The sequence below is a fragment of the Lichenostomus cassidix genome, chromosome 2 (assembly GCF_008360975.1).
Source record: "Lichenostomus cassidix isolate B80296 chromosome 2, HeHo_3.0, whole genome shotgun sequence".
NCBI lineage: Eukaryota > Metazoa > Chordata > Aves > Passeriformes > Meliphagidae > Lichenostomus > Lichenostomus cassidix.
Window position 1 is genome coordinate 31,704,683 of NC_139482.1, and position 238,311 is coordinate 31,942,993.

The 238,311-nt window shown below is 41.4% G+C and overlaps 6 protein-coding genes and 1 long non-coding RNA gene across 10 annotated transcripts; 5 read left to right on the forward strand and 2 right to left on the reverse strand.

The window, feature by feature from the left end:
- Positions 1–11,923: 11,923 nt before the first annotated feature.
- KLHL7 (kelch like family member 7) lies at positions 11,924–36,139 on the forward strand. Its single transcript, XM_085050914.1, has 11 exons — positions 11,924–12,233; positions 16,201–16,303; positions 17,294–17,387; positions 18,631–18,755; positions 20,541–20,716; positions 23,347–23,521; positions 24,708–24,850; positions 29,493–29,733; positions 32,748–32,949; positions 33,245–33,342; positions 34,873–36,139. Exons 1-11 carry the CDS (start codon positions 12,114–12,116, stop codon positions 35,154–35,156), a joined length of 1,761 nt encoding a protein of 586 aa, XP_084907040.1. The 5' UTR covers positions 11,924–12,113; the 3' UTR covers positions 35,157–36,139.
- Positions 36,140–36,515: 376 nt separating this feature from the next.
- Positions 36,516–40,247, forward strand: LOC146441079 (nucleoporin NUP42-like). The gene is made up of 4 exons (XM_085050917.1): positions 36,516–36,659; positions 38,156–38,242; positions 39,354–39,438; positions 39,573–40,247. The coding sequence occupies exons 3-4, from the start codon at positions 39,402–39,404 to the stop codon at positions 40,139–40,141; spliced, it is 606 nt and encodes a 201-aa protein (XP_084907043.1). The 5' UTR covers positions 36,516–36,659; positions 38,156–38,242; positions 39,354–39,401; the 3' UTR covers positions 40,142–40,247.
- Positions 36,653–43,724, reverse strand: LOC146441080 (uncharacterized). Of its 2 annotated transcripts, none has more exons than XR_014849782.1 (3): positions 43,554–43,724; positions 41,404–41,563; positions 36,653–37,612 (listed from the first exon to the last, which is right to left on the reverse strand). It is a non-coding gene; the product is annotated as an uncharacterized LOC146441080 (long non-coding RNA). The 2 variants fall into 2 exon arrangements; XR_014849783.1 differs by lacking the exon at positions 36,653–37,612 and adding an exon at positions 38,231–38,431.
- LOC146441081 (nucleoporin NUP42-like) lies at positions 43,720–51,587 on the forward strand. Its single transcript, XM_085050916.1, has 7 exons — positions 43,720–43,880; positions 45,215–45,467; positions 47,089–47,183; positions 47,505–47,581; positions 49,482–49,568; positions 50,679–50,763; positions 50,898–51,587. The coding sequence occupies exons 1-7, from the start codon at positions 43,772–43,774 to the stop codon at positions 51,509–51,511; spliced, it is 1,320 nt and encodes a 439-aa protein (XP_084907042.1). The 5' UTR covers positions 43,720–43,771; the 3' UTR covers positions 51,512–51,587.
- An 18,900-nt stretch (positions 51,588–70,487) lies between these two features.
- GPNMB (glycoprotein nmb) lies at positions 70,488–88,631 on the forward strand. The gene is made up of 11 exons (XM_085050918.1): positions 70,488–70,968; positions 75,842–75,991; positions 76,692–76,835; positions 78,187–78,366; positions 79,435–79,593; positions 80,053–80,361; positions 81,545–81,667; positions 82,399–82,501; positions 83,389–83,594; positions 85,094–85,181; positions 85,924–88,631. The coding sequence occupies exons 1-11, from the start codon at positions 70,899–70,901 to the stop codon at positions 86,075–86,077; spliced, it is 1,686 nt and encodes a 561-aa protein (XP_084907044.1). The 5' UTR covers positions 70,488–70,898; the 3' UTR covers positions 86,078–88,631.
- Positions 88,632–90,884: 2,253 nt separating this feature from the next.
- Positions 90,885–97,708, forward strand: MALSU1 (mitochondrial assembly of ribosomal large subunit 1). The gene is made up of 4 exons (XM_085050922.1): positions 90,885–91,113; positions 92,703–92,881; positions 95,633–95,714; positions 96,906–97,708. The coding sequence occupies exons 1-4, from the start codon at positions 90,885–90,887 to the stop codon at positions 97,082–97,084; spliced, it is 669 nt and encodes a 222-aa protein (XP_084907048.1). The 3' UTR covers positions 97,085–97,708.
- Positions 97,709–100,673: 2,965 nt separating this feature from the next.
- On the reverse strand, positions 100,674–214,319 carry IGF2BP3 (insulin like growth factor 2 mRNA binding protein 3). 3 transcript variants are annotated; one of them, XM_085050920.1, is made up of 17 exons: positions 214,051–214,319; positions 213,822–213,902; positions 213,232–213,453; positions 211,914–211,974; positions 189,086–189,134; positions 143,882–143,933; positions 143,725–143,788; positions 135,246–135,530; positions 132,929–133,063; positions 132,248–132,370; positions 129,700–129,835; positions 127,711–127,842; positions 112,589–112,708; positions 108,489–108,563; positions 105,454–105,585; positions 104,223–104,336; positions 100,674–103,300 (listed from the first exon to the last, which is right to left on the reverse strand). In XM_085050920.1, the coding sequence occupies exons 3-17, from the start codon at positions 213,404–213,406 to the stop codon at positions 103,199–103,201; spliced, it is 1,755 nt and encodes a 584-aa protein (XP_084907046.1). In that variant the 5' UTR covers positions 213,407–213,453; positions 213,822–213,902; positions 214,051–214,319; the 3' UTR covers positions 100,674–103,198. The 3 variants fall into 3 exon arrangements, with proteins under 3 accessions (XP_084907046.1, XP_084907045.1, XP_084907047.1); XM_085050919.1 differs by lacking the exon at positions 213,822–213,902 and having other exon boundaries at positions 213,993–214,319; XM_085050921.1 differs by lacking the exons at positions 132,248–132,370; positions 132,929–133,063; positions 213,822–213,902 and having other exon boundaries at positions 213,993–214,319.
- Positions 214,320–238,311: the final 23,992 nt, after the last annotated feature.

The following is a 238,311-nucleotide window of genomic DNA, read 5'->3' on the forward strand; positions in this document are numbered from 1 at the left end:
GAACTTGTGAAAGGTGATCTTCCCCTCCTGTGTCTTCTCGAAGGGTTTATAAGTCTTTCAACTCCTTTTGATATTCAAGGTCTCAGACTGAAGTTTGTTTCTCCTTGGAGACTGCATGCAATGTCCCTGAATCCTGCTAGTTTCACTCATTATCTTTTCAATGTAGGCTTCTCTGTTCTTGTGTGGGAACAATTACATGTTCTTTGTTTGCTCTTCCCACAGCCTCAGGCTAAGTAAGATGAAGATGGGACGCTCAGAATCCATCCTGTACATAAAGCATTTTCCCTCGGTGATTCAGATCTATATCTTTCACCACATCATTGCATCTCAGTGCTAATAATTTTATTCTATACCCTCATTTTTTTTCAGTAACCCATTGTAAGCATCCCAAACTGCTGTCATTCACACTGCTTTAATCAAAGGTCAGCCTAAATGGGACTCTGCACAAAGAACATCATCAATAGATGTTCATTGCTGATGTTGCATTACGCATGTCAGCTTCTGAAAGTTTGCCTTAGTAAACTGTAAATACTTCACTGTATAACTGAAATGAAGGTTAGAATTGTGAGCATTTTTGCACTATCAGAGTTTCTTACTTATACAAATGTCCATACAGAAACTCATTTTGACTAAATTAAAAGAAGCCATATTTTTGTTTCCCCTGAAAGGCCCTCTTTACTTATCTTTCATTTCAACACTGAGAACACAAACTCCTGAGAAAAACACAACTGCAGTGGGAAGAACTGGAGTACAACTCCCATGCAGCCGCCCTGATTAGGGAATGGGATCAGCATAATCTAATCTAATGCAGACACAGTCTATCGGAAGTAATTTCTTGTACCAGAGATCAAACAACGTGCTCCACTGTGATTCAGGCACAGCAGTGTTGGTCTAGAAGCTGGTGCTGAAGCCGGTGGAGATCATTATGCCCTCCCAGTACTTTCTCCATTCCCATGGAGTGGAGTTTCCCTTCTCAAGAAAACAGAAAAAAACAAGTCCTTGCAATCAGCTCAAAGTTCTGCAGTGCTGGTTCTCTGCTTCACTCTAGATTTGTGTAACTCAAGGTCAATGGGACTAATGCTTTTAGACACTCTGCAAGATCAAGGCAGAGTGACTGCCACTTGTAAAGTTGAGACTATTTTGAGCAGCCCTTTGAACATTAATGTCATGCTTCTTGCTGGCCATGTAGGGCCTGCACCTCTCTGCTATGCTCCACACCTCCTGCGTTTTACAATATCGTGTTTATTGGGCCCTTGAGATAAGGAGTTTTTTTCTCCTCTTACAATCTCATACGTGTAGCCAGTTCATCCAGCCAGACTCTAATCTGCTTCATAGAGAGCTGAAGGATCACTTATATGGCACAAGCAGCTGCTTGACAGCACACACCTACACTGCACAAAACAGGAAAAAACATATCCATCTAAAGAAAAAATGAGAATTTTAGATAGGTAGATGCAATTGTTCCACTGAAATTCATGCAAAGAAGCACCACGAGCTGGACTCTGTTTTACTAAGTGGTTACAGCTCTGCTGACGTCAGTGGATTTGCAGCTGTCCACAACAATATGAATTTGGCCTTGGATATAACAATCTTATTGTTTGCAGGGAGGAGAGAGAAGGGTTGTTTGTTTCAGATAAAACTGGGTCAGTGATTGTGTTGCAGCCCTGCTCACTGCCTCGTGGAACCAGTAAAGCCCTTATTATATCCCACAGCACTGGGGAGACACTAACACACTGCCACAACTGAATAAGGGAAATATTGTAGGTCAGGGTGTATCAGGCACTGAATGAGTTTTACATACTTATTAAGACTTTTATTAATTCCTTTGAATTTCAGATTATTTTCTAAAGGGATAATATGATACACTACTGAAAGCAGCCATACCATTCCCATCATCCCTGCAACATGTACTCGGTTGGCACCATCTGGGCTTGCATACAGACAGATTACTGCGTTTTGTAAACTCCTATCTAGTGTGTCTTCCAACCCTGTCCTGGTCACCTCCTCTGTCAGCCCCCAGGGGTTCAGCTGTCTGTGCCAAGGATCAGGTCCAGCACAGCCCAGCTGCATAATCTTGGCTCATACTTCTGCGAGAATTGTGAGGTTGTGACCAAAAGCTGTGAGAAAGTTCCAGCAAAAGGAAGGGAAAATTACAGGTAGAGGTGTTGAATAGGGGTAATTAAGAGGTCCAAGCAAATCCGAGAGGAAGAACACTAAAAAAGAAAGGCATAAAATATTATAGGTAGGGAAATACAGAGGTACCACTGTCACTGGAGGACTCAGTGAAAGACAGCAATCTAGCCATCCTCGTGATTGCTCCAGAAAGCAACTGACTACAGAACAGCTTCATTTAATCACCATTAATTGTTTCTTTCAAAACCACCTTCTTCCTACCCACAAAACAAATGTGCAGTCAAATGAACATGACAAATACATCAGTGTCATTCTAAGATGATTTCTCATCTTAGATAGATGTAAGATAGTTACTCCCAACAGCACATGCATTACTGACACTGATCCCTACTCCTCCAGTGGTAATTCAGAGTCCAGGCTACTCCCAGGCTCTCAAGGTCTCCCACCTCTGTCCTTCTGGAAAACCTCCAGAAACTTCAGCCTGGTGAGTGACTGGAGAGAGAAGAGTTGGAAGGGCTAGGTATTTAATTTTCTTCAAATAAATGCAGAAATTACAGAACTTGCCCATGTTGTGCCTTCACTTTGCTAACTAACCAGTGTTTTTAGAAAGAAACAATCCATGCAAGTTTGTGGGTGTTATCTTACTTGTCAAGTCCACAGATGAGTTCTTCATCTGCCCTAAGGTTGCCACATTAACCCTCAGAAAGTATATTTTACATTCAGACATTCAAATAAGTTTTTAACAAGGAGTAAAAAATTTATGAGTCTTAAATGATCACAGGCTAATACTTCTTAACATAATCCAGAATAAACTATCACTATCACTGAAATGGCATTTTTGTCTTCATGTGATGTTATTCTAGCTTTTAACATCAACAACTCAACATTAATTCTTACTGTCATAAAAAACCAGATTGCTTCTAAGGCCGTTGGGCAATTATGTGAGTAACATAATACTGTTTATAATTGGATATTTTAGATGGATGTACATGACTTTGTTCCAAAGGAGGTGCCTCAATTGCACATCTCTTGAGGATGACTCACACATTGTTTCCTTGAAGGCATCCTATTCCAGGCAGCATTTGGAATAGAAAAATACAATTTGTTTAAAAACATATACATAGAAATATCATCTATATCATATTAATTTATATCACATATATTGGTATTTGTAATATATATAACTATTGTTGGGGCATAGAGGCTGTGAGTTCCTTTAAATGATGGTAGAATTCAACATGACTATGGAGGCAGTTCTGCCATTTCCTATTGTGCTACTATTAAAAAATTTAAACTTATGCCCCACTAAGAGCTTTCCTTCTGTGAGGGCAATCTTTTCTTCTCCTTTTTTTTGGTCTGTGAACAAGAAGTAGTTAATTAGCTTATTCAAGTAGAAGGGCCTGAGGAATACCCCTTGTTCACCCTGGGAAATCTGTAAAAAGTTGTGGCTCGGAACTGCTGATACCAGCTTTTCTGTTTTGCAAGCCTTCGTTGGTAGGTGAGATGGCATAAACTTCACTCAACTGTTAGTGTTACACTCCTTTTCTCAGTTTAGCTGTGGGTAAAGCTCACACAGACTCAGATAAACCCAGTCCTTGGCTTCACTGTTCCTACATTGCCCTGTATGTTCCCACTTAAAAACCCAGAAATTAAAGATGTTAAGTTATAAATTTATGTTGCAAATAGCCGCACTCAAAGAGTTTATTTACAGATTTTTACTGGAAGATCAGATAATGTTTATTATTTGGCTGAAAACAAATCTCTGAACTGATAGAACCTTAGTTTTGGAGAGACTGACGTTCTCCATAACACAAGGCAACAGTTTTACTCATCCTTTTGGACTTTTGCACAAAATGTTCTACTACTCTCTGATCCAGTTTCCAGAGCAGAGACTAACCTACTGTGAGCTTAAACAAGTTCAGACACTTAAGCACATACTGCCTGAATTCCCCTGCTTAGCAAGAGGATTATTAACACTGAGAGCCACCCCCAAGAGGGGCTATTTAGGTGTAAATAATCTTTCCTGCTAGGTTTCTCCCAAGAAAAGACTAGTTCACAAGAGGAGAGGACAGCTCTTGGCAGGAGCTGGGGTTGTTAGAACATGCAGAAAGGCAAAACATGCTAGAAGAAGTCAAGGCAATATCCTATTTTATGTTGTCTCTTTAAAGTTATGGTATTTCAAACTCACTAAAAAGAATACACATTAAAGTGTTCATCAAATTGATGCCCAAGAACTTTAAGCAATAAAATCAAGGTTACTTTTTTTCAATTTGTCCCCCTGTACACTTAATTTTTTTTTAATCCTATGCTTATTATGACCTTGCTACAAAAATCTCCCTTGCTAGGGTTGCTTGCTTTTCTGTCTCATGGGCAAGGAAGACCAGTGCATTTGTGGTATACAGAAATTTGTCAGCAGGTTCAGGCTCTGCAGGCTGAGCCCCTGGCAAGCTCCCCTAGGTCACAGAGGGCAGGGGTGAGTCTGTGCCACCAGCAGACAGCAAAACCAACCCCAAATCCTTCTGCTCCATAGACAGGCTTGCTATGTTCAGCTGCTCTACTCTGTGTTGTTACAACCTGTGCTACTGTAGTTACTGAACTGGCTTTAAGACACATCAAATATTATTCTTTCCCTTGACAAAGAGGCAGAGAAGTGGGCTGGATTAGAAGCATTGCAGACAGCCTAAGTATTTATTGTTCTTCAGAGCAGAAAATCTAAATGAAGGAAAAGGTGTGGAATTAGTTCCAAACAACACCAAAGCCCAGGAAATACATTCAACCTACAGCAGATATCAGTGACTTCGTATAACACCTCCTGTGGCAGAATTACCCACTGGCTGGAGTCAGCCAAACAGCAATACAGGGAATCCTCTGCTTTCTGCGTCTTGTTTACTGTATCTGTTCCTGAAAGGAGATTGTTTTCCGAGTTTTCATTTGTCACAGTTACTGCCTTTGGCTGGCTCTGGCAATAAATCATTCCACAGTAATCTAAAATGGAAGTGCTGGCACAGAAAAGGACTGCTGCCTGACAGCAGGCACGTCCTATCCTGGCTGCCAGGACAAAGCAGCCTGTCACGTCCCAAGCCTGACCACTGAAGTACGGAGGACTTACATTACAACAACAGTACAATTAAATAGCATTAAATTCAGCTTGGGTGAATGCAGGAAGAATGCAGGAGAATGCACTTTCAAAACCTAATACATTGGGTGTTGTCTCTCTGGAAGAAGCTCCTCATCCCAAGTGTGGGGTCCTTGAGCACACCGGCAGGCTGCAGTGCCCTTACCACCCTCGCCCAGGACTCCCACTGGCTGCACAGAGACTAGAGCTCCTTCTCATTTCAGCTCCTCTGATGGCCACGGGATCATCAGCATGTCCTGTCACAGCCCTGGCTCTGTTCAGATGTTGGGGAAGGCATTCATGCCAGGATGGGGTCTCCTCCACAGCTGGCTCCCTCCTGGGGCAGCCCTGTTCTTCCTGCTCCCTGGCACAAATGTGCTGCTTTCAGATAAGCGTTACTGCTTGCGTGAACAAGCAGTAAAAGTTACACAGTACACACAGCAGCTACACAGAGTGAAAAGCGCCAGTTGAGGCTTCAATTGTAAATTATTTCATTGTCCAAGTTTTCAAAGAAAATCTTAATCTTTAATGCAAAAAGGGGACAAAACCCCACACCTACCTTATGTAATGAATAAACAAAGTATAAATCCATTTTAGTCTCTCTTCCCTTTGCCTGTAAAGTTTTAATGCAACTGACACATCTGTCAGAACAGAAAATTTGGGATGCCAGGGGTTGTTGTAAGGCAGTGTTCACAGCATGGTAAGAAAACAAGAGTTTTCCTTTCATTAGCACTGAAGGCACAAGTGTAAAACTTGAGAAGAAAAAAAAGGAAGAATTTTATTTAAAAAAGAGAAATAAAACCATGTGAAAAGGGTACTTGGATTCTAGAAACAAGCAGTGAGAAAGCCTCCATTCAAAACATTAAAACAACTCTCCAAGGAAAGAAATCAGAAGGACCTCTAGCGAACTGTACAGGAGAGAGTATCCTGGAAATGCTTCAAACACGAGAAAACCATGCAGACCAAATTCCCCTTGTGCTCTGGCACAGCTTGGTGGGACAAGGCGTCCTTGCTCAGAAGAGGCTGCTGTAGGACATGCTCATGAGAGGACCAGTAGTTAAGAATGTAACAGTCAAAACCAGAATATTGATTTCAGGATGTCTAAGTTCTCCCATTGCTCCTGGGAGTACAAGGAAATAAACCTTTGATCTTCTTAATGTATATATACAGTAAGACACCCTGGCTAATGTGATGATAAGCTCATTTTCTCCTTGAAGTTTATGTCTTTGTAAGCATCAATGCTATGACTTGTCCTGGCACTCCTTCTGGCATTACACAGTTTAAATTCCTGTATGGAAAAAAAAGACCAGTCTGGGATAAACAAAGAACAGCCCTGAGGTTCTTTTCTTTAAAAAAAAATAAATCTGGGATGGGTTAAGATGAAAAGAATCAGAAACATTACAATTTGGAAAGTATCTTGCCACTTTGTTAGTAATATACCTGAGAGCCTCATGCAGTTCACATCTAAAAGTTAAATCTGCTGACAATCCCTGGTTTAATACTGTCCCAACTAAGCATCTATTTTCTTCTTTGATGTCCTATTTCCACTAATCCAGCAATGTCTCATCTGAGCACTTGCCATTGATATTTTTGCTCTCTGCTGTGACAAGTCAGTTTGTATTTCTCTAATCCACTGAATACAAATCAATGACAAACTCAAGAGAACTGATTTTAAAAGCGGTGTCTGCTAAATGCATAATTAGGGCCTCATCTGGGCAATCTTTCTTTCTTGCCAAATATGCCAGCTCCTCTTCAGTCAACATGCACTGAAGGAAACCTGTTACCTATCCCGAGACACAAGTTTCTGTTTGATTTCACTGCTTCAACTGGGTTGTTGGGTCTGCTCGTGGCAGCAGGACTGCTTGTCCCTGTCACTGATCCATGCTGGGTGAGCAGAGGGCACCCGACCTGTCACAAAAGCTGACCAAAGGCATTTGAGTCTCTCACTACACTGCTGCCAGAAATAAGATCATAGTACTGCTAAGTGTCATAATAGAATGAAATGTTTCAGAGAGCATCTTTTGAAGTGAGGTGGCTTGGCATAGGAGGAGGGATTTCTCCTAAACTCTGTGAGAAGAGTGCAGGGCTTCCTTGGCAGCTTTCCTTTCAGGGCAAAAGTGACACTAGAAGCTGGTATGAGACGTTCTATATATCCAGCACAACCCTCCGCTTCTCACTCACGTTCCTACTAGGACCCACAATTTTCCTTATCTTCCCCATCTTCTCAAACACATACACATTGCCCACAAGAGGTGGAGGCACTACAGGCAAGACAATGGGAAAGGAGAAGCCTTGTAAGCACTGCTGCTTCATCTGAATGAAGAAAAGGCATCTGGAGATGCCTAGCTGCAGGCTCAAGAGAAAAGACACAAAACTGCAATGACAGATGAATCCATGGCATGACTGCAGATTCTATATGAAGTCCACATCATTGTGACATAATTGATGAACAGGTGTTAGAAAAACCAATTACTTTTCATTAGAATCACCTTGCTAAAGTTTAGAGCTTGAGATGCTTTAATGATCTCAGACCTAGAGGGAGGTTAACAAAGCCTAGGGAGAAGGATGTACCACTGATAGTGGACACAAAGAATGCAGAATTTACAGGCCACAAGGACATTTGGCAGAACCCCCAAGACAAGGAATAAACTAAAAAAATCAACTCAGCAACTGTGCTGAAATCAGCTCTAATTGGGTAAAAGGTAATTTCAGCAGGGGAGATCTGTGACCACCAACCCAAGAAACCAACCAACTCAAAACAAGACTGAGCATGCAAAGTAATTAGCAAGAGAGGTGAGGGAGTTATTAACCATAGAAGATAGAATACTATTTAATAAATAACTAGGTAACTTACAGCCAATGAACATTAATGCCTTTGTTTGCTAAAATGTATAAATAGTGGAAGGTTTTGGTAGTCATCATGATGGCTTTGTGGATTTCCCACCCAGCAGCCCTTTCTGTGCAGAGCTGTAAATAAATTGGCTCTGTGTGTGGACTGGCCTCTTGCACAATGGATGAAAGAACTTATTTTGGTGACATTGTGAGGTATCACATATTCACATTCAGAACTTCTACATCTTGTCTTACTTTGTGCATCTGAAAAAAAACAAGCCACAGGTGATCTGTTACCATTTATAGATGGTATATAACAAATTATTAATGCCAAAGTAGCTGAGAGCATTCCTCCTGCCCAAAGAAGCACATGCATCCCTAAGAGAAAAGGATGCTGTAAATATTCCAACTTTCATTCTCAGGCTAGCATAAAGAGTTGAACACATTACCCTGTGTCATTCTGAATCTGTACTGCAAAGTCAGGCCTTGCTAATCTTCTACATTTCAGCACAATATGCTTATTACTTCAGTTTCTGGACGGAAAGATCTCTACCACAGCATGGATTAGAGATCATTAGATTAAACAAACAATGTTTACTAAACATTTCAGGATATCTATCTATCTTGCAACAATCTGTTTAGCAGCATTAGTTGATGGCTTAAGATGTAATTTGATATATTTTTGAAACCACAATAGATATGATATTGTTTGTGCCAGGCCAATGGTTTTCCTGTCATGAGCTTGAGAGGATAATCCTTTTCTATTTTTAATTTTAACTTCAGTTTGTGAATTGAAGGATAAAATATCATTAATCTATTAGTGTTTGTAGAGTGCTTTGAGAATAACAATGTGCTTAGAGGAGACACAGTACATTGTGATGCTTTCATTTGTATTAAATCTGTTACAAACTTCCTATTCATTTGAATGATTTCAATTTAATTTCTTGGATTTCAGAAGGAGCTAACTCTTCTTTCCAATCCTTACGTGACCCTGAGATTACTGCCCCTGGATTTTCTGCCATACCTCAAAGACGCTGATTTCTTGGACTTGAAATCTAGTACCTCTATATGTTTGGAAGTTTTTTCCATTGTGACATGGTTTTCCTGTACGGCTTTGGTTAATTACACATGGCACTGCATGTATGTGTATGTATCCCAACATAAGATGGACATGGAACTGTTGGAGCAAGTCCAGAGCAGGCCACAAAGCTGGTAAGAGGATTAGAGCACCTCCCCTATGACGTCAAGCTGAGAAAATTGGGGCTGTTCAGCCTGGAGAAGAGAAGGTTACGTGGAGATCAACCAGCAACCTTCCAGTACCTGAAGGAGGCTTACAGGAAAGCTGGAGAGGGATTCTTCATCAGGAACTGTAGTGATAGGACTGGGAATGAGAAGTAGAAACTGAAAGAGGGGAAACCTAGGCTAGATATTAGGAATAAATTCATTACTGTGACGGTGGTGAGATATTGGAACAGGTTTCCCAGGGAAATTGTGAATGCCCCAAGCCCCAACCCTGGCAGTGCTCAAGGCCAGGTTGGATGGGGCTCTGAGCAACCTTATCTGGTGTAAAGTGTTGGGAATAGATGATTTTTAAGATCTTTCCAACCCAAGCCATTCTACGGTTCTACTTACATGCGATAGCTGGTTTTCATCAAAGAGGGGGATAGAATCCTATAACATATAAAATCACATTTAACCCTAAAATCATTTTAATTTAAAGTAAATCTAGCACTTTCTCACACAGCATGCCTGTCGCTGTTGAGCCGCTAGCAGAGAAAAGGACTCAAGTTCTCAGTGTGGCAAGAAAGAGAGCGTTTATTATTTTGATTTCAATATATATATAGACTTTTCAGAGGTTGCCCAGATTGGTCAGCCAGAAACCTCCCCCCAGGCCTGATTGGCCAGGCCTGAACTGTTCAAATCTCGAGACAGTGTTTTAAAAAACATCCAAACTTTATCTTTGTTTATAAAACACAGTGGAATGTTCTCACGAGAAAGACCTGTGCTAGCCACACATGCCAGCTTCTTGTTGGTAAGGCAAATGCTCCTACCTGCTTTGGTATTATGCTCTGGTCCCAGCTCAAAATTGCTTTCGGAGCAGGTGGTCCTTGTTGCTCCCTCACAGGCTGTCCATCTTGTGCTGCGGTCTGAAATAGTGAAAACTTCCAGAAAGAAACTGGCTTTGTGGCATGCTGCCCTTTAGGGAGTACAGAGGTTCCCTGCATCACGGGTTACCCTCAATGTCAGATCCCACTGAAGCAGCTCGCAGAATTTGGGTATGGCTGACCCCTCATTTGAGCCTGAGCTAGATATGGACACCATGTCAGCTGTCTGTCTGTGTTACAGGCAGCTCCCTGGATACCTCCTATTCACTAGTGCTAATTAGGTCAGTAATGCTGCCCAACCCAGGCACAGAGCAGCACAGAGGGAGGCACCACACCGAGTGCTATCAGGGACTGGAAGTGCTCAAGTGTTGTTTCTCAGTGTAAAAGCAACCAGCAGTAAATTCTCTGCTTAAAAGCAGCTCCCCAGGGAAAGGAAGGGCAGACCCCTGCTTTTAGCTTTCCTCACCACAGCTCGTGTCAGCAAAGGAGCTGACCTTGGTCACAACAAGCTGAACTCCCTAACTCAGCCAACTAATCTTACAGAACATGGCAATGCACTCGGGACCCAGCACAGACATTTATTCCTCCAGCACAGCTATCTCTGTGTGTCCCATGCATAAAGCAGGCATTTTACACTTACCTTTAAGACTAAATTAAAATTCTATACTTCTATTAAATTAAAACTATAAGTTCTTTACACCGTGTAATCTGAAAAGGACCAGAAAGACATTCCCAGATTTTTTTTTTACTATTACATGAAAAAATCTGGAAACTCAAGCCATAGCTGTGTCAGTCTTGTTTGTTTCAATGAAGCAAAGGTCAAATGCATTAAAATTCTTACAACTTCTATGCAGTAAAAACTGTTAGATGGCAGAACCACAGAATATCAAAGTCTGTTTTTTCAGAGCTTACCATACGGGACATGGTATCAGTAACAAAGCAGCTCATTCCTTTTATTAATAAAAGAGCCTCACGTTATTTCTGCAGAAATCTCTTTCCCTTCAAGTAAGGGCATTAAGCTGTTCAACGCCTTGTTATCTACGGAATTAAAATTGGTAACATCACACAAATGCACAAACAGAAAATTTGCACTAGAACGCTGCTTTGGTTGTCACCATCCTATTCAAAAAAAGAGGATCAAAGCACCAGATATCTTGGCATTATTTCTGGCAGAGGGGTGGCTGCAGCTGTCAGGACAAAGCGGTTTTCTTCTGGATCCCGTTTGTTTCCTTAGCCAGCCCACGGGAGCCCGGGGCACACGTCGCCACGGCGGGACGAGATCCCTCCAGCGGGAGCTGCAGGATACATTGCCCGCCTCGCTCACACGCACGGGGCAGGGCAGCCTGAGCCTCCTGGGCAGGCCTGGCACGGCAGGGTCTCCAGCAGCACGGCCAGCCCCGGCGCTGCCGTCACTGACCGGGATCGGGACTCCCGGGAAGGAGACCCCGGGAACTGCCCGTGACGCCGCGCGGGACCCGCCGAGGCCACGCCCCCTCGGCGCGCGCGGCCCCGCCCCAGCCCCGCCCCTGGCGCCACGAAGCCACACCCCCGTTACGACCACGCCCTCTGGAGGCGTGTCTTCCCGCGAACGCCACGCCCCAGAGGATCTCCCCCCTCCCCTCAGGCGGCCGCGCACGCGCCACTCTCCGCCCGCCACGTGACGCGCGGGAGCCCCTCCCCGCTCTTTGTTTACCCCGCGTGGGGCCGCGCGCCGGCCGATGGCGTCATCGCGCCAGGCCCCGCCCCCAGGCCGCATCCGCCGCGGCGACAGCGGCGCTCCGGGTCCGTCCCGCCGAGCTCCCGCCGCCGGCCGAGCTCCCGCCCTGCCGCCCGGTGCCGAGCGCCGCCAGACGCTGTTCGCCGCCCCGCAGCCGGCGGGCGCATGTTCCCGGTCGGGGTCGGCGCGCCGGCGGTGAGCGCGGGCGAGCATGGCCGCGCCCGGGTCGGAGAAGAGCAGCAAGAAGAAGACGGAGAAGAAGCTCGCCGCCCGCGAGGAGGCGAAGCTGCTCGCCTCCTTCATGGGCGTCATGAACGCCATGCGCAAGCAGGTACGGACGGCGCTGTCCCGGGTGTCCGTGCTGCCCCGGGAGCAGGTCCCCAGGGTTTCCCGTCCCTTGGGCCGCACTGCGGGGAAAACCCACCGGAGCCGGAGCCGCCCGTGCCTCGGGGGCTCCGGAGGCGCACAGCCACCGTGGCGAGTTCCGATTGCACTTGTGCCGGCGCCTTGCGGGTGCTGGAGGCAGAAGACGCCGTGGATCTGTTTTTCCTTACCTGATAACGCCTTGCGTGTGGCAGGGCAGGAGGCTGTGGCTGATGGATGGCCCAGTGTCTCCAGTTAGAGCATTCGCAGAGCCCTTTTCTAACCTGAGGGCACTGGGAAGGTGCAGATGCTGTATCTTTAACCAGAAACATTTCTCCGAACAAACTGACTGTGTACCCTATGAACAATGAAACTTGAGAGGGATGAGTGGAACCGTGGCTTGGTTTCACAGGTAGCATTTCTTCTCCTGGCCATTGCACTAGGAGGCCAGTGGCAGTGTAGGAGTTTGGTGGCTTCATCTGGCCTCAAATTGTGAACTTTTTGGACTGATCAGCTTCCACGGTCAGTAGGCTAATGAGTATTAAAGGTGGCTCCTCTGTTTACCAATAGGGCAAGAGTGGTAACCAAAATGGCAGTCATACAAGTGCATTTCAGTTGAGCTGTCCAAACTGAATACTCATTTTTATTTTTTTAATAAAAAACATTCGATTTCTGGTACAAGAGCAGAAGGATGATACATATAACTGCTTGCATGTGAAGAAATCTTTCTTTTCAGAGGAGGAGCTAGATTGATTGGGGAACTTTTGTTTGCTTAAAAACAGTGAGGTGGAGCCAGAGTTAAAGCTGACTGAAGCCAGGTCATTTAGGGGCTTCATACTTGGCACTGTCATGTGTTGTATCTTCTAGGGTTTAATTTCTTTTCTTCCAGTGTTAGGCTTGCCACAGGCTCAGTCCAGCTTTTAATGCAGTCTTCATCAGCAATTTGGGTCCTGCCTTTACAAGTGTTGGTGTTGGTTCAGCTTTTCTCTAGCACTTCTGCCCTGTGCTTCTCTCACTAATACACAGTCAGTTATGTTGTCTGCATAAAACATTTCATGCAGCTAAGCTCTTATGTATGAAAAACTAAATTGTTTTCAGTGACTTCAGATAACAGAGTTAAGGCTTAAAGCCTGTGATCTGTGTTTTTATGTAGACTTTGTTTCTGATCTAAAAATGTAAACATCTTCCATGGTGTGGCTGAGTTCATAACTTGTTTCCTCAGTGTTTAGCTCCTACCTCTGTCGTTGTTTAAAAGGGAATGCCGGATGCTGCTATGATCTGCAAGCAGATAAAGGAAATATTACCCTCCCATAGAAATGTGTGCAGCCCTCAGCACAGGAAATTGACAGTGCTTTACCACGTCCCTGTTCCGGTGTGTGGTACCACATTGCTCTGTGTAACTACCTCATCTTTCAGTATAGTGGATTGCCAGCTCTCATGTAGCTATGAGCTACTCCAAACAGGGAGTGAGAGGATCAAGACTAAGTGCTGTGAAATCTGTGTGTACTTCTGATACAAATTCCAGCATATGTTATGCCCAGGGCTGTGCAGCTCTGGGTTTTGCCTGGAAACTTCTCATCTGACCTCAGATGGTGGCTTTACATATCCCACCTAGTGCTGACTGGTCCAGAAAGTTTTGCATATTTTATGAAATTCATGCTTCTTTTAGGAGGTGTTTGTAAGAGGAGCTCCAGGTTACTGAGGGAGTAGGGGGAGCTGTGATTATACAGGATAAAATTGGGAAGTCAGCAATAGCCAGAGGGAAATACCCTAGTTTCAGCTTATTCGTTGTAAGAGGATTTGTAGCTAGCTCTTTCCTCTTGTATTTTGATAAATCAAGAACTATGCTGTAGTTATAAAACCTGAATATGAGTTAAAATTTCCTGTGATGGAAATGCCAAGGTGCATGTGTGGCTTTAGATATTTAGCTCTTTAGTTTAATCCTGTAGGAAGATGGGCCAATGGGAATGTACAGCACATTTTAAGGGGGCTTCTTCTGGTGTGAGCTGAGATGAAGAGGAATCCTTCATGAGTATGGGAGTTTAGAGTAAACTATGGACAAACCTGCACTCAGTAGAGGTAAGATATTGGGACCAAGCATGTTTAGTGCATGGAGGACTTGTTGCTCATCTCCACCACTGATGACCCACATCCTTGTGGGTTTTCCAGAGCTATTGGGCAGTGTGTGCATAAGTCCTTCGTTGCAACATTGCCTCTCAGTGGAGGTCAGCCAAGAATGAAGTCACTGGGAGTGACGCTGGGATAGAGCTGCAAGGTGTTGCTGAACCTGTTATTTGGAAGGTGAAGTGCCCTGCAGAAGCTCGTGCTCGGGTGTGTCCTTTGGTTAATGCCAGCCCCCTGTTGCGTCATGGAGGTGACCCAGTGACAACAGTGGGATCCTTCTGGAAAGAAGTACAGAAATCCTCAGAAGAGCATTAGTTGAAATGGAACCATCACACCCACAAACAGCCCAGGGAAAGAAGTTAAAATGATGGTCTGTTTTGGTTGGCAAATGTACCCAGAGAGGCCTTAGAACATCTGAGGTGTTTCAAATTCTGAGCTGAGACATTAAATGTATTTTAGAAATGCAGCGTGGAGTTCAAGCAACAGCTGCAAGTCTTGGCAAAGTTTGGCCATAGGATTTTATGGTATCTTGTACTGCTAGTTTCCAATGCTTGTTTTGAACCAGAAGTGTTAGAAATTTCAGCTTTAAAAGATTTCCTCTGAAACTTTTCCAGAATGGTCTCTTTTTTGTTGTCAGTCCTAAATGGTTTAAAACTACAAAGGAAGCTGTGTGTCACCCCCATCTAACTTCCATGTAGATAATATTTTTGAAAGTATTATGCAGATTTTGTGCAACATATGTTTCTAAGTGTCCTGTAAAAAATACAAAACAGGCATGTTTGAAGGAACTATATATATGGATTATCAACCTTTTTAACTGGGCCTTAGATAATATTGTCTCCATGTGGAAAACACTGTCACACTTCTAAGAAAGTATACATTTCCCACAGTAGAAATGTTATTGTCTGGGGCTGGTCTTGGGATGGGTGTACATAGGTGTTTCTGGAAACAGTTCCATGAACTTAAGGTAGTAGTCAAAAATTTTTTCCTATTTTTTGAGGAAGTAGTGCTTCTCAGTTTTTCTTTATTAATACAGAGTATGTCATAATTAACTGTAGTATGATATGCATTTACTTCAGTCAATATGTCCTTAGAAAGGATAGCATTTCAGAATCTATTCAAATTACATGTTTTTACCCTAATCCTTCCTGACAACTTGTATGAGTTCTGTCGCTTTCCTTTCTCCTTCTAGAGCATGACAGTTCACATGTAGGGGAGAAACTAGCTGCCTACATATAAACAGCAAGCAAATGAGAAATAAATTACATTTTGTTCGGAAGCTAGTTGCCCATCAGGTATAACCAGTCAAACCTTTCCACAGAGGTGGTGTTTTTTGGTACATTTTCTTTAAAATGTTCTACTGAATGATTTGAACTTGTTCATCACTTTGACTCCAGTTGGGCAATAGGATGGCAGTCTTCAGATATGAGGTTCCTGTGATATTTTTTGAAAATCAGCAGCGGAGTAGAGGAGAGCTACTGATAGATGAAAGGAGTGCAATATAAATGTAGCCCCTGCTAGATGCTGCAGAGTCTGCATTATTGGAGGCTGATGTAGATGCTACAGGAAATACTTTATACAGAGTTCATGTTATTCATGACCATCCTGTACAAATTCATGGGTAAACTGATGTTTGCTAGTTGTCCAGGTTACTGAACTTTGACTTTCAAAAAATCTTTTTATCACATAATGCTCTTGAGTTGTGTGGGTTACAAACAGCAATTAATTTCCCTTAGGTGTTTTTAAATATTGTTGAAATATTTTCAAAAATGCTGATTTTTGTCTTTTTTTTTTTCTCCCCTCTGATTTAGAAAACTCTGTGTGATGTCATTCTTATGGTTCAAGAAAGAAAGATCCCAGCTCACCGTGTTGTGCTGGCTTCAGCCAGTCATTTTTTTAACTTGATGTTTACTAGTAAGTCTTTTGAAAATTGACTGATTTTAAACGTTCATTATGATATCCTGTTATATTTGTGACTGTCAACCTGTTTATTTTGTGAAAGTGATTAATTTGAGAGATAAGTGTAAGTAACGATTTCTCATTTTCTGATCTTCTTCCATTTTTCTCTGTTCACCCCTGCCCTCATTTTCCCTTTAATTCTCTTTTGATCAAGTCACATGTTACTTCATATGTAAGCTCTATTAAGAATGGGGGCCTATACACTGTGTTAGTTTATCTCCCTTCCTTAACCTGAGAACTGGGAATTTTTTTCTCCCATTATAGAATTTGTCTGCCCCATTGTTTCCAACCATCAGGCACTTCTGCATATAAATTGGGCTTTCAGAGGTTAGGGGCATGGTTTAGTGGTTGGAGTGGATGATCTTAGAGATCTTTTCCGACCTCGATGTGATTTCCTTAATTCTGTTATTCTGTAATTCTTTCATTTATGCTCTCTTTAAAAATTCAGTTACATAGTATCTTATCTTTTGTATGTCTTATCCATGAATTGTAAAATTACTGTAAAATCAAAGTTGAGTAGAAGTAAAATAACTATTCCTTCCAGTGGTCTCTGGTAACCAGCTGTGGGCAACCCTAGTGCTTTGTCTGGATGTGGGGAGCTCAGAGCTGTCTCCATTGTTATCATCTTGAATGTGGAAATGGCTTTTAACAGTGGTAATGCTAACATGGCAGTCTGTGTTACAGTCAACGTCTAGGAGCTTTTCTATTTAATACAATTTTTCATCATTTACATAATACAAAGACGTATAAACACTAGTTATCTTGTTTTTTCCACTGCCTCCTTTCCTGACTTGCATGAGCAATCCTGGGAAAACAGCAATCAACTCTGAGCAGTTTTTAGCAGGTTCCCACTTTGTGTAATTGCTTTATTTTCTACTGCTTGCAAAATGTACAATAACTAGAGCAGCTTATTGATTGAAAGTTTGTCTTTTAATCTATTTGCAGCAAATATGATTGAATCAAAGTCCTTTGAAGTGGAGCTAAAAGATGCAGAGCCTGATATTATTGAACAGCTTGTGGAGTTTGCTTATACTGCAAGGTAGTTTTGTTATTTAATGCTCACTCTTTTTCTGGGAAGCCTGCCAGTTGTAAATGATAAAATCTTAAAATAATGCTTTTGTGATTCCTCAGTTTTGTTACCATTAAAATTCTTTGCTTTGTTTAAAGTCTGATGAGACTAGACCTTCTATCCTTCTTCCCTTTTCCTTTTTATTTAATTGGTAGGAAGCCCAACAGACTAAAGAGAGCAGTATTTGTCTCCAGAAAGCAATTCAAAGCACTTCAAACATTTGACTTCAGTGTTGGAGTCAAATGGTATTTCCCATGGTTCTGAAATTCGGGTCCTTATTGATGTCAGCAGGGTCTCTCTTTGTGGCCATGGTGGCTATGGCACAGAACCATCTCCAGGAGTTATACCTTCATCTCAAAACAGTCAGGGTGGATAACTGTTCTGTGAACACTGTCCTCCCCCTGTCTGAGGTTGTTGGAGTATTAGGGGGGTTTTGGTTTTTTTTATTTCCACGCCCCCAGACAGAACTCTTGCAGATGACTAGGAATGTAAACAGTACTTAATCAGCTTTAATCAGACCTATGAATGGCAGGCCTTTCATCTAATGGGATTAACTCTCGTTAGGGAGGCTTTCTCCTTGCTTTTGAGAGGAGTCTTCTTGTATAGCCCATCAGTGGTAAGAGACAGTGTCAACAGCTCACACCAGCCACATGGTCGCCTGCACTGATGCCCAAGCCCTAGGCTGGCTTCCACACCTTCTCTTGAAGCATTGCCAAACTGGTTGCTCTGTGTATGCACTCTGCACGAATCAGCCAGACCAGTCCTGACAGAGTTTAGACAGGTTTTGCTGCTGTCTGTTTGGGAGTTGAAAATGGTCATTAAAAAAGTTTCTGGGGTTTGTTTTGGTTTTATGGGGTTTTTTTGGGAGGTGGGGGGGCATGGGTTGGGGTTTGTTTAGTTTTTCTTTTGTGAAAGTGGTTAATCACACTTGTCATAGCAATAGTGTCAGACTGCAGAGGACCTATATTAAAGGCTTATTCTTCAGATCCTGGGACTGGTTGGTTACTCTTTGCCCTGCCTGGCTAAAGTAGAGCAAACAAAAGCAGTTTGAAAAGATCTTGAAGGATGTGTCCTTAGACTGTATATAAAAGATTCTTGGTTAAATAGCATGGAAATAATTCTGCCATTTATGTGAATTCATGTAAGTTGCTTTTTTTATTGCAGCAACTTAGGTCATTTCAGTGATTCTAATTTTACACCTTCTGTTTTGCAGAATCTCTGTTAACAGCAATAATGTCCAGTCTTTACTAGATGCAGCAAACCAGTATCAGATTGAACCTGTGAAAAAAATGTGTGTGGACTTTTTAAAAGAACAAGTTGATGCTTCCAATTGTCTTGGTAAGAGAAATAGACTTAAATTTGCTGTTTATTTTTTAACTTCGCTGTTCCTGAAAAATAGATAGTATTGTCTATCTGCAGATAGACAGTAACGTTTGGCTAAATCCAGGCATGTAAAAATTACTATTCTCTGAATCTGAACTGTTGGCTCTTGTCACGGAGTCTGACTGTGCAAGGTCCCATCCATTTTGGCAGGGCACTGGGGTTTCTTGTTTGTTAGAGAACTGCTGCTGTTTAGTAAGGTGGAGCTTTCAGTTGTTACTGTACTTGCAGACAGAATTTGATGTCTTTGTAACTTTTGTAAAACTAGCATATCTTTTACAAGTATAAACAGAGTAAGCTTAGGCTACTTTTGGTTTTATTCACTTTTTATTTTAACTGAAAACAAGGAATGTTATCTGGGCAGGTTTGGTATCATATGTTCTGTAGCTCTAATGTAAACTGGGTATTACAGAAAAGGTAAACAAGTAGAACTAAATACTTTTTCATGCTTAAGATTTGGTGCACTTTATATAATAGGAAATTGTGGAGAAACTTTTTTTAGTGTTTTTTACTGACATTGTTAGGTAATTCTCCCAGTAACATCTCAATCATGTTATAGATGTTTATAGTAGCAATGAAAGTGTTTTGCAGAGTATCTGACTTACAGTGACTCATCTGACGCTTCGGTGCAGTACAGCTGCAGCTCTGAAACAGCTGCCGGAAGAAAGGCATTACCTACTAAGGAAAATGCCACTTAGGCTTGGTGTGAGGCATATTTCTGCCCTGTGGCTTTTGTTAGGTGGAAAATTAATTATGGTTTTTAACACTTGCATACTTAATTTCTAATTTATTGCAGAAGGAAAGATGGACATAAAAACAAATTTTCCTGAAGATACTGTTTTTAAATTGAAACATGTTTTGTGCAGACTTATAGGCAAGTCCACAGTTCATTTTTTAAAAAGTGTATTGAAAGAAACCATGGCTTAATTTGAATCTTTTGAAATTTTGTCACGAGGTTGTACATACGGATTTTATCTTTCTAGTTTGCATTTTATTACTTAGAGCAGCCCAGACTAATATGTTAATGAGTTGCTCCTACTCCACTTGCCATTTCCTCTGCAAGAAGAGTAAAAAGACTGTGGCATGATGAGAAGTTGCTGCTGAAAAGCTCTATGCTTATATGGTTTTTAATGGCAAAGTTGGCAATGGTGCTTCTCTGCTGCTGCTGCTTTTTATACCTTTATGCTAACCTTCTGTCCTTTCAGCAACATCAACTTGACTTTGTGTTGGTCTGCAGCTGACTGTGCTACATGTATAGAAAGGTCCCAGTTCACCATGACTCTTGAAGGAAACTGGGCTTAGTTGGTGACTGATGCTGCATGGGTAGGTCAGGAGAGGTTGTAAAATGTGGATCCAGTTTCTCAAGCTGTTCTGGTTAGACTTTGTTATTGTGGCATGGCTCAGACTTGGCTATGGCACTGTTGCCTGCTTTGTAATTGGGAAAGAAATAGTGAGGAAATAGTGCTGGAGAGACAGTTAATACAGCAACTGTTGCAGGTCTGACCATCCAATTAATTCAGTAGGGATAGAGATCAGCAGCTTGCCCGTGTCTTAGTTTGCCTTGAATTGCAGATGACTTATGATAGCATGTGTTTTAATGGGGGGAAAAAAAACATGGTGATAAATATTAAACTGGGGTTGCAAGAATCACTGAAATTACAGTAATTGTATTCTATTTCAATATATTAAAGGTAATTGCAGTTCAAGTTTACAAGGGTTTTTTTTCTTAATTTTCCTTCATAGGCATAAGTGTACTAGCAGAATGCTTAGATTGCCCGGAACTGAAAGCCACTGCAGATGACTTCATCCATCAGCATTTCACTGAGGTTTACAAGACAGATGAGTTCCTTCAGCTTGATGTTAAGCGTGTGACACATCTCCTGAACCAAGATACATTGACAGTGAGGGCAGAAGACCAGGTGAGATTCCTGTTTCATCTCAGCTAAAAGCATTGAACTTCACTATCTTTGTTTAATTAAGATCTGGCTTCAAGTATTTAAGTATCTCACTTCTGATGTTCCTAGAGGATATGATGTACCTATTGTGGAATAAAAGGTCCATCCTAACTTCGTCAAAACCAAATATTAATAAATATTCACATTTTAAGTGTCATTTATGCATGTTGTTTCAGCAAACCAGGAAGAAAGAAGTCACAGAGAGAGCAAGCAGAATAGTTTCCTTTGTTGAGATAGCTACAGGGCCTCTGATTCAATAGTACATGAACTAAATTAAGTTTGTTTTATACTAGTTGCTTCTAGATTGGGGTTTATGTGCTTTTGGGGAAAGTGGACCACTTCAAAGTGGTGAGCAAACTGCATTTTAATGGCTGCATGTTTCTACCTGAGTATGGCCTTGGCCCATTCCGGAGAGGTTTTTTCTGATGGAAATATACACATACCCAAGTTAAGCCTGGGGAACTGAGGGACTTCGAAGCAAGATGGGTGAAACACGGAAAGCTAGATGCATTGGCAGTTGTGGATTGATGGAATACCCTTACTTAGGGACTGGACGTAAAAAAGTTTAGGTGGCTGACAGGAGCCTGGAGTTCCACTCAATTAAAATTTATAATCTGTGGTAGGAATTATATTCACAGCTGTCCCGTTTGGAATGTTTGATTCAGCTTGCAGCACAGCCCTGAATAATTGTTTGCCAGCTTGTTCTTCCTACTGCAGGAAAATAGGAAGCATATAGGTGTCTGCACTGCAGCCCACAGAGGTGGTTGTAGGCTGGTTTTACCAGTTGAATGGTACTTGTAGCTGTTGGGTTCTTGTGGCATCTTAGTCAAAGCTGTTAAAAACAAATTTAAATCCTACCTTTGTAGCTCTGCTGTTCTGGTGCTTGAATTAGGTAATTTAAGTTTGTTTGAGTATGGCATCATGAGTTGACTCATACCTTTGAAGTGCAACAGAGGAACGTTGTAGCCAAGATGGTATGTATATCCTCTTGGAAGTGGATGCTTTGCTGACTTTGAAATTTCCACCTCCAACAGGCAGAAGAATTGATTTGAAGCATTAAGGTTTAGTTATTTGTCTTACCGTATGGCGATGTAACTTATGAAAATAAGAATTTGTAAGAGTGGGGGATAATATCAGGTGATTGAATACGGTAATTGGCTTGTTACAGGTATAAAAATGAGTCATGCCACAGTTTTAACATTCTTGCTGAGTGCTGGGAAAAGTTCAAGTCACAGGGTAACATTCTCAGTACTGGAAGTATTGTTTGGCTTGCAGCCAAAATGACACTTCAACGTTTACATTCTTGAAGTTCTGTTGATAAGGTAGGATGGCATGCTATAATCTGGCAGCAATGAAATGTTGTGAAATGTTGTGTATTCAGCATGGGATCATTAAAATTCCTTTAGGAAACTGGTAGTGTGCAGTATGAAACTACAGAAGTTTGACAGTTGTACAACAGGAATCTTATTTCTCAGGAGTACAGCTAGAAAGTTGACATTATAACCTAACTTTTGTATTGATGTGAAGCATAGTTGCACTTAGCAAAAAGAGAAGGTACCTTTAAGTACTGTCTGTCCTATACAATTTTCCTGTTCAAGTCATTCTGTTGAATTTCCTTACCTGATGGAATTGAGCCTTTAATCATTGTTTTCTTTGCTCTCCCACATTCCCTGGTTAATTTGTAGAATTACAGCTGGGGTGGCATAGTAGTCCTGCTGAATAATTCTTCCATGAAGTGTCTTTCCATGTTATGTCTCAGTCACTCACCAGCAGTCGTGGTGACCAGTTTCAGCTACAGGTGTAGGCACTGGCTGTGCTATTGCTTACAGTGAGGTTGTCCTGCCGCTTCAGAGTCATTGCTACTAGATAAGCTTGCTGTGTCTGAGAGCAGCATGGAAGTATCGGAGTGTGTATGTAATGCTGGATTTTTGTTTAATTTCTTCCTGACCCAGAGGACAATTATAAAGAAAGCAGATTTCTTGATTATCTTCCCTGCTCTGTCCTCCCTGACTCCTAAGGAAAACCTACTATCTTTTCCTGTGAGGAGGAGAGAGGAGGATCTCTGGTAAATTTACAGTAGTCTGCAGATAAAAACTTTGATTTAAATGGTCCCCTAAGACACAACAATATCAATGTATTTGGATACCAAACATGATGATTTGGTAAGAGAACCAGTTTATCAGCTTAGGAGACTATACCAAGTAGAAGCTATTTCAACATTTCTGTAAAAGTATAACTGATGTTATGGCATAGAACTTAATAAGTACTAGATTTAACCTGGTACAAGAATTATCCACGTAAATGTGAATTGCAGATTCATGCTTTCCATTTGGAGGGAAAAAGGTTAAATAGCAGAAGTAGTGGGGTTTTTGAAGTTTGTAGATGAGATTTCTTCCGTGATTGTTCATTTGTTTTGCTTCTTGTCTGAGCATTGCCTTTTTTAGGATTGGTTGACTGTTTTTGTTGTAGGGGTTCTTTTGGAAGATGGCAATGGGATCCCCACATACTAAAGTGTTACGGCATTAAGCTTCTGTTATTTTTCTTGCTGTGTGGTGATGTACCTTACCCCTTTCTCTCCTTGTCTCTTGTTTAAGGTTTATGATGCAGCAGTCAGATGGTTGAAGTATGATGAGCCAAATCGCCAGCCGTACATGGTTGATATTCTTGCTAAAGTCCGGTTTCCTCTTATATCAAAGAACTTCTTAAGTAAAACAGTTCAGGCTGAACCACTTATTCAGGATAATCCAGAATGCCTTAAAATGGTGATCAGTAAGTTGACCTCTAGATGAAATCTTTATGGTGTTCTGTATAATTTTAAAAAATGCTGTGGTAATTTTGAAAATTGTTTGCTTTAAAATGCTCTGACATTTTCACGTTAAATCCATCTGACTGTGCTCCCTCTAGGATGCTGTGTTTAGTTGAAGTTGGATTAGCAGAATATTCTGTAAATAAAAGTCATCTTATGTAACAGTGTGACTTTCATTTGTTTTCTCCTAGCAAATGACATGAACTCCATGAGAAGTAATGGAATGGAGATTTTGTCAGTGACTCATTAGGGTAATTGAAAGTTAGTCTGCCTTTGCGACAGGCTTGTTACTTCAATATCATTCATGTTCGTATGTGCATTAATAAAAGAAGTATGTCAAAATTTTGAATATTTTAAAGCTTCCCTAAGCAAATTAGAATGTTAGGTGTATGTTGTACTGTTTTTATTTGTAATACATACTGACCATTGATCCTACAATGATTGATCCTCCATTTGCATTCTCAGGGTGCAGATAAAATAGGAAACAAGCTTTCCTGTTGTTTTGAGACACCATTTGTAAAATTTTATCATGTAAGAAAGAAAAGCAATTTCACTAGCAGTTAACTAGTTGGCTTCATTTTAGTGTAGATTTAAAAAACAGTACACAACTACTTTCCTTTAGGCTTAGTGAGCAAGATTCAAATTAACCTGTATGTTGGTAAGTATTTGCTGACATTTGACTGCACAGTCATACTTCTTGTGTGACATGGAGTTGGGTGCATTGTTTAGGAAATAAGGATTTTTGTCTGGTTTTAGTGGCTTGTAATGTCACCAATATTTTTGCACTCTTTGGAATATTTTCCTTTGGGTTTGCTTCCTTTTCACTGTTTCAGTGCAACAATCTTAACTGCTAGTTAATAATGGATAAATGAGCTGATCGATCCATTGGTACATAACATGAGTCTGTATGTGTCCTGTTTTCACATGGAGCAGCCAGTTTGAAATAGGTTGTAAATCTGGATGTATGCTCCCACCCTCACATGCTGCTGTGCACTCTTCCATTTTGATTCAAAGCTGTATAGGTGTAATGTAGAAATGTGGTTTTACTTTTTTCCCTCCCTTCCGTGTCTCCCCAGTCCTTGCCTCTGAAACATCCCCTTCCATGAACGAGCTACACTGGATCTGCAACAGCTGTTGTCTTCCTTGCAGGTGGGATGCGATACCACCTCCTTTCCCCGGAAGACCGAGAAGAGTTAGTGGAAGGTACTCGGCCAAGAAGAAAAAAACATGATTATCGCATTGCTTTGTTTGGAGGCTCTCAGCCCCAGTCCTGCAGATATTTTAATCCCAAGGTAATCGTTACCTCAGAATGCATTAAGATTCACTGTTTGTAATCTTACCTGTTTTTTTTGCTGATGATGTTAACTAAGACACAATGATCTGCAAAATGGTGTTAGGAAGGAAGTATTCCCTCCCTCCTGGGTATACGATTGGAAGAATATGGTTAATTAAGTATTTTTAAGTCTGTGTACCTAGATATAATACTTCATTTTGAATAGAATGTTTTTTCTTAGCAATATTAGATATGGAGAGCTGATCAATCCGTCTGAGTTGAGAATTGATTGGTATGTGTGTTCCACGGCTGCAAATAAACAAAAGGTCACTAAAACATCAGGCAATTGGTTAGGAATATGTGAAATGTATGCATGTGCATGCACTTAGATGTTTAGAGATTAACTCAAAGCAGTTTTTTTAGCACGTGTTAAGTTACTGGCTAGTATGTTAGTGTAGAACCCAGTTTTTATAGGGTTTTTTTAGTGCATTTATTATAAATATGCAACCACTTCTAAATCCCAATGTTTCACAATTTTGTTAGCTCTTAAGAGTATATAAGGAAAAGAATGTGGAGCCAAGTATTATGTAAGTGCAGAAGAGTGTTGTTCTCTACAACAAAACACTTAGAGATGGTCAATTTAGGGCAAGCAAGTTCTGCCTGAAATTTATTCCTGTATTTCTTGAATAAAATGAAGCCACAGGAATGATGTATATTTCAGCTATGCAGACTAAACGCTCTAGAAACTTCAACTGCATGCAGAAGGATACCCTGTTTAATCAGGCAAGCACATGCAGTAATACAGAGCAAATTTGCTACATAAACATCAGGGCTCTCAAGTTACGAGCATGTAATATTTTGTTGAAGAGATTCTGGTTCTAACGCAGCATATTAAATGCTTCTTGAAATTTCAAACAGTTTTGTGTGCTATCTGTGTGAACTTTATAGTAAATGTAAGCCCTGTCAAATCTAATTCATAATGAATGAGCCTTTGGGATGTGTTCTGAACTTTTTTTTCCACATTATTTCTGTAAGATAAAATTCTAACCACCTTCTCTGAGTATCACTCAAGTTCTGGGGGGAAAAACCCCCAAACCTGCCAGCTTCGCTGACTTCGTTTGAGAGACACTTGATACGTGTTCCTATCGGGAATTCAAAATTCTTAACTAATGACCACCTTTTTCCTTTATACACATACCCAAGATAAGCATCACTTCAGCTGGGGGTGGGGAGGTAAGGGGTATAGAGCAGGGAAGCCTTAGATCAGGGCATTCATAACTTTTCAAACAGTTGCATGTTTTTGGCAAAGAAATCTGCTTTGTAGACAAAAAGTAGTATATATGAAAGTCTACACAGAGCAGAGGATAAAATAGCTTTTTATTTCATAGACTCCTTGTCCAGGCATAACACCAAAAAATAACTGAATTTGGAAGAAATTTTGCAGAATTGCCTCTTGATCAAGCTTACGGCCTTGCATGTGGAATAAGGAGAGGGGGAAGAATGGGGCAGGGAAGGAAAATTTTAAAAGTGGGTAATTGGAGATCTTCATTCTAACAAGCATGTGTTCCTTCAATGTTTTCCTAGCGCTTATATGCTTTCTTGGTTACTCTTAGCTAGCCTGTCATGTCTTGTTGAACAGCTTTTACTTAATTCCCACCTCTAAGCTATTTAAAGGTCCTTTTCTGGATGTTTTGCTCGAGTATTTGATTTTAATCTTTAAACTGTAACAATAGTTTATTAAATGCAACAAACCAAGGATCCAGAACCCCTGCTAAATCACCATTTTACTCACCTTAATTGGTCTCATCAAAAGGTGATGGAAGGTCACAGAACAGAGAATTAAGCTTGTGTATGTACTTTTGCAAGGTTAGAACCTTGGGAAAGAATTGAAATTTTACTTATTGTCTGTTGAACTGATTGAATAGTGACCTAGTCCTTCACTTCTGATTTGAATTAAAATCAGTAAATTAATTAAATTCTTACATGTCATATAAAGAAGCAGTTCAAAACAAAGGTTATGTTTTTCCTGAAAATATTTTTTTGGTTGTGATATGGGTTTCCACAGTTCTTATATGATAAAACTAGTGCAAAACTTTTAATTTTCACTGATTCATTTGCACACAAAATTAGCCTCTAATGCTGATATTCATTTCTGTGTTGTCAGAAGGGTTCTTTAAATGAGACTGGATTGGATACTGTGTATTATTTGTTAAGACTGCTAGCAGTATTACTTTAAGGCTATATTTGCTATTGTTGTTGCACTGTAACTGGTATTTCTATTGTTGCATGTACTTCATCAAGAGAGAGAAATGATGCAATGGGCCAGATGCAGACAGGCATAACACTTATGGAGCAGTCTGGCACTAATTTGAGTAGATACACGTGATTTCAGAATATTACTAGAAATCCTAGGTGTTCTATTAACAGTTGTGGGAAGCATTTTCTTGTTGAATTTTCCACATAATATTAAAGAAATTTTTTTTCCCTAGGTTGGGAATAAAATACTTGTTTTGTTTTATGAATTCTCAATATAGAATTTATACGTGATTGAGATTTTGTGTCAGCAATGTGCTTATTCTTTTGAAATTGCTATCTCTAGTAGCCAGAAATGATTGGAAGTTTTAAATTCTCAGCAGTGCAAAATTTAACAATGGCAAGTAAAAAGTAGCAGATGCCTAGCAATGCTATTTCTTGATGATTAAGGGAATCAACATACCTTTTATGAGGAGATAGAGCTGTAGCCAATAAGCTGTTAGTGGGGAGGTTGTGCATAGGTGGCATGTCTGCTGGTTTTTATTACAAACTTGGAAGAGGAATCAACTGAAAAGGAGGGAAAGTCTTAAACGAAAAAAGGTACTTCTTCTCAGGGCCCATAATTGCGTGTGCCATTCTTGTCACAGGGTCTTGAGGCTCTCAGGAGTTCAGATATTTTTAATAAGTGATTCAATTAATTGATTAAAGAGAAGAAGGTATAGCTTTTGCCTCTGGTGTCCTGCATTGCAGTTTGATGAGAACAGAGATCAGCAGGTAAAGAGTCACCATATACTCATCTTGGTCAGTCTTTCCCTACTCAGTCCCCCAGAACTGAGACTTGCACTGCCCAAGGCTGTATGGATCTTGACTGTGGTATAAAGCAACACTTCTGCATAATTCCTAAATGTATTAAATTCAAAAATTGAAATCAATTCTATGTGGTACAGACTAACATTGAAGAGCATTGCAAGAGGATGACTTAAATTGCCTCCTGCTGAAAGAGGAGGATACTGCTGAGTATACTCAAGTTATGGCTTTTCATTTGATAAAGGTATGGATGAAATGGATACATGAACTGAAGCCGTAAAAGTGGGTCAGGTCACAGCCCTTTATAACAGTAAAGGACAACAACAGGATTTTTTGTAAAATTGCCAGAAGTTGAGCTAGAAAGTATGTTGATCTTACACAATGCACTGAGACATTTTCTTAAGATTTATGCAGCTATTTATTTTGCCATGCTGTAGTATGGCTTTCCTTTCTAGGATGCCCCAGGACCTGTTTCTCACCATAAAGGGCCACATGCAGCTGACAGCTCTTCTTGATATGGGGGATGCTACAAGAAAAGATTGTAAGATGTTCTGGACTATAACATGCTCTGCCTCTCTTTCTTTGAACCCCCATGTAGGAGTCGCTGTTCTTCCTCATTGACCAAGCTGTTTGAAGTATGTCCTTGCTAAGAAAATGTACTGATGTAACGTCTTGTGTGAACCATTACAGTGAAGGTCATTCAGCAGGTTGAGGTAGACCTTCTTGAGGTGGCAAAGATAACAGTTAAGGTCCCATACTTTCCTGTTCAGTATAGGATGCAAGCTATGCTCATGGAATATGTGAGATGCTATTACTCAAGAAGTGTTTCTTGTGCTGTATGCTGTCCTGGCCTGCCATCAGTTGTTGAGTTTGGTGTTTTTAAGGCTTTGGGCGTTACTGCTCATATTTTATACTTGCTGATTTTGCCAATCTATGCAAAATCAGTTTCTAGGCAACATGACTGCCAGTATTTGTGATGGAGCATTACCCTATTTCTCATGCTATCAACTGTGGATAGCTATAGAACATTTGTGTTTTGTAAATTCTGTAAATAAGCTTCTAGTTGTCATGGTAATAAAGTATGTATCAGAGCTTTTTTACTGAGTTGCTTGTCAATTTGGATATTATCTTCTCTTTTTTCCATTGTCTTCGTTTGGTACATTCTGTATTTTATTATTTTTTAGAAAGAATCTGTTACTATATGTAAGATGTCTTTTTTCCATTGCTATAAAAGAAAATGCAATCCTACTTTATTGATTACATGCATTGTTTCTAACATGATAAAAGCAGGAGGTCAATTCTGTTGGGAAAAAAACACCAAAACTGTTTTTCAGGGAAGCTGGACTGGGTGCACACAGGGAATGAGGAAATAGAAATTCATAATGTCATGGTTCATTGCAGCTAACTATGTCTGTGTCTAAGAGAATTTTTCAAGAGTACGCCTGAGGAGTAGTCTTCAATAAACAGTGTTCATGTTTGTTTTGAAAAGGAACTTAAAACTGACCGTATCTAAATCTCTATGAAAAGCTCTGTTTGAAAAACACTCGCTGTGCAGGTAAGTGTTATAATCTATTAGACATTACTTGTTCTTTGTAATGCAGGATTACAGCTGGACAGACATCCGATGTCCCTTTGAAAAGCGCAGGGATGCAGCTTGTGTCTTCTGGGACAACGTAGTTTATATTTTGGGTGGTTCCCAGCTCTTCCCTATAAAGCGAATGGACTGCTACAATGTGGTGAAGGATAGCTGGTATTCCAAGCTAGGACCTCCAACACCTCGAGATAGCCTTGCAGCCTGTGCTGCTGAGGGCAAAATTTATACATCTGGTGGTTCAGAAGTGGGTAAGACACTAAAAATCTTTAAAACAAACAAAAAAAGCACAAAGAAAGATAGCTGGAAATTTTTCTGGTTTTTGCATGATTTTGTTGACAAAAAACTGCACGTTGCCACGTTAGCCTAATGAGTTTATTTTCCCATATTTAGGATTTGATCCCCTTTGCCCAATCCAACAACCTATTTCTGTTTTTTTTAATGGTTTCACTGATTGAAATTATTAGTATTTACATTGACTAGAGTGTAAAGTGCACTGCAGCTCTTAAGAGTTAAACAGGGACAAGACCAGGTTCGATGGAGCTCTGAGCAACCTGATCTAGAGGAAGGTGTCCCTTCCCGTGGCAGAGGGGTGGAAATAGATGATCTTTAAGGTCCCTTCTAGCCCAAACCATTCCATGATTGTGTGATGCAATGAAGTATATTTTGGGAGTCCCACTCTTCTCCTATTTGACTTCTATAAATCCACAGAACTCAGTGTGGTTTAAAATTTTCTGCAATGTGTGACCAGAATAGCTGCATTTTGACAACTGCCTTCCTTTTATACAGCATATGTTGGGCCAAATGAGGTCTTTTAAAGGGGGGGGGGGGGAGTGGAAAAGGAATCTTTTACAACGACTGCTTTTGGTGATGAAATTGTAGTGGGTCTTGTAGAGGAATTTGTCCAATTTTTCTGTCAAATGACAGAAGTTATATTCTGTTATTTTGTTATTCTGTTGGTTTGCTTCCACAAATGGAGAAAAGATACTTCCCTTAGATGTTATTACTCAACATAGCAAAGAAAAAAAGAAAAGACATTGGGATTTGTTCTCTCTCCAAAAAACCCTGGAAGATGACTTATGCTATGGTGTTACAGGAACATTTTATTTTGCCTAAACCCGGTACATCATCAACACCACAAAAGTTGGAATGTGGCCATTCTATAGCCATAAAAATAGCTATGCTAAAAAAAGCTGTGCTCTGGGGAATAAAAACAAAAGGGGAAAAAATCCTGGAAGGAGGATCCTTTTGAGGTCTGCCTTACTGCAGAGGGAGGTGAACAGAGGAAAAAATGATCATGATCAGTGCTTAACATTGATGAGTCACTTAATGGGATGTCATAACATTTAGGCCCTGTTATCTGACCTCTAAAATATTTAAGAGGTCTAAAGTAGCAGCAGAATAAGCAGTTCCCAGCTGCCACCTCGTGTGGCAAATGTGAAATAGCACTTTTCCCATTACTTGAAATAGGCTTAACTAAGGCCACATTGGGAAACTTGGAACACTGACATCTCATAAATCTTCATTGTTTCCCATGTTTCAGTTCATGGGGAATAATGATAGGAACTTTTGATTGTATAGTGTATTTTCTAATCCATGGTAAATAGTTAATACAACTATAATGGAAATTTTAATGTAGCAGTTTTCTTAAAAATACACCCTCACATTACTGCAAAGTTTCATTTTGCTTTCCATAAATGTTGTTCAAGACAGAATAGTAAAAGCTAAAAATTAATAATGGAGTTTATTTTGCCTGTACTTTGTTTTTTAGAATTCAGTGAACACTGAAAGTTTGGAAAAGTCTGTATCTCCTGAATCTAGTATTTGCTAATTTGAAGCAGGCAATTATGTTGAAAGCATTAATCTGATAAAACACTGCAATGTGTTTAGCTGTAAAGAAATCTAAAATTGCATGCTTTTTCTAGTGGTTGAAGAGGTTGGATTACTGTGCCAGTCCATTACAGAAAACACAGCTCATTTCCTCTTCTTGAATAGATGGGAGTCTTGTGTTATTTGCAATAACTAGCAGAGTTTAGAAGCTGCACATACCAGATTCTGCCACTCTTATTTTGATGCAGGAGAAATACTATTATACTGAAAATTGAAGCTTCTACTTGTTTTTAAGAAGTGCTAACAAAACAAACAAAAAAAAGTATTAAAGACAGGTCTACTGTATTTTCCATGTATGGGAATTCCTACAACTTCAATAAGAATGTCTCTTTACAATAAAGAAAAAAGTATGTCCCACTATACAGTTTTCAGTGCTATTGAGAATGACAGGGTAGGAGTGAACAAACACACTCTTTATAGTAGTCTGTTTCTGGCATTTTGGGTCTGGAAACAACATTGTTTTGAAGGTTCAAATCCTCAGCTGTAGGGAGTGCTGCTAGAGTGACATGCTTAATCTTTAGAAGTAGGAAGCCAAGGAAAAACAGGCACAAGAAAAGGCACCTTGTAAGTGTTCTAGGTGAATATATCTTTTGAAACAAGGGCAAGAAGGATCTGGTTCTTTTCTGAGGAAGTTGTATTCGGCCTTTTCTGCCTTGGCTATGATTCAGTCACTTACCTGAGCACGAGTCCTTGAGCTCCCATCTATCTTCATTAGAAAAATTGCTTTTGATTTCAGTAATAGTTTTCTTGGCCCTTGAGGGAAGAGTACAGACACCCTGCACTTCCAGGAAATAAGTATCTACTAGTCCTCAGGAAGAAAGTAAATTGGGGAGAAGTAGCTGTTTTGTGGTTGCTGATAATTCAGGAGTATATTATGACATAAACTATCAAATTCCAAAGACAAGTATTCTGGGTATTGGGCAAGCCATATTGCTTAGAGGAAAAAGACTCATTAACCTGTAGTAAGTTTACAAAGCTGGTTTCATCTTCACATCTGAGAGTTCAATATATTTCTAAGTAGTAAGAGTAGCATGAGCTGATGACAGTGGAATGGATAATTTATATACATCTCTGTTCAGCATTTATTCCCCTCCAAGAAAAAAAAAATCCTTATCTTTTCTTGTTTTTAAACACAAATAGCAATTTTATAAACTTCCTTGTATATTTTGGAATGAAAGAGTCAAAATAACTACAAGGATGTGCTTTCTGAATAATCCCAAGTTTAAAGCTGGTTAGTTCTACTTTTGGAGGCAGGAAAGCAGCTTTCCCTTTTCCACTAACAAGCAAAGCATCAATTTGGTAATTTGTTAAACTCTTCTCTTGAAAGAAAGCCCTAAAGATTAATGCCACTTTGGTGGGTTTCTATTTTTTTAAGGCAATTCTGCACTGTATTTATTTGAATGCTATGACACGAGAACAGAGAGCTGGCACACAAAGCCCAGCATGCTGACTCAGCGATGCAGCCATGGAATGGTAGAGGCGAATGGGCTCATTTATGTATGCGGAGGGAGCCTGGGAAACAATGTTTCCGGAAGAGTCCTGAACTCCTGTGAAGTTTATGATCCAGCCACAGAAACGTAAGTATTGTTTTAAGTCGGATTGTTTTAAATTGCTTGTGTCTTTGCTAGCTTTGTAAATGACTGAAGTATAAGGGAAAACTGACTGACTACAGAAAAAAACTGGCAAGGAATTTTTCCTGAGTTGGCAGTAAGAAATCAGTTATTTGTACTACAACTTGAAAGATGGTTTTTCTTAAGCAGCTTTCTTCCTTGTTTAATTTTGCTAATGATAGGTTTTATTTACATGTTTTATACTTACTTTCTATGAACTAGACGGTGATTTGTCTTTTTCTGTTTGGCTTATTTTCCCCAGGTGGACTGAGCTGTGTCCAATGATTGAAGCCAGGAAGAATCATGGGCTGGTGTTTGTAAAGGACAAAATATTTGCTGTGGGTGGACAAAATAGTTTAGGTACTTTAATTCTATTAATTCTCTAGCTGGTCACACAAGGTTTCATGGGGCTTTTATCTCTTTTGGAATGAACTCATTCTACTCTGTTCAGCAGAAAAGCCTTGAGCAGCACCATCAAACATGTCCTGTTGTCACTTGTCACATCAGTGTTGCCTTCTTACTTTCACCTCCCCACTTCACTGTATCTTATTTTTCAAATTCTTGCACTTATGACAGTACTGTCAAGTTCAAATACGCACTGCTACTGTAGCCCAGTTCTGAAGCAGTAAATATGGCTAAACCAGGCATCTGACAAAGGAAATTTTTTTTTTAAGCTATTCACGTGTTTTGAGAGATTTTAGCGTTCTCTTGAGAGACGGATAAAGGTGTAGCCACTATTTTGGGAACTTCAGTCTGAAGACTTGAAGCTAGTGTGATATTGTAAAATGGTGAAAATGTGAGACCTCTTTTGACTGCTCTAGCTTTGAAATACGATTTACTGTCATGGGTTGGTCAATTATGATCTGCCTATCTCCTTGCCTTTAAAACTACAAGAGTAATACTCTACAAGAAGAATTTAATTTTAATTGCACAGGGTTTCTGAAATGTTTTTCAAAATGGAAAATTCTCATTTATGAGTTTTTTAATCAGTATTTATGGTAAGTGGAATACTTGATTTCAAATGAATGCTATTTTAGAATATAGCTTGTTTTTTTAACTGGCTACTAAAAATTTGTGATTCCATTGTGATTGATTCCTACTGCAAAAATAATAGATATATTTATTGCACAAACATTTTCTTAATCCATAATCTGCCATTTTGCAAAATGTAAGTGTATTCACTGAATGATCCTCCTAGAAGTGTTAAGAGTTATTCTTACTGGAATAAAATGAGGAAGAGATTTCATAATCTCTTAGATCTAATAATTCAGGACTAGGAGTGAAAACTGACTTAAATAGGGTCAGCAGCATGTTTGTAACTATTGTCAAGTCTAATTACTAGCATATTTTCTGAAGAAACAAAATCTACTCTTCCCTAATAACTTTTGGTCCCTTTGGCCCTTTTCAAAGGGATTTAGGCTTTTACACTTCAATGACCTTAGCATCATCATGAAGAGGGACCTTCTCTATCAGTAAATGGCCAGTTTTGGTAAAGGTACCCGTGAGCCCTCTAGAATGAAATGCCCTTGCTATAGGGAAGTTTCAGGTAATTCCTCAGTTGTAGTCGCTAGCCACAAATCCATCTGAAACTCAGAATTATAGGTTCTTCTGTTCATGAAGTAACATGTTGAAATCTCTAGAAAGCATCTAGTGTGAATTTGTTAGAATATATCTCACTTTCTATCTCTTTTTTTACTTTTCTCTGGTTTTGTATTTATACAAGGGTATTTATACATGCTAGTTTAGAAACTGGGGACTATTTTCAGGTTTGCTTTTTTTAATGTAGGGTTTTTAGAACCTTGAAAATAAAGACTTAAGTTTGCATGTTCTGGTGCAGTCCATAATAATAATACAACATAATAAGCAGTTACCTATCTCATTGTTTTGTAGGTGGCCTTGATAATGTAGAATATTACGATATCAAGATGAATGAATGGAAGATGGTGTCTCCAATGCCATGGAAGGGTGTAACAGTGAAGTGTGCTGCTGTGGGATCTATAGTCTATGTCCTGGCTGGTTTTCAGGGTGTTGGTCGCTTAGGGCACATTCTTGAATATAACACTGAAACAGACAAATGGATAGCCAACTCCAAAGTCCGCGCTTTCCCGGTGACAAGTTGTTTAATCTGTGTTGTAGACACTTGTGGGGCAAATGAAGAAACTCTTGAGATCTGAAGACCTGTAGGAGCTGCTGAGGCATTCTTCAAGGACTTGGGAAAAGATGGTTATTGGTGCTTTGCTTCCATGTTTTACTGAATGATGTTAAATTTATAAACAGGAAAAAAATGAGATGCAGTCTTCAATTTGTATATACAGCATATTGCATAATGTGGATTTTTGTCATGCCCATTTTCTTGTCTGTTTTAAAGAGATGGGGATGTGTTTTGAGAATCCACTTAGCAAGGTGATACCACATGGCATCTTCCTTTAAAAGGACTGTGGGTGTGGCCTTGTCAAACATAGACCAAATCCAAATATTTAAAATGCCTCTAAAGCATTTGATGAAGAAAAGATTTCTGGCTAAATGACATTTTACCAAGATCAGGTGCAGACACTTCATTTAATAAAGGTGAGTAAATACAGCTTGGCTCATGAGAAAGAGGAACAACAATTTTTTCTCCTTCATACCTACCTGCAGAAATCTTACTAGGATGAAATGAAGATATTTTCTCAGGAAAGACCAAGGACTGCTGTCTAATAAAGATTCCCAGTGTTTCTACAGCTCTCTAGATCTTGAAAGCTGCCCTCTTCCAGTGAGTTTCTTCCATCATTTGCATGACTGCTTATCAATTTTTTAAGGTTAGAGAGGTCATACATAGAGATTAGAGAAACACTTTGATGGTCTCTTTGGCATTTTGTGGAGCTTTCACAGAAAGACTTTGATTTCTTTTTTTTTTTTTATTACACTGAGGTAGGGGGTGGTGGGGGAAGTCAGCAAGAATTGTGCACTATAATTAGCAAGTTGGAAACTTGGAAAGAATTTTCCATCTATCTTCCCAGGCATCAGACTGTACATACTGTAGATGCCAAACCATTAGCAAAGATGGGAACAGGAATGAGAAAAGCAAAGTCAATACAACAGATACATTGATTTTCTTCTTGAAAATGACTGTTTTTTAAAATGGCATGAACCAAGTCATTAAAGATACTTTACAGAAGTCTTCAGAAGTTGCGCATGGTTATTCATCTCTGGTTTAGAAGCACAGGATTCTGTAAATTCTTCCAGTCCACGTGATGGTAAATATCTTCATCCAGCCTCGAAGTCCAGTCTATCAAGCTCTGGTGTCATCGACATCGTGTGCCTCTTCCCAGTTCTGGAAAACTATACAAATGATGTCTATCCTGCTCCCATGCTTCTTTATTCATAGCTTGATCATAGTTTTGTCACCTCTCTTCTAACTTGCTGATTTTTTCAGATGTGTTTCTATGAGACAATTGATTTAACTTCAAAAGTTGGTGCTTGCCTACCTTTACTTCGCTGGTGCTGTGGATGTCTAGTCTTTCAGTTCTGAAATTTCTCCAAATTCTTAGTATAAATCCCGGTTTTCAAAGTCAGTGCTTCTTTGTAGACTTGGTCCTCGTTTCCTTTCTCACCCTGACAACTCTTCCTGTGCAGACAGGACTAGATGCACTCACGGCTTCCATTGTGGTTTCTGCAACTCCGTTCTTTATTCAGCAGTAAGTGAAGGGGGTGCGACATTTTTTCTATTCTCCCTCGCCCTTTCCCTTCTCGTAGCCACGAAACGTGTCCCTGGTGTCTCCACTCCTTGATTCCGAACTACAGGAATTCTGGAGGGAACTGTGTGCTTTTTAGATGGGACACTCTTTTATCTGTTTTGCATCTGCTTTTCAAATCGCGGCGCCCCGTTGTTCTGATGGGTGAATGGCCCCCGGCACGCCTGGGCGGCGGCAGGGCGGGAGGGGGACTAGCTCGTCCTTCGGCTCCTGCGGGGCTACGGGCGGCTCGAGCACAGGCGCTGTGGAACGGGCATCCCCGCGGCCCGGGCACCCTCACCCCCGGCGCACGGTGCCCCGAGCGCGGCGGGGCGGGCGGGCTGGACGCGGGGCTGCAGGCGGCTCCCGGCTCTGCCCCCCTGCCCGTCCAGGGCGCTCCGCGCCGCCGCTGCCGGCAGGCGCTCCGGAGCAGAGCGGACCGGCCGAGTGTCATGCGGGGCTGCCCGCAGCAGCCTCTGGTTCGGCACCGAAGGGACTGCGGGATGGGCCACGCGGCCGTGGGGAAGCAGCTCGGGAAGCTCTGCTGCCAGGAGCAGCGTGCAAGCAGCTGTGTGGTGTACCCAGTGAAAGCTGTTCTGTTCTCAGCGGCTCGGGGTGTTCGGGAGCTTTGGGAAGGAGAGGGACTAGACGGGGAGCCGAGGGCTGCAGTTGCTTGTCTTTATTCCTGCTCAAAGAGAGCCGCGGTTTGCCAGTTCATTCGGGGCGTTTACACCTCTGAAGTTCTGTGATGAATGCTTTGTGTCTCCGACTGTAATTGTTTTAGGACAGTGAATGTACCAAGGCCCATTACTTTGTAACTATGGAGGGTGGTTGGAAGTATGAATATGTTTTCTTGGAGGTTTTTGGTTATTCCTGTCCTTGCAGGCTTTTCAGATGTCTCTTCAGAAGAGCGGCATCTGGAGTAGTATTGGTAGCAAACATTATAATTAGGAAATGTGTAAATAGTTTTAATATGCTGACTGATGGGGACAGTCTTTGAGATAACACTTGTTACCATTCTAGAGGTGGCAACTCGACTTACTTATCTCCCAACTCTGGGAGATATCAGAATGCCAAAATATCCTTCAAATCCTGTGCACCGAAGTGAATACCAAAATAGCTGCTGGTCTATATGGTCTACCATAACATCATCCTTTAGCCTGAGATCTTGGTCTCAAACCGTCCAATCTGATCTTGCTCTTTGTGTAAAGACTTAAAAACTTGCTGTAAGGGCAAGAGTAACAGTATTTAAAGGAATCTCATTTAAATAACAAAAAAAAATCATCTTTTCATATTGAAGTGTAAGGAAAGCAAAATTTCTCTGTTCATTTAGTGAATCTTCTTTTCTAATTCTAAATATCTTTTTTTGGTTCGGTTGACAGAACACTCCAGGGTTTTTTTCTTTCTTTTTTAAAGACTTCCCTGATAATAAAAATAGACTTTTTTTACTTTCTTTTCAGATAGATGCTGTCGAACATTTAGCAGAACAAAGAGGAAATTGGCTAATTCAGTGGAAAGCTTTAAATGCATCAACAAAAGCAGCTTTGGTAAGTGTTCACAAATGGCAATATGTCTCTGTGCCTGATGTCATTTTTTAATTAATTAATTTACACACATGTTAATTACGATTACAAAGACTTCTGAGATGTGCCAACTGTGATGTGCCACCTGGGCATATTCTCTGGAGTCCTGAAATCGGTGAATTGCAGGTGGGTATTCTAGACCCCTTCAGTTAACTGAGGAAAAAAGGGTATGGGATGGTTCCATGTTAGCAAGGCAGCAGCTGGATCCCAGCTTTGGAATACTCTCACTGCAAACCACATGAAAATAACCGGAGCTGAAGTTTGGGATCTGGTCATGTACATGACCTGGAAGAGGCCAATCCCCACCCCACCCCACCATTTTTTCCATGTGCTGATATTGACTCTTCCAAGAGAGAATCAGCAGACCAGACCAGGATTGCTCTCCAGGCCACCTCAGGATAAACAGAGCATTTGGGTTATGCCAGAATTGAGAGACAGGTGCGAGAGAACCTCTTTGGATAACATTTGAAGATAAGAAAGAGTTATTAGTCCTGGGAAGGTGACAAACCCCTCTGAGTGGAGGTGTTTTTCAGAAGCAAATGCTTGAGTTAAAGCCAATATGAAATAGTCAGGGAGACAGAGGAAGTGGCTTTATTCAGTGGAGTGTGCATGAAGTGCATTAAAGGTTGAGTAATATGATCCCAGCCCTTGGTCTGTTCAATGCTGAAGGTGGACAAGCAGGATTTGGGCTTTACTGCAGGAGGTGGGATGTGCCAAAGAGAGAGAGCAGAGTGAGTCTAAGCTGTGCCCTAAATACAGTCCCAGAGCACAACCTGAGAGTAAGAGGTGAGAATGAGAGCTGCCAGAGGTGATCAGGCCATTGACTGACAGGCAAAAATCTATCAGTTGTAACAGATTTGCATTTCTGGAGGGTTTTGCAGAGAAGAGTGCATATGGCTTTAGAGCACTTAAAGCACTGCCAGAGCATGCAGTTGTGAGGAGTGATTGCTGTCCAGTGTGGTCTCAGTTGGATTCAGTAGGACTGGGCAGCTCTATTTTTGTTTCAAATAGTTATTGAAAGAGAGTGCCCTGTTTTGGAATCTAGTTTTTATGCATGTCTCTGGAATTTTTTCAGCTCTCTGCTTTCAAGACCACAGGCACTCAAGCAGCACCTGCCTTTGGAATGGGAGGACAGCAAACCTCAAGCTTTGGGCTGTCAAGTAAGTTCCTGCCCTAAGAACCAAAACATAGAAACATTCTCTGTTGTTTGCAGGTGCATCTTTGAAATACGGCAGTGGTTTAGTATCCCTGAGGTACCCGTTCTAATATGTTTTTATAAATTGTCTACTTGCAGGCTTTCCTGTGAGCAGCTGCAGCAGTACCAGTGCCAGCAGTTTCTCCTTTAAAACCAGTTCCAGCCCCTTCAGTTCAGCATCCTCTGGGAGCAGCCCTGCTGCTGGGAGCTCTTCTGCTGCTGGAAATGCTCCTGCATTTGGGGCGACGTCCACTTCTAGCGCGGCCCAGTCCGTTGGGTTTGGCAGCCTGGCTGCTCCATCTGCAGCCTCCTTCTCCTTTAAAGCAGCTGCCACAGCTGGTGGCTTTGGGACTTCTGGCTTTTCAGGCTTTGGCAGTGCTTCTGCTGTGAACTCTGCAAGCACCCCTGCTCTGCCAGCCTTTGGAGGTTTTAATGCCACTGTAGCCACTTCTGCCTCACCTTCGAGCAGTGCTTTATTTGGACAGAGTGCCAGTGCCTCTGGACATCTTGTCACCTCAGTGTCTGCTGCAGCCACCAACACCAGCCCTGCCTCAGAGAAGTTATTCACACCCAAGAGCGAATTATCAGCTGAAGAGTGGCAACAATTTGAAGCAAAGGAGTTCATGATAGGAAAGATTCCTCTTAAGCCACCACCATTGGAACTTTAAATGCTTATGACCTTTTAAGTTTATTATGAAATTTTGTTAACTTTTATTTCCTCTCTCAAGTCTCTTCTGCAGAAAGAAATGCACAAGTATAAACTTTTGAACGTTATTTTGGGATGGATTTTTTTATACCTGAGAGATGAACTGTTGAAACTGAAGCAGAATATTCCCTTCTGCGTACTGTCCTGTGAAATACTGTGCAAAAACTGTATGAAAAATATGGTGTCTAAAGAAAAAATATTTCAGTCAGGTCCTCTTGGGTCAGTTTATTATCTCCAAATCTATACTCCGTGGGTTGTAGGACTGGCAACTGTCCCATTGCCCCAACAATTGGTTTTGTAACTTTATTGGTGGGTCCTTACTGATAGTTATTACTGAATGTGTGGCTTTGCTGTCTATCAAAAATCTGTTGTTTTATTCTGACTTTACTGAAACTAGATTATCTGTGAGGGTTGCCTTCCCACTTTCCCCCATTCCCCTTCACTCATTATTAAAATCCCCCACTATCATAATGTTTACATCTGTAAGTTCACTCTTCGTGTCCACAAATGGCATATGAATCCAGGTCAAAAGGAGGGGTCATTTTAGACCCCACAACACCTGCCTATCCTTTTGCCTTCTCTAGTACCATTCCTTTTTCCTCCACATTAAAAGAGGGTTCAATATAGCCTGCATATCCCACCAATTAGGGTTATGAGTCAGCATGATAGTTTCCAAAAGCTGATACATTACTTCAGTACTCAGTATGAACCAACAGATCATTTCCAATTCAACAAATCAAAAGTAGTACAAGGAACATGTCCAGAAAAAAACGACTGATGCTCTGCCCCCACTGTTTGTCTTATCGGTGGCTGGGTATGTCTCTGAGTCCAGCTCACAATAGGACTAAAATCCTCACTTCCCATGTGCTCTTTATTTTTAGCTGTATCCTCTTTATCCATCTCCATCCTGCTGTTATAGGGGGGTGGAATGAAGGGAACTAACATTTGCACATAAAACCTTATCCCCTTTACCAACATCCACTCTAAGATAATATTAAACTGCAATGACACATCTTTTCCGATACTCCAATTTATAAGGTGGCCACCAATGATGACAATATCTCTTCATTTTATTTCTAGTCATTGCATGACTAGAAATAAAAACTTATAAAAACTTATTCCAAACTTATTCCAGTTTTTTGGGATGCATTCTAGATGGCTATGGGGAAGAATTGTGGATTGGCATGTTCCCATCATTAAATTTAATAACATTCAAGTTATTACCATCTGGTACTGGAGAGTATTTGATGGAGCCCCTGATGAGTTGGTCAGTACATGCTGCAGTCCTGTCTGATCCAATTTTCCATTGCCAGAGGAAGCAAGATGATCTGGTCAAGGCTTTTGGTCGTCCCACCTGGATCCCCAGAACTTCCAAATAGAGATTCTACTGGGTGCAAGAAGTAGATTCACACTCAGACTAGAGCTCATAGAAAGAATATCCTGAGTTAGAAGGGACCCACAAGGATCACTGAAGTCCAGCTTCTGGCCCTGCACAGGACCATCCCCAAGAGTCACACCATGTGCCTGAGAGCATTGTCCAAACACTTCTTGAACTCTGTCAGGCTTGGTGCTGTGACCACTTCCCTGGGGAGCTTTTTCCAGTGCCCAACTACCCTCTGGTTGAAGAACCTTTTCCTGATATCCAACCTAAACCTACCCTGACACCACTTCAGACCATTCCCTTACTTCTGTCACTGGTCACCAGTGAGGAGACATCAGTGTCTGCCCCTCCACTTCCTGTTGTGAGGAAGTTGTAGACTGCAACTCAGTCTTGTCTTCTGCAGGCTGAACAGACCAAGTGCCCTCAGCTGCTCCTCATACAGCTTTTCCTTGAGGCCCTTCACCATCTTTGTTGCTCTCCTTTGGATGTTCTCTAACAGCTTTATATCCTTTGTATATTGACGTGCTCAAAACTGTCCAGAGCACTTGAGGTGAGGCTGCCCCAGGGCAGAGCAGAGCAAGACAATCCCCTCCCTTCCCCAGCTGGCAATGCTGTGCCTGATGCACAGAGATATTTGTTATATGGCTGTGCACAGGTGGGTGCTGGGAGCTGAATCCACAAGTGTAGCACAGCCTCTGTGTGCCAGCCATGCACTTTTATACACTTCAAACAGCAAGAGGTCAACATCTTCCATACAGACACAACAATCTGAAGCTATACTGTACCTACAGTGACAGATCAAAGGAAAATGGCCTTAACCTGAGACAGGGGAGATTCAGATTAGATATTAGAAAAATGTTTTTCATTGTTAGGGTGGTCAAGCATTGGAATAGGTTGCCCAGGGAGGTGGTGGAGTCACTGTTGCAATATGTGGAATATGTAAAATTTTCTTAAGAAAGGATGTTGTTTAATGTTTGATCTTTATGTACTTTCAAGCCTAATCAACAAGAAGGGAGATTTAATCCCTGAAACAGATAGCAGCTGCAAGCTCTAAATGATGTTTATGTGTTTGAAAAACAAATTACTTGTAGGTAAAATGGCCTTGTTAAGGTTTAGGGCTGGACATTCTTCAGTGATCTCATACGTGGGGGAGGTTATCGAAGCTTGGGAAGAAAGATGTACTACTGATAGTGGACACAAAGAATGCAGAAGTTACAGGCCACAAGGACATTTGGCAGAACCTCCAAGACAAGGAAGAAATTAATAAAGACAACTCAGGAACTGTGCTCAATCAGCTCTGACTCAGTAAAAGGTTATTCTGGTAGGGGTAGATGTGTGACCACCGACTCATGGACCACCAACCCAAGAAACCCCTGGGCCTACAAGAAGATAATGACTGAGCATGGGGACTAATTAGCATGAGAAACAAGAGAATAACTAACCAATAGAAGATAGAATACTAATTAATAAGAGAACTGTGTAACTTGTAGCCAATGAACACTAATTCCCTTGTTTGCTAAAATGCATAAATAGCAAAAAGGTTTGATAGTTGGTGTGCTTGATTTGTGGAATACCATCTAGCACCCAGGCTTGCGCAACTCTGAAACAAACATTCAGTCTTTCAAATGTGTAATTATTGGCTTGTCACTGGGTAATGAATCCGATTTTTCAGACAGCAGCACTATCCCTGGGGGTGTTTAAGAAGTGTCTGGATCTGGTGCTGGGTGATGTGCTTTAGTGGTTTATGGGTACAGTGGTAGTAATGGCTTGGTGGTTGGAGTGGATGATCCTAAAAGTTTCTTCCAACTGTGATGATTCTGTAGCCATGGGCTATCCATTCCTTAGTGTACCCGTAAAGATACAGCACTCAAGTATTTCACTGCACAGGCTGAAATGGGCTTATGTGAGAAAGGGGCAGTTACAGCCGAGGGGCGGCTATTTTACTGTGTCAGTGACTGAAGGTTTGCACAGCACAAATCAAATCCGTATTTACCTTTATCAGCAGCTTGTTACAGCGTTATCCGCCGGTTTGACTGGATTTATCAGTCACCGTACTCTCGCATTCCGCCGGCTGCTCTCCCCGGCCGCAGGAGCTCCGCGGCCTCCCGGGGGGAGCCCGCCCCGCCCGCCCCCGGCCCGCCCCGCCCGCCCCCGGCCCGCCCCGCCCGCCCGGCGGTCCGGCACGTCAGAGCCGCGCGACAAGCGGCGGCCATGGGCGTCTGCCAGTTCTTCCTGCGGGGCTACTGCCGCTTCGGGGAGCGCTGCTGGAACGAGCACCCCCGCGGCGGAGCCGGCCGCGCCGGAGCGCCCCCGGCACAAGGTACGGTCGCTGCGGCGGGCGGGCTGGACGCGGGGCTGCCGGCAGGAGCTCCGGAGCCGGGCGGGCGGGGCGCGTCTCGGCCTGGTCTGTCGGCAGCAGCCTCTGGTTCGGCACTCGGGGAGCTGAGCTCTGGCGAGAGGCCTGGAGCACAAGTTCTGTGAGGAGCGGCTGAGGGAGCTGGGGGTGTTAGTCTGGAGAAAGGAGGCTCGGGTGAGCTTACCACTCTGCAACCACCTGAAAGGAGGCTGTAGCCGGGGGAGGGTTGGCCTCTTTCCCCAGGCAGCCAGTCCCAGGAGGAGGGGACACAGCCTTAAGCTGCACCAGGGGACCTTTAGGTTAGACATTCACAGAAAGGGTTAGGAAACATTGGAATGGGCTGCCCAGAGAGTTGGTGGAGTCACCGTCCCTGGAGATCTTTAAGGAAAGACTGGATGTGGCACTCAGTGCCATGGTCTAGTTGGCACGGTGGTGTTTGGTCACAGGCCGAACTCGGTGGTCTCAGAAGCCTTTTTCAACCTAATGGATGCTGTGATTTTGTGACTTTGGGATGTGCCACACGGCCGTGGGAAAGCGGCTTGGGAAACTGTTGTCATGAGCAGCGAGCAAGTTTCCAGCAGTTGTGTGTTGTACCGAGTGAAGGCTGTTTGCATTCGCATCGTCTCTGGGTGTTTGGGAGCTTGGGAAGGAGGAGGGCACGACAGGGAGCTGAGGGCTGCAGTGATGGCACAGCAGGAATTCACTGCAGCCACTTGTCCTTATTCCTGCTGGAAGGAGGGTCGGGGTTAGCCTGTAACACATGCACACACACACAAGTGTGTCCGAGGTCTCAAAATGAAACTCGGGAGCTCCCTGTGCTGGAGCAGAGACCCTGCTGTAGTTACAGAGGCAGGAGCCCCTAACATAAATGTATGGTGAGTTAAATGTAATTTTTTTTCTGCTGGGCTAGTTACTTCATGAAATGACCTAAGCAAAACTGAGCCAGTGACTTTCTGCAGTGCCACAAATTGTTGTTAGCATGGTAATCTAGTTGAAGGTGTCTCTGCTCATTAAGGCACAGGGAGAGATCAGATTAGATGATGTTTAAAAGCACCTTCCAACCCAAACTGTTTCGTGATTCCATTTGAGATGTAGGACTTGGGAACTGCCCTGGGTAAGTCACTAGTTTAAACTGACTAAATGATGAGGTTAACTCATTAGGAAAAAACTGCATTTTCATTTCAAACTTCTTGTTGCCAGTATAAGACTAGTTATAGCTTTTGTTGATGCTAATTCATATCGTAATGATTAAAAGTTTCTGGTTTTTGCTTTTTTGTTTGCCTTTTTTTAATTGGAAGTTACTAGCGGAAGAGGAGGAGGAGGCTGGGGTACCTCTAACCAGAGATACAGCAATGTTATCCAGCCATCTACGTTCAAGTCTGATACATGGGGTGGCAGCAGAGATCACGGAAGAGGGTTCTTTGGCTCCTCTGACTTTGGATCATCAGGCAGCAGCAGCAGAAATGCAGACTTTTCACAGAACAGATTCTCAGCATTAGCCAACAGTCAAAGTGTTGCTGATGGCTCTAAAGATGAAGAGGAGAGACTTCTGTAAGTTACAGTGCTATCTAACTGAAAGCATTTAGAATGAACAGGTTGAAAGCTTACTGACTTCCTGGAGATAATGCAGAGGACAGGATCATGAGGAGAAAGCTGGGGCATAGGAAGAAACATAGAGAACATGACTTGATTTCATCCTCTGGAATGATGCAGGCATGGGGAGGAAGTGATCCTTGTTTGAGACCTGGGCTGGTGTGAGAGCCCAATCTAATTTTTATTTATGCCTCAACATGTGTTCTACATGAAGTGAAAAAATTACTTTAGGGGCTTTATACATCTGGGAGCTCTGTCCCCCGAGAGGCTTCACCTGGCAGCAGTCAGGAGGGAGGAAGCTTCCACTACTGCTCTGCAAGCCATGCCCCTCTCACTGGTGGATCAGATCCCCGGATGCCCGGGGAAAAACCGCGCGGGAAAAGTGCGCGGGAAGGCACGCTATAGGAGGGCCGAGCATATAAAAGCAGTTAGCTGCGTCACAACTGGAGCAATTTTCTTTGGGTTTCTTGGAGGGAGCAGGGGTTTGCCCGGAGGGTCAGCTCTGTCCCCCTCACCCCCTTCGCATTTTTCTCCCTGCAATCCACTCTTTTCCTGGCTGTCCTGTCTGCCCGTGTCCTGCTCTGCTTTGCTGCTTGCCCGAGGCAGCTCCGTCGCCGGGACAACCTCGTGATTGCTGTTTGTCCAACGACGGAGCCACCCCTGCCTGCACTCTGCCTGCACCCAGCCCAGAGCTGTCGCTGCCTGCACCCTGCCTGCACCCAGCCCGGAGCTGTCTGCACCCTGCCTGCACCCAGCCCGGAGCTGTCTGCAGCCACCATGCTCCGACCCTGACTGCCTCGAGTCCTGTTCCTGTGCTGTCACCACGGGAGCCACGCAGACTAGCAGCTCGCAGCGCACACTCCATCTGCCAAACTCTCATTGACAGGGCTCCCGGGGTACAGTGGGAGCGATTTGCCCAGTATTCTCTTTCTGTCTCTGTCTCTCTTTCCCTCTTTGTTCCTTTTCCTGTCCCCCTTGGGTTTCTTTACCAATAAACAGTTTTCAGATATAATATTGCTTCGTTGGTGCTTCGGTTTTTTTGTCCGAAAAATCCATTAAAAGAATCTTTCCCAAGTCCCCCTTTTAGAGCGGAACAGGACAGCTGGGCAGAGAGACAACTGTGATATTAGTAAGATGGTGTGGTATTTAAGTTGTGGGTAGGAGGACAAGGAAGGAAACAGATCTCAGTGCTTGAAAATAAGAAGTCAGAACCCCTCTAAGAAAATGAATTATTTTACTTTGTTTTCCTGACACTTAAGATAACAAACTTTTCTGCCAACAGCAAAACTATTGAAACCTGGTTTCACAGAGGCATATGTTACAGTCAATTAAGAGTGACCAGCATCTGCAATTGCAGGACAGGTACTGAGAAGCAGCAGACAGTGTGATTTCCCAAAGAAGCAAGGTTGTGGACACACTTTCCATTACTTTTTTTTAAGATTACATTTAGAAAATGCTTGGTTTTCATGGTAGCAGGTTTTTGACTGTGAACTTGGATTCAAACTAGGGAATTGTTACTGGCATTTTTGTTTTGACCATGTAATTTCACCTTCATCTGTGATTTTGTTTTGTTTGCTAGTGAATGTGTAGTGAAAGACATGGAAATTTGGGAGTCTTCTGGACAATGGATATTTTCATGTTACTCACCAATGAAGGAAAAGCTGAATGTCTCAGGTAGGAAATGTTTTTAGGTTGTTGCGTGCTGCTGCTGTTCAGGATGTTTCTGTGACTTGCCCACACTGTTGTATCTCTGCGCAACTATTTACAAGGTGATGATTTGCCTGGTGATACAACAGAAAGGAATATTAAATGATGGCCAATTCATTTTGGATGTTCACACCTCTGACATTCTCTAATGAATCTTTTTTTCTGTCTCCGACTATAACTCTGTTAAGACAGACAATGTACCAAGATCCATGTCTTTGTAGATGTAGATGGCAGTTGGAAGTATGAACGTGTTTCCTTGGAGGTCTTTGACTATTCCTGTCCTTGCAGGCTTTTCAGATGTCTCGCCAGAAGAGCTGCGTCTGGAGTATTATGAGAGCAGAGCAAACAATATCATTGGGAATTACGTAAGTATTTAAAAAATGTTGGCTGGTGTGGACACTCCTGGGACAGGACATGTTACCACTCTTCAGGTGGCAACTCTTGATTCATTTATCTCCCAACTCTAGGAGATGATTAGAATGCGAAAATAATTTTAGCTTGCTTTGCACCAAAGTGAATGCAATAATAACTGCTAGACACTCCTTGACTTAATCTTGTCCCTGCTCCTGTGTGTTATTTCTAGAAGTTACTTGAATCCTGTCTCAAAAGTTTAATACCTCATATGCTGTTAGTCAGTTTGATTATTATAGGTGGTTATTTGTTGCTTTAAATAGAAGACTGGGCAAGCTCATTTGACCTTGTTCTTTTATATACCTTTGTTGCAGGGAATTAATGATGAAAATAGCAGATACTTCTTTTCTAGAAATAGATATGTATAAACTCATTTGGAAGTAAGGCATATGTTTTTATATGAAACATCTCTCAATATAAATGTATCATTCCTTCTTTGTGATCCTATCAATATCAAGGAAGCTAGCAGAGTTTAATGTTGTGCCAGGAAGCAAATAAGGCTGATGGATAGATGCAAGTCCAAATTAATTCAAGCTACATTCCACTCTTTCCTCTTCTTCTTGATTGTATGTTACAGAAGGAATTGGTCTTGTCACCACTCTTGCTTCATATGTTTAGATTTACCAGAACTGAATTTAGAGACAAGAGATACATAATTTTTAAAAAACTTCAATTAAAATAATAAACCTAAATAATAAGTACTAACAAATAATAAACAGTATGCTATACATGGCTACTGAAAACAAAAAATAAGTTGTAATCTTATCAAAGCAGTAAATGCAAGTTTGAGAGCAGTAAATGCAAGTTTTCCTAACTCTCAGTATATAGATGGTAACTGTATGATTCAGTTCTCTTACAAAATGTTCAAGTACAGCATGTCTTTTCCATGTTTCTATTCTTAAACTGGCACAAAATCCGAATTTTCCAGTTTGTTGTACAAGAACAGATACCAAGCAACCTGATTCTGCAGCATGTGACTAGACACAAAAGAATTATTGATGTTTGTGATGTAAGACTCTTTTGAAAAATTAAGGAATTTGTGTGCAAAAAGATTACTCATTCACTTTTTACAGGCATATGTGACATTAGGTGTTTTACTTGTTTAGATTTCAAGGAAAATTCAATTAGGCCAGGCATCAAATTAGATCTGTTGCTAAATTTAAGTATAAATGTAGGAAATTCAGGTTTGAAATTCCTGAAAGGTTGTTTGAAGACTTTCCAGTCTTTTGTTTAATATTAAATTACAGTTATCAAGACACAGATAGTATTTATTGCTGCACTGTTCTGTGCAGTTATCTGATGGATCACACTAAGGGGGTTGATTTAATTTAAAGAAGTTAATTTCATCAAAATTATTTTAGGATGATACTGTTAAACTGTTCTGAATTCCAGTGTGTTAAAAGTGGGTATTTTTTTTCTGAAAATGTGGAAGAAGCTAAGGCAAATCTTAGGACTTCAACTTTGTGAGTGAGTACATAAGTGGAAAGGCAAGATTGAAGAGTCTGTTCTGATATATTTAAGACTTACATATCTCATACCACCTTTTTCCGCAAGCATCTAATTCAGAAAGAGATAGAACTTGGATTTGAAAAGCACCAGAACATTTTAAAAATATTATCTCTATGTAAAGTAAAAGGGTTGATTTAAGGACAGTAGTAAGAGTTTAAAGGAATTCTCTGTTAAAAACAAAGAGGTCAACTCCTCACCTTGAAGTCTCAGGAAAGAAAATATCTTCTTGGGTTAATGAAATTTCTTTTCTAATTCTAGATATCTATTTTCCATTCAATTGACAGATGACGCTTTTGTTTTTAAGTCTTCAGTAATAAAAACATACTTTTCTTTCCCACTTTTCAGATAGATGCAGTCCAAAAGTTAGCGCTACAATGGAAAAATCGACTGCTTCAGTTGAAAGCTTTAAATGCATCAACAAAAGCAGCTTTGGTAAGTGTTCACAAATGGCAATATGTCTCTGTGCCTGATGTCATTTTTTAATTAATTAATTTACACACATGTTAATTACGATTACAAAGACTTCCGAGATGTGCCAACTGTGATGTGCCACCTGGGCATATTCTCTGGAGTCCTGAAATCGGTGAATTGCAGGTGGGTATTCTAGACCCCTTCAGTTAACTGAGGAAAAAAGGGTATGGGATGGTTCTATGTTAACAAGGCAGCAGCTGGATCCCAGCTTTGGAATACTCTCATTGCAAACCACATGAAAATAACCAGAGCTGATGTTTGGGATCTGGTCATGTACATGACCTGGAAGAGGCCAATCCCCACCCCACCCCACCATTTTTTCCATGTGCTGATATTGACTCTTCCAAGAGAGAATCAGCAGACCAGACCAGGATTGCTCTCCAGGCCACCTCAGGATAAACAGAGCATTTGGGTTATGCCAGAATTGAGAGACAGGTGGGAGAGAACCTCTTTGGATAACATTTGAAGATAGAAAGAGTTATTAGTCCTGGGAAGGTGACAAACCCCTCTGAGTGGAGGTGTTTTTCAGAAGCAAATGCTTGAGTTAAAGCCAATATGAAATAGTCAGGGAGACAGAGGAAGTGGCTTTATTCAGTGGAGTGTGCATGAAGTGCATTAAAGGTTGAGTAATATGATCCCAGCCCTTGGTCTGTTCAATGCTGAAGGTGGACAAGCAGGATTTGGGCTTTACTGCAGGAGGTGGGATGTGCCAAAGAGAGAGAGCAGAGTGAGTCTAAGCTGTGCCCTAAATACAGTCCCAGAGCACAACCTGAGAGTAAGAGGTGAGAATGAGAGCTGCCAGAGGTGATCAGGCCATTAACTGACAGGCAAAAATCTATCAGTTGTAACAGATTTGCATTTCTGGAGGGTTTTGCAGAGAAGAGTGCATATGGCTTTAGAGCACTTAAAGCACTGCCAGAGCATGCAGTTGTGAGGAGTGATTGCTGTCCAGTGTGGTCTCAGTTGGATTCAGTAGGACTGGGCAGCTCTATTTTTGTTTCAAATAGTTATTGAAAGAGAGTGCCCTGTTTTGGAATCTAGTTTTTATGCATGTCTCTGGAATTTTTTCAGCTCTCTGCTTTCAAGACCACAGGCACTCAATCAGCACCTGCCTTCAGAATGGGAGGACAGCAAACCTCAAGCTTTGGGCTGTCAAGTAAGTTCCTGTCCTAAGAACCAAAACATAGAAACATTCTCTGTTGTTTGCAGGTGCATCTTTGAAATACGGCAGTGGTTTAGTATCCCTGAGGTACCCGTTCTAATATGTTTTTATAAATTGTCTACTTGCAGGCTTTCCTGTGAGCAGCTGCAGCAGTACCAGTGCCAGCAGTTTCTCCTTTAAAACCAGTTCCAGCCCCTTCAGTTCAGCATCCTCTGGGAGCAGCCCTGCTGCTGGGAGCTCTTCTGCTGCTGGAAATGCTCCTGCATTTGGGGCGACGTCCACTTCTAGCGCAGCCCAGTCCGTTGGGTTTGGCAGCCTGGCTGCTCCATCTGCAGCCTCCTTCTCCTTTAAAGCAGCTGCCACAGCTGGTGGCTTTGGGACTTCTGGCTTTTCAGGCTTTGGCAGTGCTTCTGCTGTGAACTCTGCAAGCACCCCTGCTCTGCCAGCCTTTGGAGGTTTTAATGCCACTGTAGCCACTTCTGCCTCACCTTCGAGCAGTGCTTTATTTGGACAGAGTGCCAGTGCCTTTGGACATCTTGTCACCTCAGTGTCTGCTGCAGCCACCAACACCAGCCCTGCCTCAGAGAAGTTATTCACACCCAAGAGCGAATTATCAGCTGAAGAGTGGCAACAATTTGAAGCAAAGGAGTTCACGATAGGAAAGATTCCTCTTAAGCCACCACCATTGGAACTTTTAAATGTTCACGATCTTGTAAGTTTATTCAGAAGTAATATGTTTTGAAATGAAATAAAATGCTAATATTGTTTCATCTCTCAAGTCTCCTGCAGGAATAAACTTGTAGGTATAAACATGTGAACATTGTATTTTATAATTTCTTAGTTCCTTTGGGACAGACCTTTTACATCTGAGAAATGAACTGTTGAAAATAAATGGAACATTCCCTTGTCTTTGCCATATTGTGAAATTCTGGGGAAACACTGTATATAAAAAGTGATGTAAAAAGAAAGTGCTTCAGTCAAGTATTTACGTCCTATTGTGAATCCAAAAAGACAGGTGCAGTGCAAATCTGCCTGTTGTTAGACAGCTTGTCTTCTGCCTCTTTGAGGGATTGTGCAGCATTGGAGGATTGTGTGATTGAGAGAGAGGGATGGCCTCTGTGTGTTCTGTGCCACATCTCACTCTTCTGTCCCTGGAGCCGTTTTCCTGTGCCAGTTGACACAATTCGGCTGTTAGTAATTTTGCCTGAGGTCATCAAGCCTGCAGGAATGTCATGCAGTTGGGAGAGGACAGCCCTGAAAGCATTCATCCTGAAGAAGGAGCTTGTGGCTTGTTATTTGGACACCACATAGGTGAAACTCAGCAAGCAATTGCAAAACTGCCTTTCTGTGAACTGCTGGCATTTTGTCTGGTTCTCAAAACTTGATGGGTGGATATGTTAACATTACCTTTCCTGAAGTCCTGTTGTTACAGCATCAATTTTGTTGCCAAGACACTCTAAAGCAGGAGTCCGGAATCTTCCAGAGGATGTCCTAGACTCAGGGAAGGAGAACATTTGCACTTGACCAGTCCCTCCCCTTAGTGATCTAAAATTGCTAGGCCTCATCTTTAAGAAGAATGCAAAAGTTATCTCCAGGATACATATAACTGAATTGATGGTTTCCCTAACATGTAGGGCTCGCTGTGGACCTTGTGCTCCTACATAAAACTTCACTAATGTCGTGTATCCAACCACAGCTCCATCAGATACTGGCTTGCTAAAACACTGGGAAAAATTGGAACGACATCTAGAATGGTAGGCTAGGGGTAGACACTCTGCCGACTTCATGGAAATCCAGGTTCCTCAATGTGTGTGCTCAGTGTAGATGTAGCAGAAACTTTCAGGTGTTACGTATCCAATCAGGCTGTTGCTGCTAATCTGTTTTAGGAGCTTTCTAGGCTTAAAAGTGCACATGCTTTTTTAAATGGAAGTACTTTTGCTTAAAAAAAAATTGGAATGCCATAAAAAATCTGAATATTCTGAATATTCCTGTACATACCCAAAGAATATTGGCTAGATGTTCTCAAACATCCTTCTAACCTAGGGAGACCTAGAGGAAGAAAGGAATTTTTAAATGTTAGGTCACCTTGCCATTAAAAACCAGAAAGATTCAGTGAGGTATTTCTAATTCAGGTGACAAGAAATAAAAAATTTCATCAAATGCATTTTTTTAGACCATCTCTCCCTCAAAAGAAAAATTTTTTGAAAATGACAGAAATACTAAGATTTGGTGTTTTCACAAATGGGCTTCTGAGCATCTGAAAAGGCAGGGAGCAGTGTGTACCTAGCAAAGGGCAAGCTGTGTGTTTGGCTGCAGAAGTAGGGATAAGGGTAGGATAGAAGAGAAGGGAATAGTATTACTCTAGGGGGCTCACTAAACTGCAGAAAGTAGGCAACAAATTGTCAATTTGTTAGACCAAAGCAATCTATCCCAATATTTGCTCTGTATTTCTTTTTTTTGTTGTTGTTCATCCTTTTCTGCTTTTAGTATACTTGATATCAAAGCTGGTTGCTAGCACAAAGGAAGCTAAATAATACCCTCTATTAATTACAATTCTTTCATTTTTTAAACTTCCTTTTGCAACTGCTTTTTCATTCGTTTGGTATATGGCTGCTCTCCAGGAAGTCATAACATTGTGTATAAAAACACATATAGGGTGGCAGCAAACTCACAGGTGTCACTTACTGTATCTCACTTTAGAACAGGAAACATGAGGTGAATGTCCAAGCAAAGATGTGTAATGTCCTGATTAGCAGAAAATCTTGGTCTGTGAAATAGGCTGGAACATTCAAGCTCCACGTGGTATTTTCAAGTACTTCCTTTACTTTGAAATAACAGGATTTATGAGTCACTGAAATTCCTGCCGTGTGGTACAAACAACTAATTTGAAGAATGAAGTTTTGGTTTTCAAGAGATCATGGATTAATCCCCAGACAGCAGCACTTGAGACTGACTGTATACAGGAGAAAAACTCTTCACTGCCCCAGCTGAGTAAGCAACCCAGCATCTAACAAGTGGAATTTTCTCTGTCCTTTTTTCTCCCATACTAGGAGAACTGGCAGATCTCAAAATATGATTTAGCAGCTGAGAAGAAAAAAAGCCCATGAACCTTAGAAAGCATTACAATTAGGTCTTAAAAATTAAACATTGCAGTAGCCACATGCTCTGTATTTTCACAACATACAGCAGCAAGTGGCATGGTAGCCTTACACTGAATGAGGGAAGATAGACTGCAAACAATCAGCTGACTAGATTGAAGCCACAGAGAACAAGCTAAGGGCATCCACAACAATAAATTAGCAACGACCAGAAGGCTGAAGAAAGAAGAGCTTTCATAAATGTGCCTGGGGACAGAAAGGAATATGAAAAGCCTATTAATACAGGAACACTGACGTGAGATTGATAACTCTGAAATAGTGGAAATCTATTTAAAAAGTACTTGAAACGAGGGATGGTTGAAAATCAATGAGGATATAATGCAGTAACTGATGAAAATAAGTAAGAAAATATTTGTGAAATGTGAGCTTACTGCAGCATAGTGGGAATCCAGATAATTTGGTGTACTGGTCAGTAAGGGAATCAGATAATGGACTTGCTACAGGTCTGGTAAGTGATATCACTCAGATAAGTGGCAGAACACTAGGGATGTGCTAGCAAACTGGGGAAATAACATACGTCAGTGAGCAAAGGTACTTAATTTGTTGACAGTTACAAATAACTTGAGATTGTAAAGACAGATCAACTGGCTTTTAGTAAGGCATTTGATACGAGCATTTAGGAGGTTTCAGATGTTTATGTGGCCATGATTAAGGTTAGTGATTAATCAGAAACATCTATGAGTGAATGCTTTTGTTTCTAGTCCACCTCCCATGTCCTCATGTAGAGGATAGAGACATTTACCTGGGCAATAGTGGAAGAAGAAAGCCACAAATTTGATTTAGACAATTCAAGTAGATATCTAATTATATTTGACCCAATATAAGCCTAATGTAAGTGGAAGGAAAGGTCTGGACTACTAGTGTTCAGAGAATGGGAGCAAACTGTGGAGTTGAAAGATGCTGACAGTAAGTGAGATCTGAAGCCATGGTGGTTCAGATACTACATTCAGTAAAATGTAGTTTGAGCTGTAGGAATCTCCTATGGCTACAGTAATGCTGCACTTAGTTCTGAGCCTGCAATTGCCAGAGAGCTGCAAGCAAAGCCATTGGAAATGAGAATTTAGGAGTGAACTTAAGAGCTCAATGTTAATTGCTTGGTGAAAGCAGAGGCTGTGACATAGAATGAGCTGTCTTTTTGAAAAGGTACCCTCTCAGGAAGGAGAAAACAGGACTTTTGAAGGCATTCTAGTAACCAGAGTATTGTGCTACTTCCACAGACTTATCTTAGATGGGAACTTTCCCACCTGGAAAAGTCCTGTTGTACACCTCTGTTAAGATCTGGCCAAGCCAAAACCAAAACACAAGAACCAAGTCCCTGCTTGTCAGGACTAACAGTACATGTCCTCGGGGATGCAGCAGTCAGCATAAGTAGATTTGATCCCTTCCCTTTGAACCAAAACATACCAACACTTCTGCAGAGAGTGACAGGATTGCAACACTGAGTATTTGGGGCAGGCATCTATATATGCCTGGCACTTCTCCTGGCAATGATTGAGGAGGCTGGCCATAAAGAGGGAACCTCTCTCCATTGACTTTAAAGAGGCAGATTAACTCTCTAATCCTGGGAGTGAATATGCCTCTTGGTCTTGAAACTTACACTTGCTCTGAAACTCTCACTCGCAATTGCCTGGTTCTCCTGTTAAGAATAGGTAAGCAAACAAATAGAGATGTTCTTAGCAGCTCAGCCTTAGGCAATATGCTTATTTAATCTCCAACACTCTGCAAATTTTCAGTATCACGCAACAGGCTCCTTGGTGGGACTTACCCTCCTGCAAAAAAACAAAACCAGATCTTAAAATGGAGGGAAGAAGAGCAAGAAGATCAAGATTTAAATGTCAGTAGGCAGATCAACATTTTTCTTCAGGTACATGGATTGCTTTGTCTTTCCACCACAGCCAGTAGGATTTGTTCTTACCATGTCACACGAGGGACATAAGAAACAAGTTTTATGCCTTTGCCTTTCCAGCAAACAGATCTGTTACGTTGCTAATTGCATCGTCGTCATCAGAAATGCAATCTGGTGGTTTTAAAGTACCTGCAGCAATATATCCTGCTCCACCTGAATTTCTGTTTTGTTGTAGCAGTGGGTTCTTAGCAAACTAAATGCATTCTGGTCAACATCAAGGAAGGCTTCTGTAAGTCTTCAGTGGAGCCTTATCTTTGCAAGTCACATGAAACATTCCCATTGCATATGGCCTTACAAACTAGCTAGATTAGTTCTAATTATACAAAATAAACCAACCCTCCTGTGTGAATCAAGCAAGCAACATTTGCTATCAGAGAAAAGGCTACCCAATGCTGTGGTGGTTTTCTGATGGACATCTGCGCAGCTCTGGCTTGTAATGCACTTCAGTTTTAAAGCACTCTTTATAGGCACATGAAATTTTGTTACTGTAGTTTACTGCTGTAAGTATGGGTTTCTCTTGAAGTATCTGCAATGATGAAATAGAACTAAATACAAATAATACAAAAATCAAATAAAATTTTATAACCATGGGTTGCATTTAAAAAAAAAAAAGGTTAGTATCACTTACTGTTCCTATAAGATAAATGGACAATGGATGAGGTGGAAAAGAACCTTCTGTATTCAGGATACATGAACTCTTTGGGGCAGAAGAGAGCCTTCAGCATTCTCCCATAGCCTTGCTCAGGAGCTCCCATGGGCTGGGGGCCAGCAGGCAAAGTGAAGCGCTGCTCGAACTTCACCCCAGGAGTTTGGCAGAGCCTAAAAGAGAGACCCAGCCTGCAGGCACATCTGCCTGCCTTGAGATAAGGCCTTTTCAAATTTTAGTGCAGATGCTTCTGCCTGGAGTCTGCTTCAGACATCTCTGTCTCTGTCTAAGCTACCTGACTTTGTGGAGACTGATTTCTTTACTCCCTGCCCCCTGTGCCTCCCACTCCCCCAAGCTCTTGCACACAATGTCCCCTGTGTTTGCATACGTAGAGTCATGACTCCTTGGGCCTCCCCATGCACATTTTGCAGAGGGAAATGGCCACCAGGAGCCCCTCCTCTCCAGAAGTCTCTGCCTCTGCCTGAAGCCTGTGTGGGAACTTTCATGATATCAGGACACAGCATTCATGATTTGAGACACCTCCAAGCCAGCCCGAGCACACAAGCAGAGCTATACATCACAGTGAGTGCTGATACAGCAACAGCATGACCTGTCTTTCCAGCTCATGCTGTTTCAAGGTTCTGTCCCATCAGTGCCCTCTACTCGCATATTTAAACTCCATATCACATGGCATTTCTAGCAAAATGATACCCACTTAACCTTTGATCATACTCTATAACCAATGGTCAACCCCTCCTGCTTGTTCTTCCCAGACAGCTGCCTCTGCCTGTACACCTCAGGACTAGTACACCTAGAAACTCAGGGGTACTAAAGCTCCCCCCTGATGCCAACAGGAGAGTGTTTCTGGTTCTCCAGACAGTTGTCTGAAACACATCTAAAGGTTTCTTTTCTCCTAAAGACCACTGATACAGTGAGGTACCTTCCTGTCTGGTTTGTGCTCCAGTCCCCACCCATTCAGTGCTCTGGGGGCAGAGGAGGCACCAGCATTTTGTCATGAATGAGGTGTGCAACCCAGGGAAGGAGGAGACACATCTGGGCCTCCACATGGGAATAACTGTAGTCTATCTGCAAACAGTTGCTTAATTGTTTGTGTCTGATAACTATCAGATTAACTTTCTCATATTTTTCCCTTCTGGGCATTGCTGTACCAAGGATGAGGAAAAGAGGGGGGAAAAGGGCACAAAATACTCAGGCAAGTTTGCTGAAATCCATGATACTGTCAGGGGAAAGAAACCAGATACCCTTACTTTGGGTTATATGGCTGAAACATAAGCCTATCCTTTTCATAGCAAAACTTTGGAGCAGCACCTATCTAAGGGCACACATTATACAAGTAACACAAGCAATCTAAGTTAGTTCTTGCAGAAGGAAATGTATATGGCTGTCAATAATAGGTTGGTACTGAGGTAACCGAGGTATGTTGGACACCTGATGACATATAATTCTGTCCTCTCTGTGTTGAAAAAAACAAGGATGTCTCTCTGACCTTTTCTTATGTGTTTATCTACTTCGTTTTGGAAAAACATTGAATAACATTAAAGCTACCAGCAGAGCATCTCAGTATTAAAGACAGTATTGAAGAACAAACAAATAAATGCACACAAGCCTCTTCGTGATCACAGCTGAAATAAACTGGTTCTGGCAGCAAACTTCTACTTAAGTGGTCACTGGACAGATTCCATTCTTACTATGATCTATTTTCAGAAGGTTTATTCTTCCAACAATAACAGACACAGTCACGAACAGAGGGAGTCCTATAAAGTAACCAAGAGTACACAAGAACAATACGTGATTTTTTTTGTTGTTGTTTTAAAAAATTTGTTAGAGTGTGTGTGACTGAAATTTATAGCTGTGCATCCGAAATCATTTACTTAGGAGTTTGTATATATCGCAGTACTTGGTGTACAGGAAGAGGAAAGAAATTGCATTTTACAGCATTCCCACCTCTGATGCTGGGCCTGTGATGATTCACGTGGCCCTGGAGGTCAGCCAGGGGACTCAGGAGCCACAAAGCCTCAGTGCACACTGTGCATCTTCCGTGCTCCACTCAGCTCTCACAGACCCTCAGTGTGGACTCATCTCCAGAGAAGATGCCCAGGGTTGTGGTGCTGGCTGTTATCCATCTCAAAAATTCGCTATGAAAACAGGACTCCCGAATACCAATGTTAGTTTCTGACATAGTGTACAGGAGCCAGAAAACTGCTGAGGTCCAATTCATTATGTTTTCTGGTTTATATCCAAATTACTCAATTTTAGCAGGTTTCCTTAAAAAATGATGTGGTTTTGATTATACCGTCTGATCATCTGTCTGTGGTTCCTTCTGCACCAGTCACTTTTTTTAACCCCATAGCCAATTTTCATGAAATTAATTTTCAAAGATGGCTATGTTGTCATAGCTATAGTAAGAATTGGCAAGGAAGGGAAAGCAGGTAAAACTCAGCTGCTATGAATACTGTTAGCAACTGGCTGGCTGATCAGCACTCATTGAAATCTGGTATCTAGAGTAGTTTACCAGACTTTTGACTCGTTGGGGTATTAAAGAGGACAAAGGGCACCAAACTGTAGGAAACTAGGTTTCATACACACATTCTGTGCCTCAAAACCATCTTGTTTCAAATATCAAAGCAAGATTCTTCCATATTCAAACATGAAGTTAACCTAGGAACAAGGAGCTAGATAAATTCAGATGTAAAAGGACCAAAGCTCATATCTCCACCTTGGGGATTGCTAACTTGCTGTCAGTTTCATACTTAATAGAAATCAATAAAATTATCTGTTATCACAGAGCTTTGCAGAGACTTCAGATCTCCTGTCTCAGAATTCCTAGGGTTCTGCCATTGTAGAACCTTCCAGCCTCCCAGAACTTATGAGAAAAATAGGATCACTGCAGAAGAGCTTCTACAATGAAACAGAAACCATGAATGATCTTTCACTTAAATGAAACTGGAAATAACAATCTGAGTAAAATAAAACAATTGTTATTACATTTTTTGCCTTCTGATCAGTCTCTAGAAATAATTGTTCACTCATCCATTAGTGTATCACTAACCTTTTATCCTGTCACATGACACTGTATTACTTTGCTTGCTCTTTCATTTGGCATTTCTGCCAAAGCACGTGCAATTTTTCAAGACATTTCACATATCCTGGTTATTTTGAAGAAACTGCTGGCTCAGTTCAGCTGAAGAAATTTGCATATTCATTCATCTTCTGATCAAAATCTAACAAAACTCACTCTATAAGGCTCAAGGTACATGAGAGTGTGATTGTGACTGAACGAATCCAGGCAATGAGAGTTGTTTTTCCATCACACGCAGCAGACTGAAGAAGCCCCAAGAGCCACTGATCCCCTCTGTTTCAACTGGAGAGAGTTGTCCATGCATCAACATATGAAGCCTTCTTTATTCTACAGGGCAACAACAGCCCCCCAAAAAGGATCCAAAATATCCAAAGAAACCCAAGTCTGAGTAAGAATGTTTAGACTCACCAGTAAACTGAAGCTTGGGAAGACTCCAGAGTATGGCTCTGATGAGCTTTTCAAAGGAAACTCCACTGAACTGTAATCACAAGTTCTCTAACTTGATGTAAGTTCTGCCTGGTCGTATTCCTCATCTCCAGATAGGGACTTCTTAGCTATCATACAAAGCTTGACAAAACTTTCAAAACAGTCAGGCAAGACTTCACCCCTTCAAGTGTAAAACAAGAGAAAAGAAAGAGCACAGAAACACCAGATCAAGCCTTCATCACTCTTGCATTGCTCCTGGAATACCTGCACTGCCAGAGCCTCCCTCCCACCTGCTTCAGCTGTGCCCCATTACAGCCTGAGAGGGTCAAAGAAAGGAAACAGGTGTTGAGAAGTTCCTTACAATGATAATGAGAAAAGGATGACACTGGAAGTTTGCTTGGGTCCCCAGCAGGGAGAGGACTGAGTCTCTATGCACCTTCTCCTCTCTGTGGGCATATAGGTCCCTCTCAGGTCTGTGTCCCGGAAAATCAAAGCATTGCCCTAGTCGTACCAAAAAATGGTGCAACTATGCTGTCAGCTCTCCTTCTCTGCATCCTCATTCTTCCTGCACCCCAAGGGTTGTTATCTGTATTGGCCAAATTGAAAGCCACCAAAGAGTACCTGCTGACCCTATGGCTACCAGAAGAGCTTGGGTTAATACAAGAACACTCTTTGCTTACAATTAATGAGTTATATAGATAATAGGCAAGTACTAAGTCGAGTTGTGTTTGTCCTGGGCACCAAAGCTGGCATGGTAGAAGACTGGCTGAGCCAAGGCTGTACTGCAGAACCACAGGAGCACATGAAAATGCTCCTGCAATGCTGGGGCTTGGCTGCCTGGATGGTCATCATATGGTCATGAAATGTTTAGCACAAAGCAGTGGTAGCTTATAATGCCTGCTAAATACTGCTGTGGTTCTAATACTAAGTGGTTCTATTAGCAAGTTCATTTTGCCAGTTCTTAATTGCAGTGAAACTTGGGAAGATAAAAACATCAAAGGAATCCTTTTTGCTAACCAGATAAGTCTTGTCCTTATTCCTATGACCTTTTAAAATTTCTCACCCTATTCAATTTGAAAGCCCGCTGTAGGCTGTTAGAATTTAAATTAATATATGCTTATTTGGAGACTTTAAAGGTAAATGAAAGGTTTCATATACTGGATAAAACTGCTTCTTTTTAATGGTTTGCAGGTACATAAGAAATATAATTAAATACCCTTCTGGTTGCCCAAATTGTCCATTATAATCCCCCAGGCCAGTAAGTTTTAAACTGAATTTAAAAGCTCTTACTAAAGATTGTGATGTATCTTGAACATGTATGTGCCTACTCTCAGTACTATCTCTGTATATTATTATTTGCAAAAAAATTGTGTTAATCAACTTTCTCTAAACAACCTTCTGCAAAAGGACTGCATTTAAGAACTGACTTAGACTCCAAAGGAGCTGAGATTCAGAAAGGAATGTAACCAAAGGTCAGTAATGGGAAAGAGACCCTTACAGATGTTGCAATGGTCCTTACAGCCTTTGAAATGGCCCTAAACTGAGGTGTAGCAAAAGAACCTGTCCAACGAGAATGCAATGAGCAGGGATGGAGTCTCTTTTAAATTGCCTACTTTGTTTTAGTCTATATTTGCTCTTATTTAAATAATGACTAGTTCTCATTTATGTTCTAACCAGAATTAGCTCTTTCTTGTGTATCAGGGATGCTTGCTTTAACGAAAGGTATGTCAAAACTCTGGATGACTTGGTGGTCCCTACCCAACAGGAAATTACCTTTCCACTCTTGTAAATGACTTGAAACCTTTTTTTTTAAAATTTAAAAGTAGTATCCATTAGAAATACACTATGGGAGAGAGTTCTGGGTAATTGAAAACACGTGAAAAGCATTCAAATACCATAGGAATGAAAACAATAAGACGTTGTAGATCAATACAAGACAGAGTTTGTACATCCCTCTGCTTTCAGTACAGAGTAGTGATGAAGAGTCAGATTCTGCAATGTGAGCAAAAATTCCAAGGAGACTGTATTTTCTGGAGCTTTGGACTTCTATCTGTATGAACACACCATGTTGAAGCTTTCCAACAAATGTCACTATGGAAGAGCATAAATGTCCTCCCTGTGCCTTTCAGCACGCTCAAATAATGATGTCCTTAAGCCCTGCTACATTTGACTTCAAAAATTTCATAATGCAGTTTGCTCCTTAATTTTCATTTAAAGCTGATGTAATTCTAAAAGCCTTGAAGACCAGGCAGACTATTCTTAATTAAATACCTTGTGATTTTCATACAGTTTTCTACAGAATTTAGATAGCCAGGAACTTTTAGCTGCTTACAAGGACCAGTTTTCAGTGTCATGTCTATCCCAGGTGGAGATTGTGTTAGCTCCTGGGAAGACCATGCTGGCTTATCCAGAGACAAGAGGAGCTGCTTTATGAGGTTTTGATGGGCTGCTCCACTGAAACATGTCACCTTTGGTAACTTTCTCTCAGAATCTTCCCATTTCATATGAACTGAAGAAACAAATCGAAGTTGCTTTCAAATGTGTTCAGTCACTGCAAGAACATGTCCTTAACAGAGCATTAGGGGTGCTGGGGAAATGTATGGGGTCAGAAACACACTGCCATTCCTCTGCACAGTGGGCAGGGCATTGACGGTGGTTATTGCTAATTAAAGTTACAGCTGCACGGTATTTTCCATATTGTTATACTTGCAGAGCTCACTTTGCTTTAAGTATTACTGACCTTACCTTCACTTGATTTTCTTCCCTCACTTTTAGAAAGCAAAGGAAATTATTTACCCAAAGACTAAAGTGGCAAAGGAGTCTCCTTCCTTATATTCATGCATCTTTCTTGCAGCTGCAGATGTTTGTAACATTCCACCTCATTCTTCTTTCTCTCTGTTTGTATGGCTGAGATAGAGATGATGAAGAACCCCTGTCTCACAGGCTTTGTGCAAAGTAGCCCCAGACAGCAGTGTTGTTTTTAACATTTTTTCTGAAAATTCTCTCCCTTCTCTCCTCAGTCACATGGCCCTGAGCATTTATTCTGAATGCTTATCTCACCATGCTCCAGTTAGTCAGGGAGTCTTGCATTGTAACTCACTTTTGTGCTAAGTGTTAAGACACAAGCAAAAAAGTAAAGCAAACAAACTGATCTCACTCTTCTGATAGTTCATCTGTGGTTTAACAAGAAAATTTTGAGATGTCTTGTCAGATAAAGACATCTACCAGAGTCCAGAGCTGGATTTCTTCTGAGGTATTGGTGAAAAACATATCCATGCAAAATACTGATCCAAAAGTGGCTGCTGCTGGCAGTCCTCCATCCTGTGGTGCCTCAGCAATGCTCTTTACTCATAGAGCCATAGATTCAGTTGGAAAAGACCTTTCAGATCATCAGGTTCAATGAAAACCCAGCACTGCCAAGGCCACTCCTCACCCCAGTGCCAAGTGACAAAACCACCACAGCTAATGACATCCAACGGCATTCTCACTGTGAGGTTCATTTCCTCATTTTCACTCATCAGTGACCTTCAGCTGAGTTTTACTACTCAGAAGATTATTTATGCCTAAAAATGTAAACATTTCTATGTTCAAAGTGAAAGTACAGGGTCACAGAAGAGGAAGAGGTTATAAATGTGTATCTGGGTGAAATCCAGCAATTTGGCTGCCAAAACAAGTAAACAGCTTCATCATTTGCTCCCAGTTCCAGACTTTTCAATTTTGTCCTAGACAAAAAGCCAGCATGAAAAGGTAGAGAAGCTCTCACTTCCCATTATATTCCAAATCAAACAAATGTATCCATTTGGGTTATAAACTACATTTCTTTACTTTTGTCAATGTCTTGATTAAATTTCTTGATTTGAATAAAATTCAAATACATGGAAAGGTATTAGTAATTAATTAGTGTTCTCTCAGCATCCATCTGATGTAGTTTTTATTTGTTAGCAGAACATCCACAAAAATTGAACTGATAAGAAAATTGCTCCGTGAAGAATTACTTGCAGCTTGAGTTTCCTTGGTCTCTATGTTTTAGCAAACATTGATTTTTCTTGTTTTTGTCTTTCATTTTATGACGCACCATTTGATAACTAGTTTTTCTTGCCAGAAGTTCTTTTGTATTGTGTAGTGATAGAAGAATTAGGTACTCTGAAATGTAACCAATTAGTAACTAAGAGATCAAATAACATCTATTTTCATCATTTTGTTCTTATTTCATAAAAACTTTTTTTTTGCCCTTATCCAAATACCTCTCACCACAACGGCAGCATGAAAAATCAATGTGAATTTATAGAGGTCTGAATGTACAATCATTTTCCTCCTCTTTACTTATGCTTCTCATTTCTATATGTTCTTTTCTTCAGGTCTATTCCACTTTTTATACTTTGATGCCAGACACAGTACAGGACTAAATTCAGACTATTCAGATTGGATATAATAACCTTTACCAAGAAGAACAGCGACTACCATCTATTGGGTCTGATTTTTTTTTTAATAACTGTTCACCTTCTTTCCATGAGCAACAGAACTGAACCATTTGCAGTGAAGCCTCTTATGCTGGGCACCAAAGAGGTTTCCCTTCCTTCCAGACCACTGGGTACAGAAGTGCTCCGAGCAACCAGCTGCAATTAAGCAGCCTGGCTGAGGAAAGATTTGTTAATCTATTTTGCTTTTTGGGGGGACACAGTTTAAATCTTAGATCTAAGAAGCAGATTTTTTTATTACATGATGCGCACACATTTTCTGTAATGATTTCTAATGATGTTATAGGGTATTTCCCATGCTGAGCTCATAGTTCTAGTGATCAGTGCAGTTCACATACTGGACAGATTTTACCCTCAGTATTTTGCTTAAGCCAGGGATTGCAAGTAGGCTGCTGTATTAAATCAATTTTTTGGTTCTCACACAGTAACACTGTAAAACCATGTTAGATTTTCCAGTATTGGCAAAGAAAGCTGAAATAAAATAACCATATTCCAATGCAGATTTAAAACAGAATCGGTGCAAATTTACTGCTCCTATCGCTGAGAATATAAATAAAGGATATTGGTGTTCATTTAAGATGAACTCAGAATGCTAACCCCTATATATTTCATATATTTCCCTGTCCACACATAATCAGAACTTTTAAAGATTACTATGTAATGCATTTGGGAACAGGGCATTAAAAATATGGTTTTGTCCCAGTCAAGCAGCAGCTCCTGTTGAAGTTTCTCCAAGCAGGAGCCCCTCCAGCTGTGGGGCAGGGCGGTAACCACGCTTTGGGGGCTGCATAGCTGCATTACCAGCCTGGGTGTCCTCCTGTGCCCTGCCAGCAGAACTTCAGGGCCTCATCCTGCCGTGTGTTACCCTCCAGCAGCTGAAGAAGAGTCGAGGTGGTGCTGGATGAGTGGGAATGGGCAGTGGGAATGCTGCTCCTCCTGTGCCTCCCTGGTTAACTCACAGCCACAGCAAGCTATGACCACTCTGTGCAAGTGGTAGTGAGCAAACTTGGGAAAAACCAACCCAAACCGAACCCTGTAGAATCTTTTTCCTTCAATCTCCCTCCAGACCTCCAAATGAGTCCTCCTCAATGCTGTCAGCCACAGAAGGTGGATCCAGGTGGATTTAAGTCCCAAGGTGAAAGCAACACATCACTAGGAGCACAACAGCTCCACTTGCTCAGAGTTTGCCTCCCTTTTATGCCATAAATGTTAGTATCTAAATGGGGCATTTAAATAGAAACCTGGTTGCTTTGTAATATATTCATCCTTTCTCTCCTCCCTCCATAGCCTGTGTATTTACTGCTTGGTCTAGCCTCTAAGGAAGAAGTTACCTTCTGAATTACTGCCATGAGTCAGTAGGAATACCGTCCAAAATGCAGCATTTTGCCCATTTTTTTTATGTTAACACATTAAAGATTATGTTATGCTAAAGTTCAGCTGCCAGCATTTTCATTAATTCTGACTCCTATTTCAGGGAAGTGCTAAGGTTATTTCTTAAGCAGTCAAGGCTATTTCACTGGACCATGAAACAACTGAGCTTCCGTGGTAAACTCTTATCCCTCACCCATAATAAGTGAAACATTGCATATACAGGGAGTAAGGTACCATCGAGTACCTTGTTACGTAGAAAAGCTTTAAAGGAGCTTTGGCTGTGAGACTACTTCTCCTTCGGTGTCCTCCCACCAAAGTGACTACACAGCAGATGTTCTTGTTATAGATATTATCTTTGAGAGGTCATTTTTTTGGCTGGGGTTTCCTGGTTTGATTGTTTCTGGATTACCTTTTTTGGAAGAAGTTTTCCTGTTTTTCCTAGCTAAAATTTCAATGAATGCTTTTAGAGAAAACAGAACTTTTCAGCAAAAATTTGATGGCTCTCTTGAGCTGAGTGATACAAAATCAATCTTTTAACACCTCTCTGGGCAGCAGGGAGGCCTGAATCAATTTTGTTAAAATATGATGAAAAATATGGGTCTCGTGCAGCCACAATCATGTGCTTTCACCGCAATTATCCCCTCCCCTGATTTGAAGAGCTCTGCCTCCATGAATCATGGTGACAACAAACCACATCATTAACAATTCATTAAATCAATGTGAGAAAAGCAGTAGAGTAAAACCAATGTCCAGATTGCAAATTAACTCTGGCAGCTGCAAAACTGAAAGTGGGTCAGCTGAGGTGCACACAGAGCAGGCCAGAAGCTTCCAAAGGCTTTGGAAGACCATGAGCTATCACAGCAGAGCACTGGGACTGCCAGGGTGGCTACACCTCCTCCTTGCACTGTCATCATTGTTCGAAAAACCAAACCAACAAACCTATCCAGAGTTATTTAATAAACTTACTTTCTTGTAAGGGGATGAGTGGGCTGGGGCAGTCTGTGGGTCTGTATCTCAAAGCTGAGCTTTTGTGAGGATTTGCTGATGTCAGAGTGCTGCAGATGATTTCTTGGGTTCTCCTACCTTCCCCACAAGCTGCTCTCATGAGCCATTTTGGGGCACTGTCACACACATGGCTATGACTGAGCAGGGAGTTCAGCATTTGTAGGGAGGGACCAGAAAAAGTAGTGAGCTGGCAGGCTCATTCAAGTCTTCCCTCAAGAGCAAATCTGGCCAAAAATGATTTGTATCACAAAAAAAATTCTACATCTTCCATGGTGCAACTTGTGGCAATTTTTTCTTATCCTGTTGGTTGCTACCTGGAAGAAGCAACTTATCAACCCCTGCTACAACCTTCTTTCAGATAATTGTAGAGAGTGATAAGGTCACCCCTGGGCCTCATCTCATGCTGTGCTCATTCTTTGCTCCTATGCTGAGGTGAAATGCCAAGTTTGGAAAAGATCTTTAGACTGGAAACAATTTTAGTTTGGATATTAGGAAAAAATTCTCCACCAAAAGCCTTGTCAAGCATTGCAGCAGGCTGCCCAGTGAAGTGGTGGAGTCACCATCCACAGAGGTATTTAAAAGATATGTATATGTCTCTCTTCGGGACATGGTTTAGTGGTGGATTTGGCAGTGCTGGGTTAACAGTTGGACTCAATGATCTCACAAGTCTGTTCCAACCTAAATCATTCCATGATTCTCTGACCACCCCCAACAGAGGAATTTGGAGAAATGTATGACTGCAAGGAAACACCCTCCCATAAAAAATGGTAAAATGCATAGCTTTGGCTACTACAAAGGCAAAAAATAAAGGCACTGGAATTACTAAAAGCCTATTTGATCAATTGCAAGGGTTAATTCACATTTCAGTCATAAACTGAGATAGATGATACTAGAAACTTGTCAGGAGCTTCTTTTTCCTTCCTGGTACAACGAGAACTGCAGAGTGCTAAGGCAGCTTTGTTTACATGTTTGGTTCAATCAGCTGATGGCCACTGTCCCATGTGAAGTGAGACACAGATTACTTCTTCCCAGAAAGGGAATTTGTCAAGCCTTAAGCAGAGTTGCCTTGAGAGATCACTGGTAATGGCAGACAGCATTTACCTAAACGTACCTGGTTACCAGAGCAAGATTGTCTCATTTTCCTTTGCTGTCTTGGCCAAAAGCCAAGTTCATACTTCAAAGCCCTTTTTCTTTTTCTATTTTTTTCTTCCTTTGCACTTTTTTTTTTTTTTTAAGTTCCTGTGAGCAGTGATAAACAATTCCTGTATTCATGTTGCATTGATGGCAGTGTGATAGCAGTGTGAGCATGCCAGCTCTGTCAGTCTAGACATGCAGGTACACATGATGTGTTCACACCCTGTCATCTGACAGCCCTTCAGGTAGCAGAGATGTGTATCTCCTCTACAAGATTTAATAACTGAGGTGCTAAAACTGTGAAGTACCAAGCATTTCCTGCCCACGCACTTCTTTGTCAGATGAAGCCCTAAATCTCCCTGAATGTGTGTTTCTTTGCTGGGAGAATGTTTAGGATATATTTCAAACCTTTTCTCCTTTATAGTTGCCTGATTCAATTCACTTGTTTAAATTGCAAAGCTGTTTCTCAGGGACCAGGAATAATAATGTAGAAACTATAATGGTGATGATCCACCAGTTTCAAGCAACCCTTCAGTGTTTCAGACACTCATTTTCAGACACTGTCAGCTATGGCTAGGACACTTGGAGAAGTCAGCTCACTTTTCAGATGGTGCCTTCAGTCTTGAGTTATCATACTTTTCCTTAGCTTTTTATTCTTCTCTTCCCTCCTTTTACACTTCAGTTCCTCCTAGCTCTTTCTCCCTTCTCCTCTCCTCTTTTCTTGTGAATTTTGGCTGCAGCCACAGCACAAGTGGACCCAAATATTTTCTGTGTCAGCCCTGCAGGAATGTGTAATCTAAGCCCAAGAGCAGAGGAGGAAGAACGTGAATGACTGGAGTGTCACAGTAAAGCCACCTTTTAGTTATTACCCCAGCCCTGGTGGGTTTGGATTCCTCTAACCACAGGCCTGATCCTCAGTGCCTCTGAAGTCTATTTACAACATGTTTAATAATTTCTACCAGCTGGTTCTTATTGAGACTGTCACTCAAAATTTATGTAACAATTTCATGTATCAAATAACATGGCAAAAAACTCCATCCTAACCAACTTTATTGTTTTTAGGCTGATAAATTTTTGGTTTTAATTAACAGGCATTTGTTGTCAGCAGTTTTCCTCTGGAGGCTCTCAAAACCCTCTTGGGAATGAGCATTCAAACCTCCTTTGTCCCCAGCAGACTTTGGATTAGGCTCCCAGTGCTGAACCACAATGTTTGAAGGTCACTTTTCACTTCTAGGATCAACAACCTGGAAATAAAGGAGTACAATTAAAGTTAATGTCCCACATGGTTTAAAAAATAATTGTGAATGCTTTCAAAACCTGACATTTCAACTGGGAATGCAGTTGATTGAGTAACAAAAAAAGCAACAATCACATGAGGACGCTGTGATCATATGATTTTTTTTCCCAGTCAGTCACAGCTTCGACTTCGATTTATGCTCCCCCTTCTTTCTGTCAGATAATGAGGGCTTAGTTTAAACAAGCCTGTACCCCTAAGGCTATTGCCTTCACCCTGCTCCTTGGTTGGCACTAGGAGGGAGGTGAGTTAGCTCCAGCCAGGAGGGCGTTGGAGTATCTACATATGCAAGATCCACAGGACTGGACATCAGAGCCTGCATTACTGAGAGAAATGCTAGCTGGGGGGCTCTGGGTAGTGGTAATGTCTTACACAGCTAATAAAAAACACTAGAAAAATGGAAGAAACTACGAACAACCCAAAAAAAAAGAAGAGTAGACTTCTAAAATCTCCTTCCATTGGGCAATCGCCTTATTCTGTGGACAGTGGTTTGGAATTATGGACTTCCACCTGCCCTGCCCAACATAAAAATGGTTTACTGTCGCCCAACTCACTGGTTTCTGGCTAGCCAGGGCCACACTTACGAGCGCTGTTCTTTGGGATCACTGAAACTCCTGCTGAATTGTCTCCCGAGGACTGTACTTGGCTCTGTGCCTTCCCATCTTACCAAAGCTCGTTCTTTGTGGCAAACAACAGCAAGAAACTTCACAAGGCTGCCAGGGCTTCAATGAAAATCAGCTGCTGCACTGCCTGCAGAAGAACACCTGGGCTGGGGAAGCACATTGAACCTGAATTTGAACCACTAGGTTCAGTGTTTGCCAGTCTGTGCTGCTCCTCTGGAGCCATTGGTTATACCTCATCATTAGGCTGGGCAGCAAAGTCTATTGTTTATTTATTGCTACAATCCATGAAGTCTATACAACCAAGTACTTGGCTGTGTGTGGGTCATGGCAACTCGTGAGCTAGATATTGAGTGGCCATCACCCCACGGGGGCTGTGATGGCACCTCTAGCCATGGCTGGATTGGATAGGCATGTACCCACTAAATGTTTAAATAACATTTTCCTTAACAATCCGCTCTGATCAGAAGCCAAGAGATGTGTTTGAATTGGCCATTTTCCATTTAGTTTACAGTTGTTGCCCAGCATATGGGGAGAGACACCTGGTTTAGCAGTGATGGGTTCATCAGATGCAGCGAGCTGTTGCAGTAACACTTGCAAATCAGGCTGAGGCAAGAGTTAATTTGGATTTCTGGAAATAAGCGTTCCTAATTTAAAAACAAATTAAGTACAGAAATTGATCACAGTGCAAAACTAGTATAAAAATGCCTGTGAGGTGAATGGTGTGGCTCCAAACAGGTCTCTCAGAAATCCCAGGCAATGCTGAAAGCAAAGGGAGTGAGTCATAAGCACATGAGCTGAAAGAAGCTGAAGACAAAATCATGCATCTCTGCTTAATTCCATCACATGATGAGTCCCGGGGCCCTTCATTTAATCGGAGAGCAGAGCAGCGGAGAGGCTTCATTCCCATCTGGCAGTGGGTACCGGAGGAGTTTCCGCGCACAGCCACCGGCCACGCTGCTCTCTGAGCCAGCCCAGGGGCTCTGCGACCATGAGAGGTGTTTGCCACCGCCTGGGACTGCTGCTGCTGGCCGAAGCGGTGCTGTGCTCTGCCGCCACACGTGAGTGCTTCCTTCCCTCGCCCCAGATCCCTGCTGCTGCCGGGTGTGCTCCGTGTCCCAGGCCAGGCGGGCACAGCGGCTGCTCCGGCGGTGGCTGCTGGAGCTGTGCCTGAGAACCACGAGGCAACAGCTGGCTGCACCTCAGGGCTGCCTGGCTCTGGGTGGAAAAGGCGCCTGGGCTGGAGAAGTGTGCTGAGAACTGCTCAGTAATCTGTTCCCTGTGCTCCGCAGGTGCACGGAGCTGACTGGAGCTAAATCTTGGCTCTTGGCAGCAAAGTTTTAGCAATACTTCTCCAGTTCAAGCTTGGCGAAAAAGGCAGATGCAGAAGGGAGTTTGCACAGTTTGCTTGGCTCAGCTGTGCCTGGGAGACGCCGGGTCAGAAACAGTGCTCCCCACTGGGACACTCAGACCTGTGGATCCCTAATCTCAAGGAGCCCAGTCAAGGAATTCGATCTGCAAGCCACAGTGGGCAGGAACTGAGCTGATCTGCTTTTTTCTGGGCTCCCAATTTAACTCAAGCCTTAGGATGACTCCCTGAGCTCAGGGTTGGGAATGTAGAAATGATATTTTATGCTCAAATTCCAGAATGTACAGTGTGAAAATTGAAGACCCTAAAAGCTGAAATCCATCTGAGCATTCATCTAGGCTCCTACCTACTGGATGTATAATTGGGCAGGTCAGGACATTTTCCCAGACTTTGATGATTTGTAGCACCAGAACTGCCTCTGTCAGATGTAGTCATTGTATTTACCAGTTTTTACTAGACGTCTTCCATCTGTTCATGCATTTGGGTTTTCATTGCAACACGTGTAAATTTTTGGGACACACTACATCCTGTCAGCAAAAAGTGTCACACCTTAATTGTGCCTGTGTGAAGAAGTAACTTTCATGTGCTTAGAACCTGTAACCTGCTGGTTTCCTTTGATTCTCCTTAACTTTTGTACTTTCAGCTTCTTCCTCCATGCTGTTCATGATTCTGTTTTTATATTCTCCTCTGTCACCTCTTCTCCAGGCTTCAAGACACAGTCTATTTAGCTGTTCCTGATATGGAAACAATTCCATCCCTTTGTAGCACCCTCACCACCTCTCTCTGTATTTTTTCAGTTCTTTTATAGCCTGCTTGAGCTGCAGAGAACAGAGCATACAATACTCAGGACATGGCATTATACAATGCTGTAATGATGTTCTCATCTTTGTTCTCTATCTAGCTTTTTCCTAGGTTTTCAACTACCAATGAGCACTGCATTCAAAACTGTAAAGCTGCAAGATCCCATTTCTGAGTTTAGAGCTAGTTTAGAGCCCCTCATTCTCAAAGTAAGGTCACATTTAACTTCTGAATTTCATACAGTTTTATTCTTGAGTCACTGAGTTTTATACTCTTTACTCATACATAAAGTCCTCCATTACTTTAATGCACAGTCTCCAGCAGATTAAAGAACTTTTCTGCTTGCCTGTTTTCCAGATTATGAACATTTTAAATTATTTTAACAACTGAGAAAAGAGGCACTTATTCATAACTTTTTTTTCCATATCCTAACCAATCATTTATTCATGTGAAATCCTTCATTCTTATCCCACGGTAACATTTGCTTTATGTTCCCTTAGCAAGGGACCTCATCAAGTGCTGTCTGGAACTCAAGCAGACTGTAACAAGCAGGTCAGCCTTGTTCCCATGCTCTCTGTCTCCCCGGCAAAACTCAGAATATGTTTGTGAGCAATGCACTCCTTTTATGGCATATCATATTAATGCACTCTACCTACTTACTCTGTTCTTCACTGCTGTTCCTACCAGCTTCTCCAACTTAAGCCCCAAAGTTTTTTTAATCCTCTAAATCTTCCCTGGAAGTGTTTTTAAAAACTGTCATCACATTTGCCAATTTTTGTTTCTCAGTCACTGAAGCAGTGTTAAGCAAGATGTTACATGCTATGGTTAATAGCTCATTTATTTCACTCTTGAATAACTTCCATACTTGGGCCATCCTATCTAGACAACTTTGTCATTTTGTTGATTTGTTCTATGGCTGGGTTTTTTGTGCCAACACTTCATTTTGAGAGATATTTTCTGTCATTGTAAAAAAAAATTCTATCACAGAAACCTCCTATGTTCTTCCTTTGTGAATGAAACTATGAACCAATTGACAAATGTTACTTTTGTCCTACCGCTTTACCTTCCCTGAATGCTTCTTTTGCATCTACATCACCTTTTGCCCCTAAATTTCCTGGCAAGCTTTCCAAATTTATATTTGGGGAAAAAAATAATTTGTAGTTTTTATGGTTTTGCAAATTATTCCTCAGATTCTTTTTTTTGTCCTGCTTTATTATGTTTCTATAGATAACTTTAGAAAGTTTATGTCACTGCCTGATGCCATCCCATCAGCCTTTTTTATTTCTAGTACACTGTTATCCTTTTTAGCTGGGTCATCTTTCTGCTTCTGCCTAACATCGGCTCTCCTCTCTTTCATGGCTAATACACTATCATAGAAAATACTGAACTTCTTGTCTTTGCTACATTTTTCACCAAAATGAAAGCCAAAATGAGAAAGCAGAAAGTCAGTGGAAGTATAAGATCTTTTCTCCTATGCCCACCTCACCAAAATTATTACAGTAATCTGTTCCTTGGAGCATAGCATTACTCTATTTTGAATGGAATTGCTCTAATTTTGGTTATGACCAACATCTGTTCCTGAATGGTTTTCATTGTTAAATAAGAAATACATAAAAGCTTTTTGTTCCTTTAAATTCACCAACTGAAAATCTTCATTTCCATGTGTATTAGAAACTAGTGCAGAAGTCTTTCCTCATCTGAAAAACCATCTTTGTCTTGTCCTGAAGCTTGTGAAATGTTTTATATTTGATTCAAAGAAACAAAGCACATTAGGGAGGCAAAGAAATGCCTAAGGAGCTTGTGATTTAGAAGCAGTGGCAGCAGTTATTACTGGACTAGAAGATGAATTCTGAATCCAAGGATTGTTACTGAAAACTCAAAATTAAAAGCATTTATAAAATTAAAAGTTCTCCAGCTCTTTTTGATGAATTGAACATTTGGGGAAAAAAACAATGATTGAAAAGTTTTGATCTGACAAAATCAAAACATTTTTATTCATTGAATTATTTTCAGATAAAAAAAGGAGAATGGGAAAAAGAAATTACAACAATTATGTAGCCATTTACTTTCGAATAAAATGACAGATTTTTTTTTAATGACACCTAAAGTGTAATTCAACTTGCTAAGCCTTTGTGAAGTGTTTTTATAGTTGCTAATCTGTTTTCTTCCGGAGCAAAGTTTCTGAACGACAACATTACCAAACTCTTCTTTGACCAAGACTCCAAACAATACAGCATGTGATACAGGTCATTAAGTAAATACCACTCATAATGTTATGCCTGCTCACATCAAAATAGATTAAATCTGCAGGAAAGATTTGATTCAAGTGATTTAAGTGAGACTGCAAGGGGCTCCTGGAGGGCAAAAGACTGTGGGAGATTGTGTCTCTGAGTACAAAATCTGTTCTTTTCCTCAAACATTTCATTCCTCAAGACTTGGGAGACAGCTATCTGCATCAGCTCAGAGTTGAGATGGGGTTCATGAAGGGATGTTCTTCCTGCCCAGCAGAAATCTCACTTGGCCATAAAACACCAAGAGAAAGCAGCTCCTGCCTCTTCTGAGCTGTTTCTCTGGTCTCTCCTGCAGTAAAATTAGGAGTCACCCACCTTTAAAGACTGTGCTTAAACTGGCTACACCTGCTCTGTGTCTTTTCCAAAGCTTGGAGAAGTTCCAATACAACCAGTTAGGTTACAGCACACAGGGCAATTCTTGCCCTTCTTACAGGTCTCTGCATTTTCCTTGAAGTCATCCAGAATTCTGTTGCACTTGGGTAGAAATCTCAGAAGCATTCTGCATCAGCTGTACCTTTACAATAAAGCCATGGGAAGAAGAAATCCTAACTCCCTTGATGTTGTGACAGAATGGCACACCCAGCAGTTACCTTAGCTGATTAACATGGCAGAGCTCTTTAAAGCCTCCAGGCTTTAATGGAACTGTTCCCATGAGCCTACTTATTAACATAATTTTATGGCATCCTACAGTGGCCAACGTGTTCCTACAGGTTACTTGGATATTTATGTTGCTTTCCACTATGTGACAGAAAGAGGGATCCTAGAAGCCTGGGAAAAGTTTGAGCCCATCATTTGTAGTAACATGAGAAGAAAGAGGTTATTGAAGTTATTTAATATCTGAGCCATTTTTAAATAACAGGCATGAAGCTAATATGTTATTGTTGTTATATTATAAACACATTGAATTTACTATTCAGCTCTAAATTTCCTTTTCTGGAAATACCAGCTTCTGTTATAATTGATTCCACCCCTCCCACCCAAACCGTCAGCCAGCTCACCAAAGGAGCTGCACTGGGTCAAAATTAATTCCTGGCATAACTTCCACTAGAGCACAACTCAGACACAGAGGGAATTTATCCTGTTAGCCTTTTACTCATAGATTTATCACCAGGCAAAGCAGTCAGAAATCAAGCAACCTCTGTGCAGAGAGCCTGACTGTTGCAGGGTTATGTAAATTTGTATAAACAATTGCTCTGATATGGTCAAAACTTTGTAAACATTTTTATTCTTTGTCTGGGAAGTTTGCAAGTAGAAAAAAGTCAGTCTGACAGTGGTGGAATTGTCTTCATGTTGATTATAGTTGATGTAAGTGTTTAGAGCTGCGATAATAAAATTCCATCATTTTCTATTGGTGTAAAGTTTTCTACCAGTACATGACTAAAATTCACCACAAGAGTAATGCTTTTATACATTGGTATAAAATAGTAGTATGGAAAATTGCATTACATTTATACTGATGCCTGGTTTTCTCTCTAGGGTTTCAAGATGTGTTGAGCCATGGAAGTACATCTCCTGTCACATCCTACAAGAAGCTACAAGGCTGGTCTAATGATCAAAATAAATGGAATGAAAAGCTTTATCCTTTCTGGCAAGAGGGAGATCCCAGATGGAAGGACTGCTGGAAAGGTGATCGCACATACACATTTCAAAAACACTTGAAAAAAACTGGCCAGAAAACACAGCACAATGCACAGTGCAGGTGCTATAGTGCATTTTCACTGGGGCAATATCCACAGAATTGCAAGTTAGAGATGATTGGGTTTGACACCATTCCCAGTGGGTTGTCTGAGGAAGCAGAACAGTGAGTTATTACCTAAAATGCTTTCCCATTATGACAGGTCTAAGACATTAATACTTACTAGGAAGTATTGATGGCCAGGGCTCTAGAACATTCCATGATGTGAAACATACCATGGAGGACAGGTACCTTCAACTGCTACCTCCACAGGGCAGGTGGGCTTCAGCTTCAGTAAAGACCATGTTTACTGTCACCTGCTCTGAGCTGAGGGCTAATGACTGTATCCCTGGGGAGAAATAAAAATTTTCTCCTTTGGAATATATTGACCCCCAAGGGTAGAAAACTATTTTCTTAGCTCTAGGAAGAAAATTAATGGCAGACCAGTAAGTGATCTGGAGGGATATGCTGAATCCTTCTGATGGTTTTAAGTTGGGGTTTTGATAAGAGCTCAAGTGACTTAGGAGCATGAAACCCCTCAGAAACAGAGTCATCAATAAAGCATTTTTGATGTAAATAGCGCACAGTTGATGGTACCTTCTTCTCTGATGCATCCTCTGCTGCAATGAAGACCAATTTTCTTTTCCTCAGGTGGAAGGGTGACAGCCAAATTGAGCAGCGATAGCCCAGCACTGGTAGGATCCAACATCACCTTTGCTGTGACTCTGCAGTTTCCCAAGTGCCAGACAGAAGATGAGGATGGCAACATAGTCTACAGGAGAAACTGTACTGGGGGTAGGTAATGGCCATTTCCCTGCACCACACACATCTGCCTGTTGCTGTTGGGAATGTGTCACTGAGCTTGGGAAGCATCACAGGCACACCTGATGAACAACAGGCATGTTGGATTTAACTGATAACTGATAACTGATAACTGATAACTGATAACTGATAACATTTGCCTGTGCACACCCAGCCTGTGCCACACCAGTTTCTTTCCTAAGAAAAACACCATGGTATTTTTAGTGCTCTGCCCCACTGTATATACATTGACCAGGTAAGTTAAGACTGACCATCTTTATGAACTTGTCTTCCCAAAACAGTCATATAATCCGACTTCCCAACAGAATTGTTACTGCTTTTCAGCTCAGGCACAATATTGCACAGTCACACTGTTTGCTTTCAAACTTATAAAGCTGTCAGTTTACAGAATTGATATTTTTTTTTTTAATTATGAATTGTAGAATTCAGTAAGCATATCTGCATCTTGAAAAACCCTCAAGAAAGAGTAAATCTCCCACATTTTAGGAATTGAAAACCAAACAAACAAATATTTAAAACTCAAGCAATGTTTTCCTCAGGAAATCAAGCTCTTCACCTTATTTACTACTACATGGAGAAAAAAGCCTATCATTCCAGTGTTTTAAGCTGCTGGATCTAGAACAACACATGCTGTTGTACCTTTCATCCTCTGAATTCATAGATGTTCAACAACTTTTTTACTGATCAAAGTAATTTTCATTTCAAGGCATATCAGCAAGTTTTTTGTCAGCCTAAGTTCCGGTTTTTAACTGTCTAATATTTTATTAGCAGCTGATATCCATACTCTACTTAATATCTGCTGTGCTGTTTGGGTGAGGAAACTTTCTATTTACTATTCAGAAAATGGCAGAAATTCATGTCTAAGTTATTTAAAGGTGCCATAGAAAACCTTTCTGACAAAACAAACTAAGTCACTTCCTCACAGTGCTTTCACAGCCACTCTTTGTACTTAAAATTTAAGAATCTGCTTGAAAATATTCAGGTAGCCCCATTATCCTCCATGAAACAGTAGCCTCAGTGAATCCAGTGTAGTCAACAGCAAGTTTTTGGGCAAGTACTTTTAAATTGTGTCTGGCCTATGAGACAGTAAAGATTTTTTTAACTTCTTAATAGAACAGCACCAAGACAGAACAATTTTGTGTTTATGCTTAAAACCAAACAAAGCACAACCTTAGAAAAAAAGAATGAACATCGGTCTAAAAATACCCCACTTCACCTGTTGTTCAGATGCAGTATCTGCTATATCCTGTGGTGTTTGCCTCCTGTTTCCTGACTTTCTGCACGTTTCTCAGTTGACCAGAACATGTCCTGTTTCTATCCTTAGATCCTCCAGCTTTCGGGGATCAGCAAGTCTATGTCTACAACTGGACGGAATGGACTGACAGCTGTGGCTGGGAAAACTGCACAAGCAACTACAGCCAAAATGTATTCCCAGATGGACGTCCTTTCCCTCGTCACCCTGGCTGGAGGAGAAGGAACTTTGTCTACGTGTTTCACACTTTTGGTTAGTAGTGCAACGCATGCCTTGGTTGGAGCAATCCTGCAAACCTTATATTCCCTTTGTACACAACTCATCTGTCAAGTACGTTATACTAAAAGCCCCTTGAAAATGATTCCACACTCTTGAGTGGAAATACTGAATTAATTCCCCACTTTTCCAGAGAGGCCATCACGTGTTTGGTCTAGAAATCATGGATTACCAGAAGATTCTCTTTAAATCTGCATTCACAGTGCTACCACCGAAGAAAATTTATTTCCTTTCAGTAGTACTCAATATCTTTTCCTAGGAAAACAGAGGATCTGAGCAGGTCAGTCAGACAATTTACTGACAGTTCACTTCCACTTAAGACCCTTGGATTTAAGAGAGAACACAGTGCTGTGTATCACCAGTTTAACAGTGCAGCACTTCTTGTCTCTAGGGAGGTGAGAACTGCCACTGGCTGTGTTGCTGCTCTGGTCACAGATGCTGATTTTCAATGTTTCCTGCTCCTGAGTACGTAATGGTTGGACTATTCCTGCCATTGGCTATGCACTAAATCTTAGTGCTCTCAGTTCGTCTGGCTAAATCAGTATTGTTGTCAGTATCAGTATGAGTAATAACAATAATATTCCAAATTTTATGCAGAGGTGATACTATTTACCTACCTCAATCAGCTGGTAAATAGACATATAATCAAATATCTACAAATGGGTTCTAGGGTATGAAGCAAGAGGTATTACATCTTCTGGCTACAATGAAAGCAAACACAAGATCACTTAAAATGCCTCACACCATCCACTGCATAATCCTAATGACTTAATTGCTTTGGAAAGATGTAGATGTCTTGGCAAATTTTTCTTGGATTAGTGAATTTGGCAAATCTTTTTGACAACTTTGAAAAACCAGAATTTATGTGAGTAAACATGCTGCAAAATTATCCAATCCTTCAGAAACACCTTCAGAGTATTGGAAGACATTTCTAAACTATTCATTTTGGCTTAGACAATCCAAGATTCTTAGAGACATTACCTCTCCTAGAACAACTTGTGGCAAGGCTGAAAGGAAAAATGTTAAATTCATGTTCTGTTTCAGGTCAGTATTACCAAACAACGGGACGGTCTTCAGCAAAGTTTTCAGTCAACACAGCAAATATGACTCTTGGCAAGCACGGGATGGCAGTGTCCATTTACAGGAGAGGGCACTCGGGATACATCCCAATTGCGAGAGCAAAAGCTGACTACTCTGTAACAGGTGAGTGTGCTGGAATCAGCTGTCATAGAATGCTGGGGGGATTTGTTGCTTAGGTGTTAAACAAATTCAGCACAAGCATCATCTGGCATGAAAAGAAGACATTGGCCTGAGGAAGGTTTTTAATATGAAAATGGAATCTGGTAAATTGCCTTGAGTAGCATAAGTTACCTTTGTGTCTAGCTGAGTAGTGACACCTCTACTTCACAATGAAGAAAGATTTGTGAGAGGAAATGCAATCTTCTACAGATGTCTGTGATTCCTCATTTGCTCCCATACTTTTCAGGGTAACTGTTTCCTACTGGCATTCACTCCTCAGGTCATGAATCAAATAAAAGTAGAAACCTGTGCTAAAGATGCCATGTTAACGTCTTGCATTCTGTTCAGGGACTTTGGAACTGTTTATTGTTTGCAGCCAGGTACCTCTGCTTTATTTATTGACCTCTTTTCTTTCCCCTCCAGACAAAATTCCAATATATGTGAGTATGTATCAAAAACATGACCGCAACCTCTCAGACTCCATTTTCATCAAAGACTCACCAATTACATTTGATGTGAAGATCCATGATCCCAGCAACTACCTAAATAATTCCGCCATCTCCTACAAGTGGAACTTCGGAGATGGAAGTGGCTTATTTGTAGCCAGCGGTTCTAGCACATCTCACACCTACACTCTGCAAGGAAACTTCACTCTGAATTTAACTGTCCAAGCCATCATACCTGTACCTTGCAGGCCAGTAACACCCACTGCACCACCGCCCACCTCAGCAGGTAAGCATTTATCAAACAGCAGGGACATTAGGAGTTATGCTAAAACTATATATTCTGACATTTTAAGTTAGTATCTTTAGTAGTTTTACTGTCATCATTGAAGAGCTGCAAGCCTCTGCAAACCCTCTATAAAACTGGTTTAGAGATGGAATCATTAAGCATAAACTCTTCTATGATTTTACAATAGAGATCACTTACACATTTAACTCCTTATGCATCCAGTTCTACCACCACACTTACAGCATGCAAAGGTCTTCAGGTGAACATACATGGAAGTTTGTATTATCTCTGCCAGCACCTGGTCAGGAGATTTTAGCCTTGTCTACTCAGGGCCATCTTCTGAGGTAAGATGCAAATTTCAAATGAGAAAGAGGAATTTCAGAACACTCTTACAGCAAGCTCCTTTCTGTATTGCATTAACTTCCATCCAAAATTAAATGAGATTAGACTGAGCTAGAAAAACCTACTAATATTCAAAAATATGGGATTTCCACATGGAATTAACCCAGAGCAGCTTTTCCACTTTAAATTTATTGACTAACATATTTCAGAATAACTTTTATTATGTTCATCGCTGGTTTACTATCTTAGAGGGTTTTAAGGTTTGCAGAAAGCCTGCAGTTTCAGCTATAATACTGCTACTGTGAAATTGTAAATGTGGCTATATTTTTCAAATTTCATATTTTTAATATGTGCTCTAACCAAAATATTGAGTGAGAATGAAAAATGAAAGGAAAGATATAATTTTCACCACTTCCCCTCTTCATTTTTCCGTGAGCTGTAATGTAGAGCAGTAGGAAAATACCAGCTTTTATAAAAGCATTTTAAACATTTTATTGGCCTTTGGATTTCATATATAATTGATTGGGGGATTTTAAAGAAGTATTTAATTGTGTTACACCTTGTAGTCTCCCTTTTATTTCACAGAGATGGGTGAGTAGCCAGGTGGCTCTCAGAGTGAGGCTCCCCAGGCCACTCCAGGGTTCTAGAGCTGGGCACATGTGTTTTCTTTAGGGATTATTGCCATGACCTCATACCTATTACATACATGACTGTACAGCTGCAAACCAAAGTCACTGATGGCCTATGGAATGAAAGCAGTTGGAACATATGGCTGTGTTCAGAGTACCCCTGAGCAGAGCTTGTTCTAAAGTTGCTTATCTATTTCTTCTCCCTCAAACAGTAACGACTGGAGGATCTAATAATTCTGAGTCTTCTCTCACTGTTGAGTCAGTGGAGGATAATCCTGATGGAGGTTGCCATATATACAGAAATGGATACTATGGAAATAATATTGATGTTGTAGGTAAGGACGTGGATCAACCCCTGAACAGAGAAATGGTGTTAACAATGAAAAACAATGTATGGTAGAGAGAACACTTATTTAGACACATTCTTATCAAATACATGAGACGCGCAGTAAGATCCCTCCCATGGACATCACTGAGAGTTTTAAGGATTAATGTACAGATATCTAACTGGCTGACCTTGGTTTCTGCCTGTACTTTTCAAGGGCCTAGTGGCAGAGGTTATGACCCCTTGGTTTCACACACATGAGGCTGAACCTGTCTGGATGCCTGCTGATGGCTGACCCCATCAGGCATCATGTGGTGTTTCTAGGCATTTGTGCTGGAAAATAGGGATGTGCTGGTAGGGATGTGCATTGTGTCACTCCTTTCTGCATCACCAACTTCTGAACCTGCCACAGCAGGAGCACATGGGCAGGGGAGGGGGTTTGCATGATGTTGAACTGACCTTTGAATGCAGAGAAATCTCATGTAGTGGGAAGTGATTTAGTAAAATAAGGAAGTAAATAATAATGAGGGGAAAAAAAGCAGACCACAAAGGAGCAGCCTCACAGGGAAAGCACTGGAAAATTTCTCAGCTTTCAAAGCCTTCAAGGGGAGGGCTAAGGGAGGGAGGAGGTTATAGAAAACAAGACCTGAACTGAGCATCAGCCAAACACTTGAGGTTCAGTACACATAGACTTCAGAGCTTGTCATGTGTCCTACAGTTGATATGTGTTTCCTCTCCCAGAGGGAATCCTAGAGGTAAATATTATTCAGATGACAAGCATCCAGATGACAGAAAGTCAAGCTGAAAACTCACTGGTTGACTTTGTTGTTACCTGCCAAGGGAGGTAAGTGTGTGAATGAAGCTGTCAATCTTCCCTCTTTGAAAATAATTAGGTGCTGGAATGCTGTCTGCACTAAGATGCAGATGTATGAACAAAATTTGGAAACTGCAGTGTTTCTATTTCTTGACTGGAATGAAAGATAATGCAAGTCTCATTTTTAAACTATGCCAAGAGAGGCTACTGCCAGGCACTTAGGATTCAGAGCAAATATCCAGTCTCAGTAAAAATAAGGAACTGATTGTGGGAAGAAACAATTTATAGTCTCCTGGCCAAGACGAGATTTCAGCACTTACAGTAAAATGGGAAGCAGTTTACTGAAATTGTAAGGAAATCCTTTCTTTTTGGCCAAGAGTGTTTGACACCTGGAGTAAATGGATGAGTCCAAGCAATTTTTTTGATAGGAAAACATTGGACTCATATTTCTAGCTCTTAGAAGGTTAGAGTTGAGAGTATTAAGAAGTACAAGAAAAATGTTAATACAGCTGGAATACAATTAATGTTTCTTAAGGGGGTATCTTCTTTTCTGGCACATGATACTACTTATAAGAATCTGCATTCCTTTCTTAATGATGTATATTAAAGATAACGGACTTTATAAGTCGATTTGATGCAGGTAATCCTGTGATCGGCATAAAATGTTAAATGATAAGCAAAACAAGCAGATAATTATATAGATTGTTTAAATGCATTCTACATAAAATCCACATGTACATATATAAATGTATAGGCATGCAAAAATGCATTTCGTATTAATAAAACATTCTTAAATTACTATAATGCCATTGATTTCAGCAGGCACCAGCACAAAACTGGTGTACCAGTGCAATGTCTATGAACTGGGCTAACTGACAGGACTCCACAGATGCAATGTGCTTTCTCTTCCCTGCCAGTCTCCCCACAGATGTCTGCACAGTAGTTTCAGACCCCACGTGCCAGGTGTCCAAGAGCATGGTATGTGACCCCGTTGTCGTCACGGATGAATGTTTACTCACCATCAGGAGAGCTTTTGAGGAACCTGGGACATACTGTATAAACATCACCTTGGGTGATGACACCAGTCAAGCCCTTGCCAGTGCCCTGATTTCTGTAAATGGAGGTGAGTCCACACTGAACAGACGTAGATCGTCAGTGAAAAGCTTTTCTCTCTGAGAGTTTCTCCGCAGGGGGAAAGAGCACAGGAATACATATGGGGGTTCTTATTATGCCTCGAGACTTCAGCTGAAACTGCACCAGCTTGTGTAAGAATCCATGCAAAGATAAAATGATGATTATTTCCCTAGGGGAATTTTAGGTGTTAGACCTTGGTTTGACTTATGTTTATGATCAAATAAGTACAGGAATTATATAAACTCTTCAGTATCACAGAATATGAACAGTTCTTAAGCCATCATGTAATTTTTCACAGAAAACTCTGTTGGGCAGAAAAGCAGGCGGGAAACATGCCAGCCAGCCCACTCCACACATGGAGAGATAGCAGAAACAGAGGGGAATTCAGCTCACTTGAGACAGAATCAATGTCTGCAGCAGAGTTGGCTGCCTGGACCCTCTATACTGCCCATTGGCCTTGACCAGGTTTCTATTTCTACATGAGGATAAGATGAATCATGTTCTGAAAATTATCTGTGTAACAACCAGTGACTACAGAGTCTGCCCAGGGTAATTGTTTCAGAAGAGGAGCTTTACCTTTGGTTGGATGACTATCACTGTGTCTACCTCATAGCTATCAAAGCAGCCTTTGACAGAACCAGCTATTAAACTCAGCCTCAGTCAGAAGTCTAAAGCATCATGCTGCCTTTCTGCTCCCACTTCATTGCCCTCCTGACTTCCTATTACAATGTCCTAGTGACTCTTCTGAACTCACTAATTACTATCAGTCAAGCAACTGACCCCTTGCAGTAATTTTTCATAGTATTTTTTGCTGATTTGATTTAATCCAGGTGTAAGTTTATCTGTACTGAAATCAGTTCATTGTGAATAAGGCACAATGCCTGACCTTTAAGTGCATTTTGGCTCCTAAAAGTGAAAATAAGCATACAGAAAGGATTTTCTCAACTATATTTGGAGACTAGCTTTAGCCCAATACAGCTGGTCTGCCTAGCTTTCCTCCAGAGGGCAAAGCTGAGCCATACTTTGGGGCTTCCACTGCAATCAAAGCAGAATTAGGATCTAAGAGAGGTTGCTGTTTGAGTCACCTTCTGGACGAGCCTATCTAATTTAGTCAAACAGTTATCTTACAGGCAGTGTAAACATTTCCCCCATACAACAAATGGCAAGGATCAAGTTAGTTGCACCTTGTGGGGTGCCAGCAGGGCCCTTCACTCCTTTCCACACTGAAAGGGCAGCCATGTGTCTGAGGAGCAGGGCTCACAGGAGAAAACTGGCAGAGCTCAACTCACACTCTGGTGGAACTGAGAATTACGCGGATTAGGATTTGAAAGCACCACTTCCTGCCAGTTACTGACCTCCAAGGCTCAGCATATTAGAATTACTAACTGTGCTTCAATTTGTACAGCAGTAAGTAAAATTTTCATTGGAAAGTCTGTCTCACTGTAAAATACAGGCTAACTTTCAATCAATCTGCTTTCTGAACTCTAGGATCATCATCTCGAACAACAGAAGGTCTCTTTATCTTCCTTGGCTTGTTGGCAGTGCTTGCTACCATTGGAGCATTTGTCCTTTACAAGTAAGTTGCTAGTTTCTGTGATTAAAACAGTTCAAAGAGCTGTCAGAATATTGCTTAATTTGACAAACCAAACAACTTAAACTTGCTTTAGCTACATTTCTGTTTCTTTACTATTGCAGCTCACAAATATTCTGGCAAATATTCAAGAAAAATGAGATTACTGGTTTAGGCCACAAAACCATTGGAAAATATGCAGATGTTAAGGACTTTCAGAGAAAATTACACTTTGTACCCATAAGCACAAACAGTTACACTAGCAAGCCTGGGAACTTCATGTAAGCAGAAAGCAAACTCAAACTCCATGATGCAATTTATAAGTGCAGTGAAACCAAACAAATTCTTCATTAAATAATCGATGAATAAATTCTTTGGGGAAAAGGTGTTGAGCATGCAGGACAATAGTTAACAGAAGCACATGTTGCTGCGTTATTAAGCAACACCTCATGAGACTTTGAGACTGCACCAAGACTCCTGAGTCAAGTGTGTGCCCACCCTTCCCAGTGAGTGGTGAGAAACACACAGCTCCATGGAGCAGCACTACTCCAGTACTCTATCTCCTTAACCAGGCCCTTGTCACCCCAGCTCACCTATGGCTGCCAGACACTAGACGGGATTGAACAGGGAAGGAGGAGACAGAATGCATGATGAACACATGATTCGTGCTCTTATGCACTGGTCACATGCTAAATGTGGACTCTGCTTTGAAAGTCTTTCAGCAACTAACTGTGTTCATTTCTTGCAGGAGATACAAACAATACAAGCCTATTGAGAGGAGTGTGGAACAAACAGAGAAGCAAGAGGGATTTACTGCTTACTTCAGCACTTTCAAAGCCATTTTCTTCCCTAATAGCAATGAGAGAAATCCTCTGTTGAAGAGTAAACCAGGCATTGTTTAAACCTTTAGTGTAGCACTGACTATTAGATTAAGAACAGGACTCATTTCTGAACTGTACTTTAATGGGGCTTTCTTGTTGTTATAAAAAAAAAAAAGAGGGAGTAAGGTGAAAGCACATATAGATGGGATGGTAGCTTTTGGGGCTTGGTGCAATTAGCAACATTGAAAGTAGTCTTTTGTGGGAAACAAGGAGGTAGCTTTATGCACTTGCTGTTCTTGTTTGTGATGTAGGACACATTCTTCTGAATTACTAACACCCCCCACCCCCACACCTTTGTGTGGCTTTTCTTACTTCTAGGTTAACAACCTGCAAAATTAATCACATCCATAATCTCTGAGGGGGGTGGGGTTTAAAAGTTAATAATAATTAAAAAAAAAAAAAGAAAAAAAGAAAAAAAAACCCCAACAACCAACCAACTTGTAAACACTTAAGTTTTTATTGCTGCTCACTGCCTTAGCAGGATTCATGTCTTTGCTGGAGAGACATGGGGGGCAGGCACGTGTTATGTCTATGGAATGAAACGTGCCATGGCCTATTCCCAGGCATTGGCACTGAACTGCTGCCACTGTTACACTGTTCAGGAGGTCCTAGCACAGACTTGCCCCAGGCAGGCTAGCTCCCCACCAAGCAAACCCTAGACTCTGGGAACCACCAGAGGCACAGCTCCCCACTGTGAGTTTGGCAGCAGCCACCCTGTTTTTCAGGGTTCAATAGCATGGGTGCAGCTCATTAAATGCCAGTTGGCTTCAGGGCCAGAAAACAGGGCTGGACACACTTAGCTTCCCACTGGACATGGCTACCAGTGCATGAGTGTCACTATAAACTAGACCACAGACACCCCAGCAACAAGATGAGGCCCATCAGCTTGGCTCTCCCTGTTCAAACTTTTTGCTCTGAGTCCCATGTAAAATCCTGAGATGCAACTGCTGATGCTGTCTTTGCCTCCTTTGCTTCCATTGGTCTTGAGACAGTGGACTGGCACCACTGCTCCCAAGGGGGCAGGTATATGGATATGTGCTCCATGTCAAATGAAAGGTCAGCAGAACAAGGGATCTAGTAGGAAGGGGTAGCATTCAACTGTCTTTTCCTCTTTTCATTTCTGTCTTTCCTGCTGTAAAGAGACATTAATATCTGCTGGCTCCTCCATCCATCTGACCACTAAATCAAATAATTGAAAACCCTAATATAAACAAAGCACTATGCTAATTTCTGCTTTTACATGATGCACCTTAGAAAATGTAAACTTATGCAAAATCAATGTGCCTTCACTTGTTCACTCTAGCTGCAATTCTGTGTTAAAAGAACTCGTTCTGAGGCGTTTCAGAAGTGATCTGTCCTCGTAGCCACACATGCTCATCACTCAGCATTGTGGCATTTCACAGTGTGAGACCAGCACAAACTGCTGAAGGCTGGCTTACTGCATGACGAGAAAAGGACAGCATCTTATTTGCAGAAAGGGAAGATGTTGCTAAAAAGGTTCACTTAGATGAGCAAACAGACCAAAAATTCTTTATAGTTCATGTTTCATAAACTCCCTGATGTTATTAGTAAAGGTTATAACCAAAATGGAGGCTGGGCAAATGACCTTACACAATCTGTTTCTAAACACTGAATTCTTTGAAGATCTGTATTTCAATATAATTAGCTTATTTACCATGTCTTGAAATATCTTTGATACATACTGTTTTCTGTTCCTGAGGCAATATATAATTATAAACACACTTTCCTACTATTTTAGCAGATCTTTCAAATGCTTATCATTTGTAACCTGAATCAAGTCTTCACTGCTCCTTCCCAGACGCCTCTAAATGACTTAAAGATATTTTAAGAAATGCAGATTGCAACACACCTGTGAGATTAGTACTTTAGTTCTAAAATTCAACAGCCTCTTTTCTTCTTTTGTTTCCAGGTTCTCCCATTATTTTCATTCTTTTGTGGCCATTTCAGTTATATTATTAAAAGTAGCGTATTTGCTATTGTTCCATCTTCCTTATACGTAACATCCTATTGTCTAAGAACTAGCATTGCAAACTATTTTCAGACTTAAACAGGAAACACATTTTCTGAAAAAAATTACTGTCTAAATGTTACATCCTCTGTTATCAGTCAGGCAGGACTGTAAATTGTATTTGTTGCTCTAGCTTGAAGCAGGACAGGGATTTAGTGGAAAGCTTAAGATGACCTGTAATGAAGCATGAGAAGATTAAATCTGTCACATCTTAGGATCAGTGAAGATGCAGGCTACCACCTAGGCTACATGCAGAAGACATGTGGTTTATGCAAAATGCTGCATGTTAGATGCTCAGGGACATCTTAAGCTTTTGCACAGAAAAGAGCTTTCAGGCATGTGTTAAGAACTTTTTTATACTTTAACCTAAGTATTAGTATTAGGAATATCTTGAACTATCTCCTTTTAAGTATCATGTCAGAATACTACATGTTTATATTATGATTTTGCCTTTTCAGCTGTAACTTCTATTTCATTCATCTTTACTTTTATACAATAGAATTTAACCACTGCACTGACAAATAAACCATGTAATGATTTTAAAAAGTCCATTTCTTTGTCTCAGAATCAGAAACTATGAGATAAGCAACTTGATGAGTTGCCCAATTATTGATCAAAACAGTGTCTACCTCCATAAAACACTGGATTTATCTCACCCTCAGTTCACACTTGGCTCTACCATTGGTTATTGAGCTGATTTTGCAGTCTCCCTTCAAGTGTACTCAGAGCAATGGCCCCACAAACCTGAGAAGCAAGAAGACTTTCTTAACACCCAGATGACACAATTTCAGAACAGATCAGGATACAAATGAACTTCACGTCCTTCAAAGGCAAGAACAGCTGACAAACAACAGATTTGTGAAAGTCAGCAAATGTTACAAGACAGGCTTCAGGCATTCCCTTTGGAGAAATAACATCAAGAATGACACCAAACATAAATGTACATCATCTTTATAGAAAGAACATCTTTTCAAACATGTCATCAAGAAAAATGGAAACATCAGTTGGGTAGCAAGTTTGTTTAAAACTACTTTTAAAATTGAGCTATTATTTCAAAGCACTTGTTTTGTTCCTCCCCCTTTTCTTCTTGAATATTTTTAATAGCACACAATTAAGGCTCATCAGATGTGGCATTTTTTTCTTACCGAAAGTATTTTTAAGCTGAAACCAAGGCTAAAAAACACCAGTCCCTGAAGGAATTGTAGAGGAATCAAACAAAACTTTGCAAGAGACATCCAACCATTGTGGCTTATTAGTACGAGTGATCATCTCCAGCCTCATACAGCATAGTCAAATTTTCTTTAAAGACAAACTTTTATCACTACAAGTCTTTATAACTCACACAGCATTCCATAACCCCAGAATTGTTAGGGTTGGAAGGGACCTCTGGAGACCATCTAGTCCAGACCCTGCCAAGGCAAGGTCACCTAGAGCAGGTTACAAATGAATGGCTCCAGGTGGGTTAGGAAAGTCTCCAGACAGGGACACTCCACAACCTCCCTGTGCAGCCTGTTCCAGTGCTCTGCCACCCTTAAGGTAAAGTTCTTCCTCTTGTGTTTTAGTTTATGGCCACTGCTCCTCACCCTGTTGCTAGGCACCACCAGAAAGACTGGTGCTGCCCACCATCCATGACTATCCCTTTTAAACCTTAATATTATTGTTTCACCATCATACTTGGTGAGAGAGGGAAAAACATTCTGAATGGCAATTCTTTTATTTTAATGTCCTTGTTAATGCCAGGATTTCCAGGGCAAGGAGGTGGAGGGAAATATGTTTCACCCACATTAAATAGAAATGCTTAAACATGCCCAGGTCATAGTTTCTCAACCCTTGACAACTTTGTCCATAGCAAACCAAGCATAGAGAGACTACCACCCTGTGCCTGTTAACACTATGCAAGAATTTTTCAAACAGAAAACACACTTTCCCAGAGAAAAATGTGTTAGTTTCAAACCAGGTGCAGTTTGGGCAAAATTTTAGCCTTTAAAATGGGACACAAGGCTTGAGCTAAGATACTTGATTTGGGTTTATATGGCAGTGCCCATGTACTATATCTGTACTTTGCCACTGCCCAACAACCCAGCACGGTACAGTGGTGGTTACAGAGTAGGAATTATGTTTCCTCTCAAATCTGGACTTGGGAAACCATCTTTAAAGTTGATGCTTGTTCAACTATCCTCTGTCCGATGTTCTCAAGCCATGGTACTAAACATGTCTCTTCAGGGTGTACCCCAGGTTAACCGGTATATTTATATGTTTCCAGAGTCCCACAGGCCAGGTGCAGCTGAACGCCCAACACATCAGCTGTACATGGCAGGGAGGGCAAGGGAGACCACAACAACGTTGAGGAGCAACAGAAAAAGGGGAAATGGCTGCAAACTGAAATGGTTTCGATATCAGGAAAAATTTCTTTACTGTGAGGGTGCTGAGGCACTGGAACAGGTTGCCCAGGGAAGTTGTGGATGCTTCATCCCTGGATGTGCTTAAGGCCAGGCTGGATGGGGCTCTGAGCAACCTGGTCCGGTGGATGGTGTCCCTGCCCACGGCAGGCAGCTCAGAACTGGATGATCTTTAAGGTCCCTTCCAAGCCAAGCCTTTCTATGGTTCTGTGAGTCTGTGAGTGCCCAACCGCCCGCTCCTGGGACAGACCGAGGCCGTTCCGGGAGCCGCGGCGCGCCGGGTCAGCCCCACAGCCGGCTCGGTGACAGCCCGGCCCCTCCGGGCACACCGCGCGCGCGCCGCGCCCCGACGGACAGCCGGCTGCGCCAATCAGAACCGGGGGTGCCCCGCCGCCGGCCAATGGCAGGGCGCCGTGCCGGGAGGGGGCGGGGCGGGGCGCGGGCCGGCATGTGGCGGGCGCTGGCGGCGGCGCGGCGGGTCCTGCGGCCGCTCGGGGTCGCGGCCGGGGGCAACCCGCGGGCGGAGCCGCCGCCACCTCGGGTCCCGCCGGGTCGGGGCTGCGCGGCGGTGGGAGGCGGAGCCGGGCCCGGGGCGGTGGGGGCGGCGGCGGAGCGGCGCCAGGCGGCAGGTAAGGCCCGGCCCGGGGCCGCGCTGCGGGGGCGCCCGGCGGGAGCCTGAGCGGAGAGTGAGGCCTGGCGAAGAAGGCGCTGCCCCGCAACGTGATCGCGGCTGCGGCTGCGGAGGATCCGCGCGGTGCCCGGTGCGGTGGGGTCGGACTCGCCTCGGCCGTGACCGCGGGCCTCGGGGTCAGGGCACCGGCGCTGGGCCAGCATTGCCTCCGCAGCCTGCTGGAACGTGAGGAGTCGGGGCTGGAGTGGAGGGATCTGTGTGTAGATCCCTGAAGGCGCTGCTGTGAGGGAGCTGGTGCCGAGCTGGAGGGGTTGCTGTGCTGTGCATTCGCAGTCGCCCCGTGGCAGCTTGGGAAGCGCGGGGGGTAATTGCAGTACCAGCCGTGTGGGCACAGGGCTGGTTTGTGGCTGTGGCTGCTCTGCAAAGCTCCTCCAGCCCGCATCTGCCCGTGACGGTCAGTGTGGCAGGTGTACCTGGTGTTGCTGAGGCCAGCCGTCCTCCAGGCAGGCTCTGGAGGCTTCCCATGTGGCTACCAGGCAAATACTGAACTTCTGGAACCGCTGTGTCTGGAGGAGCTGTGGCCACTGCTAATTCTCTAGATGTGTGATCAGTGACCGCAGCCAAAAGTTGAAAGAGTGCATGAGTCCCTGAGCTGAAAGCCTTCAGTTTACTGAGATCTGATCCAATTTCATATCCCCATTCATGCGTATAATTGTAGCTATTGTTCTTTTGTTTGGCTTTTTCTTTATATTGGGAAATAAAAAGCTTGGCTTTGTGCTGGTGCTCAGTCTGCACTAACGTTCACTTCATAGTGGCAGACTTGCATTGCTGACAGATTCAAATTATGCCTAAAATGTGCATACGAGTTGCATCTACCTAATTAGGACAAATTAGAAATAAACTGATTTCATGGTGTGAACAGAATGTAGTTGCACTGATTTACTGTTTTCTAAGCTGGCTTCCTTAAACTGCTGAGGGACTAAAGCTTTGTCTACAATATCATAATCCTCTGCAGCAGATCAGGCTAGGGAAAAAGAAAAAAAAGGTGGCTTTACTCAGTGTGCAGATAAAAAATGTCTTCACACTGCATTGTATCAGCTCCATTTTCAAAATATTGATTTTATGTACTTAAGATTCTAGAACAGTTTCATCACAATGTATTATCACAGTGTTGAAAAGCATTGTTCTGAAATATTTTCAACTTTGTCTGTTGTTTTAATAATGTGTGTTGGAGTACTTAGGTTTAATTCATCTCAGCTGACAAGTGTTTGATGATATTACTGACTTTTAAATGGCAACAGCAAGAAATAAAAAAGTTAGCATAAACCAAGGCTTCATTTAGATAACTTACATCTAGTGATCATGTTGTTAACTGGAAGATTGCTTAGTTCTCAGCTTTGGTGGTTGCAAAAAATAGTTTGAAAAATCTGCAGTTCATGTTGCATTGTCAGTATCAAATCTAACTCCACAGTGAGTGACTAGCTTAGGCTATAATTCAGTTAATGGTTATTTTATGGCTTTTAAATGGTTTGGTTTTGCAATTAAGAAGAAAAATTGCCACTGTGCTATTTTTTCTGTGTGCTCCAGATACTGTTCTTCCAAAGTTCAACATTGATTTGGTTGTAGCACTACTGAGGCAAGAAAATGCTAAGGACATCTGTGTCATCCAGCTACCCCCAGAATTAAAATACTGTGATTATTTTATAATTGTGAGTGGATTTTCAACACGACATCTTCATGCAATGGCACATTACATGCTGAAAATGGTAAGACAGTTCTTGGTACTCTCTCTGAGTTCTGGGAATGGTTTTACATGTTGTGAAAGGAATTTCTTCAGGATTTCATGTGTAGAGGTGTACCAGGTAAGATGAAACTGATGATGTCATGTCATTTAGTCCTGAATACATCTAGCAGGTAACTGTGGGTTTTTTCCTTTAGCAACACTACACAAAATGTAGATGATATGTTTTAGAAACAGATCTCTCTGCATGTAGAACAGTGAGGAAATTACAGCTGGGTGATTAGAACACGAGTGATATGAGATGGTGATGACAACCTGTGTCTACTTTTATCCTTGTCCAGCAAGTGCCATAGCTATTCCCAGTCATTCAAAACAGCTTTATCTGACTGTTCTCAAACCTTAATCCTTGAAATTTCCTTTTTCTCAGGTGTATGGTAAGGCTGGAAAAAGGATAGCATCTTAAGAGGCACAGAATCCCTCATGAACTTAATGCAAACTGGTAGTTAATGGTCCCCTTGGTGTGCATGTACAGGAGGAGAGGAGAAGCAGCAGCAGCCAGCCTTGCACAGAAATCCTGCACTGTTTGCCTTTGGAAGAAAGAGAACTGTTCAGTCCAGAAACAGAGGTCAGAATAAAATTACAGGTAGAGCATAGGGATGAAGACCAAACTCAGGCAGGGAGACATCATTGCCAGAGAAGATCCACGCGGCTGTTAAAAAGCACAGTGTAAGGAATGTGACCAGCCCCTACCTCAGTCAGTTGTCTGTACTCAGCCTGGAGTTTGTCTTTTCACCACCCACTTGCTTTCCCTCCCTGACCCTGTTTTTCCTTTCACTCTCAGTTTTACTTTCTTCTTCTGGTCTCTTTGGTTTCAACTGTGAGACTCATGGAGGGAAAGGAGAGTGGGAGAGATGGTTTAGCTTTTCAGGACCTTTCTGAGCAGGTTAGGGGAGTTTCTTATGTTCTTTGCAGGAACTGATGAATTGTCACAAACCAAAATGTTGCCTTAAGCTGGAAGTTGCATTAATGTGGTTTGAGTATACTACATCTAAGTGCTTAATGTATACTCTACTGCTTGTATAACTTGCTGGTCTTCACATATTTCCCCCAGACCAGGAGAGATCAGAGAGTACCACCTACCCTGTAAAAACGTGGCTGTGCTTCATGGCTGCACCCTCTGGTGGCTGTCAAAGCAGCAGTTTTGCAAGGGCAAAGCCTCTAGTGGGACATGTTGTCTTCCTGGGCATCCTGAGAAACTGGGAAGCCTGAGCAAGTACTCGGGAGTGGCTGAGCTTGTCTCATATTAGGAGTTTTGTAGGTAAAAAGTAGCTGAAGCTTAAGATACAAAGCAGAGCAGGTGCTCCACAGTGCTGCCAGGCAGCTGGCAAGCTTTAGTACCATCCCTAAACACTTCCAATTTACTCACAGTAAAAGACAGAGGTGCTCAGGTGTAACATGAGATCTCCCTGCTTTGCTTTCAGGAGCTTGTAAATGGCCAAGTCCTACATCCCCATCTGGTTTCATGTTAGAGGAAGAAGCTAACACTTGGCTTTATTGTAATGTGTTCACCTTATACAGCCTCTAAAGATGAGACTTGGAAACTTGTAGCAGAGATCATCCTTTGAAACCTGATAATAGCTAATGGCAGTGCACACAGGGCTTTTTAGCATTTTGAGCAGACTGTTGGAGTCTTTTGAAGATACCTCACAAGCTGTCTTAAAGGAAGGTAGAACTAGTTTTGAGTTAACATTTTGAAAGTTTTCCATCCTGGTTTGCAAATCGGAGTCATTACCCAGCAGCTGACATTGTGTGGAACAACCAGAAACAGCTGCATTTTGTGGTAATTGCATTCCCACTGAAGTGGCACTCATTTGCCAGACAGCCATGCTGGTACATGTTATTTTGTGTTCTGTCTCCCATGGCAGAAAGGACTGTTAGGGCCATTTCTGTTGATACTCCTTGTAGAGAAACAGGTAGGGTATGACCAGATCTGAAAGTGACCATGCTTCATCCTTTGGTTGTTCAAATTTCTCCTGCTCTGGTGGGTGCCTGGGTTCTTCATGTACTGGGTGGGGAGAACTGAGCCTCTCAAGCTGCTATCTATGAAAGGCACTCCCTGCTGCATGGGGAGCTGCCCACTTTCCCTGAGTGTGTGCAGTCCTGCTTTGAGCTGCCCCCTCCCCTCTCCTACAGTGGTTCCCAGGTGGAACTGATGCTGGTCGTGCTTTTCCCCAGCTTGCAGCCACTGTTAGGTGTGTGCCCTCAAGAGACAGGAGGCTGGTTTGAATGCCTTCCTCATGGCAGGGGATGAAACTTGTTTTCACCCCACTCCCTTCCATCTGAGAATAAGCTCAGCATGTCCATTTCTGCATCCTTAACCTGCCAGTGTAAACCACCAGTGAAAGGTATTGGAAGTAAAACCTGGTGGTGGTGGCAGCTCTAGGGACCCAGTAACTGAAAGACTGCTGTAAGCAGTTGTATTTAGTAATTGTCTTGATAAAATATACCTACAAAATTCTTGGACAAATGTATGGGAATCCAGAGCATTAGGATTTCAGATTTGGTACTAAATCCCACTGAGAAATCTGTACTTATTTCCCAGTACTGCAAGTGTATATTAGCCTTTTTAATTTTGTGCAGACCTCAGAACAGGCATGAAGTAATCTAACCCATTAAAGCTTTAAAACAACTCAGCAAAGTCAAGCTTCTCTGTTAAGTTTGAGTGCTTTTATATAAATGCAAAAGACTTAGTTTTCTACCATTCTTTTTTTGTCAGTACAAGCATCTCAAAGAAGAAAGTGGTCCTCATACTCAGATTGAAGGAAAAGAGACAGATGACTGGCTGTGCATTGATTTTGGTAAATATTTGTGAGTCTGACAAAAACAAAGTTCTGCATGAGTCCTTTGTTGACAGAAGCCTCTCACCATGAACCCTGGTTGCTGTGGAAAGTTCACAGTACTCTTCTGTTTGGGAATTCCAATTGTTGCTTGAACTCATTGAGATATTAAATGTTTTTCCACTAAATATCTTTTGCACTGAGAAAAAAGCAGTAACGACTCTTCAGTGGCTAAAAGAGGTCCTAGTAAATCAAAGATAACAATAATGGGGGAAAAAAATCTACTTCAGATCTACTTCAGTCAATTTTCTCAGGGTTCTGTAGTCTGTGTTTGGGTAAATGGGGGCTCATTGTACACTGCCTTAGAAGTGAACTATTGAACAACTTTTTCAGTGTCCAGATCATACCATGACATGGGGTAAAACCTCAGTTGTAAGAAATAAGTTTAATTCTTTATTCTGCAAGTGTGAAACTACACAAGTGTAAGAAACAGCATTCAAAAAGCATTTCTTCTTCACTGCTAGCTTTAGAATCTCACGCCCTAACTTGGTGTTTTGACCTAAAAGAGTGAATGTATGAGTGAGGAGCACTACAGCCACTGATGTTAAGCCTTGGTTACTTAACTATAATAATTAGTGACAGTAATAACTGAAAATCAGTTGGAATTTAGGGGCATAACTACAAAAAAGTGCATTAGATGAACACTGGTTTTGGCACTCTCCATGTTGTTTGCACACAGTTAGTGAAACCAGAAAAACTTACTATCTCAAAGTTTGGACCTATTTCATTACAAAAATCACCTGAGAAGCATGAGCAACACGCCTTGGAAAAATTACTTGGCTTTAGCTGAATGTTGTTGGCAAAGAAAGCTGAAAATCCCATCTGTCACCTTGGGGGACTCTTTAAAGTAAAATTCCTTTTGACTTTCTTCCATCCGGTAGAAGTAATAATTTCTTTGGAGTCCTGTGATAGTGTCTTACTTTAAAGTATTGTGCCTCATATCTTGTAACTGTAGTCTTGGAGTCCTTTGAAGGACTGACAAATTCCTAACACTGCTTGAGAACAGGAAGCAGAACACAATGAGAGACCTCTATCAGCTAATATGTTGCATCTAGCCAAAAAGGGGGTGGAAGACTTGAACTCTGTTCAGCTGAACGTGTAGTAGTGCCTTACAGTTCTCATTAATTTATTGTGACTTTCTGTTCTGTGCAGGTAACATAGTGGTGCATTTCATGCTGCCAGAGACACGACAACTTTATGAGCTGGAGAAGCTGTGGACTCTTGGTCCCTACGATGACCAGTTAGCACAGATGACTTCACAGTCCCTGCCAAAAGACTTTATATTGGGACTGACTCCTAACAGCAGTGATCATCTTGAGACAAGAACTTAAAGCAGCTACTGTGTGGAAAAAGAATGAGTGTGCCTGAGTCATACAGTCTTGGGAACTGAGTAGTCAGTACTGTTGATCAGTACAAAACAGTGTTTTTATTGGATGTGCCTAGGTAGAGTTCTGAACAAGCTAAAGTGAGCAGAATCATGGAATCATTAAGGTTGGAAAAAGCCCTTAAGATAGAGTCCAACCATGAAATGTCAAAGGAGGAATCCTATCAGAGCATCCCAGGGGAACCACTGTCTTAGTGGAGTTTGCAGTGAGAAGAGTGGGGCAAAGACAGCTGCTTAAGCTACTTATCCTGGAACTCAAGCTCAGCCTTTAGAGTAATTGTTTTTCTAATATCTTGGAAAGACACCCTGTAGTGGCAGTGCAAAACAGACTGGAGTGCTGCAAGGAAAAACTGAAAAAGTACAGCTGAGATGATGCTTCTTGTGTTAATGCTTCTGGTCACAATAAAGCAAGTCATGGTCTGAACGGGGACAGAAAACAGACTGGTATTACTGAGAACATAAAAGCCAAGAGCAGCAGTGACAAATGTGCTTTGAGTTATCAGAACAGTAAATCAGTTTTTCAGCCAAGGCAAATCTGTTTTTAATAATAATAAAAAAGCCCCAAACTGAAGCGCTTCAATTACTTGTTTCCATGTTAAAGCATTCAGCTAATTCTGTGTGTGCAATTGGGTCCTCTCCTAGTTTTTCTCTCACCTACTTTCTGAAAAGGGACAGAGACAACACACTATGGCAGTGAAAACCTTCAACTCTTTGAAGTGGGAAAAAGTAGTTCTACAGGAAGCCCTTGGTCACTATTACTTGCTGCTAATGGACTGCTCAGCACTTTCAGCAGTCACAGCGCAGTGTGTTCTTAGCCTGACGTGCATGGTCTGATAACAAGTTAGAAGAGCTTCAAGGTGGTAACAATCTTCTCTATGTAAGACAAGATGCTTTTCTCTGCTACAGGACAGGTGTTTCATCACTGGATTAGGATCTCCTCCTGGAGAAGTTTGCTCAGCCATGTACCAGAAAGCAGAAACAGGAGATGCTGAGGGTAATCACGTTTTTCTCCTCATAGCCCCACCAATTACTGCAAGCCATTTCTCCTGCAGCTGCTGTTTGTAATGTTCAAAGAGAGTCTGGTGTTTGTGCCTGTAGCTGTGTTGTTCAGGAGGAGGGAGAGTGTGTGTGTGTGTGTGCATTTAAAACCCAAACAAACCAAAACCCACTTCTCCCTCTTTTTCACATAATGTTTTCTTGTTGTGTCTAAGCTCTGTTCTTTCAGGAATGACTGTCCCCAAGTTCACCTGCTCTTTGATGCAAGGCAGCAGATAGTTTTGCAATTAAGCAAAGGGTGTTTTTTAAGTGTAGTTAGAACCATGCAGATAAAACGTCTTTGCCCACAAAATAAATATTTTGTTACGAAATCTAACGGCAGAGAAAGGTTTTCAAAATGTTTCAGGAGGCTACTTGAAAGTAATCATATGGGAGAAAGATAACCTTGGCTGTCTCTTACAGCCTGATGGGTTCTAAATCAGGCATTTCCTCCTAGGAGGGATGCGTAGGAGTAACTTTGACTCATTCCCTGAAACATTTGCCTTTTACTGCTGCTGTGGATCAGTAATATGGGATGAAAAGAGGTAGGTTCAGCAAACATTACACCATTATATGAACCCATATTTAGTAAACAGAACCACAGTACCCTGTCTGAAAGAGCAGTAACAAAAAGAGTACCCAGAGCAGTAAGAGAGGGAACAGCTTCTGTGTGAACAGGCTAGGACTCTTAGAGGTGAAAAGGGGTAATAGTCTGTAAGACAAGACAAAAATAAGAAAATAACAGAGGACACAAAACCCAGTAAAAAAAGTATAACTGACTTAACTGCCAAAGCATATTGTGAAAAGTTCTATGAACATCCACTAGTTGCTATTAAAAAGAACTGCCAGCCCAGAGAAAGAACTTTGTCCTCATCCATTTAACAGAAGCATTTCTTATCTCTGCTGAGCTACTGTAATGCCCCAACCACATTTACCTGCCAGCCTTGGTGGGACTATGGCCTGATACTCTCAGAAGCTGGGATGTAGGAATTAACCAAGACAGTCTGGATGATACTATTGTGCACCACTAAACCCCTTTTGGAAAGAAAACATTTGGGAATGATTGCACTTGCATAGATCAGGTGATTTCTGGCAAAAATACAAATACTGAGCAGCTTGTACAATGAGTCTGCACATTCAGCATTCAGTCCTCCTGGACAGGTAGGTTTGGCTCTGTGAAGGATCCCTTGATTAGATGAGCAGGAGAAACCACTAAGTGAAACTTCTATCATCATCCTGCACTACATCAAGTAACTTCATTTTCACGCAGTGTTTGTGTCCATCACTTGAATTAAAATCTCTGTTACAGCCCAGTTTGAGTGATTTCTCAACAGTTTTTCGTGTTTAAGAATCTTACACCCTAATGCCATATCAAGCCCAGGCTGTCTTGCACAGCACACATGCTCCATGTAATGGAAACTGATACAAAGAGCGCATGCCTTGGAAATTGCAGCTTAAGAATAAAAGCTCTGGAAGGTTAGAAGCAAATAAAAATGTCATGATTAAGCAAATGCTTAAAACAGTCAGGGGTTGAGCTATCACAAATGCACCAGCAGTACAGAGCAAGGCTTGACGTTTTATGTTGCTCAAATGACAGGGTGCTGGTTCTGAGAAGAAAGCTCAATATTGACATGGAGAAATGAGCTTAGGGTGCCCTATGAAATGTGATACTGTATGCAGTGCCTTCTACAGACATAATTTCTTCAATTCCCTTTCTGCTGGTTGGTCCCAGAAAAGGAGCTGTGAAGACAAGTAGGAGGAGGGTGCACAAGTTTGGAAAACAAGTTGGGTTTTCCAGTTCACTTTGACAAGATACAGAATTGTGTAAGTCATGATGCTCCTTCATTCCCCAACCCCTCCCTCTCATGTGAAAGCACTCACTTAAACATCTGGTCTCATTTCTACTCCAAATAACATTAAGGATCTAAATGGAGAGGTGATACTGCCTCACTGGGAAGTGGTGTTTGGGTGGTCGTGGTTGGGGTGAGACAGAGGTTACCAGCAACTTTGTTTTCCAGTGTGACTGGTTCTGCCTGTCCAAGTTTCTAGGGCCACGTTCATTACAAAGCTTCATCACTCCAAGACCACCCCAGTAAAGAATAGGTAAAAAACTGCCCACCACCCTCCCCACCCCCTCAAAAAAGAAAAAAAAAATTACTGCATTTCTGATCTCCTTCATGTTTGCCCTGGATCAAGACTGTTGAGTCCACATCCCTTCCACAGCAAATCAGTCTAAGTGAACAGAGCAAGACACACCACCACAGACTGTATGGCATTTTTAGATGGGAGGGAGAAGATGAATTACAAGCCACAGAAGTTCCTGCTTGTTTTGGGAAGTGCAAACATTGTAACCTAGCTGTCCTAGCAGCTATGGAATACTGTAGGTTACTGCTCATCCTTATCCATTTATTATGGACAGAAAACCAACTTGATCAAAGCACTGTAAATACTCAGGACAGTCTGTCCCTATGCCTCATTAATTTAAAAAAACACCACACAACTTTATCTGATGATAGGAGTTAAACTCTTTATTCCATTCAGAGGCATCTGGCAAGTAGAGCTGCATTGGGGGGCACATTACAGATGAAAAATGATCCATACTTTGTGGATATTGAAATCATTTACAGTATTTACTTTCTAGCTATTCCCAAATACTCCAAATTACCAAGTCTCAATTGAAAAGAAAAACATGAGATACCATATTAAGTCTAGAAATTTAAGAGAGATGATAGTATTTAAATCAGCAGATGTAAATGCAGCGCCTATCTGTAAAGTAATTTTTAATGGAAAATAATGAAATCAAATCCTTCTCAAATGTTAAGAAAGGAACGTCCGACTGACTTAAGCCTCAACAAAAATTAAAATGCTATGTACTTTTCATACTTCAGTAATTTTAAACTCATTGTAAGAAAAAAAATTATCCTAAAGGCTAGATGAAGGTCACTGTCAAAAAAGGAAAAGAAACTCATTTTTCTTTGCTAAAACTACAACATAAGTTTGTGGTTTTTAAACCAATTAGTAAAGAAGAGATGCAGGAAAAACACTTCAGACCATTTTCAAAATTATCTAATCTGTACAACAATGATCTTTGGGAAAATTATCTAGTCTATGTAGTAATGCCTCTATTTCAACATGAACCTAAGAGGTAGATAACAAAATGATGAAACAAATGTTTTTGCTCGCTGTGCCCCTCAAATCAGTGCAGCATGGTGATTCTGATCATCTCATGCACAAAAAAACATCACAAAAAAAGGTTCAGAGGTAATAGCATGGCTCTGTCGACCACACACACACAGGCGCGCACGCGCACACACACACACACAGCAGTCTTTATGCACCATGTGTTGCCACATTTTTTTTCTTAAACTGAGGTAGACTGAAGTTTATTGTAGAAACTTGAATGTGTCACTATTACCACAATCATCATTCAAATTACATTTGGAAATTAAAAAATTTGGTAACTTTCCTGTTATCCCTGCCTTTTGACATTTTTTGTTCACCTCTAATGGTTGGTTGCAGAACGTGCATAAATCCTGCTGCATCTATTATAAGCCAGGCTAGAGAGGTTGTTGTTTCGTTTGTTTTTTTTCTTGTAATCATTTTCAAAACCTTCAAAGTGGCTTAGTGTGGCCCATAACAGCGGCTGGATATGTAAACTTAGCCTTTCATTATCTTTCAATGTGATCAAACACTGTTTGACCTTCCCCCATCGTGGTAACTGAAAGCAGTATGATGTGATCTGCAGACAGCAGAGACCCTCCTGGCCTCAAATATGCTCTAGCAGATCAAGTGTTCTATCAAACTGAAGATGAAGCTTGCTCTTTGAACAAAATGGCAAAGTCCAAATGGGCTGCAAATGGTTAAATGTAGCATTATTAGGTAGTGATGGTCAAAGGCACAAAGGGTTCATGCATTCAATCAAGTAGCACAAAAAAAAAAATTCAGCCTCTTGCAGCCTTCTAAATTTTTCCCCCAACCCCAGCCTCTTGCCATCACTTCCTTGTCCTGTTCCCAAAAAAGTACCGTCACAAACTTTTTCATCCCATCTTAAAAGAAAACTAAACGGCATTGCTGCTATCAGAATGTTGGCATCATTCACTATCTTTTGAACATTCACTGAATTTTTTTTTTAAACAAATGATGGTGTTGAAGCCCTCAGGAAATCTGAGGCTGTGTTTTTTTTACCCACCTTACTCCCATCAGCCAGCAGCTAGAAGTGCTCTACTATATTTTTCCCCGATAAGTCTGTAGTACTCCTGGCTGGTGGCTGATCAAATTTTAATTTTTTTTAAAAAAATAAAATGCTCAAGAACTATTAGCTTTATAAAGTATACAAAATACCAAAAAAAAAAAGCAAAAAAGGAACAATTTCTCATTGAGGTACTAAATGCCTGAGGTAGTTTAGTAAAATGCATATTTATCTTTTTATGCCCTGGCCAACACCATTCAACACTTCCCTTAGGTTATTCATGGCAGTGTTATGTAAAAATGCAACCAAATTCTTTTTAAAAAATGCCACTTGTTTCAACATTGGGACTAACACTTAAACTCTTGTCAATACCCTTGCTCTAACCCTAGCCCACCCACAATCCCACCCTCCAAATGTGTTTCTTCTTTTACTGGACCTATAAGAGCAATGCCTTTTCTTTTTTTTTTTGTTGGTTTTTTCTTTTCTTTTTTTTTTAACCAGTGAACTCAGAAGAGAAAGCTTCATTAAACCAAGTTCTAAAATTGTTGGGGAATAATAAGAACAATAAAAAAGACTAACGAGTTTATGTTAAATTGTGAGAATAGAACAAAAGGGAAGTGAAGGGGTCCTTATTTTAAAGCTGGGTTTCAAAAGTTTGAGAGAGCCTAAAGAATACATTCTCAGAGACAGCGTTCAACGGTTGCCTGGTCCTCGAACAGGTGATTGGCTTGGTGGATCTTCTGCATAAAACTTCAACAGGTGCTCACCACCCGTCGCTCTGTCGCACAGTCTGTCTTTGGTCTGGCATCTGTCTCTGATGGGCCATTTCCTAAACCTTTATTTTCGTCTTGGCTGAGGCTGTCCGCTTTGCAATGTTTTTTGCTGTTGCTGCTGCCTTCTTACCTGAGCCAGTATTTCCTGAATTTTTCTCTGAGCAAGCTGAAGGACACAAAGAGGAAGAAACAACCCATTATGATGCCATGCTGCAGTGACTGCTGTTTACAACCAACAAGAGATGCTACTGGGATTAAGAAAATCTGGAATGACTAAATTGCTAGTACTGACAAGATTGCTTGTTAATTAAAATACACTCAGGATTAATCACGATGTACAACCTAAATTTTGATTTTTCTTCTCTTTTCCACCTACCACAACTACTTGCATGGTGAGTTTTCACATCTGTAATATAGAAAGCATAAGAATAGGAAGATGGCTAGCAGTGTTGAGATTATTGAAGCTACAGACCTTCATTTTGCTCCTCTGGAAATACTAATGTTTTATAAGAACCACTGTTATAATAAAGAGTGTACAAATTTTTTGTACACTAGGGTATCCAGAAGGTGAGACAGGTCTTCCCAGCCCTCTCCTCTCCTTTCTGAATTACAAGTTGCCTGTAGCAAAGTATCAAAAGGAATGAGTCTGAGTTCAGTGAAGAAAGGAATAGTGAGATCCTTTTCTTTATGGTATTAACAGACTGGGCAATGTGCACCAATTACATATCTGGGTGCAGTTCCTTCCAGATGCTATGGAATGGCTCATGTCTCTGTACCTTCTGAATTTCAGCCCAATCACAACTTGGGTTTTCTTTTGCTTTGAAAGTTTTAGCAGTGCCAGAGCCTGTATAAATTGACAGAAGAATTTAAAGCAACTGTTTTGCATATATAAAAGTGCAGTATTGTTATAAACCTCTCTCACAGGCATGAGGAAAGTTTATGGCAGCAAGACAACCAGAGGAGCCTGACAAGTAGTCCTTCCTGTATCCTGAGCAAAAGTCTTCAATCCCTTGGCTCCTACACGTGCTTATAAAAGAAAGACCATGGAAACATCAAGACAATACAGGAAATCATTGCATTCCTCCTACCTGGCATGCATAGAAGTGACCAGTTATTTTCACAACCACCTGATCATTTTCATCAGGTGTCTGGTCACGAGGGACTACAACTTCTGCACTTGTCAGGTTTTGAAGCTCATTTACCTATGAACAGACAGTAGAAGTCAGAAGACTTTAAACCAACAAATATTATACAACCACCAAATCTCAAAGATACCAACCACTGAAATATCATCCTCAAAGTTAGATTTTTTAAAACCCCTCACTAACAGAAAGCATCTTTATGCAGCAGTGTGCACTCCACAAGATGAGCCTCTTGTGTCTCTTAACATAAATTAGCACCAAGTCCTCTGGGTTTGTAGAAGTGTTTTAAAGACTAAATACAACACACAGAAGGTGTTAAACACATGACTTCAAAAAAGCAAATAGATGCCACAGTATTTACAGTTGAGTTTAAAAGTGTAAGGTCAGAAAAATCATATAATATAGGGAAGAAAAATGGCAGAGTATTTATATAATTTTCCTTCAAAAACCTCCACAAGATGGAGAACTTCAGACCAAACAATGAAGTTCTGTTTGTTCAAATTACTTTCAGCAGCTTATCAGGCTTCCATAGTGTTAAGTAGAGGTAATGTTAGTCTTTGTCTCATTTACACTAATTTTTATTTTAGAAATGCATATCATTGTGTAATTAATGTTTAAGATGAACAGCTTCTCAGACATATTTGTCCTTAAAGCTCTTAACAGCTGCAAGCAATAGAAGAGGCCACATTGTCTCCTGACACTTAAGCTACAGACCCTGTTGCACTCAGGATGGACACCCAAGACTTAGCCATGTCTTTGCAAATATCATCTAGCTCCAGACTTAACACCATATGAAATTACCAGAGCACCAGCAGAGCACCAGCACCTTTTGAGGGTTGAAAAATCTCAGTGATGTTATTTTATACAACAAACTGAGCCTAAGAAATGCCGCCAATTTAATTGAAACAAAGATGGATACACTTTTTTTGTAATATTGAGGTCTGAACATGTCTTAAATTCCTACCACTTATTTAGAAATGAAATAAATCACTCTAAGATTGGCTTCAACTCCACAGTAGAAGAAAGGAAACCTTAAAAAGTACAGCTGAGAAAATAGCTCCTGCTTTAATGTAACATCAAAGAATTGGTTTAGCTAAAAGTTTAAGCTTTATGTATATATACAAACCAAAATATGAAACATAATTGAGCAACACTAAGTTTTATTTCAGCTACTTACTGTTTTGCCTCCTTTACCAATAACTCTACCAGCAGCATAGGATGGCACTTTTATATGAGCCTCAAGTTTCACTTCTTCTTTAGGTCCAAAGAAATTTTCTTCTTTAAGTTTTCCATAGATTCTCCCTTGAGCCTGCAAAATTGCTTTCAGTTAGAGAATGCTCTTCTTGGAATCTACTTAACATCAAGAAATTCCACAGAAAGGAGAATTCTTAGTACACAATCCTGACAAAGTGTTTTCCCTAATAAATACACTATTTTTCTAAAAGAAGTCTTTGTATCGAACTAGGAAGTTCCACTGTCCAGCTTTAAAGACTGCTTGACAAACCAGGGAGCCACACAGCAACTGAACAGAGATCATTATTATTCTGCTTTTCAGTGGAAACATTGCTTTTAAAAGAAAATATTGAATTTCTGTAGAGGTAAAGAGTGGTGGAGAGAAGAACTGTGGCTGAAGTTTTTTATTACACCCAGAAGCACAAAATGCAGTTAATTGACTCAGAAAACCATTCTTTTAAGGATGCTAAACTAAAAAAGCCACAACACCCCCAAGAAGTAATGGGATAAAGACTCCAATTGGAGCAAACAGCTTGCTTTTACAATCCATTACAACATATTGTTTAAAAATAAATAAATTTGAACTTGCTCAATTTTCCAAAGTGAAGAAGCAAACTGCCCAGATCTAAACAGTACCATGGGAACAGTATTATTCCAACCAGCACACAGTTCCCTTTTCTGGGAAATACACAAGTGCCAGGTAGCAAGAAGAATGTCCACTGAGAGTAAGGTTGGGAATTTGCTGATTTTTAAACACATTTGTTTCCTTATTTACAGCCTCTCGTCAGTGAATTCTTGAGAAACCAGATCTGCTCTGTGTCTCCTTGATGCTTCAAAAGAAGATACATTACGACTTAATTATAAAGAAAGATGGGATGTGGACTTTTTTTAAAAAAGATTGTAGATGGTCTTCCAACATTTCAAATCTTTCAGTTCTTGAAAATGTCTTTAGGAAAGGAAACAACTTAACTGGGCTGCAGCCCCTTCACAGTAAAATGGTAGCTGAAATGTGTTGTCTACACCAGATTCCATTTCACTTTCACATATCTCAGATCCAAGGCAACATGGTCATGCATGGATAGTGGTGTCGCAGGTATGCCTGAACTCTAGGGCACACTGCAGCAGAGGCTCTGAACAGTGGCATGTTCTCATCCCATTGCCTTGCTAACAACTAGCCCTGCACACTGCAACATCCTCAGGCCACAGCAGCTGAGGAAGAAAGGGATGCAGCCACTGTGGCTGCTGTGGACATGAACCACAGAGAGAAAAGCGAGCTCAATGGAGTAAGGAAAGGATGCCAAAGACACAGGCTCTGGGATAACACTGCTTCTCCAAGAGCTCATCACTCATCTGAGCAGCAGCCATTCCCCCTTCATGTTGTTGAGCACCAGTTTACATTCTTGGTGCCCCAACAAGCACTGTCCCAAGAGAGGAGACCCTTCTTAATCCGAGTTTGAGGAGAGCACTAATGAAACTTGGCCCTGGCTGTAAGGCCAGCTCCAGGTTAACAGTGGTGATAAAAGGAAGGACTGGGCTCTGCCTCAGCCCATCCCAGTCAAGAGGGCATTGCTCGAAGAGCAGCTAAAAGACTACGAGGTCTGGAGCTGAATGGAGGCCCAAGGGATAATCCCATTCCTTCACAAAACCAGCATACTGGGGAGCATTGACTGTGCTACTACGTTGATGCACCTTTGCAAGCAGAGCCCAAGTTTAAAGTAGTGACTGATTGATATAGTTTTAACCTACATATGGGGTGCAGAAAAGGGACATTTTCCTCCTTTCACGATCCAGGTTGGAGAGAAGAGCTCAGTGGGAATCCCAGTTTATTTTGGGGAGGAAACCTGAGGACAAGCCTTTGCCTGTATGAAAAGTCAGGATAAGGGATACTCAAATTTCCTTTGGCACGCTACTCCTTGAGGGTAAGTCCACTGATATCTGATGAAAAGAAAGAGTAGCTAGAATCTGACCTTGTGCTGACTCCAGGCCATAAGAGTACCCCATATGTGAAACATCCCATGTGGCCAAGCTCACATGCACACAGAAAATATAAAGGAGACAGAGCTTTAAAGTCATGCTTTGCCTTCAATAGCATCTCAAATGCATATGGTAACTGAGCAACGATCCCAAATGCATCTAGTTTGTTATTATCACTGCAAAATACCTTCCCTGATAATTTTCAAAAAAATCTCAAAGGCATTAAGGAAACTGATATCCCTGAAGTTCGTGCACCTCTTTCTTGCAAGTTGCCTTGCAGCAAAAGTGAAGTCAACAAAGAGAAAAGGCAAGAAGATGATGCCAGGATATAAACTTTCAAATGACTTTCTACCTGCTGCAAGCATCATCTGTGATGATGCCAGGTTGCCGCACTGCACTGCCTGCATCACTCCTAGCATGGTCAACTCCTTTTGGGGTAACTAGGTTTATCCCTTGACATTTGAGGCAGAAGGCCACTCTGGAACTTAATTTGAACACAGATGGGATAATCAGGTTGAGTATCTCCTTGTAGTTGTAGTGGAAATACCGTTAGAGATCTTGCATTTATCCATAGAGCTACCGAAAAAGCATTTTCATTTGACACAAAACAGCAACCTGGGAAGACTCAATTTCAACTTGTCAGCTTTGTTACTTCAATTAAGCACACAAAACTGTTGCACATATTAAGACAGAATAAAAGACTTAACTCAGAGGTGCTTGTAGATAGAAGGGAAATGTAGGTGTTTAATACAGCCATATTTTTAAGCTAGACTTGGTTCCTACTTAGATGAACCACCCACCAGTTTTCAGGTGACTAGAATGTGGCCTCTAATAGTACCGTATTACTCATATTCCTATGAGACACCTTCCAGCAGAAGGAAAGCAAACCCCAAGTGTTTACTAAAATTCTGAATAAGGTGTTCTTGAAACCAAGGGTTTTGTTTTCAGTATTATCCCTTACGGTCCAAAGGCTGCTACATATGGACAAGTTTTTATATGTTGTACCTTGAACTGAGCTTCTGGTGGTCCAGTGATGATAACCATTCTCAGCTTAGCATCTGGACCTTCAGCAGGGGCAATCTGGAATGGATAAACATAGCTATTGGTAGCTGTCTTTTGAAGGAATAGTTTAAAGCACCTCCTCCCCATTTCAGTCTCACATTCTGTTCAGGAGTGAAAAATTATTCGTTACAGCAGCAACATCACACTTCAGTCATGACGGGTTTGTTCTCTTTAAAGTGCATTAATTAGCTGTAATGAAATATGGAGAAACTGGCTAAACCACCATAAGCACATTTACTTCTGAAAATTAAAGACACAGCTACTCATCCGCATATGGCAGAATCCCACACGACATTTTCATGTGGCTATGAGTGATGTAAGACATGTAGCCTTCAAAAAGACAAATCTGGTTAATATACTGAGATTCTCATCCCTACCCACTAGCTTGAATAGTCTTTCTAACAAGTTTTGCTCATTAGCAAAAACTTGCGTCCATTCCCCTGAGAACAGAGGATCACTTTACTCTTGTAACTAATCGGATCCAAAACATTCCTCTATACCGGACAGTGTGTGACCCAAATAAAAATTAAGCTCCACCAGAGCTGAGACAGAGATGCCTGTAGGGTCTTTAGCAGTTCATGTCACCACAACAGTAAGATTTCTGTGGGTGTTTTTCTCAGACTCCAGTGGCATTGAATAATTCAAACTAGCCTCTGACATTCCGAATGAATCTTTTGTTTATCACAACTGACATTTCCATTGTTGCATCTAGTATTACATAGCTGCTGTTGAATGAGCAATATATTAAACACTACAGAATTTCGTCTCAGCTGTTGGCATAGGGATGTTATTCATATTTAACAGCTGTAGTTTATTTCAGACAAATTACCAGTCACCAGGCATCATTTTCACTAAAGAATTTTGCTAAAGAAAGTTTATAACATTATTCATATTGTACCCTAAGATGGAGAAGGCATTACATACTAGTTATCTGGTTTGCATATCTATTTTTCATTATTTATGAATTCCAATTAGATATATTTAAAAATACACATTAACTTTACAGCAGTACATTTATATGTCATGACGTTGTGGTAAGAACAAGCACAGACTAAATCCATTCATTCTTTGGAACAAGTATTTTAGAGGGGGAAAGTTTCAAGGCACGTTCACAGGCAGCTGACTGAACAGAGTTCAGTCTGACAATTGTCATTTGCGTAAAGTGGACATTGTAGTTTGTCTCTCAGTCACCTCTTGTTTTCTTAATGAGCACCAGCATCTTCATTAACATTTTAGGAAAAATATTTTCCATCAAGCTTTCATTACATGTTATATGTGCTTAAATGTTCTGAGACATGTCTTGCTTTGATTTTATCTTAGAACATCCTGTTCTCAGAAGCTGGGGTAAAACATGGCTGAGGGCTGCAAAAGAAACATTTACCAACTAACAATGTCTGAAGGGGTAACCTAAGAGAATTTTGTGTTAATTTTGTCTGTCTACCCTTGGAAAACGTAGTTGTATACATACATATGGTACACAAGTGGTGAAATTAACTTCTGGTTAGGAATGTAAAGCTGTTTAATCTCAGAAAACAGCCAATCTTCTATATGCCAAGCCACACGCTGAAAACTCTATATACCCAAACCCCATAAGGTTCATCTTTCATCAGGAAGCACTGCTCTGGAAAGAACTTATAACCAAGGAGATGACAATGGTTCACAACCATTGGTCCCAGCAGTGTAGTACAGGGTGGGCAACAGGCTACTGAAATCTCCGCCTGGCTCTTTTCCTAAACAATGGAGTCTGCTGGAATCCCTGCATCCTGCATTGCCAAGCAGTGACCCCCAGCACTGGGACACAACCTGAGCTCAGCAACAGCCACTGCACCTCTGAGGTGACAGCCTGGACACTGCAGCCTCATACAGAACCCCAGAGCCTCTGCAGTTTAGTCTTACTTCACAGCTGATGAGTTTCACCAGAACTACAAAGCTCAGCATGAGCACAAAGAAGATGCACAAGGATATAAAACGCTTTCAGCTGTAACAAGCTACAGCACAACTCAAAACAAGCATTATGCACAGACTTACTTCCTCCACAAAGTATGGTTACTGCAGTTTGGCAAGTTGAAAGTGACTAAGGCAGCACTCCCCCCAACTCTTAGCTAAAAGCACAGATTCCTTGATTCACAATTTGTTTCCCTCCAAAATTCTGACAGAGGGCAGGTGGTCAACAAGAGGGAAGTTCAGAAGTTTTGAATAATTTACCAGCTGCCATATTTAATACTTTCACACAGAAGCAAGCATGATGCTCCACATTGTTCTGCCAGATTACAGGTGAAGTTGCATTATTTTTATAGTTAAGCACACATGCAACTTCTAATTTAGCAAGCTTACCCTGTATCTGTTCAGTTTGTTTAAGATTTAATCTTATTTTCTTAAAAAGTTTCTTTACTTTATTCCTGCTGAAGGAACAAAAGCTTCAGAGCTTCAGAACACTTTTATCTGAATTTAAATTAATACAGAAACGTTAAATGCATGGGGTAGAGGGGTGCCAGCCAGTAGAGGAAGCCTGAGGCCACTGTTAGCCAGATGCATGAGAAACACTGGAAACTCCCTTTCCACTAAACTCTCTTCCAAGGACCAACTGAAGAACTAGTTTGGACGGGTTCTTGGAGGTCCAGGTTGTTTCAACATTTCTCTCTCCACCTAGCACTTCCATGCACTGCTTAATCTTTAGATACAAGCTGTGGGAATAGAGAGGGGAAGAGGAAATACATGTGGTGCATCACACCCCCATGCAAGGCAGATTTGATAAAGAAATATCATCACCTCTCACTTTCTTCTGTTTCATTTTACCCCTAAAAATATGATTATCAGTGCTCAATGAATGTAAACCATCTGGGTAGTATAACTATTTAACATACTGCACAAAAAAGGATGGAGTTGAACAGTGTGTCATTGGTTGACTGACCAGTAAATGCATCAACAAGCAGTACACCACACACAAGACCCAATTATTTGGCTCTGCATCCTTAGATGAATACCTTCCAAGCCAAGCCCAGCCTCACTGGCTTCACCAAGCTCAACTCAGCATAGCTAGCTCCTGCCCTGTGACCTAGACATTTGGCATATCCTTGCCATAGCACTCACTAAACATGTCACCCCTCTGAAACAAAAATAAAGAGGGCCAAGAAGAAAACATTTGTTTTATCTGTGCAGTAAAATGTCCATCTAACAGCATAACAAAGCTAAACACTACTTTAAAAACACTATTCTTAAATTTTTTCTTTTTTTTTAATTTAGACCAAAACATTATCTTAATTTCTGCTATTTTATGCTGTAATTTGTAAGAAAAAAATGCTCAAGCATCTTGAGAAGATACTTGTGGTTACAGTGGCAATAGTGGACAAAAGCCAAGGTCTTCCTATGACTGCAACTTGTACTAACCCCTGTACACAGCCAATTAAGATTTCACCAAACTGACTAAAACTCAAACTTAACCTTCTATTAGAGGTCAGCCTCTGCAAACCATCTTGTTCTTAGCTACGCTGAGGTGGTCAATACACAAAAAGCTAGATGTTAAACCTGATAACAAGGTAAACATGCTGTTTAAGAACTGATGGACCGCAGGAGCTTGAGGCACATGGGTGAAGTTACAACACGAACAATTCAGCATAGATTCATTTGAGTTTGACAGCCCAGACTGATCCATCTGGAACAGAGCAAGGGTAGCCACAAGAGTAGGAAACTTCAACTGTGCTGCTGTGTTTAGAAGGGGAATTTACTTCACCAATTTTCACTTTACCTAAAGCAGGGAGAAAGCCTTTCAGCACTGCACCATTAAGGAGCAAGTCTGTTTCTAAGACCACCAAAGTAGTTTTCTTTGCAGCTTATATTTCACACCTCAGGAGACGTTTGAAAACATGCTTCTAATTATCTTGTCTCAAGGAAGATTAAAAGATGATTTATAAACAAATGTACCATTTATCACATCACATTCTAGGCATGGAGTGGGGGAGGATGTTCATGAAAGCACGGCTTGTGCGAACTTGCTGAAAGTGTCACGTAGAATAGGCAGAAAGTTATAGTTGGTGTAATAATACCTTAATAGATGCGCCTGCAAAACGAGAAAGTTGTTTGATGTGCTGTCCCTGCTTGCCAATAATAGCTCCAACTGCCAAGGCTGGGATGAACAGATGAACAGTCTCAGACTCGGGCTGTTGCTGTGGGGAAGAAGGAAAAATGCAGTGAATGTTTTTGAACATTATGAATCAGACTGACAGGAAAATGGGTACGGAACAGGCATGCATGGAAATGAGGGGGAAATCTTATTTCCCCCTGTGATGTCTGAATATTAAGGGTCTGGCTTTTTCTGGGAATCACAAAATCCACAGAACATGAAAATCAGTTTGAGCCAAAAGAGGATTCTTTCATCTCATATAAAATACTCACAATTTTAATGTTTAGAACTTTAAAAAACAATTGAGGCGTTGCTTCTTTGCAAGGCTTTCACTCTTACCTGTGCTGTCTGGATTCTCTTCCGCATGCAAGACCCTGCAGGTGAGGCTACTATAAGCAGAGGGGCTACAGCCTGAGCAGGCAAAGTCTTTCTAGTTTCCCTAGTTATATTTTTGATTTTAGATTGTGCTGAGAGCAGTACAAAAAGCTTCGGAGTTACATACATATATGCTACAATTTCCTTTGTGTGGGAGTGATCTGGAATGATAGCCAGCTTGAAATCTGCCAGTGATTCCTCCTGTGTAACATTATACAACAGTTGGAGCCTTGGCAGCAGTCCTCACGCAGGCTAGTAAATTAAACACCATGTTTCTTAAAAGTGAGAGGAACCCAGTGTTGCACCCACTGGATATCAGGCATCACTGCATCTTCCTGTTGCTTTCAAGCAGACACCCCAGGTGGAGAGCATGACATAATACTTGAGATCCTGTCTACATGCTGCATAGCAATGATCAAACCACAGGGTTGCATATGCCACAGTAAGTCATAACTATTTTACCAGCCTCAGAAGGGCCTGTCTCAGGCAGAGAGAGCACCACTGGGTACACACTACGCTCCTGTACCATTGATCCATCCATTTCCCCCAGGGTTGCCTCTCAAAAGTGTTTCACACAAGCCTTTCTTTGAACTAGGAGGTATTTAAGATACTACACCTCTCCTTCTAGAGCTTTTCTCCTCCTGTGTAGCCCTCTTATGTATTTTCAAAATTTGTTTTGCTCATCCTCAATAAGACAAAGCCAATGAGCCCTTCTCGTGCAGAGGTGTTTTGAGATGATGCAGACATCCTCATCCTTGCTTTCTCAGCACCCACCAGGCAGACCAGCACCGAGTACCAGCAAGCAGAGCATGTGGGAACAACCATGCTCATTTAGCTTTACTCACTTGTATATTTTGGTAAGGATGCAGACTCACATACAGAAGCTCACCAAAGCAGCTTTTTCTATGATATTTTCAGAAAAAAAACCCCACACTGCTACATGCAACACAAAGCAAAAAAAGCAGATGCAATCCTGAATACACTATCCCCACTTATTTTTAAATTTCAGTAAGTTCTTTCAAGGGGAAGCAAAGTCCCACTGCATTAACCATAAACAAATCAGAACAAAATGCTCATTTCCAAGTTTTACCACTTCATTTTCGGTAAACACAAGTCAATTGTAACCTCGGGGAATACAAATTCCAGGCACAGCTCCATGTACCAGGTGAAGAAACCCCAAAATAGGATACTGGAAACAGGAACACTTTAGGTGATTGCAACAGTTGTACAGTTTACCCTGTGTTTTCACACATACCAGGCATTATGATTCACAGGCATTTCATGGTGGTTTAAGTCCACGTGGATGCATCCCTCCACACCCACCTCCCCACTGCCCTGTGTGCTTTGAGGGGAGCAGGATTGCAGATCCAGCTGATTTGTAAGGCAGGCAGTGAGTCCCTGACCCCAATAACCACAGCACCACATAAGTGGCAGTCTGGGGCCAAGGGAGGAAGCAACAACAATCAGGGAATAGGAAAAGGTGGGAGCACCCCTTTTAATCTTCCTACAGATCAGTTTAAAATGATCTCAAAACTATGCCCTAGAACTACATATTTGTAATGAAAGATACCAGTCACTTTAGTATATATGTTAAACCACTTTCCAAAAGATTACTCACATTCTCCTTCTATTATTACAAACATTCTGAGTGTTGTCATAGTAAGTCCTTTTACATGTTCACTGTGAACCCAGCAAGATTTCCAGTAATTTGGAAATGCTACTGTAGTACTCACTTGAACTTTCCACTTCAGAAAACTGTTTCTAAATGGTTACAAGTTCATGAAGAATTTAGGTTTTTCTAGTTTCATTGCAAGGACGCATTACACTGGGTGCAGAGACAACCCCTCATTCCAATCCTGACAGCTTAACCCTCCCCTTGCTTGGTCCTCTTGTTGACCTCTACATTCACTTGTCCACACATGCTCCAGTTCCTTCAAAAGTCCACTGCTGAAGCTTTCCCTTTCACATACTTCTCCAGCCACCCTCTCCCAGCTAATTTGTACAACACTGCTGCAAATCAAACATGTAACTTGACTTGGTTTTCAAGAATTTACACAGCTTCTACCTAAACCCACCTCCAGGAACATTTCTGTACCATAGAAACAAATCAAACGTCATTATTTTTGTTTGCATATATTTCCTGCCTTCCCTCTGTTGCCCATCTGCCTGCCGATCAGTTTTCCCCTCTTCTTCCCAAAGCTTGATTTCAAGCCACTTTCTTGGCTAGATTCAATTCACCACTGAAATTCCTTTCTGCTGCCTCACCCTTAAATACAAAACATGGGCAGCAAAGGCAACAGAAGACAGAGGATGGACATGTGCCTTTCTAACAGTACAGCATCCTCCTCCCATCCCTCCTCATAGTTTTGACTTTTTGATACTTTTCAACTTCGTTTTTTCCTAAAGGACTTTTAAAATATAATTTCTTATGTGAGTGACTGAGGTTCTTTAACACTAAACTTGCATTTTGGGGTAATAGTGATATATGTTTATTAAGGAACAGTGGAGAATCTGTAAATATTTAACTGTTCATACACTGGAATTTTTAAAGTTCTTGTCTGAAGTGCACGTTGGCATATAGATATAACCAAATTCATCTCCAATATAACATCACACAGGATTTAGAGAAATTATGTTATGCAGGCTGATTTTTAACCTCTCAAAAACCATACTGCTCTTTTTTTCTTCTGGCAGAAATGAACTCTAAGGCTTTTGAGAGTATTACAACACCAAGTTCAAATTACTATCTGTCCATTTCCTTACCCACAATAATTTTTAAATCCTTTTGTATTTACTGGAAGACTATCCTCCAAAAGAAACACATCAAAACATAATGCAATGACTACACCACCCATCAATCTTACAGATGCTTTTGGGGATCTCAGGGTGGAAGAAAATCAGCTATAATTTAATCTTACCCATGCCATGCCACATAAGTCACAGAGCTTTCCAGGAACTCCTAACATGAGTTATATCAGAAATAGATTCCTAGATCTTAAACATATGTTAGAAGCACTAAATTTAGGGAACTGATTTCCTACACTGTGAAATCTGAGCTTCAATGTTCACTCCCTTAAAGCCAAGTTTGCTTAAACATATAATTTAAAAGCTAAAATATGTATGTGTATATATTTTTGACAAGAGTAAGGTCTCCTGGACAATTTTCTGCTATTCCCCATTCAGTTTATTTTTTCCCCACATATGAAAATATTTTATTCTAAGTCAGCCCAGCTCTGGGAACTGACAGGAATACGGAAAGAAAATCTTTTAAAGTAGCACCTAATTTCACCATGATGTATAGCCCATACACCCACCCTAACTTGTGAGTAACCATCTCCAGTATCTGTGATGCACAGACCACCTCCTCTAGCCCACCAATTTTTGCAGTGTGGGCTCATGGCTAGTCCATCCTAATAAGACAAGTTTGTCTTGCGTAGCTGTGGCACACAGATACTACTGAGATGTTCACTTAGATGGAGAATCTAGGTGGTTCTAGGGTTTTGTGGGGTTTTTTTTGGGGGGGGGGGGTGTTTTAAGAAAAGAGCTCCAGAAACCAAGGTTTCTTAGATATAAGAAACAGATTCTTCATGGTGACCAGAAACAATTAATTCAGTTAATAAACATCTGGAAATACTTCCTTTGTTTCTGCAAAAATCAGTCTGCTTTAGTCACAAAACAGGCTTGATAAGGAATTTTTGTCTATATCCAGCACATTTAACTAAGGAAAACAATTTTAAATATGGGTTTTGTTCATTAATTGGATTCCAATTTCCATCCAAATGTTGCCTGATGAAAATCAGAAGTTAAAATTAATCAAGCAAATAAGAAAAGCACCATTCATCATTTTTTAAAAGAAAATGGAAAAAATACCTTACCCAAAGCAAATGGCAAACAGTGTACTTGCATAAATAGAAAGCTATGTTCATTGTTAGCAAAGAGTAGCTGTGGATGTACAGACCACTCTAAGGCTTTCAGAAAGGTAACTAAAGTACACATGTAAAATTTGATAAGTCAACTTAAATCAGATTTCCTGCTTGCTCATTTAAATCATGATTGAAAATGAGACAGAGATGGAAATTAATCTACCCCACTGGATGACACTAAGCAACTGCTGCAGCACACCATCAGCTCTGACTTTCTATACAAATACAACTCTTTTTCCTGGAGCAGCTTGGATACATCTCTTTCCATACCTCCTGCAAGTCCCTGAGCACCAGCCATCTGTCCCTTGCCTAACAGTCCATACCAACTATTTTTTTATTTTTCAATTGTTCTCTTTTAAATTCCCAGGACCTCCATCCCATTGGTAAATTCTGTAAACCCTGGCTGCTTCCCCATTATGCTGGTCTCACCTGGAGCCCCTGCACTGCAAGCAGAATCAGGATTATCCCCTTCACTCCAGCCAGACACTGCAGCCCTACAGAAGATTTTCCCCTTGGCTGCCAACCCTACCACGTAAACTCTTAGGAAACTGGCTTAGCACAGCCATCATTTCCTGGTTTCCAGAGCCTCAGCAGGAGTGAGGTTCTTCCCCTGCTTGGGATATTGCCACTTGTCCTTCAGCACGAGGGCTATTACTCCACACCAGAGCTAGGAGCTGAAGACTCCCCAGCCAAGAAAATTTGCAGATTCACCCTTCTTTCTGCAATTCTTGCTTGCGGGGTTAGAAAGATTTGTGGAGACCAACTGCCCTTAGGACAAGGTTGTTATAATTTTTTCTACCAACTCCTGGTGCATCAGTCCTACAAACTGCAGAAAACCACACAGAAGGAGAGCTTTCCCTCACCTGATAGATTGTCAGAAGGAAAAGCATTCCCCCTTATCTCACACTTGGGTAACAGCCATAGCACGGCCTGGCAAGAATAAAAACTCAGAAAAAGAAAGCTGTGATCCTCCAGGTAGAAGGTGGTACATAAAAAAGCAGATCCCAAACCACTACAGATGGGGCAGTAGACATTCTATGTGGAGAATGACATTTGAAAAACAAACCAAACAACAATACAAGACAACAAACAATACACAGAAAAGCCAACAGAGTTTTGCCTCCTCGGTTCTTCCTTCCTCTCTTGATTTTGGGTGGTGATGCTGCTGCTAGGTCAGTCCACAGCTCCCTCAGTCTGTGAGTGTACTATGTGATCTTACCCATGGCAGGGCTCATAATGGGGCATGTTTGTTATTTATGTCCCTCAAGTTAATTTGAGCATTAATCTCAGTCATTTTCTGCAAGCCTGCCAACAGTACAAAATTTTTTCCAGTCTTGTGCGTAAGTGTCTCCATAGACCCCTTGCTCCATCAAATGCATGTGGTTGGTAAATCCTTGGCAACATTTGGGATACGGCTGTAAATCTTTAAAAATATTGTACCCACTGAAATAAATAGGCTTTAAAGCCAGACATGAATGGGAGAAGAATCAGATCTTTGCTGGTTTCTAAGCCTGTTACATTTTGTGCAAATGAATTACCTTAGCATGAGACATTTATTTTAAGTCACAAAGTTATGTTACCCATTTCGAGTCAGCATCAGGTTTTTTAGTTCTGAGGGAAATAATTAAAAACTCTTTTAAGACTGCATGGACCTACCATCTAGCCTAGAGGGATACCAGTTTTGGTTAGTTTTTTTAACATAGTAAACAAATCCACTTCATAAAAGTAAATGAATACAGACAGAAGGTGACTGCATTAAAAACTTCTTTTTTTGCCATTTTCCCCCTTCCCAATAGTCATGATTACCAAGACAAGACAGATTTACAGACAACTCATTCAGTCTTCAGAATACCCTGAGTTTTGTCAGGAAGTGAGGTATCAAATTATTCAAACCCTGTACCAGATCCAAAGCCAAAATTTAAACCATGTTTTTGCAATGTACTGTGAAGAATTATCCTGGCCCACAGCTACATTAAGTGCTTTTATTTAGCAATAAAAACTTGCAGCAAGGGGAAATGAGCATTAAGCCAAGTATCCTTGAAGACATTCTAGTAGGATTCAATGCATTGATAAGAAATAAGATTGAGTTGACAGTGAAAGAAATCCTAGTGTATTCATTACTAATGCTAAAAGTTTAAGCCTTCATTGGAAACAAGGGGCTCATTAAGGACATCAAAGTTTTAGTGGACAGGTCTATTGTGATCCACAGTTTTACAAACGTCCTTGCAGGTACCTTGTACACCATCTTGTACAATCACTGAGCTGAAGCATTGCTGCCAGTGCAGATCAACAAACTGTGGCCTGAACTCCCTGTGCTCTCCAAGCTTTTTGGGTTTATTTCAAACAGATTTAGGTCTGTACTGCGAGTCTAAAACTTTCTGCCATATTTACCGCCTGAAAAGCCAGGACCACACTCAGAAGAGTCCTGCACTGCTGAATTCAGTCAGTCAAGAGGTAGAAAACAATTTAAAAGAAGCAATGCATATTTTTAACTTTGATCTGCACACCCCAAAACATTGCTCACATTCCCATGTATGAACTGTACAGCCACCATCCACCCAGGTTTTTACCTGCCCGTGAACCCCAGGTTAATCCTAGGCATGGGAGTAGTGGGGAGGATTTCCAAGCACTGCAAGGAACTCCGCCACAGCAACTTCAGCATCACATTTGCAGCAACCTTCAGATGTGACCAGAGGCTCCACCACTTCCTTCCACCATCTGAGCTGTGGGCTAGAAACCTTCTGTGTTCAGAGCAGAGCCGCTCCCTTTCACCCTGTAACTGCTGCATTATGTGAGAAACACTCGTGTCACTAAATGAACCAAGGGCATGACCCTTTCTGGGACACACAGCCCATGGCAAGGACATGCAGCTTTATCTCTTTTCCCCACAGTCAGCCCCAGAAATTACATGTGGGGACCCTCCAGCCATCTAGCTGAGCTGGCCCTCTCCTCTTGATTGAAAATCTAAGAAGTGACTCCAGTCTGCATTTCCATTTTAGGGACAAATGTACTTTCAACACCTGAAACTCAGAGACAGCTGGTTCTTACATAATGGTCAGTACCTTAAGTGAGATGGTACTAAAATCATTTCACTTAGTACTACTCATTCCACTTCTTTGTTCTCAAATTTAGTACTTTTCATCACCATTTTTTAACTGGCAAGACATGGGAAACTTCCTAGCCTGCTAGAAGTCACTAAAAGGACCACATCTATCAGAAGTGTTTCCAACATGAGAGCCTAGCTAGGAACAAGGGAGTAGAAATCACAGAAGCAGAGAAGGAACATTTTCTGGCAGACTGGTTATAAGGCATTTCACAAGCAGGAACTGGTTTGACATATTTCTGAACATGGCATGAACTTTTTGTTTTTGCAAAATCTGACTGGCCACGATGCCAAAAAAAGCAATCTGCCACCTTTTATTCAGAATAGACAGCCAAAATCAGAAATCAACATAAGGAACAGATTGTGAAGCTATGTAAGCAGGAATTTTGCTGGTCATTCACAAGCAGCAAGCATAGGTATTCAGTGTTGCAACACTGTATGACCACCAAAAAGTGTATGTATAGAAACACTTCCACTTCAAAAATCATAGCTGTGACACAGTAGCCCCATGGGTACTCCCAACTCATAGAAGTTGCCCATGAAGTCAGTGGCTTTGGAAGATGCAGGTTCTCATCAGCTCTGGTTTATAAAGGCACTGCTCTCAGATTCCATGACAGCTGCCAGAGAAACAGGTTGTGTAAACACAAAGATCACTTATTTTTCCATCATGTTTAACAAACAAACCAGAGATGGAGCCAGATACAACAGAATGAGTACTTGACCTACTTTTGTTTCTGGCCTGAAGGAGCTCAGTACACTCTAGTAACAAAATATTTGGCACCTTAAGGAACTCAATTTCCCATATAGTTTAACATTCAGAAGGTGTTGAGCCTGGTACTTAAAGCTTGAGAATCTGAGATGATCAAGGGAGCGCTGATTAAATCTTCCCATAAGAATATGAGAGCAGGGAACCAACAAAAATCATAATTCTCTTGTTCCAAGAAACTACAAATATCTCTACAAGTATTCAAACCTGCAGTGAAGAAGAAACAATTTTTATTTTAAAAAGCATGGATTTCTAGTTAACAAGTGATGTTATTTGCATTATGAGGACCTCACAACCATAAAGTAAGCTATTAAGAATAACTGGGGGCTTCAATACATCAAAAAAATATGACTGACTTGCCAGATCTTTGTACATCATATGGTGCCAATTGCATTTTTTCTTCCCTTACGGTGGGGATGGTCCATCTCCAGAGGCAGAATAGTTTGACTGCTCTGGACACGTGCCTCTGCCATCACAGCATGGCAGGAGCAGGAGACTTTCAACTTAGTGGGAAGACCATCCATTTTCTCCACAGGGCAGAAACAATCTCACAGTGTTACACACCATGAAGCAAATTTTTTAGTTGTCAAAAATGCATCATTAATGAATGTAAGAAATTAAGCATCAGAAAAGATGTATTTCAAGGCACTGAGGTTACAGTCTTCAAAAGAAATCTAATTAGCTGGTAGATTTTTTCAGACAATGCTGTTGTCCTATAGTGCCCTCCTCAAAATTGCATGTGCTGCACATGTATGGTTCTAATTTCACTGACATAAAATCATTTTGTAAAAACACTCACAAATCCTTCTACACCCCCCAAACCAGATCCTCTTTTGGCTGTAGGACAGCTCTTCACAAAATCATCTACTGTTTAACAAGCTGGGCAATTTAGGGCAAAGCCACTTGCAACTACACACATTATAGATGTACAGACATTGCTGCCTCTGGGTAGGTCAGACGGAATAGTGGCACAAGCTAATCCTATCAGACCCAGACATCCAAAGGAGCCCAACTTCACCAAGTAAGAGTCAAAGTACCTGGAAACACAGGACAGTTTTTCCTCTTCCTTGTCTTTCTCATCTATGCTCAGGGCATCAAATGAAGGCCCTCAATGAAGCAATTTTTCATTTTAAATTACTTTTCTTTCCTGCCGAAAGCACAATACAGTTATTTCTTCTCTTACTTCTATGCAATATAGAAGATGTCTTCTTTGCTATTATTGTGTAAGAAAATGAGTGGAGAATAAAGAAGGAATCTTTCTCTTGACCACAACATCTTCTAAGGAGAAAGTTTTCCATGGGCATGTTCCTCACCTGCAACAAAAACCTTCAAGAGATGGCAAAAAAGAATAAAGGAAAGCAACCTATCAGCCTAGCTGTACAAGACTTTTGTTGTCATCAGAAAAAGGTGGTTTGATTTCTTGGTTTTGTTTACTGTAGGAAACTACCTTTTCCTTTGTTTTTTGGTTTTTTTTTTAATTGCCTTTTCCCCCCCTCCTTCCTTCCTACAAGCCTGTATGCATATCACATAACCTGAAAATTTACTGTGAGGTTAAAGGAAAGGTTAGAATGAGTGCTTTTTTTGACAGCAGAGCTTCAAGAAGCTACAATGGGTGTCCAAAAAGACCAGCAAAGAAAGCATTTCCACTGCAAGTGGAGAAGCATCTCTTCATCTTAGCTAACTTTCACATGGCAGAAGTTTATGTATCTCTTCCATGACCCTACAGATGCAGGAGAGCACCTGGTGTGAGCTCTTCCTATGGAGAAAAGCCATTTACTTCTCACATTACTTTATGTTTGAGTTTATCTGCCATGAGACAGAATTAATTCTACCACCCTGTTTCAGGGCATTCAAGGGCAGGATGAAGTCTCCACAGGTTAGCCCTTCTTCCCCAAAGCCCTTGGCGTGCCAAATTTCAGACCCAAAGGCTACAAAAGAAATGCGGTTGGATGCAAAATTCAACATGCAAAGTTCCAATTATAAAAGGAAAGGTGCAACCCACTTAACCCCAGTAGGTGGGCCAGGTGTATTTAATTGCATGACTGTACACAGTTGGACTTTAAGATAAGGATTTCTTGTTTGTTTGGAACTTTAAAACCTTCAGTGTTGCATGAGAACAAACTTCTATTCTTGAGAGACAAGTATGTGCAGATTCTCCCCACAGTTCACAAGACAGAAGCAATAACTCCATCAAAACAGCTTTGAGCAGTACAACACTAAATCTGAAGCAGTTTGGCTGGGATACTTGTTAAAACATTTTGGTTTTGTGGCAACATATCTTCTGGAAAACATAAGCATGAGTTCTATTGCCTTTTGCAGAACCTTACTCTCCTCCTCACACAAATCCCAGTGCTTTGTGCAGGTGCTCAGGTCGTGACATTTGTTGCAAGTGACAGTGAGCAGACTAACAAAGCTCTTTGCAATTGTGTCAGGGCTGCAACACACACAAGCATTCAAGTGTGAAGCTAAGGAGAAAGATTTAAGGATAAACAGAAATTGGTGGTCTTTCCAGGAAAAAAAGCAGCTGGACAAGACATCAGCTGCAAATAGGCACAGAGGAGCTACTGCTCCTTAGTATGGTCACACAAAGGCACAGATGAGCCAAAAAACCCCACCATTAGTTTGATCATATCACCAGGATCATAAGAGTAAAATCATGCCCATTTGACAGTTAAAAAAAAAATTTAACTCTTAATACTCTCAACTGAGACATTTATGTCCTACTTTTTCCTCAAACCTTAAAACATTTCAATGATTCTCACATGTTCTGATTTGTTTGTCTTTTAGGAGTCCAGAGAAAAACATATCTTGGATTTTTGCAAAAAGAGAGAGGAAAATTTAAGAACTGAAATACAATATGCAATTCCCTTGCATCCTTTTTCAGTGACTGCATAGAATGAGTGCTTTGAGCAGGCAAACAGAGCTTGGACTCTGCAAATAAATTATACAATTGCAATATCAAGAATTGTTGCTAGCAATAGGTAAAAATACAAAAAATTGGATGGTTAGCCTGCACTGTTTGTGGTGCTCAGACACTGTTAGCCTCATACAATGGACATGTGCCACATGCATGTTTATATCTGTCACCAGACAAGTACCAAGGACAACTTTTGCCTTCCTGTGGGAACTTCACTGTCAGTACAAAGAGGAAAGTAACACCCAGATTATTAATTTAATCTAATTTAATCTGAACCTTGTTAGATTAAATTAGATGAGGCTTTGGTGTTGTACATCACTGTGAACCATCATGGAATAAGGTCTCTGAGTCACATGGAGAGCATTCTCCTGAATGTGACCCAGTCCAGACCCAATTAAATGCAAACTTCACCATCTCCTAAATTTGATACCAGACTGTGCCTGAAACAGCTGTTTATGCTCTTGTCAAATGTCTTAAATGTTTGCATGAAGAGGGATAGGATGAAGCATGTTAACACAGCTAAATCTATTTAATTACTCAGTCCCAAGCTCCTGAGTACTGAATGTTTTAGGAACACTTGGCTCCAGCTGTATGTATGAGTGTTCATATCTGTCACTAAGTTCTGGCACTGTAACAAAATCCTAGATCTGTCTACTACGTAGGTTTTTCCTCTTTACACCCATATAAAAATGCAGCAGCAGGAATGTGATAGATAATTGTTTCAATAATTAAGATGACACTTCACTTTCTTTGGGGACAAGTCCTACACAAGGTCACAGCAACACCTTGTCACTAGAAAGCAGAATATATGAAGTATCAGCTCCATATGGAAACCCTGCTGCAAACGCTCAAAGCTCACCCACCTAACTCTTCTGACCCAAGGGAGAGCCCCAAGCAAGTCCATCCCCACAACAAGGTGAAGAAAGAGTCCACACAAAGATATTACAACAAAAGCTTCAAACCCACCCTCAGACACAGAACAGGGGTGTCCCAAGGCTCACTGTATGGCTTGCAAGCACAGGCTTCAATGACACTTGGATGCCAAGAGGCCCCTTCTGATGGTGTAGCTGAAACTGAGGAGGAAAACACCTTTGCTCAGTCAAACAAACAGGAGACAGGGAAGAGCCACTCCTGTGGAGCCCTGAGCTGAAGGCAAAATTTGCACTACACAAAATTAAGCAGGACAGCAGCAGGATACATTTCTTTACACCCTGATACCAGCAGTGTTTTCAGAAAGGATTTCCAGCTGCCTGAAATGGATATCCTCAATGTCAGCTAATCCATACTCCCAAGCATAAAAGGACATGCACGGAAAACAAGGTAAAGGCACTTGGGTTGCTCAAATGCTTTTGTCAAAACAAGGAACTTGGTAACAAATAGCTCATAGGTAAATGGACATAAAGTCTCCCTGGAAGTTCTTCATTAATTTTTCTTCTAAGACCTTCTTTCCCTAAAGCCTCTTTTAGTTATACAGATTTCATTTTATTTTTTAAATCTCTTATGAGCTCTCCTAGATCTCCCTCTGTGGTTACCTTTAGCCTTTCAAATTGTATCAATTTCTCCTTCAAAAACTAGCCAGACTTTTCTCTTTCTATTTTTGCATGCCCCAATAACTTATTTAATCATTGTCTAAAAAACTGTTCCAATAGAGGAAAAAAGATTAGAGGAGAGTAAAACTCAAAAGTGACAGAAAATTTATTTATACACAAGCAAGATTTAAAAGTCTTCAAAATGGAAACTTTGTTTTCTGAACAACTGCCTCCATTAAAAGAACAGACTCATACTTTTCCTCGTTTTCTCTCCTCAGAGAGCAGCAGGCACTCCAAGTCATCTGAGGGGCTGACTCACCTGAAGCCCAGGGAACCACCTGCTCTTTTCCAAATACCAGCATGTCTAAGTACAAACAGGTGAGATAATTCTACTTGTTGGTGCATTTGCTTTAGAAGCCCTTAAGTATCTGGCTCAGGGGCTGTTTTGGTACCACCCCCAACCTCCACAGAAGCTGGTGGAGCTCCCCTCTGAATCTGGGAGTTTATCCCTTCTTTCTGCATGTTAGCTTGTCACACACCTAGACTGCATGCAATGAGAGCCATTTCAGAGCACTGAGCACGAACAGAAGCAAGAGTTCAGACAGTGGTCTTTCCAGCTGCACAGTTTCTATACTTTAACACAATAACATTTGTTGCTTGATGCTTTTTTCCAGATGTTGCCATTATCCTGTTTCCAGAAACATGGAAACTGCCAGAGATCTTAGCAGACCAAAAAGGGTGCATTTGGGAGGTAAAGGTGCACTAGCAACAGAGGTACAGACAGGAGTAATCACCAAATTCAGCACTGTATAGGTGCATATTTAAAGCAAAAGCAAAAAGAAAACAACAGGGGAAAAAGTGGGAAAGAAATGAAAATAAACCAAATGATGAACAGAACTGTGGGCTTACAGTATGAATCTCAAGAATAGCAAAGTAGTTTGCAAATCTGGAGTAAAAAGAAAGGAAAAGCCACACTTTTAATTACCAATAAAACAAGTTATATACTGTTAACAAACCACATATAGTTCCTCCTAAGAAAAAATAAATGGAGGCATTATCAGAGATGGCATTTTATGTGATTCAGTGAAGGAGAAACCTGTATTGTTTAGTTTAGTCTGCTAAGCTAATTGAAGTGCAGGAAGACTGTGAGGGAGAGAATTTGTTTGTCATAAATAGAGGCTCTGCTATTGACAGTAAATAACTGAGTATAAACATATTTCTGTTGTAGCTTTCATTGAAGAACATTTTTCTGATAAAGCCACTATTCTACTCAACATAGTTCTTAATATATTCATAACACCAAAGTTGTTCATTCTCACAAACAATGCTACAAGAGTACAATTTTTCCTGTTCCTTGCAGTGACTTTCTCTTGGCTTCTTCCTCTGGGAAAAATATTTAGGCAACAACTACTGCTTAGTACAATAAAACTTGAGTTATTTGATAAAGTTCAGTGTGTTGTGCTGCATTTTAACTTTAGTTCATGAAGAGTCTCAGACTTAGCTCTCTAGATGTCACTGTTGGGCAAAGAAGGGGATGAAGTCAGAGAGAGTTGGTAAAGCTCTGTCATCCACTTCTTAAGAGACTTGTTAGAATTGTTTTGAAAATTCACCTTCCACTGAGTTGCCAATAACCATCACCACCATGAACAGGGAAGAGATGAAAAAATTACCTTCCTTTGTACTGAGGTTGTCTTTTCTTAAATAGCAAAACACCATCTCAGTTCCAGACAAACTCTGGAGCTTTCTGACACAACAAATTACTTTTTGCTCCATAGCAAAAGTCCTCATTTATGATTACTAATCAGCACTGAATTTGAGTAAGAGTCTACTAAACATTTTCAGATTTTTTTAAAGAGATCAAAGTGGCGAGTAAATCACAGCTTCTGGAGATTAATTAATGTCACTTACATCCTATATATTTAGTAGTATTGCATTTCAACAGGGCTTATACATTTATAAAACTGCTACATTCAAACAAACATTTTAACTGCATATTGATCCCACTTTATAACAAGAGATTTCTTTTCCTTCTATATCAACAGGAATAAAATTGCAGACTAGCGTTATTAATTGCCAATGCCGGCAATTTTTGAATTATATTTAATGTGAGATTTCTTTCCACAGTAATTCAAACTCTCTATAAAATAAACACTAACACTTTTCTAAGCAGCACTGTTTTCCAGTTCCACTGAGCATTTCACTAGAAAAGCAATTAATGCCTGCTCCCAACTGCAGCCACATGAAATATTTTTCATCGTGTGAGCAGCAAGACAGACAACATTTAGAAAAATGACAGAACACAGCTAGCAAAACACCCTTCCCAGATTTTCCAGGTAACTTGGCAAAAAAATGCGGCAGTCTCCTTCATTTAGAAGAGCAGCATTGTACAGATTAGTATGACCAACTAACCATCCAAAATCAGTTTCCCTTACCCCAAATGGTGGATATGAAGCAGCAGCAGCAGCGGAGGCAACGCTCACTGCGGGAGGTGGTATTCCTGAAGAAGAAGGTGGGAACAGACCCAAGGCATTCAAATTTAATCCAGGAATTAAATGTGCTTGAAGCTGCAATGGCAGAAAAGTTAAGATTTAGAGTCCTGGTTATTAACTTTAATAAAATTCTAGCTGGCATATGCTATTAACCTTTTGGGATGTTATTTAAAAAGAAATAAATTTCATCTCCATTACCTAAAGGACTCTTCACCAAACCTGTTTCCCAGGTGCATATACAGACCAATAACATTAAAAACATGTAGCAGGAAAGGCAAATGGGAATAATTTGCTACAACTTAATCAGCAAAACACATTTCAAACTTTACTGCAAGACATTCAGATAACAGTACTTTTTACTTTCAGAGTGATCAAAATTATCAGAACAATAATAGTTTTGGCCTTATCCTAAGAAGAAAGCCCTGTGGAAACACAGAAAGATCATGCACAAACCCCTACTTTTTGTACACTGGGGGAGTACATATGTGACACTGTAATCCCATTCTCCCTCCCATGCCTTGCAAAAGATGAAGTGAGATACCTCCAGCAATTGCTGGGAAAGGATCAACTAAAAAGTTGCATGTCCCTTTCTTGACCACACAAGAGAAAAGCAGCAGCATCGCATGGTAGGAAGCATTTGTTGTCTGATACAAAACTTGTCAGTGTCCTTTTCCCTCTTCCAGCTTATTGCTGAATAACATGAATATGCTCTAGAAATATCTTAGCTAGGGACAGACACCATCCCAGGCCATTGAGATAAGTCAATCACAAGACACCAAAAAACCCCAAAACTTCACCACCTCAAAAACTACCTTAATAATCACTACAAACTAAACTTGAAATCTATACAGTGACAGAGGTAGTTTGGCTTTCCATACCTTTGTCAAACAACAATGCAGTCTCTAACTTACCCCATGTTCCTGCTTGTTATGTGAAACAAAAATGTACCACTTTTGAATACTTTGTTCCTCACATGTTCCTCAAATTGCACATGTACTGCAATTTGCTTAGTGTGGGGGAGTCAGAGGGGAAAAGTGGGGAGAATATTCTCTCCACTAGGCAGGACATCCATGAAGAACACACATATCTAGAAAGTCAGGACTACTGTAAACTGAAAAAATATTTCCAGTCTAACCCCAGACCATAAGATTTGGATACACACGTATACACAAAGCTTTTCCTGACTTATCAAAAATCTCAATCATTTCCCAATATGCATTAGTAACACTTTGGCAAACTTATGAGGTATGTTGTTTTCATTATATAATAACCAATCATCTTCAAATAGCTAAATGCCTTTATCATCTATATCAAGAAAAAAGCTTTAATAAAGCCTTCTTAAATTAAATAATTTAAGATGGGAGAGATCCTTCTTCCATACATTATTATGCTACTTAAGTGAAGAGACTGAATCACTGCTTTAAAAAACATGCAAGCCAGAGCACATAAACCACAACAGCACAAACACACCCTCCTTCAGGTTTTTGCAGCAAGAGAAAAGTAAAATGCCCATTCATTTCCTCAATCTAAATCTAGTTCTCAAAAATGTTCTCTAATTCAAGTTCCCCTCTCAAAAATGAGCCAGAAAAAGCCTCCATTAAAATAGCACACAGAGATAAATAACAAAAACCCTTGCCCACAAATTAATAAAAGAGGCAACAGAGAGGCTGCAACAGGAAAATTCTGATGTGATATTAAGAAAAAAATCTCATCATGAGAGGAGTTAGACATGGCACAGGCTGCCCAGAGACACTGTGGGCTTTCTATCCATGAAAAAGTTAAGGAGAAGACAAGTCCCTACACAACCTCATTTAACTCTGAAGTGGGGCCTATATTGAGCAAACCCACTGCTGGGCCAGGTGACCTCCAGGGGTCCCTCACAGCCAATGTGGTTTTAGTTCCAGAAAGAGCCCACACCCTAATAAAACTCACATTCATAGCAGCAATATCATTTTCATAGGACTCCCTGATTTTCTTCATAATTTCCTCCTCAGCCTTGGCACAAGTCTCAATACTGCCTTTAACTGTAATGGTCCTCTCCGGATTATAGAGTGTCAAGTCCTGCAATCTGCAGATGAAACAGAAGCACAGTTAATTAGCAAACAAAGAAGATAATCCAGGTTTATCATTTGACTGTGATAACATCCTAGAGTGTCGAGTTTGCCCTCCAAAGAGCATAGTATCAATTCATAACAGGGCTCAATCACAGTTCAGATAATCTGGACAAGCTCTGTCCTCACAGGAAACACAACAAAAACCACCACAGCGAGGTTTGGCATGGGATGGCTGAGACATAATTAGGTGCTGCACAAAATGGAACCACCATGCTGTGTGCAAGCACAAGCTGCAGGGCAGAGCACCAGTGTCCCACTTCACACTCCATGCCAGCACTGCCAACAGAAGAGGGCTCCAGACATTCCTTTTAGACATCCCAGAAACACACCATTAAAAAAACCCATTTTCTTTCCTTGGGAACTATAGTGTGTTCCTTAAGGAAATGGGAGAAAAGCCCAACTCCCTGTGAAACTGCAGGAGAACCTCCAAACTCTCCAAATGGGAAAAAGAGGAGCTATGTGCAAGTCAACATTTGCTGCAAAACACTAGTAACTCCTCAGGGAAAATGAAAGGGTGACAGCATTGAACCAGTGCTTTATTCAGTAAGAAATGCTAGCTTACTGCAGTAAAATGGAATAAACACACTGGGAAGCCATGGCATATCCAGGTACTAGAAAAGTGGTGAAGACAAAGTGCAGAGCAAGATGCAGGAGCGAGGAAGCCCAGGGCAGGAAGGAGAGAGGAAGCAGCACCCAAGGCCTTGCCTTCTTGCACAGCAGGCAGGGTGGCAACCTGCACATCTCAGCCAAGCACAAAACACATCCACAAAGCAGCCCTCAAGTTTCCAGTGCATGAGCACTGAAGTACTGCCTCAGGAAGGAAAGTGGCAGAAAACACCCCAAAGAAGAGAGGAAGCACTTGCCCAAACCAGCTGCCTTACTTTAAATATATGGACAAGCTTACCAAAAAGCCTAAATGAAGAGATCGTGAGAAAGACTAATTAGATAGAGCAAAATCAATGGGCATATATGTTCTTATTTATGTATTAATTGCACCAGACTACTCCAGGGGGCTATTTTAGGCATAGTATGACAAATACAATCTTGACGCCAAGATTTTAATGCAAATAAACCATTAACTCGTTAGATTAAAAAATACTCTGTAGCTGTTTACAGACAATGTGTTATTTGTGTCATCAATAAAGACAAGTGGATTTCATGGAATGAGGACCATTTTTCCATCTACTCTGTACATATTTTTTCCCCTTTTAAGCAATAGCATTAACAGTCTGTGTGCTGTTTGCAAACAAAATGTTTATGCTAATACATTTAGGAAAGTATGCCGACCTTAGAAAATCTCTTCTTGAAGCATACTTATTTGGATGGTTTTTCTCTATTTGATTTGTTTCTTTTCCTCAGACTAATTCCATAAACACTTACACACCTTTAAGGAAGGCCTCAGGTGCTTTCATCCAAATTTGATTTCCTCTTTTTGAGGAGCCACATTTACTCCCAGCTTCCTTGTCCTCATTTGAGCTATTTTCTGCAGTACTTTTTTTGTCTCCTGCATGTATTCGCACCTCTTCATACATCTTCATGTGTCTTCCAAACTTTTTCCCCTTCCTACAACCTATAAGCCTTGTTCTCACCCTTTCTGGCTAAAGCCAAATCCAGGATGTCTTCAAATGCTTGAAAGTTCATGCCAGAGCATTCATTATTCAGAACAGGAGGTTCTCTGAAGATATTACTCCAGGGTAAAACTACTATTGACTGCCAAGCTCCTACAGAGATGTTAATCTAATCAGTGATTTACAGATTTCCAGTAGAGGTGGAAACTCCTGTTTAATTTCAGCTAAATTTGAACAGGTCTCAGTCATCCTCACAAACTCAGACCAAAAGCTATTGCTTTGAAGCAGACTAGCCAATATATTGCAGTTTGGTTGCTGGTGGTCAAGAGGGGCAGAAATTATACCAAAAATACCCTTTTCAGTATTCATTTGCTCAATTTCTTTCCCTTTAGTCCAAAAATTCAATATACACCAAAGACTAAAACATCACTAATTTCACTCATTTTCACACATAGCTCAGAACTGATCCAGACTTATAGTTTCAAACACTCATTACATATGGCATAATATGTTAAAAACAACTGACACTTAAAATATAGTCTAACAGGCTCCATATAGCCTATGTTATTTTTAGGCCTGCTCTTGACTGAGTTTACAATGAAGACTCACTGTTTACATAAAATTTAACTGAGCTTAAGTAACAGTTTAATCCACATGATGGAAAGGCCTCCAAAGGGCTGTTATATCAGCCTTCAACGCACATAATGTTTTTCTAAGAACTCTGTACCTGAATGTCCCACAGCAGCATTGCTGCCATTTGAGACATCTCACCAAAAGATGAGGCCACCAAAAACTTACGGCGATATCGTGATTTTAGTATCTGTGTCCTGTTCAATTTTCTTCAGGTTTCTTCCTTCTTTGCCAATAAGTCGGCCAACGAAGTTGTTATGTGCCAGGATCTTCAAGGGAATTTCTTCTGTACTGTAATGGAAGTTACATCTAGTGAGACTTTTGAAGTCTAGAGCACAAGCTGTTATGACTGTTATGGATAAATTTTATTTTCATAGAAATATCCACAACTCCCATTCACGTGTTTACATTGGGTGCAGAATAAGACCAGGTGCAATGGGCTTTTTGTCAGTACTATCACCTATAACTTAATTGCAACATATCTTGAGCTAAATAAAGCTCAGACTGAAGTAGCAAGAACTGTTGGGAGGGAAGAAATAGATATCTTAAAGCTCACAACTTGTTATGTTCGCTCTGACTAAGAGCTGTCAGTTGCTCAAGAAACTTCCATATTTGCTCCAGTTCATCTCAAAATCACAACCAGACAACAACTGAAATCAGATGCATGCTGGGGCTAATTAAGCAAGTAGACTGTCCTGAAAGGTAAAATGTCTCAGTTCCTTTACCTACTTAGATACGGATAACAGTAAATATTCATGTGTTAACAGCTTTAAAGACTATTTCTTTAAATAGAGCCTGCAAAAATTCAGAATTTTTAAATGTTTCCACAATGAAATGCTTTCTACTCACAATTTAGTATCTTGAGCTTCCTTTTGCATGATCTCCATAATAATTTTACAAGCTGTTGAGCAGCCTTCAGGAGTTGAGTGGATGGTAATTGGTTTCTCAGCAGCACCTGCATTCTCTTTACGATGAATATCAATTCTTGAAAGAAAGAAAAACACTAACTGTAACCATGCACTCTATGGCAAGCCTCACGTATTTCCAACTCTTGTAAAACTAATGTATTTTGAGCTAACAATGATTATATTTTAGTGGTTTAATTTTGAAAAGTTTACAACTACTTAAACATATCCTAAATAGCAATTTGTGTGTGTTATGAAGGGCTTCTTCTATCCTGATTTGACCAGCTAAACCCCATCTTTGTGGACACTGGGCCCTCCTTTCCTCAGGAAAAACTTCCATCAAGATATGGAGGGGAGTTGTTAGACAGACAATCTGTGGTAAATCCCTGAAGACAACATCTCGAGCTTTCCCAGTGCTCTGTTACCAGCCCCACTGCTCCACTTGGAATGCCCGTGCAGCTACAGACAGTCAGGCTTCGTCCCATCTTATCTTTAATTACTTCAGCAGCAGAGTTTCCCAGCACTCCTCTGTGAGCAAGTAGCATGGTAGTATTTTGCATCCATCCTCAAGAGCAGTTTCTTATTCTTTTCCAGCCTGATTTTGTCCTATTATTACCTTTCCTCTATTCCACCACACTATACCACCCTAAAACTACTAGCATTGTTCTACAACAGGTTAACGTAGCTCTAAGAATTTAACAAAAATGAGTTATGACCTGCATAAAGACAATGCCTTGCATATTACTTTTCCCCTGCCAATAACTGTAGCTCACATTCTTTCCAGCTTTGCTTTTTGTTTTTGCCCATCTCCCCCATGTAATAGCTCTTCCCTAACTGAAACAACCATGCTGCTTTTCAAGAAGCCCCTTTATTTATGCTGTTCTTGCCAGTACTGAAAACTCATTTTGTTTCACAATGCAGCATTTTGTAAGAAACTCATGGCAATCCTTGGTGGAACTGAAAGCAGATGAAATTTCTTTTTTTTAATCCCCAAACCAATGAAAACATAATTTTTGAAGCAGCATATCTGTAAAGTTAGCAACTGGCAATTATTTCTGCTCTACCCACCCTTCTTTTAGATATAAAAGCTTTCCTTATGCCAATCTTCCAGGATTTTTATAGTTCAAGAATTTGATGTTTTAGATATCACCTGAAAAATTGGTTACCCATAGACAGATCACAACCAAGTCTTGTCAGGACACCACAAATCTCTTAAATCTACGTTGTTAAACACACTAAAGAGTCTCCTGGGCTACAACATGACAAGAGGTTGGAAGGAGCACCATGATAATCCCGGGTTTGGGGAGGGGGGAAAGCCTGTTTGTTGGGGGTTGGGGTGTAATTAGAGGGGACTCCCTTATCCTCATTAACTACTCACAAAACTGAGGCTCCCCCCCACCCTCACTCCCCTCAGTGACCACACAGCTCATTCCCAGGTCCTGCCTGCTGCAACTGCAGAGCTGGGGGCTCCCACCAGTGACTGCTGAAGGCAGCATTTTAATTCTCTGCTTTAGGGGTATCCTGGAAAAATTCTTGGAATAAGAACCCCACCTCCCTCTGCATCTGTGCTGAGCTCTTCCTTGTGGGTAGGGATTTAACACGCACTGGAAAAAATCTCTTCCAGTGTCTCTAGACCCCAGTGCCCTAAGCTCCTTAGGTCACTTAGCAGCTTGCTTTTTGCCTCCTGTGCATTTCCTTAATCTGTGTTTTGGTGTGGTCTGCAACTTGGTAGCAACAAACACATTCTCCAAAAAGAGAGGGGGGTAAGATGTAAGAAATAGTGAGGAGCGATAGAGAGGCTCTTTGTTTAGGGTTTTTCCCCACCACATCTTGAATTGACAACATCTACAAATCCTAAAAATGCCCTAAATAAAACTAAAGCTAGAATAAACACTTGAAGACTTGGGTACATCACCACACTGACCGTATGTCCTCCAGAACAACATAATACAGCTCTTTCAGTTTCACTTTTTGTGCCAGAACCATATTAGTACATCTGTAAACAAAACTCTCCAACAGAGTACCATCCTGCTAGCACTCCCTTTTTAAAAAGGGAGAAAAAAGTCAGCTAGTGTTTGAACATGTGTTAAGGAGAGAATCCAGTCCTTAAATAAATCTTGCAAAATATTTCCTGTTCTCTGTTGTCTTCATTTGCTCTCTGACCCATGCAGTTAGTAATGAAGTTTTACAAATTCCCCTTTATATGAGCAATGATGAAACAATATTAAAGCTATTAATGACAGTTTTGTAAAACAACTTACTTGGACTGTGTCTGCTTTGTAATGTTCCTGATTGTTGCTCCTTCCTTCCCGATAATGGCTCCTACAAACTGTGTGGGAACCAGCATCCGTAGAGGAACATCCGACTGTGGTTTCTGCCGTGTGGTTGCTCCAGGTGACCCTTGCCTGGGAGGACCCCTCTGTCCAAATCCACGTCTTCCCTGGGGATGTTGTTGCGGAGGTTGCTGGGCTGCCATCTCATCAGGGATGTATGCAACTTTCAAGGAATAGTTTTCAAGCTGAAACCCATTCAGTTTTTCTATTGCTCTGTTTATTTGCAAAGGGGAGGAGAGAGGAGATTAAAAAAACGCACAATCACATGCAGGGCCTTATGAAGTGACAAGTCATTCAGATGTAGACTTCTGTTCCTATTAAATTGCTTGGTGAAACCAAAACTGATTCAAAGATGAAAAGTTACATTCAGAATCCTTCAGCCAAGATTTTGATTACAGAGTCACCATATTAAGAACTACAAGTTAGCTCTTGCTTGTTCTGGGCTTCTATGCACTTTAAAGGTTTTGCTGGTCCAACCCTATCAGCAAAACCTCACAGGAGACAGAGCTTATACACTCAAAAGCATTCTTTTGCCTGATTTAATTTAAATCAATTTCCCAAATAGAATTAAAGCTGCACCAGAGGGAAAACTTTTTAGCTGCTATCACAGCACCTTCATTAGGGTTTTTGCCAGCACAGCTATTTGGCTGGAGTTTTTGCAATAACTAATATAGCTGTGACAGGAATTTAAAAAATATATTTATATGAAATAAGACAGCACCTGGTTCATTCTCAGCAGGAAAGGAAGCACTCAAAGCCAGTCAATGGCACCTGAAACACCCCTTAGCAGACTGCAACAGCACCTTGCAACTTGCTAACCAGTCATGTTGTAGGTAGGTTTAAAAGTTAACAAGGAACTTAAAGCCCCATGCCTATTTTAAACTCTCCATAAAAGCAAAGTTGTTAGAAGGCGTTTAAAATTGTGTTTCACCTTCTCCTGTTCTCTTAATTAAGCACTGCAGAGGGATCCTGCTCTAATGTACATAACCCCCTCTCACCGCTGTCCCTCACACTGAATAACCTCCAGGTCACTCAGCATTCCCTCTGCTCAGTCCTTCTTCCTAGCCAAGGACAAGTCTGCAAGCAAACCTGACCTGCTCTCGGGGCTCCTCTTCCCAGGGGGAACACAATTCAACTTAAATACGACAGATTTCCAGAGGGTAGAATACCTTCCACTCACAGAGTAAAATATCTCAGAAACAGTAGGAATACCTAAGCTACATGCAATACACAGGTAAACCAGTGGTATAAAATTAACCCATTTGACCAAGAAAGACATTTCAAGTTTTGCTACAACAGGGATTACTATTCAGATTATCAGTAATATACTGATCACTGAAATATGCATTGATTTGAGGTAGTTTATAAATGATAGACTTAATATTGGACAAAAGATTAGACCAATTGATAGATTTTCTTTAGAGACAAAATTTAAATAAAAAGCAGAAGTGGGAGGGAGAAGGTCTCCATCTTTTATTAAAGAACTCACCAATATTTTCATTAAATAGCTCCAGCAATATGTTCTGGAGCAAGGCCTCTGAATTCAGAAACTTAACCCAGTCCTTCCACTTTCAGGACATTACTGCCAAAACATTAGAATCAGCAACACTTTTACTCCTGCCTCTACTGCAGAGACAAAGGGTGGTAATAACCAATTGCCTGCATTTCCAAGGGCAGCCAGTGAAAAATACTGTTTGTCTCCTGGGTGTCCCATTTGACAGTCTGGGCCACAAGCAGCTGCTGAAGCCATGCAGCAGCTTCCCAAACAAGAAGTGGTGTTTGGGTACTGAGGATAACAGGCTCCTCATCTCCCAGGGGTTGAGCCAGCATCCTCAAAATACTCCAATTGGACAGTAAAGAGCTTGTGAGAAAACAACTAATTTGTGTCTTTGCTGTTTAATAACGGCTGATAATAAATAAGGCCCAAGGCAACGCCAGTGAACAAAGAAAGCAAAATATTGAATAACTGATCACTGTTCATTAAATACTTCTGTTAACCAAATGAGACACAGGTCCTTTGGGAATTGAGCAGGAGTGTAATTACTCCCATAACAGAAGAATCCTTTACAGCATGTGGCAAACGAACTGGATTAAAATTAGGTGAGGTTATTTCAGAGCTGACATTTTTAAACTTTTAATCCCATGGACTTTGAAGAGCATTTTATTACTCCAAATAACATGCTTACAAAACAGTAAGAGCAGTGAGCAGACTAGTGAGACTTGTGTTTTTATGGATTTGTCTCAATTTTTAGTTTCTGCATAGATTTTCAACGTCTGAAAGTCATTTCACGGAACTCTGTCTCTCTCTGGACATCCTATTTGTAGGAGAGGGTCTGGGGCCTTTCCTTTTTACACAGCCTGAACACACTAATTTCTTGTTGGTTGTAAATATTCAAGACCTCTATTTCTAGGTTGAGTTTCACTGAAATCAACCAGAAAGCTGAATTGCTACCAGGAAGGGAAACAGCGCTGCCAGACAGTCCAGTTGCACAAGCCCTGTTTCTTTTGGAATCAAATCTCAAGATGTTGGAGAGATGAACACCAACAATTTTGCAAATGTGCTGATAGGCTCCAGATTAACATTCATCCCAACTCATTTCCTTCCACACATTTATTTGACAAGTTCAGACATCACTTCTTTCCCAAAATGCGTCAGCCTCCTCTGGCTTTAAAACATCTTTGACCAGAATCCCAGCATTAACACAAAACCTGACATTAAATCAGTGCACAAGACTTCTCACTCTTCCTTAGAAGTGGTTGGGAAAGAAAAGATTAGGCTTATTGTTTGTAACCAAGCTTCATAACTATTATGTTTTCATAACAAACACTTTACAGCAACAACTATATATGTGTATATGTATGCACCATATATTTCCTGGAAAGAAGTTTGGAATTTTTCTTAATAACAATTTATAAATTGCTAAATAGTTCCATATGTCTATAAGTACCCTTAAATTCAAAGCAAACTGAGAAAAATTCATTTGCCATTGTGGAAAATTAATTATGTCAGCATTGAACAATCTCTGGCCACCAAAGCCATATGATGACATGGAAAAATAACACACTAATTCACCCTGTGAGTCACAGAGTTCTCCATATTTTACAGCCTGACTTGTTTTATAGTTTGACTTGTTCAAGTGATGAGAAGTCAAAAGAAGAATCAGTAATTAAATGCTGATCTCCCAAGATTTTTGTGGAACAGATATTTCCTGGGTACGTGTTCCCCTATTCTGCACTGATTTGGGTACACACCAATGTGGAATGCCAAGATAACTGATTTGCAGTGGATGCAGCACATACCCAGTTTCAGTGTATTTCTTACACAGGAAACAAGACTCCAACTTTTCAAATGTCCCATTTGCTGTTAGCTCCTGCCTTCACATTGCAATATTTGACAATTTTCACTAGGTTTTTAAAGTATTGTCATACACTTTTCTTCAGCTGTTCTGGACTCATTTTTATCAATTTTTTGGCATAAAACATAGGGCTAGAATTAGGCAATGTGATGATTCAGCAGCCCTTCACTCTGTAACAAGCTCAATTTTAGAGGCATCTAAAATTTGGGGCTGGAGAGACACATGTGGAAGAAAATCCGTGAAGAGAGACAGGTGATTAAGAACTGCCTTCTAGATGGTTGCAAAATTCCTGTAAAACAGCATCTAGGATGGCACTTGCTATCAGCAGAGTCAGCCCTGCTCTCAGAGAAAGTCTGAGTTTCAGCTAAAAGTGAGTGACTGGTTCTTCACAGCACTAGGGCCATCTGTTCCAGGCAAAGCTATCGTCACTGCTGCAGTCCACCAAATACATGTGAAATCAAGCACCTTCTCTAAAGCACATACTCTCATTGACTGACCCTCTCAGAAACTCCAGAACACAGCAACACCACCTCTGCCTGCCCAAACAGGCTGGGGCGTCTCCTTCCATGACCACAAATTAATGAAGGTCATGCAGACTACCTCTAGTCAGGGAGCACTGCTGGTACCTACTGAAACAACCCACAACCCATCTTTTACACAGAGGCTAAAAGCCTTAGGAGTCACTCAGTGAGGACAAAGATGGAGAAAAATTCTGTAAACTGCCTCATTAAGTGGTGCCCTCCTCCCTGAAGTCATCCTTTAAAATTTATATTTAATAGAACTGAAAAATATTTCCATTTTACATACCAGTGAGACCTGGTACACAAATCTCTTAGCATAGCTCAGAATTTTTTAATAAAATGAATTTATTAAGAGACTGCAGCAACTACTGTCTATATACTGATAAGATGGATAGCAGCCTAGCTTATGTTCGTGTGACACCTGCTCAGAAGCAAGAGTCCCTACATAAAAATAAAAGCTTTAAACAAGTACTTTGTAAATTAGTCACCTGAGTTTTTCCCATCCAAATGACATCTCACTGCTGTCCTCTCCTGAGCTCCCTAGGAGAGAACATTTGCCCAGCCTTCTCCCTTCTGATGCTAGTGGAGGTTAAACATCCTAGATAAATGATTACAGTAAAAGCACCGAGTCTTGTGCTGGAAATCATTCTGCTGATAGCATGATGACACTAAGCACTAGAAGGAGAACATATTTCACTCCCACGTGCAGCTTTTACGTACACCACTTTTCTTTTTTCTTCCCTGAACAGATACAATTGCATACGAGAAGACAGATGTACATGGCAAATTTTCTTTGGCATATTAATTTTTTTTTACATTAAATAAAAATATAGGTTTCATCAGTACTCCTGAAAACAAAACCAAAAGAAATCTAAGCTTAGAATCACCTATACACCACTGAATTTTCAGTACTATCGTTCCTATGGCAACATTAGCCCTGACCCACAACGGCATGTAAAAGTATTAGTTATGTGAACCCTTGTTCATTCAAGGATACATGTTGTGCACACACACACAGATTTGGGCTTTGTTGAAAGTGTAATAAGTTTTCAGGGGTTTTTTGCAAGTATTCTATTTAAGAGGTGATTACTAGTGGACCTTCAAAATCCTGAGCAGAGCTAAATCCTGCAGCATGTACTAAAGTCCTACACACTGGAACCTTTTGGGGAAGGAAAGAAGGTGGTATAACTTTTGAAGATGGGAGCCATAATTTAGGTGCAGCACGTCATAAGAACAGAGCATGTCCTGCTGGTGGCAGTCAGGGGTTGATATTGGGAGAAAGGGGGATGTCTTTTGGCAAGCACGTCCCAAGCTGCCTCAGCATCTGCATGCAGCTGGTTGGGCTGTGTAGGGTGAACCACAGGTTCCAGGCTTTGTCTCTCACCCTGTCCTCTTCCAAATATTCCACAACTCACCACAACATTCAGTAATTGCCTATGCCACAGCACTGCACATGCCTTGTGAAGCCCTCTCCATTTTCTAGGAAAGAGAGCAGCACGGGTAGTTTGAGAGCTGGAACAAATCCCTCCTCTTCCCAAGTGCTTGCAGAAGAGGAGAGGAGGGATGTGGTGCCAGAGATATCCTGGTAGTCCCAGCCTTCTTCTTGCTACCCACAGTCCCAGAGAGCAAAGGGTAGTTTCCCAAGGCCCATGCATAGCTCTGTGATTGCTGCACACATCTCCACAATGCTCCTGGGCTCCCAAAAACTACTTGTTCCGCCATGCTGGCTGCCTTGCTCTGGCCACATAGTCCAGAAGCAGCATCCTGCTCTTTCTAACGACACAGGCTGTGCCTCTCCAGCTAGGAACGAGGCTTTACTACAACAGGGCAAAGACACAGACCTCCATCCAAACTAGAAATCAGGAACTGTGAGCATCTCATATTTTGGGTTTTGTGTGCTCTAAGACTTCTTTCTCAAAAAGACTGCAGCAACCTTCAATGAGTTCATTCTCCAGGTTAACTTTGGATGCAGACCTGTATTGAACATGCCACAGTATTACCAGCCCAGAGGAAAAAACCTCTGCCACAACTACATATATTTGCAAGACAGAAGGCAGCTCAGTTTCCCATCTGGGTGGAACCACAAGTTTTATTCAAAAGTACTGTCCTCCGAGCAATGCATACCACACTTGCTTGGAACTGCTTATCAAAATTATCTCCAGGCTGTGTTACAGCACCTTCAGCACACACTGCCAGTACACACTCCAACAATCATGGATAGCAATGCCATACAGACGTCCAGGAGGGAAGTAGCCAACTTTGCATGTTCTGTCAGCCAACACTGCTGTGAGTTAGAGTGTGTGCATTGCAAAAAGTGCAGAGAAGGTGCAATTAGAACTAGGCACCCACTGTATGTGGCAGCATAGAAATCTTCATGTCATGGTGTTTGATCCAAAGTCATGGAAAAGAGAACCATTTACCCTAAATAGCTAAGTTCCAAACCCCAAAGCTTGATACCAGCTGCTGACTCTTGACAGCTATAAACAGCCTTTGATAAAGTCAGCTCTTGTTCCTGCATGTCCTTCATAGGATGACCAGCACTGCTTTTATCAGCTATCAGCCCTTGCACACTTCTCCCTCTCTGCTGCCATTGCTGTCCAGGTCATGTCTGGGAAAATCATTTAACAGAAACAGCACTGCAGTCACTATGGAAAAGCCACACATGCAGGTGCTGTAGTGATCCTTCATTCCAATTCCACACAGTTTTCCCCCTAAAAATACCTCGACCTAACCATTTCTCCTAGGGGTTTCTAAAGACTTGCAAGGTCACCTCCTAAACTCAGACAATCTGAGCTGACATTTTTTGTGCATAATATGGACTCATCTGCTTAGAAAGCCTTGTGTCCATACAAAATCATTCACAATGCAAATCAAGGCTCCTCCACTTGCCCTACCTGTTCCAGGGAACCAAACTGCCATCATTCAACCTGTATTGCTTCAGCTGCCCTACAACACCCATGCTGAATGTCAATTTGCCTGCTTCAAACCCAAGACATTTTCAGCTACTGTCACAAGACTTCTTATGCAAAAAAAAAAAAAAAATCTTAAACACTTCTTCACAGTCTTTGCTTATCCCAACATTTCCTCAGGATTGACCTTAAAATTTAACAAGTACAGTTTGGGGAGAAACTGCTGTTTTCAGTTTCAGAAGGGAGTGCACAAGTCCAGGATGACAGACAGCTCAAAAAATATACATCATGCTACTTTCTATGGTATTTTTGGTACTTCCTTCTTATATTTTCAAAGGAGGAACTGGTACATGCAGTATTAATCTGTAACATTGCACCATAACTTTCTTCAGAACTAGAAATTCAGCCTTTCTTAACTGCTGTGCAACAGAATCAAAAGCAACAGAAGAACCTGAAGAACTTGTTAGAACAGTCCAGGTTTTGAGAAAAGGAAAATAGTGAATTCAAGGAAAACAGTTTCCTTCAGCTCCAGCATACACAGGAGATACCACTGACACAAGTTTCCCATCACATTTGTTTATAATACACTTACAAGTAACCTAATGCTTTCAAAGATTAAGTACATGTGTTGCATTCAAGTTACACACAGATCATAATTAATTATGTGTACAAATATTATTTCATTTGTAATTTTGAATTAATGCATACCATAAGCACATGCTGCATCTTAATTGAGGGTTTTAGTTTGCCACAAGGTGGCAGAAATTTCAAAGTTAAAATAAAAGCTCATTGTATGCTATTCCATGAGTTCGGTTTTGTTTGACCTGCTATGACTAGAAAGAGGGGAAGTATGTCTATGTCACTAGATTAAAACTGAAGGACCACACAAGCCCTTTTTCTGTGGTAGAGAAGCAAAATTAAATCTTTAGCGTTGTACATAATACAGATTTTTAAAAGAAAATATGTACAACAACAGATTAAGTAAAACATTTTTTAATTTTAATATCTAGGTTAAAAGTTCTCAATTACTGAAGATATAAACAAGCATAACATACAAGGCCTAAATTTCAAAAATACTAAATAAAGTATTTTAGGTGTACAGGTTATACCTTTTGTGTGTTTGAAAGCAGCATTAAGTTTTCTAATCAAAAAACCCTGTCTTCTGGTTAGCAGCTGCATTCTCCTATGTTTTTCCTGCTGTTTTGCTATAATTGTTTGTTAAGAAACAGACACAAAAAGGAACGCTGCAAGAGGGTATCACTAAAACATGGCTAAAAAAGAAAAATCATGAAACACTAACTCCCATCCCCTCTCTCTGGCAAATTAAATTTCTGCTCTCCCCATTCAAATTTGTTCAATTTTTAAATTTTTTGAAATTATTAATTTGCTTTTTATTAAAGTGAAAGAAAAGTTGATGATAAAAAACCCCCCAGATCATTAAGGTGAATTACACAAGACTTGATGAAGGGAAAACCGAAGGATTTTCTTAAAAGTCAATGCCTAATTTATTGTTAACATTTATTATTAAAACATGATCAGAAGTGAAGTCACATATAAAGTCACAACAACAGGAACTCCAAAATGCAAGTTAGATGACAGAAACAACTACCGAGATACTTACTGTCTAGCCTGGTCCTTATTGCCATATGTTACATTTACAACTGCAGTCTCCGTGTCAGTGTTCACTAGAAAAGAAGATGCAATGGAAGGAGGGTAAGTTCAGGGTGCACTCATTTCCCACTACAAATTTAAAGGCAAATTGAGAGTATAAAGTGTACCTTGCTCACAGTTCTCCACTGTTCCATACTGAGCTAACAAGCTATCCAGCACCTGTAAGAGGTAAAAGAAATTACAGATTTAGATTTCAAAGCAGATTAACAAAACAAAAAATCCTCTAAAACCACCAGAATTTCTAAAATTATTGTATGAGAATATAGATCATTTAAGACAGCCACTCCAACAAGGAAGAAATAACTATTCCAGGAAGAGCAAGAATACATTGCTTGTTTTCTCTCTCATACCAGAAAAAAATCTTTATTTAAATTTTAATTAACGTGAAAATACAAAGTATAACCCCAAGAAGTCACACTGCACTGCATGTTCCAAACTTTGAAAAATAAGCCTCCAAGTCACCTGTTCTCAGAGAGGGCTAAAGCAGAGGCAGAACAAATTAGAGAAGAACAAATCAAAAATAAAACTTTCTCCATGTATTCCAGGAAGATATATCTAACTGTGTTACTGTTTAGAGTTGTTGGGATTTTTTCCTCCCAACACACTTAGGTTGTACATAAAAATGTTATTCTCTCTCTTAGTGGGGAATTGCCTGCATAGAGAAAGTAACAAGAATAACCAGCACATGAAGAGCTGTTTCATAACTATTTTGGCAATTTTCTCAAAGATCCCCATTCCATAGGAACCACTCACAACAGTATCTTCACCATTATTTGAAAGTCACAATTAATTTTTCCTTTGTAGAAAGCTGGGAAGCTTGTCATAAATGCATACAAAGAGGGGCAAAAGAAATCTAAATTAAGTAGTCTTATTTTGCATAATTTGCTTTATTCTAGTCAAATGGAAAATGAATAAGGGGGAAGTGCACAAACTTTTGGGGAAAAATCAAGGTGTCAGAGCATGCCAGTAAAAGCATTAACACACCCACAGTTGTACCACTTCTAAAATTCACATGGTATAGTTTATTTTCTTCCTAGTGAGAAATAATGTTACATAAAATGGTGACTGTGGCAGTAACTAACACAGACAAGTGCATCATCCTAACGTTTTGTCTCAGAAATTAAACTGATGCTGGAAAAGTTCACAATTTACACCAAGAAGTGAAAAAGTAAACTTGCAATATCTTCTGTAACCAAAGTGACATTTCTTCAGCTACTCTCTTAAGGGGAAATGTCAGTAAGAAAGGGAGGAAACCCCTTTGGGAAAGGAAGGAAACAAGGAAGCAAAGACAGAAGGAAAGCAGTAGGCATAAAAAAGCATCTGTGCAGCTTCCCGTTGCAGTACACTTCCCTTTGCTGAAACCAGCAACTGAGTGTGCCTAAAACCCCAGTCCCTAAAAATTTAAAATTCTGTCTACATCTTCATGAGATTAAAATTCCTAAATTTTAATCTATCAATGTACCACATACTTTTACTGGAATGTAACAGATGTGTCTAAGATAAATTGCAGTTTCTATGCCCAAACCTAAAGACAACTTATATCAGTACAATTTCCACTCTTTACCACCTACTAAAATTTAAACTGCACATAGATGTTTCAAAGGTAACATTTCAAACCAGGTATTTAAAAGGCAAAGCTGTGCTCGCCAAGTTTGAGCAATGCGTTACTGTTTCTAACTGCAGAATTTCCCCATCCTTCTTGTGGATACTTTAGCAAGTTTTCTTGGCAACTGTTTTGTTTTCATAGACAAGTTGTTAATTGTCCTCTCATTCTACAAGTAGAGATTAGCCTAGTCTGAGAGTTTGCCTTCTCAATCCTCTAAAAAATAATTTTTCTGCCACTCCTCGGATCTGACAATTGGAAACTAAGTGAATGTTTGCTCTGAAATTTGCTAAATATTACTGAATCAGAGATGCTCCAGGGGATTAAAATAAATTAAAAATCTGTGGAAGATCCTTTTAAGACAATTAAAACACTGGCACAGACGAGTGGGAGAGCTGTGAGGTCTTGCAGGTCTGCAGCTGCATCTCACACAAGCCAGAAGAGCCACAGCACGGGATTAGAGGAAAACCTTCTTCCACTGAGTACTTAAGGGATCCACAGAAACCAGAGGGTGAACAGAATCTCAGGTGGGGTTGGGGGTTTAAAACAAGAAAAGCAAAGCTTTTCCTGGCTTAGAGATCCTTTCTGAGGTGTTTAGTTGAAATAGGATGCTGAAGAGTTCATTAGTCTGGTAAAGCAATTCCTTTGTCCCTACAGTGTGCCTACACCCATGCTGTTTTACACAGCAGTGCCACAACACAAGCCAGTGTTTAGTTATTACATTTTAACTGTGCAGACCACCAGCTCATGGCCACTCTGCCCCAAAGCTGCCTCACTTCGAAAACAGAATTCCATTTTCATCCTCATTCATAGGAAAAGAGCAATGCTAGACTGCCAGAGGCACCACAAGAGTTTCCCTGATAATAATCAATATTTTGTAAAGTTTTTCTATATTAAATTTATATTCTGGGCTAAGCATACCTTCATATTAAGACCCACATATTACAGTCACCATCTTCACCAAGAAAAGAAATGCTTTAAAGCTGAATCTACACAACTTTTAAAAGGTAATACTTGAGACCTCTAAAAACTACTTTCAGCATATTTCTGACCAGTCATCACAAGCTTCTCAGCGCACTATCCTTGCATCTGCTCCCAGAAGCCTAAGAACCCAAAGGCTGCCTTGCTGTTAATGTTGAGGAGAAGCCCAGAATGGCATATTCAGTATCACACCCCTCTTCAACAGGAGTTTTCCACTTCTGCTGCTCCTTAATCCTCTTTCAGTCAGAGACAGTGTCCATCTGGGCTTTAATCCAAGTGATTTGAGTTCCCATGTTCTTAAAAGAGTTGTTTTACTGAACAGATTTATGAGAAGTTTCCTCAAAAGGCAGATGAGAAACAATCCTCTTTGGTTAAAGACTTGCTCTCCACAGCACTGTCCTCAGGAGAAACTTGAATTTTCATCACCGTCAGCCTCATGTAGCAGCATTTTAAGTGTGATCAATGCTGCAGGAATAGCCTTTTAACTAGATTGTACTTAAAATGCACTAGTAAAAAAGTTTCAGCAGCAGTCAGGGTGTATGTGTGTGTGCAAGGGGCAAGCCTTGTAGGTGAGAACACTTTAACTGAGCCAGCTTATCCAGTTGGGAGAAGTCATTGCAGTCATATTCAAATCCAGATTTTCTATTGTAACTCACTTTCAAAACACAGAACTCAATTCCTGCATGTGTTTCTTGCTTCACATGTATTTACTGCAACAGTCAGTTTCTATTCACATCTTTCATTTCTTCATATGTCTCTCACTATCTTTTCTCTCTCCCCAAATTTTTCTCTCTAGCCCAAAGCCTCTAGTTCTGCTGCAAAACAAACATGTTTTGTTTGAGCTGCTCTTCCGTAACACTCTTCGTGTACAGCCTTGTTGGGCAATCAGAACAAAATTCAAAGCCAAGTTGGTGGTGCAGCAGCAATTCTGATGAGCAGCTGAAAAGTTTATTTGTACAAATATTTAATCTAAGCTAGAAAAAAAAGTGTTTCCTTTTCTTGAGCTCTCCTTCTAGCAGTTGTCTAAATTGGGTCTCCTGCTCTTGTTATAGCACAGATGTCTCTCTCACAAAAAGCTGCAGTCTTATACTGTGGACTTTCATTCATCAGGCTCTAAAAGCCAACTCTGACTTCATTATAAACAGCATTACCCTACAGCAAGCCCCACAAATCGAGGCTGCTTTACATGGAAAAAAGAAAGAAGGAAACGTTACTCTTCAGTGAAGCCGAGAGTGCGATGCACACGTTAAAATACCACAGTTCTCATATCATACAGATTTCACAGGTCTAGAAGCAGCACATTTGAGCAAACCAGAGCAGTTGTTTTCTGCACTTTCAGAGCAGACTATTTCATACACACCATCTTACAGTGCTGTAGACTTTCTGCCGTACACTGTAAGAAAATTAATCTCAAGACATCTGGTCTGTAAGCACAGTTATCCATATTGTTTCTCTCTCACACATGCACTGAGCGTTGGGAACTTCACAGTGGTGCTGTGGAACCTGAAGTTATTTTCTCCACTTGTGTAGACCAAATCCATTTGACCACCACCACCCCCTTGTTTCCATGACTCCTGTATCATGTTGACAAGGAATCAAAATTAGACAACACAACTGAAATCATAAATAGCAGGGGCTAAAAGAGTATTAGGGTCATTCAGTAGAAAAATCACATACAAATTTTTGGCTGCAAAGAGTTTGAGTGTACTATGTGATTTAACAAACAAACAAAAGATTTTGATTTAACAGAGGAGAGGTGGGGGTGAAGGAAAACAAAAGAGACAGGTAAGTTAAGGAGTGTGTGGGTAGGTAAAGAGCAGTGCTGATATCACAGATATTGAGCCTGGCTGAACCACTAATGCCATCTGTATACTTCAAGTACTTTCTTCTTGTATTTAAGTCCACCAAAAAGAGAAGCTATAATGCCATTTTCCATTAATTATATTAATTAAGCCTAAGTAGTCTGATTTGGCCCCCACCAGACCCTGGTGTACTAGAATTTGCAGTGCAGCAGGAGCAGACCTGGCATTTCATGACTTTGGTGTGTGACATTACCTTGGCAGAGGTGCTTTTCCTCTCACAAGCACACCAGCTGCCAACAACTGACCACGCCAAAAAGACTCCTCAAAGCACCTTCAGTTTGGCTTAATTTTTTAGTTGGTAAAAAAAAGAACCAAAAAACCAAAACAACCAAACATTCCCCGCAAAGGGCCCAGCTAGCAAGGAAAATTAAATGTGAAGGAGCCCCCAATAAATACCTGACAAAGCAGTCATTTTTGAAAGGTGTAATTGGGTAACACTGTGTTGCCTGAATGGAGACTGTGGTGGACAGGTGAACTCTGCTCCAGGTACCCCAGCACACCTCCCAGCCTCTCTGCACCACTGCCACCCATCCACAAACATAGCAACTTCACCCATTTTCACCAAAAAGGTCAGAGCATGCTGGTTCCTTGTAAAGGCAAAGCAGCATGGGCATGGAATACCCAATTCAGCACATGATCTGCCAGGACACAGTTATTTTTCCAAAACCTTGTGAAGGCATTTGAATAGGCAAAGCCAGTCTGCAATGGCTCAATGCATTGCAGCATGTGGTGATGGTGTTTTTCATCTTGTAGGCCCTCCAATACCCAGTTTACTGTCCCATGAAACCATGACCATAGTCTGGAAGAATCAGAAAAATAAGCCTGGAAGCTGCTGAAGTCATTGTTTGCACACACCAGAAAGGCAGCGCCTGAAAACAATAACTCTGGCTTATTTACCACATCCCATACAAACCCTGGAGTGAATTCTTCTCCTGGGAACTTACAGTTATATCCAAATGTTCAAAACTAATAATAAGTTTACCCTATAATACAATTCTGTTTAGGTGGCATTACCAGGGTTTTAAGAATGTAATGCTGAACCACAGAGAACAAAGACAAAATTGTCAAAGGAACTACTAATTGAGTGACCAATTTGGACACCAAGGGCTTGATTTTCCACAGTGCTCAGCACGTCTGTGTGTTCAAAGGGCAGCTTCAAAGCCACTTTTGGTAGTAAGGAGAACACGACACTTCTGCAAGAAAGACCTCAGGCTCATCACAAGACAAGCTGAAGACACTGTTAGCAGCTAATAGCAACTTCTGCTTGGGGAAGTTAGCACAGCACCAGAGACCAGAATGTGCAGGACTGAGTTTGCCATGGCAACATTCAATTCCCCTAACCAAAAGGGTTTGTCCTCCTGAAAGTCCTCGACTTGCTACAAAATTAAGTGTGTGGTGAGTAACTGGGTCACAACTCTGATGGACTCATCATCCCCACTGCACAGGCTGGACTTGTTAGTGACAGCAGAGCCACCTTCTGGCCCCAGCCAATGGCCCTCCCAGCAGTGCCAAGAGCAAACACTGGGTTCATCCCTATTTACCTTGCTGTCATAATGGGACTTCTGAAATGCTCAATCAAAAAAAAAAAAAAAAAAGGAGGTAACATGCTGTGGAGTATTTCAATTTTCATGTTTCAAATTAAGCAAAAGATAGAAAGCAACTGAAAATAGGTCTCAGGAAGAGCATCACATGCAACCCTGAGTACAACTATTGTAACTAACTTCATGTACCACATATTTAAGTACTTCCAGATAATACTGCTGGATCATTTAAATTTGTATATATATATATATATATATACACACACACAAACACCCCTGTGTATATTTAAAAAATGGTACCAGAAAGAGAGGACTAAATGCTTTAAAACCACACAAATATTAAAGAACAACATTTAAAAGGACCTGCTTTGAATCTGCTAAGTCAGAAATTATTTAGAGTATCATTACCATGATTTACCAATGGAATAAGGTTAGCTTATAAAAAAAAAAAAAAGGAATCCAACAAATACAAGCAACATGGTAAATTATTACAGATAACATTAGTACCAAAACTCCCTCCCTCTCCTTTTTAAAAAAAAATTCATGCAATAGAAAAGTTCACTGAGAGAATATTATAATGAAGCTCTGAAAATAGAAGAAATTTCAAAAGAAATTTTTGGGCTACAAAATTAGCCCAGAACACAGCACACAAAAAATTCTCATGTGCTTTCATGTTCCCACATTACACCCTGAGATGGGAATAGTCTCTTAAATGTGATAGGAAAGAAATATTAGTGTGCATTATGCTAAGGATTGTATGAGATGGAAAAAGAAAAATCATAGTATCAATGCTGACAAATGGCATTAAATGGTCTGCAAAGCTAAAAAAAGTACTTGAGAAATGTTTAAGAGAAAAGCAAAAAAACCCCACTTATTAGATGCATGGGTGGCCTCCTTCACAAAGAGATTAAAGGGAACAGGATAATTCAGTTTGGAAAGGAGTGAGAGGGAATATGATACAGGTATTATGAAATAACGAATCATGTAGAGATGGCCAAATTGGCAGCTTCTATTCACCCTTCATCTAAATTAAATGAAAACAAGTTTGAAAATACAGAGAATAAGTATTTATGCAACATTATCTGAATGCAATTAAGCACCTCACAATATCTACTAAAATACTTCACTAATATCCCCTCTCTTCACTCTAAAGGTGTAACTTCAAGAGCAGTTTCAGATAACATTGGAGTTTATGAACCAGGTTAGCACTAATGCTAATGCTCCTGATTCACCACCCATCCTTATTTCCAGAAAATTGAAAACCACTGTCACACTGATTGGTCCTTAAAGGCAGGAACTGCTGTTTCATGGAGCTAATCCCCATTCCCAGTATCTCCTTGTGGGCACTGCTGGGGCCCCCTCCTCCTGAGGCAGACGGGCTACCAGGACATTTCTGTGGCTCTGCATGAGGGAAGGAGGGATCACATGCCGGGCTGGCAGATGGGGGTTGTGAAATGTAGTAGGATGCAGCAGCAATGCTAGCTCGTGTTCATCTGCCTCCTCTCCAACTGAGGAGGCCAGTTTAAGTGGAAACACTCTTTGCTACTTCTACGATGTCATTTGTAGTTTGCCAAAGGGAAGGAAAAAAAAAAGTTATAAAAGCATTACTATGCAGTGAGCACTCATTACCCAACTCTGATTAAATGATAGACTACACAAAAGCAAGGGAACCAGCAAATTTTTTTCCAGCAAAGAATGCTTGGAAAAGCCACTGGGATAAAGGGTGATTTTTCTGCTTTACTCACAGGACTATACCAAGATACAATTGGTGCCTTATTGGCAGTTTCAACACTTTCTTGTGGAGGCATCAAGCACTGGTCTCCATGAGGAAGACTCTGGCTCAGCCCTAGAGTGCAAGCTGCAATGTCCTGCTGCTGGCCATGAAAACTAGAACAGAAACGTTTATGTTTTTCCTTTCCCCTTCAACCTTTTAGTCCTCTCAATTTTGCTAGCTCCACATCATTACAGAAAATGTGTTCTTTTTAATTGCAAGATTTATCAGGGAAAATTGTATTTCTTCTACATACTTTACTCTCTTTTGTGTGTGTGTGTGCAAAAATAGGACTTTTAAAAGCTATTTTCTGTAGCTATTTAAAAGTCTTGATGCCACTTCATTACTGCTCTACAAGGCTGGTGCGAGCCTGATATTTTTAGTTTCAGCACAATAATAGTTTGTTCATTTAAAAAAAAAATGCCTTCTGTAAAGCTGGAATCCTGAAATTATAACAGATATCTGTCAGACTAAAAAGATCAATTTTCAAATAATCTTTTGGAACCTACCAACAATCACAAATTCCAAGAAATCTCTCCACAAGGGCACAGGCATAATTTCAAGAAGAGTCCACATGTATGAAAAGTGCACAGGTACAACTGTGCTTTGTAGAAACACAGCCAAGTCAGTGCTTGATACCAGGGAAATCTTTCCTGGGAAGGTTGTCCCATACCTTAACATTAAGAATTTCTTCTAAGATCTGTTTATAACTATTCAAAAATGATAGAGGAAATCACAGAGGAAAATCCTGTAAAGTGGATTTAGTTCACAGATTAGTGCAGATAGAAAGGAAATATATTATAACTCAGATGGAGATCACATCTGAAACATTCCCTCTATTGTGCACAAGACGCAAAATGACAAGCTTTCAGGAAAAAGATAAGTCCTTAACAACCACTTCATGAATATCTTGAATCTCTTTATAACCAGGAAAAACTATAAAAAGATTGGAGCATTTTTCTGGAATTATAAGGTCCCCCTTCATTTATTAAATGATCATCCATAGGATGGAGGCCATGCCTTTGGCTTCCCAGCAGTTTTACTGAGGGACAGCACTGCTGTGGAACAGACATTTCAGGTTTGGCTTCTAAACAACAAGGCTCTGAAATACAAGAGACTACTGAAGGCAGAAAATCATTATTTGTATTTACAGAGACTTACATGGGCTGTGTTGCTGGATGTCCTCATCCAAAACTTTCCCTCAAGCTGTCAGTGCACATCACATCCCTCACCTCCCTAGCTATGCTGGCATGACAACTTCTGTCCCTTAGTGAAGACCATCAGTAGCTGTCTCATAACCCATGGGGCAGCTCAGCTACCCAAGTAGTTGTAACAGCTATTCCTGAAATTACTCAAGTCAATCCCCACAGCTGGAGAAGACTTTTTTTTTTTTTAACCCATTTCTCCTGGTTTGTATGGCTATTTCCAGGGAGTGGGGAGGAGAGGAAAACCTTTCCTATTCCCTACTGTGAGGACTGGGCACTGAGAAAAGTGGAGAGGAGTTGTAGCAAGACTGAAGAACTGAAGCCTGGGATCAAACAAAAGCCAAAGTTATATACACTTTATAGCAAGGAGGAGTGATCCTGGTAGAACAAGTACACCACCTTTAAGTGCTTGAGTTACTTGAGCTGCAGAATTTAATTGAAATAAAATCCCCAGTAAAGGTCTCCACAGTGCTAACACAGAGATGAGAGCTTTGCAACCAACAACAATTATGTGCTGTCAAAACCTTCAGACTGCAAATCCATGAACCTTAGAGCAAAGGGGAAACAGGATTTTTGAGTGCAGAAAATTTCTCTAGTAAAAAACCCGATCTAGTAGCTACCTAAGCACTCAGTCATAAAACTGAAAGTGTATGTATTTTAAACACTCAAAGCCAAGTTATTAAAAATTCTTAAACTTTAAGATATTATACCTTTTAAATATTATAATGAAATTCTCTTAAAAACAAATTTACCAAGATCTATGTAATTTCCAAGTCTATCCTAAGGATTCCCAGCCTTAAGGCCAACCCATGCACTAATCAGTCAAGTAAGGTTTAAGAGGATGTTTACAAATAGCCACAAACATTTGAATGCAATTATCTAAACTAGAAATTAAGATTGCAAGAGAGGCACTATATTAATAGCATTTGACCCATGTATACACCAATACAATTCAGAGTGTGAATGCTGAGTATTAGCTGACAGCTTGTAGACTATAAACTACTTTTAAGAGTCAGTTTTGAAGGAGCAATCAAATGAAGAGTAAGATGACTGGAACAATGGAAGAAGGGCCACAGTTAAATGAGTTAATTATACCTAGGGTCCAAGAGTGATCTTTGCTTCCATCTACTTGCATTCAGGGCCTTCTACAAAGAAGTGAAAGAGTTTTCCATTTGCAGCCTTGCAGAATGTAATTATTCACCAGCAAGCTCTCAAACTCTGAAGTTTATTGTTCAACCTCATTATTAATAAAATTAGATTGTTTTCTTTTAAATGAAAAATGAAATGCAATCATGAAGGAGGCAAGTTTACACTGTTGCACTCACTCTGCAGTAATTATCACTCTTGAGTTGTACAGACCTGGAAAAAAAACTACCCTCATTTCTTATAAGCATTGGGATTCATAGAGGAAAGAGGGAATATTAAACAATGTGGATGATACATGGGTTTGGGCTGTTTGCTGTTCTTTCATTCAGCAGAGCTGTCCTTTGCAAAAGTCATCTTTGTGCAAGCATCTGAGCAGTTTGATGACACCAGGTGCTAGACTGATACCCTTGGTTTTAAGAACTCCCCCCTCAGCACAAACCTGCTATTTTCCAAGAGCCTGGACGCTCAATTTTGATGCAACCTCTTATGCTCTGAACAGGCACTGCAAGTATTTGAATAAGTAGTTCAAGTTGTGTTCCAGTGCTGTTCCATAAGTAGCTGTACAAGCTATCCTCTGCGAAAAGTACTATAACTCTCTACAGCAATGTTTCCCTGAACATTAATAAAAACAATCTGTAGCAGTAAAATTTAAGAGTAAAGGTGAAGAATACTGCAGAGGATGGAGAGGTTGTATGCCATTTACCACTTTCACATTTACTGCACAATAAATTATCTTCCCTTGTCAAAACAACTTCTTAAAAAAACTTAAAATTCAAATTTTTTTGACATTTAAAAAGCCAGCACTGTTTAAAATAAGGGAAGTAGGAGTGTAAATTCCAGTATACGCCTGTATGAATGCACACTTCATTCTGATTTTTCACTGATTCATAGCTAAATACTCAGCCCAACAGAAGGGGAGCTAGATTTTTAGGCACAGAGGGAAAGAGCACTTCAGTGCTTTTCTATTGACATGGAAAGAAAGAGGAGGCGGTGTAAGAGGAACTAAGAAATCTTGGTTATTCGCCTGTTGAATATTTAGGGAGCCACAGCTCTTGAAATCCTTGCTCATGGCATCTGGATGAGAATGAAACATTCTATTCAGAGCTGAGGATAGCAAGAAGATGCAGAGAGCAGTAGTAGGAGACTGCTAGAGCAGGGGAAAGCTTTATTTTGAACCATCAGCAGCACTGAGCTCTAGGATGAGATCAGTAGCTGTGCATGACAAGCAGCACCAAGCCAGGGTAGCCCAGAGAGCTTGCAGGTGTAGGCAAGAGATGCATGGACCTCAAAATGAAGAACAATGTACCCTGGATGTAGGAGGGATGGACCAGCGGTCCAGCCATTGCCAGGTCTTCTGGGGATGGAGGTGAAGAATGAGGCAGGAGTGCTCAGGAGAGATTTCTGAGGGAACTTGACCTGTGCCTTGTAGGAAGGGATGTTGGTGGATCTCCAGCTGTTGTAGAAGCAGTAAGTGCTAAAGATGCTTGCAAAATGAGGGGTGTAATGAAAGCCATTAAAAAAAAAAAATCTCTGCCACAGAGTTTAGGGACAAGCTGCATCACAACCAAGTCAGAGAAGGGAGTGAATAGGAAAATCAGGATCCCAGGTCAGTGACCACACCAGAGCACCTTCTCAGTGCAAGAGAACATAGGAAAAACACAGATGAGAAAGATGGAGAAACACAGTAGCAGAGGTCTTAGTCACCACATACGCTTACACACACCACACCTGTTGATGCTTGGTTTCAGGGAGATGGGAACAGCTCAGCATGCTTAAACAGTCATACACCAGAAGCCTTGAAGCCAGCAAACAAGACAACACTGACAACATGATTTTCATCACCCAGATACTTGAAAGGATGGGAGTAGGGTGGAGAACCAGAAGCATGACAGGCAAGACCTTCTAATAAAGCATAGCAGAGCTGTGTTCAGCACAGAGGTAGTCTAAGATGTCTTCAGACATGAGGCAACTGAATAATGATGGGCCTGGTTGCACATATTCTACTATAAAGACAGGTTCTTAAATTATTAATAACTAAATTATTAATAAAGACCTCAAGACATAGAGCACAGTATCCCAGAGGAGATGAGAAATATTAAAACGCCAAGAAAACACACACAAAAGCCTAAACCATCCTCTTCCCCTGTGAAACTGGAAGCAAACTTCCCAATAAGCAATGAGAATGTATCAGAAGCTCTGAATAAAACATGGACACTGAATGTGGGGAACAGGCTTCTGCACCAACACAGCTCCTGGAAGCACTACAAACAGCACCTTTCTGCTGACTTACTGCTCTGAACTGCAAGGCAGGAGGAGAAGCCAAGGACGTCATGGCTTTTTTTTTACTTTAAAAAGAGAAAATGTTATATGCATTGGGGACCCTTTACCAGCCTTTAAGGTCTTTGACTTTAAATGAATCTGAGACATTCAGAGTAACAGGCTGCCATATTGTCCTCTCTAGGACATCACAACATCCCTGGCAGCGGGGCTGACAACACTAGAGGAGCTGCTGCCAGGCGCAGAGGCAAGCTTAGAAGCCTGAACACCCTTGGCTTAGAATTTAAAGTCTAAACACTCCGTACCACCCCAAAAATACATGCAAGCATTTGGACACTCTGCCACATAGCAACAGTAAAATCACTTTTCCCTCTGCTTACTTGAGAGCATGCTTAACTTTCAGATCAGAATAGTTAGCTCAGTTACAGCAGAAAAAAAAAAAAATTTGGGATGGGGTAACATGGCCGAGTGTGTTGCAGCAGCCTGTGGAAAGCAATACCCCATGAGGTCTGGCAGTAGATCAAGGGCAGTCATTTCAGTTACTTTTCAGATTATACAGTTTTGTGAAATTATTTTGGTAATATTCAGCCTTCTAAAAACCTCTCTATGGAAAGTGGTCTTTTCCAGTCCCTTATTGTTGAGCTGTTACCCACCAGTGCACAATGTGCTACTGTAGTTGTGCTGGCTACCATGCCAGCAGCACAGTAGTGGTACATGCTGCTGAACCAATGAGACCAGCCCAGAACACGAGGAATGTCTCCCTTTCCAGCCTCCTCTTTAATTTTAGTGCACACACAGCTCTGCTGCCAGGGCAGGCCATGCCAGGCCAATATTTGATTTGTAAACAGACACTCCAACATGCTCATCTTAGCTGCGGGCTCCAACTTATCTGCTGTTATTTCCAACTAGCATGCAGGAAAATTTCTGCATGTAACATTATCCACATTAGTGAGCTTTCACAAGAAAGAGGAAGATAGTTCAATATATTTTGATGATCATATTTGATGATCAGTTTTTCCTTAACACAGCAGGGGAAAACCCAACCCAGATTTTTCCCTTGTGCCCCTCCAGCCCAGTTCTGGGGTGTTCAGGAACAAAAGCACAATTAAGGCAGACACACTTTGTCTCTGCACACTACAGCATGCACAGGGTGTGTCCTCTTTATTGTTAATAAAGGCTCTCATGCTTTCCAATATGATAAAGGAATCACCTCAGGGTTAACGCTCTGAAAATATGAATAGATGGTGACAAGGAAACATGCTAGCTTTATTCCTTGCTTTGCTCCTACCAGGACAATGCAGGGCACCCCTTCACCTCTATCAGCTGTGGTTATCACAGAACAGCTCCTAAAGTGTACGCCAGGCATCATCACAGATAGATTTAACTTTTAGAAATTACCTTGGACCATCCTTTTTCTGGCAGCCATTTAGATACACAGTCTTAGATAGCCAATTTCAGTCAACTGGAGTCTTCTAAGGTTAAATTTATAAAAGGGTTCATTTAATGCTCATTTCTGCATGCTCAGAGACAGACAAGACAGATTTCACTTTCAGTTTGCCCGGTGTTTTTTCCCTTGATCCTTTCAGAAGAATCCTCGCAAGAGCGGACATCCACAAAAATGTCAGCAACCTATTTCTAGATGAGACAAAGACCAGGCCGTCTGGACTGATGGACCAACTGCTCCACTCTCAATCTTTCCCTTGAAGTCATGTCAATACTAACTCATAGTGGAGTTTATGTTTGGGTTTTTTTTTTCTTATGTGAGTCTTGCCTAAAACTCAAGGACAAAATTTTCCTTCAGTACATTTACAAGAAGAACAGGGGATCGTATAAGAAGGGGTCTAACATTAATTAACCAAGCAGTAGCAAGCAGCTCAAAAGTAGCAGTGGGTTTTCCAGGGAGGAATCAGAAATCACTTACTCCTCTTGTCCTCCACCTCACCTCTACCCATATTTTTTTTTTGTTTTAACTAGAAGTTACCTCCATGAGTAATTTTATTCCTAATATCTAGCTAACAAAGAAATGCTAACATGACATTAATAGAGAACTTAAGTCTCTGAACAACAATGCCTGTATGAGATGATGTTCCTTACTGTTTTGGCTGCACTAAAACTCCCATTAAAATCTTCAGTGCTTGTGGTATTTTTATATCTTCTGACGAGAAATGAGGAAATAACTCAAGAGATCTCTGTCCAAATTCTGGGAAAAGGAAGCCTGATCTATCTGCACTCTGACTAGATCTGTAACTACATGTGACATAAATAATGGTCTAATTTTTTAAAAAGCCAACAAATAAGCATTACCCACTTCCTCTCATCTGTTTCTTGTATGGTACAGGTAACACCTTCAGCCTTCATCTTTCATCTCAGGAGAAATGCTAAAAGTGCACTTTAACAAGAAAAACTTGAAGCTAGGGAAGATGCTTGCCATATTAACTGTGTTAGTACATTCTCCTAGGTAGCACATATGGAATAACATTCTCCTAGAAACCTCCTAAGAAAACCATTCAAACTAGTTTCTGCAGTTGACAGATGAAAGTCTAAGCAAATCCATCCTCCAGATAACTTAAATTTGTTCACAGAAGCGGTCCAGCCCTCCACTTCTCTCCACACTCCTGTGTAGGTCTTCACTGCCACTGCTACAGATGCAGATTGCAGCTGCTTGTGCTTGAATGCATGCAGCTGATTATATACTTTTTCTAGAAATTAAAATAGCTTCCTTCTACTGTGTACAAATGCATATCTACACACACAACATACTATACATATTCATTCATAGCCCTCCTACTTGCAGGATAGCAGGACTCAGCATGGAACAGCTAGCTGACTTGAGAAGCTGCTTCAGGCGTAAAAATATAAGTTGTGGGATGTGTTCACAGCACACACATCTCAAAGAACTCTGAACAGCATTAGCATAGGATGAATACTGGTCACTTCACTCTCAACTGCTTCATTTTAAAAGTGACATCTCAAAGTCTGGTAGGACATATGGAATACTGTACTGAATTCAGAATCTTGTCATAGCATTGTGTTTATTATGATAAATACAGTTCAAGTTGGCCTCCTAAAGGTATTCATAACTAAATACTCCTCAGGCAAAACTGAAAAAATATGACTAGAACTCACATCAGCAGCTGAGAGCAGGTCTACCAGGAACAGTTTTATAACACCAAAAATTACTAATTTAGGAAAAGATGTACAGTAGCCTTACAGTACACAGTAGGCTTCATGTGCATCTTTTTATAAGACACAAACCCTGTCCTCTGAGACCTGAATCCTGTCCTTTGCACATGTACACACCCTGTACATGTGCTCCCTTATTTTCACATTGAGGCACTTGTGGTGTTCTCCCCACACATGCAATTTCAAAGAGGACAATGCCAACATGGACACACAGAGTTGCATGCAAAGAGCATTGGTTTAAAGTTCAAATGCTTTCACTGGCCTTCAGTATCTGCTGAAGTCCAGTCCATCCAACCACCAGTGTTCATGCTACAGTAGGACTGCAGCTGAAGACCAAGTCTAGACCTTGCCCCATGACAGCCCCAGCTACCTGGTGTCAGAACCAAGACTCATCTGATGAATTAGACTGAAGTTGTTTCAGCTTTTGATGGGGCCCCCAAATTCTCTAAACAGCTATATGAAACACCATCACTAGAGCTATTCAAGGTCTAAACAACTCATCTTACCCAGCATAAGGCACAATCAGATACTCCTCAGTGATTTCAAGTCAACATTTGAATCTGTATGACTGGAGTATGGATGACTTTTAGACACTCACCACTACAGACAACTTTCCCATATTACCACAGGTTTTATACTTATTAAGAGTTCTACCATTTCACAACAGGTACTAAAAGATTTTATGCACTTGAAGACTTTCATCTTCATGAAAGGCAGGGGAAAGCCTTAATTACCTTAGGTCTTCCTTGGTCAGGTTTTACTTCTCCTGCTGGAGATAGCCTCAAAGTGGCCTACATGTTTCTTGCAGTGACACACAAAGAGCAAACCCAGGCCCCCAGACAGACACTTGGGTAAAGAGACTAACATGATGAAGTAGCAAAAAGGAGGATGTTGATCTCAAAGGAGGAGGCAGTGTGAAGAAAAGGGAAATACCCACAGCCATTCCTCTCAGCATTGAGAAAATATCATGTGTTAAAACTCTTGGCTCTACAAATATAACTTGATAAATCAGTAACTAGTATACAGTAAGCCTATATTCATCAAATTGAATAAATTTCACTTTTAAATCATCCAAGATACACCAGAAAGTGAATGTTTAGATTCTGCACTTCATCATTCTCTATTGCTTTAAAAACAGTACTGAGGTGTTTGCAAGCTCCTTAGTTTCGTTCACACTTTGAGCCAACTATGAAGTGAAAGTTATGCGGCATTTAAAGACAGAAATGGGGTCGTAAAGCAAAATATTATTTGTTAATATAAATCTGTACATGAGTGCATATGCACAGAACATTATCATCCATCTTTTATACAGTTCACATACTGGGGGAACAAATATGTACAGCTGTGTAAACATACTTGCCCTTAAAATACAAAATACCTAAGGAAAAAGCAGTATTGCAAGGATTTCTACTTTCTCCCCTTTTATTTTTTCCAAATCTACTTTCTATTGTGTTCTTAAATGGAAATGAAAAGCATTGTAGAAGTATCAAGTAGGTGTGCAGTGATTTGAAGAAAAAGGGAAAGCAAAGCTCTAGTGGATGCTAAGGTTACATGGAGGAGATTGCAGCTGTAAATAGAAAAAGATAGTGAAGGTTTAGTTTAGGGGTTTGGAGGCTGACATTTTTTGCATATAATTATTTGCCTTTAAAAAAAGATCTATAAATGTGGCAATGGGAACCAACCATGAAAATCTCAGCAGTCAGAGTAGTGCAGAACAGCAAGTGACAACATGAGAACACCTTACCACTTGTGGCAGTGCCATGAACACAACAGGCAACAACTTGAGTTTGTAACAGAGGTGCATCAAGATGTAAGAGCACAAACTACAAAATCCCTTAATGCTTAACCATAATCAGCTTTGAAAAATAAACTTGTTAAAAAAAATTCCTTTAAAAATTTTGAGGAAAAACTTGCAGTTCCAGCTTCAAAGCTGCAAAAAGCTTTAACTGCAATATGTCAGTACACATCACCAGCACATGACCCCCAAGAAGTCCTATGAGCATACCAGGCAGGAAACTAACTGTATGCCTGTCCTTCATTTGTTACACCACGAAGAAAGAGCAGTCATCGGTCACTCTAAACCTTTCAATTAAACACTCATTTTCTAACCATGAGAGAGAAGACAAATGGTTCAAGTTCTGGAGTTACCAACTGCAAGCTTAACTAGAACCATAATTACAAAATTCCAAGTGGTAAATTATGCATGGAGAGGCTGAAATATTCTGGTTTCTTCTGTAAAATACAATCACCTCTTCGCACTGGCCAATAATAATAAAAACTGAATAAATGCTCCATTGTATATACCTCTAAACTACCCCATGCAAGTATAAATTGTGCTGTAGCAGTGGTTACAAACCACCAATCTATTCCAAAAAAACCAGTTTTGGATGTCAAAACTGAAATTCCTTAATCAAGAACAAGTCAGCCAGCAGAAGATCTCAGCACCCCTGCCCTTCCCAGCAGACAGCAAATATTCCACATTGTCAAAAGCGTGTCCAATCTTATTTGCCTTTAGAAAATCAAGCCCTCACAACACGTATATTGGGGTTTATTTGTTTTTTCCAGTGTCAGCTGCTAGGTAAAGAAAGTGGCACCGTTCTCTACCAGGCATCACCAAGAAGAAGTGTATCTATGCAAACTTTAGATATGCAGGCAGCCATACGATCAGCACTCACGCACAGCTCCAAATCTAATAATGAACACGCAGTTGTAAACCTGGTATGAACCAGACCACGTGAGAATATGGCTATCTGTGTAACGACTGCAACGCACGGTACTCGTGCGGCGTGTAATGTTCTTCCCTCATTAAAAACACCAGCACAAAACCATATATGTGAAGCACATGCCTGTTTACAACAATAACTTCCCCAGAAAAGCTCAAAGGACCACAAAGCTGGAGACAAGACAGTGCAGTTCAGCCTCACACAGCCGTGTGAAGTGTCATGAAAATGATCTCATGCCCTGCAGTGCTTGTCCAGGCTGCACTCCCAGCACACAGGAGAAAACCAGACCCCATGGCATCCCACACAGGAACACCTGGGAGTGACTGCAGCAGGCAGAGCTGCCCTTTGCCCACACACCTCCGAGTGCAGTGGGCACGAGAGCAGTGAGATCAGACACCCTGCCTTGAAACTGAAAGAGAGGAGGGAGAAAGCCTAAGGTGGGAGCCAGAAGCACACCTGCAGCTTCACCAGCAGCAGACCATGTTCTCCTGCACTGTGGCTCCACGCTGCAGCTCCAGCCAAGCCAGGGGAACCTGATGTCCACAGCCATTGCAGATGGTGACAATGGGGTGAGAGGCTGGAGAGGATGACTGGCCACAAATCTCACCAAGTGAGTCCAGCCACCGCTTAAAAGCTGTGCGGCCACCCCAGCAAGGGTGTCAACCTGTTGGGTCCCAACAGAGGAAGCCCTTTCATCCTTAGATTTCTTTTTTTTTTTAAGCTGCATTTCTTCTCCTTTTAGATTGTTGCTTATGAGCTGCGAAAGACTGCAGTGAATTATATATTTTCATGCATCATGAGTCACGTTCCTCCCCTTTTCTTTGTCCCAGTCATACGCTGTTTCTGAGTCTGATTCAAAAATGCAGGGACATGCATTTCTCTCGTACAACAGGGTTTTCAGAATTATTCATGATTTAGAAATGCACAGCTTAATTTGTACTGCTTTACAGCCTGGTCTCTGTCTTTTAGTGCCGTGTAACTTGTTCTTTATAGTGGCTCAAGCTGGGAAAGAAACTAAGCGCAGCTTGCGAACTCCTCAGTTCTGCTTCTAAAGCAATAGAGAATGATGAAGTACGGAGACTAAACATTCATTTTCTCAAGGATCTCGGATTATTTTAAAGTGAAAGTCACTCGAGTTTCATGGATATAAACATCAAGGAATTCTGTGCAACACCAAGGGCTGGTATAAGGCAGGATACAGTGCAAGCCCTAATGGCTATTCTGTTTGCAAGGGCAATCATTTTGGCATAAACTAGATTATATTTCCAGAGCCAAGGTTCCCTGCAAATACTGTTTCCCAGCACTGAACCTCTGGGTCTTCTCTCTACCTGGCTAGTCCCTTCAGGTCTTTCCCCACAGCACTGGTGGCTCTCCATGTGCTACCACTTGAAGAAACACACAAACTGCTTTGAAGGCATCGGCAGCACAGGAGCAAGAGCCCGCCAAAGACCACAAAATATGACCCTCCTCCAAGAAACAACTGAAAGACCTGCAGTCATACCAGCTACAAGGGAAAGGCCCCAGAGAAGTCTTGAGCCTGTGGATGTATACGAGGGAATGGAGAGAGAGGGGGCACAGGGAATTTCTCCACCTAGAGCAGAGGATCTGCTGAGCTGTAAGCTGGCTACAACCACACCAAGAGAACAGGAAGCTGGTTAGCAAGGCTATATGTGGAGGCTACGAGCTCCACTACTGCTCTCTCATCAGCACCAACTTAGCAAAGCAAAGCCCTGCCCTACTGAAATCAGTGCTTGCTCCCATCTCCCACACTTCCACAGCCTGTCCCTGGCCCATGAATGCTGCTTGCTCAGCCAGCCCCACTCCCCACACACCACATTTCTGCTGCTGCAGAGCTCTCAGGGCTGCCAGACCAACACTCCCTTGGCTGGGGGTGAACACCAAGTCCTCTCTCACACAGCAACCACCCCCAGTGCTGTCCCCTGCTCAGAGCCTGCCCTTGCCTGTGCCACCCTCACACCACTGCCACACCACACGGCACAGGCACGATGGGAGGACAGTCTGGGGCAAACCCACCCATTTCTTCTGAGCAGCAGATATAAAGCCACACAGGCTATTGTATGCTCTTACCGTAAAGGTAAAGCAGGGGGCAAAGGAAGCAGGGAAGGAAGGAAGCTACATTAAGCTTACAGTTAGTTAAAATAAATCTCTCTTCCCCTCCCCTTCCCCCTGGCCTCACATCCCCAGCTCTAAACATCCCCCTTCCCACTGCCACCGCAGAGTTGTCTCTCAGGATCAGGATCCAAATGCAGGCTTTGTGCTTCAACCAGGCTGTGCTCTGAGGAATTGCTTCCTGAATGACCAGTGGGAAACACCACATGATGTCAGAGCACAGCACAAATGTCCAAAGCACAGATTTTGTGGAGCATATATCTGAGGGAAGTACAGCAACCTTCACATAGTGCACCCAGTGTCACACCAGTAAAACAGCATGAAATGCTTTCAGGGGCTTAACTAGCTCAGCTTTTTTGGAAGAAAGGTATGACAAAAGTGCAGTCAAAAATAGACCAGCTTTGGCTAATATATCTGATAATTCTTCTAACGAGGTCTCAAACACATCTGAAGAAGTTTCAGTAATGGTGACAACAACCAACACAAAAGACAGCAATATAACTTCACAAGTGAAATAAGTGCTTAAAATACTCGCTAAAGAACAAATACCATAAAGGGCACAGATGCTGTAAAAAGGCCGAAACCCACCTCTGCTCTCTTTCAGTGACACTATAAAAAGTTACTGAGCACACTAGAGACATGCAGCCTAGCTTTGCTTATACATAGAAGAAATAAATTTGGAAGCTCTACGTATTAGATTAGGACGCAAAAAACCCATCCCAGAACATCTCTGAGCAAAAACGTGCCCATTCAAATGATTGCTTAAATAGGGGAGCTAGAAAACTAGGAAGCCTGTGAGTTTGTAGCCATGTCAAACTGCCCTATTTTTAGCATTGTGTGTCAAGGACACATGCCTAGAAAGCGCTTTCACTGCTTCAGCAGTTTACAGGAAAAACAAGGTAGACAAGCACATGCTCATTTACAGACAGATGAGCCTGAATCTTGTGTGTGAATAATCACATGGGACTGCTTCAGTTTTACAGGGTGACTCACCAGGGCAGCATCAGGGCTCCTGACACAGCCCCGGAGCTCAGCGCTAGCGGAAGGAAATGGCTGCATAGCACTCAAAATCCTGAAGCAGCACAAGAGGGGCTGGGCAGTAAACTGAAAGCTAATGGACTACATTAATTTTTTTCAAGTGAAAAGTAAATATTTTAGATAGGCAAGAATAATAAAAGGTCTGCAAAAAAAAAATTAGTGAACTATTGTCAAAGCCCTTGCATTCCCCACTGGTTTTCTATTTTAGGTTCTACATATGACTAATTTTCAAACTTTTCAGTACTTCTAGCATCAGCTGTTCAAAAAAATGCCAGAAAAATCTTTCATTGATGGATGAAAGCCTGCACAGCCATCTAAAGGAAGCAAGAAGCCTTAATCTTGACCACAATTTCTACTGCTATTCTACACTTCCAAAACTCAAAAATGGTGCATGGCACTGTAAAGTCATGCTTCACCTTGCAGGTTTCATTCATTAATAGAAATAGATCAAACAACAAAGGTTTTACCCCTACATATAATGCTCGATCCTCTACTTTCAATTAATACCTATGTACCCACCACTGTCTCTAGACACTGTCACAGACAAGTCTGCTGCATTTTTCACTAGCAAGTGTCCTCTATTTGAAATACTACCCGAGTAGTTTCAAGCAAGTTCTTTGCTGCGAAGCACTGAGTGTCCATACACTTAGCTAATAAGCTTTGCAGGAGGAAGTCAACAAGGACTAAAAGAGGCACAACTCCAGAAAACTAAATATAAATTCCTTTTTTCCTCCACTCTAGTGGCATGAGGGTGCCACAAGAGCTGAGCTTAGGTGATCTAGAAGCAATTAAACAAATCTTGGGCTGGCAGCAAAGTCAGATCTCCAAACCTTCGCCAGTATAGCCAGAAAGCTAGCACAGCCATATATAAAGGAACAGAATAAATATGAAGCACTGCACCACCTGAAATATGGCAATAAACACATACAAAAAAAGATTTTAATAGGACAAACGTATGAGCAAGACAAGCAGCATTCTACCTAAGATTACAAAAGGATTTCTGTACCCAAGAATTGTTTTACTGTTTATAGTTATGTCTGTGCCTATCCCACCAAGAAATCTTACAACTTGAACTTCTAATCAATCCTCAGCACCCTCAACAGGTTTGCAAGGAACAGAAATACTAGAGCAGGTACCAATTAATAGCCCACAGTGTGCTCTGCTCATTCTGAACACAAAGATGAAAATTAGCTGCCATACTGTCTCCAGAGCCCTAGTGGAAGAAGTCATTCAGCTGTTACAGGACTGAGGTCAAAAATTTGAAGAAAAACAGCTTCAGTCAGTTTACTTGAATTATCTATTTGCATGGATCGGCAATCTTCAATCTTAGCAAAATAGATAAAAATTCTTCACAACTATGCTGACTTCATCATCCCTTTTCACTAGTTTGAGAAACTACCTTAAGTTCTGTTTAAGGAAACCTTACACACAACTTCCAAGAGTATCTTCTTTTCAAACTCTCGTAGATAATGAAATGTTTTAATGCTGTGTGCTGACCAACATGGTCCACAGACTACAAGTAGTCCAACAGCAAGTGGCAACACGTGACAACTACATCCAGTGTTATCCATGCACAGCACAGGAAAGAAAACTAAGTCTGCTAGCAAACAGGTTGGAAGGCAAGAGTGGATGGCACAAGATGTGGTTGGACATTGCTCTGAAGGACTACCAGAATGACAGTGCTGCTTTAAGAGCTTCATATGGCCTTGGCTGCTGTGACTGATGTGCAAACTGTGCTGTTCTTGGAATAGTAAAGAAGGTCAGCACAGGACCAGTGTGTAGAATTCCTACTGCCAGAAAAGCAAGCAAACAAGTATAACTTGGGACTGGGATGGAGGCAAAGTGGGAAAAAAAAAAAAAAAAAAAAAAGATATTTGTATCTCTCTTTGGCTGCATTAGTAAATAAGCTGCTGAGCAACATAAATCCCACTAATTTTCCACAGGAACAGATGTTTGCTTAACACTACCTCGCTTTCAACACTTGCTCATAGAGAATACATCACACAACATACTGCTAAAAAAAATAAGGGAAAACAGAATAAAAGACAGTTCCAAGTTACTGTGTCTGGATAAACGAGGTTGGATGTGGACCTAACCCCCATATTACAGTTTCTCTCCTAATTATGATCATACTCCTGTGCTACTACTCAGGTGATCTGTACAAACCATAGGTTACATTTTCACAAACTAGCCCAGCATGACTGTTTTGTGAGCATCCACAGCTGAAGTTTAGACAGCTTGACTCTAAAGTTTTTTGATGTCCTACTGCTGAAAAATCACTCAGTTAAACCTTGCAGCCCAGGGGTGAAGGGTGCAGGTAATCTACCCTCCAAGCCCAAGCAATTACTAACTGGGTTGCTGAGTGTTGAGCTCAAAACCTTGATCTCAGGTATGGCATGTGGCTACCTTTGCTCTTCCCCCACCTCTCCCAGTCATGCAGAGCAGAAATCATGTCACCCCAGGCCACCTTTAACCCTCAGTTCCAACCTTGCACAGCACCAAAGTCTGCCTGCACCACTGGCCCTCCAGCTCTGACCCTCAGGGACTGCCTCATGCAGTCAGGCTTTGCACATGGAGTCCAAACTGAGCTGTGCTGCACTCTGTTGGGAAGGGGACCAGAGAGAGTAGGTGAGATTCAGGGAAGAGCAGCAGCAGCAAAGTGGAAAAGCATCAGGAAAGTTTAAAAAAAAGGAAAAAATAAGGGGAAATAGGTATATAATTGCATAAACTTCAAAGCATCAAGGTTATGCTCAGGGTTGTTTTTTATCACTTTGCCTCAAAGTATTAAGTAATTGAAATTCTTCACTCTGAATTAATTTGCCTAAAACGAAAGCAAATATTGTTTTAAAAGGACTGTCTTAATACAAAATGCAACAACCTTTCATTGGCATCTGTTAAAAATGTCTCACACCAAGTGTCCACCAAGTCAATAACTTGCTTATGAATCATAGTTCAGTGTTTCTAATCTAACAGCAGGAATATACTACAGTGTCATTCAAGGCAAATGTTCTATTTTAAAACTTCAGTTAATAATTCTAACTCTTCATTGGAAGTTCTTTGAAAGTGTGGTTGCCTTTTTTTTCAGACGAGCAGAGGGTCTGACAGAAGGTTCATCCAAAATCATGTGCATCTTTTAGATAATAGAAAAGAATTATGGATTTCAAGACCTGATTATACACACATAAAGAGGCAAGGCTGAGAAAAGAAGACTGGTTTAGAACCTCCCACGAGTCACTGAATTTGGAGTTCCCGTTACTTTAAGCCCAGCCTATCTTTAGAATTAAGTTCTGCTAATTGGAAGATGTAAAGGCAACACTATTACTAAGAGACACCTTGCCCAAGTGCAAAACACACCTCCATTGGCTGTTTTTCCTGCAACTCCATGCATAGACAAGTTTTTGTAGAAAAATAGATATGTAGTGACCCTTCTTTGAAATTTAAATACATTAATTTTTTTATCAGTGTAACCTAGTTCTTATATTCATGCACATTTTAGGAGGCATGCATACTGTTTTTAAGTCAAATACTTTCAGTAAAGTGCTAAATAAAACACAGATTTATATAACTAATCATAAAAAGAAGCCTCACTCTGAAGAACTAGTATTTAAGAAAAGATGCAGAGCTTTAAGACTTCTCAAGCTTAATGACTGCTAAACCTTTTCTTCTTAAGATTACTACCAGCGTTCAAGAAGAATTTTCCTGCATATAATGGAATTGGCCAGCCAAGGATGACTGAGGTGACATACTTAAGAAGTTAGAATCATACTGGGTTTTAATCATAACTTCAATACAGTAACAGGATATAATCTAGTACTGCAAAAAGTAGCAAAAATTACCATCTTTTTAACATCATCTTCCTTGTATCCCTTTCTTAAAGCTGTACCTTTGACCATAGTTAGCTTTCATGGCATCAACACTTCCCAGTTTGTCGCCACTGTATTAGAGGCAAAAAGAAAACCACCGAGGTAGGCAATCACAGTTATGCTGTAGAGGACTGTTAGGATTCCACTGAAAGTAACTCCCAAAATAACTTTAAAAAAACCCAAAACCCACATATAAAAATAGCTCTCACAAACAACCAAGTTTCATTTTTACTATACTTCTTTTAAACCATTAATGAGTCATCACTTAAATCACTAGCTATGTTTATAAAGAATTATTCACACAGTAAACTAGACTTCAAAAAATGAAACTGTATACATTTCCAATACAATCTTTTTTTCTCCTTTAAACTAATTAGAGACACAGGAATTCACTAATTTGTATTGGGGGCGTTAATATTTTTTTAGATTTCCATTTTAAAGGGTATTTACCACAGAATTTGTGTTTCACCTCATAGCAAAATCTCAATGTCTCCTACTTACTTAGCCTACACAAAATTTTCCTCTTTACCAGAAGGGTTTTCCACCAAAAATGAGACCAAGAAAGATCGTGGTGTAGTTGAACAACATAAATGCAATTAGTGGTAAAGTTTTTGTAGGTTGTGTCATTTCATATTCTTTCCGAGCCCTCATAGGGCAGCAAAGGCTTCATTAGAACACACTCCAAGCAAAGACTGACTCCTGCAATCACTGCCCACTTTGATTAGTCTTAATCTTAGTGGAAGCACAGCAATTTTCGCTGATTGCTTGTTTGAGGGACACACGATTTGCGCAATGTTTATTTTGGGCCGTCACCGAGGGAGGGGTGTAGCCAAGTGGGCACTCTCCCAATCCAGAGCACACAAAATACAGCCGTCGCACTCTAGGAACATCTCAGCCTCAGCCAAACCCAGGGAGCCTGCCTGTGTCGGGAAGGGTTGCACTGGGCAAGACCCACCCACAGGACTCCTGCAAGATGGAAACCGCATCTCCACGCCCTGGCGAGCCCCACCCGCTGAAGCACAGCCCAGAGAAGGCAGGAGAGGATGGTGTGGGCGACCTTTGCAATGAAGTATCGCAGGTTATAAAGTGAGGAGCGCAGATATCCCTCAAGTGCTGGAAGCAGTAGCTTTCAACAACACGTAGTGGGCTCATCATGACCAAGAGGGAACACAGCGCAACACAATTCAGGAATATTTATAAAAACCCGTATTCCTCACCTAAATCAAGCTAGAAAATCCAAATGACAGATACCTTTACTTATGGTGGTCTTTCATCCACACACAAACCCAGATGTCAGTAAAGCACCGAAATAAGCAGGACACACATTCAAGAGCAAGTGTCCTGCTCATTCAAATGTCTCTGATGATCCTAAAACAGACTTTAATGTGGATCACACCACATTCAATGCAAGCTGTATGCATCATGGTACCTGCACCCAAAGGAGTGCTGGCCCTGTGGGTTATATATTTTGGGTGCTAATACATGTTCTCACATTACTCAGTGATCATTTTAATGAAGTAGCTACTAGAAATAAGAAACAAATTTGACATTCAGATGTACTGCATAGTTATTCTATATATCCTATGGCACAACAAAACAGACAGGAAAGTCTGTTCTGACTTAGAAAGCTATGCCTTTTAGTTTCCCACATTTCCTCTCCCAACTTCTGTCTTCTTGCTGCCTGGAATAAAGATCTTCTCACTGATAGATTGTGAAGGGCTGTGTTGATTTACAGATTTAACAGATACACAACAGAGGAGGCAACAGCTACAATAGCATGGGACTGCAGGAAAGAGCAAAGACCATGTTAATGACCCCCTTATGGCTGCAGCTGGAGTCAAGCAGCAGGATTTCCTTAGACAACATTGCTACATCTGGATCGCTCTCCAAAGAAAATGAAAAGCAACGCTCCTGCAAGATATGCTGCCAGATATGCCAAAGCTACAAAAGCATGCAAGAGGCAGTGATGATCTTGAAATGCTAGTAAAAATAAAGGAGAAGTTAGTGCACATTAGCACAATAGTTACCTCTGTTTCAAGTGACCATCGTACCTCAGCAAGAAAGAACAGAAGCATTGCATAACACTGATCACTAGAAATTGGTTACAATCAGATGATGGGTAGTAAAGCAACACAAGCAATGGGGTGAAAAAAGCAGTTTCATGAACTCAACAACGTAAGGGAGACCTTAAAAACTGTGCACAAGGAAAGTGTTGCTCAGACATTTTTGAACAGAAAATCAATCTGCAGAACTGCCAGCTAATACCTGTAGAACTTTGTTCCATAAGTGGTTTGCAGACCAACATAATCCACAATCAGTTCTATATGAAATATTTGCTATGCTGATAATGTTTATTTTATATCTGTCTTTCCCAAATTCAACTAATGTTCTTCTAAAACCATAGCGCAGTGTGACTTGATAGAAATGGATAAGGAATTAGGAGGTGCAAGATTACTTATGGTCACTTCCCTCCTATATACTACATTTGGTAGGTTTTTGCATTATTAATGGCCATGAACAGTTGATGGAAGGTGAGTATTCTATAGATTATAGCTTTATACACAAGATACCCACACCATAAAGTCTTAATTCAGGATCTTGTGTGCATCTGATAGACATGCTGACATTCATCAAAGGTGCAAAGATTCCTGTTGTAGGTTAGCACATAACATGAAGGCTTTATATTAATAATACCTCCTTGAGCTAGAACAATGTAAAACTTCCTTGCAGTTCTGTTTATGCAGATTTTTTTTATTAGTAAATTAATTCTGTGTTTCCTTAAAATTGAATAGAAGCAGAGATTTTAGACAGAATTCATAGAAAGCATCCATAAAGTTGCAAGTGGTGAAATAGTCTATTAATTCTAAAGTAATGTTTGCCACATAACCCACCAGGTATTTCTTATGCCTACAAACAACTATAATGTTTATACAACTTTAAGTCATTTTCTCACTAGAACAAGGAAAAACAAAGGGATCTGAAAACCTACTTGTTTTTGTGAAACTAATACTTAAAATTATGTAGTTCCAGCTACTTACTCTTCACACTCCTCAAAATGAATAGGATTAAGGTTTCCCACCCCTCCACTCTGTGCATCTTCAAGCACTACTGAAATGCTAACTGTCTCTGTATCCTCCAACTTCTTGCTACCAAATGATTTGGAAAGAATGACATCTTCAGCACCAGGATTGCACAAAAACTGGAAAGAATCCATGCACAGAGATCCAAAACTCTGTAACTCAAGCTCATACAAGACCTTCCCAATACCAATGTAACCAGACGCTGGCAAGGAGGATAAGATGTCATCTGCTCCCACCCCTGTCCTAGTCTTTCATGGAAGCAATAGGCCCAGGAAATCTGTGTGTCCTACAAATCCCAGGAGGCCCTCTGGCACCCAAGGAATACAGCATAATGATGTTACCATGTAGCTGCTGTGGTCAGAGTATGGAGGATGGAGAGGTGGGAGTCAAGAAAATAAAAGCATCTTCCTCCAAGAGTTAGTTTAAATGAAAGAAAAAAGGAATTACAGGGCACTCTTATTTGCCAAAAAGGACAGGACCTTAGCTCACAGGCTAGGAGTTTCCTTTTGGGGCAGTAAGTCTAGGTATGAAGCCTCACCCAAGAGTTTACAAGCCTAGAAAGCAATTGGGTAAACTGCCTGCTGAAAAAACACACTGCAGTGTGCACCAGGATGGCTCACAGCACCTACACTTGTCTGCTAACACCAGCATCAGAAAGGCTACAAAGCAGGTAAGATAACAGAAGCTTATTATTTAGCTCACTTTTTTGCTCAACTCGGAGAAAGAAACCAAACTGGTGAAAAGCAAATACTTTGCAAGGAGGAAGACAGGAACCCCAAATGAGAGAATAATTTATGGAAAAAAACCCACTGTGGTTGTCATGTAAGGTGAAGAAAATGCTTATTAGCAGGTATAAAGACAAGCAGAGAAAGGGTTGAGTTTGGGGTTGTTGTTGGATTGTTTGGGTGGCAGAGGGACGCCCAGTTTTGTTTTTTAACTTTCTTTGCAGACAAAAACTGCCATTCAGCTCATGGTAAAAATTCCCTGTGCTGATTTATAGAAATACCCCTCAACTGTTCATCTGGCATCAGACTAACAGTCTGGAAAGATCTATTTGAAAGCAGTTTTTAAGTAACTGTACATGAGATGTTAGAACTCAGCTAGAGACTTTAATTTTCAACCTTTTTATAATCTACATTTTTCTTTTGCCAAGTTTAAGATGTCAAAAAGAAAAGCAGAACTAATATTCAGTATCTATAATTAACTTCTTAGACACAAATTGAATGTGATTATATCAATGTCCTGAAACCTAGTATTCAAATGATCCCTCACTTGATTATAAATTTACCATTGCCTGGATGAGAGAACTCTTGTGAAAGGAAGTGTGTACCCTTATCTGCTCCGATTAGATGACAAAATATAAACACTCCTGAGAAGTATTTTTCCACATTTTCAAAGAAAAAGAAACCTTCAAACTCTTCACTTTTACAACTACGAAGCATTTGCCATGACCCAAAGAGGTGAAAGTGAACCAAGCCAATATGCTGCAGAAGTCAGAAGGGTTTTTTAAGGGGCTTCCCCACACACACAGATCTCTCTGGCAGAAAAAGTCAGCAGTGCCGGCTCTCTGCTTTAGATACTAACTTTACCATTATTCATTGAAAATTTCCCATTGAGACTGAAGGCAACATTCTCTTACTTGCAAAATGGAAATTTCTTCTGTCAAACTCGATCACATGAACTTGGTTAGATGTAAGAAGGCAGGAGAGATCACATTTTCTACCACATACAGAGTAGAATAGTCAAAGTTCTGCTGGAACAGCTGTTGATCATTTCTGGTTGTACATACTTCCACTAAAACTAGAAATCTAAAGAGAAAAACTGTCAAATACCACTGTGCTGTGAAGATTTTTTACTCCAGTAAGTTAGTTACAGGGCAGTCCACAACCTGCTTGCTCCTCAAATACAATTTGAGTCAGTACAGGAAACAGTGTATTACTTTACTTCCACACCACGTTTTCACACAACCTGTACCACTTGTTTCTCTGAAAGGGGCTAATTCTTCTGCAAGTCAGAAGCTCTGTGGTCTTTTCATTCACATATTTGATCCAGTAGTGCTCATTTTATTAAAAATATTTTCAAGGCCTTAAAAATATGTGTCAAACACAGCAGAGTCCCATGCCTGTGATCACAGTAGTAGGGCAGTGCATGTGCACACGGGGACCCTTCCTGGTGCCCAGCACTGCAAGGGATGGGCTTCAGGAGCAGTGGCAGTGATCTCCAGACACTTCTGTGCTCTAGCATCAAAAACTTGCTGCCCCCCTCAGCCCAGCACAAACACCTCCTGCCCTGCAGAATCCTGGGGTCAGCTCCAAGGAGCTCTGCATCAGCAGCCTGGTATCACCAGCAACAGATTTTCAAGTTTGCTATTACCCCAGCACAGGAAAGGTCATATGACCAGACAGACCTGATGAGTTTCCTCCTCAGCCTCAAGGTCAGAAAGTCTCCCCTGCATTTGGGAAGCTCCCATCATCTACTGACACAGATGGTCTCACTGCATCAAAAATGCAAGCATAAGATTATACCTTCTTTGCCAAGCAGAAAGACATCTTACAAGTTACATGTAGGAGGGCAATGTTTTTAATCCCTGCAAAGCTCAGCGGAAAACACCATGCAGAAGAACTGGGAGCAATGCAGAGTAGTCAAAGCAATCCAAGCATACTGGAGGCTGCAACGCTATCATCTCTTACACATTGCAGTCTCACTGACCCACTGCTTGCCTCACCTCTGTAAGGCTGCATTATTGCACTGTGTGAATGGTGGAGAAATCAACAGCCACTCCACAAGGGAAACGTGAACAATACAACAAGGGTGGCCACTAAACAGGTTGGTTATGGCAAATTAATTGGAACTGTTGACATGCAGGTATACACAAACTCAGAAAATCGAGTCTTCCTACAAGTTGTTTCTGTCTTTCCTTTGCAACAGACAGTAATTTTCAAGAGGGTGGAGATGACTGCTTGCAGACTTTAAACAGGAAGGCACAAAGGGCAGCTGCAAGCACATCAATACCTTGTGCATCCCAGGGAAGCTGCAAGACCAGACTTTGACAAGCTAAAACAAAGCATTGCGTAGTTTATATCTATTTTGGAAACACACCCACAGTTCCATGTTGAAGCAGGTTAAGATATTTCATTAGTCAGGTAAGGACACCACTTTGAGAGTTCTCATATTTGTTTTACAAAGTTACTTTTAGAGCACATAGCCACAAAAAACAATCACCAACGTACATTTCTATAGGGTCCAGAGGCATCACTGGACATTGGCTTAGACTAGAAGCTGTTACGTAGCAAAGTAGTGGAAGTCATGGACACTTGTCTCTAACATTTAGCAACAACACCTGATTGTTTTTTTAATTCCACCCACCTCCTGAGCTGGCAAAAGTTCATGTTCTCTTTGGATGCATTTCATAGACCTTCCACCCTCCTTCTAGATCCCACAATGATTTTCACAGCCAGTGAGCTCAGAGACCTGAAGGCTGGTTGTAGTGGGTATACACAGCATAGCTAAAGGAAGTTCATATCTGTTATACAGCCATCTGCATATGCTAAAGATGTCCATCATCCATCACCATTCACTGGAGACTGCACAGCTGGGAGAGTCCCAATCACTGATCTATCATGAATCCCCACTGCAGTCCCAGACACAAAGCCATCTTGTCAAGCATTCCCACCACTGTGCTGCTTCTTCTACTACATGTTTGAAAAAAAAAAAAAAAAAAGGCATGTCACCAGGAACAGATTACTTCCTGGGTATGAAACCCAAACCTACTGATGGATTACACACACACTAATTACTGAACATGAGCAAGAGGCTGAAATGAAGTGACAACAAGCAAGTCTATAAGGTGGCAGTCACTAAAGTATTGAAGTCATCCCAGCTTGTGATAGCAACATAAACCAGCAATTATTTGGGCTGCAACAACCAATACCCACAAATCATAAACTTGGGGATAATGAGTTGATCCCATGCTGCCTATGAGAATGCTACAGGTCCACATGAGTCCCATACTCAAAAAGAAGAAGCAAAACAGCAATTCCTGTAGTTGAGATGTAATACACATCTTTTCACTGTAAGCTTGCATGGATGGTTACTGTAAGTTTCTATAGATTTGGACAGAAAAGCAGAAATACTGGAAAACATACCAAAAAAAGGAAACAAGTGCTGAGAAGGTAGGATATAAGATTTGCCCAGACTAAAAGCTTGCTGAATGTCCACAATGGCATTAGCACACACTAACTGGCAGCAGATTCATAACTCAGATCACATTCAAAAGGGCAACAGCTGCTATATGCAATCATGGAGGCTACAAGTTTAATTACACATCCAATGAGACAAAGAGCTGAGCAACACCTTCCTAGGAGCCACTGGCACATCATTATAACCCTCCACTTCAATGTACATGGTTGAGGTTGGCCTCCTCACTGCTGCTCACACTGGGTAGCTATGAGTTCGGCAAGGGAACTGTGTGAGCAAATAAGTGAATTTGTTGCAAGAACAGCTATCTACTGCTCACATAACAACAGCCTGATTTTATTACTAAGAGCAACAAAAAACCCCCAACATCCAATAAAAGGTGTTGATTTGGATTAATTTCTTACACATGCATTCAATCCCCTATTAGATTTTATAACAAAGCAGCTGTTAGCAAGGATAGTTTTAATCTGTCTTCCCTTCCCCCTGCAAGTTAATGGTGGGCTACAGTTTTCAGAGCGATTTCCTGTTTGCATTATATTCTAAAAATCCTGCTCATTTGCTTCACTAAAAGGCATGTGCTTGGAAGTGGTTTTGATGGCTTTTAGTCACATCCCCCCTTTTTGATTGCCGCAATACTCAATGTCTGAAAATAAGGGAGCTATTTCAAGTTACATTCCCTTCCCTCCCTGCCCACATGTACTTGGCCACCAATTTGGGACACAGGATCAGAGGGAGCTTTGGGCTTTAGAATAACACAAAATTAACAGACCTTCACCTCTCTTCCCCCTGCTCAGCAGATTTGTCTCAGTTGGTGTTCACCCACATCTTAGAGACCTCCTACCTATTCTTCATGCCTTCATTGCTGCTTTCCAAGGCCTCAGCCCAGCAGCCAGTACCCAAATACCCACAGCATCCAGGCTCTTGGAATGAGGACTAGCTGCTGGGTGAAATGTCATTCTCCAGCTGTATGTTGTGTTGGTATCTCTTGCCTTCCCATAGGCATTTCCCCATGCTTGAAACAACAGCTTCACTGCTTGCCTCGTCTTCCTTCTTCTGCAGGAGATGTTACAGCTGAGCTCATTTTCTTCCTTTTCCCCCCTTATCCAAGAAATAACTCAAGATTTTTCTCTAGCACTGGACAAAAGCAAGTAGGAGCTGCAAGAAGAGACACAGATGGGGCCACAGTCTTGAATGGTCAAGTTCAAGTCTACAGCCCAAACAGTGACTGCAGGAAGGAGTGTGGAGGCAATCCAGCAGTATACTTGTAAGAGCAGCAATGAAGTAAAAGGTTTGTGTCAGGAGCAGCCCCACAGTAGACTTGTTCATTGGAGAGATAGCCCAAGAGCCAGTTTCTACTTGGCTAGCAAGCGAGACAAACATCCCACATACCTAAGCAAACTGTGAGGAGAGATGTGTCGACTACCATTGCGTTGTAGAATCAACAGGACTGGAACTAGCCAGACCCTTGGAAATAATCACATTTTGCTTCCCTCCCTCTGCAAGAGCCAGTTGCATAAAGTTAGGTCAACATGTGGTACACATATGATTCAAATGTAACATTTCCTGGCAACCAGCAACATGCCCAGAGGAGGATCTGCACTACTGATAATGTTGATTTTTGCCATGGCCATCATAAAAAGGCAAAGCCTGCTAATCTCTTGAGACATAAGGAGCAAGCCCCATTCCACTTATTAGCTTTCCACAGGTTTTACTGCAGTTTTTTGTTTGTAGGGGTTTTTTGTTGTTGTTTAAAGGAGCAAATCCCAATACATACACAGATGTCTCTGACAGCAACTACCTTCATAGAGTGAAACGATCTAAAATAAATAATGGGCAGATTTAGTTCTCTGATTCCATATCAATAAAAACTTCCAAGAATGGACAAAGGTAATCCAAGAGTGGGAAAGAGCTTCCAAAACCAGCTAAGTAGGCTCTACCTCTTCAGCATGAAAATGAAAGAGCTGAGGAATAAAGACCATTAAAACAATAAGGAAAAGTGGGAGGGAGAAAAATTAACAGAGCTTTTACTATTCACTCTGCCTTCCAACACAGGAGTTGGGAGGTAGGTGGAAGTTGAAAGCATGTGAAATAGGATGGTTCTTCCTTTGACATGCCCTAAAACCATGCTACTTCACTGCAGTATATTGTGGATGTCAGGAGTTTGCATGGTTCCAGAATATGCTTGCCAGAAACTCTAGATTAATTTCTCAAATACAAACTCACTGGTTTTGGGTCAGTAGGTTTCAGGGCTGCAAAATGCCAAAAGTCAGTCAACTGCTCTGATGAGCTATTACTATATGCTTGCCCTTACTCCTGTACGTCTCCCAAGGCACAGCAAAGCTGTGACTATACATTAAGCTCTCTTCTGACCCAGTGTTGCTGGTTTTATGCTCTTTATGCACAAACTGAGTAGAGTGGGTTAAGAATCATTGAGGCCACTTGAAATTAACATATTTCTATTCCTTTGGCTACTGTGAACAAGAGCTCAATGTTTCTCCTTTGAGAAGAAGTTATTGCTTGGGGAACAACCCATTTATACATTTCCTTCAATTCTTTTTCAAATTATACAATAGGTAAGTCTTAAGTAACAATCACTGCTAGTGGCATCTTCTTTTAAGGCTGAACAGAAATTAGTTCAGAACTTCCCTAAGAGCAGGCCAGAAGTAACTTGTTTGCCTAGTTACTACTTTAACTAGTAACTAGTTAGTCACACCAATTTTACAATATTTGAAGGACATTTTTGTTTATAAAAGCATGTAGCTTTACCAGAAGCCTCACACATGCCAACAGAAAAGATATGGACATCTAATTTCATCAGGAGTCTTTGGGCTGCACTCTCAGCATCTAAAACCAGCACTTCTGCAGAAGACCCAACACCAGTAGGAGCTCTTGGTTCCTTATTTCACAGAGAGAAACCTAAGTGAGCAAGACTTGGATGTCAGGCAGCATGAATAATTAGTTAGGAAAGAGTAAATTTGTGAAAGATAAAGAAAAACTGTTAATAGCTTTGACAGGGATAAGTACGTTTTTCTTATTTAAAAAGTATATTACTTTGTAGACCAAAAACATGCTTTGGGACTTTTGTTACAACTTGCAAATCTGAGGTTGCAAGTTTCAGAAGCTACAGTTTTCACCAAGTAGTCCCTTGGCAGCTTGGGGTTTGTGCTGTTGGAGTACCAGTGGTGAACTAGATTGTGCAATTACGTGTGAAATGAAGCTCTTCCCAGCAGGGTGGTGGTGCTACTTACTTTGTTTCTGGGCTGTCTCACTTAAGGGTGGTTTGAACAATGGCTTAATTTATCATTGTGTTTGAGGAAATTTATCCAGCAATGCCATACAACCTCCAAGACCTATCTGCATACCATTCCCAGGCATGTTTCCCCACTGTATATACAGGTGACAGACTTGCAGAAGTTCCACACGGAGCCTAACTTCCAGTAATGATGCTATACTGAATAACACTTAGTTTCAGAGGATGGTACCCTACCTGGACACTCTCTACCTGGCAGTCAGAAACAAGTGTCTGTGACCTAGCAGCAAAAAAGGTCAACAACAGCAACCTGTATCAACAGGAACACAGGCAGGAAAGTTGGAGGAACACATGGAAGAAAGTTAATGAGTATTGAGTAAAAGAAAAGGGGATAACCAATCACATGACAATACTTCATCCATTTTTGGGACCTCCAGTACAAAACAGCCATTGGGAACCTGGAATGAATTCAGTGAAGGGCCACCAAGATGACTGGAGACTAGAATACCTCTCCAGTGAGGAAATGCTGAGGGAAATGGGCATGTTGAGCCCAAAAATGGACAGCTTTGGGGGGAGCATAGCAGCAGCTTGCCCCAGAGGTCACTGAAAAGATAGATCCCAAGCTCTTCACAGAGGTGGAGGGTGGGAGAGCAGAAGACAACAGGCTTGAGTTGACACAACAAATGTCCTCACCAGGTATAAGGAACACAGTTCTCACCAACAGGATAATTAATCCTTACAACTAATCACCCAGAGAGGTTGCATGTACTGCATTTCTAGAAATCTCCAAGAATGGACAAAACCCTAATCAATGTGGCTTGAATTCAATACAGAGTGCTGATTTGAGCAGAAAGTTGGACTACAGACCTCCTGAGATCCCTCCCAACCTGAATGGTTTTGTAATTCCCAGAACAAACAAGTCACAATGCTGGATAAAGTGGTTGCATCATTATTAAAGTGACTCCTTAAGCAGAAATCACAGCTAAGGAGTGCAACACCTTGACAACTGAGTCTTTGAAGAAAGGTTTTCACTGAAAGCTTCCTAGAACCACAAACAAAACGTAAGACTTGGTGTCTGGTTTCCCAAAAAAAAAATTGAACCAAGGAAATTTTGTTGTGTCTATTAGATTTCTCAGGTTTTGGAGTCACTGTTAGTGACATGGTAAACAAATAACTATTATTCTAGGCTTGCAAGCAGCACATCGCTTTTACAGTGCCAAGCAGCCCTATGGTGACAATGCCAAAATTCTTGCACACTAACAGCTGTTTTAAGTATTAGAACACTTCTGGAAAGTTAGGGATAAAAGTAAGGGATTACAGGTTGTGATTTCCTTTATCCCAGAAGATCAAAAACTAGTAGTGAAAACAGACTTTTTCTCATCTCAGTCAGAAGACAGTGGAACAAATTTGGATGGGGGAGAAGTTTTGGTCAAACAGTTGCACTGAAACTTTTTTTAAATGCTTCACTTGGCTATTCCTACTATTGAATTCTGAAAGGGAAGACACAAGGCCATATGTGCAGTCTCAAAACACAAATATTCTGCATGTATTAGCTGGAAAGGCCACATTTAACACTTAAAACTCACCAGTTTGCTGTGTTCTGACAATTAGAGCCCATCACAGCCAAAAGTAACATACTCTAATACAGATATGTAAGATAACTCCCTGAATCACAAAGCTGTGTGGCTCACACAAGGCAACAGATTAAAAGTCTCAGGTCCAAGTGGAAGCTTCTCTCCCCTCCTTGTGTGTCCCCTCCACAGCATCTCACAAACCTTGCCCCAAAGTCACTGCAATTTACTGCTCAGCTTGCTAAAGGTCATGGTCAAAAAGCTGAGACACTTCACCACACCTTCTTTAAAAGTTGCTCAGCCAAATTTCCTGCCTCCGCTGTATGAATCCTGTGGCTGCCTGAACATGCACCCAACACCACTTTTCCTGCAGCACAGCCCAAAATCTTCTATTTCCTTTTCTTTTGACTTGATCACCTTGGCCACCTGGAGTAAGAAGAGCAACTTTCACACCTCTGAACTAGGTCAGCCAAGCCAGCTCTGATCTCATGAATCTTTGATTCCTCTGAAACAGTGTTTAACACTGTGTCTCGTTCCTCTGGTTGGAAGACCACCTTCTAGGTGCTTAGCACAACAGAGCCCTGACCTCACCTCTAATTTCTCTACTCATTACTTAAGCTACTACAATATGAGTTTCCTAGAGAAACCTGAACCTAGAGAAACTTGAGTTGTGTTAACTAATGTAATGCTACTTGTCTAAGCCTACAACTATAATAGAAGAACATCAAAATATCTTCAGTAGGGACTTCTAGGATATTAACTCTTACAAAGGGGCAGATGTTTGATAAAAGTGTCACTATCAACGATTTTTAGTAGGATCCTGATTTGTATGAAAAAACACTGGAGCCCAAGTCTCAAAGAAAATGACCTTTCCTCATTAGATTTTTTCCCCTTGTCTATAACAATAGTATGATGATTATCAGCAGTGCTGTAACCAACACACTTTTATGAATAAATCAGTCCAAGTGAGAAATATGTTTATTGCATATTTATCCAAGGACCTTCACTCCCACATCCTGTATTTTAAACACCTGCAAGAGGTGTTTATTACCTCACATATACCTGTAAATATCACCCCCTATAATTAAGACAGGCAATTAAAATCCAAACATAAGACAGTATGTCCTCTGAAGTGCAAAACTGGGTGGTCTGCCATGGTCAGTTTCATATATCAGATTGCCTCACCTGCAGCTAAGCCCAGCCAGATAATGGGAAATACATGCAGCTGAGGAAAAACCAGTTAATTCAGAGAGTGTGCCTCAGGTCAGATAACAGAGAGGAAAGATGATCACCCTCTCTTTTTCTTTTTGTCAAAGAGGAGCAAAGGCAGCTCCCCACACTCCCCTGGGTATAGATCCAAGCCCAGGAAGAAGCCATGCCTTTCTGAGGTTCTGTATTGCCCCAGAAGCTACTCTGCCCCCTATCCTATAGTTTGGAATCAAATAAGGCATGTGATCAACTTTGATGTACATAATTCTTGATAAATCTCTCCAATTTCTCATTAGAGCAGAATTAATTAGAAAATTAATTGGGGGAAGGAAGGGAATCTCACTTCCAAAGGCTTTTGACACTGTCACCTACAACAAACTCACAACAGTATAACAAACACACAACTCAACAAACACTGACAACAGTGTAACTCAGCAGTTGAGGAGCTGACCTTGGGACCGTCAGGTTAGAGTCATTACCAGCCTACTCTCGAACTAAAAGGCTCTGTTCCACAGGGTTTGCAGGGACTACACCATCTAGTGTTGTGTCAGGTTTCTGTTTACTAAATCTGAAGATGGCACAAAGCTGAAATGGAGTGACAGTATACCTGAGGACAAGAGCTCAAAGTGCTTAAACTACAGAAACTACTCTGGAGAAGCCTCATGGGACATTCCCAGGTAAAAAACAATCAACAGCCTAGAAATAAGAGTCTTGAGAAGAGATTGAAAGAACTTAAACTCCCTCCTTAACCCTCCCTAAGCATCACAGGTCTTCAAAAATGTAAAAGACTGCTGCAGAGAGCAGCATAACATGTTCTCCATTCACCTGCTGAGTAGGACAAGTAGTAATTGACAAGAAGTACAGCTTAGTGCCTGATGCAGCACACTGCTTTCTGTTTCCTCCTTAAAGATCCCTGCCAGAGATTCCCATACCTAGCAGGCAGCAGCAGATTTGTGCATGCTTAACGTTCTGCTAGCATTTTTATAGCTATACATTATTTTTATAGCACTATATTAAGTTAGGATTCTTGGAGGAAGCTTGAGGTGAAAGACTATATTTCAATATATTTTATACATCTTTACTGTTTATTCACCTTACTTCTAGAATTCTTTTCATTGTAGTTACAGCTCATTCCTGCATCTCCTCTTTACATCTTGGCTTTACGAGAAATATCTACTTTGTATAATCTTAATATATTCTTAATTGCAATCATTTCATTGGTTTTCTTTTCCTAAAACCCACAAGATCCCCACCTGTTCTCTTCATATCCTTGGCATTCTAAAGTAAACTGCATCTTAAGCAGGTACCATTCATCAAGATTAGTTTTTACACTGCATCTCTGAAGAGCAAACAATCCACCCCACAGAGCTTAGCTGCTTTATTCAAAGCAGCAATATAAGATGCTACAGATCCTCAGGACAGTTATGTGCACTATAAGATTTACAAACATTTGCTCAGTGAGATCAGTCTCTATCCTTTAAAAAAAAAAACCTGAAAGACACAAAACTGTTTTACAAAATATGCAGATAGGTTTGAGCCATTTCCACCCTCCTTGCACTGTCAGAAATCTCGATGCAGAACCCACACTCACTTCACAGCTCTAGAAATCCTTTTCCATTACTACTTCTCCTTGGGGAATCTGAAACATTGGAGGTCTCAACATCACTATGAGACTTCATTTTTCATTTCCATGAAAAATGAGGAAAAGCAAGCCCTGTTTAGTAACATTCTTTTGCCTTCAGAAGCGCTAAATCAGACCTTGCTTCCCACACATTTCTGTCCCCGAAAGCAACCTGCAAGTCTCACAGCAAAGCTAGGAATACACATTCACAGCAATTTTCTTGCTTTCTTTGCTCACTCAACAGGTTCACACTTCACAGGCTTGGCTTTTAGTCTACCTTTTTTGTTACCAAGTTCATCAACACTATCTGTTTATCTGCTCCATCCAAACCGATAAGGAAATAAGCCTACAGAAGATAAGTGGGAACTCTTCAACAGCTACCTTCCTGCTGAGCCAGCAAGTGCCATTTCTGGCACCATCTGTGTCCTGAAAGTCTGTTCTCTAGTGTTTTATTCACTAAACATGGAAAAAAATATTTGGAAAGAAAATCTTTTGAAGCATCTTCTACACCGTAGATGGTATTTCAAAAATATTCTAAAAGAAAGAGAAATAAAAGGGGATGGTATTACACAGTTCCATCTCAGAATTCTACTCAAATCCCCATCGTGTTGCATCAGAAGCAAACCCTAGGTACTTCAGTTTTAAATCACCATACCTAGATTTCCTTCCAGAAGGCATATAATTTTGTCTTGCAAATACACCTCCAGTGCTGAATACACACAAGCTAAGTGAGAAAGTACTTGTCATTACAAATTAGGAGTCAATTCAGTATATTACAAAGTACAGTTCAGGAAAGAGTAATAAGAGATCTATTTACTTTTCTGCAGCAGCCACAGGGCCAAGGTACTTGTTTCCTATGAGTAGGAGTGAGATTGGTATATGTGGGGAATCGGAAACAGGGGTGTTCCAAATCCTTCACTAGCCATGATTCTTAGCATCAGCCTGAGCTTTGTATTTCAAGGGTAAGGATAGAAAAGGGGAAGGAAAAGCTATACCCACATACTACCACTAAAATTGATGCATTAGCTTTTTGAGGGTGTGCTTCACAAAAGAAATCATGCACGTGTACTTGAAATTATTAAATGGATAGAGTAACCTCTGTAGGCAAATTATATGTAAGCAGCAGAAAAGGAAGATTATGCATGCAGAAGTCATGATGGTTTTATGGAACATGGTCACTGATCCAGAATCCCCAAACAGAGAGAGTCCAGTGAGGAAAGGGGGAAGATGCAAGTGAACTCATGGATAAATAGAAAACATGATGCTGGATAATTTCCTACCAGTTCAGAATCCAACTGCAGTCTGAGGCAAGTTCTAAATTTTCCTAGTTCAGAGAGAGATGCTGCCTTCCCTCCACCTCCAGTTTCTCCTAGCTGGGCAAGGAGCACAGGAGTACCCAACCCACACATACAGAAAAACCTGTAGAACCTTGCCAAAAATCTTGTGAAGTTCAAATTAATTTCCAGACAAGTTTTGTACAAACTTAACCTTGAACGCCTTGGAATAAATTAGAATTTTATCTTTTACAGCTGCACTTTTCAAGTGAGCTCTTCAGGATAGCAACCTTGTGGTTTTGTTTCAAAGTAGTAACTCAGCAGATCATAGCAGTTCATTATCTGCCTTTTTCTCCACCACTTAGCTCTGAATATGGTCTAAAAGGGTTATCTTACCTTTTTTGCTTATACCATGATGGTCTGATAAGTGCATAGTGAGGTCTTACATTACACAGAGGAAACTACAAGCCCAATTTCTATGGCTAGTTGTAAGAGTCAGTATTTCAATCAGTAATGTCAACTTAGGGGAAAGAGAACACTATTTGCAATATTTTTCTCAAAAAGAGCAGCTAGAAAAGCAAATAGCTAATCTGAATTTCTGTACTTGGTTTCTGAAAAAGTCTTGCTCATAAATGCTTGTTACTCTATAGCCATTTATACCCACTGCTTCCCATCTATATGGAATAACTGTGGGTCAAGTGTCCTACGAGTTTTCAGGACACTCAGTTACTTCCAAGGGGAAGTCAAAATTTCCTTATCATTAAGGTTCAATGTTTTCTCTCTTCTCTTCCAGTAAAAGCACTAGATTTTACTAAATAGATGTGCATGCCTCTTATAAAGATAAGAGGGTACATCAGTGGAACCATTTCTAGGTTTTCACCAGAAACAGATTTACTCCAGCATTCCATGAATCTCAAAAAACCAGCTTCCACCTAACCTACATGGAGAGCAAAGGACCTGTATGGGGGACCGTCCTCAGGTGATGGATCTCCAACCACTCTCACTTCAAACCAAGCTTCAATATTCCCTGAATTTTTTTTCTGGTTTTGGAAACCACAAGGCAAAACTTATCTGGTGGTGATCAGGAGTGGGAGCTACTACCAAACTCTGTTGCACTTCACACTACCAACACTTCAGGTACATTCCTGTGAGACCAGCATCCCTACCATGCATCCACACCTGCTTCCTCCAAACCAGAGGAGCTGCATTTGAGAACATTGTGGGTGCCACCCTTGTTGTTAGAGGGCCTTGTGGGTGTTTTATTAAGCCAAGGACAATCTCTGTGCACAGAGATGCTCACTGGGTCCCAGTCCCGTGCGGCCCAAGGCATGCAGGTACCACTGTGTGACACTCTGGCACAAGGACAGCTGAGAAGCACTGAACTGGAGGCATGCACACTGACTACTAGGAGCTTTGTAAAGAGCTTGTTTTCATAAAGAAAAAAATGAAAACAAGGCAGTTACTGCAACTTTTGCAAAGAATGGCACTGTAACCTTCCTAATAGCAGCTATACTAGGGGGGAAAGTTCACAACATTAATCTGCTGTTCTTTTCACATATCCTATGCCACAGTAAAAGGAAAGGTGTTGCACAGTACAAAGTGTGTTTTGTATTTCAATATGGAACATATATGAGGGCTGGTAGACTAACTAACCTAGAGACTTCTATCATCAGGGGGTTTTTTATCTGGTTTTAAGGATTTCACACCTATTAGAAGTCAGTTTCGATTCAAGCAATTAACAAAGGGGTGATGAGGCAAGAAAATTGGCACAGAGGGACTATAAGACACAATCTGAGTAAAATCACTCCAGCTGCTACACATGCACACTCACATACCATCCACTCAGAAAATATTCTGCAAGAACATTGCTTCAATAGAAATACCACTCTGTGTATTAATGTCTACTCTCCCGACTAAGAAAGATGTATTTTAAGAAGGAATCATCAAAAACTCTTACAGAGCTCAAAGGAAGCTTTTTCAAGGATTTTAACACCAAAAAAATATATCAGAACCCAAAGTAAACTGACATAAGACGATTCCCAGATGAATTTAATCACCAGTCACTCTACTTTATCAACACAGTTTTAAGAACATACAAAGCTTACCTGCTTAAGTACAGAGGTGCCAGACCCCCAGCACTTACAAATAAAAACTTTAGGAAGTTAGTGGACAAACAGGCAGGCAACCCTGATGTTGCAAGAGAATGCAAAAAAATATTGTAGAAATTTTAGGATCTCTAAATTCTGTGCTCAAAGGATCAAATCTGTACAAGTAATGTGAGGACATCTGGGCAAGGTTGAGATGATGTTAATAGGGACAATTTTAACTCTTCCAGGGGAACTTTAGGAAGACAAAGTGTTTTTAAAAATATGGGCAGAGAAAACATCTGTCTGAGACCAGATGTCACCACAGAAACTGCAACAATAGAGAACAGGGATTATTTAAAAGTCAGAAAGCAGATGGGAAACTGGGTAGATACCTGTAGTATATAAGCTTATCAGCTACATGTGTAAGGAGTCATGAGCAGGTAGAAACATTTCTAAGTACTCTGGTCGACAGTACTTCTGTTAAACATATCTGTTTATTCTCATCTCTGAGTTGCATGCCTCTTCTCTGATACTTACTATTCCTACACAAAATCCTCAGAGGAATTTTGTACCAAAAAATAAGTTAATCTTCAAATTACTCACCCTCAGCCATTTCTATTACTACTCTGCCCAGGAACTTGACATAAAAAAGCAGTTATGAATTTGAAATAAAAGATATCAAGTGGATGCTGTTCAGCAGAGGGGTATGCAAGGCTCGGGAAGTGCAGAGGAAAAGTTCAGCTGGACAGGAGGCACCAGAAAGGCAGGCTGGAGCAAGGAGAGGTGGTGTGTGCTGGTACCTTACAGAGACCCTGTGGCTCAACAGACCAATGCCTCCATTTTCTTTCAAAGCTAGGAGGCAATCAGGCTGTGCAAACAAAGAAGTAGCTGCAGATGGAAAGTTAGATGAAGGCGACAGACCAAACCTGCTGGAGAACAATGCTACCAGAGCTTTATCCCCAAATCCTCCACCCTCTAACTTCCCACAGGCAAGACGATGACTTACCACTAGTAAAACATGAAAAAAACATTTTAAACACCTACAAAGTAGAAAATCAGCAAAGAACAGATTTATCTGTTCTCAGTAGTCCATCAACTGCAAAAATTAGAGCACTATTTGTGGAGTGTAAACACCAAGTATGTACTACACTGGTGAGAGCCAATAACCAGAATTCTATGAATGAACAATTTGCCATAATGCCACCAATACTGAGGAGAAAGGAAAAGCAAACACACAAAAAGAAAAAAAAAAAACAAAAGAAAAACAACCACCACCCCACCCCCACCACCCAAAAAAAGGACCAGAATTAATTTCTGCTTCTGTAAATGTTTTTGACCAAGTATTTAAGTATTAATTTTTATTAAGTTGACCAAACTCATACACCAAACACCAGCAAGGTCCAAAATGGATGAGCTTTCAGTCAAAGAGAGTGACTGCATCAGGAAGCCAGCCTTCACCAAAGAATCCATTTCAACATTTTTTATGGTTAACTCGGAGAACAGAAATGAAGGCAGTTATCTGAATTGCTTAGAAGGCTCTATTGTTCCCTCTTCCAAAGGATTTTTCCCCAGAACAGAATGGGTGGTGTGTGCAGAGCAAGTAAAAGGTGGGGGAAGGGGAAAAGTCCTGTGGATAAAGAGAGAAACAGAAACATAGTTTTTAAGCAAAGATACAATTTTTTTTAAAGTAACTTCCTACCTCCCACTGCAAGTGAGGCGGGATATTCCTGATCTGAAGCTTCCGACTCCTGCAGATAAATTAAAGAAAATATTTTAAAAAAAGACCAAAGAAAACATTATTTCAAGATAGACTATACATAGCAGTGTCATACATTTAAGCATCTGTCATACTAAAAGGGGCAAAACCAAATACAGAATTCAAAAAAACCAACAGATCGCCGAGGGGGGAATGTCAGGTCAAAACCATTTCAAGTCCAAAGAACTGTTACAGAAATACTTGTTACACATTTGACAGCTGTTACATTTCATGAAGCCTCCACTTTTCTTGAAGAGTATTTCTATTTTAGCTTTAAGGCCTTCAGTATCTAATTCTCTGTTATAAATGGGTGTGATAATCCCATGTATTTCTACTGGGCTCTCCTTCACACACTTCCAGAGTTTTTTGTTATTTTGTTTTTTAAATTCACCAAGATGATACTTCAGGATTTCATCTCCCTTCAAGGTAGTGAATATAAATTTGAATAAATTTGTTTTAATACTAAGCTTTTAATTAATTAAATGGTGGACTATCTTCTAATATTTACATGACTAACATTCTTCATCCCTGATTGGGAGGAGAGGATAAGAGTCAGTAAATTCGTTGTATTTTCACCCCAAATTTACATCAGTTTTCACTTATCTAGTAAACAAAACATTCACTTTGAAGTGCTACTGCAAAGCCTGGCAGTGTACTGGCTGCCTTCACAGCCAGGTCCTTTGTCTCCTCCCTTCCCCCAAAGTGAGAGAACAAATGAATGCCAGAGATGCCACAAAACCCTTGGGATTTACAAGAATGTGTAGATTAACACAGTTTCGGCTGGGCTCAGGTACATTGAATTTGTAGGGTCATCCTGACAAACTCTAGGAAAGGGGACAACAGAGAGCAGTCAATGCTTAGAAGGTCTCAACTGCATTTTGGTACAGCAAAGCAACTAAAATAAGTGTCCTGTGCTCGAACACTTAGTTTTACCTCACATTTTAATTGCTCAATAATGACCTCTCTCAGAAAAAAATGCTTCACATTTTAAGGACTTTTTCTAAACTTATACAAGCCAGCGAAGTCTTGCAGCAAAACAAGTTTTAGAGATGTTCCTGTCTAGCAATAAAATCAAAAGCTTTCCTTTTCGCCCCCAAATCCTTTTAAAATACACTCCTTTCCCTAACACCACCACCTACCCAGGCCTGCAGTGAGTGTTTTACATCTTGAAATGCTCTTCTCAACAGGCTTTGTTCAAGGCACAGCCAGAGGTTACAGCACAAAGCCATCTTGCCCAAACTGCTCCTCATGTGGAGGTGTCACCCCCAACACTACAGTGACCGTGAGATCAAGCAACAAATGTGCTTTGGCCAGAAAATAGAAACATGTCTTAGTTTTGTAGCATTTCTCAGCTGCTTTCACTCCCTCTCAAGCAAGTAGGAGCAGATTTCAGCATTTGATCATATAAATAGGCAAGGAAGGGAGAACGAAAACCCAAACCACACGCAACCCAGTTAAGGTTTCATTTTCAATAAAGCAAGGAAAGTCAGGAGCTGCTTTACTGTAATAGAAAGGGCAGAAAATTTTCTTGAAGTCTGCAAAGATTTCCTTAGACCATAATGTCAGGTAGTGAAACTGCTACAAAACAGTTGCCCTAAAGTAGTGATATACTGTTCTGAAATATCAAAATAATCTCACACAGCAACCTGAAACTTGGAAGCTGGGTCCTGAAGTAGAAAATAAAAGGGGATGTTCATTCAATATTAAAAATAAGGGGAAATTTTAATACAGCAAAACCCCAAACCACAGAATTGGCAGCCAATACACTATTCAGCGTGTTTCAAACCGTGTTGTGCCATTACTCTCTCACACTTGTAGATTCGAATTAAAATTCATGAGTTTCATAGCAAGGAATGCCACTCACACTCACAGAAGGATCTGAGCCCTACAGCCCTGCCGCCACACCACCAGCAGGTCTCACCCCTGCTCCACGCCCAAGCTTGGCCACAAATGCTCACACTGAGCAGGGTATATCCGCTGGTGAGGAAGCAAGCAGGGGGGAAAAGCCATCTCCAGAAACACACAAGTTTCACAAAACTACCTCCTCACATTTCATTTCAGAGGGAAAACCTCTTCTCAGAGAGGAAAACACATCTCTACTGCTCAACACCTGAAAGATGGACCAAAATAAGAGCAATCTCTGCTTTGATTTGTCTAATGCTGAGGACTACCACAAGGTTTGCTGGTGGGTTTTTTTCTTCCCCCATGACTTCAAGAGACTGAAAAGTTTGATACAATTTAAAACTTTAGCCAGCCAACAATTGTAGCACAGAAATAACTTGAACATCCTGAAAAGGAGAAGGAAGAGAGATGAGCAAGAAAGAAATTCCACCTTAAAATTACTATTTCCCCTGCCACATTCATAAACAGCAAAAGGAAATAGCAAGCTAAGTACAAAACAGGTACGCTCCTGTTGTGCACCTCAATTTATGGCAATAGTGAGACACCTATTGTACAAAACTGAAAGGTCACTCCAAAAATACAATAATAGCTACAAACACACCATTTAATTTGGAGCTATTTGTGCCTTCATCAGTTTCTTGGCTGCAAGTAATTTTAAATTGTCACCGAGTGCACAGGTTTGAAATCTCGTGTTTACTTATGCATGTGAAAATTCAATTTAATGTTTCGCATTATTTCTGTATCACAATTAGCAATAGGGAAAAAATATAATTGAATAAAGTTTTGCATGGCCAAGAGAGGAATCACAGAACCGGCAGAAAACACCATGGACACATTTGAGATTTCTCTATTTCCTATTATCCCCCTCTCCAAGACCTAATAGATTCCTCAAGAATGCCTAGAAGTACAACAAAGCTTGCACCCCCTTTCCCCTTCTACTCTTCTCCACACACAAAAAGGATAGCTAGAAATGCCCTAGCTGTCTCTGTGCTGGCAGGAGCAGAACGAGCAGCAAGCAGACCGAGAGCGAATCTCCCACGTGCTGCGATAACTCGCGGATGCAGCTCCTGCTCCGAGATCGCTCCCTCCCGTCCTTCTCCCGCAAGCTTGGGCAGCTCCTCACTGCAGGGCAGCACGAGTGAGTTTGCAGGCACCGTCCCTACGGCTTGCACGTGAGCCCACAGAAACCAGCTCTCAAGTTCAAGAAAATCCCCAAACCAAGTGCAAGGAGTATAGCAAAGAGTCAGGGACAAAGCTGGTTCCTGACGGAATTCAGCAGAGCAGCAACAGCTTCCACAGGGATGGGTTCGGACTTCAGCAAGCACTCTTTTGCACAGGGTCAGAACTCCACACAATAGGTGGGGAAGGGAAAAAGTAAAGAGCATCTTCCTGGAAATACACTCCCATCTCAGACACTGTTAGCTCTTTAAGGATGCTTCCATCTTCCTCATGAACCTGTTTCCTTCGGCAAAGTATGGTATATGCAAAGATCCTATAGCTTTTGTATCCCAGGCAGCAGAACCCTACAGAGGGTTTTGTTACGTTCTGCTTGAAATAATCAAGTTTTTTTCCTTTATGACTACTTGCAGTCACACCGTGTATAACAAGAAAGAACCCTTTGTCATCCCATGAAGGTATTATATTACAATAGTTTCATTTAATATATAGCTCACCTAGTCTTAAATACTTAGTAAAACCCTGCCAGCATCTATCATCAATGTGACTCACATAAGCCTTGTGTATGCACTTTTTCCAGTTTAAGCAGATTTCTTAATTCATTTCTCCCATTCTAAATAGGCATTGCAAATAGATGCCAGCTGAAAAAACTCTGGGTAAATTAGGTTTGTGCTCTGTATCCTACTAAGGTTTTGGAAAGCTATCTATGTTCACAGCATATGAGCAGATATTCCCACTCATTTCTCTCTTTCAAAGATACCCAAAACACATTTTATTGGGTAAGAAAAAACAGACTTCTCTGGTTTCTGTACAAGGTTAGTCCATAAGCAATTGTTTGGCAATAATTTACTTTTCTTAAAAGGAATTGCACACATTCTGATCCTTCTTTCCAGGTACTATCCAGGTAACATGATTCAGGTGCTTTAAGCCACTGCTGACAACCATATGCCAACATATTTATTCTGGGGATGTTGAGATCTGGAGCCTTGCATTTGGGGGACATGAATCCCTGCAACCCTGAAAGCAGGTAAAACAAAAAGCCACCATGGTGCCCCTTCACAAGGCAAGCAGGTTATTTGTGCTACATGTGTGTGCAGAGACAGAAAGGGCAAAGTACCATAAAGATGGATAATTTACTAAAAGCCATTTTAGCGATCTCTGGAGGGGCAATCTCTCTTGCATCAATACAGAGAACAAACATGCACAGGGACACCCAGTGCTCCCAACCCACAAGGGCCTTCCACACACATGAAACACTACTGAACATGTCTTAGGAAAAAGGCGGTAGGAGAGAGAAAATGCTGAAATCGTGGCTTTACTTCATTTCTTTTATATATACCCTTTCCTTCTCTCTCTGCCCTCAATCTATACACCAAGTTTTCTTCCTTCAATATATTAAGTTCCCCTTTAGTTAAAAGGATCTCAAAACTGTCTAATTTTGCACCCCTGTATTAAATCTCACTATACACTTTCACTAATACAATCTCACTGTATGCTTTATATGATGTTTAGCAAGGGCAAATCACATCAGATCTGCACCTCCTCTTAAAGAAAAATAATTTTAAATAACAGGAGATAGACAATTATAAAGCAAGGAACAATAAAAGTATCCTGCTTTCCCTCACAGTTCTGATTTTTTGTCTCTCATACATGTGTCAAAATGTTACTATTTCAGAGAGAAACAAATGCAAGTATCAAAGTGACTGCACTTCCACACAGTTGTACCTATACTCTTCCCAGACCCTTCTCATCATCCTCCCTCCCGTCCAGAGACATGCTGCCTCCTACTCCTTAATTCCCATTTCTCAACAATAACACCACTTAATAGTCTCTTATTTCAGCAGCCATATGAACTATATGAACAACATTAATGCCTTAAACCCACAGAGCACAAACCTACTCCTTTTAAACAAGAGCCTATGGAAAAAGAGTTAAACATGTTTGAAAGGAGATCAAGTGAACATCAACAATGTTAGTCCATTCAACTGTTTGAACTCAATACCTATGGGATAGAAAGCAAATGGTCTACCTTTTCCACTCTTAGGAACGTGCAAAGAGCAAATGCTTATTCATTCCATCCATTCTAGGTCTGCACTGCCATGCTGGTTACCTGGAAGGAGCCTTGGCACCTCACACCACAGGTGCAGAGTGTGCCAATACCCACCAGCACCCAGTGCTAGGACCTCCCAGCACTGCCTCCCAGCTCTGGGAGCCACACAAGATGCCACTGCAAACCCACTCACCAAAACAACCGTTTTTCTCACTGAGCTCCAAAGAACTGCACGAAGACAAAAATTGTCAGTTCTCAGGCTTACTTCACTGACAACCCAAACTGAACATAGACAGCTGGAGATGAAATGTTAAAAAACCACCACACAGCAAAAAAACCTTCTATGGAGTGTGGGTACTGCCATACGGTAAGAAATAGGTTCTGTATAAAAAGTCCCAATAGGAACAGCCATAGAAACAAAGTTAGCAACTCTTATAAACAAATGGAAAACTGCTGGTAATCAACTGAATTTATAGGGGAAGGGAAAGAGGTGTCTTATTGTTTACTCTGCAGCCAGAAAAATAAAAACAGGCAAGAAAAATCCCACACAAAAGCTACCCCCACACAGAGTTCATAAGTTTCTCCCCCTCGGGTTGCTTCAAGTAGCTGATGCTCGGTCACAACAGAGTGAATCAGTGCTTTTAATGCTCTTCTAGTGGGAAGAAAGAAAAAAGGGAGCCAAGTTTAACAGGACAAAATAAATAATCCTTAACTCTCAATTCAGATGAGTGTGGTTGGGTGAAAAAGCAGTAGTTTTCTAGTTCAGGGTGAGGGAGGGGAATTCTCATTTTCTTAATGGTAAATGTAGGTAACGATACAGATTGAGCCACTGGAGCAGCTTGTCCTGTAAGAGGTGCTGCAGCCTCTGTCTGCCCCACTCTTCACACTGAGATTTCATGGGTTTAAGCAATCTTTTCACTCTAAGTTGTTCACATTTGATTCCTAAAGGTATCTAACAAACTGCAGTAAGTCCATTCAAATAAAGCTCATTGAATGGACATTCTAAGCCATTTTTTAATACAACATTTTAGATGCATATACTTATGCAACTATATATCTCAATATGCTTTTTCCTAACAAGTATTTCTGATAAATACAAAACCAAAGGGTCACACTTCCCACCTAAAAAGAAGGTATTCTGAATTTCTTTAAAAAACAAACTCAGGGTCAGTTAAGTGACAAACAGGGTTGTTTATAACACTTATATTAAAAGGTAATTAATTTCTATTATCTATTACAAGGCACAATGATGACATAGTTATTGTATTTTATCAAATAAAGCCATTAGCTTGTGAAACAGATAGATCATCTTGAAGTTACCTAGCAGAAGAAAGGAGAATGGTTTCAAATACTGACTTGTTAAGAAACATCACCACTTTTTATTTCTACACGCTGATCTGGTCAGCACAATACTTGAAGAGGAAATGTTATTGCTCCAATTTCAGACCCAATTCAGCAATTCAAGCAGACAAAGCTTGGCTAAGCCACAGGCAAACTGCAGAAATACTTCTCTTTGTGTTGACTCATTTAATCCCAGACCCAGATTTAAAAGCAGTCTGTACTACCACTCAGAATAAGGATTTTCCATAAAATTTAGACAAAGAAAATTTTTTCTTGAAGCTCGTGCAAGACATATTAGTTGGCTCCTAACTACACTTTTCCCCTTTCATCTGGCATGCACAACCCACCAAAGTAACCAGTTTGGAGAGGTGCATTATCTCAGCATTCAGAATGAAAATATGACTCTTGGATTACCTCACAGATCCCTCTGTGCTGATGATCAAATTTCCTACCACTGCCTGCAAAACACGGGGTTTGTTTACTACCTCTCCCCAGGAGGAGCAGCCAGAAGGCAGCACATGGGGCCAGCTCAGCTCCTCTCCCCAAAGCCACCAGCCCAACGAGGGGACTCAGGGCTGAGCTGCCCTTGCAGGAGTAACTCGAGCACTCCAAAGGAATCTGCAGGCTTGGGAACGGACAAGAAGCACAGCCAGAATATTTATATTGGCACATCCAAGTCACATCCTGCAAAATGGGCAAATCAAGCAGAGTAAGCCCAGCTGTAGCTCTCATGTGTGTGGATTACCTGGATAGTAGGCTCTCACCTGTTACCATTTGCTTTAGGATTTTAGCCCGACAATGCTTCACATCACTAATTAGACTAAAAGCTTATATTCATTATTTGTGAATTCCCTTGAGTGGACCATAAAGGCATCGTAAAAAGAAAAATCTGAAGATTCTGCAATTATCATATTAATGTTGCATTTCTCATTTAAAAGAAAAAAAAAATACCTTTCATTTTTTGGGTGCTGTTAACGAGAGAAGGCTGTTAAGATTTTTTTTAAATTAAAGAATTAAACACTGCTTTAAATTTAATGGGAAGTTCTAGTGTCCTTTAGAAGAATGGGCCCACCTTTGTGGCTTTTGACACTTATGGTTGGGTCGGTTTTGAGTTTGGTTCCTCCCTCTCCAGGTGTGTGTCTGTTTTCTAAATGCCACATTTTCTCCTTCCCTCCTCCTCTGAGCAGGGGTCTCTGTCCCTTAAACAACTGAACTATGGAGCTGATTTTATTGACCAAACTTTTTCAAGCTATGGTCACGTGCCATTTATTCTCTCACCACACCAATAACTTGCAACTAACTGAATAAAAGTGGATAAAAGTGAAAACACTGTTGAGGTATATGAAATATTGAAAATAAACACCTTTAGAAACAAAAATAGTCCTAAGCATGCAAAAAACTATTTGTTTACTTAATCTCCTAACCAATATGAACTACTAATCATTTAATTATGGGACATAGCTCTCAGCTTTTATCTTTCTTCTCCCCACCCCTCCTTTTCTTCAGCCACCAAAATAGCCAAAGGCTCCTTCCCTCCCATCACCTGTTTTCCTAGTGCCCACAGGGCCTGCTACTTGAAGCAGTCACTATTTCCATTACAAACTAACTATGAAAATCTACATCAGCTGTAAGAAGCAGCTCCAGACTGAAACTTGCATAGGGTGCCCTGCAGTATGTGGCCATGTTAGGGGCTGGGGAACAGTAGACTAAAAAAAAAAAATTCTTCTTTATTTTATTTTTTAATTTCAATTAATTCAGCTGCCTTTAAAGATCCCAAGGAGCAAAAAGAAATGATGAAGGATATTTCAGTGCCATTTCTGAAGCAAAAAAAAAAAAAATGCTACCAGCACTACAATAATTAAGAATCCAACAAGAAATTTTGTTCTAAGCAGCTGCTGGAAACAGCCTCAGTGTTTTTATTTTGCATGTCTTCCCTACTACCATCTCTTACTCGGCAGGAGTTTGCAAATCAGATAGAAACCCAATGGAAGTAAGTGGCACAGATATCACATACTATGTAAAATTTTGGCAACTTTTTTGGTATGGGAGGTATGGCACCAGATTAGATCTTATCTAACAATAACTCAATGATTCATCCTTCTCAGACTGAAATAACTAAATAAAATTAGCAGCACTCATAGACGAATTCAGTAGCCACCATGCTGCTGAGACCAACTGCTCAACCACGAGCCTGTGTGTGCAGAGAACATCAGAAATTCTTTCCAGATTCCTTACACCACAGCGATAGACAGGGAGTCGAACCTATTTTGGTCTCTTTCAGGTCACACTTCAGTGAAACTACAGTTGTTCATACTCAATTTGAGTTCACTGTGTGCTCCAGATTAAACAAATTCAGTTCTGGTTCGGAGCTGGGGGCTGGAAGGGAAGCAAATAGCAAGAGTTGCTCCTCCTATACGCTTATAACATTTAATTGCAAGGCTGTGTTACACAATTTCAATGTTTGCTACTCTCTTTTGCTATCAAATATCAGATTTAAAACAGGTTGAGAATAAACTACCTCAGAATTTAAACTGAGAGTGGCATTAGGGTGGTTCAGGGGCTCATCCCACATCTCTACCACCTCTCTGTTTCACCCCACACATGCACTTCTTAGTGAAAAGCCTGTTTGCTGCCTCTCTCAGGCTACTTTACTAAAACTCACACAAATTAATGCCCAATTCCTAAAATTATCTCAGTAAATGAAGATTCCTGTGGGGTCTAGGAAACAAACACAAACACTTGTGCTGCTGAGAACACCATCTAATTTCAAAAAGCTTACATGCTAGAACTAGAATAACTGAAGTATCTTCTCAGTCTGATTTTAAGTGTATATGTAAACTTCAGCTACCGTACTGGCTCTCTGACATTTTCAAGTCTCTTCCATGATACCAAAGGATATTAACAAGGGAAAACTACTTAATTTAGGCAACTGTCGGTATAATAATATCTAAAGATATAAATAGTCTTAGTGTTTAAAAGAACAAAAACTAAAAAGTAAAATTGTCAAATGCACTGAGTAAATCAACACTTGCAAATGTACATCCACAGGTTTCAGGCTCTTTCCAGAGCTAAGAGCCACTCCAAGAATTGAGTGTGTGTGTGCACATGCATGTATGGCTTTCACTCTGCATCCATACTGACTGAAACTTCCATTTTTACTACTGTTTTTCAGAAATATGTATATTAATCAACTTTGCAAGAAGACAGCTTACATTGACATGATAACTGAGCATTTGAAAGATATACCATGCTCATCATCTGGTGTTCCAGCAAAGCCTAACAATGACCTGCAGTTAACTTGCTCACATGACAAAATTCTTCTTTTTTAATTAGCATCAAATAAATTTCTGCCTTTCAATCTCAAGACAAATCAAGAAAAAATTTTAAAGTACTGGAAAGACAAATTGTTTCTTTTGAATCTTCTAGACCACACTAACAGGAATAAAGTAGAATACTCTACCAGCTTTACAGCAGAAATGCCAAGTTTACTGTACATTTCCTATTATCTTTAAAATAAATGAGTCCTTCCATCCTAATGGCTTCAGTACAACAAGCCTGATTAACACAACTTCAAAACAAAGTTTCAAAGTATCAATTGATGCACACTGTAGCTAAGACTGCACAGATACCAATTCTCACTTTGATGACCAAGTCATTATTTCACTAGTACACTTTGTTGAACTAATTGAATACCAACAAGAAGAGCTCTCGAGTGCTGGCCCTTACTAATGGCAATTCCACGTGGCCTTAAACTGATTAAGTGACCTAAATCAGATGAGATATAACACCTTCACCAGAGGAGTGCTAGAATGCGTGGGGTTTGCACTATTTCCACCAAATAGCTTCTCTTCCTTTCTCTTGCCCTGTCAAAACCCAAAAGTCATCAAAAGTGACCTCTCTGCTGTTTGTCAGTTTTATGTTGAACGTCAACAGATGCAGAATTTTTTTTTTTAAGTGCCATTGCTTCTTCTATATTTCTGTTACTTGCAAAGAAAAACAATTTTGGTTTATAGTTTTAAAACACTATTTTCACTTTTTCAGTAATTTTCATCAAAAAAATTCTCCTCCAAAAATTTAATCCTATTCAATCACACAAAAATTTCGTGAAGAGAGCAGCACCAAATGAAGTTATTTCATAGATGTACTTTCAGAAAAATGTTACATGTTATTTAGAAGACCTGCATTATTCTCCCCTCAAAAAATTTTATATTCTTGAAGTATAGAATGCACCATCCTTCAGCTGGTGTATAAAACTAAAAGCACACACCTTGCACACATACACAATATTTTCTACATTAAGGTCTCACCTAAAGACTGGTTACTGAAAAAAATTTAGCTTTTTAATTGACATGTTTTAAGAACTTAAATTTATAATGTAATAACCATGGAAATTCCTTTTTTTTCTTCAGCAGTAAGTTTGGTCAGGGTAAGTATATCTACACTGGTAAACCCACATGCACAGTAAATAATTTGTACTGCCATAGTTAAAGCATCACAGCCTGTGTGTAAAGGGTCTTTTGCAATATTTTATATTTACTTAATAGAAATGCTGTTAATTATATCTTGCATTAAACTTCATTTTTAAGAATTACCAAAACAATGTTCTGTGCTTTTGTCATAGCAGCTTTGATTAGTGCACACAGGCTTACATTGTATAATATATGAAAGCAATCCCTGGGCTTTCATACCAGGGCTTGATTAAAGCCTTAGAGTATCATTTCATTCTGTTCAACTGGAAAAGTCAACAACTAAAATTCAATTGTTCACTGACTTTAAATTATGCAACATTTCAATTCTACAATTCCTTTCAAAGGCAAGTTATGTTGAAAAATTGCTTGTATATAAGAGGTGAAAATGTATTTTCTTTAGCAACCTTTACTGTTAATACGTAATAATTTCCCCCACATTAGTTATACAATTAAAAAATCTGCCCTGACTTTAAGCAGTGCTATATAGAGCAATTATAGGATAAATACTATCACCTTTTAAATAATTCTATTATTTTTAATTTCTTTTTCACAGAAAACAGAATACAGCCCATGTTTTGAGGATGAAAATCACAGCAAGCACTGTCTTTTTCACTGTCATTGTAGATTTGAATACACTGTCATGACCACAGGAAAAAGCCCAGAATTTACATTTCTGTACTGGAAACTGCACTTTTTACATAGCAGTTAACATTGACATTATTTTAGTTCACTTCATATTAAACTAAGCAAAATTGCAATTTTGGATTAGTTACTTTTAAAGCATAGAAAAGGCTTATATCATGCTACAGCTAACCAGTTAAATCCTAAGTATAATTTATAAGTTAATCATCATTAATGTCAAGATTATTTGCATTTAGTAAGTTGTAGTTTTCAAAGACATGGCATTTTGCTGGGTATTTAAATCAAAATTATGAACAAAGTTCATATGAATGAAGATGATAATTTTGACCAAGTTTAATAAATTATTTAGGAGATAATTACTTTGAATTTAGTTTGTATACAGATGTGCAAGCTTATTATCACACCAAGACAGTAATTACTATCTTATTTTTACAATCATTCAGTACTGATTTATAAATAGAGATACCTAAATTAGGTGGTATTTGCCCCCACTAGTAGATCAAGTTGCTTTTACCTGAGAGCGCAGTTTAGTATAGTTTAAATATGCCTTCCAAAGCTTCTAAATTCAGCCATTCCACCTGCATATAGATACACCCAGCAGCTGAGGATTTAAGAACATTTTTGAAGAAGAGCTGGAGAAAGCTAAAATAGCAAATTTCTAAAAAAATCTTAAGGAAGGCTACGATGTTGTAAGATACTTAACCACAGATATAAGTCATTTTTCTTTAGTGGTTACTAACTATTTTTTGCTAACACTACTGCTTATATGTCTTCTCTACTGCCCATGATCATCCCCTAAAAATTATTTCAAACCATGCTGGCACCAGTATCATGCCTAATACTGGACTGTGCAATGACACACAACTACCAGCAATAACCAGAACTGGAGCTACCAAAAGCCTCAAAACAAAGAAATCACTCTGTCCCTTCTCCTCCCCAAAACCTCAAAGACACGCTTTAATACTTTGCAACCACATACATGTTATCCACAGAGTGCAAGGGAAGTTCACAGAGCTGAATGTTAGAGGGAAAAGAAATAGGTCAGGACACCTGCTTGGTTCCCCCAAATCAGGCTAAGCTCTCCTCACCTAGCCCCACTCTCAACAGGTAGGTGACACACCACAGACATCTCCAGAAAAATGTCACTGCTCAAATGCCATTTCTTCCTCTGGAATTTGTAGGCTTTCATCGTGGTGAAACATGACTAGGTTTTGGACAGATTTTTCCATGCTTTGCCATCTTATTTTTTTTCCTTTTACCTCTTTTTTTTTTTCCCCTAAGTGTACCACCCAAAACGATACATCCAGTGACACAAGTTAGAACTATGTCAAAGAGAGACTTTCTGGAATACAAAATCACACGTGATTTCCACCAGCACTCCCTAGCCAAAAAAGTTAAGGTTAGCTTCAACTTTCATTTGAAAAACCATTTTTCCAAGTGCTCCAGCACAAAATACAGCATTGCTATCTGGCAGGAGACTGACATAACCACACATGTGGTGCTGGATCTGAATGTGCATTCAGAGGTTGCATTTTCATGTTAAGGCTGAACTTAGCATGTGCAAAACCAGTGACAGTCATGCTGAGTGAACTGTGTGGATCAGGTGACATGAGCCCAAGGGCCAGGGAGAAAAGCAATGTACATAAGCTTATTATTTGCCACAGAGGCAGGCAAAATCCAACCTCGGCTAGTGAATGCCATTCTGGGATTTTAGCGAAGCTAGTCAAAACACAAAGCTAGAGCAATCTTTATAATTTCAAGATTTTAGGTTTAGTTAATGACAAGGCTTCAAACAGTTTTCCCAAGATTACTTTCAAGAAGTAAGGGGTAGCTTCAACTATAAGTAGGTTAAACACATACTACATACCTAAAAACGTAATTCTACTCATGCTTTGAGAGTTCAATTGAACAACTGCCATAAAGCCCAGTTGTACAAAGGGTGTGTACACCACTTCTATCCAAAGCTTACCATTCTATGTTAAATGCAGAATTTGGGGCATATTTATATGTCAAAAATCACCTCTTGTTTGAGAGTAGCCAGGGTAAAAGAAGGGGTAGAAATTACATAATTTATGAAAATTCTCTCTCAAGTGCATAACAGAAAAAATTGAAAACTTCTAAATAGATGTATATAATTCCCTCTAAACAAATATAGTAAACAGCAACCCAGAGACAGGCATAAAACAGAACAGGAATTCACCATTTGCTATTAGGACTCAGACCATCACTGAGGAAAACCCTTAGTATTTAATAAATAAATGATCCTGAACTTTTTACTGTCACAACAATGTGGGGTGTTTTGTTGTTTTGGGGGATGGATTTTTTCTTTTTAAGTATTTTAGCAGAATAAGCATTCTGATGCATCCTCAAATGAACCAGTATTAGCAGTATAAGAACAATTTTACACCACTCCTACTGAGTTCCAGAATTAAACTCTGCAAATAAATTCAATGATGAGTACACAACATTTAAAAAACCCCCAGCAAAAAGAGCTGTCCATTTCTCATTTATTTTGTACAGCGTACAAAAAAGTTGCACATTTCTTAAAAGTATCCTACACTAAAAGTTTCTGTGCAGCTGGAAAATTCATACCATCAGGTAACAAACAAATACTGAGACACTGCAGCACTTCTCTTGGGTCAATAGTAGTGCCTCCTTGATTAGCAATGGCAGTTTTTAACACTTCTGGTTAGCATAACACCAAATTGTGCTGCTGCCCACCACCACCTCAACCTTGCTTAAATAATTGAGCTTCTATTGACACAAAGCTCACCCTGTGAGAGCTCTCGTTGTTGATCAGCACCAGCACCCACTGTGATCGATACCTCTAAGAGACACTTAGCATCGAATCCCTCTTGCCTGACCCTGGTGAATAGCTCCCTCTGTACACCAGAGCACTGGTTTGCCGTGAAGAAAGATGTGGTTCATTCAGGAATCCTGTTCCCGTGGTAGGAAAGACCCTTGTCCTATCTACAGCACAGAAGTACATAAATCTAACGAACCAGGACCTCAGTGGCAAGGGGAACCTGTGCAAGCTGGTGTACAGTTAGCAAAGTCATCTGAAAAATTATTTCTAAATTAGCAGCAATAGTCCAAGAGAGAATTTTCTTCCCTAGCCTTTACCCGCGTAAGTTCGCCACCAAACTTTCACCAGACAATAATTTAAAGCATATAGATCAGAATTAATATTAAAAAATAGATAAGGTTTACATTATAAATGTAATCTATTGTCATGGATTTAACTACTACCCAAATTCCTCTACCATCCTACAGATTGTTCTTTAAGCACTCTCCTAAAGAGATACTTTTTTGAAATTTTTACTCTAGATTTAGGAGGAAAAATTGAACTATTCTTCCATGATTACCAGGAAGTCACCATCACAAAGAATTTCCCCTATGTGTATAAACTAAATAATCCACTCTATCACCAAAAATAAATTTCTGGGTGATCTGTTCTGTAAATGTTTTAAAACTACTGTTTAAAAAAAAAACCCAAACAAACAACTGGTGTCTTTTTCCTTTGCTTGATATATGCATTTTCCCTATCAAAGCTGGAGATGTTTTGCCAAGTCTGCTTCACAAGTATCTCCCTGCAGCACATTCAGGATTCAGGATTCCCTTTAATGGCAGGGGAGAAGGGGCAGAGAGCTTGCAGGATGAGGCCCTGGGTGGAAGTTGTGTGGAGCACCTGCATAGCACAACTCACCTGAGGCAGGGATTCCCCCACCCCTGCTCTTTCTCATAGCCAGCCCTCCTGCCCTGATTATTCCTAGAAAATTAGAGCCCCATCTTGATTAATGTGTGCTAGATATTTAATGAGTAATTCCAAAGCCAAGCCCAACAAGCTTTTTACTCCATTGCTGAGTGCTCTTTAACATGAAATTTCAGGAAAATAAGTAACGGCAAACCCAACTAATAACTTAAGCTTATTATTTTTTTCCGAACAGAAATTTTTGTTCACACACACTAAAGTGCCCTTTATAAGGAATTTTGATTTCTGCACTACACTTTTTAAGGTTCTATTAAGGTGAAGCAAGTTCTATTTTTGTAGGAAAACCTATAGGACCTGTACATTTAACATTTAAAAATAAAAAACAATTGACCAAAATAAAGCACTGCTATTTTCAAAGAGGAAAAATGTATTGGACACATGGTGTAGACTACATATTTTAAAATAGCATTCCTGAAGTTCAGCTGAGCATGGAAGTTAATCTTTCAAAAGTGAACATTCAGCTCCAGTTGTGTTCAAGGGTACTGGTACTGAAAATAAAAAAAATTCAAAAACCCAACCTTACTATTTTTATAAATTCTCCAGATATTTTTAGCTGGTCTCTTCTTAAACTGCAAATTATTTTATGGTAATACAATCTTTTAAAATGCATATGTGGATATATATACACACACACACAAGAGACACACATATACATACACATTCTCTTTGAAACTACTGATTGGTGAGAAATAACACAGAGGTTACAGTCACAAAATAATCAAGACACCAAAAGAATTAAAATTGAGTAAAGCCCTTCCTATCTGAAGATCTTGTATTCCAAGACAGTTTCATTTCTGTACTTGGTCTCACACCCAAGAAGAGTCAGATCCTTCTTTGACTCATTATCTGTGCTCTAATCCAAATTTTAACTCACTTAAAAGCACAGAATACCTCATTTTACGTGTTAGTGGCAATTTTTCATGTATTCAGATTTGCAAAAGGACAGTTTGAGTAGATGCTGATTCCACTGCACCATGAAGAGGCAGGCTATAGGGGAAGCACATGGCTGCTAAGGTTATGTTGAAGAGGAGATCTTTTATACTATAGGTTCCTCTTGTGCCAGTTGTCACAATAATGTAAGTCAGCAAAATAACAATTAATATCATAATTTTTCATTTTGAAATTTCAATGCACTTGCAGGAAAAACAAAAAAAACCAGAAAACCGCCTTCTTTGGCACCACTCTTTTACTGCCATTACACATACAGTATTTTAAGGTTTACTAGGGTCAATATTAGGGTAATGCACGTAATTTGCTAAGTATCCCACTACATATATCAAGATTTTCTTCTCTGTTAAATATAAGCATATTTGAAAACACACTCGCAAACCAGTATTGCAGATCTGTAAAGAAGCAAAACCAGTAAGTAGTACAAAATTACAATTTTTTGATACTTACCTGAAATGTGCACAAGCACACAGGAGCTCTTGCTCCCACACAGAAATTTTTCAAAGCCAAATTACACATTCCAGTTGATGACAAGGAACAACTGTCACTGAAGTCTCCAGATGGACAGGCATGCCCAGAGAGGCTGGATAGCACCAGTGAGCACTGATCTCCCCAGCATACCCCAAACACAGACAACCGGGGAGATTTTTGAATGGTACATTCAAGATTTTCATTTGGACAGCAGAGTAACACTCACCCAGCAAAGGTGCAGGATGAAAAAGGCATACAAGTACCCACAATTAACATGACCAGGGGAAAAAAAAAAGTAAAGGAAAAAATATGGACACCTCAGACTAAAACTATAAAGTAATGTTCAAATATTTCTGATTATGTCACATTTCTAGACAAAATAAGGGAAAGTTAGTTTTATCTTAGCTTTCAACAGTAATTAGCATATAACTTTACGTAATTCTATATTCCACATCATTAGGGATGAAGAATGGACTGATGTGGAGATAGACATTTTGTGTATGAAAATAAAAGCGCATTAAAAGAGAATGCTCTTGAAGCACTCTGGAACTACATAAGGCACCTTGATATTGCTAAATGTGTCAAACCTATTCAAACTTTCTGATCTCCCTCTATATATAAAACATTAAGTTATCACCCATACCTAGATTTTAGAAGATTTAATTTTTGCACTTGTTCTCTACCCATTGTTTGATTCTGAATAATCAAGTTCCAGTAATAAATTTTACTCTTAAAATGCAAGAAAAAAGTCCAACATCAATATTGGCCTGTGCCTATCCCACTGGACTCATGTAAGGATAACATCACCAGAAGAGAGAGTGTCTTTAACCATGGCCCATGCCACTATATGTTTTTTACCAAAATCCTAGAGGGGATAAAATCCTAAAAGATAAGATGACACTAAGGAGAGGAACAGGTTTAAGGAGTTAGCAATCTTTTTTGTGAGGTTCCCTGCAGGACTAGCTCTGTCCATGGCAAAGTATTAGGTGTATTTTAATTCTGTCTGGGTCCTTCTCTCATGGCCATTATGGGAAGCATCACATCTTCTGTTAGGTAGGTAAATCTCGGGCCATTTAAGAATTTTTCAGGTCAAAACTAAGCATTTGAAGTCCACCCAGTAGCTAGCCAGAAGCCATAAAAGGACTCCAGCACTGTAGAGTCCTATGCTCTGCACTTAAAAGAGTGACTGAAATGAACACAGCCCCATTTTACAAAAATACCACCTTCAAGGTCTCAAAAATGTGGAAAATGTTATTACCCCATGTTTGAAGGGAAAAAAGGGGAGGAAAAAAAAAAAAACTTAAACATTTCCTGATCGTATTTTTACTACCCTTGAATTACACTTCCGAAATGTTTTTTTTTATTCCACCCCTTTAAAATTTACCATATCTATGCACAATTTAAAGTCCAGTACAAGTATGTTCTCAGGGTCCCTTCTATAAAGGGAAGTTAGCAAAACGAGAACAGGACCAACCTTTCAGGACACTAACTTACAGCTGTATTTCATGTGTTTCAGCTGATTTTTTAAAATTGCAGCAAGAAGGGAATTTTTTTATTAATGAACAAAACAGTTAGAGAAACTATAAAAATTAAACTTCCCACAATGTAACAGTTAACATGATTGGTGAAGATTATCTGGTTTTGCCACAACTCATTGTCTGTATAGGAATAGTTACAGCTGGTGTTTCCACCCTAATTGTAAAATTTTGAAGATTAAAGATTTCTGTACACATCTGCAAAAACAAATGTGGAAACAGAATAAATACTTCAAACCACTATGTAGAGTTTTGGCCTTTCACTCTCAAAAATATTTTAAGTCTGTGCACAGTAAAGAGACAAATATGGCCAAGAAATGGCATATTTTCTAGCATGTCTTCTTACTTTGAGCATATTTCTACCTACTTGATATTTACAGAAGCAAAACTAAAAAATCAATGCCACTAATTTATTTTTTTAGTAACTGTGGCCATTGCAGCCACCATACATACTTTAGCCTCACAAAACCATTTCCCACCATCTTGTGCACACAAGTTACAAACCCTCACTATACCAATAATTAGCAACACGATCTAATTCCCATCTAATGGTCACCCCGTGGAACAGAGGTGGCTGCATGAGAGTGACTTGGGGCATGTTTTCCTCAAATCACAGCCTTCAGACACCTCAGCATTAGAGGTGAAGCACAGCCGGCAGACCATTGCTCTCCCCATAGAGCAGCATTACCTACAGGGTGCACCTTTGCTACCCACTTCTCCTGCTTCCTTCCCCAAAAAATCCCCCAGAAGAGACACAGTGAATTTATTTTCTCAACAAAGAGCCCTCAAGGTGGGGAAAAAAAAAGTAACTAACCTTCCAGTTGGAAAAACACCTCGTCATGACTACAAGCGAGGTGTTGGTGAGCAATTTAGGTACCTGAGTGCCCCAGGAGCAGGCAGAGTGGATCAGGTGCGGGTGGGAAGCCCACCTGGCCAGGGAAGCCAGGCCGGGAGGCTGCGCCAGGCACATCCCCAGGTGCCCAGAGTTAGCGCCTGCCCTCCCCCCTCATTGCGCACAAGTGACATCAGGGCCATTTGAATAATCAGATTGCAGCCTACATCGCCTTGTGAGATACCAGCTGCTCTTGGATTGTGGTGAGGTAGTACCCAAAGCCTCGCTCCACAAGTTCCACGTACGCCATGGGCTGCCACCATCCTCCTCCTGCGCTGCTGCTTTGTGAGCAGAAAACTCATCTAAGGGGTGGAGGTGACTAACGGTGCCCTGCCTTCCTCCTCAGAGCGTGACTAGCAGTCAAAATCATTACAATGCCTCCCCTAACTTCTGCATAAAGTGACCTAAACCCTTAAATATTGCAATAGCCTTCTTCCACACCAAGGGGTCTGAATGCAGAAATGCTGCATTCCTTTGGCATTCCCTTGAGATTTCAATAGTAAGTCAGGAATCTACTCTGAGCTTATTAAATACTTTGCACCTCCCCCAAAATAGCAGCCCACCCTTCCATCAAGGAAACCTTGACCAGGCCCCTTTTTTCAGCCACAGCGTATCGCCTTGTCTGGTTTTAAATGCTTCCAGGGGAGCAGGGAGGGAGAAAGCCACACACAGGCTCTCTCCTTCCTTCCACAGCAGGTAGGAAGGCAATTTTGCAAACCTGGGTGTGCCCACTTCAAATCAGAAGATCCAGCAAGGGCTGGAATGCAGTGACTACTGGGCCCAAGAATTTTGCCCTGAATAACAAGCCAGGCACACTCCATGTCTTCTAGATTCAGCTCAACTTTATGGCAACCCTAGCTGACACCACCTCTTGACCTTCCTTTATGTGACAAGGATATGGATTACCAAACCCTTACCCTTTCCTCCTGTGCACCTCAGCTGCCTCTGGAGAAAGATACCCACAAATCACCTTTGTGAGCAATAATGTACACACTCTGGAAAAAAAATAAAACAAAACAACAGAAACCCCCCCTAAAAATCATGTTTAAGAGGGCTGTGAGGAGGGGAGCTAGGAGTCTCCATGAGCAGCCTCACAGCAGCAGAGGTCAATACAATGTATTGAATAATTTCGTTGCACTGCAAAACAACTTTTGCTCTTATGAAGTAATCATTTGACCAAACTATTAATTGTACACTCATGCTGAAAGACAGACTTGACACATCCACTTTTTTTTTTTAAATGGCGTCCCTTCTCCAGCCGTATCTCTCCCGCTGGAGTGCACAGGGCTCTCTGGAAAGCGCTGCCCGGCCTTAGAGCGAGCAAACACACTGGGTGGGCCAGGCGAGCAACACCCCCCACCACACCCCAGCTGCTGCTACACCTTGCCCTGGTGTAAAAAGATACAAAGACTTCAAATAAGTTACTTTGGAACCACCTGAGCCACTTTCGCCAGCAATACTCAACATTTGAAACCTGTGCTTTTACATTGTAGCTAACAACTCTCAGTATGTGCCCAGTAAGCAAGGTTTAGAAAAACAAGTGAAAAAAAAAACCTCCAACTTTTTGACACCCTCACCCCCCACAAAAAAAAAAAAAAATTAGACATCTATAAAAAGAACAAGAGAGTCACTTTTACATATGGAGGCAAATGAATGAATTTTAAGTGGCTCTCAATATTAGGTTTTGGGAGAGGGGGAGCGGAAACAAAGGGGAAGGAAGTACAGTTATGAGAAATACAATTTAATTTTCTGTTAAACAGCAGTATAAATCTGAACTATATCTAATACATTCCAACATGATAATGCACAATGAAACAGTGTTTTAACAAATAAGGGCTTTGGGAAAAGCAATACAGGCATGCAGATACAATTAAATTTGCAGCTTTTTCAATATGCCTATATGTAGGCAACGCATGCCTAGAAAAGTGCTTTAAGTCCAGTGCAGAATTTTTTTCAACAAGTTACAGACAGATAAATGTTTCTGATAATTGCTAATTCACAGACAAATAGGACACAGTACCCAGTACAAAGAATGGACTTTTACACCATTTCAGCTGACAGCTGACAGAACAGGAAAATACTTTTAAACACATTAAACAATGATTTAAAAAAAAAGTTGGGAAAGCACCAGTAATTTTAAGTTTACCTTTAAATGAGTGTAATGAATTTCTTTTCAACAGCATAAATAGAATGCTCTTTGTGCAAATTTAAGATTAATAAGCACGACAGTAAATGTATTTATTAGCCTAAGAGGAAATTATCGATTTTTATATGTCCCACTGAATTTTCTTCTTAAACCTAAAAGTATATTCCATCTACAAGAGTATTTTTCTATGCAAAATATCTGGAATATAAGCTTCTGTAATTCAAAACTATATACATTGCATATTAAAGGAGAAAGAGCACATACACCATATTAATTTTCAATTAGAAGTATTAAATAAATATAGGAATAAAGATTCACATGCAATTAATTGGTCCAGAGAGGGATTCCCTCCTCCATTAACTATGGAAAAAATCCTCCATATGTTCTCAAGTGAAGCTTTCCTCTAACACTAAACTGATGATCAAACTTATAATTCTCAAAATACCATGATACAATGCTCATCAAGACCGATAAATCATCTTTTCCAATCAACTATCTTAAAAAGTCTGTAATTTTATAAATAATCCTGAAATAGTAGAAGCCCCTTTTAATAAAGTTGCACAGACAGACATACTTCCCAGGTTGAATAATGGAGTGCAGGAACAAGCACGTGGAAAGTTTGATCTTTTTTTTTTTTTTACTCTCTAGTGCACTCCAGGTTTTCTATCATATAAATATTTGTGAAAGAAGAAGGCTAAATTGCTATAGGCAGCATAAAAATACTACTGCATTATTTCAAGTATTGCTTCTTTACATGAGGCCAAACAAAATTACTGCCTTGCAAAAATTAAACGTATGTTTAGAAATTAAGGATGCATAAATCCTGTCCTTACTGGGAAGGAGTCCTTCTCCTGCTTCTTCTATAAACCAGCTCAAAATAGCGATGATAAAATCCTCTCAAATACAGATAAGACTTCTACTATTTGCCTGTAAAATGCTGCAGACTCCAACATGGCAGGATCAAAAAAATTGATACACCAGTATATTTACAAGGTGCTTTTTGTTGCTGAAGCAGAGCTCACGTGCTTGCCCGTTATACAGTTCACAACACCACATTTCATTTCCTGCTAGCACACAGATTTTAACTCTTCTCATGGAACTTTAGATTTTAAAATCTACACAATTATTTGCCATCAGACCATAATAATTTGCTTCTCCCATGGAAAGATACCTCTTTTTTTTTAAATAAATTAAATAGTACCACTGCTGCCTGGCCAAGACACTACATTAGAAATACATGGGGTGATTCTAGAAAACCTCTCGGACAGCACCGGGTGCATGCCTGTGGGTTTAAGAAAGCGGTGCATTTATCTACAGAGAAGAGAAACACAAACCTAAGCATTTTTCAAATTGCTTCTCACTGGATAACTAAGGGCAAGGGGCGGTGCGGGGGGGCTAAGGGGGGTGTGTGGATAAAAATAAATTACCTTTGTCTTTTCGGGACCGAATGTTCAACTTCTATGAGTTTCCCATGCAGCTCCACTTTACCTGCCGACATAAACAGAAAGGAGAAAATATTCGAGCGCGGCTGTGCGTCCCCGTCTCTAGGAGCGGGCTCGCAGGGTTGCGAAGCAGGAAACAGGAGCGCAACACGTTAGCCCATTCATCGGCAGCCCGGGCACCGGCGGCGCGGAGCCGCGGCGCCCGGGAAGGCGGCACAGCTCGGCGCCCGGGGCCGCGCCGCTGCCGCCGGGGAGCCGCGCTGCCCTCGGCGGGGCCCCTTCCCCCGCCCCGCGCTGCAAACAGCCCGCGAAACGTCGTGTGCGGGAGCCGGGCTCGGCCCCGTCTCGGGGAGGGGGAGCGGGGGCTCCGCCACCCCCCGTGCCGCCAACTTCGGGCGATTTTCTGCGCGGAAGCGGGCGGGAAGGGAGCCGAGAGGAGACGCGGAGCGCAGCCCGAGCCCATCTCCTCCGAGGCAGCCTCTCCCGGCAGACCTGAGCCCATCTCCTCCGAGGCAGACTCTCCCACCAAACCTCCGCAAAGCCGCTTCACGCGAAAATATTTTTTTTTTTAAGCACACAAAAACAGGATGTCGGGGCCAGGAGCCGGCGCTGCTGGAGGCGGTGATGGGTGCGTGAGAGCAGCGAAGAGAAACCGAAATAAATAGCCGGGCAGCACGGGGCGGGGGGGCAGGCAGGGCTCCCCCCTCCCAAGTTTGGAGCAATTCGGCGGCTCGCCCCCAGCCCCGCGGCCTAAGCCAAGCCGGAGGGAGCCCCAGCCCGCTTCGGGGGGAGGCGGCCCCTGCGAGGGGCTGCGGGGGAGTCCAGCTGTGCCCGGGGGGTGTGTGTGCAGCCACTGCCCCGCGCAGGGCTCCGCGCCCGCAGCCCGCCTCCGCCTCACTGCACTCACCGCCCCCCCCACCGCCCCCCCAATGCAGCGAGGGCCCCCGGCCGGGCAGGGCTGGCCGTGGGGCTTGGAAAAACATGGGAACCGCCGCGCCGCGGGTCCGTGGGCCCAGGCTCCCGCCCCTCCCCGGCCACTCCCGGGGGGCCGCCGCTGCTCAAGCCCCGCGCAAAGGCTCCGCGGGAAGGCCGGGCGGCTCCGACCGCGCTCGGAAAACAACAGTTTCCACCTCACCTGGGGGTGGAGGGAACAGGGACCCCCTAGGACCCCCTCAGCCCCCCCCCAAGCGGCGGCGCGGCCCAGGCCGCCACTGCAGCCGCTCCGCGGCCGCGGAAGAGCGCGGGCGGCGGGAGCCGTCGGGGCTGCGGGAAGAGGGCGGGGGTGGTGGAAGGGGCCACTCACCTGAAAGTGCCTCGATGGCCTTCATGGCCCAGCTCTCGTCGGGGCAGTCTACGAAGGCGTACCCCGTCTTCACCAGGAACTGGCCCGAGAAGGGGATCTTGGAGTCCTTAAAGAGACTTTCCAGGTCGAGAGGGCTGACGTTCTCGCCGAGGTTGCCGATGTAGAGCTTGTTCATCTTCCTGGCGGCTCGGGGAGGCGCGCACCGCGGGCTGCAACCCTCGTCTTGCGAGAGGAGGTGGGGAGGAAGGGGGAAATAAAACAAAATGCGATGGAGGAAGGAGAGAGCGAGAGAGAGAGAGAGAGAGGACAGGGAGAGGGAAAAAAAAAATCAGATCTGCAGCTTGTGTCCCTCCCTCTCTCTCTCTCTCAAGGGGTAAAAAAAAAAAAAAAAAAAAAAAAAAAAAAAGGAAAAAAAAAAAAAAAAAAAAAAGGAAGAAAAAAAAATGGAAAAAGCGTGGCCAAACGGGAGCCCTAAGTGCCTGCCGTGCTACCCGGGCGCATGGGGGGCACGGGGGAAACACCCAGCGCCGGGGCCGCGGATGGCGGGCTGAGAAGAGGAAAAGGAGGAGGGGAGGGGAAAAAAAAACTACTTTTTTTGTCTTGCCCCCAAGCCCCTTTGGCAGCAGCAGGCGGACTATGAAAATGTCACACTACGTGCATGCAGGCGCCGCCTCTCCGTATTAAAAAAAAAAAAAAAAAAAAGAGAGAGAGAGAGAAGGGGAGGGGGGAGGGAAGGACGGAGGGAGAGAGAAAAAAATTACTTGAATATTCCGGCTTTTTGAATGAGCCACGTGTTCAAACTACAAATCAACTTCTCACGTGAGGAATCCCAGCTCTTCAATTAGCGAGTGGATGGGGCGCACACACACTCACGGAGGAGGAGGAGGATGGCTGGGGTGAAGGACGGGGAGAGGGGTGGGGGGAGGCTGGACAGGACAGGACAAGTTTAGAGAGGGCCGGAGGGCGGGGGAAAGGGAAACCGGAGTTGGGTGGGCTCCGGTCTGCGCCGCCTCTGCCCTTCCGCCGGGGGAGTCCGCTCTGCTCGCCCCCTCCGCCCAAAAACGGCTGGGCGGCCGCACCTCCCCCCGTGTGAGCGGGGTGTGATCCCGGAGAGGGAGGGGAAAAGGCACCGCAATGCCCGCCCCCCCGCCCCGCTCCTCCCCCGCCGTGCCAGGCGGTGGGGATTATTCATCGGGGTCGTGCCTGGGCGATCCCGCTCCCCGGCACTAAGGGTTGGGGGGAGGAGGAAAAGGGAGAGGAAAAAGAGGGGGTGCGATGGTGGGGGGAGGCGGCCGGGGAGAGAGCGGGATCCGCTCCCGCGCAGCGCCGCCGCGGCTGCGTGCTGGGGGGCTGCGGGGCGGGGGCGGGGGGTCCCTCTAGCCCCGGAGGAGCCCCATATGGTAATGATCCCGCATTACTCGCGGTGCCCCTTGCGCTGAGTCTTACGGAAAGGAGAAAGAGGAGGAGAGGGGGGAAAAGAAAGAAAAAAAAAAGACAAAGGGGTGGAGGAGAGTTGGGGGATGATGAGGAAGAGGAGAGTCCTGGGGCGAGGGAGCTGCACGGCCCGAGGAGGGGCGGGGGGTCTGCGCTCCCTGCCCATCTGGGCAATGGTGGACGGCGCGGGGGGAAACGCGAAGGCACCGTTGCCCTCGGCTGGTAACGGCACACAAAGGGATTTGGCGACCCCCCTCTTTTCCTCCCCCCCTCCCCCTGCCCGGTCTAAGGAACCATTCATAATTCTCCACATTCGTGCAGATACAATGGTGGGCTTGTGGGGGAGGGGTTTGGGGGTGTGGAGCCTTTCCAGTGCAAACAAAACGTTGCCTGAAGATGAAGAAAGGATACGGAAATGAAAGCCAGCACTGTGTTTAATATAGCGATCTAGTAGGTTTTGTTTAATAATTCAACGTACTTTATCCGAAGGTTTCATTTATTCCGTGGTAGGCTCCTTGTGGTACGTTTTAATAGGTATATCCATGGAAAATGGTTAAATACTTTCATTAGTGAGCAGTGACTGGATTTCCACATGTCCTGTAGTATGTCTGGAAATTCGTAGTAAAGAGGAACGCTTCCTAGTTTTGTGCCTAACTTCTAATAAGTATACAATTAAAGAGGGGTGATTTAAATCTCCTTGGAAGCCGTGCTGGGGTCAGGCTTTTGTTACGCACGCTGCGGCCGCCGCAGCTCGGCGATGGTGGTGGTGGTACCCAGCGCTCAGGGGGTGAGTCAGTCGCTAAAGATTTCTCTTGTGGTGGTATGATGATGCAAGGAGACATGGCTCACCATGAGGCTGGAGCCCCAGACCATTGTGAAATTGTCAGGGGCTGGGGGAATGCTGCAGTAAGTTGGAAACACGGCCCTTTTGTTGTGTGCATCCAAGCGGTTGGCTGACCAAAGCCCTAATATTCGTAATTTCAACCCATATTTTAATCTCAGAGTTATTTTAATGAACTTTTAATTGTCAGGTTGTGATTGAGGAAATCGAGTGGTTTGTGTTTCACTAATCAGAATTTAATCACAACTTCCATTTTGCAGAAAATTAACAAATAATTATCTTGGGGAGAGAGATTTTTTTTTTCCTGGCGATTTAACCTGTTTATGTCTTTTTATGCTGGATGTGGAATTCTTTCCTAAATGAATTTGTATTTCATAACCCCACTCTGTATAGTCTGGTTAAAATAAATAATTGCTTATCTAAGTCAAAAACAGCCCCCTCCAAACAACTGAATTCTTAGTTAAACTTGTGAAAGGAATTAGTCGCTGTTCCTGCAGATTAATTGCATTCTTTATAAATTTGATTTGTACTGCATCTATAAGGCAGTCTCCATGTGCTCATTTCTACATGGTTGGTGTACAGCATTATCTGGTATTTCCTCTTAAACTGCTAAACAGGGTGCATATATTTTATTTCATATTCTAGTCTGAAAATATGTTTTATTAAAAGATTTCTTTAAGAAATGAAGATTGAATATTCATGATAACACCATGCATCAGTTGTCCAACAACATCATAAACCGCTTTGTAATCAGATATTGTGGGGGTGAACCTTACTTATTAGCAATACCCCCCTTTTTTTTATACCCTGAAAACCTCTTGCTAGTAAGCTGAAATATTTTCTGTAAATCTAAATAATGTATAGCTTTGTTTGTTAAGAAGTGTGGGTTGGTTAGTGGTTTCAAGAGTAATTCCAAATCTTGAATGCCAAAAAAGGCAATTCAACAACAAAAATTTGTTCATGTTGCCTGACAAATCTCCACTTCCCTGCACAGATGAACATAGTTCAGACCAGTTGGGCACTCCCAAATGTTAACGTTATTGAGAATATAGCTTTAAAAATTGAGATGTAATTTATTTTGGCAGTCACAAATCAAATGCGTGAGCACACAACAGAGTATTCCCACATATTAATGTATTTTTCGATTTACCTCAGTAAGAAAAGGCATTATAAAAAATTATATTTTTTTCTGTATTTCAGTTGTTTGTGTTTATTGCCCACAGAAGCCAAGAAGTTAAAATACTTCCATAAATATTGCACACAAGGAAGCACAGCCAATCTTTAATTAGCAAGGGCTTTTACGACATTCTGCCGTTTAGAATTAAAACTCAACCATGTGCTTCTCCCCACCTCCGGGTGAGAATCCAAGAGCCTCCGCCGTGTCCGTCCCCCTCTCGCACGGCCAGGGGCGGGCAGGGCGCTCCCTCTCTGCCCCTCCCGAGGCCCGAACCCCCCCGCTCCCGCTGCGCTCGGCGCACGGTGGGTGGGTAGCACGTCGGACGGCCCGCAGCCCCAGTATTTCCCATTAAATGTCTTTTTTGGGGCTCGGTTGGGTTTTGGTTTTATCTTTTTAGACCACCGCCGCCCACGGAAGGTTCCTGCGTGGGCTCGCGGCCGAGGCGCGATGGGCAGCGGGGGCCGGGCGGGCGGCGCGGGGCGCGGCGGCGGAGGGCGCTCCCCACGGCTCGGAGCGGCCAACGCCACGACGGCGGGAGGGCCACCGCCCCTGACTCCGCCACGGCGGCGCGGGCGCGGAGCCGCAGCTCCTCGCGGGGCGGACGCTCGCGCCGACGGGACGGCACCGGGCAACCGCGCCGACCAGCCCGGCGCCGCCAGCCCCGTAGCGCCCCTGCCTCCCCCGTCCGTCTGTCCGTCCGTCCGTCCGTCCCTCTGCCCGCCCGCCCTCCCCTCGCCGCCATCCCCGGGGCGCGCAGCCCCCGCGGGCGGCCATAGCCGCTCGTAGTAAAGCGGCGCGGCGGCGCCGCCTCCCATTGGCTGCGCCCTGCGCCTACCAGCGCCGCCCGCCGCCGCGGCGCGGCCGCCCATTGGCTCGCGCGCCGGCCCCCGGGGCGCGTGGCGCGAAAGCGGCGGCGGCGGGCGCGGGGGTGGCGGGGGCGGGGAGGGGAGACGAGACGAGACGGGCGGGGGGTGAGGCGCCACCGGCCGGGGCAGGGCAGGGCCGGGATGGGACGGGACGGGAGAGCCAGCCCGAGCCCTCCCTCCCTCCTTCCCTCCCGGCGGCGGGCCGGGGCTTTGTAAGGCGGTAAGTGGGTGCCACGCCGCAGAAGTGCCGGTTCCGGGGGCCGCCCTGCCGCAGCCGTGCCGGGAGGGGCGGCGAACAAAGGAGCGGCGGCGCGCGGCTTCGTACGGGAGCGGGGAGCGCGGCCGGCGCCGCGGGATGCCCGCACCGGGAGCGGCGCGGTCTCCCAGGCCCGGGGGGCGGCGGCGGCCCCTCGCCTCCGGAGGGATCCGTGCTCCCGGGCGTGGAGCGGCGCTCCCGGGGGGTCCCGCTGCCCGTCCCGAGGGGCGCACCGCTAGCCCGCCCGGGCGGCTCCTGGAGGCGGCGCCGGCTCCGTGCCGGCGGCTGTTTCCGCTGCCGGGGCCGGGAGCGGCTCGGTTCGGCTCGGCTCCCCCGACACCGGGGCGGCTGTCGGGACTCGGCGCGGCGCCTTCGGGAGCAGCGGGGTCTGCCCCGCTCCGCTCCGGCTCGGAAGTTTTGGTCACAAAATGCTGCGAAACTCGGTGAATCGGCAACGGAGAGCGCGGCGGTGCCGGCGTGGAACGAAACAAATAAACCTCACGATGCATCGGAAGTTTTAGAGCTTGAGATAAAACAATGTAGCCAACTCTGTTAGAGTTTCTTTCCAATAAAAAAGAATTACAAAGAGGTTAGCTGTCTGTGCTGTTTTGCTGACCGGGAAGTTGCAGGAATTCTTGATTTTGTAACGCAATGTGATCACAGTATTATTTTACTGCACTAAAATAATACAAACAGTTTCTAAATAAGTATTCCGGTATATCAAAGGTGGTGACTGTGGCTTAGAACGAATCTCTACATGCTGATTTGAAAGTAAGTATTTTTTTTCCCATTTTGTCCAGGGATCTCTTTATTCAAGTACTGATTGCTTGCTGTACCTTGTTTTCATCTTTCAAACATTTGCAAACAGATCTTGCAAAACAAAAATCTGATCACCTACATTTTGATTATACAAAAATAACTTACAGTCCTTTTTAATATGTATATACATATACATAAAGTTTTCATCAGTGTTCACTTTACTTGGCACAGCTGGATTTAAAATGGACTTTCAAATGAGAGCTTACCATATTTCAGGTTGATATCTGAAATCTGAGATCTTTGCAATTGTGTTGGAAAGAGCATGTAGTAAAAATATAAATATATCATATATATTACAACCAGAGAAAATCAGAAGTTTATTTGATCAAGTGACAGGAATAATTGCCAATATGGCTTCCTCTAGCAAAAGAATATTTTGTTGGGCTTTTACAAGGAGTGGAGAACTGAAAATGAAGGCGTTATTTAAGAAGCAAAAGTGTTTCTCACTAGTTAAGTGTGTTTTAACTCGTTTCAGATGGGGTTTTGTTCTGGTTTTGTTTTCCTATAATTTAGAGAAATCAGAATATATTTCTTGTTTGCTCCTCCTTTCATCAAGGAGATCTTTTGCCAAGAGGAAAAAAAAAATCAAGTAAGGGAGTAAAATGGGGCAGCAACCCAAGCATGAAATCCCTTTGGCGAGAACAATGAGACCCTCCTCTCCAGAATCTGTTTTGCCTTACTGGTACGATAACGGTGTTTTCAGCTAACAGTATCGTAGGTCTATTGTGAATTCAGCCCCAGGACCTTCCATGTCTTACAATTATAGAGAAGGAGTGTTAGATTTGCTTTTTAGTACCTGGTATTGGTTAGATTTTAATGTCCAGATTTTCTTCCAAGTAGCCATTATTTATTAATAAGAAAAAATTCTCTCTCTTCCTCTAAAAATTCTAGTGTGATGTTGGCCTTCGAAGACAGTCTGCAACAATTTGGTTTTAATATTTAAAAAAATCTTCATTTGGATACAAATTAGTTTTTTTGTTATATTTAGGCAAAATTTAAGATGGTAGCTGCTGAAGTTTCATGCTTTGCTTTTTTTGTTTTGTTTTGTTTTAATTTGTTTGAATATCTCAAAATGCATTTATTTTGTTGCTGGATCCAGTTTAGGCAATGGTTTGGTCTTTTGGAAATTTCATCAGGAATAAGCATTCTGATTTCAATGTAACATTCATGAAAAGTGCTGTTTAAATTGGCCATTAATATGTATATCCTTTGAAGAATGTGGTCATGAATGTTTGTATTTAAAGTGTATTTTCCCACTACAATATATGTTCTGTCATTTGCTATGTATTATTTTTCTCAAGATCAGAAAGCATCCTAATGTTAGTTACAGTCATGTTTTTGTTTCCAGTCTGTTTCTTAAGAAGACTGAATAGTTGAGTCTGTGAATTATAGAGTATATGGCAGTTTAAAACTACCTGTGAGGCTGAAGGCTGAGCTTGTGGGATTGTTGGCTCCTCCTGCAGACATTAGTGCCTATATACGAATAATTTCATTAGATAATTTCAATTATTTTTTATCTGGTCTAAAATAAATTAGACTTAGTCTTTTGTGTTTCTCATGAAAGCTATATGAAAGCTATATATAACTATTTGCTTTGCAATGGATTACCTTAGTATATTGTACATGGTTTTGGTATTAAATGTTAGGGAACTTTGATTGCAGGACATCTATTTGGGTAGGTATTATCAGTATAAAATGGCTGGCATATATAAGGCAATATAAGGAAATCCCTATATTTTTCTCCCCAAGTTATGGTTTTCTGACAGTTAAATAGTCAATGAAGCTTGACAGTATTATTTCTAAAACATTTTGTGTAAAGTCTAGTTATTTCCCAGAGTAAGGTCAAGTAACTAAAAGTTCTACAAAATTAAGTATTTAAGTAGTAGAAGAGAGACCTGTAAAACAAAAATCCCCTGCAACCCCATAAGGTAAAACCTGTGAAAATAAATAGAAGTCTTAGTTTGATAAAATAAAGTGCATACATATAGCATTAGTTTCATGCTAATTAATTCCTATTTTAAAGCTCAATTTACATCTCAATTGGGCAATCCTTGATACAACTGGAAGCACACAAACATATCTTAGACTAAGTAGTTGTTTCTAAAAATTTCAGATTCAAGTTTTTCTTCTAGGAATGTTATAGGTTTCTTTAAAGTTTTGTGACAGTAAACAGTTTATCTGAGCTTTTAAATGCTCTTAAAATACTACTCAAACCAAAGTTAGAAAATCAAGTAGGAAAACATGAAACAAGTGATGTATTTAGGTAAACCTAAGCCTGCAAGGCTAGTTTGAGGCTATTTTTTGCAAGCCTGTTTTGAGTCCATTGTTTGAACGTATAGTCATGCTGTAGGAGTGGGGCTGAGCTCACAGAATGCACACTAGCAAAGTACCGTAATGGGGTCACAGAGGCCAGAGAAAAAATTCAGCTTTCTTGCATCAGACCTGTGATAAAGCCCCAGCCTGTATGTAAACAGTGAAACATTCTCACAGGCAACAGCTAGAGGCAAGGCGAATACCTGCCTTATTTGCCTTCAGTTCACAATGTAAAAAAAATATAGACAAAGCTGCATCACCAAAGAAATGCCAAAATGTGTTTCTTTTCATTCTTTGGGTGGGAAAAAAAAATGTCCATTGCATGCTTCAATCTACTTTCTTACATTAAATGATGGCTGCAGGAAAATTCAGAAGTGTTTGGGTCCCTTTATTTTGATTGTGTGTGGATTTCTAATGTTAATATTCAGTGCTGAGAGGCTAATTTTGAACTGAAATATTGTTCTAGTCAAAATATGATCTTAATTTCTTACAAAACAAAAAAAACCAAGTATCTGTTCTGAGATCAATGAAACATAGACACAAAGTAACTTAATTGAATTGAGTGTTCAAATTGCTTAATTAAACCCTGAAATTTAGACAATTTTATTTAAATTTCCTGTAGATTTGGCAAGTTAGTAAAAATAGAGCTTTCTCTGTTAGAGTAAAAGTAAAAATAAAAATAATCAAAATAATTAAATCACTGTGTCTAAGAAGATAACAATAAATGGGAATGTTTCATATCAGTGATATAGTCTAATAATTTGATTGAATATAACTTTTTTATATCCTCACTTTTTAATTTTTATTGCACCCTTTTAATATTGCCTTAAGCTTTAAGTAGCTAAAGCTCACCCAAGTACTCCTACTTTGGGACATGCATCTTTTTAACAAGTTGTGGTTATTTGTGTGGAGAAAAAGTGTGGGCAGGGGGAGTTAAGCAGTGGAAATAACAAGAGTGTTTCCTGGCTCCACCAAGTCAAAGGCCAACAGGTGCCCCCTCAGTTCCTCAGGAAATCTCTCCCTGGCCTGGCTAAAAGGTTACACTTCTGAGCTGCAAAGGGGATTTTTGGTTGCTGGCTTTTGAAGAAACAGAACAAACCAGATCAGCTTTCTGGATGCAAAAGCTGTCAACCTAATTTATGGTTTTCCCCGTGTCCTGTAAATAACTTGCAGAGGTTCAAAACAAACTTCGAAGTGGTTCATGGGTGTATTCCAATGAGAAGCAGTGAAATGCCAAGTTTCAAAGTTCAGTTGTCTTAATAATTAGGAAAGAGGGAACAACCCTTTCTTTTCCCACAAGAAAAATAAAGTTTGCCCCACATATTCTTCCAGACATCTTTGAAACTCTTTTGAGCAAATGGAAGAAAAAAACAAAAAAACTTGACAGACTGTAGCCTGAGGGAATATTTTGTTTTATCTATACGTTATGATGAAAAAAATGAGCCAAAAATAAATGAGATTTTTGTACCTGAAATCCCTACAAGAACCCTATTGCACAGACAGACACTGTTTCCATCTGCTGCAAATAAAGTTGCAATTGATTTAGTTTTAGTGTTGTACAAAATGTTGGGTATTTTTTGGTTTTTTTTGGTTTTGATTTTGTTTTTTTTTCTTTCACATTGGAAGCCTTGTTGCAAACCTATAACATGAGACATACCTGTGCACGCATAGTCTCATCCTAAAACTTCTGTGGAGCCTGGTGAAAACAAGCCAGGACATGCTTTGCAGTTCTGAAGTTGTAGGTCAAGCAGTGGAAAGCTCTGAACACCTTTGAGGTCTGGTTATCAAATGACTATTTCTGGTTGTAAACATCACACTTGAAAAACTCCTGCTTAAATTTTAAAAATATGTACGAAATTCAGAATTTGTTTTCAAAACTGTTGAATTTCTAAGCTAATAATACTGTGATTTTCTTTTGTGTCTGCATTATACTTCCAAAGTGTATAATTTTTCTTCTGTATTAACATGTTCTTGCTAAAGTGTTAATTTACTAATTTTTTTTTAACAAATGCACTTTCTGATAAGATGTTTTTTAAGATTTTGTAATGCCCAAACCAACTTAATAGGTTGTACCTTTATTATTATATATTTTCTTTTTATACACTTTAGGGATACAAACAATCTTAAGCCCTGAAGAAATATATCCAAGATTAGAAAATAATCTTGAAAAAAAACAAAAACCAAGAAATACCAACAACATAGTAAAATAAAAATGGTGTTTGGTTGTTTTGGTGTGAGAGGTGAAGACCTCCTTGCAGTTAAATACTGAACACGACACTTAATCTTTCCAGCGTATCTATTATTTTCCATAACTCTTTTTACATGATCCCTGAAATACAGTGGGGAAAAGCTTCAGATATGACAAAACACTGTACTCCTGACTGCATCAGAAATCTCCATCAATGACTAACCAAGTAACAGATGAAAACCTTTCCTTGTCTTGGAATGAAGACCTTCATAATGGTCAGTAGCTATTTTAAACTCTAATTTAGATGTAACTAAATTAAAAAGACAACAACACCGAGAAAGAATATTTTAACACAAATTTTTAAACTCATTTCAACTGTGGCCAACCTTGCTTCTTACCGGTAAGAAGTTGTCCTAAAATAAGAATGGGTTTCTTTCTAGCAAACTTCTCTGAAGAAGTTCAACAGTTCTCAGGGAAAAAACTCAACAGGGCAATGTGGTGAGAAATATCCTGGAGGGAAGTGGTGGGGCTGCCTTTGACTGGAGCTACCAAGCCCTAAAGGAAAAATAGAGCAATAGTGGCCAGTGCAGCTCATTAGCATCACAGATGAAATGCTGCCTTTTCTCTGACACATCCTCAAACACCTGAATGTGGGCACAGAGAACTGTGTTCTCTGTGGAGGGAATGGGGGAAATTATCATTTTTCCACTCATCATGTCGTATTTCTTCAAAAAGAACTTCCATTTCCCACCAAAGGAGTCAAATCTACACTGATGCTGTGGGTGTTAGGTGCCTCCAGATAAACCATTTTCATTTCAAAATGTAAATTTTTTGTGTTCCTGCTTTACTTTGGAAGTCCCTAAACATAGGCTAGATAGAAACGTGCACTACCTGCTAAAACCTAAAACCCAACAGATTAAGTGGCATTTACAGGATCATAAAACAGGTTTCGCAAACACACGGCCAAACAAAGAGATAACGTGAGGACAGTAGTAGAACTTGGGTTTACATGGACACTGTCCCCTTACAGCTGAGTGCTTGAAGATAAAACTCCGGGATGAATTGAGTTCACCTACATCCAGTGGGGCGTTGGCTTCAAGGACACTGTGAGGTACTCAAAACACCAGTGGGGAGCCTTACAAATTTGATAGAAGATGCTCTCCCCTCTCTTTTTTGCCTTTGCAACAGTTGCTGCCTAACGATTAAACCAGGAACCTGTCAACGTGGGGAGGACAGGCTCGTCTGGGAGTGGAGCAGGGAGGACTTGTGCCTGAGGAAGGGGCTTGAGCTGGTGGGGCTGGGCTGAGGCAGGGCTGAGGCTGGGCTGAGGCTGGGCTGAGGCAGGGCTGGGGCAGGGCTGGGGCAGGGCTGGGGCAGGCGGGAGGCAGGGCTGAGCCAGCCGGTGCCGGGGCTTGCCGCCGCTCTGGACTCCTCGGGGAAGCGGCGGCGGTGGGCGGGCAGCGGCGGAGAGCGGAGCTGCGGGGGCAAAGCGGCCCGATGCCTTCGGGGTGTCGGGCACTCCGCGGGCTCACCTCCGGGCTCCCTCGCCTGCGGCAGGCGCTTCCGTGGGATGCTTTCTTTGGGTGGGGTTGGCGCGCTGGAATACGGCGAGAGGCTGAGCCCGCCGGCGGGGATGCGCGGCACGGCCGGCAGCGCTGGGGAAGCCCCGGCCGCCCCCGCCGCCCGCAGCGCCGCCCGCCCGCAGCCCCGGACCCGCTCGGCCGGGGAGCGCGGGCCCGCCGGGACAAAGCCGCCGAGCCCCCGCTTCGCACGGCGGCCGGCGCGCTGCGGGCGGCCCGGGGCTGCCTCCCCTCGAGGGGCGGCGGCGGCAGCGCCGGCACAGGGAGCCCCCCGGGAGGCGCCGGCGCGGCCCCGCCGCCCCTCCTTCCCCGCCGCCTGCCGCTGCTCTCCCAGCCCCCCTCGCCCACCCCGTGTCCCTTCACACCCCACCGAAATCCCTCCCCAGCCCCTTCCCCCCCGCCCCCAGCCCCTGCCCGCGCCGGGGTCGTGGAGTGCCGGCAGATTGCGGCGGGGGGCCCCCGGCTGCAAAAGGGCCGGGAGGGCAGCAGCCACTGCAGGACAAGCACACGGTGCCTTCTGGAAGATGCTCCTTTGCAGTAGCCACAAAAGACCAGGGATAAAGACGACGGAGATCCCGGTTTCAAAGCAGTGGGAGAAGGCAAGACACCAACATTTTCCTTTGCGCTGACCTCGTGAGAGGTGCCCCAACCTCACCGCTAAGGAAAAGCCGAACCGCCCCAAAATGTTTGAACATGTGCGTGCTTTTACATTAACAATTCACACTTGGCTCTATACATATTTAAATTGGGACATCATTAAGCTTGTGCCTATTCAGACATATGCCCCTAGCAGGGATACTGGCTCCTCACGTTTTCTTTGGCTCTGGTGTTGAAGAGAAGATAGTGAAGACAGAGGAAGTGTGTAAGTGTGGTTCCCAAGAAAGTGGATTTCAAATCCTTGCATAGATAAAATACACCATTCTTCCCAAGTGCTATAGGTAAATCTGGTCTCAGAAAGACAGATGTCCAAGGCGTTGATTTTCAGTGTTTCCTTTTCTGCTAGCAAAAGCCAAAGGGAAAAGAGTAGCAAACTCTAAGCCAAAGAGCAAGTCACCCTGTGGAAGATGTACCCCACAAACACACTGGATTCAACACAACCAGGGTACTGTCACAGTCCCTGCAGAACTGTTCAGAATCTCTTATTTTAATGAAATACAGTCCTTTCCTTCCCAATGAGTTCACATTCTCATTTTCAGGGCAACAGGATCCTTGCTGTTCAACAGAGGCAGCTAGTCGTGAAGTTTGATGTGTATTTACACAGGAAAAGCGTGACAAACCTCTGGTGCTGCTTATTTTCCTACTCAGTCTCAACTCTCCTTTGCCCAACTTGTAGCCGTGCCTTTCCTGATTCATCTGGGTTTTTCTACCCCCTCCTTCCCTTTACAACTCTTGACCTTAATCTTCCACCCAATTTTCTTTCCCCAGCTGTTATTCTTTGTCTCCCTGTCTCTCTACCTGACTCCCTTTCCTCTTCTCCTTATTGAACAGTATTTGGTGCCTTGATACCCCTGGAAGCCCATTTAGGCAATGAACTATGGGGTGAAGTACTCCTCATGTAGGTTTCCTCATTTGCAGGGTTCCCACTTGACTCTGAGAACAGATTTGGTGAATGTCAGGCTTTGCTGTAGCTTTACTGCTGCTTTAGGAAATCCCTGTGTGTTCAAATTGGTTTTTGGAGGGGGCAGAGAAGAAGCAGCCCCAAGGGGCAGTGAAAGACTGGTTCAATATAACATGCTTGAGCAGTTTCTTCATGGGATTGTTCTTGAAAAATAGTGCTCAGGTATCTTAGAACTCTATTTTGATGACTGGTCCCCTGTGAGTAGTACTCTGGTGGTGGTAACATCTCAGCAGAGGTTTGGGTGGAGCAGCTGTGGGCTCAGGAAGCTGCTGCTGATGGAAAAGTTGGGGTCAGCATGCTCTGAAGCTCAGGCAGACACTGGCTACAGCAGAAGCAGTTTCTGGCAAGAAATAGGCACTGTGGTGGAGGAGAAGTGCAGACCCTGAGCTGAGAGGAGGAAGTTAAAAGCAGATGAGATCTTTGTGGGTTTGCAGTAACTGATGTCTGACAGGAAGAGCACATTCATGCCAGCATAAAGGAAAGCAAAAAAAAAAAAAAAAAAAGAGAGAGCACTAGTTAAAAATCTATGTTGTTCACTCAGTAACTAAAGAGTTGTCTGACTCCAGAAGAAACACAATGTATGAATTGCAAGAAGAAAAATAAAACTATTTCTCTAGCTCGCTCTGAAACTGAAGTTCTGCTTCTTTACTAATGACTTTTAGGACTGCAAACATCACCTTCTCCTCCCTGCAAATCTCTCTGCTGCTTATGTAATTTTACAAGTTCCATGGTTATTGATTCAAATGTTAATAGTTTGTACTCAGCAATACACCATACAAATGGATTCATCACAAATCAACTTTCTGTAATAAGAACCTTCACTGCAGCTGGAAGTGAGGAGGTGACAATTCTCAGTGCTGCAGAGAGATGAGATATGGAGAGGGCTTGGCAGGAGGGAAAGTCTTAGCACTGGTTGCAGAAAGTGGATCAAGCAGAAAGCTCCAGGTAGTGTCATCCACTGCCAGAAGTGACTTCTTGGACAAGCATAATTTCTTCTTCATTTTCATCTTCATCTTGCTCAGTCCCACTCTCCTCCACAGGCAGAGATCACAAAATTTCTACAGCCACCTGCTCTCACCACACTGTGTTTGTCTCATGGTGTGTCCCAGAATGTCCTCTTTCCACAAACTGTTTCTCTCCAAATTCTTGATTCCAGTAAGCCCTGTATCCCTTCCCCATCCCCATCCCCTCCCCATCCCCTTCCCCATCCCCATCCCCTTCCCCTTCCCCTCCCTCCTCCCCTCCCTCCCCTCCTCCCTCCCCTCCCTCCCCTCCCCTCCCCCTCCCCTCCCTCCCCTCGCAACTTTTGAATTTTCCAGTTTGCACTGGTGTCTTCAGACTTGCACCTTGTTTTCCCCTCTCCTTGCCCACATTCCAGTGTGGTTTAGCAAAGCAACAAGAAATTCCTTCCCTACATCTCCTTTCTGTCTTCACTTCTGGTGCATTCATCATTCCCATTGCTGAAGCTCACAAATGCCATTCAGCTTTTGCTGCACACCCAAATGACTGGCAAATCCTGCCTGTCTCTCTCTTACACATGACACTTTTCTTCTTCCATCTCTGCCAAGGAGGAACTGTGCTTTGATTATGAAGGTGGTGCTGATTCAGATAACACTTTCTCTTGTTAGAGAGGAAGACCTTTCCAGCAAAGGAAGAGAATTGTAGTGGAGCCTTCCCTGATTAAGCCTGATCTAATGCACCTGGTAAAATTTTGGGAATTTTTGCGTACCTCTTCAGAGTCCTACTCATATTCCTTGTGATTAGTAGAAGATTATGGGAAGCTTTTGCATGGATATCACCATCAAGAAAGTAAGCTGGCAGCACGTTTCAATGAGCCATTGTCCAGCTGATATTTAAGAAGCTAACTCATAAAATTATCACTATAGCCATGGAAGCTTATCTTTCTCACCCCAAACAAGTTAGAAATCACAGAGTGATAGAATCATAGAATACCTGAGTTGGAAGGGACCCACAAGGATCATCAAATCCAACTTCTAGAAAGGAGAGTGTGACAAAAAGACCTTTGCATTGTAAGGAGATATCAGAGTTTTTGGGGCTTCTTTTTTCCCTGGGGCTGTTATTCATTTGGGACCCAACACTGGTCCGTGCTGCTTTTTGGCAGCAAACAGGTCAAGCAGCTGCTCAGATACATTTAGTTGCCTCTGACGTGCCTTCAGTAAAAGGCAGTGAGACAGCAGAGTGTTGTCGCAGTGGAACTAATGAGCTAAAAGTAGAAAGCAGGAGACAACAGCAGGTGGCTTTAGCGGCGGGAAAAGGAAGGTTTATATTTCCACATGCCGCAGAGGATGATTTTAGCTATTCCGGTAGGTATTCAAGTGGAAATCCTCTGTGTGGCTCACCAGGCTCAGCAAGAGATGAGCAGAGATGCTGCTCTCAGACCCTGGTTACCTCCCCATATCCATTTCACCAGTCCCGATGGGGTAGGTGGGTGCTGAAGCCCAGAACTGGATACATCGACAGCTGCTCTTGGTTCAACCAGAGATGATAGCAACCCCCTTCCTTGGATTTGCTAAGCTTCCCCATTTCGTGTGCTGTAACAGAAGCAGAAGCTGGGATTTGCTTTTTCCTAGGGAAGTGGTAGAAGGAGTGAGTTTCATCTTTGGGACACAGACTTTGCCAGAGGCAGGCGTCATTTATCACCTGCAGCCTCAGGATGACACGCTGGGCTGGCTCACGAGCTCAGGCTGGTGGGGGATGCAGCTCCTCCCGTGGCACTGTGAGGCTGGACGAGCTGGGAGGGCAGGGGGCAGAAGCCAGATGCTCCTCCTGGGTGAGACAGGGATCACTGTGACACATACCACAGGTGCTGGAGGGCTGTGACTGTAGGTCTGTCCCAGGCAAACAGGAAGCCCATCAGGGCAGGAACCATGAGCTTTCTGCTGCACTTCCAGGGGTGTTTTCCCTGAGCTCTCTCCCTCTGTGTGCTTTACAGGACAAGTGGGGAAGGGGTAAGAAATCAGGTGTTGCAGAAAAAAATTCATCCAGACCAATCCCCAAAATGGAACAAGCTCTTATAGAAGCTGCAGAGGTTTTTTTTTATAGTGCCCCTGTGATAAGCATAGCTTTCCTGTCCATCAAACAAGTTAATAACTGGGTGCTCATAAGCCATCCCAGTTACACTTCTGGAACCTCATGGGCTAAAGGGAAAATTCTGTACTCAAATCACCTGCAAGCAACTAGCATTTCCAAACTTGTGAAGGTAGCAAGGGCACCTTCACAGCATTCAACAGGCATAGCACTCCTGTGGTACTTCTCGACTTCTTCAGCCTTCTGCTAAAAAATTAACATAGGGAACAGTTTTATTTATGTAGAAATACATACCTATCCAAAGAGGCTCTCTTAAATGCTTGCAGTGTCAGAGGTTTCTCTTCACATCACATATCCGGGGGCTGAATTGGGTGCAGAAGCCATGGGGCAAAGCAGTGTCTCAATGCAGGAGACAGTACAGAGGTGGGAAGCCATCTGACCAGCTCTACTTATTCTCTGCTAACTGAGCCCAGCTCATCTTCCATGGAACACAGACCATCTGTGTGGAGAGACAGAGTGACACTATCTCAAAGGGATATTTGGCATTTTGGGCTGCTTATTTTAGAGGGTAACACCTGTGGCACCTTAGAAGCTCGCTGTTTAAAAATCACATTCAGTTCTTTCTTCAGGGCAGAGGACAGAAAAGCAGATGAGTCTCTATGAGTGATTAGTCCAGGCAGTGTGGACTTGGAACCAAGCATTGTCATTTAGAAGGCTACTACACTTTATATAAATAAAAGCTGTCTGTTGAGGATAGCTAAACCTCACTAGTTTTGTTTTAAAATAAGAGCATAAATAAACACTACACTCTGTTTTGCCACATTTCCCAGTCTATTGCTCTAGCGAGTCAGAAGAAGCTGCAGTTTTCTCCAGGAAACGAGTGGTGGAACTGATACATTCCTCCTCCCACCCTCCCCTTCCCCATCCTTCTCTTCCTCCTCCTTTCTCATTGCATCACCTCTGTTGCAGCAGACTTACACTTGTCACAGGAATTTAAGAATCTGCACCTATTCCAAGAGAAAGGGATTCGCCATTAAAATTTCCTTAAAAAAACCCAGCTATCATGACAAGTCCTGGTCAAGAAGAAAAGACTAAGTAGTGTTTTAAAAAATCAGAGAAGTTAGATCCAGGCTGAAGCAGATTTTGGTCCTATTCAGACAAGCAAAACCTGGGGTCTTGCTCCTGGTGACACACAGAATGCTGGGCAGTGACTCAAATCACCACCTTGCTCCCCCACTCACCTTTGCTGTCTTCTGCCTGGAAGGAGGAGTCACAATTGCTATGGACTCTCAGTGGGCTTCTGACCACAGGATAGGGAAAAGGAGACACTGTTTTTCTCCTCATGCCAAAATGGAGCAATAAGAAAAAATTTTGAGTGACATATATCACTAAGGGCAGGACTTGATAGTTCATGTATCTACATCAATCACCTACCCCTCATCTCTAGCTTTGCTGCAGGATTCTTCTCTGTGGCATTGTCTGAAGAACTGCCTCCTTCAGATCTCTCTGGTGCCTATCTCATTAAATAAAACCTTTTTCTGACAGTGATTTTTCTTTCCCTGTTAAGTGCCAAAGCTGATCCTAAAACTCTATCTCCTCAAAGGTATATTTCTGCATGGGAAACCCGATGTTCTGGGTGAGGTTAGCGCAAAACCATCAGCTCTTCCACTCATTCCTCCATGGAGTTTGGGCTCAGGATTCCTTGCAGCAGGATAGGTCCATGGTTAGAAAACAAAGCTTTTGATTTTAGGTAAGTTTTGGTCTGCTCTCTTTGCTGCAAACTTTAACAAAGTTTTCATTTGACCAGTTCCTCCACTCTTCCCCCACTGTGGATACTCCAGCCCTATTATCTACTTAATTCTCATTATATTTGCTCACTTACTCTTCCTATGCATTAGGGATCTCTTGCCTACTTTCTCCTTTCCTACACAGCTTACAATACCCCAGAAAGTCAGAAAGCAGAGGCCCCAACAAGAATCAGAAGTGAGAACTGTGCAATGCCCACAATACTGTGAAAAAATATTTTGAAGATGCTAAAGGAGGAATTAAGAGAGGATCTGCCCACTGTGGGCAGTTTGTTTGAAAAATAGGCATATCCTTCATAGGTCTAGCAATTTCCCAGCTAGCTACTTCTATTAGTTAATGAAATTGATGAAAGATATTCTTAGTCAAATAAGAGTGGCAACAGTCACAAAGAAAAAGCCAAAGAAGCAGGCAAATGCTGCTTTTGCATCCCTTGTGCTGTTCCAACAGGTGACAAAGATTTCTTCTCTGTGAGTAGCTGGAAATTCACTATTGCCTGGAGAAGTTGTTTCTTTTTGCAGTTTGGGAACTCAGGTAGAATGATTTCATTCAAAGTTTTCCCAGTTTAAGTTTCTAATACATTCTAGCCAGGTATCAGCCTTCTGATTTCTTTATTTTTTTTTCTTTCCTCTTCTTTTCTCTCCCCTCAGGATTTCACGTGTGCTCTTTGAACTGTTTGACCTGGTTGTGTCACCACACCAGAGTCTGAGTGAAAACCTCTGCTTTTCTGCTTTTGGAGACAGCTGAGATGCAGGAGAGCCAGCGGCACCATGTCTGCCCCTTGCTCATCTCCAGCTACACACAGAGGTGCCAAACTATCACCTGGGGTTTTACCTGGACAAAGCCCACAGGGGAAGTGCCCAGGTGTGGGGTCCAAGCCCCCATTCTGGCTGACCACTGTGCAGGCTTGCTTGGAGCCAGTGCTGTGCTCTAGCATGGCTGCACCTTGGATGAAGGCTCCATGGAGTCTCCCTCACAGGTGCAATGCAGAAATATCTTTCTCAAACTGAAAAGAAAAACTTGGAGGCATGGCATGGCAGGTGTGGACAGGCAGTGCATGGCAAGGTAGGAGTTAAGCACAGATGGAAGGGACAGAAGCAGATACAGATTCTCTGTGCTCCCCAGTCAGAGATGAGCACCAGTGACCCTCATGAGTTAAAAATGAACTTTTTTATTCATTCATCTCTGGACTTCTCTGGCCATTTAAAAAGGAATAAAAACCTGGAGCACAAGTTGCACCTTCTTTCCACGGGACTCAAACAACAAGATGGCCATAATTCAAACTTTCTATATACCTCTGTTCCCCATAGCCCAAACACAATACCAGTTACTTCCAATCCTACCTGCTCAGACAGCCAGTGGAGCAGCTGGGCTTGCAACGCAGTGCAGTTGGTGAATTTGGGAGATGCCCCAGAACAGGGGATGGAGCTGCTGACTCTCTGACTGACCAGGTTTCACTCCCCCTTCCCCTGTGACTGGCAGAGCAGAGGATTGGGGATCCCCAAGGTGCTCCCAGCTGGCATTGGGCAGTGCTCAGCTGCAGGAAGTCTTAAAACTTAGAAATCCTTGAGCCCTGATTTTGGCAGCAGAGAAGTGGGAGAATGTTTTGTTCCTAGGGCTGGGGGTGGGTAAAGGAGCTCCCAGATCTTGCCCACAGCAGTCCCCCAGATTTCAAAGTGGGAAACAGCTGGAGCCCAGGGACCCCTGTTTGACAGTGGGCAGCTGTACTGGGGGTTTTCTGAGGGGAGAGTGAGCTTAAGCCCACTTGAGTGCTAGTGGTGTGAGGTTTAGCCTGTATGGTCAACCTCTGTATGGTCAACCTCTGTATGGTCAACCTTTAATCATGGTTTTTTTGATTAAACCATGGATAGCCACAGTCCTGAGTGAATTCTGATTTCTGTAGTTAAGATTTCAGGTTTCTCTGGCTTTGAAGACCTAAATTAACTGTGTGGTGCAATCAAAGATGTGCTAAACCCTAGAAATTTAGGGGAATATTAAAATTTTGTAATATTTTTTAAAAGTCTCAGTGTTTGAGCTTGCATTTCCAACTGCTCTGCAATGTTCAGCTTGCAGGCACTGCATGGGTGCTCAGCAAGGAGGGGCCTCCCCACCGTCACTGGGCTGGGGACATCACAGGTGGTGTGATGGGATAAGCATGGACTGAGACATGGGGCTCAACCCCTTCCTCAAACTGAAGCAAGCTGTCTGTTCCTTCAACATCTGGATCCATGTGAGAAAGAAATTGCTTGTATGTTTTAGTTCCAGAACTGGACCCTCTGAAAACTCATCTTCTCCTGCAACATCTGCTTGGGACCAGAGAGACCAGTCCTTAAGGCTATCCCTGTGCATGAGGCCACCCTTACATGTTCTGCATCTGTCAGTACTACCTTAGAATTTATAAACTTATTTTTCAATTATATGAAGTTGTTTAATCATCTTTCACAGATCCCCTTGCAAATTGCCCACTGTCTTCCAATGCTGGAACAGAGCAAATAAAAAGAAACATTGGAAGAAGAGCATTTATTAATCTCATCTTCATATGTGGAAAATTGAGAGTAAATATTCTCTCCAAGGTTACCCACACACCCATCCAGTTCTACCTTCCCACCAGGCATCAGGTGACTCGATCCCAGTATGAGCTTTCCTTTCCAGGAAATATTTTCAGCTATATCATTATTTAGTCCAGTTGTTAACTTCCACAGCATTTTTTCTTTTTATACCTTGAAGATCTATTGTTCTTGACTCCTTTCTATGAAATTCACAGATGATTTGCTGCATGGGTTCCCTTCTAGCCTCCAGTAGATAGAAATTAAACAAATTGTACATAAAACAGTCTGGAAATCCAGACTTTGATAGAATGATTAATTTTAAAATAATAAAAAATCCCACGCCTTTATGTTCCACTCTGTGTGTGAGCCCAGCACCAGATTATTGGGATTTTTCAGTGAAATTTTGCTCTTGCTACTTTTTCTCTCAAGTGCCAGCAGCGGATGTGATGGCATCAAACACTCCCTGGCAAAGCCAGCTGCATTGGAGGGACATTCAGGGCTACCCTGGCTGCACAGCAACAGCCATGGTTACTTGTGCTATTGTCACTGCTCAAGCAGAAGATTTGGCATCAGCCACTTTAATTATTTATATTTGTTGTAAATGTACGAAGGACACCTCAACACGAGCAAGAAGCTGGTCTTCAGCTTGGCGAATAACCCTGCACTACCTGCTCTAAAGAGGCAGCAGCTCTGCTGGAAGCTCCTTTGGACATGGTCCAGCAGGACAAGGCTGGCATCTTCCCTCTTCAGATGTCCGCTGATACACGAAGAAGAAAGGCTTTGGAATGTGAAATGCAGGTTAGGACCTGTTATCTCTGCTTTTTTCCCCCTCTCTGCCAAGGAGAGTGGAGCATTCAGCACACTTGCCTGTGCTCCACACCATACAGTGAAGGGAGAAGAGGCATTGAGCAGCAGCCCTGTACCTGGCTGGAGCAGCAGCTGGGGAAGTCAGTGTTTAACTAATAAGAATCTTGACTACTCATAATTAACCTTTCTCTAAAGTTAATTAATTGCTCTGAAGGAAGAAAATTTTTCATGCCTCTTGGAACTACATAAATAATTGTCAGATAAGTGGTATTTGATGCACTGTTAAAATCTTTTGGGTTGATTTTTTGTTGTTATTTTTCTGTTCAGGGTTTAGGGTTTTTGTGGGGGTGACGATTATTGTTTTGGGCAAGTTGGTTTTGGGTTTTTGTTTGTTTCAATTTGTAGGGTTTTTTGGGTTTTTTTTGTTTTTTTTTTCAAGAGATCAGTTCCTAAGCATTTACTACACAAAACTGTTAAAGAGACAACACAGAAATCCAAATTAGCAGCGCTGTTTGAAAGGGAGGTTAATCAATCAGACAGAATTCAGCTGTAAAGCAACCATGGGATTTGGCATCTGGGATTTTTCAGTGTGAAATAGATTACCTTTGTGTTCCCTAGGTGTTGCTTCTCTCTGCCCAATCCTGCACTGAATCCACTGGTCAGGAGAAAGGGGAAAACTGACATCTAGTTCAAGGAGGAGACAAGAAATAGGAGCACTAGGAAAGCATGTTAGACTGTGAAAGGTGAGAAGCATGAGACAGCTGCTGGCTGGTGAAGTTCTCCATCCTGTTGCCATCCTGCCACAGTTCAGATCACACCAAAATATCCCAGCAGTGCACGTGAGAGTCATCAACCAGTTGAATGTTCCCTGGCAAAGTCAGTTTGTGTGTTTGTTGTGAGATTGGATACGGGGCAATATTTGTAATGATCTGTACTCTTAGTGTAGTGGAATCATGTATCATCAACAATGATTTAGTAATCAATGCTCCGTGGTTCCTCTGTCCTGCACTGCCATGGGAGTTAGGCACCTGCTTCCACAGAACCTGTAAAAGATAGTAGAGTCACTGCAAATTATTAAATCCTGACATCATATGGGGTATAAACATCAGCTACATTTAGCTATCCATCAGATGCTCTTTATCTCCATGAGTTTTGCAGGATTTCTACCATGAGACAGAGAGGACCATCTTACTACTATTGAGGTAGTACTGCAAATACACATCTCTCTCGTAACCTTGGATCCTGGCAAAAGACTGGCTACTTATCACGCTGAGAACTGGAGAAAAATGGAGCAGTGAGGAAAAGGGGTGGGCAGCTCATGGTTCCTCCACGTAGAGAGTTGCAAGACTGGATTCCACACAGAACTAATCCACTGTTCTACCCTGGTTAGTTAATATGTGGGCAGTCTATAGATTTTAATCATTTGTTTATTTAAAGCAATTATGAAAGTCTATGCAAGCCCTCTGTCAGTATTTTCCTTTGGGGTAAATCTTGAAAGACAAAGATACTGAAGCATCACAGAGGGTTACCTTGTGCCTGTGCTGCTTACCATAGCTGCTATAATCCATGTATTAAGGGATGGGGTCAGCATGAGAAAATTGAGCCTGGAATTTTGGGCAGATCCCAAATTACTGGACTTGAGATGCTGTGCAGGGAGTGCAATCTCATCCTAATGCAGTACTGGGAGAAGAAGAAGGGTGGAATCAGACTGGTGGAATAGTTACACCAATATTGGTTCTTGGTAACGACAATTCTCCATTCTTGATCCCTAATGTATCAGACAGCTTCACAGCTGGAAAGCTCCACCAAAAACAAAAGAAAAAAAGAGAAAAAGGGGGGGACAGAGAAACAACTACTTTTTACGCTTAAAAAATAATCTTACACAGGAAACACCACTAGCCAGTTGTACAGTGGGAAAACTATTTGCACCATAGCTGCTTGTTAAGAACTGACTTGAAGAAAAGTTTGCAGACCTTTGTTAACAAAGATCTTTCATGTTTTGCCAAAACAATTTAGTTCCTATTTGAATGTGAAAGAGATCTACTACTAGATATCAAAAAAGTAGCCTCAGTTGCTACCACAAAGGTTAAGAAATCATTCTATGTAAGGTGGTCTCTCACTTCCTCAGGAAATTCAGCAACAGACCCGCCAAAGTGGCTCATAGCCTTTCCAAGGCCATTAGCATATCTGTCAGTTTTAACAAACATTTCAACTTCTATATCTAAAGCAGTAGAAGGAAAAGTACTAAGGCTTATTTGTTCCAGTTTAATAACAAGTTTATCTCAAACTGAGAAAGTGTGATGATGGTATTTTTTGTGCTCCCTGAACATATCGACCTACTTAAGGAAAACTGTTTTCTACCTTAGCTTGATCAAAGTGTTGTGTTTAGAAATACAGCTGTATGAAATGTAGAAAAACATTCCTCTGCTGAACCTAACAGTCCCGACCTGTCCATATACAGAGGCAGTGCTACTTGAAAGATTTTATGCAGAAGTAAAATGTCAGCAAAGCAAGAAATTATATCTACAGGTACTGCAGGTGAGGTAGCTTAAGTGCATTTTGTATTCTCCTTTATGCTGCTGTTTAAAAGGCAAGGGCAGTGTCTGCGAGCATGAGGGAAATTAATTCACATAATTTGCCCTGCCAAAAAAAAATTGCTTTTGTAGAAAGCAATAGAAAATGTTTATCCCAGATTGTTTTTCTTCTCTGGTTACTCACATTAGCTCTAGAGGACTGCAGCAGCTAAGCAGAGTAGACTGATAGTAAAGGGTGGCAGTGGTGTTTGTCTGCCTGAACTGTTGCTCCTTTGTGAAGCCATGCAGCAGAAGGTGCTTTCCCAAAAAGCATTCTCCAGCTGCCTGGGCCGCACTGTTTCCACATCATGCAGCACCACAGTCAAATGATTTGCTGAGTAGTGCAATACCAAGTCTTAATGTCATTACAGATTTGAAGGATAGTTATATAGGAGAAATGACTAAACAACAGCCTGAGTAAACTTCATCTTATGTATACTGTCTTTATGCACGCACACACACACTTGGAACTTATTCTGACTCCACATGTAAACCAGTATGTCTCTTAACTGTTGTCATCGGGTGCAAATTTTCCATTACATACACAGTCTCAGACTAGCCTGGGTAGCAGCTGTTGCGAACTTCTTGTGGCCACTTCTTGGAAGCACTTGGGAACATGGCATATTTAAGAGCAGGTGTTATCTTGCATTCTCTAGGCTACGCCTAGAATTGAGACTATACATAAACCTAGATAAACATTAGGCTTGTCTAAAGTCAGTATTCAAATATGCTCTGCAATTCATTCTGAACTTCAGCTTTTTGTGTACTAGCACAGAGTAACATCAAGGTTTTTTACTCAGGTTGTTTTCACTTCATTGCAAAAGTGCAGTATTTGACCAGTTCTGACTATGCTAATAATTAATCTAGGACTAAATGAAGTATAAAAATGTCTAGAGAAAAGTACATATCTGTTTCAGTAGCTGTATTTACAAACACTGTGTAAGAATTAGTCTGGCCAATTGATTTCATATACAGAACCTGGAGCTTAAAGAAAGTGTTTCTAAATGCATTCACAATGAAGCAGAGATGAGACTCCCATTCCTGGGGAGAATGCAAGCCACAAAAGTTAAAAAACCCCCTGCTAACACAGATCTCTCTGCCCAAGCGATCTCAGTTAAAAAACTCCAACCAACCAACAAACCAACCAACCAACAAAACCTCACCCACAAATGAGGAAACAGCTGCAAATTACCCTTTCCATTTTAGGA

What these genes read in the sequence shown, in the direction of transcription:
- KLHL7 (XM_085050914.1), top strand. Translation starts at nt 12,114, where the DNA reads ATGGCCGCGCCCGGGTCGGAGAAGAGCAGCAAGAAGAAGACGGAGAAG. An exon ending in CAGTGAGGGCAGAAGACCAG is followed by an intron (nt 20,717 to 23,346) that starts GTGAGATTCCTG and finishes CTCTTGTTTAAG; the next exon opens with GTTTATGATGCAGCAGTCAG. An exon ending in ATGCCTTAAAATGGTGATCA is followed by an intron (nt 23,522 to 24,707) that starts GTAAGTTGACCT and finishes TCTTCCTTGCAG; the next exon opens with GTGGGATGCGATACCACCTC.
- LOC146441079 (XM_085050917.1), top strand. Translation starts at nt 39,402, where the DNA reads ATGGGAGGACAGCAAACCTCAAGCTTTGGGCTGTCAA. An exon ending in CTCAAGCTTTGGGCTGTCAA is followed by an intron (nt 39,439 to 39,572) that starts GTAAGTTCCTGC and finishes GTCTACTTGCAG; the next exon opens with GCTTTCCTGTGAGCAGCTGC.
- LOC146441081 (XM_085050916.1), top strand. Translation starts at nt 43,772, where the DNA reads ATGGGCGTCTGCCAGTTCTTCCTGCGGGGCTACTGCCGCTTCGGGGAG. An exon ending in GATGAAGAGGAGAGACTTCT is followed by an intron (nt 45,468 to 47,088) that starts GTAAGTTACAGT and finishes TTTGTTTGCTAG; the next exon opens with TGAATGTGTAGTGAAAGACA. An exon ending in ACAATATCATTGGGAATTAC is followed by an intron (nt 47,582 to 49,481) that starts GTAAGTATTTAA and finishes CCCACTTTTCAG; the next exon opens with ATAGATGCAGTCCAAAAGTT.
- GPNMB (XM_085050918.1), top strand. Translation starts at nt 70,899, where the DNA reads ATGAGAGGTGTTTGCCACCGCCTGGGACTGCTGCTGCTGGCCGAAGCG. An exon ending in ACCACCGCCCACCTCAGCAG is followed by an intron (nt 80,362 to 81,544) that starts GTAAGCATTTAT and finishes TCCCTCAAACAG; the next exon opens with TAACGACTGGAGGATCTAAT. An exon ending in GGAGCATTTGTCCTTTACAA is followed by an intron (nt 85,182 to 85,923) that starts GTAAGTTGCTAG and finishes CATTTCTTGCAG; the next exon opens with GAGATACAAACAATACAAGC.
- MALSU1 (XM_085050922.1), top strand. Translation starts at nt 90,885, where the DNA reads ATGGCAGGGCGCCGTGCCGGGAGGGGGCGGGGCGGGGCGCGGGCCGGC. An exon ending in GGAGCGGCGCCAGGCGGCAG is followed by an intron (nt 91,114 to 92,702) that starts GTAAGGCCCGGC and finishes TGTGTGCTCCAG; the next exon opens with ATACTGTTCTTCCAAAGTTC. An exon ending in CACATTACATGCTGAAAATG is followed by an intron (nt 92,882 to 95,632) that starts GTAAGACAGTTC and finishes TTTTTTTGTCAG; the next exon opens with TACAAGCATCTCAAAGAAGA.
- IGF2BP3 (XM_085050920.1), bottom strand. Translation starts at nt 213,406, where the DNA reads ATGAACAAGCTCTACATCGGCAACCTCGGCGAGAACGTCAGCCCTCTC. An exon ending in CTTCATATCCACCATTTGGG is followed by an intron (nt 112,709 to 127,710) that starts GTAAGGGAAACT and finishes TCTTCCCCACAG; the next exon opens with CAACAGCCCGAGTCTGAGAC. An exon ending in TTGGTAAAGGAGGCAAAACA is followed by an intron (nt 104,337 to 105,453) that starts GTAAGTAGCTGA and finishes GTCTGTTCATAG; the next exon opens with GTAAATGAGCTTCAAAACCT.